This window comes from Drosophila navojoa, chromosome 4 (genome assembly GCF_054131105.1).
Source record: "Drosophila navojoa isolate 15081-1374.11 chromosome 4, UAZ_NAV_1.0, whole genome shotgun sequence".
NCBI lineage: Eukaryota > Metazoa > Arthropoda > Insecta > Diptera > Drosophilidae > Drosophila > Drosophila navojoa.
Window position 1 is genome coordinate 19,905,193 of NC_142892.1, and position 264,921 is coordinate 20,170,113.

General features: G+C 39.1%; 38 protein-coding genes, 1 long non-coding RNA gene and 1 pseudogene across 72 annotated transcripts; 19 read left to right on the top strand and 21 right to left on the bottom strand.

The window, feature by feature from the left end:
* Positions 1–385: 385 nt before the first annotated feature.
* On the top strand, positions 386–1,478 carry LOC108650696 (cathepsin L-like peptidase). Its single transcript, XM_018099924.3, has one exon. It carries the CDS (start codon positions 429–431, stop codon positions 1,401–1,403), a length of 975 nt encoding a protein of 324 aa, XP_017955413.1. The 5' UTR covers positions 386–428; the 3' UTR covers positions 1,404–1,478.
* A 123-nt stretch (positions 1,479–1,601) lies between these two features.
* LOC108650683 (sodium-independent sulfate anion transporter) lies at positions 1,602–6,384 on the bottom strand. 2 transcript variants are annotated; one of them, XM_018099904.3, is made up of 6 exons: positions 6,093–6,384; positions 3,305–3,905; positions 2,974–3,249; positions 2,241–2,913; positions 1,993–2,172; positions 1,602–1,929 (listed from the first exon to the last, which is right to left on the bottom strand). In XM_018099904.3, the coding sequence occupies exons 2-6, from the start codon at positions 3,893–3,895 to the stop codon at positions 1,829–1,831; spliced, it is 1,821 nt and encodes a 606-aa protein (XP_017955393.1). In that variant the 5' UTR covers positions 3,896–3,905; positions 6,093–6,384; the 3' UTR covers positions 1,602–1,828. The 2 variants fall into 2 exon arrangements, with proteins under 2 accessions (XP_017955393.1, XP_089116457.1); XM_089260331.1 differs by having other exon boundaries at positions 3,305–3,901; positions 5,973–6,384.
* Positions 6,385–6,509: 125 nt separating this feature from the next.
* On the top strand, positions 6,510–12,183 carry Pop2 (CCR4-NOT transcription complex subunit Pop2). 4 transcript variants are annotated; one of them, XM_089260335.1, is made up of 5 exons: positions 6,510–6,911; positions 7,715–7,789; positions 8,822–9,168; positions 9,223–9,640; positions 11,537–12,183. In XM_089260335.1, exons 1-5 carry the CDS (start codon positions 6,903–6,905, stop codon positions 11,660–11,662), a joined length of 975 nt encoding a protein of 324 aa, XP_089116461.1. In that variant the 5' UTR covers positions 6,510–6,902; the 3' UTR covers positions 11,663–12,183. The 4 variants fall into 4 exon arrangements, with proteins under 4 accessions (XP_089116461.1, XP_089116463.1, XP_089116462.1 ...); XM_089260337.1 differs by having other exon boundaries at positions 6,511–6,911; positions 7,555–7,789; XM_089260336.1 differs by having other exon boundaries at positions 6,511–6,911; positions 7,616–7,789.
* A 258-nt stretch (positions 12,184–12,441) lies between these two features.
* Positions 12,442–21,369, top strand: Ptip (PAX transcription activation domain interacting protein). Its single transcript, XM_089260319.1, has 7 exons — positions 12,442–12,846; positions 13,584–15,977; positions 16,054–16,590; positions 16,657–18,397; positions 18,460–19,824; positions 19,885–20,113; positions 20,182–21,369. The coding sequence occupies exons 1-7, from the start codon at positions 12,772–12,774 to the stop codon at positions 20,783–20,785; spliced, it is 6,945 nt and encodes a 2,314-aa protein (XP_089116445.1). The 5' UTR covers positions 12,442–12,771; the 3' UTR covers positions 20,786–21,369.
* Positions 21,370–22,172: 803 nt separating this feature from the next.
* Nprl3 (GATOR complex protein Nprl3) lies at positions 22,173–24,279 on the bottom strand. Its single transcript, XM_018099903.3, has one exon. The coding sequence runs from the start codon at positions 24,137–24,139 to the stop codon at positions 22,214–22,216; it is 1,926 nt and encodes a 641-aa protein (XP_017955392.1). The 5' UTR covers positions 24,140–24,279; the 3' UTR covers positions 22,173–22,213.
* Positions 24,280–24,329: 50 nt separating this feature from the next.
* On the top strand, positions 24,330–43,752 carry upSET (SET domain-containing protein upSET). Of its 13 annotated transcripts, XM_089260318.1 has the most exons (9): positions 24,373–24,606; positions 25,426–25,663; positions 29,876–32,898; positions 33,724–34,208; positions 34,281–34,476; positions 34,544–36,652; positions 38,120–41,496; positions 41,551–41,760; positions 41,825–43,752. In XM_089260318.1, exons 3-8 carry the CDS (start codon positions 30,662–30,664, stop codon positions 41,745–41,747), a joined length of 8,601 nt encoding a protein of 2,866 aa, XP_089116444.1. In that variant the 5' UTR covers positions 24,373–24,606; positions 25,426–25,663; positions 29,876–30,661; the 3' UTR covers positions 41,748–41,760; positions 41,825–43,752. The 13 variants fall into 13 exon arrangements, with proteins under 13 accessions (XP_089116441.1, XP_089116440.1, XP_089116435.1 ...); XM_089260315.1 differs by having other exon boundaries at positions 24,330–24,430; positions 34,544–41,496; XM_089260314.1 differs by having other exon boundaries at positions 24,336–24,430; positions 25,423–25,663; positions 34,544–41,496.
* A 931-nt stretch (positions 43,753–44,683) lies between these two features.
* CtsK1 (C1 family peptidase 26-29-p) lies at positions 44,684–46,907 on the bottom strand. Its single transcript, XM_018099912.3, has 3 exons — positions 46,717–46,907; positions 45,483–46,466; positions 44,684–45,427 (listed from the first exon to the last, which is right to left on the bottom strand). Exons 1-3 carry the CDS (start codon positions 46,763–46,765, stop codon positions 44,817–44,819), a joined length of 1,644 nt encoding a protein of 547 aa, XP_017955401.1. The 5' UTR covers positions 46,766–46,907; the 3' UTR covers positions 44,684–44,816.
* Positions 46,908–47,275: 368 nt separating this feature from the next.
* On the top strand, positions 47,276–61,324 carry LOC108650684 (uncharacterized). 4 transcript variants are annotated; one of them, XM_018099908.3, is made up of 7 exons: positions 47,276–47,759; positions 53,978–55,162; positions 56,881–57,027; positions 57,100–57,261; positions 57,327–57,503; positions 57,582–58,357; positions 59,563–60,882. In XM_018099908.3, exons 2-7 carry the CDS (start codon positions 54,691–54,693, stop codon positions 59,644–59,646), a joined length of 1,818 nt encoding a protein of 605 aa, XP_017955397.2. In that variant the 5' UTR covers positions 47,276–47,759; positions 53,978–54,690; the 3' UTR covers positions 59,647–60,882. The 4 variants fall into 4 exon arrangements, with proteins under 4 accessions (XP_017955397.2, XP_089116459.1, XP_017955398.1 ...); XM_089260333.1 differs by lacking the exon at positions 47,276–47,759 and adding an exon at positions 61,130–61,324 and having other exon boundaries at positions 57,582–57,809; positions 60,779–61,071; XM_018099909.3 differs by lacking the exon at positions 47,276–47,759 and having other exon boundaries at positions 60,779–60,882.
* Positions 61,325–63,309: 1,985 nt separating this feature from the next.
* Positions 63,310–67,055, bottom strand: Hsc70-1 (Heat shock protein 70 cognate 1). 2 transcript variants are annotated; one of them, XM_018099899.3, is made up of 3 exons: positions 66,763–67,055; positions 66,386–66,601; positions 63,310–65,145 (listed from the first exon to the last, which is right to left on the bottom strand). In XM_018099899.3, exons 2-3 carry the CDS (start codon positions 66,588–66,590, stop codon positions 63,416–63,418), a joined length of 1,935 nt encoding a protein of 644 aa, XP_017955388.1. In that variant the 5' UTR covers positions 66,591–66,601; positions 66,763–67,055; the 3' UTR covers positions 63,310–63,415. The 2 variants fall into 2 exon arrangements, with proteins under 2 accessions (XP_017955388.1, XP_089116456.1); XM_089260330.1 differs by lacking the exon at positions 66,763–67,055 and adding an exon at positions 66,735–66,758.
* Positions 67,056–67,354: 299 nt separating this feature from the next.
* On the bottom strand, positions 67,355–68,129 carry LOC108650703 (uncharacterized). The gene is made up of 3 exons (XM_018099933.3): positions 67,885–68,129; positions 67,704–67,820; positions 67,355–67,643 (listed from the first exon to the last, which is right to left on the bottom strand). The coding sequence occupies exons 1-3, from the start codon at positions 68,029–68,031 to the stop codon at positions 67,437–67,439; spliced, it is 471 nt and encodes a 156-aa protein (XP_017955422.1). The 5' UTR covers positions 68,032–68,129; the 3' UTR covers positions 67,355–67,436.
* A 529-nt stretch (positions 68,130–68,658) lies between these two features.
* Positions 68,659–70,308, bottom strand: Rrp45 (exosome complex component Rrp45). Of its 2 annotated transcripts, none has more exons than XM_018099919.3 (4): positions 69,768–70,308; positions 69,137–69,712; positions 68,896–69,072; positions 68,659–68,828 (listed from the first exon to the last, which is right to left on the bottom strand). In XM_018099919.3, exons 1-4 carry the CDS (start codon positions 70,222–70,224, stop codon positions 68,788–68,790), a joined length of 1,251 nt encoding a protein of 416 aa, XP_017955408.1. In that variant the 5' UTR covers positions 70,225–70,308; the 3' UTR covers positions 68,659–68,787. The 2 variants fall into 2 exon arrangements, with proteins under 2 accessions (XP_017955408.1, XP_017955407.1); XM_018099918.3 differs by having other exon boundaries at positions 68,896–69,075.
* A 49-nt stretch (positions 70,309–70,357) lies between these two features.
* Positions 70,358–72,742, top strand: emei (transmembrane protein 161-like emei). Its single transcript, XM_089259210.1, has 7 exons — positions 70,358–70,472; positions 70,548–70,637; positions 70,789–71,459; positions 71,524–71,781; positions 71,846–72,020; positions 72,089–72,352; positions 72,413–72,742. The coding sequence occupies exons 2-7, from the start codon at positions 70,635–70,637 to the stop codon at positions 72,530–72,532; spliced, it is 1,491 nt and encodes a 496-aa protein (XP_089115336.1). The 5' UTR covers positions 70,358–70,472; positions 70,548–70,634; the 3' UTR covers positions 72,533–72,742.
* A 95-nt stretch (positions 72,743–72,837) lies between these two features.
* On the bottom strand, positions 72,838–74,306 carry Sod1 (Superoxide dismutase 1). The gene is made up of 2 exons (XM_018099934.3): positions 74,119–74,306; positions 72,838–73,437 (listed from the first exon to the last, which is right to left on the bottom strand). Exons 1-2 carry the CDS (start codon positions 74,182–74,184, stop codon positions 73,042–73,044), a joined length of 462 nt encoding a protein of 153 aa, XP_017955423.1. The 5' UTR covers positions 74,185–74,306; the 3' UTR covers positions 72,838–73,041.
* Positions 74,307–74,467: 161 nt separating this feature from the next.
* LOC108650284 (kelch repeat and BTB domain-containing protein 2-like) lies at positions 74,468–76,182 on the top strand. Its single transcript, XM_089259211.1, has 3 exons — positions 74,468–74,700; positions 74,986–75,038; positions 75,105–76,182. Exons 2-3 carry the CDS (start codon positions 75,028–75,030, stop codon positions 76,090–76,092), a joined length of 999 nt encoding a protein of 332 aa, XP_089115337.1. The 5' UTR covers positions 74,468–74,700; positions 74,986–75,027; the 3' UTR covers positions 76,093–76,182.
* A 598-nt stretch (positions 76,183–76,780) lies between these two features.
* Positions 76,781–80,324, top strand: ApepP (Aminopeptidase P). Its single transcript, XM_018099902.3, has one exon. The coding sequence runs from the start codon at positions 76,899–76,901 to the stop codon at positions 78,825–78,827; it is 1,929 nt and encodes a 642-aa protein (XP_017955391.1). The 5' UTR covers positions 76,781–76,898; the 3' UTR covers positions 78,828–80,324.
* Positions 80,325–80,454: 130 nt separating this feature from the next.
* FoxK (forkhead box K) lies at positions 80,455–87,510 on the bottom strand. Of its 2 annotated transcripts, XM_089260135.1 has the most exons (9): positions 87,344–87,510; positions 83,737–84,486; positions 83,209–83,672; positions 82,701–82,798; positions 82,416–82,633; positions 82,168–82,352; positions 82,012–82,107; positions 81,436–81,547; positions 80,455–81,357 (listed from the first exon to the last, which is right to left on the bottom strand). In XM_089260135.1, the coding sequence occupies exons 2-9, from the start codon at positions 84,420–84,422 to the stop codon at positions 81,036–81,038; spliced, it is 2,181 nt and encodes a 726-aa protein (XP_089116261.1). In that variant the 5' UTR covers positions 84,423–84,486; positions 87,344–87,510; the 3' UTR covers positions 80,455–81,035. The 2 variants fall into 2 exon arrangements, with proteins under 2 accessions (XP_089116261.1, XP_017955403.2); XM_018099914.3 differs by lacking the exon at positions 87,344–87,510 and having other exon boundaries at positions 82,416–82,636.
* A 202-nt stretch (positions 87,511–87,712) lies between these two features.
* mRpL2 (mitochondrial ribosomal protein L2) lies at positions 87,713–88,784 on the top strand. The gene is made up of 2 exons (XM_018099930.3): positions 87,713–88,184; positions 88,243–88,784. The coding sequence occupies exons 1-2, from the start codon at positions 87,713–87,715 to the stop codon at positions 88,659–88,661; spliced, it is 891 nt and encodes a 296-aa protein (XP_017955419.1). The 3' UTR covers positions 88,662–88,784.
* On the bottom strand, positions 88,684–90,036 carry Ufd1 (ubiquitin fusion-degradation 1-like). Its single transcript, XM_018099925.3, has 2 exons — positions 89,664–90,036; positions 88,684–89,596 (listed from the first exon to the last, which is right to left on the bottom strand). The coding sequence occupies exons 1-2, from the start codon at positions 89,791–89,793 to the stop codon at positions 88,782–88,784; spliced, it is 945 nt and encodes a 314-aa protein (XP_017955414.1). The 5' UTR covers positions 89,794–90,036; the 3' UTR covers positions 88,684–88,781.
* A 71-nt stretch (positions 90,037–90,107) lies between these two features.
* On the top strand, positions 90,108–100,303 carry NaPi-III (Na[+]-dependent inorganic phosphate cotransporter type III). The gene is made up of 7 exons (XM_018099898.3): positions 90,108–90,256; positions 95,565–95,617; positions 95,679–96,716; positions 97,340–97,765; positions 97,836–98,006; positions 98,080–98,998; positions 99,380–100,303. The coding sequence occupies exons 3-7, from the start codon at positions 96,524–96,526 to the stop codon at positions 99,738–99,740; spliced, it is 2,070 nt and encodes a 689-aa protein (XP_017955387.1). The 5' UTR covers positions 90,108–90,256; positions 95,565–95,617; positions 95,679–96,523; the 3' UTR covers positions 99,741–100,303.
* Positions 100,304–100,582: 279 nt separating this feature from the next.
* IRSp53 (Insulin receptor substrate 53 kDa) lies at positions 100,583–135,325 on the top strand. Of its 4 annotated transcripts, XM_018102425.3 has the most exons (12): positions 100,584–100,887; positions 119,895–120,579; positions 129,064–129,139; positions 129,224–129,307; positions 129,391–129,452; positions 129,673–129,870; positions 129,943–130,008; positions 130,076–130,285; positions 130,367–130,580; positions 130,650–131,299; positions 131,356–131,507; positions 132,520–135,325. In XM_018102425.3, the coding sequence occupies exons 2-12, from the start codon at positions 120,535–120,537 to the stop codon at positions 134,075–134,077; spliced, it is 3,315 nt and encodes a 1,104-aa protein (XP_017957914.1). In that variant the 5' UTR covers positions 100,584–100,887; positions 119,895–120,534; the 3' UTR covers positions 134,078–135,325. The 4 variants fall into 4 exon arrangements, with proteins under 4 accessions (XP_017957913.1, XP_017957914.1, XP_017957915.1 ...); XM_018102424.3 differs by having other exon boundaries at positions 100,583–100,887; positions 130,076–130,580; XM_018102426.3 differs by having other exon boundaries at positions 130,076–130,580; positions 134,638–135,325.
* LOC108650285 (uncharacterized) lies at positions 118,491–119,359 on the bottom strand. Its single transcript, XM_018099404.3, has 2 exons — positions 118,725–119,359; positions 118,491–118,671 (listed from the first exon to the last, which is right to left on the bottom strand). Exons 1-2 carry the CDS (start codon positions 119,257–119,259, stop codon positions 118,496–118,498), a joined length of 711 nt encoding a protein of 236 aa, XP_017954893.1. The 5' UTR covers positions 119,260–119,359; the 3' UTR covers positions 118,491–118,495.
* On the bottom strand, positions 135,304–136,878 carry LOC108652579 (uncharacterized). Its single transcript, XM_018102791.3, has 3 exons — positions 136,317–136,878; positions 135,552–136,258; positions 135,304–135,494 (listed from the first exon to the last, which is right to left on the bottom strand). The coding sequence occupies exons 1-3, from the start codon at positions 136,741–136,743 to the stop codon at positions 135,456–135,458; spliced, it is 1,173 nt and encodes a 390-aa protein (XP_017958280.1). The 5' UTR covers positions 136,744–136,878; the 3' UTR covers positions 135,304–135,455.
* A 436-nt stretch (positions 136,879–137,314) lies between these two features.
* On the top strand, positions 137,315–138,896 carry Alg10 (alpha-1,2-glucosyltransferase Alg10). The gene is made up of 3 exons (XM_018102462.3): positions 137,315–137,552; positions 137,624–138,094; positions 138,162–138,896. Exons 1-3 carry the CDS (start codon positions 137,400–137,402, stop codon positions 138,885–138,887), a joined length of 1,350 nt encoding a protein of 449 aa, XP_017957951.1. The 5' UTR covers positions 137,315–137,399; the 3' UTR covers positions 138,888–138,896.
* A 7-nt stretch (positions 138,897–138,903) lies between these two features.
* Positions 138,904–142,340, bottom strand: wls (Wnt ligand secretion mediator). 2 transcript variants are annotated; one of them, XM_089258906.1, is made up of 3 exons: positions 142,215–142,340; positions 140,640–142,156; positions 138,904–139,809 (listed from the first exon to the last, which is right to left on the bottom strand). In XM_089258906.1, exons 2-3 carry the CDS (start codon positions 141,946–141,948, stop codon positions 139,430–139,432), a joined length of 1,689 nt encoding a protein of 562 aa, XP_089115032.1. In that variant the 5' UTR covers positions 141,949–142,156; positions 142,215–142,340; the 3' UTR covers positions 138,904–139,429. The 2 variants fall into 2 exon arrangements, with proteins under 2 accessions (XP_089115032.1, XP_017957950.1); XM_018102461.3 differs by having other exon boundaries at positions 140,640–142,318.
* LOC108652311 (V-type proton ATPase 16 kDa proteolipid subunit c pseudogene) lies at positions 139,887–140,481 on the bottom strand (annotated as a pseudogene).
* Positions 142,341–142,655: 315 nt separating the features above from the next.
* Adck5 (aarF domain containing kinase 5) lies at positions 142,656–144,956 on the top strand. Its single transcript, XM_018102719.3, has 5 exons — positions 142,656–142,853; positions 142,915–143,763; positions 143,836–144,001; positions 144,063–144,411; positions 144,474–144,956. Exons 1-5 carry the CDS (start codon positions 142,839–142,841, stop codon positions 144,772–144,774), a joined length of 1,680 nt encoding a protein of 559 aa, XP_017958208.1. The 5' UTR covers positions 142,656–142,838; the 3' UTR covers positions 144,775–144,956.
* Positions 144,957–146,098: 1,142 nt separating this feature from the next.
* On the top strand, positions 146,099–149,649 carry LOC108652580 (inactive ubiquitin carboxyl-terminal hydrolase MINDY-4B). The gene is made up of 8 exons (XM_018102793.3): positions 146,099–146,316; positions 146,374–146,591; positions 146,654–146,822; positions 147,200–147,265; positions 147,387–147,457; positions 147,568–147,721; positions 147,801–147,872; positions 147,938–149,649. The coding sequence occupies exons 1-8, from the start codon at positions 146,260–146,262 to the stop codon at positions 148,469–148,471; spliced, it is 1,341 nt and encodes a 446-aa protein (XP_017958282.1). The 5' UTR covers positions 146,099–146,259; the 3' UTR covers positions 148,472–149,649.
* A 1,185-nt stretch (positions 149,650–150,834) lies between these two features.
* GlcAT-P (Glucuronyltransferase P) lies at positions 150,835–173,904 on the bottom strand. Of its 6 annotated transcripts, none has more exons than XM_089259174.1 (9): positions 173,700–173,904; positions 172,837–173,128; positions 158,500–158,544; positions 157,941–158,418; positions 156,413–156,877; positions 153,130–153,316; positions 152,887–153,044; positions 151,776–152,066; positions 150,835–151,716 (listed from the first exon to the last, which is right to left on the bottom strand). In XM_089259174.1, exons 4-9 carry the CDS (start codon positions 158,085–158,087, stop codon positions 151,603–151,605), a joined length of 1,362 nt encoding a protein of 453 aa, XP_089115300.1. In that variant the 5' UTR covers positions 158,088–158,418; positions 158,500–158,544; positions 172,837–173,128; positions 173,700–173,904; the 3' UTR covers positions 150,835–151,602. The 6 variants fall into 6 exon arrangements, with proteins under 6 accessions (XP_089115300.1, XP_089115303.1, XP_089115301.1 ...); XM_089259177.1 differs by having other exon boundaries at positions 157,941–158,442; XM_089259175.1 differs by having other exon boundaries at positions 173,694–173,904.
* Positions 159,139–161,192, top strand: LOC149091485 (uncharacterized). 2 transcript variants are annotated; one of them, XM_089260055.1, is made up of 2 exons: positions 159,139–159,421; positions 160,606–161,192. In XM_089260055.1, exon 2 carries the CDS (start codon positions 160,695–160,697, stop codon positions 161,190–161,192), a length of 498 nt encoding a protein of 165 aa, XP_089116181.1. In that variant the 5' UTR covers positions 159,139–159,421; positions 160,606–160,694. The 2 variants fall into 2 exon arrangements, with proteins under 2 accessions (XP_089116181.1, XP_089116180.1); XM_089260054.1 differs by having other exon boundaries at positions 160,618–161,192.
* A 437-nt stretch (positions 173,905–174,341) lies between the features above and the next one.
* Positions 174,342–184,419, bottom strand: Plod (procollagen lysyl hydroxylase). The gene is made up of 10 exons (XM_018101456.3): positions 184,044–184,419; positions 183,148–183,233; positions 181,069–181,208; positions 180,476–181,007; positions 180,159–180,412; positions 179,482–179,583; positions 179,288–179,413; positions 175,848–175,974; positions 174,990–175,424; positions 174,342–174,921 (listed from the first exon to the last, which is right to left on the bottom strand). Exons 1-10 carry the CDS (start codon positions 184,189–184,191, stop codon positions 174,637–174,639), a joined length of 2,235 nt encoding a protein of 744 aa, XP_017956945.1. The 5' UTR covers positions 184,192–184,419; the 3' UTR covers positions 174,342–174,636.
* LOC108651644 (immunoglobulin domain-containing protein oig-1) lies at positions 176,169–177,627 on the top strand. Its single transcript, XM_018101465.3, has 6 exons — positions 176,169–176,384; positions 176,465–176,571; positions 176,674–176,755; positions 177,028–177,095; positions 177,166–177,241; positions 177,450–177,627. Exons 1-6 carry the CDS (start codon positions 176,288–176,290, stop codon positions 177,530–177,532), a joined length of 513 nt encoding a protein of 170 aa, XP_017956954.2. The 5' UTR covers positions 176,169–176,287; the 3' UTR covers positions 177,533–177,627.
* On the top strand, positions 178,502–179,591 carry nkt (noktochor). The gene is made up of 2 exons (XM_018101464.3): positions 178,502–178,829; positions 178,883–179,591. The coding sequence occupies exons 1-2, from the start codon at positions 178,506–178,508 to the stop codon at positions 179,189–179,191; spliced, it is 633 nt and encodes a 210-aa protein (XP_017956953.2). The 5' UTR covers positions 178,502–178,505; the 3' UTR covers positions 179,192–179,591.
* A 95-nt stretch (positions 184,420–184,514) lies between the features above and the next one.
* On the bottom strand, positions 184,515–188,995 carry Ube3a (ubiquitin protein ligase E3A). The gene is made up of 8 exons (XM_018101454.2): positions 188,456–188,995; positions 188,051–188,332; positions 187,071–187,987; positions 186,743–186,990; positions 186,130–186,681; positions 185,881–186,062; positions 185,325–185,817; positions 184,515–185,259 (listed from the first exon to the last, which is right to left on the bottom strand). The coding sequence occupies exons 1-8, from the start codon at positions 188,536–188,538 to the stop codon at positions 184,921–184,923; spliced, it is 3,096 nt and encodes a 1,031-aa protein (XP_017956943.1). The 5' UTR covers positions 188,539–188,995; the 3' UTR covers positions 184,515–184,920.
* A 441-nt stretch (positions 188,996–189,436) lies between these two features.
* LOC108651636 (protein FAM91A1) lies at positions 189,437–192,861 on the top strand. Its single transcript, XM_018101455.3, has 2 exons — positions 189,437–191,619; positions 191,681–192,861. The coding sequence occupies exons 1-2, from the start codon at positions 189,723–189,725 to the stop codon at positions 192,664–192,666; spliced, it is 2,883 nt and encodes a 960-aa protein (XP_017956944.1). The 5' UTR covers positions 189,437–189,722; the 3' UTR covers positions 192,667–192,861.
* A 1,165-nt stretch (positions 192,862–194,026) lies between these two features.
* On the top strand, positions 194,027–196,688 carry ppk5 (pickpocket 5). The gene is made up of 5 exons (XM_018099405.2): positions 194,027–194,581; positions 194,632–194,898; positions 195,451–195,661; positions 195,861–196,455; positions 196,525–196,688. The coding sequence occupies exons 1-5, from the start codon at positions 194,253–194,255 to the stop codon at positions 196,683–196,685; spliced, it is 1,563 nt and encodes a 520-aa protein (XP_017954894.1). The 5' UTR covers positions 194,027–194,252; the 3' UTR covers positions 196,686–196,688.
* Positions 196,689–196,848: 160 nt separating this feature from the next.
* Positions 196,849–209,224, bottom strand: LOC108650287 (uncharacterized). 2 transcript variants are annotated; one of them, XM_018099406.3, is made up of 6 exons: positions 205,420–209,224; positions 203,087–203,362; positions 198,811–199,122; positions 198,200–198,263; positions 197,378–198,139; positions 196,849–197,307 (listed from the first exon to the last, which is right to left on the bottom strand). In XM_018099406.3, exons 2-6 carry the CDS (start codon positions 203,297–203,299, stop codon positions 196,952–196,954), a joined length of 1,707 nt encoding a protein of 568 aa, XP_017954895.2. In that variant the 5' UTR covers positions 203,300–203,362; positions 205,420–209,224; the 3' UTR covers positions 196,849–196,951. The 2 variants fall into 2 exon arrangements, with proteins under 2 accessions (XP_017954895.2, XP_089116654.1); XM_089260528.1 differs by having other exon boundaries at positions 197,108–197,307; positions 197,374–198,139.
* A 240-nt stretch (positions 209,225–209,464) lies between these two features.
* On the bottom strand, positions 209,465–217,005 carry chrb (charybde). Its single transcript, XM_018101461.3, has 5 exons — positions 216,708–217,005; positions 215,680–216,669; positions 210,170–210,791; positions 209,996–210,106; positions 209,465–209,911 (listed from the first exon to the last, which is right to left on the bottom strand). The coding sequence occupies exons 2-5, from the start codon at positions 215,753–215,755 to the stop codon at positions 209,818–209,820; spliced, it is 903 nt and encodes a 300-aa protein (XP_017956950.1). The 5' UTR covers positions 215,756–216,669; positions 216,708–217,005; the 3' UTR covers positions 209,465–209,817.
* Positions 217,006–236,854: 19,849 nt separating this feature from the next.
* Positions 236,855–237,442, bottom strand: LOC108650651 (V-type proton ATPase 16 kDa proteolipid subunit c). The gene has a single exon (XM_018099860.3). It carries the CDS (start codon positions 237,352–237,354, stop codon positions 236,878–236,880), a length of 477 nt encoding a protein of 158 aa, XP_017955349.1. The 5' UTR covers positions 237,355–237,442; the 3' UTR covers positions 236,855–236,877.
* A 1,473-nt stretch (positions 237,443–238,915) lies between these two features.
* Positions 238,916–239,565, bottom strand: LOC108650609 (V-type proton ATPase 16 kDa proteolipid subunit c). Its single transcript, XM_018099796.3, has one exon. The coding sequence runs from the start codon at positions 239,440–239,442 to the stop codon at positions 238,966–238,968; it is 477 nt and encodes a 158-aa protein (XP_017955285.1). The 5' UTR covers positions 239,443–239,565; the 3' UTR covers positions 238,916–238,965.
* A 1,006-nt stretch (positions 239,566–240,571) lies between these two features.
* On the bottom strand, positions 240,572–241,082 carry LOC108650669 (uncharacterized). The gene is made up of 2 exons (XR_001925476.3): positions 240,737–241,082; positions 240,572–240,664 (listed from the first exon to the last, which is right to left on the bottom strand). It is a non-coding gene; the product is annotated as an uncharacterized LOC108650669 (long non-coding RNA).
* Between the last annotated feature and the right edge of the window lie 23,839 nt (positions 241,083–264,921).

Genomic DNA, 264,921 nt, shown 5'->3' on the forward strand with positions numbered 1-264,921 from the left:
CTAATTTTTGATGTATATAAATGTGTTGTTAAAGTACTATCTATATCTGATTGTACCGTTTCTACACTTAATAAAAAAATACTTTTAGATGATTCCGCTCAAATGTATGCAACACTTCTTTGCTTCAACTTTAATGCATGATTCAGCTTTAATAAATGATTCCTTTCATAAAATTACTAATGCGTATTACGCATTAGTATGCGTGCGTATATGAAGTTTCAGTTTCTCAGAATTAGCGATTGTGACTGTACACTCAATTTCAATTCACTTGAAATGGCTAGTCGATTTATCGTTTAACCACAACCACAATATGTAGTCCAAAAATAATTCCCATTAGGGAAAAATAACAATTATGCGGGTCATGCTGGGGATATATAAAACAGTAAACCCTTCAAAGGTGGCATATCGTTCCAGATTCAAAGCTAAAGATGAAGTCGGTTGTTATAGTATTAATCGCTCTCCTCGTGTCCTGTAGTCAGGCAATCATCTACGAGGATGTGCTTGCGGCCGAGTTTGAGGCCTTCAAGTTGGAGCATGAGAAGAGCTACGAGGACATCGACGAGGAGAACCTGCGCATGCAGATCTTCAAGCTCAACAAGGAAACCATCGACAAGCACAACGAACGCTATGCCAGGGGCTTGGAGACCTACGAGATGGGCATCAACCAATTCTCGGATATGCTGCCAGAGGAGTTCAAGCAAATAATGTTGTCCAACATAAACACCACCGATTTCGACTCCAGCATCGACTCGATCTATTTACCCCAAGATATTGAAATACCAAATGAGGTTGACTGGCGTGGCAAGGGCGCCGTTACAGCGGTGAAGAATCAAGGCAGCTGCGGCTCCTGTTGGGCATTTTCCGCTACGGGCGCTCTGGAAGGCCATCATTTCATAAAGAGCGGTCGGTTGATTCCGCTATCCGAACAGAATTTAATGGACTGCTCCGGTGGGTATAACAATCACGGCTGTCATGGCGGTTTTCCATCGGCTGCGCTTATGTATGTGAGGAACAACCGTGGTATTGACACTGAGTCGTCATATCCGTATGAGGGCCGCCTTGGATACTGTCGCTACCGTCGCTCATTTAGTGGCGCAACGGTCTCTGGAGTGAAAAGAGTGCCACGCACCGAGAGTGCATTGGCTTACGCTCTCGCAGAAAAGGGTCCAGTCTCGGTGTGCGTCGATGCTAGCAAGTTCCAGCACTATCGTGGCGGCATCTTCAGCGATCCTTCTTGTGGCCAACACGTGAACCATGCCGTGCTTGCCGTTGGCTACGGTCCAGACTTTTGGCTGATCAAGAACTCCTGGGGTAGCTGGGGAGAGCAGGGCTACATGCGCTTGGCTCGCAACCATGGCAATATGTGTAAGGTGGCCAGCTATGCCGTTTTTCCAACTGTCTAAAGCATAAACAACATTTGATCAAACCTACCATAACAATTTTAATACAATGTGTTCATTCATATATATATATGTATATTCAATGTATAATTTATCTAATTCTTTTCTCTCTCTTTTGAATTTGTAATAAAATATCCCGTATGCAGTGCAACTGAAGTTAACATAACTTAATCTAATTGGACATTGGAAAACATAATCATATTTACAATTTACAATAAGTTAGTTATTCGATTGGGGTATAAATAGAGGAATGACAGCGATCCCATAGCATGTTTGGCAGTTAAAAACTTAGCTAGAACTGTGATAAAGCTTAGAGATAGAAGTAAAGACCAGCTAGCTGCTTTGGAAGAGTATTGCATTGTGACGGCAGCTCTAACTGTGTGCGCATTGTCGTAAGCAATCTGTTTATAAGCGAAGATTCGATATGTTCACGTACTCTTTGCACTCAGTGTACTCAGTTCAGCTATGTCGTCGGCATTTGAGTCTACCAGCGGCGCAGTCACTTGCAAATGCAGCTCATAATTGGGAGCTGCAAGAGTAGAATATTTAGTATGATCTATGTGTAGTACATATATCTATATGCTTTGCTTACTGTGCTCCAGAATGAACTCCAGATCATTGGGAGAATCTATCGTGGGAAAATCAATATTTGTCGACTCTTTCAGTATGACGCCAATATCTTTGTCTGCGCCCATCAGAAACAGCGGCACATTGGCCTTGGCCAGCTCCTTGTGGAGATTACCCATGCCGCGAGCGGCTGTGAAATCGAAATCTGCGATCGAACAATTGAAGAAATACAGTGAAAAGTATATACAAATCCGATATCCTTAGCATACATACCATGCACCTGGGCGCAGTCCAGGACAACGGGCGCTGTGCCGTGCGTGGAGAGCGCCTTTGAGATGCCGTTGCGCACCCATTCGATGGCCGGAAAATACAGCGAACTATGCTTGGGGCGTATCAGAATGTAGCTAATGCCATTGATTGTCTGCAATTTGGAGACGGTCAGAACTGGTCTAGCGGCCCGATAAACGAGAAAAGCGACATCGGCGCCAACACCCAGCAGCAGGCCAATCTCCACACCTATTGCCAAGCTCATGACAAAGGTAATCGCGCCCGGCAGCAATTCCCGCCGGCTGCACCGCCACAGGGGTCGAATGACCTCAAACTCAATCATAAATATCACAGCCGAAATGATGACAGCACTCAACGCCGCCTTGGGTATGTACTGGAAGTAGGGAGCCAGCAGACCCAGAGCCAGCAGCACCAGCAAACTCGTATAGCAGCCCCCAATGGGTGTCCGCACTCCACTTGCATGATTGACAGCGCTGCGCGAGAAGGACCCAGTGACTGGCATCGAGCTGCAAAAGGAGCCACAAATGTTGCTCAGCGAGAGGGCGAGCAGCTCGCGCGTCGGACTCAATCCGGCGCCGCCAAAAGCTTTCGAAATGGCCACATTGCCAAGCACAGCGATAATGGGCAGGATCAGCATAGAGGGTCCCAGTTCCGAAAACTGCAAAGTAGACGAAATATATTCGAATCATTACGTAAACGCAGCAACTGCTGAACCTACCATATCCTCGAAATTCTGATGCTCCTCTGTGCCATTCTGGCCAATGATTGTTGTCTCGAACTTGGGCAGCGCCAAGTTTGGCAAGCCACTCTTCACCTTGCCCGTGAGTATGAATGGACAGTCCGCCTGCTGGTCGCACTGGCTGTAAGCCAGGACACTAGACATAAGCACTACGAGTGCATTTCGTCCGGTGCATATAACCCAAATGCTACCTCTGAGTAACTGCTGAGCCCGCATGTTGCCCACGCGATCTGCCAGCTTGACGTTCTTCAATCTCTGTAAGATGAATGTTTCAGACAGAGCTCACAAAAAGACTCCACAGGCAACTCACTCGCAGCAGCAGAAGCACAATTATGGAGATCAGTCCCAATGTCAGGTCTCCATAACGCACCTTGTGCAGATTGCCGACAACAGAACGCATGGTATTCAAGAAATCCGACCCAGAGCCGCCACGCAAGCCCAACAAACCCTTCAGCTGCGAGGTGCCTATGATGACGGCCGTTGCCGACGTGAAGCCCACTGTAACGGGCAACGATATAAGGTCCACCAGGGCGCCCAGCTTGAGCACAGCCATTGCCAGCTCCACAATGCCAGAGATCAGGCACAATAGTATTCCATAAGCTGGACCCGAGTCCAGGCCAAAGCCCGTGTGCCGGCTGGTCATGAGAGCCAACAATGCTGTCGGTCCAATCGTCACCTGTCGACAGCTGCCCAGCAATGCGTACACTATGCCGCCCACGAATGCGGAGTAGAGGCCATACTGCGGCTCCAGGCCGGCCAGCGTGGCATAGGCCAATCCCTGTGGCAGCACCGTCAGGCCCACCGTAATGCCCGCTATCAGATCAGCCACCGCATCCTGCGCCGTATATCCTTGGAGCCATTTTAGGCCCGGCAGCAACACACTCAAGCTCTTCACAGGCATCTTGAGCTATCTAAAAAAATTTTAGAAGGTCGTAATTGTTTACATGTTTATTAATGCACATTACTTCTGCACACTTTTAAATGTCATAAATCAATTATTATTCAATAGTTCGATATCTATTATTCTTGTATAGTTCTTTGCAATTCTATACAACGCTTTATAGATGAAATATAGTATAGTCTTTCCCGTCTGTGCATTATTGTTTAGATTACTGAATTCACTGAATGAATGTATCATGAAATGGTTCTAGGATTTATATGCTAAGGAACACAATTGTATATAAATAATCGGAATACAAAATAAACATCATATTTTATGAATAAAACAACCTGTAGAGCTCAAACTTTGTTTAATATGAGTACGAATTGGCTGTTTTATTTTTTCACTCTCTCTCTCTCTCTCTCTCTCATTCCCTCTTCATGCACTATACCTGTCTGTGCAACTAATTCTCTTCATTTTAACTAAACTATCTTTTAAATACAGAAACTAATGAATATTTTAATCTACAACAATATTTCAAGCAGCTTTCTTAAAACGACTGTCACACATTTTTTCACAAGAGCCCATTCACGTTTTTTTCCAAATATGAAAAAAAAGCATACAAAAATGTTTGCACAAATGTACCTATGGAAAGATAAACACGTTACACAACTTTAGGCCAAAATATCAATACTTGAATTTTGTTGATTTTTATACGAACAAAATTGATAACCAATTGAGAGAGCGAACAGAATGACTCGACAGCTGCTCGACGACTGACGACATTTCAATGCAGTCGTCGATCGCGTGCAGAAATTGTTTATGTCGCACGATTTGATCCAATTTACTTAATAAGAGTGCGACACAACAAAACGTGATTAAACTACACACATACACATATAGCATATGTAAATAAATAATATATGTAAACAAGTGGGCGTAATTTAATTGAACTTTAATTTCAGTCTTTCAGTTTCGTGTCAAAATAAATACTATACATTAATTTTAGAAACAAAATACTACATTTACTGCTGATTCGAATTTATTTCAAGAGCATTGGCATGCTTATTGAGTCGGCCGTGTTATATTATGAAACTATTTGCATTCATAATCAGATACGAAATAGGCGCGATAAGAACTTTATTTACACTAACATAAATATTGATCAAAAGCATTTGCTAAAGAAATCTTTATCAGAAGAACCATTACATAAAAAAAAATATTTTTTTAATAATATATTTAAATATCAATATTTTATTTTTTTATTATCATAAATAATGCATTGTATATCATTTTATAAATTACGCATAAAATTATTAAAATTATTAATTTTAATGAAAGGTGTAAGTGCACTTTTATATTTCCTTATTAGTTTACCTTTTTTTTATATATTATACTATTATATCTATATAATTAATTATTTTATTAATTACTGATTTATTTAAAACAAAAAAATTTTTGTATTTAAATTAAAAAAAAAAAACTCAACTTCTAGTTAGCTATGTTTTTTATACAAATTTGTAAAATTATTCATAGCAATTGAAAATAAGTAAAAGGCAGTGATAAATCTTTGTTCGTGAGCTTTTTAACATGTTTTTGAAAAAATAAAAACAAGTTCATAGGCAATTAAAATGATAAATGCATAAGAACTCTCAAAAGATGTCACATTTTTTAGATTCGAGCTTTAAGTAGATGCCACGTCAAGGCCCCTTTTTGGGACTCAAAATTGTTTAATTATCACCGGACTATTTACAAGAAAACAATTCAAAAAGCGTCGTCATGTAAATGTAAGTATGGATGTATGTATGTGTGCTTGTTGGCTGCTTAATGGAATGCCCGCCTTTTTTAACCGCTAAAGCTCTCACTCGCAAGTCAATGCCCAATTGATTGCCTGTAATTGGCAAGTTAAGAAAAACTAGTTTTGGCTGAGGCAGATAAACAAACACTCGAAACACATAGAGACATTAATTCGTCACAATTTCATTCTGCAAATGTGGAAAAACATATTTAACAACACTACCAACAGCTCTTTTGGCTAAGCACTTTATTGTAAACACACTAAAAAAAATGGGCCAAGTGAAAGATGGTTAGAAATTACTCTCTGATGACGCTGGCATGAGTACGCAGTCTTAAAAACATGTGTAAATAAAACACTCGGCAAACTATTTGTTCCAAATTAAACGCTCATTTCTTTAGGTTTCCTGCTTTTTAAACTTACTTCTTGTTTTCAAAACAATTGTGAATTTCTGGGCACTGGGGCCACCGGCAATAACGCGCTTCGATGTCTAAATCCCTACTGAATACATGGGCAAAGACTGGTACGCTGTTCACATATTACAAACAGAATTAAAGCATTTTGCCAAATTAATCTACTTGATATGTATGTCCGTAACGAAACTACTCAAATGGCACACCCTACTCACATACTATGTTTTCTATTTCACAATGCTTAATAAACACAGTAAACGAGCTGCATACTGTACATTAAAACTCAATCAGCTGATTGTTAGGAGCTGCCATCTTGGCCGCATATAGCAGCGCCATCTATTTGTCAAGAATGAAACTGTAATTCATTTAAATAAACAATGAAGTGTATAGTAAAATTAAACCTAGTAAGTCATTGAGAATGGAAATATTTTTGTTTGTTTATATTAAACACTTATTCACAGTAAGACATAGCTATACAAAATTCCAAAAAAAAAGAGCCACAAGTTATTGTGCAGCCCAGGTTTTGTCTCTTGGTTTCTCGTTGTGTAACACTAGAAACATTGCGCTGTTTTTAACACTATCACAGATTCATTTCTTTCATTATGGCACTTTAACATAAACAACATTCACGCCAATTAATTTATTTAACGCCACAGTCATCGCTCTAATACCGGACTTCATTTCGGTTACCATTCTCAAAGCCGCAAATCCGTCTTAACGCTAACTGCAGCCATACCAAAAATATATAGACCCCGAAAAGTGAAACTCATTCGGCAGCAGCAGCCAAAAAAGCATTTTTGTAAAAACAACCAAGCATACTATGAAATGGGTAAGTTTCCAGAGGCAAGGTAATGCCAAATCAAGTGATATTTTAGGCTATTGGCAGGCATAAGGGCTTCCTTTTTATAACGGTGGCGGCCTTCGATTTTCACGTTCAACTGCACACATTTTCCGCATAAGCGTGTGTTGATCACAAACAGACTTGCGTAGCTATGTGTACATGTGTACGCTTGGCTATCTTTCTCTTTCTCTCAAACACACACTCGCTCACACATGAATATATGTAAACAGTGTGTATGTAATATAAAAAGGCGGTTGCAGTTTAAAGCGCGGCAAAAAATTGTAGTTGCATTCAGCCGTGCCCCAGTTTAATTTATGCCGTTAAACGTCTTCTTTTTTGTTTGGATACCTATGTGTCGCAGTTATTTTGATTATGCACATCACATGACCTTTGACCGCACCCCATGCATGCAAGTGCTCAAAATGACTTATTCACTTCTCCGAGTGTCATCTCTAATAGTGTAATGACGCTCTAGCAGTGAGTTCTTCCTTCTCCTTTCGTCAAACTGAAACAAGAGAGCATTATGCAAAGAGATTGCACTTATTTTGCTCTCCGATATCTATATAGAGATAAATATTTGTTCCTTTTCTTTGATTTTTGATTACCATTTTATGTTGATTTCAACCAACAGTTGTTTAAATATTCCAATTTCGCTAGCCTTGAAGTCGACGTTGCTTAACGTTCTCTTACAGGCAATGCTCTGAGATCACACTAAAAAGCTCAGAGAACTGAATTCAAACTATATAATAAAAAACAAACACACTCGAAAGAAACAAATTACTTATACATAGCTTAAGGTTAACTTTGGTGAGAAGGTGGCTGAAGCGGCTCTGCAGCGGCAGCAACAGACGGCGACCGTCGACGATGTAAGTAGCGCCCAAGTAACTCCCAATCACAAAGTAAACCAATCCTTATAGTCAACCAATTAGATTTCTCCACTTGCCACTTTGTTATTTTTATGTGTATTTGTTTTTTCTAAAGCAGCGAGCAAAATTATGTAGCACCTCTCTAGCTAAATTGGCAAAAAAAAAAAAAAAAAAAAAAAAAAATTTTCAATAACTATTCGCACCAAAAAAGAGAAAAAATGTTCTTTAATTCCAACTGTGTTAACCAATTGGCCTGGCTACTTCGTATATCTTTATGTTGCTAACATTCCATTTAAGAAATTTGTATTTGGACACTTCTTTATATGCATATCAATAAATACACTTAAATGGAGCCCTGTTGAATTCTTATGATAATCATTATTTCTTAAGATGTTTAAGGACTGTCAACTAATCTTTGACCAAACGCTAAAGCATACTTACATATAACATAATTAACTATAGTATAAACCCTTTGTTTAAAGTAAAGTATTTTGAAACTCAATCCAAGCAGTTCAGCCAAAAACAATCGAAGCTTTCCGTCAAATCCAAAAAGATTCCTAGAAATAAATGAAAATTTAAGATCAGTCTAGATAAATGATAGATCTATTAGATATTGCAATGATCATCGTTCCTCTTTGCTTTAGATAGTGAAAAGTCGGAAGCCCTGCTAAGTTTCGATCTTGATAGATCGAGTCGTCTGTTGATGCTGTTTAAGAATAGTTTTATAATGTGTATTTTAGATATGTATATAGGACCAGAGACTTCTTTGTCTATAAATTTGAAAATATGATATTTATATGTATACATATATACATATCTTTATAAGTATATGTATATATGTATATATATATTGCAAAAGCAACAAAAAAAATAATAAATAAAAGAAGTCGAATGAAGACAAATGGCTGTGAGGAATTCTTAATCAAACGAATCATTCAAATGGGCTCCAACAACCGCAACACCAACATTCACATATTTTCACGAATATATATATTTTTCAAAAGGTGTTATACAAAGCTTAACCATTCACAGACAATGCCATCGGCCATCAGCGGCGGGGCGCATGGCCAGGTGCATATACCCAGCAATGAGGAGTGCGGCATCCGGGACGTGTGGAAACATAATCTGGAAGAGGAATTTCGCACCATACGAAAGGTAGTTCAGAAATATCATTTTGTTGCCATGGACACGGAATTTCCAGGCGTTGTGGCGCGACCCGTTGGTGAATTTCGATCGACCGCCGATTATCATTATCAATTACTGAGATGTAATGTCGATTTGCTGAGAATAATACAGCTAGGCCTCACGTTTATGGACGATGATGGTAAGACGCCGCCCGGCTACTCCACGTGGCAGTTCAACTTCAAATTCAATCTAAGGTAAGGTGGACGTGTTAGTAGAGGTAATCCCCTAACTATGTTACTCTATTGCAGCGAGGATATGTATGCGCAAGACTCGATAGATTTGCTTCAGAATTCGGGAATTCAGTTTAAGAAACATGAAGAGGACGGCATTGATCCAATCGATTTTGCCGAGCTGCTGATGAGCTCGGGCATTGTGCTGATGGATAATATCAAATGGCTTTGCTTTCACTCCGGCTACGATTTTGGATATCTCCTGAAGCTGTTAACCGATCAGAATCTACCCGCGGACGAGAGCGACTTCTTTGAGTTGCTGCATATATATTTTCCCAATATCTTCGATATTAAATATTTGATGAAGTCATGTAAAAATCTGAAGGGCGGCCTGCAGGAAGTTGCCGATCAGCTGGAGCTGCGACGCGTCGGTCCACAACACCAGGCCGGCTCGGATGCGTTATTAACGGGCATGGCTTTCTTCAAAATGCGTGAGGTACAACACACATATGGTTTTCACTTTGTCATTGAAGAGCCTTGCGAATTCTTTCCCCATGTGCTTGAGCATAACATGCAACTTAAGTCGGTTGTTCTGGTCAGTTTGCGAAGCAATAATTTAATTGCAGTCAACAAAAGCTGCTGCGACGACAATAGCGACAAAAGCAGCTTGAGCAGTCCCCGTAGTACAACAACGACGACGACGACGACGACGACAACAACAGCTAAGACGAACGGCGACAGCCTAAGCATGTCACAAATAATTTCACGCTCTCAAGCCGTAGGCTTTACCATCACAGTGTATACACGCACCGTCACACCACCGCTATCGTCTGGTGAACAGAGCCTCTTGGGCAGCTCAAGCAATAGCAGTAGCAGCAGCCTCAACAACACGGAATCTTAACGTTGCAAGTGTTGCTGTGACTGCTGCCACGGGCTATGTTGTTGAAGTTGTTGTTGTTGTTGTTATTGCGCGGATGCATTGCAAATAACTTGCTTCTTCATTAACCACTTACATTTATCATTTGTTAAGGTTTAATGTTTCAAAATCACATTATTTTTTACTTTCAACAATTGTTTCCTTATTTCTCTCCTTATGTACATAGTCCTTCTTTCTCTCCTTCTATTTTGTTTTTTTTTTTTTATCATTTCTTACGTACCTATAATACTCCTAATCAGATATTAGACGTCGCTGGATACATACGAAATACATTTTATTTGTTATGCTGCATGCAACGCACTTTCATCGGCTAAAACCTAACCCAACACAATTTTTGTAAAAATCCAAACTTTACTTCTTGATGAAGAAAACACAAACATAAAAACTCATTTTCTAACCATTTTTAGTTAGTTACAGTTGTAAAAAAAAAAAAAAAAAAAAAAGAAATCATGTGAAACATGTTGTTAATATTTGAAAAAAAAAAAATTTTAAAAAATTAAAAATATGAAGATATTAGTGCAACGAGCTAAGTTTTCTGAAATTTGAATAGAAAATTAAAACAATGAATTGAAATTTAATAATTTTCTTTTTCGTTATTGTTAATAATTTCTGGTTTCTGGGCTTTACGTACACATTGACACATATCATATCTATTTTTTATGTATTTTGTATATCAGAAATATTTTTTAATCACTATCATCTGCTTGCACACATTTGCTTAACAACAAAACATTTTGCTTTAGTACTTTATTTATTGCTTACAAATTTGCATCTGAACTCAACAAATTTATATATTATTTCGGTATTTGATAGTGATAACAAAAATATTAGTATACATAGTTAATTTTTTTATAGCTTTTTTAAAATTATCTAGTAAAAATTATTTTGTGATACAAGGATAAAATATTTATGAAACAGTAAATATAAATACTTCCTTTCTTATTTTAAGTAAAGCTGGTTTAAGCTGGTGCTTGAATTATTTTTAACAATTTTGTGTCTAATACCAAAGCGTATGTTCTCTTTTTCGTTATACTTTTGAGTGAATTGGTATAATGTTTTCATAAAGTTTTCATTGCACTGTGGAATGTTATTTATAGCAAGTGTTTAACCCGTTAAAAAATAGTTTTACAAAAAATCGTTTGATCAAAGCAAAATTAAACAAAAAATATATATAATTTCGACATCACAAATTGGTAAATGGTATGTAACTTGAAATTTATTTATCTATCTAAAAATATCTTCTTGTGTTCTTCAATTTCTTCTTGTAGCTGCACACTTTACACACACATACATATTTGCGTATATCATATCATCTGTGTTTGTTCATGTTGCTTATCATTCGTTCATGCCTTACTAACTCATTCTAAAATTTAAATTTCAAATAGTAAACTGTTCTACACCTATGTGCAACTGTTATATTTGTCGAAACTGTTATTAAATATTATATATTTGCAGATGTTCTTTGAGGACAACATCGATCATGCGAAATATTCGGGTCATCTGTATGGCCTGGGCACTTCGTTTATTGTGAATGGCACCAATTTCCATGAGAGCAACGGCGAATCAAACAGCGCCTCATGATTCATACTGATGAAGAACGCCGTCGTGCATGACTAGAAATTCGAAAAAGCTGCTGGAGCTACTGTCGCGTCTCTCCTCCCAGCCCAGTTATGAGCAGGAGGTGCTGATTATCCTCTATTTTCAACCACAAAAACAATATGAATAGTTAACCAATCTAAAACACATCCGTAATAATGCAATCGCAATATCAAATAATTTACTTACAAGAGATTTTCTACGCTTCTAAAGAGAATTTCCCACTCTGTAGATGTTTTACAACAAAAATTTAGAAATTATAAAAAAAATGAGAAAAGAACAAAGAATACATCAAACCGAAAATAGAAAAATACATAGTAAAAACTAAGCGATACAGAGTTAATGAAATAAAACTGGTAAGGAATCATTTTCAAGATCTATGTCTTAAATGTGTTAAGATAAAAAATTATAAAACATATGTAAGCTAATAATATGTATAGGCCAACATGTATTTGTATAAAAAAAAATCAATCAAATTAATATATTTAAAAGTTTATAAAGTAGAACCTAATTTGAGCACTTTATTACGCAGTTTAGCAGACTATTTAATACAGGCTTCCATTTGTGGAGTGTTTAAATTATTCAGCTTTAACTCACCGATCAAATCCTTCCTTTTCCCCAAAGCAAATGAACAGTTGAGCATATTGTGTCCGCTTTTTATACAGGAATCTGTATGCAGTTAGTTTACATAGCAAATTTATGTTAAGCAAATTATTATCGGGCACAGGTTAACATCTTTTTATCGATTTGTACTCGATACCTGGGATTAGTCAATCGATGTGGCGATAGCACATCACTAGCGTTGGTTTTTGTTGCATACAAGAGACGGATGGGCTTCCGTAAAATATAAAAGAATACAAGTTATTTAGACTTTAGTTCAATGTATTTAATCAATTCAAGCGCTTCTTTTCTTATACGTTGTGCTAGTTTTGATATCTTTACGGTCGTGTGTGATGGGTGCTCAGTGAAAGTGAAGCTGCAGGCCTTACCATATCCATGTCCGCGGCAGCCGCAGCAACAACAAAAGCCAAACGAAAGAAAAGTGAAATTTGAGCAAAAGGAATAGCGCATGCTAGTCTAGAAATAACAAAGCAATGGAAAATTTGAAAATTAGCGACAAGCTATTCGAGGATGTGATCTATTATGTGCTCGGCAGCCTTGATGATGAGGTAAACATTGAGACTTCTCAGACGAAGACTCCAGGGCTGTACGTGCGCGCCCGCTGTTGTATTATTTGTCATTGTGTGGTTGTGTGCGTGTGTGAGTGTTACATGTGTACGCGCGTGTGTTACTGATGCAGCTGTACAGGCCACAGGGCGACTTTAACTAATGCAATTAACAATTATACATTAAACGTGCTTTTTGGACATCAAAACAATACATTTATTGTTGATTGCATCTCGAAGACGAATTAATCAGTGCTGATAGCACAGGGAGTTTCATGTTTGTGCATGTCCAAATTCGCGCCATAAAATGTTGCCGGCAAATTTCTAGACATATGAGTGTGTGTGTGTGCCTAGATAGAGATGAGCGATATATTGCGAAATGTGATTAGCAAAATGTATATGAATATTTATTTATAATAGCTCTAAATTTTCATTAGATTTTTAAATTTTGTTGAATATTAATATAATTACTTGAATGTATTAATTAGAGATGTATATTATATTGGAGTGGAGCGATATTTTGGCGAACTAATGATAGCGAAATTGATATGAATATCAAAATATTTAAATGTTCAAATACTTTTTATACCCTGAACCCATTGAAAATGAGAAATCAGGGTATAATGGTTTTGTGTAATTTATTATTAATTTGAATAAGTATGGAAATTGTCCTGCGTACAATATTAAATTTTGCACGATTTGAAACTGAATAAATCTCTTATTTTTGTTACTTTTTGCAGAGTGAGCGCTTGCTTAAGAACGGCGGCGCACAATCGAAGCTTTTCCTCTCCGACCAAATCACGCATTTGATATGTGCCAGCAACTACTCCGAAGAGGAGCTGTCCATGAATCTGGACCTTTACAATGTGATACCTGTGATTGAGCAATGGATATTGCACAGCGTCAAACTAGGTCGCATGGCCTCGACGCGTGCTTTCGATCCCAGCCAGCCGCGTTTCTTGCGCGGTATACGGGCAGCCATTACGAACGTGGTGCCCAGCGATCGGAGGCGTCTCTATGCCATGCTGACCTTCCACGGAGCCGTTGTCACCAACACATATGGGGCGACCAATACGCATCTGGTATGCGGCGCCGCCACTGGGACCATTTATAATAAAGCGCTGGCGCTGCCCAAAAATGCGATGAATATCGTTACACCCGATTGGGTCACTGATTGCATCAAATGTAACAGCTGCCTGCCCTGCGAGCCCTACCATCCCAGATTGCTGAAACCAATCGAGAAGCAACGTGCGCAGAAGCAGCAGCAGCAGCAGCAGCAGCAAAATCTACAGCTACAGCAGCAACAACAACAGCAGCAGCAGCAATTACAACAGCAATTAGCACAGCAGCAGCAACAACAACAACAGCAACATTTGGCTCAGCAATTACCACAACAACAGCAGCAACAACAACCGCCCACAGCAGCTTCTCAGCTCTCTGATATACTGGGCTTCGGCGATGACAGCGCTGCCAAGAGCATAGCCAGCATTAAGTCCCAATTGCAGGCATCGGCAGAGCGCGCCGCAGCCGAGCAACAACAACTACAACAGCAGCAGCAACAACAACAACAACAACAATTGCCACAGCCAGCGCAGCAGCAGGTTGTTTTTGTGCGGCCACGCAATCTGCAGCAGCAGCAACAATTGCAACAGCAATTGCAGCAGCAGAGCGCACCACAAGCGCCACCGCCACCTCCGCCGCCCAATCAACAGCAGCAACAGCAAATCATAATACAACAACAAAAAATCATACCAGCCAACCTACAGCAACATCAGCAGCAACAACAGATCAAGCACATCTTGCAGCAGCAGAGGCAAATGAAGAGTACACAGCAGCAGCAGCAACAACAGCAGCAGCAGCAGCAACAACAGCAAATGCAGCTGATGCAGCAACAGGACCAGCAGCAGCAAATTATGCTTCAGCAACAGCAACAACAACAACAGGCACAACAACAACAACAGCCACGTCTGCCTACCACGCCAACCATGACCCAACCATCCATGCCCAGTGGACGCCAAACTCCGCGCACGCCGCAGCCTGCAACAACACCGCAGCCCGTGCAGTCGCCGCAGCAACAGGTGTCACAACAGCAACAGGTACCTCAACAGCAGCAACAGCAACAATCGGTGCCCGTCTCGCCGCAAGCTCTGCATCAGCACATCATGAAACAGCAGCAGATGCTACAGCAGCAACAAATGCAACTGCATCAACAGGTTCAAAATGGCCAAAGCCTGACATCACAGCAACAGGCGCTGCAACGGCAAATACAGCAGCAGCAACAGCAACTGTTGCAGCAGCAGCAACAGCTGCAAATACAAATGCAGCAAATGCAACAGCAACAACAACAACAGCAGCAGCCACAGCAGCAGCAATCACCACGCTTGGTCCAAAATCGTTCGCCGGTCATGCCACCCGGCACACCGTCACCTTCGCTCCAGCAGCAACAGCACTTGAGCAACATGTTGCCGCCTCAGTCGCCGCGACAACTACAGTCGCCCGCGCCACAAATGACTCCGCCACCGCCACCCTCGCCACAAAGTGCGCAGCAGCATTTGCGTCAGCAACAGCAACAATTGCAACAGAGTCGCCAGCAGCAGCAACCACACATGATGGGAAGTCCGCAGCAACAGCCGACGCCAACATCCATAATGTCGCCACAGCAGCAGCCCTTCCAACAACCTGTGCATCAGCAACAACGCATGCAACTGCAGCAGCAACAGCAACAACAGCAGCTTGCACAACAGCAACAACAGAGTCCGCAGCACATCTCAGCGCCGCAATCACCGCAGATATCACAAACACCGCCCATGCCCAACAAGCAACAGCAGCAGGCAGCACAGCATCAGCAGCAGCAACAACAACAGCAATCATTTGTCCAACCCATCGATCCAACAGATCCGGTGCAAGTGGCTCAAGTGCTCAGTCGTTCGACGCTATCAAGCAATCAGGATTCGCTGATAATGCGGCAGCAGCAGCTGAAGCAACAGCAGTTACAGCAGCAGCAGCAGCAGCAACAACAGCAGCAGCAGCAACAAATGCCGACACAACAACACACTCCTTCGCCACGACAATCACCACTGCATCAGCAACAAGCAACGCAACAGCAGCAACAACAACAGCAACAACCAGAGAGGGTATGTCTAGCAAAAGGATTTCCAAAGTGAACCTGAAATATGAATAATATATACTCATCTGTATTTTTCTTTCTAGCCTTTACAGCAAATGCAAGCACAACAGCAACAGGCGCAACAAATATCACAACAATTCGCCTCTGGACAACAGCAGCAGCAACAACAACAGCAACAAGTCATCACTCAACGACACGTGATAAACACTTCAACTGCACAGGGACAACAGATAATTCAGAGTCACATGATGAGCATACAGCAACAACAGCAGAAGCAACAGCAAATGTTGCAGTTGCAGCAGCAACAACAACAACAGCAGCAGCAACAACAACAGCAGCAGCAGCAACATCAAATGATACCTCAGCAGCAGCAGCAACAGCAGGCACAACAGCAGCAATTGCCACAACAACTGCAACCACAGCCGCAGCAGCAGCAACAACAACAAGTGCAGTTCACGCAACAGCAAAATATTGCGCTTGGCAGTGGTGGTCAAGTGCGTATTATACAACAAACGATACAGCCACCGCAACAGCAGCAACAGTTGTCGGGGCAACAGTTTACGCAGCAGCCACAGCAGCAACAACAGCAGCAAGTGTTGACACAGCAGCCGCAGCAACATGTAAGCTTACATATTACTCAGTTGTTGAAATGTCTCTAATACACTTTCTATTCAATCTGTTTTTAGCCACTGCAACAACAACAACAGCAACAACAACAACAACAACCACAGCAACCCATGCAAACCAAAAAGTTTATCATAAGTCAGCAGCAGTTCAGCCAGCTCAGCGCACAGCAGCAACAGCAGATTTTGGCACAGAATCAGCAAAACCAAAATGTGTTCATAGTAAATTCCACGAATCTGTCGCAACAACAACAGCAGCAGCAGCAACAGCTTGTGCAGCAACGACAACTATTGCAGCAACAACAGCAGCAGCAGCAACAACAACAACAAATGGCACCAAATCAAATGATGTTGGCACAGCAGCAACAATCGCCGCAGCAACAACAGGCGCCTCCACAAATGCAACAGCAACTGCTCACACAGCAGCAACAACAGCAGCGGCTGCAAATGCAACAACAGCAGCAACAGCAGGCGCCACAACAGCAACAGCAAATTGTGATTAATCAGCAAGTCATCAGCGATCCACAGCGCTTGCAATATTTACAGCAACAGCAATTGCTACAGCAGAAACAGCAGCAGGCGCAGCAACAACAGCAACAACTTGTCGGACCACCACAGCAACAGCAGCAAATACTTATACAACAGCAACAGCCAGTGTCACAACAGCAACAGCAGCAACAGCCTCCTCAGCAGATCATGCAGCAAGTGCTTATTAAGCAGCAGCATCTACCACAGCGAACGCCACCGCCTCAATCGCCACAGCAACAACAGCAACAGCAGTTGATGTTGCAGCAGCAATCGCCTCAGCATCACACGCAACTGCAACAGCAGCAGCCGCATTGGTCGCCGCAAAGTCCTGTGACAAATCAGTTGGCGCCCACCACACCAGGCACGCCCACCACAAGCATGGGAATGCAATCGCCCTTACCGGGCACACCCACTACGCCCCAGCAACAAGCGCCACAATTTGCGCCACGTGGTCTGCGCCCACAGACACCATGGTCCGCACAGCAGCAGCAGCAACAACAACAACAGCAATCGCAACAGCCGCAGCAGCAGCAGCAACAACTAGTGCTACCACCGCCGCAGCAACAGCAGCAGCAGCGCCAACTGATCCAATTGGACGAGAAGATGCATGCGCACTTCATGTCGCTGGATGCGCACAAACGTGCCGAATACATAACGAAACTACATCAGAGCAAGCCACGTGTCATGCTGCGCCAGCAGGTGGCCTATCAGCCGCGTCCCGGCGCACCGGGCAGCGTGGTGGCGACACGTGCACAGGGCCCAGTGCCGGTGCCGGGGCCAGGCACTTCGCACATCATTGTGCAGAGTCAAATGCCAGGCGGACTCACGCAGCAGGAACAAATGCTGTGGCTGCAGCAGCAGGGCACGCGTCAGGTGGTGGTGCGTGCTAGCGGAGCGCCCGGTCTAAGTCCGATTACGCAGCAACAACAACAGCAGCAACCGCCGGGTAGTGCCCAGCAACAACAGCAACAACTACCTCAGCAACAGCAACAGTTCAATCCCAATGATCCCAATCAGCAAATGTTGTTGCAGCGCCAACAGCTGCGCGTTCAGCAAATACCCATGCAAGCGGCGCCGGCGCCGCAGCTGGGCAAGCAGACGGTGCAGCTGATACCCGGACCCAATGGCCAGCTCATCGAGCAGCAAACCATTGTGCAGCAGCAGAGCCAACAGCAACAGCAGCAGCAGCCGCCTCCTACACTGGGTACGCCCAACACTCCTGGCGGTGCGCCAGGAGGCAATATAATGACCCAGACATTGGTCATGTCAGCAACAGGTGAGTTCGTAATTAGATTGAATTGGATTTAGTGGCTAATGCAGTGTCTTCTTTTGTTGCAGCTCCTGATGGTCAGCAACAACAGCAACAGACACCACAGCAAATGAACCTAAAGACGAAAACGGCGTTGGCCAATATGCTGAGCAATCGCCTGGGCAACAATGGACAACAGGCGCCGGCACAACAACAGCAACTTATTTCCATGAGCGATGTACAGCAGCAACAGCAGCAACCACATCAACAGCAGCAGCAGATTGTGCAACAGGTTGTTGTCGGCGGCGGCACAACACAGCAGCAGCAACAATTACTACTGCAACAGCAGCAGCAACAACAGCTAGTTGTGGCACAGCAGCAACAGTTGCCGTCTGGACCGCAGCAACATGTGGAGACACCATCTGCAGCTGGCACATTGCGCATGATGGGACAACAGCATAATGCTGCTGTGGGCGTGCCCGGCCAGCCTCGCACACCGCAGGAGCTGCTGATGCTGCAGCAACAACAGCAGCAACAACAACAGCAGCAGCAACAACAACAACAGCAATTGCTGCAACAGCATCCACAGCAAATGCGACGCGTTGTTGGCGTGTCACAGCAACAGTTGCCGCAACAACATCTCGTGCAACAACAAATCGTGGTTGCACCGCCCAACATGCAGCAACAACAGTTGCCAGTGGGCGTGCCCGTACAGGTAGCCGGAGGACCACCGCACGTCTACATGCAGGTACGTCCCGGCCAACCGCCCATTCCGATGCCACCGCGGCCCCAGTTCTATGGCCACAATCCGAACCTGAAGCTGCCCCCCGATCTGTTCCTGGTCGGCTGCACCTTCTACATCGTGGAATATGACGAGACGGACAGCGATGAGCTGCCCATCTGGCTGGACACCATTCGACAGTTTGGCGGGGACATCGAACGCGTTTATTGCGCCCGCGTCACCCACGTCATCTGCCGCACCCAGCGCCATGGCATGGTAATGCAGGCACTGCGCGATGCCAAGCGCTGTGTGACCGCCTACTGGCTGAGCGATATCTGCCTGAAGCGACAGCTGACGCCACCCTGGCAGCCCCTGCATCTGCCCTTCCCCAGTCAGTTTGGCTATCGCAAGCCGCTGGAGCGCTACATCATCACATCGGAGGGTTTCGAAGGCGAGGAGGTGGTGCGATTGCAACAGATGGCCGAGGAATGTGGTGCCATTTACACTTCCTATCTATCCAAGGTGAACACGCTCGTCGTCTGCAAGCAGCTAGAGGGCAACAAATTCAATGCGGCCAAAGAGTGGAATATTCCGATGGTGAATGCCCTCTGGCTGAGCGATGTCTGTATCGGCAATCTGAGTGGTTTGACCCAGTACGAGAACCCCAAGTACCAGCAGTACAATCTGGCCGCACCATTCCGTATTGAATGCAATTTGGTGCAGCATTTGCTAGGTGAGAATTAAAATGATATTATTCATATAAAATGATGGATTAAATGTCGTCTCATTGCAGCCGCTTGGAAAGCGCCCATTAATTTGACCCAGGAAGCACATGAACGCGTCAAGCGCCATCTTTCCGATCCGTATGCTAACGAGCAGAAACTGAAACGCCAGAAATTGTGCGTCTACCAGGAGCATCTGCCCGAGCAAATTGTTTGCATTGAATATCCGCAGACAACCAAGCCGCCCAAGGTCATCTTCTCACAGGTCGCCGATGCGGAGGCGCTCAAGAAAGCTGTCGAGTAAGTTGATGAATGCTAAACTAACAAATTAATGTATTAATACGTATACAACTTTCTATTTTCTGCAGACTTCTGGGCGGAATTGTGGTGGACAGTCCGACGGATGCAACACACTTGGTCATGACACGCGAGAGCCGAACCTGCAAGTTGATTCAGGCCTGTTGCCACGTTGACTACGTGCTCAAGTCCACCTGGCTGATAGATAGCGCAAAGGCCGGCAAATTTGTGCCGCCTGACGAGTATCGCATTCGCCACATACCCGTCGATGAGAACTTGCAGTTCGATTTGGATGCCGTTCTGTGTGCGCCGACACGTTCCACACTGTTTGCGGGCAAATACTTCTATGTGACGCCGGATGTATTTCCGGCACGTGATGAAATCATACGAATGATCGAATCGTCTGGCGGCAAAGTGGAGCTCAAACGGCGCAGCGGTGCGGCTGTGGCTGAGGCGCATGTGCAAGCGCCCGACTCATATATAATTGTTACCTGCCCAACGGATATGCACTTGTGCGCGGATCTGACGCGTCATGGCAATCCCAAGTGTCATATTGTCTCCACGGAGTTTGTGATGAGCTCCATACTGCGACAGCAGCTGGAAATCGAACCCAACTTGATACCTTATCTGTACAACAACAACATTTCCAACAGCAGCAACAACAACAAATCCTAGCGACAAGCTGTCTTCGTTTATTTTCTGCTAACAGCTTGATCCACATCTGTACCCAAACATCATCAATGAACCAACTTTTTCATCGAGCCTGTGAGCTGTGAATGCGAGTCTAGTCCGCTGATTGCATCAATACTGATGAAAATTGGGCACGCATCGTTTAGATTTATATATATTTCGTGGATCGTTATCAAGACAAATTGATAAAAACTCTGCTTTGTTTTGTAAGCACCTCAAACTCAACCGTTGATGGCAGTTCAGCTGCGAATCGAGTCATTTAAAACAATCTATCACATCTATATATTAGCTAGTTACAATCTAACTGTAAGAAAAAAGTACATTTATATATATGTATTGAGTATATATACATATATCTATATATTTTTGTAAACTAGATTTAAGAATATATATCTGTATATCTATATATATATAGGCGTATACGAAACGTTTCACAGAAATTTCAATCGGCTGGCTATTAGAATTTTAAGCACTTTTTCGACTTGGATAAAGTCCATGTTGTTCAAGTCAACTCAATGTTAGTTAGGTATACTCAACAAATAAAGCTTATGTTATGTATGTAAAATAAACGAGTTTTCTTTTCAATCCGATGCGCTTTGCTCATAAATTTGGCGACAATTTAGTGCAGCTTTTTTGTAAATTTAAAAAACGTTGCATTAAATAGGCCAACTAAAGTTAATAAAAATAATCCATATTGTTAATCTTTAACATCCCATCAAGGTCATAGATGTTTTCAAATTCCTGATGCGATATTATTTTAATTTATTTTTCTAAACAAAATTTTAAGGAGATAGTACTCTTTAAATGTATTTTTTACCAGATATTAAATGAAAAATATATATATATATATATTTATAATATAAATAAATAATTTAGTCTTGCTCAAGGACTTGGCACTTTCGAAGAACCTAAGAAAACTTTGTCAACTAAGTAGTCGTGTCTAAACTGACTTACCAAGCTCATTTAAAAAATTCAAAAACATATTTTCATTTTTCAGCCAGATAGTATATTCTGATTGATAATAAATTGAAAGTATTTAATCCAGTGCATTAGTAAAATTAATAGACAATACCTCGTATATAAATTTCGCGAAGTTAAACAATATATTTATGCAGGGGACTATTAGTATTTTCAGATGTCACAATATTACATTTAGAAAAAAATCACTTTTATGTTGACATTCGAGAAGTTAACTTCTAACATATTAAAGTTGTCATTTTGACATGTCAATATCCACCGCATTTGTTGATAGATAACAGAATTCGGAAGTTCTGTTATCTGTTATCCAGATAACAGAATTCGGAAGTTCTGTTATCTATCAAAAAATTTTGACACAATTTTCCTGACGAATTAAAAAAAATATTCCTATATTACATTCATAAAGCATTTGGAATGCCTGCTTTATTATAAATTCTATTTGTTGTTGTACATGGAGGCTATAGCCGGATCCTCTGTCTCGTAGAGGATCAGAACGTCGCGGAACTTGTCGAGCAGCTGCAGCAGCTGAGAGCGACGCAAATTCTCGAAATACATAATTTCTTCCAGGTGATGCTCGCTCTTGAAGTATCCCATCTGGTAGAGCTTGACCAGCAGCGACAGATCGTCCAGGTTCAGGGAGGCGGGTATACGACGTATAGCAGCGCGATCCGCATCGTTGAAGACCTGCAGCAGTTCCTTGAGTTTCTGCTCATCCTCCATGGAGTCGAGACTGTCACAGTTGTCCGTGCTCATGGAGGCCGTCATGCTGAAGTTCGACTTGTGGCTGGACGAGGGCTGAACCGCAATATTATCGGAGGCGACGGAGAAGTGATCGTCCGTCATATGGCGACGATGCGAATTCACGGGCATAGGCAGCGGCTGGCTGGACATGCTAAGCATGGAGCCACCGTGCATGGGATCCTCATCTGCAACGCGGCTCATCGTTTCGTCTTCGGTGTGATTGCTGTCCTGCTCCTCCTCGGTGAGATTGCCTGCGGCGACATGCGCACAGGAGGCGGAGTCCTCAAATTTGTCGTCCACGTCGCTGGGCATGAACTGGACGTAGGTGTGCAGCTGCATGAGCAGATGATGCTGCAGCATCCACAGCACCATCTGGGCAAGCATTCCCTGGCGTGCCGGCTGCTGCAGCGGCGTCGTCAGGTGCCCAATCGACGTGGGCAGCGAGAAGTCCGAAATGACCTCGAACAGAGACATACCCGCAAAGCGAGTGGAGAACTTCTCCACCAGGTGGGAGCGCGTGTGCAAGGGTGCATCCGGCGCGATCACATACACATTTGTCTCGCACAGCGGATAAATGATGGTGGCCTTGGCCCAGTAGACCAGGTGAGAGACCAGCTTATAGACATGCTCGATGCTAAGATCCGCATTGGAGGCCATGCTCTGCAGACTGATCAGCGGATTGTAGGCGTCCACCAGCTGCCATAGCATGCGTGCGCCCGTCGGCGGCACACAGTCGAGCAGCTCAGCAAAGTCCACCAGCAGCAGCATGCCATGATATGGCTTGAGGGCGCGCAAACAGCGATCGATTGTCTCCGGATCCACCATGCTGCCCTTCTTGTGTAACTGATGGGCCTTGGCCGGCAGGCAGAAGGTCAGTGTCAGATTCTGATTTAGTGTGGTGCTCAGCAGTCCGGTGGTGCAGAGATCATTGCAGATGGACCTCAGGGCCTGCGCCAGGGTGCAACGCTCCGCAATAAGCTCCAGCGTGCGCTCCAGCGGCTGCTGCTGCTGCTGCTGCTCGTCGTGGGTACGCGCCATCAGGGCAGTCTGCTCCGTCAGATAGCCGCTGCGCTGCTCCTCGAACTTCAGCGCCAGCCCCAGGCGCTTGCTCAGCTCGTGGTAGCACTTGACGATGGAGTAGCTAGCCTGGGCGTGCAGTGCGAACACAATGTTGATCAGCATCTGCTGCTTCTTGACCGCACCGGCTGCTGCTATGCTACTGCCGGCTGCCAGGGCTTGGCTGTTGCCCGCATTCACCTGAACTGTCGAAGCTGAGCTAATCAATGTGGGATGGCTAACGAAACGCACATCGTTCAGCTTCAGCTCGAACTTCTGGTTGCACAATTGCGGCTTGACGGCGAATAATGCAGATAGAACATCATCTGCGAAGCCCTGCAGTTGTCCTGCGCTCTGCTGATTCTGACTCTGCTGCGTAGGCGTCTGCAGCAAATCATCTGTGTGGGTGACGGCGAAGGGATTTCGTTTTTTGTTAACCAACTCCTCTCGGGGTTCTTCCAACTTGTGCGTTTGGCCGAGTGTGTGGTAGGGATACCGATACAGCAGGCGATCGCCTTTGCTGTCGAAGTAGGCAAGTATCACAGCCAGAGGATTTACTTCCATCGTGGCATTATTTATTTATTTAATCTCTCAATTACCAGCTGCTTTAAACAACAAGTTGGCAGTACCATAACAAAGAAATCCCTGCTTTCATGGCAGTGTTGCAAGTCGTTCAAATATTCATTCTGCAACACTGTTACTATATGTTTATTACAAATACGAGCTCTGTTAATTACCTAAAAGTGCCATTTGAGTAAAATGTATGGCTAACATAACCGTAAGTTAACATTCTTGCGTTTACACTAGAGCAAGAAGAAGAGTCGGAGTAACGCGGAGTGTGAAACGCGTTTAAAGGTGTTAAAACAACAAATAAATTGTTAAAAAATTGTTCTGTGCACTGTTTTCTAGTGCCACTTACGCAATGCACTAAAATGTAATGGTGAAACGCGTTAGTTTTAGCTTAAAATGTAGTTTTAAAATTTATCTTATTAGCGTGTTGGTAAAGATGAAAAACACATAGGACGTGAAAGGTAAAATGCGCATAAAACGTTAGAGCAAGCGAGATGCCATTAAAGTGTTGTAGCAGCGGTCTATATACATACTTACATTGTATATTTTTAAGCGTGCGCTTGTATGCGAGTACGAAACGAGGTACAAAATGTAAAGAGGAATTGTACAAATGTAGTTACAAATATTTTAGATCAAGTTATAGTTAATTTTTTTTTCATTGTGCATTTGACAGAAAAGTACAAAGAGTTAACATTTGAGTGTATTCGAACAACTTCTTAATAGCAGTAAACTTGCGCCGATTCGTTTCTCTAGTTGGCGGTTATGTTTGCTCTATAAAATCATATTGTATATCAATATTAAAATACTAAAAATTTTGTGTATAAGAGCCGCAATATCCGCGTATAGATTTTTATATATGTACGTAGGTACATATTTCAGTGGCGCCGTGTGTGTACATGCATGCATATATGTATGTATCGACGAACAGACAGAAAGACAAAATTAATGTACGTACAGCACTATAAAGTACACTGTGGAATGGCAGGCGCAGTAGTAATAGGCTAAAGAAAGACAAGGTAGAAGAAGCAGCAACGCGAACAAAATAAAATAGGCGATAATAGGTAGGATTTTTACTAGTTGGCATGCTTAATTCCGTATGTTAAAACGGCCACACTATATGTCGCTGTTATTATACAAGTGCGCGCGCAGCACAACACACTACAGTTATCTCACTCTGACATACGCTCAATACGTGTTTTGTGCGCATTTTCGTTGTTTCTTATGCCATACGTATTAATAATAAAATTGATTAATCAAAGTGTAAACGTTTTTTTAAGCAGGCAACAAACGTTAAAACAACGCCGCGTTCTAAAACAACAAAACCTGCAAGGCAAATTACAGTGTGTGCATTTAAATTTTGAGAAAATGTAAAAAGAAAAACAAAAAAAAAAAAACAAGCAAGTGAATGCAAAACAAAATTAAAATAATCAAGCAAAAGCAACAAATTAAAACAAAATCAGAGCTTGCCATTTAAACTAGTGTTGTGTACAATGAAGTGAAACTATATAATCATTCACGGTGAGTAAAACATTCTAAACATCAGCAATGCGCGCGTAAATTTTCGTTACTTTCGTATAGGAATGTCAGTTGGTTAATTCGTTTGTCAATTGTAAATTAAAGTACCTTCGGTCTATATGTGCTTAAAGTAAAGTCATGTATTCTTTACTAGTGCTTATGTTGTCAAATTAAATAAATAAATACAGTGCTATTGTCATATTCGGTTTTTTTTTTTTTCGCGCAGTGCGTCGCCATATTTAATTTCATATTTTTCCACCAATGTGAAAATATATTGTTCTCTGTCCCACTAACTTGTGTGGCATATAGCTTGCGCATTCGTTTGTTTTGCTTGCTATTTTCTTTTGTGCAACGTGAAGTTAGTTGTGCATAATTGAGCTCCACAGAGTTGCCAGCTATGCAAAGTAAAGTAAATAGTAACCTATGTATATACAATGTGAATAGGTGTTTTTAGTAGCATTAGTTCACTAAATATATGAAATAGAGTATTTCCTATATGGCTATATTTCGACTCCTAATTGTTATCAAGCAAATGTACTTATTAAGAAACATATGAACACAATCTTCAAGCACATTATATTTATTTCCACGCTGTATTGTTTTGACATGCGCATCAACAACGAAGCAGAATAAAATAATTTGGAACGTCTTATTTACAAAAATATTTCTTTTAAATATATGGTAGACGGATTTGCGATTTTCCGCCATTTTGAAATTGCCTTTCATACAAATTTTATATGCTAGAACAGTACCGCCGTTGCTTAGATTTTTTCTTTTCAATTTCCTTTGGTTTTCTCATTTTTGCTGTACACTCCAATCGTGTGTTATGTTTTCGTCAAATGATTTACTATCAATTCTCGCTGCTACACGCTTGTACTCCATTAAGTTGGCTGCAGTTGTTCACATTATTGGTATGTGTCTCATATGTTTGTCTCTTTTTCGCGCATAGTTCAATCTACACGCCGCCAGTGCTACTCTTTTCGCATACGTGATTTTTGCCTCGCCTGCTCTGTACGATTTTTCGCTACTTTCTGTGGTATGGGCAAAAATGAAAGCAAAAGTCGACGGACAAGTTTTTAATATGTATATTTGTATTCATTTGGCGCATACGAAACTTATATACACAAACCCCCCAGTTTAAACAATGCAATGGAAAACCAGAAAAATATTCGATATTTCAAGGGATGTCAGTATTTGCCGCAAATACACCCCCGCCAAAAATATATGCATGTGTTTAGTTGTATGTATGTATTAATACATATGCACCCAAATACACATGCATAGGTATTATAAGCGAAAGAGGATGTGCAAGAAGTTTCTAAATGTGTAACCTATTAGATTTCATACACATTTATATACATAAATATGAATAAGTAAATGTATATTTCATGAATATTTATATATTTCTTGTTAGTACTCAATATATTTTGCTTTACATTAATATCCTATACGTAGGCAATTAAACAGATGTGCAAATTGTACGAGGCTTATCCAATAGAACTATTCAAACATGCCCGCCCAGTGGGGCATGGGCATGGGCATACAAGCGTATAAAGTACGCGCGACAAATAAAAAAATAAGACGCAATTAGTTGACACTCGCAATACGGAGCCGAGTGGTGGCATCATGAACAACAAACCCATATGAAAAACACAAATACACATAGTATGTGCCATGCATAGTGTATGTGTGTGTGAGGCTGGGTGTGGGGCTGCTCATAATGTATTGATGTCTGCATAGTGGGAATGCAATGCAATGCAATGCCAAAATTAGCTAGTCTTATTGTTGTAGTCAAGTCACACGTAGTGATGCATTTATAACATTTATGAGTACGAGTACAAGTACAACTTGTTATCGATCGTTTGCTCCGATTAAATTCTCTCTCTTTTTAAATTGGGAAGCTTTGATTCGCTTTGCTGTGCTTATGACCTGACGCCGTGAGTGACAGTGCCCAACCTTTGATTTCCTAAACTGTGAGTTCTTTCTCTCTCTTTTCAACATTAGCAAGGTTTATAGAAAAGCACCGTGGTCATTCGCTGAGTTCGTATGCATGGGTACATGTGTGTGTGTGTGTGTGTGTGTTTGTATGGGATTGTGTCAATATGTTCTAATGTGCATTCAAACATGCTCTCTCGGAAGTTTGCTATTCACACACATGTACATACATATGTACATATACGCACACGAACAGCGACTTACGTGAGTGTAAATTGTTTATGGCGCGCATTTTAGAAGTTGGTTGGGGTAGGGTTAAAGCTTTTGCTAATAAATTTTTTCGCATTTACTCTTAAGTGACGTGTGTGCTCATTTGAGTGTACGCATGTGTTAGATGTGTTAGTGTGTTAGATATTGTAACTTAAATGCATGTACAACTTTTAAGTGTTGGCTTATTTTAAGATTTGCTGGCTCTTTTATACGATGTTTTATATACTTAAATACATATGTATTTACATAGTAAATCAGCACGAGTCTAAAAATTTTTTTTGCTGTTATCTTGTGGCTGTGCGCACTTTCTTGTTATTTGTCGCTGTTATTGGGAAACACAAGAAACGGAAATAATTCATGTGAGCACAACTGATTACACATATTTACATACATACATATGTATATGTAGGCCTTTAAAAAACACATACATATGTATGTGTAAACAAAAACAAAAATGAAAGATTGAAAGAATACTTGAATATTACATTACATTTAAGCATCTGCATACGCTTAAGAGTAGGCATTGCACCGTTACATAACTGACTAAATAAGCTGTTATACATTGTTAATTTGTGTTATACGTTTGGCAAAAACATTTGCATACATGCATATTTATAACACATATCATGGGGTTACATAAACACATTGACTGTGCAATTAGCATTTCGCAATGCTGGTGAATTTTGCGGTTTATTCTCTCTTTTTATTTATTTTTATGTCAATTGATGGCAAAGTAAAGGCATACACAAAACAACAACAGAATAAACACATGCATCATGCATTCAATTGAGCAGCGGTCGATGCAAATGTGTGTTGCCCTCGCTGCCTCTGTCTCAATTAGAAATGAAATTTCAATAGGCGCGCACTCAGTAACTGCGAGAGCCAAGTGCAACCTAGGAGACGAGACAACTAGCAATAGATACTGCAAACAGCAGCAGCAACAACAATGCAGCGGCAAATAAGACGATGTCGTCGACTGCCATGAATGCCGCGCCGGATGCCAAGGCAAAATTAGTGCATTCACTTTTTGCTTTGGCTTTGGCAACGGCCACAAGCAAAGCAAAACTAGAAGCAAGCAAATACATACACATGCACTTTTACAGTACGGTTTACATAAATGTGCATGTATAGTAGCTATGTGTGTAAATTGTAAATGCGAATAAGTGCAGAGAAACTGTAAAAAAAAAAAAAAAAATAAACTATAGATGAGAATCATGCTCATAGAAATGCCAAACAATGAGAAATAATCTAAATAAGATAATGCTGCTGGATGGATGTAAACAACAATCAAGCCATATAGTTTGGAAAAAACAAAAAGAAAACATAAATGAAATAAATATATAAAAGTAAAACAAATAAAAATGTTTGGAGTTCTAGAGGGAAGTTGAAACTGAAATTAAATCTCTTTCCATGTATTATAGAGTATTAATGCCTTAGTTTTAGAAGTGTCCGTAAATATGATTGACTGCCCTGAGTACTAGTTAAAATAACAGGTTTTATATACAGATGTACATATCAGAGCAAAAATGCACATTGATTCAAAGGGGCCAAAGGAAATGATGGTTTGGCTCCACTGTACTTGCGCACGCATACAAATGTAAACAATGCAGGTTCATAACGTATTTCTTTGGTCTGCTTTGACTGCTTTGGCAACTTGATGTTCGCGCTGTTTTCTGTGTGCTGGCTCTCTCTATTAACAAGTTTTGACGGGTTGGTTTCTTCTACTCGTACTGCAAGTGTAAGTGTAAACGACACACAAAAAGCAAACGAAAAAAATATACAAGAATTTGTGACGCGCATGCGTTTAGGTTTTCATTACATAAGCTACAAACTGGAATCTGGCAACACTGTGGCGATAAATCAGATACACTAATCGATAATCGGTTGCAGAATTTAAATTAGTTTCTGAATATTATTAACATTTGTTTATTTATATCTATGTTTTATAAAAAGAAATAATAATCTAATTTATAATTACAAATATTTATTTATTGTTTTATATCATTGCAGCAAATGGAACATACAACGAAGGATCGTTTAATGAGTTAAATTTAAAGCAGTTTCGTTGTGCTGGACAACAACAACTATAAGAAGAAGAAATAATAATAATAATAATAAAACAACGACACACACACACCCGATAACAAGAACAACGAGTGCTAAAATAGAACTTGCAAACCTACAGTTAACAGGAGGCGCACCAAAAAGGAAGCGTCGACTTGGTAGAAGTAGAGGCAAACGAAAGAGAGACAATACACGCACCGTTATGTTTGTGATGGCTAACAATGTAATGTGGCACAGTGTTGGAAATCGTTTATGCAATTTGAATGCGCGCCACCCACAATTAGCAGCCGCAAGCAGCGGTCAGGCAAACACCGCCGAAAAGAGCATTTCTGGTTATGCATTAGGCCCCCATAGGTTTGGGGGCACCATCACCAATAGAAGCAGCAGCAACTGCAGCATCAGCAGCAGCAGCTATAGGAACTGCAGTGCAACGCGACTAAAGTCACAAAATACAAAAATATTAAAGGAACAGCAGCAGCAACATCATCGGCGGCCGCAGCGGCAAAAGCTTTTAGTGAATAAGATGTCTAGTGAGGCAGTGTTGTGAAATGCCAAAAGTTAATACACAGCAGAAACCGCAGCAGCAAAAAGAGCAACAAAAACTTAGCACCAGTTAAAAGCAGCCTCCCCGCCCCATCTAACTTAGGTTTAAACTACTTCTATAAATATAGAAACAAAAAGAGATATTTATAAAATAAAATATTATTTTGTGAGCAATTGAATTTCGAAAAAATGCCCATGTCCACGCACGATACCGTCTTCGTGGAGCCTGTCGTCGGCAGCAGCGGCAGCAGCAGCGGCAACAACAGCAGCAGTAGTACCAGCAATAGTAGCGCCAGCACACGAATCGGGATCAGTGGGTCTCAGCAGCAGCATCCGCCACATATTGTAATTGATGGCAGCAGCTTGTCGACGCAGGCACAGCTGAAGCGGATTATGCAGCGACGAATGTCCATTCAGGCCCAGCCCGCCCAGAAGTACGCGGTGCGTACGACAACAGCGCAACAGCAACAGCAGCAACATTTGCCCCAACAGCAGCAGCAGCAGCAACATGAATTGCTCAATCCGCAGATCTACAAAATTGTCACGACCGATGGCAGCACCAGCAACGTCATCATCGACACCTCCGCTGCAACACCGCCGCATAACTCGAAGCTGTTGCTCAGTAATCTCACGGTGCTCTCCAAACAGGCGCCCGCCCTGTCCTCACAGTCGCAACACCAACAGCAGCAGCAGCAGCTCAGCTATGTGAATGCTAAGAATCTGCCGTATGTGACGGCAACGCCCACGCTCAAGCAGCAGCAACAGCAAAAGTTTGGCACAATTGGCGCCTACAAAGCTATGAATGCCAGCGCCAATGCCAAGCAGCTGCAGGGTTACGCACAGGCGACGCAGCAGGGTAGCGGCACGCCGGTCATGCAGAAGGTAACGCTGGGCTCACGGGTTGTGACGCGACTCCAGTCATATGTGGCGCCCCAGCAGCAACAGCAACAGCAGCAGCAGCAGCAGCCGCCGCAGATCATTGTACAGTCGGCGGCAGCGTCGCAGCAGAAATACGTTAGCAGGCCGGCGATAACGACAACGGCGGCGGCGCTGCTCAAGAAGGCCAATCAGAAAATAACTGTCAAAAGTGTTGGCAACATGTTACACCAGCAGCAGCATCAACAGCAACAGCAGCAACATCAGCAGCAGCAACAACAGCATCAGCAACAGTTAAAAGCAATCATCTCTTCACAGCAGGCAACACACAAGGCAGGCGTTAAAACCAAATTCGTCAAGCAGTACAGCAGCGCGTCCAGCGGCCTATCCATTGCTGCGGTGCCACAGCAGCAGCAACAGCAACAACAGCAGCAGCAGAATGCCTATGGCAAACAGCACCAACAGTTGACGCCCAATAAGCTGAGCAAACTGACTGCTAGCAGCAACACGAAATATGTATTGCAGCAGCAGCCACTGCAACAGTTAGCCGCCAACTTGCCACAAGGCACGCAGCTGCAGCAGAAGACCACAACGACGTCAGGGGGCGGCAGCGGCGGCTACATGTTGCAGCAGTCGACGGCAGGTGCCATCAAGTTTGTCAACTCACACGGCACCGTCATCCAGCAGCATACGCCCCAGAGCCAGGTCAAGCGCATTCACTACAACAGCAGCAGCAGCGACAGCAGCACCGATCACCACCAGCAGCAGCAGCAGCATCAATCCTCCTTGATCACAGACGATGTGATGATTGTGAATGGCACGCAGATGACAGATGAGCTCTCGGCGCGCATTCTGCAGAGCATGGCTCAAAAGTCCTTTAGCCAGCAGCAGCAGCGCTTTCAACAGCAGACAACACCAACATCAACACCAACACCAACACCAACATCAACATCAACAACAGCAGCGGCAGCAGCAGCAGCAGCAGCAGCAAATGCAAGCATGCCTCCGCCACAGCCAACGTTGACACCCACGCAAATTATATACGGAGGAAATAGCAGCAGCAGCAGCAGTAGCAATAGCAACAACAGCAGCAGCGGTAGCAATAGCAGCAACAACAACAGCAGCAACACTGCAACAGTAACGTCAAACAATCTGCTGTTGAGCCACTATCAAGCTGCAGCAGCCGCAGCAGCCGGCATGTCGCCCAGCTCGTCGTCAACAGCAACATTGACGCCAGCCTCATCGCCATCGCCCTCGCCAGCTACGTCATCGCCAGCATCTGGCTCGTATCTGACGGTGACTTCCTCCAGCGCGCCCTCGGTGAGCATCTCTTCGCATGGCTTTGCCAGCGGCAGTGCCGCAATGTCCTCCTACATGTCGGCGACGGCGGCGCGTCGTCAGTCGGTCAGTGCGCCCACCAGTCGAGCCACGTCGCTCGAGCGCAAGCAAATCCAGCAGCAGCAACAGCACCTGCTCCACGAGGCTGTGACAGCAGCAGCAGCAAACATGCGCAAACCGCCGCCCACTGTGGTCGAGTATTACAAGCACAGGTGAGTAATTGAGCTATTATAGTCAAAAGTAATGAACTTAAGTGAAATGAAAGTATAATAAAATAAATAAATATATAATAAGAAAATTAATCAAATACCTGGTTTTCAATCTGAGCGAGGAATAGAATTTAGAATATGATTTAAAAAAAAAGGAAACAAAAATTCAAAGACTTTGAGAAGAATGGGATTCTAAGGCTTCCACATAAAATGAATATGCAATAAATATAATGCAAAATTAATTAATGTAAAAATTACATCAGAAATTTGTAAAGATATGTATTTTTTATTATTATTTATATACCTACTTTTATTAGATTCTTTCCAGCATTCTCCTATTATTCTTAAACTTAATTTGCACTAGAATGTTGAATATAAGGTGATTACGATTATTTCTCGCAACACTGTGATAGAAATGAATAGGATTCTTCTATAATGCAATATATTATGAATGGGTATGGGAAAGAGAATTATATTTTAGCTATATACCAAACGAAAACTTCAATGATTCGCAGATTTGTCAGGAGTATTTGCTCACGATCTAGTTTGTTTTGCCTAGTGAGGCCACTTGACAGTTGCTTGAGCACTCAATTCAATTTCAATGGGGAAACGAAAAAAATGGTTGCCAAGTTCCTTTTTGTATACGGAAAAGTTGCCCTGATGCAGCTGTGTTGCCAACCTACTGGGCACAGATTCTCAGCTTCTATAGCTATCGATATCGAGAGCTCTGTTTAGTGACAGGTTTTGTTTCTACGTCGAGCCATTTCCTAACGAAAATTGTCAACGCGCACAACTAACGAAAAAATTAATTTCTGAAATTTATTGCAGCAGCAGCAGCTTAAGCAATTTAAACAGTGGCCTGCGCAGTAGCAACTCCAGCACGGGCTTAAATACAGCGATGTCAACGTCGGGCTCATCAGCGAGTCCACATTTGCACGTGGAGACAACGACGCTTTTGATGAAGCCTCAGCAGCAGCCGCAACAACAACAACAACAACAGCAACAGCAGCAACAACAGCTGAACGCAAACGAAGAGGAGCTGTACATAGAGGAAGTGCGTCCAGTGCCTGTGCACACACAAGACTTGCGTTTGCAGCAATTGCACGCCATAATGCAGGATCACACTTACGCCTCTCAGCAGCAGCAGCAGCAACAACAACAACAACAACAACAACAGCAGCAGTCGGCGATCGGTGGAGCTACAGCCGCGCAGCAACTGCAGCCACAGCAGTGGTCCCTTGGCGGCATTGGTGTCACTGTCAGCGGCTCCGCAACAACTCCAGGGGGCTTTAACAGTTTCTATGGACAACAGAGTAAGTTACTAACTTTATATAATATTATCAAAATATATATTAATATTTCGTTGTCTTCATTTACCCATCCAGTGGGCCGCCATGTGCCGCATGATGATGACGCGCACTCGGCTATAAGCGGGAGCTCACGTCTGGCCAGCGCCGATATTGATCCAGGCGAGGAGACGGAAACAGCGCCCGAGGCAGAAGCTGAGGATGATTCGGTTACCCGCTGCATCTGTGAGCTAACCCATGACGATGGGTACATGATCTGCTGCGACAAGTGCTCGTAAGTAGGCCAACTCTCTAGATTTTTGCGTTTACTAATCCAAAATATTGAATTGCACCATCAATAGCGCCTGGCAGCACGTGGACTGCATGGGCATCGATCGCCTCAACATACCCGAGGAGTATCAGTGCGAGCTGTGCCAGCCGCGCCCCGTGGACAAGGCCAGGGCACGTGCGCTGCAGCGCCAAAAGCGTCGAGAGCATATGCTGCTCGTGGCTACACAAGCGGCAAGTGGTGCGCCGCCTGCAACGGGAACTGCGGCAGCCGCTGTTGGCGCTTCAGCGGCAGCATCAGCAGCCAATTCAATGGGCGGAGCAGCAACAGCGACGGGATCCCTGCTGTACAACAGCCAAGAGCTGCCGCAACAACAGCAGCAGCAACAGCAGCAACAACAACATCAGCAGCAGCCACAACAACGGCTCGGAGCCGGCCCGAATGGTGGCTTCGGCCCAGCTGCTGGTGGCTTAACCAAGAAATCAAAGAAAACCAAAGATGGCGCAGCCGGCACGCTGAAGAAGAGCAAGAAGAGCGGCGACAAGCTGAATGCCAGTGGCGGGTCAACCGGCGGCACAGGAAGCTCCAAGTCGACAAAGAAGAGCAGCAAGCGCAAGAGCAAATCCGGCGGCGATGGCGCAGGTGGCAGCAGCCCAGCCTTGACTGCTGCCGAGAAGCATGCTGCCAACTTGCGTCAGTGGATTGAGCACTATGAGTACGCCGTAACGAATCATTATTCGCCCGAGTTGCGTGCCCGTCTGCATGCCATACAGAAGCAGCCCAGCCTCCTGCAAAGCATACAGAATACAGAGAATAAGGCGCTGCGTCTGATTGCTGGCGGCTGTGCCTCGGAGCTGGACAAGCGCGCCCAGCTGATACCGTATGCGGGTGCCAAGGTGTTGATCAGCAGCGTGGATCTGGCGCCGCATGCGCCCATCCATGAGCTGCGTGGCAAGTACATGCTGACCACGCAGTTTCGCACGCAGAATCCCACCGTGAACATGAATACGCCGCCGCCGAGCAACTATCTGAACAGCTTCAAGGTGCACAAGACGCCCGGACAGTTTGTGTTCTTCTACCAGCTTCCCGGCGTGGAGACGCCCATGCAAACGCATCAGCAGCAGGCGAACCATCAGCCGCTGCCCGCCTACCTCAAGGGACCCGAGGTGTGCGTCGATACGCGAACCTATGGCAACGACGCCCGCTTCGTGCGTCGCTCGTGCCGGCCCAATGCCGAGCTGCAGCACTACTTCGAGAAGGGTACGCTGCATCTGTATATTGTGGCGCTGACGCACATTCGAGCCCAGACGGAGATCACGGTGCGGCACGAGCCGCACGACCTGGCAGCTGTGGAGCAGAAGAAGTCCCACTCGGCGGTCATACAGCCGACGAGCACACGGTGCGCCTGTGATCTGGGCAGCGATTGCCTGTTCGCCCTACCGCTGGCTGTGCAACAGCAGCTGCAGGCACCGCCCGCTCAGCCGCGCAGCAGTCATCGCAACAAGGCCGCCGCTGCAGCGGCAGCAGCAGCAACGGCTGCCAATAGCGCCGCAGCAATACAGCTGACCATGGGTCTGGGCAGCACAGTGGCAGCGGCAACGGCACGCAATCGCTCCACCTCCTCCAGTGGCGAGAGCAGCAGCCACATGGGCCTCAACAGTCCGCAGCTGAGCCAGTTGAACTTGGGCTTTAAGCCCAGTCCGGCTGCCACGATGAGCACGATGGGCAACGGCGTGACGGCGGCGGCAACAGCTGCGGCAATGCTCTGTAATAGCAACAGTAACAGCGGCAACAGCAACAACTCGTGCTCCGTTTCCATGTCCAGTGTGCTGCATGACTCGGGCATTTGTACATCGTCCTCGTCGCCATCGGTGTCCATTCCATCGCCTACGCCCACGCAATTGCAGTCGCCCACGTTGCAGCAGCAACCGGCGCAGCAACAGACATCGCTTCTGCAGCGCAGTCCAACACAGCAGCAACAGCAGATACTCGCTGCATTGCCAACACCCATGTTGCTGTCGCCACAGCTGCTGCAGAAGCCGACACAGCAGCAGCAACCATCACTGTTGCAACACCAGCAGCAGCAACAACAACAACAGGAGCCGCTGGCGGTAATTGCAGCTGCAGCAGCGGCACAGCGACCGATGACTACTTTCTATTTGCAGCCGCAGTCTCCGCACCAGTCACAACAGCAAATCAATGTGCAGCGACAAGAACAGCAGCAGCAGCAACAACAACAACAGCAGCAGCAGCAGCAGCAGCAACAACAACAGCAGCAGCAGCAGCAATACGCACAGCAACAGCAACAGTTGGCTGATGAGGCACGCATGGCGGTTAGCGCATTACAAACTTTACATGCCACACCCACGGCGCACATGGCTACGCCCATAAAAATTACAACAACTCAGCCACTTAACCAACAGCAGCAGCAGCAACAGCAACATCAACAACTACAGCAATTCCAATTGCAACAGTCACAGCAACAACAGCAACATCAACAGCCATCACCCCAGCAGCAAGCACAGATTTATCAGACAGCAGTGTCGCCCACCAAAACGCCTTCAAAAGCGAACTCACAGCTCAACAACAACTGCAGCAGCAGCAACAATAATAATAATAACAATAACAACAATAGTATCAATTTAACTCCAACAACACGCAAAACGCCTGCAAAAGCAGCAGCAGCAACAACAACACCAACAGTTAATAGCTCCGCCGCACGCGAGGCCAAGGAGGAGGAATCGTCGACAGTCGCAACAGCTGCAAGCACGCCGGCAACATCAACGCCCGCTGCCAAAAAGGACAAGCCAAAATCTCGCGAGGAACGCAAGTTGGAAGCCATTCTGCGTGCCATCGACAAAATGGAGAAGCAGGAGGCGCGCGGCAAGAAGGCTAGCGCCGGTGCAGCGGCGGGTGCAGAGAGTCGCCAAGTGGGTGGGAAGCAGCGCATGAGCAATTCGCCAGCATCGCCGCGCAAACGCAATGCCAGCAGCAATTCCATGAGTGAGTCGGCCGACGGCAGCTCTCTGAATTTGGGCACGCCCACCAGCACCAACAACAACAACAACAATAATAGCAGCAAGGGTGGCGCAGCAAGGCGCAACAAAAAGAAGCGCAAAGTGAGTCGCAGCTACAACAACCACAATAATAACAACAGCAAGCGCAGAAAGAGTCTAAGTGAATCGGATGGTGAATCGCATAACGAATCGGAGCTGGCTTCACCGGCTCTACAGAATCAAAATCTGAATCTGAGTCAGCATCAGAATATAATGCAGCACAACAACAACAACAGCGCGCAACAGCAGCAGCAGCAGCAGCAGCAACAACAACAACAATCGACAGATCAGGCTGCGGGCTTGCTACTGGCATTGGCGCATAACAACTGTGAGCCCTTCAAGCCGCCAGCATCAACGTCTGCGGTGAGCAGCGCCTGTTTGCTAATTGAGGCAGCAATGGGTCCGTTGGAGCAGCAGCCAGAGCAACAGCAATCGCTGCAATCGCCATCCGTTGGGGAGTTCAAGTATCCGCCCAGTGGCGCCAAGACAAAGAAGTCGCTCATGTCCAGCTGGTTTCAGTCGGAGCAATGCGAGCAACAATCTGGACTGGACAGTCTAGTCCAAGCAGCCATGAGCGAAATAAATGGCTCAAGGGAGCAGCTGCAACAGCAACAGCAACAGCAGCAACAGCAGCAGCAACAACAGCAACAGGTGCAGCAAATTCCGGCACAGCAGCCGCAGCAACTGCAAATCGATGCTCCAGCGCTGCTCAAAGTGGAACAGTTCATACATCAAGTGGAGGCCACTGAGCGCTCGCAGATGCCTTCCGTGCAGAACAATTCGTCGGTGAAGAAGCGTTGGCTGCGCCAGGCCATTAGCGAAGAAACAACCGATGAGAATCAGCCCCAGGCAACGGTGACGCCTACGCCCAGCATATCGCCGTTGCAACAGCAACAACAACAACAACAACAACAGCAGCAGCAGCAGACGCCGCCTTTGCTCTCGAATGGCTTCAGCACGCCGTTGAAGAAGCGTCGTCTGGTGGTCGTCAGCAATGGTGGATTGGAGGCGACGGCGGTCGAGGAGCCGCACATCGATGTCATTGGCAGCGCCGGTGAGGAGGAGCACAAAGTGGAGCAATTGGAGCAGGCACAGACGGAAGTGCTGAAAGTCGAGACGCATCAGCACTTTGAACAGGATGACGATGTGGACATTTTGCGGTCGCCCAGTCCCGGCGCACAGCAAATCGTTGCTGAGGACAATCTGGTCAAGATTGAGCCGGAAGACACCAGTGCCGCCGCGGAGGATGTTAAGATCGATGTGGAGCGTGAGGAGAGTCAAGCGTGTGACAAGTTTGAAGAGTTGATCAATGTTAAGCGCGAGCAGGAGGAACAGCAGCAACAACAACAGCAACAGCAGCAACTGCAGCAAGAGCAACAACAGCCAGCCATCGCCAAGGTGGAGCCTTTGGCAGGAGAGAAGCAGCAGGTGACTAAAGTGGAGCCCAAGGCTGAGATTAAGCCGGAGCCATCAGCTAAAGTGGAGCCACTGCCCGAGCCCAAGCCAGGTGAATCATTGCTGCGCACAGCAGCAATGACTGCTATGCCGGCCAATGCTGCAACAGCAACAGCAGCAATTGAAACGGCGACTGTGGCTGAGACCAAGGCGACTGCCAAACCGCGCGCAGCAGCTGTGAAGGACGAGGATGAACCGCTTAAAAAGAAGCCCAAGTTGGAATCAAACTCAACAGCAGCAACAACAACAGCCGTAGCAGCATCAGCTGCAATGCCAGCAGCAGTAACAGCAGCAACCACAACATCTGCAACAGTTGCTGATGTAGCAACGTCAACCCCAACGGCGGCGACAACAACAACTGCAACAGCAATAGCTACGCCTTCAGCCAGCAGCAAAAACCTAACCGAGCTGGACATACAGGAGCGTCTCTTATCCTTCCATGCTGAGAACATCTCCTATTTGCAGTCGCGCAACAAAAAGGCAACTAGCAGCTGTTCCGGCAAGAGCAACAACAACAACAACAGCAGCACCAGCAATAATATTGCAGCCGGCGTTGACTTGCCCACCAAAAAGTCCAGCAAGGTGAAGAACGAGAAGCGCGAGCGCGACAAGCAGATCAAGAAGTCGAAAAAGGACAAGAAGAAGTCAAAGGAGAAGGACAAACTGAAGGCGGCAGCTATCGCAGCAGCCTTGGCCGTTGCTGCGCCTGAGGCCAAAAAGAAGCAGCCCAAAGAGACGAAGCAGCAATTCCAATTGCCAGCTGCTGTAGCAGCAACAACTCCCACACCTGCAACTCTCACACCTGTGACAGCGGCAGCAATAACAGCAACAACGAACGGCAAGACCAAACACAATAGCAACATGGTCGAACAACAGCAGCAGCAGCAGCAGCAGCAGCAATCGGCGCTACGACGTCGCACCATGTCAATGTGTGTTACGGCAGGCACGCCTACAACGCCCACTGTGCCAACAACTCCAGTACTAGGGGCCACAAAGAAGCGTCAGACCAACTTTGAGCAGGAGCTGACGAAGCCCAACAGCCAAATACTCAGCAGCAGTCTATTGCTTAATACCAGCAAAACACCGCAGCAGCATCAGCAAACGGCAGCAGCATCAGTAGCTGCGGCAATTGTTGCGCCAACAACAGCTCAGCAGCAGCATCGCAAGGAGAACAATCATCATCATCATCACCATCATCACCACCATCAGCCGCAGCAGCAGCAACAGCAGGAGGCAACCGGTTCTATAAGCTTGGCAGCCGCCATAGCCAGCGGCAAATTGACGCCGATCAGTCGACGGCGCGAATCTATGTGCGGCAGCAGGCAGCAAGCGCTCATTGCGGCCGCTATGAAAAAGGATAAGAAGGAAAAGAAGAAGAGCAAGAAAAAGGATCGTGAGAAGAAGCAAAAGGAGAAGGAGAAAGGCAAGCAAAAGGACAAAGACAAGGACAAGGACAAGGAGACAACAAAGGCTAAGGCCAATAATCAACAGAAGCAACAGCAGACTACTACAACAACTGCGAATGCAATGCCCAACAAGGCAGCATTAGCTAAGCCAGCCTTAACAAAGCCAGTCACAGCCACGCCCACGCCCCCTGTTCATTCAGTGCCCATATCAGCTGCTCCGATACCCGTACTAATCACGCAACCAACATTGTCAACGCCACCAACAGCAATGCCAACAGCAGCGATGTCTGTGCCACCTGTCGGTGCCCCCCTGCCGCAGCTGCCCTTCTACAACACCATCTATGGCAAATTGCAGGAGCCGCCTGTGATGCCGGCCATTGCATCGTTGGTGTCTTCGCCGCTGGCCAAAATGAGCAGCAGCAGCATCCCTAGTTTGGCCGAGTACTTGGAGGCAACCAAATCGAAGGCGGCGGCCGCAGCCGCAGCTGCAGCGACGGCCCAAACAGTCGTGGCTGTTCCACCTGCAAACTCAGCCGCAACAGCAACAATTGCCATGACAGCTAACAATGGGCTGGCAACAGCCCTGGAGAGCATGCCGCCGCCATCGACAACGCCGCTCAAGCTCTACACACGCACTGCCAGCCATGATCCTCGGTTAAATCCCATGCTGACCGTACCGGAGCCAGCGCCGATGCCGAAACGCAAGCTTTCGATTAGCGAATACCGCATGCGGCATCGGCCCTCGGTCGACACTGCGCCCACAACTCCGACAACGCCCACAACACCAACGGAGCGCTGCTTCGCCAAGCCGCAGACCATTAACAAATGCTCGCTGCAGTCGCCAGAACGCTACCAGGCAATGCGTGATCGACGCAATTCCATCAGCGTCCACCAGAATCAGAACAACAACAGCAGCAGCAGCGGCGCCGACAAGAATCATCTCTACCAGCAACAGTTGCCGCATCAGCAACAGCAACAGCAATCCCCCTCGGCGCTCAAAGGCAACGCGAAGAACTCTGTGATGAATTCAGCAGCGGCGACGCTGAGCACGGTCAACAGCATCCTGAGCACTGCTCACAAGCTGCACATGTTCGATGACAAGCCCAAGGGTAAGCTTTGAAGCTTAGCCTGAAGTCCATTTACTAATAGTTTTTGTTTAGCAGGAGGCCACTTCAATGCGGCACCCACGTTGCTGGAGCAACAGCAGGAGAAGATGAGCGAACGCTCGCGTTGTCTGCAGCGCACGATTTCCTGTGATTCGCGTGTCATTGAGCGCCTGGGCGCCGGTGCAACAGCTGGTGGCAACGCCAGTCTAGTGGACAAGGTGACTGGAGCGAGTGCCAGGCGTGATGCAACATAGAGGCTATGAACAGGTGAGTCGAGAGTTTCGATTAAAGATAAGACATTTTATTCATATTCGAATTTATTTCACGACAGGCATTAAATCAAAATCATAAAAGCAGCGGATCCTTCGGATAAACCGAAAATCTGACCTCAACTCGAATTAGCAATCAAAATCTGGATATTGAAAACAATCGCTGGCGTACCAATGATATATATTTATATATAGATATATACATATATGTATATATATGTAAATCATATATATGGTACGCGGCGCTCCTTATTTAAACAAATGTACAGCAAATCCGGACATAGATAGACAAAAGCAGTCACAGAGAAATTGAAACCTTATTATTTGTGTTGTAAACGGTATAACTCGCTATAATTAATACTACTTAAATATAAATATATATATATAAATAAATTATTTATATATATATTTATTTATATAAATATGTAATTGTTTTGAGTTTAAGAGAAGAAACGATGACAAGAATATAGTGAAGAGCCTTCTGCTAACGTAATTAGCAGTTCAACTGGTCGCGTTTTCTCGCAACAATCGATCAACTTATCTAATTCTACTCCATAAATATGTATCTTTATAATGTAGTATATATATAAATACTATATGTAGCGCTATAGACGTATATAATGCTTAGACATACAAAAGAATCACACACAAACAAACTACAACTAATTGAAAAGTTTATCAAGCTGTAAGCATTAGATTTCCTTTTGTTTTTAAAATAATTAAATGCATAATGTATTAATATTACTTTATACTTTAGCACTTTTAGTTGCGTAGACCTTCAAGAATTTTTACATTTATTTAAACTTATTGAAATATGCAAACAAAAACAAAAGCAAAGGCAACAACCGTGTACACAAAATATGATTATTGTTTTCTCTTACATTTTTTTTCATAGTCGTAATTAAAAGATTATATGAGAATAATAACACATTTAATAAAGAAAAGAAAGAATTGATAACAATATAACCAGGCTTAAAACGCAAGCAATACTATAAACCAAAATAAATGGAACTAAACTGTAAATAGGAATATTGCCAGAGTAAAGAGCGAATCGCATATTGTTAAATAACTGTATATAGAATCCAGATTAAATAAAATTAATCCGTTTCACCTCGAAACAACAATGCTAATGTAGTACGTAAGCTAAAAATTGAAAAAAGAGTACAAAAGGCGAGTTAATTGAACGTAATTAAATTTAAGCAATGCCTATAAAACCACAAATTTAAAATTTATATATATTGTACATAAAGAAGGGCCGTCGCGTATAAGATCAACATAAAACTTGAAATTCTATCCTCTTTAACAATAAATTTCAATATTTTTGTTGTAAAGAAAAACTTTTTCCGCTTAATTTCTTTCCTTAAACGCCCTGTGAATATGTATTTCTTTTAAATTATTAAGAAATTTTGAAAACCAAAATTATACCTTTATAATTTTATCATTTTACATTTAACATATAAATCGTTTATGTTCAAAGAATTTTAACTAAAATTAATTGACGAACAGAAATTCTAGAGTATATGCTGTTAAATATGGTTCAAATATTCAGTTATGTTTCGGAGATGGATCAGGCTTGGGTCTTATCCAAGAACTCTATGACCTGTGCTATCTCCATGAACATAATTTTGATCAGAATTGATTTTAGGTGTTTTTGTCATAAAATTGAGATATTCTTTACTTAGATTATATTCCTCAAAAAGTTTTATTACCTTAAAAACTTATACGCCTGACTTTCGACAAGTATTGCCGTATCAGTTTCCTCATCGTTTATATAATATTCTTTTGATCCAACCAATATAAACTAATTTTTAGTTCGAAAGCAGTCTTGAAACAATAAAGATTATTTTGTACAAGAATTTATTCTAATATATTTAAATTCTCTCGTTAACATTTAAAATCGGTCGGAGTATTGAAGTAGGAGCATAGAAATTAGATATTAACTTTTTAAGAATATGTTGTTTTTATGGGTTTATCTGTATATATATATATATATATATATATATATATATATATATATATATATATATATATACATGAAAAAACAGATTTTTTTGTAATGAAGAAAGTGTAAAATACAAAATGCAAATTTAAGAAGCCGATTTTATATATAAAAATATATTGTTAATTTATTTAAGATCTGTATAATACTACACAAAATACATTTAGACATAAAATACATTTACAAACGAAAATTTCGTAATGAAAATTGAAAAGAGAAAAAAACAGCAAAAAAATAAAAATAAAAAATGAGAAAAAATAAAACCAAACAAAAGAAAACAAAATTAGTTTGATAGCATTACAAACAGCAATTGCGTATAAATTATTTGAAGGAAATTCAATATAATCATTTTTACTGTAAATTAAGTATTTTGCATAAATTTTAAGTGCGAATTTTGAATAATAAGAGTAGAGTTTTTAGCCTTAACATTTGGTTTAACTGATGTACATTAAATATGTTAATTATTTACTAAAAGAAAACAGAAAAAATGGGCGAATCTTAATAACACTTCCGTCTGTAAAATAAATTAAAACAAATTGGATTCGTTAGATTCTTTACCACAGTAAAAAGAAAAACGAAAAACAAATAAAACGAAATAAAATTAAAAATATTTAATGTGTTTTCCTGCTTGATATGGGAATTTTCTTTAAGGGAATGTTTGTCATATTAATTATGATTAGCAAATGGCAATTGGCCAATCTCTTATTTCCATAAGGCAATAATTGATATTAGCTCATCCGAGAATAGCAACAGATGCGATAAAGTGAGCAAAGTGCAGTGCCTAGCTGGTCATTGTCATGTAAAACTTATCGCCAGTGTGTAGTTAGGGTCAGAACGAATGGCATAGAGATATAGCTGTGGAATTGTAGAGCTTTTATAGAACTATATGCTTTAGTTTGAGATAAGAGGCCAAAGACTGGGATTACGAAAAGAGTATTGACATATGCTTTATTGCTTGTTCCTTTTAAAGCCCGCGGGGCGTGACAATATAGAATATATAAAAAATTAAATCGTACAATATATGCAAGAGTGACTACATATATATATTTGAGAGTTTACATTTCGACATAGGTGGGCATGGTCATGACGCCGCAGTTGTTTTTGCGCGCAGACATCAAAATGTAGCCATCGTTGCCCCAGTAAGTGGACCATGAGTTCTTCACCAGCCAGTAATCCTCGCCGTTGATGGTACCATAGCCAACGGCCAATACGGCATGATCGAGGCCATCCACATCGTTCTTGCACTCCGGTTCGTAGTAGACGCCATTCGAGTAGAAGCTAAAGGTCTTGGGCGAGGCGTCAATGGCCACTGACAATGGGCCGTGTTTAAGCATTGCCAATTTGAAGGCATTAGGATCGTTACTAGTGACATTGACAAAGCCCTTGATCGGAGCGACAAGCGTCACGTTATTCACGTGGCAGTAACCGTCCTGACCCAAATAGGGACCATATTCCTCCTCTGTGGGCACGCCGCCGACTTGCATCATCCATTGGTAGACGCGGAAGTCCTCGCCACCATCACAGCCATTGTTGCCGTAGCCCCAGGAGCAGTCGATCAACGCCTGCTGCGAGAGACGAACCAAATTACCACCGTTCTTGAGGAAGAACGCGCCTTCCAGATGACCCACGGTTCCAAAAGACCAGCACGAGCCGCACACCGATTGATCTGTGAACCAAGAAGATATTGTCATAGAAATTAACGCTATGTTAGAGGCACTCACCCTTCACGGGACTGACAGCCCCAAAGAGACGCCAATCGTATTGCGAGGGTATTTCATCCTTGAACTTTTCCACATCATAGGGAAAAGGTTTGCCCGAGTTGTAGCCGCCAGATGACTTGTAGCCACGACGTGCCTTCATCTCCTCTTCCGTCTTATCGGCCAGGTGATTGACGGCCAGTTTGTAGGTGAGCTTGGCACGATTCTTGGAATGGATGTATCGCAAGTTCTGTCGGAAAATATTCTTCCGATGCTCATGCTCCTTCTCGGTACTGTAGTCGATGGCATGCTTGCGCTTGAAGTGATGGAAAGCCTTTTCCACATGCTCATCGCTGCCGGAGATGAACTCATGCATCGGATTGAAGGTGGCAAAGTGACCCGGGCCGGGGAAGCCAGTGCAGGTAAGGCTCTCATCAATCTCAAACACTTCATTGGGTATATCGTCGTGCTCATAGCTATCATAGTCCAAATAATAATGATCATAATGGGAACCCAAGAGGGTATTGTAGCCGCGCATCTCGTAACGCACTGGAATGGGCATTCGACTACTCGGATAATGCGGCGACTTCTTGTAGCGCACCCACAGTGTGTAAACATTTTTCTTCTGGCCAATTGTCTGCTCCAAGCGGAACTTGTCGCACGTATAGCCGAGGAAAGATTCAGTGCCAATCAGAGTAAATGGCTTCGCGTCGGGCAATATACTTTGGATTTCCACTACCTGGTCGGCGGTTCCATTAACCTGAAGGCAGCTCAGTTTATTTAGTTCCTCCTTTGTGGAAATGGGCGCCAGTTTCAGTGCGGTGCCATATTGACCCTCGCCGGCCAGTTGATAAGTCTTTACCATGCCGCCATAGTAATCAATGCGAGAGCGTTTCGTGTTCTTGTCATACCAGGCGTAAAAGGGTTCTGCTATCTCAGCATAGGGTATATAGAGAGTGCCTTTCACTATGTAATTAGGATCCCAACGAGGCGGCTTTGTGGCTTGAGCTGAAAATATGTATGGAAAAAAATAACAAACGGCATTTTAGCAAACTATAGCGGTACCTGCAGCCATTGCTACACATACACACACATGAAATTGAGCTCACGCCACGCTTTTGTTACACACGTACATATATAACACACGCACTAACCCACACACCTAAAACACAAATATCAAGTGAAAAAGCCGCATAGATGATTTAAATTCAATCTTCGTTTGCTGCTTTTACACTTTGAGTTTATGAGTGTTACTTACCTGCCAGTGCAAAGCACGCCAGCAATGCTAAAGTTAACCACGAACGCATTTTGTTTTAATTTTTCACTGTCTATTCAATCTATTATTTCGCCTGCAGTCTACCTAAAATTAAATTGCACTTGCGTTAAAAGACAAACACCTATTGAACTGCTGCTATGGCGCATCAAACGACGAAAGCTAGCATGAGCAAAGAGAGAGTAGAGAGAGAGAATGAGTGAGATAGTCGACTTGCGCTGTTAAAACTAACAGCTGTTAACTTTAGAATTTGATCGTATTCTTTGTGTGACCAGCCCAGCTAATTGACAGAGTGTCCGAGAGAGACAGCTTGCACAGCTTAAGATAAGCGCTGTTAAAAGCTGAACTTATCACATTAACATAGAAGCGTGTGACCAAAAATAACAAACTATTAAATACCAATACTTATTTTCATCAATTGGCGCGAGATTTGAAACCAAGTAAGGATAATAGAGAACAGCTGTTTGTTGTGGTTTTGTAATATGTTACTCTCAGTTATCTAGGCGCACTCTCACTGCTAGCTGGTCTCTTCGATGCGAGCTTTAAAAGCCTCGCTGCCCAGGACCCGAACAGATGCCAAGCAACCACCAAGCAAGCAGCATTGCCACTTAGACTAAAACGTCCGTGAAGTGAGTGACAGTGTGTAACACAACAACACGAGTGAAAAGTGCACAACTATATAAAAGCACACACACATATACATGTCTCTATAGTACTTATTTGCCGTATCCCAAAAAGAGTGCTGTATAAATGTTTTAGTGCGATTAGCCGACGTGCAAGACGTGGAAGTGTGCACTGTGAATAAAAGTACATACAAATATATGTACCCACTCGCAATGAATTAAGTACCCGTACAAGTGCGTGTAGCGAAAACAATTCCATTACGCTTTGACGGCATTTTATTTTTTGAAATTAAAATGTGTAAATAAGAAAATTCCCCAATCAAAAGTTGTGAAAATTATATGAAATTCATAAATAACGAACGAACGTAACAAACAATAAAATGCGAGTTTTCAACGCTTTGCTTGGTAAGCATATCTATTGTTGTTGTTTATCTCAATTGTGTATATCTGTTACATACACGCAAATATGTATTTATATTCTAAACTGTGTTTCGGCGTCTTTGACATTATCTGCCCTTACCTTAGTTAGCTGTTATGATTCGAGCGAAAATTCAAATTGACCTAAAAATATTTCATAGTAAATTATGTAAAACTAGTTGAGTTGTAATTAAGGGTGTTTCGTTTTTGAATAGAGGATAAGAAGAGTACAGTTAGTTAAGTCCCTCGCTAAAATCTGACAGCAAAATATTCCAAGAAATATGATTTTATTATTATAATCATAATTATTTTTTAGCACACAATATTTCATTTCAAACAAAAGCCTACATTAAAAACTCCAGAGGAAAGCCTTTGACAAGCGCATTTGAAAGGAAATTATTTTACGTATGCAGCCATATACACACATACATAGGTATATATGTATATGCTTCTATGTCTGTGTGTGTGTGCTATGATGTTTCGCTGTGTGTAACCTACATTTTAAACGACATCTACATATATACATATGCACACACTCACACCAACAGCCTCACTCGTCCTACAAGTCAAATCCGTGACCGACGTAGTCGTTGTCGTAGGCGCTGTATTGAAGGAGGCGAGGTTCAAGCTATGACGGCGGCACATGTAAATTTGCTTTTATCAGTGCCTGAAAACGAACACACACTTGTACTCACACACACGTACAAAACATGCATGCTTCACGAAATCTTATATACCGTTTGCCCAGCTCTGCTCTCGACGGGCACGACGCGCACTCTCGTGAGAGTTGCCAAATACGAAGTAACTTCGTTGCGTCGTTCGTTCGCTCACTCGCCCTCTCGCCATTTCATACTCACATACACACACACATCTACAACCAATTAAACGCGTGTTATGGGCGCGCGTTGTCCACTAAAGGCAAAGTGGCCTGCCCTTCCTCTCCTTCTCTACATTTCTCATCATTGCCTTGGCTAACCTGCTTATTGTTGTGCGTGCTGCATTCGCAATTTCCGTTTTTCCACGCGGTTAGAATTTCCACGTAAAACGTTTTGGATTATGGACTTTTTTCTTTAATGGTCTGCAAGAGCGTACAAATAAATTGCATATGAGCCATTTATTTTGTTGCGATTCAATTCAACTTAAATTGCATTTACCACTCGCCCACAGCCGTGCATAATATATCATAATTAAATTATTATCATTTATATAATATACGAAGATTTATGACGACGGCGACGGAGCAATAAAATGTCACATAAAATATAAAACTTGGCGCCATAAAAAGAGTTTCTTGTATAAATTAAATCGCATGGGCAAAATGTTATATAAATGCCTATGATTATTAATTTGAAATAATTAAAAACATTTTTTCCATCTTGATTTTTTTGTTAGATTGAGTGTAAAATAGAATAGGTGAACAATTAAATAATTTAAATTAATTATAGTAATCGTAATGGATGATTGGATTGGGCTCTTAAGTGTCATAAAATTAAATATTTAGCAATAGAGAATAACATTAATTGATCACTTTATTTAGCAAGAAATATTATAAATTATTAACAAAATTTCATATCACCAAATATCAAATTAAATATGTACATATGTAATTGAAAAGTATTAATTCCCTAAAAACATTCATCATACAAGATATTCTATTGAGATTATAAAATCCAAATTTGTCATAAAATGACAAGATAAAACTGTTGTAGCCTTATTTTCAAAATTCATCCATAAATACAAACAAGCAGTTATCCTATTCAATTAAAGAAAGTTTCTTGTAAGGATTCATCAACAATATGAATTGATGTTTCATGTGATCAATCACTCGAAATTTATCATGTATTACTTCAATAGAAAATAAATATTAATTTGATATAAAAAGCATAAATCAAGTCAGGACCTACACACAGCTTTTCTACCCACGCCAAAGAAATGTGTAATTTAATCAGAAATCCACTTCAGGCTCGCCATGTCACTAAACACACGCACACAGCACGCACACATTCACAGCCCACTTGCTATAGACGGCTATTTTTATGGCATTCGTTCATTGTTTAGAGAACATTATTGCATTTTGCTCTTAAGGCATCAGCCACAGATATTAACATTGACTGAGAGGTAGTTTTTTGTTTTGTTTTGTTTTTGTTTTTTGCAAGCGTTGCGGAAATAGAGAACGGAGAGCCGAGAACGAAAAGGAAGCGGAGCATCCACTAAAACGATGATTCAGATTGTTGCCACACTTTGGCTGGCCCACTAAGCTGCCTCAGCGGGTGGCAGCGAGTGTTGCGGCAGTTGAAGTGTCTATGCAATTGCTGAATGCTTTGGCTGGTGTGTGTGTGTGTGTGTGTGTGTGTGTGGATGGGGGTGTGCTAACAATGGGTGGTAGTAGAATGAGCTGGGCAGGGTTCGGTGGCTCGACTAACACTATATGCTAGACAAACACTTGGATACGATGATGTGGCTTTTATACTCGTTCACAATGAAAAACAAGAGAATATTGGGTGCTTGACTGTTGAAACCAAATAGGGAATATATATATATATACAGTTAAGGTCATAAAAATATTAAGTTTATCAGAAACTTAGCTCAGATATTAATTTCATTGCATGCTCAACCTTCAGGATCTTTGATCCAAGAGTATGCGATCACAATCAAATTGCTTAGATTTGAATACAAACATTGCTTTTTCTTTACCATAAGCGGGTATTGCAAAGTCAGTTAAGCCCAATTATAATGCTCTAACGTTATATGCTTGCCGCAGCACAGCGCAGTGAATTTCTTGTTGGCATTGTCAATGTCAGGATGTTGGGTTTGAAGTGAAAACAATGGAATGGAATTGTTGCTGCAGTTTATTGTTATTGTTGTTGCTATTGCTGTTGGTGTTGCTATTTAACAATTGTTGCTAGTGGGTGGCATAGGCTGCTTTTAATTTTAATTACCCTTGGCAGCCGCTCTGGCTGCTATTTATGACTGCCGGCGCACTTCTATGGCGTCTGCTTATGTGGATGCATAAAATCCAATTGAAATTCCGATAAGAAAGTCAAGTCAACACGGACTTGATGTCATTACACTTTTACAAATTAATACCATTTTTATTCGGTATCTTGGGTGAACTACATTATTGGTGAACTGGATGAATTCTTTGCTTAAGAAATATAATAATATAAATATCTATCTATTTATATGTACATAATTATAGTTATATTTATTTATGTGCTCTACTATCATATAGCAACAATTAATTTTCTGTTGTGCATGATTGCTACATTTAGGAATTCTTGTATAAATATTCTTCTTTCGTTCGACATTCGCATATAATACTCACTTACATATATGTATACATACATAAGTCGCAGACAAGCTGCGTAGCTCGTTCAGTTCATGCAATCCAATCAATACTTTCAATCTATTAATCAAGGAATTATAGTTGCTTAATTTGTAAAATAAAAAATAAATAAAACATACCTTTTATACACGCATAGGAAGTAACAAACAAATTATTTAAGTTTGTACTATAGGAAGAAAATTGAATAAAGTTATTTTCGTCATCATTCTGCTGATATATAATTCAAACAGAATTTGGCTTTTATCGATTGTGCCTACAAATGTATTTATTTGTTGTCATTTTTGTTATCTCTCCATTTCGTTCTATTTCTTTTCTATATCTACTGCGTCACAGTTATTCATTCCCTTTTCATTAATGTCTTGTTCTTAATCTTATTTTGCTATTCTTCGAGGAATTCCTCTTTCGCTTCGCTTTCCTTATTAATTAAAGAGCTGTTGGCCTTACTGTCTGAAATCTTTTAAGACCTCATCCACTCAGAGCGTGAAATACTTTGCTTGCGTGACATCTTGACATCTAGACCCAAATGATGGCTCAGTCGCCTTTGACCAATCAGGAAATCATGACCTTGAGCGTGTTTTTCGCCAGAAAGAAAGAAAAGAACAAGTTTTGATTAGGATGGAGATAAGGCGGATGTTGTTGACATTTTCTGAAAATCTTTTATCTACATACGAGAGCATCTATTACAATATTTATGTATGTCTATAAACCAATGTAGTACAATTAATGACAATATTCAAAGTTTTCTTTTTTAATATTTAATTTGAACATCATGTTATGATATATTATATATAATATCATTCATTCATAATCTATTCATTTTAATTATTATTAAAATTATTAAATAGTTTTAGTAGTGTTGCCAAGGTTACAAAGATTACATTTACAATTGTAAACATAGTTATATATGTACATATGTATATACTTTATTATTATATACATAATGTATATATGTATATGTATGTATGAATTGCAATAATACATCATGACACATCACGAATATTGATAATTATTATAATAACGAGTTACATTATGATAATGATCATTTATAACTAATACAATATTATAATTATTATAACAACAAACAAAACAAGTAAAAAGGCTCTAGTGGAGACTGCTCGACTAGGAGATACCCTGAACCCTCCAACCTGATATTCTAATCATTTTACACATACATACACATGCTTCCAGACGGACGCATAAGTCCACGCCCTGCTAACCGCAGTGTGGGCAATAGAATGAGAATTTATTTGTTGAATATTTTCTTTTGTAGACATAAAATCTTAATTAAACTTTCTGGACGTAATCATAACGTTAAATGTGTGTATATCCTGAGGCACTAATATCTAGTACTTGAGATACGAAATTTGGAGTAAGGGGGCGTGGTATCCCCAATCTGTGAATCGCAAAATATATATATTCATCATGTGTATATACACAGTCAATCTAAAGTTTCCAGGTCTAATAGTATTCAAATGAGGCTGAAAAAAACAAAATCAATTTTTCCATTATTCTCGATAAAAAAGTTATCAGATCATTTATCGAAAAAATAGGACAAACTTGCACTGCGTATGGTATACACGAGTATGCATGAAATCTAAGCGTTCATGCGAACGGACGGACGGACAGACGGACAGGACTCATCTCATCGCCCTGATCAAGAATATATATACTTTATAGGGTCTGCGATGATTCATTCTGCCTGCTACATACTTTTCACAAAACCATTATGGCCTGATTTCCCATTTTCAATGGGTTCAGGGTATTAAAAGAAGTGGAAATATAACAAATATGGCGTCGCATGTGAAAACAAGCACTACTAGTATAAGCATGCACTGTGCGGAAAAGAGGGAGCTTTAGCTGTACCGCATCTTGCCATAAACTTCTTGCCACACTTCTCCAATAATTTGTTGGTTTTTTTCAAAGGGCGGCTATGCCAAGAGTATCCAAGATCGCATTACGATGCCTATGCACCTCTGGTAGATCAGTGCCTTCGGAGCGACTTGTGTCGACAATAAACTGTATTGACAGCGACTCAAAAGTCGTCTGACGGATTCTCATATCACAGAACGCGTTTTTTGAAGTCTTTGAGTACCGAATATTAGAGCATTATTCATTTTATTAAAAAACGCTTATTCTTATTATTTCTGTTTTTTGAGACGGATTATAAATTTATTGTGGGAATATCATGCTTCAGGCTCGCTGACTGCTGCTGACTGCAACGGAATCTCGCCTATTTATAGCGCAGTTCTAGTGGATTTATTAATTATTTATTAAGAATGAAATTAAGCTAAAAAATGCAATGCATAATTATTATTGTAAATTCAATAAAAACAAGTAAAAAAAAGTCGAAACACCGTTTTTCTGGAATTCATGCAGCACTCTAGTACATACGTACATATGTAATAAGACCAGCCTTATGCTAAACTAATAGTCGCTCTGAAGAGCAACGCTTTTATTTTAAATATTGGAGCAGAGGGCTCAACTGTTTTCCCTCTTGACCAATGTGTGTGGTGCTATGTCAGCAATGTTGTCTACAATGTTGGCCTTGAGTATTGGGCTCGTTAGCGCCAATGAATTATTGAAAGATATAAGAAAATTCACGATCAAAAGGCATATTTTGTTGAATATTTAAATGCCTAAATCACATCGATAGCTTAAGTTAAGTATTGAAATTGCAAAATGATACAAACACCAATATATTAATATCAATCAGATAATTTATAAACAATAATTCCCGTTACTGTGGGCTTATCAAAGCTCTATTCAATCTAAATAAGTTGCCCAATTCGCAGCAATCAAATTGCGGTGATAAATTTTAAATATGTTTCTAACGTTGACCTTTTCTATTGTATAATTTTAGCTGGATAAATAGGCCAGCAAGTGGAGAAAACAGCAAAACGGAACAATTTCATGTAATAAATCTGTAGATTGCATGAAATTAATAGCGAAATACAACCGCACTCACACATCCACACACGCACACGTATAAATAGTGCATGCAACGCATTTTTTTGGGTCATATGCAGGCTGTGGTGCGGTGGTGGGTGGCGGATAGTGGATAGTGGATAACAACGCCCCATCATAACCATACAAATAATAACGATGATGATGATGACGAGGATGTTGTTGCTGCTGCTGCTGATGATGATGACCACAACAACACGAGCACTTCTGGTATGAGAGCGAATTATATAAAATTATCATGCAGCGCAGGCAGCGGCCAACTTGGCCACTCGAATTCAACAAAAACGAGGCTAAACTTCAACTGCATACGTGGCGCTGCGTGCGGACTGCATGACGTATACGTGATATACGTATAACGTATACGTAATTGGCGCTGTGGCCAATTGCCAAAAAGCGGCCCAGGAACAAAACGAACAAAATCTGAAGCCAAAAGCAAAAGCATAAAGCAAACAACGTGAGCAACAACTTAACTCAACTCAAATCAGACGTGCGACAACTGTGACTGTGACAAGAGAAAAGAACAAATAGCACCACACACAAGTCAAGTGCAATCGAGTCATAGTAGGCGTGGTCGCTGCAAATGACGAAAGTTTTGAAAGTGTTGAAAATATGTTGAGGCAGCTGCCGCAAGATGAGAAAATGGCGAAGTTAACATTGCACCGTCTACTGCAGCGTTTGCAGCTGACGGCGCTGCAGTTGGCCAACGACACGCCCACTTTAATGCGACGACCTCAACTTAATAACAACAACAACAACAACAACAACAATAGAAACCGCATGGCTCTCTTAAGCTGGCTGCACTTGTGCCATGGCAATGGACACTACTACTTAACGCTGGCCGTGCTCATCTATGGTTATCTAATGCTGCACGCCTCAGCATCGTCAACAACTACGAACATGTCGGTCGAATCGAATCTAACAACAACAACAAAGACAACTAAAATAACAACAACAGAAATAAGTTTAGCCATAAGCGCAAAGAAATTAAAACGCGATGTTGCCCATGTGCCTGACGATGATTACGATGCCAGCTATCCAGATGACTTGGATGATATAGATGCCTTGATTAATAATAAGTCCGGTAAGTTTTATATACAAGTGCTTAAAAGATATATGGATATGGACAGATTGACAAATTGCAGATTAGTTAGATAAATGAAAATATAATATTGCATAACGTATGAAATCGAGCTAAATCCTTGAAAATAATTCAAGGAGCAGAGTAAGAATATATTTTTAGTTTAGAGCTATATAGAAACAACATATGTTTATAATATGTATGTATATCGCAAAATTAACTAATAACCTCAGAAATTTGATGAATTATGAATACTTCAACTAAAAACAAAATTGAAATATTGTTGATTTAAAAAAAGAAACAAAAGAAATTATGAAATAATGAAATAAATAAGGTAATTGTAGTTCGAGTAGATGCTTTCTATAAGCTGACCTCTAAAATGGACCAGCTGAATGTGCTCAAAAATAAATTGAATAAGCCGTTGAATCATTGCGGCGCTGTTAGGCAAACGAATAACCGACCTGGCCAAGAGCCGGCTAAATGGCACAGATAGAGTCATGGCAACAAGCTGGCAATCTCACGGTCTCACTGCGCTGTTACCAAAGGAGCTCAACAAAAGGCTGGGCAAGGCTAGGCTAGGCTAGGCTAGTCTGCAGCTGTTGTGCAATTTATGGGAATTATGATCTGTGGGGAATTAACTCGCCGACACAACACGGCTATAGCCATGTGTCTGTGTCTCTGTGTTTCTGTGTGTGTGCTGGCCCCAAACCTGGCCAATATTTTGGCAATGCAAACTGTTTCAAAGGTCAAGGGAAGGCCAACAGTACGTAATAAATATATTGTTAACCCCTCTATTTTGGCTGCAGATGCAGATGCAAATAAAGTGGCATCAAAATTATAATTAAATTTAATATTATGTTTCTAATAAATATGTTTATACCAAATTTTATATATCGAGTAGGTAAGTGGTATGGCTGTAGGTAGATAAATGAGAGCTTAGAATGAATGACAATGACAATGACAATGACAATGACAATGACAATGACAATGACAATGACAATGACAATGACAATGACAATGACAATGACAATGACAATGACAATGACAATGACAATGACAATGACAATGACAATGACAATGACAATGACAATGACAATGACAATGACAATGACAATGACAATGACAATGACAATGACAATGACAATGACAATGACAATGACAATGACAATGACAATGACAATGACAATGACAATGACAATGACAATGACAATGACAATGACAATGACAATGACAATGACAATGACAATGACAATGACAATGACAATGACAATGACAATGACAATGACAATGACAATGACAATGACAATGACAATGACAATGACAATGACAATGACAATGACATGACAATGACAATGACAATGACAATGACAATGACAATGACAATGACAATGACAATGACAATGACAATGACAATGACAATGACAATGACAATGACAATGACAATGACAATGACAATGACAATGACAATGACAATGACATGACAATTGACAAGACAATTGAAACATGACAATGACCAATGACAATGGACAATGACAAATGACAATGATCATGAACAATGACAATGACAATGACAATGACAATGACAATGACAATGACAATGACAATGACAATGACAATGACAATGACAATGACAATGACAATGACAATGACAATGACAATGACAATGACAAAGCGGCAATGTCAAAACTAATGATAATAGCAATGACAACAATCATTTTCAGCCAAAGGTAAATACATTGGAGCGCCATGTAATGAGTTAAAGTGTGATGCAAAACTGGTGCATGTCACCTGCGATAAGGAGACGCAGTTGTGCAGCTGTGAGCGCAACTATCCCGTGCAGCTGGGACCGATAAAGGGCTGTGCCAAACGTGAGAGATTACCATAATGTCATCTATGTAAGTTTGGAGCTCTATATTTTGACTTGTGTTTTATTTGTCTAGCTAAGAAACTGGGCGATCAGTGTTTCTACGACGAGACCTGCATCTACAACGATGAGAACTCCCTCTGTGTTCAGGTACGACACAATGCGATGTGCCAGTGCGCCAGTGGCTTTCACTCGGTCAGCTATACGAAGCCAACAAGGCGGGTCTTTTGCACACCAGGTGAGAGGACACTCACTGCCTCACTCTTAGCTGGCCTTATAAATCGTTTATCTCTTCTTGGACAGACCTGAGCGAGCTGAGTTCGGATTTGCCCACGCTGCTGGGCGTATCCTCGGGCATTGCGGTGCTGGCGGGTCTCATTTGCATGGTATTGCATTTGTTTAGCAAGACCAAGTATCCGAGGCATCGGAACTTTGGTGATGCGAATATTCCGCCGCCCATACTCTACTCTAGCGATACAGGTGAGTGAGCGGAGGGGGCTTAAGCATTGTGGATGGAAATATTTAACTGATCTTGATCTTATCTTTGTGCTCCTTCAGGCATACCGCTGACTGTGCACTCGGCACGTCCATCGTCGCGTTCCAGCATCCGCTCGACGGGTTCGATAGGGTCATTTGGCAATCGTCGCGCCTCGTCCGGCGGTTTGACTGGCGCCGTTGGCGGCGGCGTCGGTAATAGCAGCGGCGGTGGTGGCGGCGGCGGCGGCAGCGGCAGCGGCGGACATGGTGGCAACTCGAAGGGCATACTTGTGTCGACGTCTCGTACAGGTGCGGCTAGATCGGCCGCCATATTGCTCATATCGTGTCACATTACGGCCGTGTCCAAACAAAATTCACGCGCCTCGTCGCGTCACACATCTGGCGCCGGCTGCAGCCAGCATTCGCGCGACAATCTTGACGAGAACAACGGCTGCAACGGCTCCGGCTCGGGCGGGGCTGGTGGTGGTAGCAGCGCTGGCGGCTGTCGCAGTTGCGAGAGCACGCTCTCAATGAACCGCCAGCTGCAGAAGCAATTGAATCATCAACGGCACCTGCTCAGCTTTGAGCTGTCGCCGGCGAAGACAAAGAATCAGGATAGATTTAGGACCCTCTTGGGCTTGAATGGCATTCATAATTATGATGATGACGATGATAATAATGATGATGGGTTCAATAGCATAGATGCACTAGGTGCCAGTGGTGTCGGCAGTCGCGCTGGCGTTAGCGGCTATGGCGGCTACGGCGACTATGGCAGCGGCATTGGCGGCGGTGCCGAGCTGCATCATTTGCAAATTGGCGCCCTGCCCACGCCGGCGAGTGAAACGCCCAGATTTGCGGTAAATCAACTCATCAGTCAGCAGTCATTCAGCGTCAATCATCAACATCAACATCATCAACAATGTTAATCACGAACAATCACAATTGGCCAATTTGTAGCCTCCATCAATAACTCGATCCCGCCTAGCAACTATGTGTTCTCATTATAAGTTCTCTTCTTCTTCTTCTATTGGTGTTTTGAATTCCTGCTCTCCTTGCATATACATTGTGTACCAAAATCTTTATCACATCCAAACCCGTACTCTCAGTTAAGGTCAATGTGGACTGCCTCAACTTCAACTGTCGTTTCGATTTTGGGCTAGAGCTAAGGCCTTTTTAAGCATTATATTGAGTTTTAATTAAAGTTTTTTTTTTTTAATTTTGCATACCCTTTAAATCGACGGAATTCTTATTTATTGTTTAATATGCTATATTAAAATAAAATTAGAAAAAAAAGACCAAACAAATTAAGATTGAAATCATTAAAAGCCTGATCCCATTGTTTATATATAAATTGATTATCATAACATTTTTTTCTTATTATTTAATTTGTATGGCTTGAAATTAATTTTATGTATATTTTTAAATATCTGTAATATGATAATTTAAGCTTTGTTATTATTTATTTTTTAATTTGTATTTTTACTTTAAAGTATATTCATTTCAATGCTCAATATATATATTAACAAATATATATAAATTATGATTGAATGAAGGCCATTGACGAAAAAGAGATTTTAGCTAGGCAATAAAATTATTTATATTTACGTATACTGAACGTGCGAGCAGAGCCATAGATATAATTTTCGAGACTTCTTTGATTTCGTTTATATGAATTGTATTATTATTGTAGCTCAGATTATATCTCTTATAAGAACAGTTGCTTTCCACATTGACCTCAGCTTAATTCTATCATTGGCTTCATTTGATGTGTACATTGGCTCATTTCAAATCATCTACTTGCAGTAATTCCTTAAATAGTTAAACAAAACCCGTCGAAAATTCTAACTTTTGGTCTTATGTTCTAAATGATCGATGTTAAATGTGCTTCCAAATCTCTGTTTCAAATTTCAAAGTTGATTGTTTGGTTTCTTTTCGCTTAAGTTACAAAAAATTAAAAATTAAATAAAATAATAAATACAACATACAAAGACACATGAAACACACACAACTGTAGAGAAGCGCTTTGAGCAAAGACAACAACGAATCAAACTATATATTCCAGCTCCGACATTTGATAGTTTGTTTAGTTAATAAATATCTAAATACAAGTACAAAAATCTACAAATTAAAAATGAAAACAATATGAAATTAAACAAAATGCAGTTGAGCCGGCGGAAGTTGTAAACAATATTGAAAATATTTCAGAAGCTAACTTGAATAATAACGCAAATGATATATATGTGTACTCCATATACAACTGCAGCTTGACAATATGATATCGAAGCAATATGGCGGTGACTATGTTCCTGTTTCCAAAAATTTTTATAACACCATTATCTAATTCTTTAAAACAAAATAACGCAAATTACTATGATATCTACACGCACACACAAACATACACACACACACAGACACACACGAACACATATACATATATATATATATATATTTTTTTACACTTAATATTCCAAATTGCATGCATCCTGTGAGTGAACTGTGCGAAACACTCCATCGATTAACTGCACACCAACCGATCCCAAGTTTTATCTTATTTGTTATTCGATAATCTAATCTAATCTGTCTATGTCGCTTCCAACTGAATGAGACTGAATGCATTTTGTTCCAAAGAAAAAGCAAAAGTTTCTCTTATTCACATACTTAATTCATTTCTAGCATTTATTCGAGCTTTAACATACAACTTTGCCTGAATATCTAACATATAACAAACTATGAATGCGCAGGGTATACTGTTTTGCCACCACTGTAATGCTTAGGCTTAGGCTGTGTTCTGTTCGCTGTTGTCGTAATTGAAATATGTACATCCACAGGTTCTTTGATTCCATCATAGCTTCTGTTGCAAACTAAATTACTAAATTTGTAACTTAACTTTGAATTTCAGAAAAATTTTAATGGAATTTTAAATATCAGATTTGTCTTCATCAGAGTCAGCAGACTTTCAGTATATTAACGTTTCGATTGCCTGCTTAATTGATGCACAAGCAACGCTTTAAAGATATATAGATATTTTCTACCTTTCTAGAGCTTGTTGACATGTTAGAAGCCTTGCCTCTCTCACTCTCTCTCTCTCTCTATCTGTCTCTGTCTCTCTTTACGCTGTCTGCCTCTCTCTATCTGTCTCTCTCTTGCTGACTATCTCTCTATTTGTCTCTCTGTCTGCTTCTGCCTCTGCTTCGATAATAATTAAGCTGCTTAGAGAACTACAGAGTATCGAGGGATCAAATTGTTTTGATACATCTTAAACTTATATCCGTTTGCAGGTTCTCGAAGACCAAGTCTAGCGTCTGTGCATAGCACAAGCTCCTCGGTGCGCAGCTACAGCATGATGCGTTTCGAGAAGGAGGTGCAACAGAAGGAGATCAGACAGGAGATGAAACTGCGCCTGGCCCGACTCCAGCAGCAGCAGCATCTCACACAAAACAAGCCGCAGATTATAATTGGAGAGGCGCTGCTGCAGCATGGAGCGCTCAGTCGTGTTACAATGGCCACGCCCAGTCCGCTGACGCCCAACTCGCTGGACGAGCTGCTGCCATCGCTAGATGAGAACCAGGAGGTATGTTAGACTGACCTTCCAATATAGTTCATATCCTTAACCGCACGCATTTCTCCAGTATCCACCCAAGCTGGAGAGCACCTACAAGCAGCTGGTGCAGCCGGCAGCCGCAGCAGCAACAACAACAGGCCCTGGCACAGGCATCCGTTCCGGTTCCGGATCCGGTTCCGGTTCCGTTTCTGGCTCCAGTTCCGGCCGCATAAACGGCTATAACGGCCCCTGCAGCTCATCGACTGAAGCGCTCTAAAAATATGATCTTGTAGCGATCGTACTAGCTCTTAAGTGAAACCCCCTTAACATTGTAATCTAAGTTAAGTTCAATGCTTAAATGTTAGTTCACTGAATTAAACGTCAAACGTGTTTAGTTATAGCCAATTAGATTATGTGTAACATAGTAAGCGTCTATTTTCTCGGGAAACAGCTGACCTATAGAGCATTCAATAGGCGCAGTCCTCCATTGGAATGCGTGCCTAGTGTATCGTATATACGGTGTTCTATATGCGCATTTTGTTGTTGTATTTCATAGACAGAAATACAAACATGAAAAACGAAATTGCCATTGTTATTCTGAACATATGTTTCGTTCATTACGAATATACATATATATTTTTTAATTACAATTATTATTTTCTTTTCTTTTGTAAAAAGGTATTGAATAATTTGAAAAACTTTTGTGTATAAATTTAAGATTTATTATAGCAATTAATATTGCTATAATTTTGAATATTTTCTCTCTATATATATATATATATATACACCCACATGTACACTTGATAAAAGTTATATATTGTAAGCAATACGATATAAAAGCGAATAGTGTAAAGTTAATTGTTAATAGTGAGTTTAGGCGTGCATACCCTAAAGTTAGTACTGATTAAATATACGCAAATGAATTTATAAATCGGTTTATACAATTTATACATTATGGTATTATATGATATACCAACTGAAAAGAAAAAGAACAAAGATATAATAACACTACTTATCTAATTATACATAGAGTATTAAATAGGTGATTTATGAATAGCATTGGTTGACCCACAAAGCGTCTAGGTAAAAGCAAGTCTATACAAAATTGTACTAATCCCTTGTTGATTTTATGTTTATATAAATTGCATATAGTTAAATGTAATGTATATATCACATATATAATATATATATATATATGTATGTGTATGTGTATGTGTTAACTGAATGAATTGAATGGCTCTCTAGCTATAGGAATATACATATATTTATAGTATATTTGATTTGAAAGCTTTTGCAGTGTTTGTTGTACAAATCGTATCTGTATTATCTAGTGAAGTCGTCAGTTATAGAGACAAATATTAGTGTTAATGATAAGCCTATGGCACCCAAATATGAATACATCTGATATACCTTGAGCCAGTTGCGAATACATCTGTATAATTTATGCATTTTCCACAGAGGAGTTTCAAACTGAATACAATAACCGAAACGTATGTACTATATACCAAATACTATCCAAATACTATAATTATACCATATATTAACTGATATGTAGTATTTGCCTGAAAGGTTGTTCAAAACATTTCCTTTGACTTTGCCAACGTTGAAATATTTTACATGTAGTCCCTATGTTGATAGCTCTGCTATAAATATACATATATACTATATATACTCGATATGTATTTATGTTTGCTATTGTCTATTGTTACATATCTCCCAAACTACTCTAGGAAGTTGTTACATATCCAAATTGTGCAATTACAAACAGTTGAGGAATACACAATTCCCGTACACTCACATATACCTATTTATATGATACTCAAACATTCCATTATATATTTGATTTTTTATTCTTTTACTTAGAATATGTGATTACTTGACTTCAGTTTCATTTCCATTGCTTTGCGTTTCATTTCGTCATTCCTTTGCCTAAATTTCGTAATGGCTGTTATCGAAACAGCTTGAAATACCCTAGCATTCATATAGTACTTGAAACGGCAGACAGACTCCGTAATATTGTGAAATAGTAAATAAGTTTGAAAATAAAGTCTATTTAAAAAATTTATTTGCTTTTTTTAAATACTCTCTCAAAATTGTAAGTGTATTTAGATAACTAAAACATTTGCCACGTTTACATTATTAATATACTCTGACGATTTTCCTCCCTTCAATGGGTGTAGACCTATTCTTTAATTTGAAGAGAATTTCCCGTATTTTGACTTATTAATTTATTTGATTTCCACCAATTTTAATTTAATTAAAAATTCATTTCATTGCGCATGGAAAATTTATTGAAATACTCTATAATTTAGCTAGGGCTAACAAACAGATTGCAACAAGCTGAGAGGCGCTTGAAGGTATGCTAAGGGATAGCTTAATCGACTTCTTCGATGGTTGGTCCGCCGCCTAGTCCGCCGGCGCCACTCCCACCGCCGCCGGAGGCTTGAGCCGGAGGCGGCTGCATGCCCGCGCTCTGATAGAGCCTGGTCATAATGGGATTGCAGATGCGCTCCAGCTCCTGTTGCTTGTGCTCGAACTCTTGCCTCTCGGCCAGCTGGTTGGCATCCAGCCAGCTGATGGTCTCATCGCACTTCTGGACAATCGTCTGGCGATCCGTATCGCTAATGCGGCTGCGCAGTTGCTCATCATCCAGCGTGGATCGGATGTTGAAGCAGTAGGACTCCAGCTGGTTCTTGGCCTCAATGCGCTGGCGCTGCTCATCGTCCGCCTGGCGATACGATTCCGCCTCATTGACCATACGCTCGATATCCTCCTTGGACAGTCGACCCTTATCATTAGTAATGGTTATGCGATTCGCCTTGCCCGTGGACTTTTCGGCTGCACTCACATTGAGTATGCCATTGGCATCGATGTCGAAGGTCACCTCGATTTGGGGCACGCCACGCGGTGCAGGCGGTATGGACGACAGCTCGAACTTGCCGAGAATATTATTGTCCTTGGTCATGGCGCGTTCGCCCTCGTACACCTGTATCAGGACGCCGGGCTGATTGTCCGCGTAGGTGGTGAACGTCTGCGTCTGCTTGGTGGGTATGGTGGAGTTGCGCTTGATCAGCGGTGTCATCACCCCACCCGCCGTCTCGATGCCCAGCGAGAGTGGAGTCACGTCGAGCAGCAGCAGATCTTGCACAGCGGCGGATGTGTCGCCGTGCAGTATGGCCGCTTGAACGGCAGCGCCATAGGCCACAGCCTCGTCCGGATTGATAGACTTGTTCAGCTCTTTGCCATTGAAGAAGTCCTGAAGCAGGCGCTGCACCTTGGGTATCCGAGTGGAGCCACCCACCAGGACAATGTCATGTATCTGACCCTTGTCCATTTTGGCATCCCGCAGCGCCTTGGCCACCGGTTCCATGGTGCTCCTGAACAGATCTCCGTTCAGCTCCTCAAATCGTGCACGCGTCAACGACGTGTAGAAGTCAATGCCCTCGAAGAGCGAGTCGATTTCGATGTTGGCCTGCGTGGAGGAGGAAAGCGTGCGCTTGGCCCGCTCACAAGCCGTACGCAGGCGTCGCAGAGCGCGCTTATTCTGGCTCAGATCTCGCTTGTGCTTGCGCTGAAACTCCTGCATGAAATGATTGACCATGCGGTTGTCGATGTCCTCGCCGCCCAAATGGGTGTCGCCTGCCGTGGCCTTCACCTCAAAGATGCCATCCTCGATGGTCAGCACGGAAACATCGAAGGTGCCGCCGCCCAGATCAAAGATCAGCACATTCCGTTCACTGCCGCCTTGTTTGTCCAGGCCGTAGGCAATGGCCGCCGCCGTTGGCTCATTGATGATGCGCAGCACATTGAGACCGGCTATGACGCCCGCATCCTTGGTGGCCTGCCTCTGCGAATCATTGAAGTAGGCGGGCACAGTGACCACGGCATCGGTAAGCGTGCCACCCAGGTACGCCTCGGCGGTCTCTCTCATCTTTGTTAGCACCATGGAGGACACCTCCTCCGGATAGAAGCTCTTCTTCTCTCCCTTGTACTCGACTCGGATGCGGGGCCTGCCATTGTCCGAGACGACCTCGAAGGGCCAATGCTTCATGTCGCTCTGCACCGTTGGGTCGTCGAATTTGCGTCCAATCAGCCGCTTGGCATCTGTAAGAGAGTCCCAGGCAGAGTAATAAGTGGACACACGTCTCAATCTTGGGGCTTTTCGTTTATTTATCTTTATTAACTATCGAACAGAGTATCTGAGGAGGGGGCTTGTTTTTATTTTTTACAAATTGTACTAAGCGTATTGTATATCGTAACTAGGCGCAAGTCTAGGCTTAGGCTAGGCGGGTTTGCGGGGCAAGGCAGATTTATGTGGACTCTGAGACTGAAATGAAAGTACAAAAAAAGAAAACATGTGGCATTAGACCCGCACAAAATCTAGTGGGAGAGAGCTCACAAAGAAAACGATTTTTGACTTTTTTATAGAGCTGCAAACGCAACGAAATTTAATTCAAACTAAAGAATACTTAACACAATAGGGAAAGCGAGAGAAAGAAAGAGGGAGAGAGAGTTTGGGTAAAAGCAATGAGAATCAAGATTGTGAATAATTACATTCATTCGTGTTCTTACGAAGCATAAGGATGCCAGACTTTATAGTTCTCATCATCTGAGAGTATAGAAATCCAATGAGAGTAGGAAATGCAAAATATAAATAAAGTAATATACATAGCTTTAAGAAAAGAGAATGGATATTTGAAAAGCAATTTTATTTGGAAGAATGTAATTCCTAAGATATTTCATTTTACTTCCATGACAGTCTACTTCCAGCCAATAAGGAGGAAAAAGTGTACCTAAAAGCCCAAGTAAATCAATAGAGAAAACATTTATTGCTCTCTTGAGTTCTTAAAGCATATGTTGGCCTGGTTAAGAGCTAATATGCAGCCAGAGCAAAGTCAATTTGTAAATATTGTCATGTAAATAATCTATTTGTAAGCATTTTTGTATTGGCTCGCAGTTGAGGTGGAACCATGAAATGCACTGACACAGATTATGCTAATAAACATTTTGGCAGCGGGCGGTGGCATGCAACGAGCGAACTGACACACCAAGTGAATGCGACTCATTAGATAAATGAAAGGGAGGGCACGACGCGGAGGAGGTCGAGCGAAAAGTGCAAAAATACATTTTGGGCAAATACTTTTAGCTGGCTGTATGCAAGAGCAGCCAAGAACTAGCCATGCACTAGATATATATACACATATATAACATATGTGTATATATGTATTATGTATGTACAAGTCTCAAAATAAAATCCTCAACAACAAAAATAAGAGCCTTAGCTTGCGCGTGTTTTTCATTCATGATTTAGGTCATCAAGTGATTAGTAGTAAGTGGGACTTACCAAAGATTGTGTTATTTGGATTCATGGCCACCTGGTTTTTGGCCGCATCGCCAATGAGACGCTCCGACTCCGTAAAGGCGACGTAGCTGGGCGTGGTCCTATTGCCCTGATCGTTGGCAATGATCTCCACTTTGCCATGCTGAAAGACCCCGACACACGAATATGTTGTACCAAGATCAATGCCAACTGCTGGTAATTTGGGCATATTTGCTGTGTCTTTAATTAGACCACAGAACCCACAAAGTAGACGACGCGTCGTCAAGGTCGCCCAGCCAGAGAGCGAGAGTGAGAGAGAAAGGAGAGCGTAAAGAAAATTGAAAATGATATTTAAATCAAGGTAATATATTACACAATCGAAAAATCGCTTAGAAACTTACCCAAAAAAATATAGGAACAACAAACTCTAGAAAAGTTGTTGGCTTAAAATGCAAAACGATATAGATAAAGGGATATGATTAAAAACAAAAGAACGAATGTCAAAATCCGCAGGAATTCGAGTGTTTTCTCTTTTTGCAGCTCCACTGCGTCTGCTGTTTATAATCACGTTGCCAGAATGAGAATCAAATACACTCGTTGAACCATTCGAAACAATACGAAATAGGCGAATTTCACACGATTTTCAAAGATGCAACCGCCACAGCTGCCACATATAAACTGATCGCAACAAATGTTCACTCAATTGTGCAGTCAATGTTGCTTAACATACACACAACATGCCAATGTTAAACAAAACATTGACTCTACACATACAGTAAATCAACAAAGCCAAGATTAACAAGAGCAAAGCAAGGAATGTACTAATTTAACATTTATGCATGCAAATAGAAATGTTTAATTAAAGTGCTGGGCAGATTCCAAAGGACTCAAACAAGTTAACATACATATGTATATGGAATGTTAACATAAAAGGGAATCTATAATTGTTAATTTCTGAGGGTAGCACTATTCAAACAAAGAATCATTATCTAATAGGCTTTTATCAATTAATTTTATTTCAGAACTGCAACAAAAAGCATATCATATTATTGTCCAGTAAATCTTGGATTAGTAGTTAGTAAGGAGGCTTGTCTATGCCGCACTCATCGGGTTTCTTGAACACCAGTGCGTAGGTGAGCACGGGATGAACGTTGAAATCTGTGGACGCTGTGGACAGTAGCGAATGTGTGGATGGACTCTCCATGAACAATGTTTCCGCATCAAATTTGCTCCAACGTCCGCGTTTGAGCTGCTCCTTAACGTACTTTAATTGCGTGTTTATCTAGGTGGAATTTTATTTTTATTTAGGGTGGGCCAAATATTTCATCAGAGCTCAACTCACCATGGGCACCAGCAATCGTGTACGACGACAGTGGAAAAATTCACCTACACACTCTCGGACATTGTCGGGATTTTCGTTGATTACATGTTGTAAAATCACACGTATAATGGCACGTATCTGAGAATAACATTTAATTTCTATTATTTGTATTAAATTACAGAAATGGCTCATCTACTTATACCTCGGGATGTTCCTGTATGTACGCCCAGTTTCCTCTGCGCAACTGTTTCTGAATACGCGGCAGCGAACTGTAGTGTTTAATTTTATTTGAATCCCATTGGCCCATATCGAGGATCTTGGGTACAAGGCATTGATTTGATTTTTTCATATTTTTGTTTTTTTTTTACACAAGAAATTTAATTTAATGTTAGCAAATTTTGAATATATCTATGAAAGGAGTGCTTGACTTCCAAGCATTTAAAGTCAAAAAAATAAATGAATTTGAAAAAAGAAGAACATTGCATACTTGTAGGCTGGTTATTATGACATATACATACGTAATTTTAGATTATGATTATTGGAAAAGTTGCAGAAATTTTTTAATAATCCCATCAGATTTAAAAAAAAGAAAAACTCAATAGTAGTCACAATATAGTAAGTGTGATGCTTAGAGGCTGTAAATAAAAGATTGTTTTATAATATTAATAAACTATCAAGTGACCACTAACAGTCAAACACTAACTGTCAACAGTTGAAAACCAGCTATAAATACATAATTCAATGTTGTAAACTATTTTTGTTTAATTTGCATAGCTGCATGGCAATGAAATGAATATTGTTTTTACGAGCACTATGTTTAAGTAAAAAAATTGAATGTATCCCAGCCCACTATAAAATGTATGCAGAATGCTTCATACATTGCCAATGTCAGCACACGGACCTTCAACAACTTTAACTTTTTCGCTATTGGATATTATTACAGTTGTTATATATATATATAATTCATTCTTTAGAGTTATACTTATACCAAATTTCGCTCTAAGCATATATTTCACTTAAAAACTACATACATGTTATGTACACATATATATTTGTAAAAAGATAACATATAGATTGTATTTAGGTGATGAGCAAGACTCGTTTCTTAGAGGATTTGTGTAACTTCCTCCTCCGAATCGCTTTGATCTGTAAGTTACAAATATATTTGCTTTAAATGTCTGCTAATTGATCATATAATACAAACTCCATTTACCTTGATTCCTTATTGATGGCTTCTTGCTGGCCTTATTTTTACTCCGATTAGGCTTAGACTTGCTTGTTTTGCCTGCCTCCTGCGCTGACACTGCCAAGCTTTGCTGCACATTTTTCATTTGTTGTTCTATCCACGTGCTTTCCTCCACCGACAGCCAGGTGGTTTCATCCATAGGAGCTTCTGACATAAGTAAATACATAATTTTAATGACGTCTTCACCATTACTCTCTAATACTCTTACCCTCTATTTTTGTGTCCGCAGGCAACTGTTCATCAGCAACTGTTTCCGTTGACGGAATGGGCTCGTCACTAATCTTCTTCTGCGCAACCTCCTGCCGCACGTTCTCCGCCATTAAATGCTTAAAACTCAACAGGGGCGCATTATCGCTTAAGAGATCTGCCAAGCCGAACACTCGATTGGGCTGTAATCGACGCTCCGCATCTAACTCCAATGCCTTGCGTATAAATTGGACCAGGGCTTTCGAACGATTCGCTGCGCTGCGTGCACATTTCATGATGGTGCGTACGTTCGTCGGGGCAGTGCCGCCAGCATTGAGTGTACATAGCTCTTGGTACGAGTTAAAGCTCAATACAATTATCGAATCTGCGGCATTCTCTTCCAACAGAGTTGGGTCGACCAATGGATTCGAACTACTCTTGTACAGACAATATGTTACGCTTACAGGATAGTGGAGAAACAACAGAGGCATCAATTCGCGCTCCCTTTCGCTAAACGTGTGTATTTTCTCTTCAGCATAAGAGACCTCCGGTCGACGGAAGTGCATTAGTGCTGCAAGCGCAGCAATCGTACTTGCATCTGTAAAAAAAAACCTTTTGGTAAAATTGATATCCTCTCGTACACTTTTACACACCATATAAATTCCCATCATGGTTCAGCACATTAATGTCAACTCGCACACACCATACATGCTGTTCGACAGCGATGCACAGGGACTCAAGATCTAGGCAACGAGAGCTCCTAAATGTGCGCTCCAGCAAAGAGTTAAGTGTTAAGAAGCGTTGATCGTGGGTCGACTGAATTTCATCGAGAAACGCCACACCCTTGATGTCCACGTTCAGATACAGGGTACCCTCGTTGGCTCGCGCACTGGACGGTGCTCCAATGTCACAGCTGACTTGTGCCAGTACCTTTGTATCACCCATGGATACCGCCACTGTGCCCCAATCCGAGCCGAAGGTTAATTTCACATCTCGGAATTCGTTTGATTTGCGGCCATCAAAGCGTGTATTCTGCTTTACTGCACTCTGTATAAAGCTGCGCTCGGACTTTGATTTGCCCGGCTCGAACAGATTTGCATTCATAAACATTATTTTTTTCTTTTAATCTCCACTTTTGTGTTGTGCCGGCATTTAAAAACGTGCATAAGCCAGGGCTGCCCACGCAATATTGGTATATCGCACTGTGAAAAGACGCACGCATACTCAATCGTGGGTATATCGATACTTATTTGACGAATACCGATAGCCTCAGCAGTTGCTGTTAATAATACTTGTTCCGTGAAAGCAAGCAGTTCTAACTCAAAGAATTAGCTATAATGGCAATAAGTTCATTTGATGTGAGTGTTCGACCTAAATAGTTCCGAGTGTTTCTTTACAACTAATGCAGATTCTCATTTACTTCTTTTAATTAGGAAACATGAATTAATTAAAACATCAATTAACACACATTGCTTCATGACCCAACCTGCACACAATTTAACACATCGTAACACAGAATCATGGTAAGCAAAAATCGCAAATGTCCGTTCGGAATGCCCGGAAAAATGGAATGTGCATAATAATTGACCAAAAATAGAATTGACCCAAAAATAGTTATAGATGACAGAAATGTTGGTCGTTGTGAATTCTAATGAAATAAAAATGTAATTTTAGGCCATACTTGGTGCCCAATTAGTTATAACGTTGATTATGGTCAGCGTTATTCAGAAGCTGAGCCCCCACTATTCCTTTGCCAAGTGGATACTCTGCCGGACCGGGCTATTCCGTTATCTACATCCTACGGACGATGAACTGCGCACCAAGGCTGGCGTGCCGAAAGAACGTGGTGGCAAGGGTAAACATAAGCATCAGAATGGACTGAGCAACGGCAACTCCTCTCAGCAGTTTCATATACCACGCAGCATCGAGATCGAGCTAGAGACCTTGCCAGTTGTGGAACGTGATGTCATTCATTTGCGCTACTTCACCGAATACCAATGGCTGTTGGACTTCAGCGTATATGCTGGCATTGTGTATGTCATCTCAGAGCTCTTCCACTACTTCTATCCACTCAAGCAGGAGATCAATCTAAGCATGGTTTGGTGTCTCTTGGTCATATTTTTTGCCATCAAACTACTTTCCTCCCTCACTGTGATGTACTTCCAAAGTGAGGAATCCATAGGGGAGCGCTCCATGGTGATAGTCGCCTGTCTGGTCTACTTACTAATTGCCATGATCGTTCTCATCATTGATGAACGTATCCTAGAAACAGGTCTAGAGGATGCATATACAAGTTTCAATGCCAGCGCATCAAAGTTCCTCACCGAGCAGGGTCTGCCGTCATCGTGAGTTAAATTTCATATATACATATTACGTTATTTATATACACAAATCTATTTGTCGTTACAGTGGACCAGCCTCGAAGATTGTTGTTAAGTTCTTTGTCGCCTTGAGCTGCGGCATTCTGGGCTCCCTGTTCACATTTCCGGGCTTGCGAATGGCCAAAATGCATTGGGATTCCTTAAAATATTGTAGAGGCAATCGCCTTCTACAAATTACACTTAACGTGAGCTTTGTATTGCCCTTCATACTAGTCATATTGTGGATAAGACCCATCAGTCGAGACTACCTGACAGTGCGTGTCTTCGAAGGCATGCAACATCCACTGTAAGTGAAAGAGCCGTTTGTAATTGATTGTCAAATATTGTATTATAGATTTTGTGTTTTCTAGACTCAAGCCTCATGTTTTCGAAACGTTGCGCCTCCTGCTGGTCATATTTGTGGTTGTTATGCGCTTTGCACTGATGCCCATCTATTTGCAATCGTATCTCAACTTGGCCTATGACAAAATTGTCGATCTTCGTAAGGAGGCTGGACGCATCACCAATGTCGAGTTTCAAAAGAAGGCAGGCTTTTAACTGATTACTTGCCACTCAATTCAGATTTCACTAACAATTCGCTGCTTTTTACATAGATATCATCAATATTCTACTATCTGTGTGTTGTGACGCTGCAGTTTGCTGCGCCTTTAATTCTGTGCCTCTATTTGACGCTAATGTACAAGAGCCTTGGCGGCTTTAGCTGGACGGGAATCTTCAAGGAATCGGTTGTCTTGCAGCACGAATGTGCCGCTGATGCGGAATTGGCACCGATTCCTGCTGCGAAGAATGTTGAAACCGAATTTAATATTATGGAATCTGCGCAGTCATTACAGGCTTCATTCGCTAGTTTGAAAAATGTAAAAACTTTCACTCTATATTTTAGTTAATTTTTACCCAAGATATTTAAACTGTTTTAGGTGTTCTCCACAGAAGTGTACAAAGGTTTTCTGGGCTTTGCCACATGGTGGAGCTACTTCACGCTCTTTGCAACTTCATCGTTGGGTATTGTCTATCAATCATATTTCAACAAGACCTAAATGGACGCACTAAACAAAATTTTCTGTACCACCAAAACAAACTATTTGCTAATCTAGTAATCATCTCTTTTTCTAAACTCGTTGATATTGTTTTATAGTCTTGTCATAGATCAAACTAATTGAAATATGTCATGTATTGTAAATATTACTAATCTATATATTGTTTACGACAAATTTTAAACCAATAAAATGTTCATACTAGTGCGTAAACTTTTTGCAGTTCTCAAATATTTGCTTAATACCTGTTGATCTTGATTCGATTCGGTTCTAACAAACAGTTACAGATGACCAAGAAAAATAAAGAAATTTGATCTATAACACCATTTATTATCAACAAATTTGATATTTAGAAACTACCACATTAAAGAAAATCTCATTTCACGCCCGTATGTACCCAATAGACAATTGAAATCAATATTTTGTTCCATTCCTAAGACCGAATTTCATATAAGCATGTGTATATATATATATTATTAATATAAGTATTGAATTCAGATGTTTTATATTTTTTAGATTTTCGCAATTCCAATTACGCCGCAACCGATGCGAGCCCCAGCGTTGCCAGTTGTCTTGCTCAGCTCATGACCTCCTTTGCCTAAGTCATCGGCATCAGCATGTACGACAACAGTGCGTCCTATAATGCTATTGGCTCCAAACAACGTGATTTTGCAATCGCATATGTCAACTGGGGTGGGTCCATCGCCGGTGGCTACTATATTGCCCAGGTCACCTAAATGACGATTCTCGTCAGTCGGAGCGCCATGTTCCTTCTGGTACGGATTGAAATGCGGTCCAGAGGACATGCAACCGTTCGTGTTGTCGCCAAACTCGTGCACATGGAAGCCATGCTGACCCTTCGCCAAGCCAGTAACTTCTCCTGTAACTTTCACCGGGCAACCGTCCGCCTATTAAACATAGATCAGAATAAGATGAGAAATGTTATACAAAGTAGAAACAATGATAGCGATTCAAAGCCAGCTGATAAGCACCACTAAAATGTGCCTAATCACGGCGATAAAGCATTTTAGGGCTTAACAGTGCTTAACTTAACATTGAATATGTAAGCCCGCAGTACAATCATACCAAATGCAACAGTACATACATATACATACATATGTATGTTAGGTGATACCATAACGTAAAATGTAAACCGAGTATTAGCATGCAATATACATATGTATGTAATTAAAAATTCAAATAGAGTGTATGCGTATGAACTGTCTGAATATATCAATATTGTTATAGCAACATAGCTAAGATAGGAAAATAAAACTCTTCCCACATACTTGTGCATCCCGTACATACACATGTGCGCAGTGCGCTTATATAATAACGCATTTGTTAAATGACTGCACAAATTTCATGCAATTGAAATTCAAGTAGCTTCGCAGCAATTTTGTATGATCCCATTTGCACAGACGCACATGTATGCATGTATGTATGAATTCGGCTGCGAGTATATGTACATACATATATGTATGTATATTAAACATATTGTTGTGTTAGTTAGGAAAGGCGCGGTGCGGCCGGTTAGTTGACCTTCGTAATTTTCAGTCTTTCTTTAAAACAAAAACAAACATTCTTACCTCCTGCTCGAAAAAAACGGTGCCCTTGGCATCGCCATTGATAACGCACACAGCTTTAACCACCATTATGGGATATTTTATAGTTAGTAAAAGTAAATGTAAATAATTTAATTACGAATGTCCCGAATAGAACTTGTCAATCGCATAGCAAGCAACCAAATGGCCAGATGCCGAGAATAAAAGGTTATCGATTATGTATCGATAAAAATACATTTTAAGCTTCCATCATTATCAAACGTACTCATTATTATTATTGTAATAAAACCACTGACCAGTGGTCAGTGATAAAACTTAAATGAATATATTTAGTATTATAATTACATAATCATTTTTGTCTGCTTTTTATACTCTGTTATTAGTGCATTCACATTTGGTGTTCACATTATTATGTACATATACATACATACATCAGCAAATCGATTTACAGTTGTCAGCTGAGCATCAGGAAGCCTTTGAACATGGATCATTCACAAACAATAATCTATCGATATCGCATCCAGAAGTTCGCCCGAAAATTTGGGTGCGCCAGAATCTAACACGCATTCAGAGTATATACATACGTAATTTGAAGTTAATTCTCAGGTAAGTTAATTGGGTTTATATATAAAGATACGAAAAATGTATGCCTATGTGTTTGGATGGATAGTGGATGTATCATTTATCAATGATATACGAATATATGAATTAATGTGTCAATATATGTTCATATGTATGCGTTTACGTACGTATGTGTAATTTCAAGCACGCACTCTTTATGGGTATTCCCCACTGTGTCTTTTAAAATTGGGTATCCCCATGTGTCAAGGTTACTTCGAGTAATTCAATCGCTAATATACATATGTATGTTATTTTTACTGAATATTGCAGAATTTGTAAAGCTTCTGGACGTAAAATATTGCAGCTGTAAGCATGGATAAATGGTAAGCATTCTATGTGTTTTTTCTGAAGCTTAAACAATTTTTTTTTTTTTTTTTTTTTTTTTGAAGGTTCGCACCTGCTCTTAGTTGTATGGATAAACAGTTTTTTGACTGTCGTATTATAATAGGATCCAAAGTATTCGAGTGTCATAAGATAATTCTGGCATGTGCCTCGGATGTCTTTAAGCGCATGATGTTGACGGAGTGCAAGGAATCAATTTCTGGTGACATATTCTTAGACAATGTATCGCCAGAGACTTTTGAAATTTTTCGTCAATATATTTACTCTTACAACCTAGTCAAACTGAATGAACATGAAAATGCAACGTTAATGGATCTATACATATTCGGTAACCAATGGCTTGTACGTTCAATAAGCAACGATTGTATGCAGTTGTTGATCGAGCGTGTTAATACCATGAAAGTTGAAGAACTTATTGATTTGTTTGAATTCGCTTACAACTTCGACGTAAAGAATCTTGCTAAAGTAGCTACTAAGCAGTTAATCATGAAGTCAGCTCAGAATATAAATGACCGGGTTTTTCTACTAGACTCTGATATTTTTAAAGAATATATGGCCACCGTAGCTAAGGATAAACAGGAAATTACAAAGTTTCGAGCAATTGAAAAATACCTGGAAATCAATGGGTTTCTTGATTACATTAACTTAAAAGAAAAACCAGATGATGCCAACAATAAAACAAGTCTAAATAATAATAATGCGACAGAGGATTGTCAAAGGGATAAAGACTCAAATAAGGAGGATAGGGATAAAGACTCAAATAAGGATGCTCTTCAAAAGGAAAACAAATCAGAAGATTTTAATGAGGCGAATGTGAAAAATGAGAAAAAAATGTTAAACAACGAGATAGATGCAAAGCCAAAAGCAGAATTTATCAAATCTTTATTAGAATCTATAGATTACTCCAAAATGACTGGGTATGACTTTTATCAAGGTCCTGGAAAATCTAGTTTACTTAAATTTGAAACTATTAACAATATTTTTAAAAAATTCAATTCAGCATACAGAGACGGTCGAAATGGTTATGGTTATTAAAATACTACAATATATTTTATACTCAATTTCTTAATTGAACAGAAAAGCATAAAATAATTTACATAATAAACTTTAAATAATACAAAAGTACCATTTATTTGTGTTTTTATTGCATACACATACATGGTTTCGCCTCATTTCTAATGTTAATATAAAATTCCGCTTATACTAAGCGCCCTTGTATCCCTCAGATTTGAATTGAATTAGCGTCAGTATCGCTTATCAGATCTTTGTCAATCTGGTTACTTGTCGGAACTTTTTAATACAGCACAGTTTGAAAACCAATTAATTTCCCGCTTTCTCTTAATCGTATTAAACTAGCTTAAATCTCTGAGAGCCTACAGGCTCAAAGCCTTTAGTTTTAATTAAATAAAATAACCCAATGGGTCTAACCGATTTGAAGTTTTTTACAAATGGATTTGAATATACATATAATTATGTAAAAAATTTTAAAGCAGAAACATTATTTTTATGGTGATTAAAAATATGTAATAATATAAAGCAATTAAAATTATCATAATTGTGATAATGTATAATAATAGTTTATGAATAGTAAAAATATGAAAAGAGTAATACAAGTATCTATCTAATAAATATAATCAGTTATAACATAACAAGCAAATCTATTCATAAATAGCAGCCTGCAGTATTTATCGATAAGATTTGTATTTTTTGTTGATATTGTTCAACACTAAATAAGAAAAAGAGCCAGCTGGAAAGAGAGAGAGAGAGAGAGAAAAAGAAAAAGCAGAAACTACTAAGTAACCGCAACTGCGAAGTTAGAAAGAGCTTTGATAATACAACTTATGATTAGGCAATTTACAACAGCGATAGCTCATCTGACGACTACATATTTGACTGTACGAACAGCGAGCGTACTCAGTGCAAGTGGAGATACGAAAATGAAAGCAACAAGCGAAAAATTGGCAAAGCTACGGGAGCTGATGCAAAGTGCTGCCACGCCGGAAGGAACTGGAATCAGCGCCTATGTGGTACCATCGGATGATGCACACCAGAGCGAATATCTGTGTGCACACGATGAGAGACGAGCATTTATAACCGGATTCACTGGGTCAGCCGGCACAGCGGTTATAACGAATGACAATGCGTTATTGTGGACAGACGCTCGGTATTATCAGCAGGCGGAGAATGAGCTGGATGCTAACTGGACACTTGTCAAGGATGGACTGCCATCAACGCCATCCATTGGTACATGGCTGGGAAAGAATTTGCCCAAAGGCAGCGCCGTTGGGGTTGATCCGCGCTTATTCTCATTTCGCGCAGCGAAAACAATTGAGAAGGATTTAAATGCATCCGATTGCACTTTGGTGGGCATCGAAGAAAACCTAGTCGATCAGGTTTGGGGTGACGATCATCCGCCGTGTCCCTCTAACACTTTGATAACATTAAATTTGAATTTTGCCGGCGAAACCATCGCCGAGAAATGGGAAAGGACTCGAGAGCAAATGAAGCAACAGAATACGAATGCCTTAATCGTCAGTGCTCTGGATGAGGTTGCATGGTTCTTAAATATGCGCGGCTCGGACATTGCCTATAATCCAGTATTCTTTGCATTTATGATCGTAACACACGAATATATCGTTTTGTATATTGATTCGTCAAAACTTCCAGTTAACTTTGAAGATCATCTTCAGGAAAATGGGGTCAAAATATCAATCTGTCCCTACGACTCTATCGGTGATGGTGTACGTCAAATTACGTGTGATGTAAACGATAAGGTATGGATATCGCCCACGAGCAGTCTGTATCTGAATTGTCTAGTACCGAAATCAGCGCGACATCAAGATATCACACCAATTGCCTTATTCAAAGCGATTAAAAATGATAGAGAGATCGAGGGTTTTGTGAATAGTCATATTCGAGATGGCGTTGCACTATGCCAGTATTTCGCTTGGCTGGAAGCTGCTGTAGAACGGGGTGAGGCAGTCGATGAAATCTCTGGTGCAGACAAATTGGAAGGATTTCGTCAGACTAAGGACAATTACATGGGTTTGAGCTTTACAACGATAAGCTCGTCAGGTCCCAACGGCTCGGTCATTCACTATCATCCGGCACAGGAGACAAATCGACCTATCAACGACCAGGAAGTCTATCTATGCGATTCGGGTGCTCAATATCTGGATGGCACAACTGATGTGACCAGAACTTTTCACTTTGGCACACCCACCGAATTGCAAAAGGAGACCTATACACGTGTACTGAAGGGCCAGCTTACTTTCGGATCAACAGTGTTCCCTACAAAGACAAAGGGCCAAGTTCTGGATGTGCTGGCTAGAAAATCTCTCTGGGACATCGGCTTGGACTACGGACATGGCACTGGACACGGCATTGGGCATTTCTTGAACGTCCACGAGGGTCCAATGGGCGTTGGATTCCGACCAATGCCCGACGATCCTGGACTACAGCAAAATATGTTTATTTCTAATGAACCCGGTTTCTATTTGGATGGCGAATTCGGCATACGCATCGAGGACATTGTCCAAATTGTGCCCGCACAATTAAACTATAATTTTTCCAATCGTGGCGCTCTTACGTTCAAAACCATTACAATGTGCCCAAAGCAGACGAAAATGGTTATCAAGGAACTGTTGACCGAGAATGAAGTCAAACTGCTCAATGATTACCATAAATTGGTTTGGGACACGCTCTCCCCACTTTTATCCGATGATCCTTTCACCTTGGAGTGGCTTAAAAAAGAAACAAATGCCATATGAATAGCATTTATTAATTCAGTTTTATAATCAACGCCACAGAATTATTACTTTCATTTTTAACTATTAACGTCCTTTAAATAAATGCTGTTTGGTTCACTAAAAAAGTTAATAAACAATATATCCTTTTAAATGAGTGACATCCAATCGAATTGTAGAGATGGCACGATTTCTAGCCTTATATTCGAAGAATTTTTAGTAGGCGTTCTCCAGCACTTTTTTGTTGATTTTCCTGTTAAATTGGATGCGCATCATAAGGAAGTCTTGGCTCTTGACGTTAATAATCAATTCAAATACATACATGTATTTTTATACTTTGAATTGTTATGAGCAAATGGTATAACTAAACAATTCGATCCATTGAATATTATTAAGTGATATATTTCTAGGTTGGTGGATGCATCCAAAATGCCAGCTTTACAGCTTTACGTACTGCGTTATTGTGGTGCGACAGCGTTGTAACTGCCATAAGTTGATTCTGTCGTATGCCTCGTATAGCACACAAATAATTGTCGAACCGTTTGTCGTAATCGTTGGGTAGTCCCATCCATAATCAAGGGCTGTCTCATCATATGGATTGAATGAGCCAGCTCCATGAAGGTAGAAGATTTGATTAATCTGTTTAAGTTGGGCTTTAAGTTTATATGTCTATTACATTAAAATACAAGTCGGAGTTCTAGGCGACGATGGCAGCCTAAAACTGAAAAAGACCTCTCATGAAAACGACAATAAATTAAAGTACGACGAAACAATTGGAACCAAATAATGTAGAAACGGAATGTAAATCGAAGAAAAAACAATTTCGATTAAATACAGAGAAATATTTTCAAGATCTGATTGGACATACATATCAAGTTTACTAAAATGTCTGGACACAAGTTGTGTAATGGTTCTGGCAAATTGAATTGCCTCACTCTAGATGCAGAGTATTAAATGTTGTATAAAATTCAAAGCCATAGCATAAGTCGCTTAAATGTTCTATTGAAACAATATCGAGGAATGTGAATATCTAAATAAATTCAAAACACTGAATAAAGCATTAACCTAATCTAAGGATCGTTTATCGCTAGCTTATCAAGGCATTATCTTGACGCTGTAAATCATAGCTTAGGCGATAAGCTGAAAAGCTTTAGAGCACGAAATAGCACAAAAGCACATTACATTCTTAGGAAATAAAACAAATAAATTTTGACATTTTCTTTTTTCTTTTTTTTAATACACAATTTGTCCAAACACTTAAATGGGATTTTCTTCAATATTAAGAAATAAAGTGCAATTGTTTTTAGATTTGTTTTTATACTTAGATGGTTTATGTATTATTATGTATTTGTATTTGTATCCGTAAATTTGTAGATATTTATCATTTCGTTTAGTTTTTATATTTTGTATATACTTTATATATATAGATATATATATCTTTTAATCGATATAGGTAAAGGTATGTAGATAGGTAATAATATTCATTCGCCTGTTTGTTTGCTTGTTTGTTACTTGTGTGGTTGGTTGCTAGGTTTAACCCCTATTTTCTTTCTCTCAATTCGGTCACATAGCTATAACATCTTAAACATCATTACAATAATCAATCGTATATAATTATTTATATATATATATATATAATTATATATACGTATTTACTTTTTTTCTTCTTTTTTTTTTGTTGTATTATTTGCATTACTTCGATTTAAATCTTAATTTTATTATATGTACTTAGAGAGTAGCGTCATCGAGCATATTGAATTCGTCAGAACTAAGGGTTAAATCGTAAATATTGGGCTTTTCTTTTGAATAGTGTTTTGCACGCCGTATAACCGTTGTACGGTCAACACCTTAAAACACAATCTCACAGTTTTATTTATAAACATTTCCGTATCAATTTTGCTTTGTTGTTTCTCTTTGCTTCCGCCTGGGTTTCATTTTGCTGTTTGGGTTTGGCAAATTCAATATACAAGATGGAGATACTATTTCTTTTCTTTTTCTTTTTCCTTTTCTTTTCTTTTTTTTTGTTTATATTTATATATGTTTTTAATTTTTTTTTAAGTGGGCTTTTTTGCATTTTGCTTGCTTCCTCACGATTCTGAGTTTCATCATCTGCTTGCCAGTTGCAGTTGCATTCGCATTTGCATTTACATTTGCAACTTAAGCAGCTGCGCTGGTTTCTTCTGTGAACTACTATTTGCCTTTGTTTTGTTTCTGATTCTGCATGCGTACGCATCAGAGTACCTCGGAGACGTATTTGGGACGCTTGGCCGCCGTGGCATCGGCAGAGACACACTCCTCCTCGCCCGCTTCAATGTGACCGCTATAATCGGTTGGCAGCTCTTCGTAAATAATCTCAGGATGCTGTTGTTGCTGCTGCTGATGCAGTTGCGTTGGCTGCGCCGGATGCGACACGGTCATTACGTGATTCCGCTTGAGCGCAATTAAAGCGCCCACACCACCGACACCAGCACCACCACCGCTTCCGCCATCCACATGCGCTTGCTGCACAGTGACGCCGGCATTTTGATTGGTTACATAGTACGGACTGCCGCTGCTGCAATATAAATATAAATAATCAGTAGCATTAGAAATATAGAACTCATATTAACATAAACTGCAAGCAAAAACCCACTTGAATTGATTGGAATTATTCGCCAATGTTTGTTGCGGCTGCTGCTGTTGTTGTTGTTGTTGCTGCTGCTGTTGTTGTTGCTGGTGCGCAGTTTGAGAGTTGTAGATTATTTCTGTAAATTATGATATAGATAATTTTAGTCATCTGTCTAGGAGGGTTTATGACACGAAAGTTATTAAACTTGTGTTGCCTAACAGAATATATAGACCAGTTTATGCTTATTGGTTTTTGGAACAACTATACTAACAACGCTTACTCTCAGCTAAATAACAGGTATTATTTATGTAGAGGCATATTATTATCTCGCAGAGAAATATTTGTCGTTAATATACCACTATAGTAAATCAGCATTGATTACAAATCGAATGGTTAACAGTTGTCTGCAATTATAATAATGCATTATACTTATGTATAATAACAATTGCAACTAAATCTGAGTTATGCAGTCTATAAAAGAGCAACACAACAGACAGCACCTAAATCACCAACTGTTTGCTTGAAGCATTAATTTTTTAAATAACATGACTACGCTCTAACTTTTATAATTTGCCGTGTCCCGGTTAGAATTCTGTTTACCTGCATCGGCGGTGCGCTGTTCGAGGGACATGCCCGGTGAGCCAGGAGCTGATTGCAGCACAATGTCCTGCAATGGCGAGCTCTCGCGTGAGTTATCTATAAAGCGATCCAATTTATTAATGTACGCCAATTTCAGTCATATATAAGCGAGCTTACCCATGTGACTGGGCGAGACGGGCGCCGACCGTGGCATACCATAGGGCGGACGGAAGCCCTGACTGCTGCGCTGACGACGTTTCTTGTAACTGTGATCGATCAGCTTGGCGCCGCTATCCGGATCAATGCGCCAGAAGGAGCCTTTTCCTGGCTCATCCTGCGAGCGCGCTACCTTGATGAAATACCTACAATCGAAGAACTTTGATTAAATCTCAAATTTCATACTTTCATCTTAATCGTTGGCAAACCTATTTAAACTGAGATTATGACGTATGGAATTCTGCCAACCCTTGTTGGTCTCCTTGCGATAGTAGGGATAATGCTTGACAATGAACGAATAAATGCCAGAGAGTGTCAACTGCTTGTCCGGCGCAGCAGAAATAGCTTGGACAATCAGCTGAGCATAGCTATACGGCGGCTTCTCATTATGATTGTAGCTGGCTGTCGACGGTGTCTGGAATAGATCCTGCTGCAAATGTCAATTTAACTATTTAGTGTATATGCCAATTGAATTAAAGTTGTTTAATATTTACCGTATTGTTGTTGCTATAATTGTTGTAGTTATTGGTCTGATTCTGGTGAAAACCCTGGCGAGGACTAGCAGGACAACTGTTGGCAGCGCTTATTGTACCTGCACGATCGAAAGGCATATATAAATATACATATATAAATATACTGTAATATGAGAATAAATATACTATCACGTTTACACAAATTAAGATTTTTGCTTTGTTAATTTGCAATTTCAATTGACTTTTTAAAATTACGTCAAACTATACAAAATACTATAAGGTTTGATTTGATTTTTCCATATAATGTATTGGATCATCTGAGATCTTTGATGTATTTACAGCATTCCCCTATAGTTATCACAAGAAGAATTTGGGCTTGAATTTCTGAGTAACAAATTTTGATCGAAAGAGAAGTATAACATTTATTACTTGCACAGCTGATGAAACCGCTTACTAAAATTAGCCCACGCTAAAGTTTCTAATTGGAATTAAATCTAATTTGATGGAATTTTTAGTGAACGGCTCTTACCAGTTGGTGATAGATAGGGACTCTTTTGCTCCTTTTTGGGTATTGAAATTTTGAGCGGTGCATAGATGGCAGCTCCATCGCCTCCGGTGGTTAACAGCTGAGATGCTGCGGGCGGTGCTCCGGGTAGGCGTTGCTGCTGCTGCTGCTGCAGGGATGTGTGGTGAAGCGGGTGGTGTGGTGTGTTCGGGAGTGGGTGGTGTGGCGGCAACTGTTGTTGTGGTTGCTGCTGCTGCGATTGCTGCAAGTGATGCGCTGGTTGTTGCTGTTGGCTGTGATGATGCGACGCCTGCAGCGAATGCAGCTCATCGCGTGGAGGCGGCGTTATAATAACATGAGCAGCAGCTGTGCCAGATACTGACGGACTGCTGAGCACGGGTGCCGCATCCGAGACAACGTCCACCGGTGGCGAGACGAAACTCTCAAACTCGATGCGTATCTCGGTGCTCGGAAATCGAAAGAAGCAACTGCAAAGCAAAGTAAAATAAATGAATTGATGCAAATAATTGGTCTTTTAGTTAAAGCACTTACCGCTGGGGCAGTCGCAGTGGATCCACATTACGTCGCTGTAGAAAGTCATCAACGAATATGCCATTCTTGCTGAGGCACTGCACAAAAAAGGCGCGGCGCTCCGGATCGTAGAGCACCTGGAAATGTTTGCGAGAGACCAAATTGTTCTCTGCTACGTTGAAGTGCACGAGCGATGTTGACGAGTTGCGTCCAATAACAGTCACTTCGTCCGTTATATGGAGTAGATCCTCGTTGAAGCGCAGCACACCATACGCATTCTCCGGTGGAGAGGAGCTTGAGGAGACGACTTCATGGGCAGGTGGGTGGTTTGCTGAGTTGTTGTTGTTATTATTGTTACTATTTTGATTATTGTTAGCCAATTCGGCGCTGGTGTTATTATTGGTATTGGTATTGTTATTGTTATTTAACGCTGCAGCGGCGCCATGATGAAGCTGCAGCATGTCCTTAGCTGCGGCAACAGTTGCCGCGTCTGCAGAGCTCGCTACTGCTGCTGCTGCGGAGGTGGGTGTGTTTAGTACGGTGTGTACCGTTACAATATGATTGTTGTTGTTGTTGCTGCTGCTGTGGATGTTGTTGGGATTTGTATGGTTATTGGTATTATTGCTGCTGCCGCCGTTGCTGTTGTTATTGTTGCTTATATTGATAGTGGTTGCTAATAATGTTGTTGTTGTTGTAGTGGCGGCCATTGAAAGGTTATCCACTTGCACACTGACTACTGTTGCTGCTTTTCCTGTTGTTGTTGTAGTTTAACTGAAAATTTCATTTATTACTATTACTGTTCTTCCGTTTAAGTAATTAGTGCAGATAAACAAGAAAATATTGCTCCCTCGCTCCTTCTCTCTCTAACAGCGCATTGTTTTTGTTTATTTTCTTTTCTTTTTGTCTTTCGTTTTCTTCTGCTCTCGCTTTTTTCTGTATGCGGCGCGCTTTAAAGTGTTGTAAATAAAACTGACAAAGCGCGTGTTGCACACCGACTGTAGAATATGTATTTACATACATACATCAGCAGCTTTTCACGCGTGTTTCGTGGATTTCTGTATGCTCAAGGTTTTTCGCCATCAATAGCAAATAAAAAAAGAAACGCAACTATATTTCCCAAATATACATATATATATACACACAGATATAACGCACTCTTTAGGCTGTTTGGCTCAGTCTCCTACTTCGCAGAGAGCGCAATAAAAAAAAACAATTACTTATTTTTCCTTTTTGCTTTGGTTATGTTTTGCTACCATAGCCGTTCACATGCATGCATACAACCATACACTCCTTATACATACATGTATATATACATATACACATATTAAACCGACTCGCACTCGGCAACAAGCAAAAACAAAAACAGCTCGGCACAACAATAAAAACAATAATAACACTACTACTACTACGTTGCGGCACTACGTGAGTAAACGAACACTTGCACACGCAAGCACATACACATGCATACGAGCACACCAATTGAGTACATACAGTTCATAGCAAAACACAATGCGTTGGGAGACGTACTGCACGCGCGTGCGCTCACTCTTTATGCGGTATCGGCTTGCCCGGGCAGCAGTCGGAGAGTGGTGAGTGGCACAGAGAAAGAGAGCCCGAAAGTCCCCAAATAGCTCTCGATTGGAGCAGCAGCCGGCTGCAGAACTACATATGTATGTATGTTCTTATGTATATATATACAAAATTAAGTTCGGCAAGCTATTTGGTATTAAGATAATATTCATTATTTTCTATTGGGCAGCGCGCGCGCAATGCGATCAGTATAACATCTTTCTGTTTACGCCTGACAATTTGTCAGTCTCGTTGTTTGCGTTTTCTGCTATGCCAGTGTTGCAAAATGTGCAAAAGTAATGAAAACGTGCTCATATTCATGCATACACAGACAGATTACACGCACAACTGCCCACAAATACAAATACATATCTAAAATAAACATGCATCGTTTCTTATAAGCAATCGAATCGTACGGATTTGTGTACATATGTATATAATTACAGAAGCTTTAAAATAAATCCTATTGCAGAAATACTCTTCTATTCATAACAACAATTACACTGATCGGAAAGGCTCGAAAGTCTTAAGCATCAATATTCATCAATAATGAATTGGCAACTCTACATTTGACAGTTACACTTTTGGTAAGAAGCTTATGGGCCTCAATTGGCAACACTGGCGGTAGCGTGTTTACTTTGTTTTTGTCTTTTATAGACAATCATCATATTAATATGTGTCCGTACATATGTATATATGTACATATGTATATACGTAGGTATACTTGTCATATATGAATGAATGTATTTACTTAATAATAATATACATGTGCACATACGTATGTAAATGTAATATAGATACTTACATACATACATACGTAAATTTGTCAAGCAGCTTAGCCCCCACATGGCTCCCATTCAATCGATCGAGCGAGCTTGCATGCGCTAACATGCAAAATGAAACCAAAATAAAATTAACGAAAACAACGTAAAATGCTATAAAATAAATACAACAAAGCAAACACCTATACACACACGCGCGCACACATAAACAGTTAAATATACATACATACATACGTCGTTAGGTCACTGCTACGCCGATGCTGCCTCGCATCAGCAAAACAGAAACACAATAAATAAATAAAAACACCAAAATACAGACACACACACACACACACACACACATGCACCGAGCAAGAGCGCGCGCATATACATACATACATAAACAAGCCCTCACACATACTCATCTATATAGGCATATTGAAAATGCGTAAAAATGCCGCTCGTTGATTTTTCAGCTAGCAACGGAACCGAAAAACAAAGAACAAAAAGAAAATAAAAAACAAACGACGTCGGCGCGACTCCACCTGCTTGAGTATACGTACATATATGCATACATACGTACATATCTCTGTATGTATGCATGTGAAAAATGTAAATATGTATGCTTGTCTTGTTTGTCTCACTTATTGCGGCGACTGCGGACAAAAGGACAGACGAAAAGCGTAAACATACAGAAAGCACACTTTTCACAACGAACGCCGTATGTACATCATATATACATATATGTATATAAATTTGTTTGTTGCTTCGTTCGTTGGACGGCGATTGCGTAAACTTGCCGCCCGCTTTTTTTTCCACCTAACACCAAAATATGTACACACAGTTAAGGGTACACACACGCACACGCACATACGCATTTACGCACACATACTCACACACTTCCACATTCGAGATGTATGTACATCACCTAACATGTTCCAAAATAACAAATACATTTTATTTATATTCTCCTTATTCTACTTGTACTGTTCTATCCATATTAATTAATACATACTATTGTTTGTTTTTGTTACATTCGCCTGACGATTGATTATCAAACTCAACTGTTTTTGTTTTTCGCTTTTTATTATTATTTCGCTTTAGCTACTTTTTTGTTTTTGCGTTTTCTATTTTTTGCACAGAAAATTTAGCACACAACACGTTTTTCGTGCAGTTCGTTCGCCACTGAGCGTGTGTGATATTGTGTGCGCGAGTGTGTATCAACAGCATGTTTGTGTGTGTATCTTATTTTTCTTTCTATCGGCTCGTTCGCCTTGTTTATTATTATTTTTTCGTACCTTTTTACTGCCGTTTTCGCTGTGTATTTTATGCAAATTTTTTAACAAATTCAGCTTACACCTTATATATATGATTACTTTTAGTTTAATTTGTGCACTTTTCACAATTTTAATGCGGTTTTTTCAATTCTTATTTGCTAGCAGCGCGCACCGCAGCAGCTGCCCACACGACGTGACGATAAAGAAGAAGCAGAGACATTCACTGCAGCCCTGATTAAGAAATTTTGTCCAACCAAATATTTTACTAATTGACGATGCCTGGCCACACTTTGTCTCCAGCTGTTGCTAACAGTGTGCTGAAAGTCTGTTAATGGTTCCGTTTTGTAACCAATTTGCATGAGATACAATTAAAAGGAATTTTCTGTGAAAATGCAAAGTCTCACACGCCTGCTTAGCACATGTACATTAACATTGCAGCCGCAGCAGCGCGGTGCATTAGCTGTGCTCCAACAGTTGCGTACCAAGACGAAAGTTGTCGAGAAACCCAAACCAGGCGCCGGGCAGCAATTCCGACGTATAGTTCACTTTCCGGATGAATATACGGTGGCACCTCTAAAGATAACCCATTTGGCTGGCCGTGATCCCGTCAGCGGTCGCATGGTCGCCAAGGGCATTGGCGGCGGCATTAAACAGCAATATCGTTGGATCAAATGGGTGCGCGATGGCCCCAGCGAGGGACCCCCTCAGGAGGAGATCGTTGTGGAGCTGCTGCACGATGGGTGCCGCACAGCAAAGGTGGCACTAGTTGCTGTCGGCGATGAGTTGAAGTATATATTGGCCACAGAGAATATGAGAGAGGGCGATATACTGAAGACGTCGCGTGTGATTCCACGTATACCAGGTGAGTCGATGAGCTCTACGGTTCCAACATCAACTTCATCACAATCTTGGCGTTGTAGTTCGACCGAATGATGGAGATGCCTATCCGTTGGGCGCCTTGCCCGTGGGCACACGCATTCATTGCTTGGAAAAAAATCCCGGCCAGCCCTGCCACTTAATCCATGCCGCCGGCACTTTTGGCACCATTCTACGCAAGTTCGATGACAAGGTGGTGGTGCAGTTGCCCTCCAAACGAGAGTTTGCCTTCGATCGCACCTGCATGGCCACCGTGGGACGCCTATCGAATGTGGAGCACAACAAGGAGCATGTGGGTAGCGCGCAGCGCATGCGAGAGTTGGGCAATCGGCCCCGGTCTGGTCTGTGGAAGCGAAAAGAGGGCAAACATGGTAGAAAGATACGGCGACTGCCTCCAATGACGACGATAGCGCCGCCACCCTTGCCCAAGGAGCCGGAACTCAAGTTGACCCTCAATTTGTAGAATTATTTGGATACTTTGGACATTTGTTTTTGTGGGAATTTCATTTCTTACTTTTGCTATTTACTGTTATGTGAGCCATGTGCAACATACGAATAAAGAATTGTGAGAGGCGATTACATACTATTTGCGCGTCTTTTTCATTGAGAAGCCAGTGCCGTGGAAGCTGTCCGCATCGGCGCCAGCCGCTTCGCCGGTTGCTTCGGCATCCTCCTGGCCGCGATCGCTGATGGGTTTGATGGAGCGATCGAAGCGCAGCAAACCGAACTGGAAATCGTAATCAGGAACGCCGCGCGGCAAGACCTTTTTAAGGACCGGCGTCTCCAGCTGGCTGTCCTTTTTCTTCTTGCCATCCAGACGCACGCCGGAGCCTTTGAAGGTCTCGACCAGCTCCTCGTGGACGGCGCCGCCTGCACTTGCGTCATTCGCGCCTGCTGCTTGACCACCTGACTGCGTCGCCGGCTGTTGCTCGCTGTGCTCCTTATAGCCCACCGGAGCTTCGAATTCCACATTCATGTCACACTCAATGATGCTTACGGCGTCGCCAGGCCGGGTCTCCAGCACGCACAGCTCGTACACCTTCTTGTTGTACTTGATGGCGATGACATCGCCCTTGGTCAAGCAGGCAAAGTTGCGCAAGGCATTCTCCAGCACAGCCTTTGGATTGGTAATGTCCAAGAAGTCAGTGCTGTGTGGTTGAAATTTGGAGAACGTGGCCACTTGCAGGGAGACGCTCTCGATGTTCAGTATATCTCCCTCCTCCAGCAGCAGATTATCCATCATCCAGTAGGGCAAATAGCATTTTCCCTCGTCGGCAACGAATTCCAAAACGCCAGCGTGAGAGGAACGCGATTTCTTCTTGTTGGTCAGCTTGAAGAGCATGGGATATTCCACATTTAGGCGAGTAAGTGAATCCAGTGCAGATGGCGGCATGATAACTGCAAGCAATGACGTTGCCTGTATAGCATTTATTACATACAAATATATATATTTAGTTTTATATACTTTTTCCGCCCTTCTCCACGTCGGAGCGCTCGTTGCCTGGTAGCATAGAAACTGAAAAGCATTTGTAGGTAACTTGAAAGCTGCGTCCGCCATCTGGGAACATCATGTTGAAGCCACTAAAGTGGAACATTGCGACTTTGTTGGCAACCAAATATTTAATTTGTTGTTTTGGAATTTCCAAAGTTTTTTGTAATGTCACGATTTGTTTTTGTTGTGCTTGAAGAAAAACAAAGTGAGACCGAAATGTTACTTAACATAACAGCGGCAATAGCAGTGCAGTAGTTGGCCACTGTTAATAGCTGTTGCAAGGGGTTGAAAATCAGTGAGCGCTTGCATGCAAAAGCTTTGATAGAACATGCTTTGAAAAGTTTTGTTAAAAAGCGGCTTTATTAATTTTAATAAGTTTTCTGTTAAACTTATGGCTATCGGCTGTTAAGTTGGGTAACTTTTTCCATCGATGATGTCAAGATATCGATATAAGAGAACTATCGCCATTTTTCCGCAAGCCGGTGCTCGCAGTTGTGCGCGCGCGTTCATCACGCTTCAATTTCTCGTCAAATAAATTGTGATTTGAAAAAAGTGTTGCTATTTAAGTGAGTAAAACGCAAATTATAAACCATTTGTTAACAACATGCTAATCATACGTAGGCGGCAAGCGTATAGAATAGTTTGCCAATAGAATGAAATAGCTGCAGAGCAGCGAACAGCCGTGTTCAATAAGTTTGTGTACATATAAAAGTGGGTGTATGTATATGGTCTCCTGTGTATCCTTGCGTAGTCCTGCTGGCGCCGCGTGTCTCTATTTTTCTGCTCTTCGTTTTATCAGCCAGCGTGGGCTATCTCTGTATGTGCGTAAATTTCTGTGCATGGCGTGTGCGAGTGTGTGTGTGTAGGTGTATATACACCTATATATATCATGCAGATTAGCAATTACCTTCTTTTCTTTCTCATCAAATCGCGTTAAACATTTTATCGGAAAAATCAATAAATGAATTGGAAATTTAAAGGCATGAAAGCGACAAAATGTTTCGCTTAATAGTTGGCTCTGATCTTGCATTCAAGCAAATGAAGTGTACTTTTTGCAAATCCATGTCTTGTTATCTTTAGGGTACAGTTATTGTCCTTGCGGACGGCGTGTTCGAAAGTATTACAGTTCGACATGCGCTGTTGCCATGTGCAGCTGTTTTTAAGTTTGTTGTTGTTGCTGTTGATGTTCCCGCAGCTGCTACAACTGTTACTACTACTGCTGCTTCTGGCGCGGCAAGCACAACAAAATACAACGATATCGTGCTATCCTTTTCTCGTACTTTCTAGTTTCCAATTCGACGTATTTCGTTTGCCTGCGAAATAATTGGTCATCCCTTTGTAGAGCTTTTATCCTTCAACCCACCTCCACCACATAGGCAGTAGCTTATATGATTCACGCGAGCAGAAATATTAGCTGTCTTATTCGCATCTTATTGGAATTGCTGAAGACGTTTCTTCAGTGCTGTTAAAGGCTATGAATAATTTGAAGAGATAATTAACTCAAAAAATATAAATATCTAAAATCCAGCAACAAACTTCCGGCTGATAAACTCAGTGACTCAGTTACTCTAAAACTGTATTGGTCTATTAGCTGCTATACACGCACACACATGGGCAAAATATGTATATACATATGCATATTTAACAGAGGAAATATTTCATATAGTTTTCTTAAGCTTACGTCAAACAGGAATACATGCGTTCTGCGCATATGTATGTATATATACATATGTACTTACATATGTACTTATAATATCATGGGTAAACAAAGTGATTGACAGCAGCCGTAGCAGCAATAGCAGCCGCAGAAGCGGCAGCAACAACCCCAACAAGGTCGCAGACTATAGCCTGGGCAGCTGGACAGGCTATAACTCAATTTGTTCTCTGTTGCAGCTCAAACTGTTGACAAAGTACAGTTATCGTTTGATATGCTCTTTTCCTGTCTCCCGGTCACTTCCGCTGTCTCCTTCCCGCCCGCCATTTGAGCACTTTGCACCTAACGGATATTGCTTGGATCTATCTGGATATGCCTGGCTTTCATCGACAAAGCTGAGCTTATTTTGCATAGGTTTTAGTTTAATTAAGTTCGCTTCTTCTATTCTGCTCCACCTACGCGCTAGCTGTTGCCACGCTGCTGCCTCAGTGTGCGTGTGTGTGTGTGTGTGTGTTTAGATATCTACTCGCTTGCATATAAATTTCCAATAAGAACTTAAAAGCGTCGCCTCATTGCCTCTCTTTTGTTCTTTACGCTCTGCCAAAAATTCTATTGTTCATGCCTTCTCTTGTTTCGCACGCGTTTTCATATCAGGCGATAAACTCGTGAATTTGCTGTACTCAAAACAGTACAACAAAATAAAGCAAAATAAAAAGAAAACATATTTACATATATCAGTTGACATAGATATATATGCAGACATACGTATGTGTGTGTGCTTGTATGTATAATAACAGAAGAAGCCAAGTGGAAGGTAAAGAAAGGAAGGAGACTTTTGGTTGGTTACCAAATACAATTACTTTTTGATTGATAAAAACCCACAAGTCTTGTTTTAATTCATGAGAATTAAGTAGGGGACAGCATTTCAATAGAAGGTTTTTTTTTGTAAATTTATTTTCAAATGGTGTACACAGCTGATTGGCATATGTACATACATACATACATGCAGTCCAATCATGCCATTTAAGCAGTCCATGCATACATATGTACATACAAAATTAAAAGATATAAAATACATATATATTATTAATTTATGCAGACTAGCACAGCTACATATGTATTTACGTATGTACATTTCATGTATATGTACATATATTTCATAAGTACATATGTACAGCTTTATTTTATATATTATACCACTATTTGGGAAACTTTATAGACTGCCCTTGTATAAAAGAAATATACAACACTTGCCTTTTGCTATACATGTTTACATATACGTATATGCGTATGTGTATGTGTACTCTGTATATATTAAATTTTATTGTATATGCGAGGGTAGACAGAAAATATATATGGAATTTTTTGTATATGTATGTATTTTTACATATATTTAAAATACAGTGATGAGAATCGTATAGTAAAGCTTCATTTGGAATACCATTCAGCTTATATTTATTTTAGTTAGTATTTTGAGACTCGCGCAGCAGGACGTTTGATGAATCAAAGAAATTCTATAGTTTTCCCATACGAGGTCTTGTGTGGCGAATGCGTTTAAAAACTTAATATTTGCCATATTTCCAGTATTAATGGGTACAGTTGACACTCTCAATCGAAGCGGTTTTTCAATTTGCAAAATTGATTCATTTAACAGGAAACGACAAGCCCCGCTTTAAGGTTCCAATTCACTTGGAACTTCAATGTGAGCTGGAAGGTGGTAAAAGTTTCCACTTAATTGGTTCGAGACCTTCGTATGTTGTTGTTGTTGCTGCACTTTATGTTTGCACGTGCTTGTTAATTACTTATAGACAGTTGAGGCTCAGCGAGGCATAGATGAAAGCATTTCCGATTCCATCTTATTGATTTGCATGGAGAATTGCGACGCTTCAGTGGATACAGTTTGAGAGTCACAGTTAATGTTGTCATTAAAAAAGGCACAAACAGAAAGGAAAATAAGGGTAACGGTTTTGCATGACCTTGAACTTGAATAACAACAGGAAAAGAAAATATCAACTAGAAACCACCCTAAAACTCCCAAGTTGAGGGCGGGTTCTTCCATTAGAGGTAGTTCCCTTTCGCTTTGCCCTTTGGATATGGATATGTGAAGATTCGTCCTTGTTGGAATGCAGTAAATTAAATCAATATCTCTATATAATCGAAATTAAATGCAATTCTTATTTGGCAATCGCAAGGCTACCTGTACTAGCAAATAAATCAACTACCACGCCGTCCCCCACTTCATGGGAAGATGTAATGTGCACTTATGACAATCAATTTTATAGCAATAGGCCATAATATATAATTTATCTGTGCGCACAGTGGGACAATTATGCAAAATATATTGAATAGTCGATTTATGAGGTTATTTTAGAAGAGTTGTATGTATATTTAAAATTTATACAAATTTTAAATTTATGTAGAAGATTAGATATGTGCATTAAAAGTAAGACAACAAAGTTTTTCACAGTGTCTCAAGAGCAATAGAAAATTTGTTTTTCTATTTTAATTTAATTTGATAATTATATAAATATATTCATCATGTAATAAACGATTTCAGTATATATATATATATATATATATATATATATATATATATATATATATATATATATATATATATATATATATTTTTTTTTCAATAAAAACTATAAATATTTTAATAATAATATAATAATAATAAAATAATAATATTATATATAATTAATAATATTTTTGTAATACTTGAACTGCTTAATGTAAATGCATTTTGTCACACTGTGTGTTCCTATGAAACACAGAATTTATTTCCTTTTTACTAATATGAGGAATGCTGAACTTTATAGATCTTGCGTGTAAAGTGAAAAATCAATTAGTCGAAACAATATGATTTCATGCTCAGTATAAATATAATATATATGACGTAATGTAATTTATAAATAGAACTTTTTTGCTGTATGGGGGATATGCCCACTGCCCAAAAATAGTTTTAGCGCCACTGCAATGCTGCTCAAACCTCTGTGGCGTGCGCTGTAGTATTTATTTATAGCCAAACGATTCAAAATATGCCATAAATCGCCAACTATTATAGTGAGAACTAGGGTTATATCAGTGTTATAGTACACATAGAGGTTGTGGAGGGCGTCACTTACTGGAAATATGACGGGCATATGTCAACGTGACGACCTTGGCCAGCAGGCAGGCAGCCGAGCAGCCATCGTCCTGGTTAGTAGCTTGCGCCTCTTGCCCCCTTGTGCCTGGCCCCTTGCCCCTTGCTGCTGTGTCCTTTGGGTTTCTTTTGTGGCGCTCTTTTGTCTGCAGCACGCCATTGTTTAAATAGTTCTCAGCTGTCTTATGGGAGGCATATCAAGTCTCATGGTTTAATTAATTCTTGTACAGTATTTTTTTTTATAAAATATTCTTTTATGAAGGTTTGCTATCGGGACTCTTAATTGACACTAATAATCACTATTGAAATGTCTCGACATACGTAGAAGCAGTTGAGAAGCTATAATGATCATTGCCATTGCCATTATCTTGCAAATTATTGTAATTGACATGTTTAAAATGATATGAATAACTCTGAAAAAACCGTTATTAAATTATATATATGTGCAAATCTGACCTATCTTTGGCATCTCTAACTACATCGGATAACCGGTCAGTTCAAGCATTCTCCATACTTATCAGCCAACATCAATAATCAAATGACAGACAGTTACGAGCATGAATAGCCCATTGAAATAATTCACATGCAGCTTAACGGGCCGCCCCTTCCAGTTAAAAGTGCCTGTGGGACACGTGCTCAGTGGGGCGCGACCTTAATGTACAACCAAATTGCGCCAATTTAAGCAATATGCAATTTTTCCTCAGTTCATTTTTCCAATTGAAAAGCGCACTGGGAACGCGCGAGAGCAGAGTCGGGAATACCGCAGTTATTTACAAAGTTGTGTGCTGTGTCTTTGTTAATTTCAAGATATATTTGATATTCATTAAGCAGCAGCTATAGCAAGGGTAGTCCATCTGGAAACCTGAAAAAGTCCGAGTTAAATATCTATTTTGTAAGATATAGATATATTTATCTATGAAAATATTTGTATTTAAAATAGATTTGATTACATTGTAAAGAAAATTACACTCAAATAGTATTAAAATATGTTAAAACCAAAAAAAAAAAAAAAAAAATAAAATAATATTATCGAAAAGATTTAAATATCTCATATTTATAACTCTATTTATTGCAGACATGGTGAATAGCCTTTTGACGTGGAAACAAATTTGCTGTCCTAAACGTCAGGTGAGTGACAAAGTGAACAACAAATTTTGACATGAAGTTTTCATCACCCTCCATTTTGCAGTTAACCAAGTCGAGTACCATCAGCTCCTATTCAACATAACAAGAAACTACTTTGCAACAACAATACTAACTTCACTCAATCAACAACAACAACAACAACAACAAGACGACGAACAAGGAAAACTAAGTTTTTCATTCGATTCCAATTAGAGCTTTGGAATTTCGTCGTTAGTTATAGATAGAGAGCGAGAGAGGCGGAGAGGGAGAGAGACGGAAGGGGTGCAAAGTTTTTTTTTTTATTAATTTATACTTAATATAATCTATTTTAATCAGTATTTAGTGTCCAGTCCAGTTTAGCAATAAGTTGTGTGTTTAGGTTAACGTAATTTATTGCATACTTTTAGGCAGGCCGAGCTGAGCATTTAGCTTCAGCTTCTGGGTAGGGAAGGGCTCACAGAGGACGTCAGGAGTTTTCGCTCAGATTTCAGCGTATCCTCGATTCGGTGTACTGCACGCGTCTACTTCAGTTTTTCATTATGAAAATAACAACAATGAAGTCTAAGCGCAAATATGGCTGTTTAGAGAATATTTGAAAAGAACTTTTCAATTATTAATAATTAAGATTATTTTTCCGTATATCATTTATTATTGTAGCATTGTATTTTATAGTTTTCCCCAAGAACACTAATTTTCTTTGCACAAAGTTCGTAATATTTCATTTCCTCTACACCACACAACACTATAATAATTTCAATTCAAATTCAATTTTCAATATCTAACACTAGTTAAAGAGTTCCAAGAACAGTCAGACAGACAGACAGGGAGACGGTTAGGCTGTATGATTAGGGGCTAGAGTTGTTTGTTGTGTTTTTGTTTTCCTTGCGAAAAAACGGAGTTTTTGTGATCATGGAGAGCTATTCAGCGGATCTGCTATGGATGGTAATCATTGGCTTTCTCATTGCCTTCGTTTTGGCCTTTGGCATCGGCGCCAACGATGTGGCCAACTCCTTCGGCACTAGCGTCGGCTCTGGCGTTCTGACCATACGTCAGGCTTGCGTCTTGGCCACGGTCTGCGAAATTTCTGGCGCTGTTTTAATTGGTAAGTACAAAGCACATATAACAACAAGAGCAGAGCTTTACGTAGTTCAAATAAGCCTTTTCAGTAGACTTCAAAGAGAGGTATTCATAAGGAACACGATTAGTTGGTCCTCTGGAAGATGTTAAGCAAAAGTCGTATTGCTTAAAGGCAAAACATAAACGATTTAAAGTTTATTTATGCGCGAAATCTTTTCAATTACCCTTTTCCGAATCTTAAGCCGCATTAATGCTTTTGTTTTTAATTTTTTCTTTATTCTTTGATAGTCGTAGAGTCCTTTATTAATTAATAAGTTATTTACATATTTCTGTAGAACGAAATATGTACTGCCTGATTAGTATAGTTTACATAAAGTTGACCGTCAAGTTGTGATTTTATAGGCTTTTCGAAACATTTATATGTGAAGTTACTTAAAGCTGAGACAAATCCAAAGTGGAGTGTAAAGTTTTCGCCATTTATCACATCAATGTTGATTCGGCTTTAATGTAGGTTAAAATTGAAAAGCTTATAAAGGTAAGCAATTGATTCCCGCTCCAAGAATGTTCGATTTGTATTTGAATTATGTCTGCTGCTTATGTGAGTATTAAATCTGACATCACATCTCTCTTGTCTTCCTTGCTGCGCAGGCTACAAGGTATCGGATACAATGCGAAAGGGGATTCTGGAGGTGAGCCTGTACGAGGGCGCCGAGGAGGTGCTCATGCTGGGCTGCATGTCCGCACTGGCCAGTAGCGCCATCTGGCTGCTGGTGGCGACATTCCTGAAGCTGCCCATTTCGGGAACGCACAGCATTGTGGGCTCCACCATTGGCTTCTCGCTGGTGGCCCGTGGCGTGCAGGGATTGAAGTGGTCGACGCTGTGCACGATCGTTGGCTCGTGGTTCATTTCTCCAGTGATGAGCGGCTTCGTCAGCATTCTACTCTTTCTGGCCATACGCCGCTTCATCTTGCGCGCTCAGGAGCCACTCAAGGCGGGCTTTCGTTCGCTGCCCATTTTCTACGGCGTTACGTTCTTCATTAATGTCATCAGTGTGGTGCTGGATGGGCCCAAGTGTAAGTAAAAGCGAAGAAGAAGTTGAGAATGAGTAACCGAACAATATGAATTTGTCTACTTCATCTGTAGTGCTCTATATGGATAACATTCCCACTTGGGTAGCGTTGAGCGTCAGCGTCGCACTATCGCTGCTGGTGGCGCTCTTGACGCAGCTGGTGGTGGTGCCGCTGCAGCGACGCTCGATTGCCAAGAAGTTGCGCGCCCAGAATCCGGTCAAGTTCAATTTCGAGGACTCTGTGGGTAAGTGGAGAGCCGACTGAGCAGCAGCCGCTGATGCAGACGCAGCATTTACTTAGCTTTCGATTTTACGTAGAGTCTTCGCCGTCCGGCAGCCCGAAGAAGCAGCGCCGTCCGCTTTCGCTTGTTAGCGAGGGTAAACCACTGCCGGCTATTGCCGAAATCACCGAGCTGGTCTCGCTCAGCGACAATTCGCCGAAGACCTTTAAGCTAGCGCCTTATGGCCTCGCGGCCAAGAATAACAATGCAACTGCCGAGGACTACAAGATAGATCCAGAGATAATACGCAAGGCCGAGGATCTGCTGGGCAAGGCCAGTCTGGATAATCCCGATCTGACCGTGACCAGCCTGAACTACATTGATGAGCAGCAGCAATTGCAGCACCAGCAAAATGGACGCAAGCTCCAGGAGTGCTTCAAGCGTGTCCAGTCGCCCAAGGAGGAGCGCAGGACGGACACAGTGGACAACGCCAATGTTAATGCTAATGCTAGCGCTAATGTCAATGTTGCTGCCAATGCTAATGCTAATGCGAGTTCAACTGCCAATGCTACCAACAACAATTTGCAGGTGGTGCAAAGTGCCGGCAGCTTGGATCTAATGATCAGCACCACATTGTCGCCAAACTCGAGCAAGGTTCCGCTCATCGAGAGCAAGGAGGCGCTCAATGAGCAGGAGGAGGAGTTTAAGCGTGCAGCGGGTCGACGTGCCAGCAGCAGCCAGGAATCCCAGGAGGTGTCCATGCTCTTCTCGTTCCTTCAAATCTTGACGGCCACCTTTGGTAGCTTTGCGCATGGGGGCAACGATGTTAGCAACGCCATTGGACCACTCATCGCTCTCTATATGATCTATCGTGAGGGCTCCGTAATGCAGAAAGCAGAAAGTCCCATTTATATATTGATCTACGGCGGCATTGGCATCTCCGTGGGTCTCTGGCTGTGGGGACGCAGGGTCATCGAAACCATTGGCAATGACCTAACAAAGATCACCTCATCAACGTAAGTATGAAAATGAAGAGCAAATATGATTAAGGGAAGAGGGAATGATTGGAAAATAAACTATAGGATAGGCAGATGAATTGGGAGAGTCAAGACCCTCTTTTATGAGGAGCTATGTGAACAAAGAGAGAGAGAGGCAGAAAAACAAAGAAAGCTATAGAGCGACCGATAGAAACGGAAAGAAAGAAAACGGAAAGAGCGGGACAGAAGAGAAAGACAAAGGCGAGTGACATGAAAATAAATAGAGACAGAAAGAAGAAGACTTGGGGAGACAGAGAGAAAAAGTGAGTAAATGAGCGAGAGATTCGTTTATCCTATTTCATATTCCACTTTGATTTATTATATAGTAATAACATTGGTTCATTATCTTTTTATTTTCAGAGGCTTTACCATTGAAATAGGCGCCGCCATCACCGTACTGCTGGCCAGCAAAATTGGTTTGCCCATTTCGACGACACACTGCAAAGTGGGTTCGGTGGTTTTCGTGGGTCATGTGAGTGGAGCGGGTCGCAAGAGCGAACGTAAGGAGCACGAGAAGGAGCTGGGCGGGCCATCGGAAGAGCAACATGCAGCGGCACCGCCAGCTGCTGGGGAAGCCATGGAGGACGGTAGCGTCGATTGGCATTTGTTCCGGAACATTGCCTACGCCTGGATAGTCACGGTGCCGGTGACAGCGATGCTCAGCGCTGGGATGATGTACGTGCTCTGCGCCCTGGTCGTGAATGATGTGGATCCAGTTTAAAGAGGCTAACTTTAATAAACGTCGTCATTCAATTATTAATTGTAAAAGTAAATTAATGTTTCGTAATTGTACCAGTTGATAAAGCAAAACCAAATGAAAAACGTACGAAAAAAGCAAAACAAAACAAACAACTACAAATTTAAACTTAAACCAAATTACTCACCTAACTAAGCGAAAAAAAACATAAGCAAAAAACAAAAGTAATGAACATGATAAAGAAAAGCAAAGCATTTTACTCAACGTCTGAACATAACTGATATTGGTATTGATATTGTTTATATATATTCATACGCTAATGTTAACACTTAGACAGAGCACTAATTACATCTGTTTTTTTTTTTTTTTTTATGTTTTTGTACTCAAATATTTTGTATTTATGTTTTTAGTACTTTGCCCAACATATTAATGTCCAGTGCAATTGTTTAATGCATTCCAACAAACACGAAATTATTTCAAATCCCTTTTTTTGGACAGCTTTAATAAGTATTTTACATTTTATAAATTACAAAGCAATAGAGCAGAACTTATGAATAAAATACAAACTACTACAAATTTAAAGAGAACGAATTCGATTTTACTTAAGCGCAGTTAAACATTGAAAAAGAGCTTACCGCTAAAGATAGCTTTTCTCTTTGCTCCTAAAGCTTAATGAGCTAAATGAATTTAAAGACAGAAATTATTAGCATTGCAAATTAATGCTTAAAACTTGTTTTCGCCAAGCAAAAGCTCTCGCGCTCCGTCTCTCTCGCTCTCTGTCTCTCTTACTGCTAGCGCAGGCATGCAAATGATGCTCGGAGAGCTTTTCTTTTGTGGCGCAACTTTTGAGCGCCGCTTGGAGAAGTCGTCGCAAAAGCTGCCGGCAGTTGAGTCTCGAGCTTCGATGCGTTCGGTTGTGTTTCTTATATCGCTACTTGGGCCTTGCTCTGTGCCCGTTTTCTTAAAATTGTATTGAAAGTCGTAACGCCTGCGCGTGCTTGATGCATTTTGAAACGGTTGCCAATCGAGCTAAATACAAAACACAAATTGTTTCAATTCATATACTAATAGATATGCAACAGGTGTAAAAGTGTGCACAGGTGTCTCAAATCTTTTAACTCGCTTACATTTGGATTTACGCAATCGGCAGCAGCTGCTAAGGAACTTTAAGGTAAGTCTTGCAAATTAAATACATAAATCAAAATATATAGACTATACAAAAGTTAAAAAATGAATGACACAAGATAATAATTGATTGAAAAATTAATACAAAATGAAAATAAATAATAATATAAATTAATATCTTAATTAATATAATAAAATTAAATAAAAAACACAACAATAATAAAGTAGAATATGTAATAATAATAAAAAATACAAAAATTCTACAATAAATATAAGACGAACTATTTTAATATTATTGAACAACAAACAATTTTTGGCAAAGCTCTGGCTTTACAATCTACATATGTAAGACATTTGTAAGACTATGTTATATATAACTATGTTATATACTATGGTAAAGTATAGTATTTCTTTTTCTTAGCTTACATACATACCTTTTGGTAAGCATTAAGCATGATGATTCAGTCCATAATTATGCGTTGTTCTGCTTCCTGCCTCTACTTCCTGACATTCTAACGCCCATTGCAGTTCGATTTTCAGTTTGATTTCGTTCGATTTGGCTTTCCGTTTCCATTACCATTTCTCCATTGGCGGCAGCTTGGCTCTCACATCTAGGCATATACATATGTATGTATGTATGTAGCTGTCTGCCTATCTATTTATCTATCTATGTATCTATCTGCACGCTGTATTACTTAATTTCTTTGCTTAATCCGATTTGCGTGCATTGAACTCTTCACTTCTACCTGTATTGGGCATTTTAAAGGTGTGTTTTTCTGCTCAAATTCTCCGATTCTCCAACTTGTTGTTGATTGTTTTACACACACACAAACGCACACCTATATATGTATATATATACATATGTGTTTTTTTTTATTGTTGTTCGACAAAGCGGCTTGTTCTTATTTTCTGGCATTTACTTGATGTGTAATGCTTTACTTCATTCGCTTGCCGAGTGAAAAGGGTTTCTTGGTTTTCTTTGACTTTCATATTCACTTTAGGGATGAGACATTATAAGAATTCCTGGTCTATCTATCCCCTTTTGTATTTGATTTTCCAAGGCAGAGTTACTTGCACTTCGAACGGGTATTATGCAGTCGGTGTTATACACTCCAGCGCAACTTTAATACTTGTTTTATGTTCGCTGAGTTTTTTTCAAATGAGTTCATAATTTGCAATGCGATTCGTGCTTGATCCGAATTGTTGTCAATTGCTGCTTATCGTATTTATTACGAATTAAGTGCAATTGAATATAATTGAATACAATAAAACAAGCCTTTACCAATCGCCACCAAAAAATGTACTTTTTCGGTTATAGAATCCTTCAATGTTATTGTTTCTTTATTTATTAAAAAATAATAATAATAAAAAATTTTTTCAGTTTAAATTATTTTTCAATTTTTATTACTTTGATGGAAGACTTTTATTTCGTTTCCATTTATCTAGAGCTAGATGGATCGAGAGAGAGAGCTATATCTTCAATTGAGGAAACATCGTTTCGCATTAAAACAAATTGAATTTCTTTACGAATTTCCTATCGAGCGTAATTTATTAAAGAGGCTAGGTTGCCTATAGAGCAGGTGGCATGTGGCATGTGGCAGGTGGAATGCGGCGTGCGGCATGTGTGACACGTGACCCATTTAGGGAACAGTGAGCAGGTAGATTAGTTATTCTATTTTTATTTTTAATTTTTGCATAGCTAGCTGTACTTTATTATGTGCCCGGTCTAGCGGTTTTTCAGTTTCTTGTATTTCTTAGCATTTACCATTTGCAAACAAATAAAGCGCAAAATCTTAAAGCCAATTCACTGGCAGAACAAAAGCCCGACCGAAAGCCATTAGCCATTAGCTTGGCCATAGCAAATGGCCAAAAGTCATTAAAGACGCAGAGAAAAAAATCTATTGAAATCGGCTGGTAAAACACGCCTTAAAATATTTTCAGCCAGCGCTGCGCACCTGGTGGTGCAGCAGGTGAGAAAGAGAGAGAGAAGGATGGTGGGACAGAGGCATGCCAATGTAAACTGGTTACAATGCCAGTTAATTATGCGCTTATCAGTTCATTACTGGCTGCTCCTGCTGCTGGTGCTGCTAGCTAGAAGTCCACTTGGTAATTACTAGCCTGCCGCAGTTGCTGCCACTCACCTGGATTGCCAGGCCGTTGCGATTAATCAGAATCCACCGCCATTAGATACAATTTCGAGTGCACAGCACACACACGAGCGAAATACTGGCTTGGCTAACAACATGTTATTACCAGATTCTGATCCAGCTCCACTTCTATCACTTATGCATATATACATATACATATGTAGTGGGTATATGTATGTGTGCGTGTAATGATAAGCCTTGCAGCGTCATCCTCTTAGCGCCCCACTTAGTGCGCACTTTCTCTGCTCTGCCAGCTCTCCTCTTACTGATTCGGGATTCTGATACTGATGTGGCGCAAAGACACTCCCACAATATATACACATATGATTGAGCAAACTATAAATCCTTATGGAAAAAACGAGCTAGGAGAGACATCGACTAATATTAGTTGAGATTTAAGGCTACAATATAAGACTATTGACTTTGATTGGGAAATTTGGATGGAAAATAATGAAATATGAATAGTTTATTTATGAATAGTAATCAGCTTTATCTACAAAAGCCAGCTATAAATCTCTTGTAAACTGAAATATCATAAATAAATTGCTCTATACTATGAAAGGAAATCTTAAGCATGTAATCAGTTGAAATATAATTAGATAATAAACAACTAGGAGTGCTTTGATGGATATCCACTAGGAGATTTCCTGATCTCTTCGAAGAACTGATATTCCGATGCATAAATCTCAATAAACGAAGAGACGGTCAGAGAGAGGATCATTTATATATACCACAGCTCCCCTTCCGATTAAATACATTTAGCAACACCTCAGCCTATAGATATTAGAGACATACTATAAGTCTTCCATCTTCTGCCTAGTCAGCTCCCATTTAAATCATATGCTTATAGCTGCTCACGTGGGTTTTTCCTCTAGTAATTTTTGGCATCAACTTTCTAATGTGTTCGATTCGCTTCCTGCTTAATGGCTTTTCCTTGAATTTCCTTTATCAGCCAGCAGACGCTCCTTCCGCTCGGCCTGCTGCTCCGGCTGCTGCGCTGCCATTGAAGTTTGATGTCGTTGCCGTTCGTCGACGGTCGATGGCTGCATTTCCCACATTTCCCACTCAGGACCACATTTCATAAAGTTTATTAAACTTTAGCCAAATTGTCAAAGCGACAAACCGCTGCCCACCCTCTGACTTGCCCCCCCGGCCCCCTGCTCCGTGCCGCTCCCATTCACTTTTCGTGTTGGCCGCTGTAGGCGCTGCAAACAAGTTCATCAGCATTTGGCCAGGTTTGGAGCAGGCATCAACTTCAGCTACGAGTTTCGGCTCGGCCAGACCAAAACAAACTGCCAGCAACTCGTCTGGTTAGTTAATGTTGATGGCAATGGAAATGCTATTACAATTGCAGTTGCAATTGCAATTGGAAATGGAAATGGAAATGCTTTGAGCCGGCATTGCCTTTGCCTTTGCTTTTGCATTTGCCTTCGCCTCGACCAATGTCTACAAATATCTCTGATAGTTTATAAAAAATGAAAAAAATAAAAAACACTCACTGTCATTCACGCATTTGCAACACAAATTAATTGTTCAATGCATATCTGATTGGGCGCACTTCAATTCCTCGGCTGAGATAGACGCAGCGCCGTTTGGAGAAATTCAAATGCAATTTATGGCACATTATGCAAGCTGTAAAACTCAATCGATTTTCATTTTCAATTTGGACTTAACACTCAACTTAAGATTATGGGCAGATGCCGAGACAAGGAGATGTGAACATTTAGAGTAAGACAGACAGAGAGTGAGAGAGGGACGAAAATTCACTACTGTCTTCGCTAATGATCGCTAATCAGTTCTATTTCTTCGTTTTATATTATATTTACCTTTCTTTCTAAAAAGAGAGTTTTTGTTAAAAGTTATTTAAAAATAATTTTATTAATTTTCATAGTCTTACATATCATGTTTGTCTATTTATAAATTGAAAAGAATGTGTGTATATTAGTTATTAAAATATATATAATAAATAAGCAAAACAATTTAGGTTTTCATTAAACTCACACAGCTTCTTTTATCTAATATTAATTTACCACAAATTGAATTCAAGGTAAAAACTCATTGAAAATTCCCGTTCACCTGCATGAATTCCGCTATAAACAAAAACCTTTGCAACATAAATAAATAAATAACTAAATGCTAAAGAGTATGAATACAAATTGAAATAAAATATGGACATTAATTAAGAAAATGCTCAAGTGCATAACTTTATCAACAACAACAACAACAACCACATTTTTTTTTGCATCAATCAAGTTGAGCGTATAATATGTCACCCAGCATAACTAACTAATCGCCCCTCGCCTGGGGCTTTAACAAGCTGTTGCCCCCACTCCAGTCGAGCGACTCACCTGTAATACACCTATTATAGATCAGTGCCTTATAACGGTAACTTGTCTTCGAGCAGCTGCATTTGCATTGAAAGTTGTCTGACCAAGCAAGCCACTGGCCTAGCCAACAACTCACGCTGGATTCTCTGGCCAGCAATTGAAATTGAAAACGAAATCGAAATCACAGTCAGAGTCTTAATAATTCCTGCTCTTAATTCATAGTTGAGCATGAAAAAAAAAAAACAACAACAAAAACACCAATTCCAAATATGGCTCGGAATGGCATATAAATTCTTGAATAGCTCCACATGGGACTAATTTGTTACATTCTCACATTAATGGTATCTCACTCCAGACATCTAGCGATATTACTGAAATAATTGAAGTTGAAATTAGTTTGAACATTTTTAGATTTGACTCTGCAGTATTTACGTAATTATTCGAAATCTAATAATAATTATTTATATGTGGAATTTTTTTTAGAGCTGAGATGTTACAAAAATCATTAAAGCAAAGATGAAAATATCTGTTAAAGTAATTACATTATAATGGTATAAGTAATATAATATAACGATATATAGAGAAAAGAATTTAAATATTATAAAGAAATATTGCAAAAGATATTTATTTTGAAAAATTAAGTCATGTTGAAAAACCAAAAAGTAAAAAAAAAAAAAAAATAATAATATCACCATAAGTCTTATTTATTAATGAATTAAAAAGTATAACTAAATTAAATACACTTTAAAACAAAATTAATATTGCATAATTTATAACTTTATATATAAGTAAAAATATAAAAGGAAAAATATTAATGATATTTTTAATTACCAATAGGGTTTTTAAAAAATAACAATTTTTTTATTTTTATATATTTAATTTTATTTTGTTTTTATTTCTAGCTGTAATAAAGGTAGAAATTCCATGTATACTTAAATGCTATAGTGTCATTGAATTATTTATTCATTTCTTTTTTATTTTTTAATTTCAATCAAATTCCCCTCGTTTTTCGTATTAGCTAATCAATTTTATGAAAATTGAGAGTGAATTGGCTACTCTCAATATTTGTTAAATTAATTAGCTAGTTCTTTCACTTTTTCTATTATTCACCATAGAATTGTTTATGAATAAGAACAAAATTCAAATAAAAACAAGTTTTAGACAAGTTTTACTTTATTTTTTTATTTTTTATTTTGATACAATTACAACTACTTCCATGCAATATTGAGCTATCTGCTGCTCCGATTTCGATTCAATTCAATTCAATTCGATACAATTCTTTACCTTTTGTTTCCGAGAACAAGTTTCTGTTTATTTATGATTTTGTTTTTGTGTCGACTTATTATATAGTGTTCGATGTGGAAATCGAAAGTTCGAATGCAATAGAAATCCGCAGAATGTGCCAATTGGACGCCTGTGGCAATCGAAATTGCGCAGCTCTTATACTTCCCTTACTTTTGGCCAATCATTATTGGTGGGCGTGGCTGTCTGATTGCTGCTGTGGCTTTTGTGTACAATTTGAGACGCTTTGATTTGCTTATTTCCATAGAAAATCAATCAAAACCTTTGGACACACGTCACAGCCCGAAGCGATTTATTAAAAAAGCAAAATTCCAATACAAATTGCGCATACGCCCTGTTGCACGTAGTTAAATACTATATGTAACTGTACTGTAACACACAATTTATGCATCCATGCAGCTTAAATTTCCTTGTTTTATTTTCTTTTTTTGGCTAAATCATTAACTTGATTTATTTAACAATTTGCGGTAGCCCAGTTCGGCTTATCATGCCGCACGCATGTCGACCCACATTTGGTTTTCGTATCTCAGCGTTGCCTTGAGTTCGATTTTGTTTCTATATATAAATACATATACATATGTATATATATGTATATTTGTATGATATTTGCCCAAATTGAACTACATGACCTAAAAATAATTCAAAGCGAGAGCTCACACCTAAAAGGCTTTGCTGCAAATACAACAGAAACAGATACATCGACAACATGTTGCATGATTTATGTGGGGCGAGCAAATGTGAATGCGAATGCGAATGCGAATGCGAACGTTGACCGTACAGGTGAACCCGCCCAAGCCCAACCCATACCACGCGAAAATCTTGTTCCAAATTCAATGCAAATCGCATTAAGGAAAATGCAGCAAACTAACAAACAAGCAGAAAAAGGTAACCAACATGAGCATGCTACAAACAATTTGTATCAATTTCCTAAGCGTCGAACGCGAAGGCAGCTCAGCTAACTAGGCTTAATTAAATCGCCGCCGAATCAAAGCGAATTTCATGCCAAAGCGAACTTCACGCAACATTTTCGAGTCTAGGGTATGTGCCAGTCGACACGCTTTTAATTGGCAATTCGCTTATTGAGTGGCTAATAACCTCGGCTGATTACCTCCCATTTGCATTGTAAACGATTATTGAATGTGCCGCAGCTCTAGTCTGGGTTGTTGCCTCCATTTATGAGCTGCCACAAATGCTGGCAGCTGGCGAAAGGGGCGTTTGTATATTACATACATATGTATATATATATATATATCTCTCTCCCTGAATATATATTTGGTTTATCTGTAAGTCTCGCCTTCTCATCGCACATGCTAAATTATCTCAAGCATTTTTGTAGTTTTTCGGCAAAACATTCACTTTTAAAGTAAAAGTCGCAATACTTTAATCAGGTTTATGCGAGTGAGAAAAACACTTCTTTTTTTTTTGTTTGTTAAGAATTTAGTGGAGTTCGTTAGTAAACTTTCACAAGAGACATCGTTACGACTGTTGGTAGTTCGTTTGTCCAAAAATCAGTTATATTTTATGTGAGCTGATTAGGAATCTAGCAACAATCTAAAAATGCCGACAAAAAATATTTAAATATAATATTAAAATTTTAAATTAAAATTCTATAATCAGATATTTTCGACTAAGGCAAGAGTGAGCTTTGTAAAAAAAATGTGAACTAACTGAAACTTTAGCCTGCCTGTTAATATTCATTTATAAAACTGTAGATAAATATATTCTCTAGATTGAGTTTATATGTATATTGTAATTTTACTTTTATTTATTTATTTTTTTTTTTCATATGCATCAATATCTTCTATTTATATAAATAAGTAAAAATATATTATAAAGGTTTCCGGAAAAGTTGTTAGATTTGCGATGCCATTACTAATATACTACAAAAATCGTGAATCTTAAAAAAATACATATTTAACGACTTCCTTATAATATTAAAAAACTAATCACAGCATAAAAATGTGTAGATTTAATAGAACTCATTAAATTATGCTTAAAAATTTGTTTGTTTTTTAGAAATAAAAAAAGGAAGACTTGCTTCTGTATTAAAATCCTATAATTAAAAACATATAAAATAATTAATCAATTATTAAATAATATATATAAATATATTGTATATAGAATTTTCAAGAAACTTTTTTGAGGTATTTATAATTTAATTTTAAATTTAAATTTTTCATGATTCTATATAAATGATAATATATCGTACATTTTAAGAATCCCCATCAAGGTTCCTATTTAACTTTTTCTACACGTTTTCTCTCTTTGCAGGTTTGTGCTCGACACTTAAGCTAATGCTCCAGCAATAAGCCAATCAAATCTTAGCTCATCGTACACAGCATACAGCATTGGGTATTTAAGTATTTTTGCTGTTTGTATATACATATATTTTGAGCATGATATGCGGGCTAGGCAATGCCAAAGACATCATCCGAGAGCCAAAGTCGAACAACAACAAATAAAATCCAAAAGCTAATTGCGCAGCCAAAAAATTGTTGATTGTGTGGCATAAATCAAATGTGGAAGATGTGCAGAAAGTTTGTAAAGCCACCGAAAGTCACATTAGTGGGCGAGTCATAAGTGGAAATTCAAGTGGAAATTGTTTGCTGTAGTTTTTTTTGGCTAGGCTTCAATTTGCCCAGTTTCAAGTTCAATGCAATGGGAAAATTTCAATTTTGAAATTCGAAAAGAAAAAAAAAATAGAAATGGCGCCGAGCACTTGAAAGTGAGTCGCAACTTCTGCGGCAAGTCAAGAGCCAAGCAGAGGAAGTAGCATCTGCGTGCACAGAGATGAAGCCGCAAGATACAAAAGAGACAAAGCAGACAGAAGAGACAGAAGAGACAGTAGAGACAGTGAAGAGTGGCTTGTCAAAGCCAAACCTACGCTTGACCGTTAATGGCTTTTTTGCGTTTCATTGAAGAAATCGCTGAGGCCAGCTCTATAACTATATAAGCTATATGCACATATAGATATACCTAAATATATATGTATATGTATTATTATATTTTTTCTGACAATTTGGCAGCTTGTTGAAAGTAAAATGTGTGAAAATGGCTAATTAAATGCACGGATAACTTGAGTACAGACAACTTCATCGTCTGTCTATGCCGTGCCTTTTACCTCAGATAGAAAAAATGGAAAAAAGTTTGATTCGCTTTGCTCACGTTGCTGTGGATTTCTCTCATTCGCCTGCTAATTATGAAAATTTGATGGTATAGGCCAAGTTTGTTGCCCAAGTCTTTTGTTTCCAGCTCTTTCAATTCTACACACACTTCCGATCTTTGCAATTGTCGATGCTCAACTTGCCGTATTACTCTAAACTACATTTTGTTTTGTTTTGTTTTTTTTTTTGTTTTTTTTTTTTTTTTTTGCTTTGACTCTTTAAATTTTAATGCTTGAACACAAAATGCGCAGCACGTAGCCGTAATTACGCGCCAAGTTTGTTGTCTAAGTCTTTTGTTTTGCAGCGCTTGTTTATTTGCTTAAATTAACCAGAGAGCCGCAAAATAAATGCCCCCAATTTAATTGGCCTCTGTCATGGTTGGCTTGATATGCCCAGATTTCTGAAGCAGCTGCGGATGCTGTGGATCACAATTCACTGAAATCTTATTCGACTTGCGTTCATTTCTAGTTTATGGCTAAACTTGAACTTAGCCCCAACTTCTATAGAGATTTAAAATCTAAATATAAATAGAAATTTCATGGAATAAATTGTTGGCCTTTGTTAAATTGACAGCACGAAAATTCCCCAAATTTATTGACTTGAAGAAATTATGAGATGAAAAATATGTTTAGAAGGGAGTTTCGTTTGGGTACGTTTACATATGCAAATTGAAGAGAATATGATTAAAGCCATCTGACAAATGGCCAACTGAATTCGAATTCTGGCACAGTTCTGAAACTGGTTCTCGGTTCTCCGAGAGATCGTTGCGAAAATTACACAAGCATTTCGAATTGAGAAAGATTTGTTTTAATCAGGTCCAAGGCACGCCGCAAATAACAATCTTAGTCTAGTTTTGCCAATACTATTCAAAAGTCGTTAAACTATGTAATTGGGTTTCTGGCTGCATAAATAAGCCCAGTTCATTGACTCTGTTTTTTTCTTCTTCTCGTTTTATTTTCATATTATTTTTGTCATTTGGCATTTTGTTGTTGGCAGAGGCAAGAAATTAAATAAAATGTTATAAGTTGAAGAACCCGCGAAATGTGGCAGATCTTAAATACTCTTAATTATGTAAGACATAGTGGCTAATGTGGCATTTGCTAAGAGAAAGGTAGAGAAGCGAGTCAAATAAATGGATGTAAATAAATAAACGCAATTTATATTCAACTGTATATGTGCAGAATAGTTTAGTTTAGGAGAATTCTTTTTAGAGATATTTCATAAGCGATTTTTTATTCATTCTTAAATGTGTTCAAATAACTGAAGTTTGCATAAGATTTTGAGTTGAAACATGTGAAGTAGTACGAAAATGACAGACTTGCTATAGAGCGTCTTTTAAGTGTTTTTAGCTCTCATATATTAAAATATCTAAATCATCAGACATACGAACAGACAATCACAATGAATTCTGTTGCTCAATTCACTGGTACATTCAACTGTAGAATATCCATATGAGGCTTAATAAGACGTATGCCTCGTATGCCTCTTAAATATATTTTTAACAAAATGACAATTTCTTAAAATATATATAAATATTATTAGATATATAAAAACAAATACATTTTAATTAATGTCATAATAAATTTACTTTTACAGTTAATAAATCACTAATGAGGCACTCAAATTGAAGAGCTTTAAAAGCGAAAATCTTATATTTATACATACATACATATATATGAATATAATATATAAGATGCTTGTTATTATTATACATATGTATATATAAATATGGCATATGGGTTCTTTGTACTTGTAGCCTTGGCGCATTCCAAGCTCCGAGGTGGGAGTCGGCGCTTGACTTCAAAACTTTTGAAGCATTTCCTAATGCAAAGAGTAAACTTAGCTCGAGTAAAATTAAGTCAAGTAAATACACGCAAATGGATGACTACGATGTACCCTAAACGAAAGAAAATATAAATGAGCTGAATTCAAAGTACAGTTGAATGAATATTGAAATTATATGTGAAAATGTTAAATAAATAATATATATAATATAAATATACATATGTAGAAAAATTTCAATAGAAGACAAATGTAGAAAATTATTATATTTATAATAATATAATTATATATACATATATGCATTTCTCTACTCTATCATGTAAGGCTAATTATTGATTATCAATATCCAATGTCAATACTTTTGATGTATTATTTTACAGGGAATGTGTACTACACATAATTACTTTTGAAACAGTTACTATAATAGGAATTTTTGGCTGATTTAGAAATATAACCCGTCAATGATATACCCCACTAGCCGCCAATAGTTTTACAGGGTATATGCAGTACACAAATACTTTTCACACTGGTACTATAATGACAATGATATAGTTGACTTATGTAGCTATGCACACCGATATACCCCATTGCTTTTGCTGGGTATGTGCAATGTATCCACAAACTGTAGTTCAAATGAGTAGTATATATATTTGTAGTTGCCTTTCTTGTTGTTGTGGTTGTTGTTGTATTTGTTGTTTTCGCTTTGTTCTCTTTGAGCTACGTTTGATCTTTGTTATTTGGCTTGTTGTGCCATTTGCTGTACTTGTTGTTGTTTTTGTTGTTGTTGTAGTATTTGTGGTTGCAATGTTGAAAATAAAAGTGAATGCTGTTGTTGTTGTTGTTGTTATTTGCGGTTGGTTGCCACATTTGTGTGAGCCACTCGCTCGCTCGCTCGTTGGTTGGTTGGCTGGCTGGCTCGTTCTACATGTATCTGACAGATATTCAATCTTCATCTTCATCAAAGCGTTCGTCAAACGTGTTTTATTGTATGCGACGACTTGTGCTATTTTCTGCCAAGCGATGCTGATTTCAGATTTCAGATTTCTTTCTCGATATTGAATTTATTGTCAGTACCTTTAACCGTTTGTTAGCCGACTCTCCGGCTATTGCCACTCAGCTGTACTTGCTATAACTACTATTCGCCAGGGACCGCAGCGGGTCTTGGGCCAGTCACGACATCTCAACAGACAACAACAACAGCAACAACAACAACGACGACGACGACAGCTCAAGGTCGCATTCCTTGGCACTGACGCAGTCATTCAATAATTCTTATTTGGATTGTTCTGTACACTCGGCTCTAAGTGATAAATTATACGCATTCGCAATTGCCATGGATTTGATCAGGTATTTGTTGTGTGTGTTTTGGGCAATGGGGCTCAGTTTCGTGGGGTTTCGAAGAAGCAAGTGGGTGTAGAAGTCTGGAGAGTTACTATTCGAAACGTAAGTATGTGAGTGTGTGAATGTATTTATATTTGTACTTGCTTTTAGCCTGGGCTGTCCTTGGAGCTATTGAGCTATTGAGTATATGTGAGGCCAAAGCTGTACTCTCTGTAATACCTATATGCTTGCGACATGCATCATTAATAATAATATTATATAGTAATAATCATATATTTATTTATAAGCACTGTGTTCTCTGCCTCTCCACCTATCTTTATGTTAATCAGCTGCTGTTAAGTGATTCGTGGGCATGTGTAAGACGCAGCTAATTTGCACAATGTTTTTGCCTCTCTTTCATATCAATGCTAGCTTAGCCTCCCGTCCTAGTTGCATAGGTACAGTCACACCCATTCAGTATGTGTGTGTGTCGCCATTAAATTGCGCAGCGAGAGGATGCCGAGCCGGCACTTTGAGATGCCATCTACACCTAATTTATGACGGCTCTGCTGCGGCACTCTCAGCCGAACCGACAACGCTCAGAGATGCCAGAAATGCGGCAGCTACGTGCACAACGTGGCTAAATGAAGTCACGATCGGGTCCGGGTCGAAGATACCCATGGATAGGCGGTGCTAGGTGTGTCCAATTACGAGTAGGCAACTGCGCCAGCAACACCAACAGCAACAGCTGAAGCTACGGCTAGTGGGTTAATAGAACGCCGCCTGGAATTGTTTTGTCTTGCTTTTTTCTTGTGGCATGGGAGAAATATATAACACGAGCAGTTGGAATGTTATTGGCTGCTGGATACCCTGTAAAACGGCTTTGTTGGCGCGCTTTCAATTGTGAATGCCTGCAAAATATGCTGGGTATTTTTCATTAATTCTATATGACAAAATCATGGGAGCGTCTGAGAGATACCCTGTAGATAAAATGTTTAATGGCATATGATTTTGTGTAGGATGTCATATACGGCTACTCCTTAATATTTATTAATGGCAGTGACTTGTAAATTTACTTAATAAATGTGAATGAGTGCTAGATACCATACAGAATGAAGGTAAAGTTATTCAGAGAAATTTCGTTTTAAAAACATAATATTGATGAATGGTATAAGGTATAAAATATCCTATGATATTCCATTTTAAGATAACAATAACTACTGTTATGAGTTAAGAATATGAATGACTGATAAATACATAGGTAAACGAGAATATATATACTTAGTGGGGTCTGTCACACCTCTTTCAGCCTGTTAAATACATTTCAACAAAACCATGATATACTGATTTTTCATTTTCAATAGATTGTCAGGTTTATTTCTTAGTCTGCTTTTGCAATTGAGTAGAACTATAATATACATATATAAATAATTACGAGCCACTAGAATTCATATTTGTTGATTATTTTAATTTTAATTTGAAATAAAGTGTATTGAGTCTGATGTAGAATGAATGACAAATGAAAAACCCTTCTAGCAATTCAGTCCCTTTATAATATTTTAAGGAATAAATTTATTTCATGTAAGGTTTCTCTGATATATCTAGTCATTTCTAGCGTGCTTCATTGTTAGTCCAAGTATCAACTTTCGGAAATATGAAATTTATAATTTCTTTGATATATGTTAAGGAAGATCATTATATTTCTAGATACCTTCAAGTAGTCTCAGTTTGCAATATACTATATCCAAGATAATAGTTGTGCAATCAATTTATCTTATACGTGAATTTCTTGATTATCTAACATCTGAAATGCGAAATACCCTGTAGCTACGCTCTGTGTAGAGCTGCTGTAACATGAGTTGAATGCACCAGCTCACATCTTATTAGCATCGCAGATGTTTTCTTTTTGATACAAGGCAAAACAATTTGAGAGATGGCAATTGAAATCAATTGGATGTGTTGACGCCGCCCCGAATAGTTTTGTTAGAGGGCAAAAACTACAAATATGTTAATTTGATTTGAAGACTTGGCTGGCATTTGCTCCATTTTGTTGTTGTTGTTGTTGTCGGCTTTCTGGGCTGCGAGCTGTGTGGTTCGACAGCCCAAAGAAAATAACTTAAGCTTTTACTTTCACTGCCAATAATTTGTACGGCTGCTGGAGGGGGCAATGTCTCAATGGGGGCCGCTGATGCTTTGGCTCTCAATTTGCATCGGCATACGGTGTTATTGTTTTTCTTCTTCTCTTTTGTTTTTTGTTGTTTAGTTTTTTGCTGTTATGGCTAAGTCTCATTTGCAAATGTATCTGGCGGCAATTTGGACCCCTCCAATGCTGAGCTGTTCATGTCTGTGCATTGTCTGTTACAATGTTCACTCTTCAGCTGTTCGAAACGTCAGTCTTTAGTCTTTGGTGTTCAGTCGTCAGTTTTCAGTTTTCAGTTGTCAGTCTTTAGTTTAATTTCATTTTCACAACAACATCTACAACATCAACAACAATCTTTTTGTGTGCTCATCACACGTGTTCGCATGTGCTGCAATTTGATCGTCAAGTCGGGATCGCGGCTCAGCAGCCAGCAAATGTTAATGATGAGCATTTGCTAATAAGGGCCCAGGGTCTCGCCTCTCCCAGCTTAGCTCCCCCTGCTCGCACTTTGGCCTTAGCTGTTGTGTTTCTTTGATTTGTTTGGAAAATTGTTGTTGATTTTTGTCGATTTGGCGAAAGTTGAGCGATCGATCGAAGTGGAACTGAAGATTCTGCAGACAGGAAGGGGAAGTCTCATGTGGAGCTGGCCAAAATGCAGTAGCTTACAAATATGGCTTCACTTGTTCACATCATTGAACTCCATTTAGCTGTTGGCTTTTTTGTAAAACTCCAAATTCCATTCGATTTGCTGTTATCATGGCCAGTGGCGAGTGGACAAGTTTTTAACAGCGGCAGCAGCAGCCGCCGGCGGCTGGCCAGATTGCCAAGTTAGCCTTGTTCTTAATAGTTAAACAACGTTTTTGCATAGCAGACTCGTAATTAAACGCCAACCAGTCGGCCAAGCTGGCTCATAAATTGAACAAGTGCAAGTACGAGCGTGAGCACGAGGTATCTAATGCTGTGCATCTGCAAAATACTCGTAATCGAGCTGCACCTGTATCGGTTGTCAGCGTTGACCGCAAGCTGCAACCTTGCGGCTTGCTGCTGGAATGCTGAGTGCCTCGCCAGTTCGTTGCCTAAGTCTTTTGTTATGCCTCCATCATGGAAATTCTAACTGGCACGCAGCGGGGCGTGGCCAGTGACAAACATAAACAGCCGCGCGGAAATCGTTTCAGACTGAAAGCAAACACACTTTCCAACCGCCAACACTCTCACTTGATCGTGTTTATCTTGCATCTCTCTGAGTCTATCCAAGCAGACGACAACCCGAAATCGATTTCGTAAGCCTTGTGTGAGTTTTCATTTCTGCGTTTTCATTATTGCTATTATGTGTTTTGTTTGCATAGTTTTATTTCATTTTATTTATTTCTGTGGCATATCATTTCATGTTTCTCTCCTTGCCCACGTAATCGCTGCTGTCTGCACGTCTTTCGCTTTATTGATGAGTGACAAGACCTGAAAGTGGCTTAGGCCTAGTTAGCTCTCGTTGATGCGATGAAAGTCCAATAAGACAATGACAGCATTTCAATTGAATGATGCGACTTCCGTTTTCAGGCATTGTCTCGATGAGGCATCATTGTCTTTATCTGGCTATTGTCTTTATTTATGTACATATATGCACTATATATATGCATATACTCCAGTTCACACATATATTCTTATTTGATGGCTTGGTTTTTTTTTCTTTATTATTCCTATAAGAAAATGCTTTTTATTTTCAATATGATTTTTTAAGTCCTTAAGGATGATATAAGCTGTTCCGATGCTCCTCCTCTTCTGCAGCCTCACTATTTCCAGGGTATTATGCAAGCTAACCAGTCTGAATTGTAGCAAGTTCCCTCAAGTCTAATTGGCCACATTACAGAACCTCCTCATGTTGATCAAATTGAAATTCCGGCGTCGCAGGGCTAGCTCGCTGGCTGCTTGGGTGCCATGCTATAAATTTGTTATTCAAAGTAAATTTTCAATTTCAACGCGAATAGATATTTCCATAAATAAACCACATAAATCAGAGCTATCGGCTAACCGAAACCGAAACCAAACCGAACTCAACCGAACTCAACTGAACTCAACTGAACTCAACTTCTCATTAGTAATCAAAAGCTGTGCAATCGACGCAGTCGCAGCCGCAGCCACAACTCAGTGCATTCTTTTTGAGCAACTGAGACGGGGCATATAGGAGGCAGAAGTAGAGCTAGATAGAGAGTGGGAACGAGAGAACAAGAGACAGGCTTGCACAAAACGTTGCACAAGCGAGTGAGTGGGCCGTATTTACTCTTTTTTTTTTTTTTTTTAATTTTATTTTATAAGGTGGCTACCACTGGGAACGTTTGTCGCCAGCGCGCCAACGCGCCACCACCGGACCGGCGACGGCAAGACAGCGACAGCGGCAGCGGCAGCAGCAGCAGCGCCTTGTCTTGTTTATATTGCCTTAATGGCTATTTGCCTCTGTTGTTTAGAGGCAATTTAAATATTTCAGCCATTTCATTTTGAGCGCTGCTTTCTGGCTCTCCATTTGGCTGGTTGTGTTTTTTGGTTTTGTTTTTATTTTAATTTTTGTTATGCCGGCTAAACTTGTGTCTTTGACATTTTATGGGCGTTGAAAATATTTTAAAAATTTCTACTGTTTTGCATTTGCTCTGCTACTTAACATTTCAGGAATTTACGAATTTCTTTTGTACAACACAAACATATCGAAACGAGTAGAGTGAATTCGACTATGCATACAATAGATGTTTGCAATAGAAACTCATTTGGTTAGTAATGAGCTTTATATTTTGATCAACAAGCGATTTTGATTATTAAGTTTTGCTTAAACTTTGCCATACATGAGATAAGATAAAATTTTTGCATAAGTTGATATTTGCAGCGCATTGTTAACAGATTTATATTGGTCTAGGTGTGCAAAAGTTGAATATATTCTAACTTCCGTTATAAATAACCTAATTTTAACATGGCTTCACTCAGCTTACAGCGAACTGCAATAAGCTAAAATTAAAATCTGTTAGAATTTTGTTATAACATACAAATTTACTGCAAAATACTTGAATGTCAACACATTCACAGTGCAATGTTAAGAAGTCTGATTAGAATGCTGCATTCCTCTATTCTGTTAGTGTCAATTATGCTCCGCTGAAATACAAGTATAACAGGACAATGTAAACTTGCTTTTTAAGATCTGTTAATATTACAGCGAAGTGTAAACAGTTGACATTGCACTTCTGTTAGTCAGCCGTTAAATACTATTATAAATTCAAATTTGAAATGTATTCGCTAAAATATATTTATCAATTTTACATTCACTGTAGCTTAAATTTATTTTAATTTCAAGTTAACAACAATACATCAATTAATTCAATCAGTTTCAATTGCAATGGTCCAGTCGCGAGTAGCAAAAACTAATCTACATTAAGATGAATTAAAAATCTACAGTGTATACAACATTAGTAAAAATGTTAAGATTTAATTCGATTTAGGTTTGCTTAGCATTTGCCGATTTCTTGACTTTGATTTTAGCGCCCACCAAAGTTGATTTCTTTCGTCCATTGAGCTTTGCCTTGTTGGTCGAATTGGCCAGGGGTTTTGGCTTCACTACTTTGGCCTCCACGCGTACGTACAAATCGTAGTTAAAGTCGCCACAGAATTTGCCTGCAAAATAGATGATTCTAGAGCGATCTATAAATTGATTTCAGACTACATACCCCAGCATAGTTCCTCGCCACATAAGTCACAGGTGATGAGACGCGTTTCCACAATTCCCGACTTGTTTTTGATCTTCTTGATGCAATTGTTCAGTGCGAATTCGCGTCGGTCGCGCGCCTCAGTCTTCAGCTCCAATTTGCCCATTTCCACCATACGACTGAAGTACTCCTCCTCTTGCTTGGACTTAGGCCTTAGTGTGGTTAGCATTTTCCAGTCGATGGGCACGGCGCATAATTCCATGAGCACAACGTCCTTCATTTCGCTGGGCATGGGATCTGCATAGGTGTAGAGCGTCTCTCTTTCTCCATTGGCCTTCAGTAGCTTGCGCATCTCCTTCTTGGGCATTTTGAAGGCATAATCCTTCTCTCGTATCTTTATCTCCTCAGCGCGGACTTTGATGGGTCGCATCTTGTAGTCGGGCACCTTTTCCATGACTCTCTTGAATTCCTCAATTGTCTGAATGTTGCTGCGGCTCAGATCCAAGACGGGCACCACAGTTTTCTTTTTGGCCAACAAATCATCCAATTTACTCATTTTTTTTTATTGTGTTCTAAGTAACTTTACTCTGTCAGAAGTTGAAATATTTCCTTGCTGATTGATCAAACAATGCGGTTGCTAAATGAAGACTTCCTCAGTTGCTATGGTGGAATTAAAAGCTTTTTTTTGCTGTTAGAATATCTGGTAAATACTGAAAAAATTATTTTATTGCAAAATAAATATATTAATATATAGGAAGACAACTTTTTGAGCTGAGCTTTAATATATTGAGAATTGCAAAGTAGAGCAATTCTAAAATAACAGAAAAATATATTTAAGAATATATGTATATAATTAAATAGCGATTTAATGTTGTATATTTAAGTTTGTAAATAAATCAATTTCTACCTCTTAAGTGAGTCATATTATTCATGAATCCATCTTCAGTAAGTCCATCACCTACTAGTCCTTAACATTTTACTCCATCTCCTGTTAGTACATTCGTTAGTCCATCTTCTCATCTTAATCCCAAGGCGTTTACTTATCATATTTACATAACTATTTCTAATCTATGCAATTTTTTAATGTTTTAATTTATTATTACTCTGTAGATCAACAATAACTTTGTTTTATTTTTTTATAATTTCTTTTTCACTTCAAATAAATATTGAATAATTTCTTTCTCATTACAGTGCCTTCGATAATAGCTCAATCAGCTCGGCTCAGGTCAGATCAGATCAAATCTGATCAGATCACGTGTCGGCAACTACAGTTCGTGTAATTCGGTAGAAGTAGCCGAAAAGTTGTCGTGCAAACAAATACTCAAAACGCTACCTAAGATCAAAAAAAAAAAAAAAAAAAGCCAAAATAAAACCCGTCGAGAAGCCGAAAGCTGACAAAACAGTTGGCTCGTTGATCGTGTTGGCATTTAATTTAGCTGGTTACGTGGCTGGGGGACTCGTGCGGCCGCCGAAAAGAAAGTCACGACACTATCCAAAGCGGTTCAAAACAAGATTTCCAAGATTCTGCGCCGAAAGTCAAAGTTACAAGTTTACATTTTGGCCGGTTCAACGTCTTATCACTGTGTGTGTGTGTGCGCGCGCGTATGTGTGTGTTTGTGCCACTTTAGAAAGTGAAAATCGAGTGCAGCCCCAGTTTGAAGCGCATTCGGTCAGAGCTGCAGCTGAAAGTGAATTTGCCTGCTAGCTCCATCATCATCTGTCCCAGTAGCTCCAGAGACAGCTACATCTACAGCTCAGCTACTTGGCCCAACCGCCAGAAAAATAAAATCCGTCTACAGAGCCGCAGTCCAAACTGGCTTCACGTTCCACAATGGAGGCCGAAGAAATTACAAAACTCGTTGATGGTGTTTATAGGGTAAGTTTTTTAGGTTTTTTTTACCTTTTTTTGGTTTGTCTATTTTTACCATTGCTCTTGTTGTTGCCCTTTTTTGGGTTAGCCCGAAGTAGTTTAGGAGGTAATAAAGAAATTTCAAATGAGCTTTCTTCAGGCATTCAGTACGTTGAGGCAGGTAGACAATGTTGAATGGAAACAATTACTGCTCGAGAATAAGTAAAGATTTAATTATTAATTTAAATTTATTTATTATTTCTAGATATTTATTTAAGACTGAAACGTCTGTGCTTAAAATTATATAAATTAAAACTTGTAAAAATATAAATGAAGATTCTGGACATTTAAATATTTGTGCAGAAATCAGATAAAAAATTTATTTTTAATTGAAGCCAAAACTTGACTCAAAGGAAATTGTTGAAAATTTAAAAATGTATTTTTTAAATATATAATTTTATGAATTTAAATAGAGTTCAATATTAATAAAGAAAACAGTAGGAAAGTAAAGCCGTTAACCGCAGCAAGGAAAACATTCTCAGGTCAATATAATATCATATAAAAAAAATTATAATAATTGTCTAGCAAAACTTAAAATCAATTTTCCAATAAGCTATTGTAAAAAGTATATGAAAATTCCATGGAGCCTTGATTTCCCATTTTCCATGGGTATATAAAATGGGGCTTACCTTCATTTAGTCATTATTCAATTTGGAGATAAAACATTTTATTTTATTTAATATTTATTTAAATTAAATGCAGGTTCGTTCAAGGTGAAAACTCGACTTGTTTGGCGTCTATTAGATGAAAATGTGATTTTAATCTGGGGAAAACAATTTGCTCTGTGGCTTACACAATTTGCCTGCCGGCAGCCTCACTGTGGTAGCCCCGCAGTTGTTTCTCTTATGCAATCGACTCGCAATTGGCCCAAAGCAAAGCAAAAGCAAAAGCGAATTGCGTGAAGGCCATTTCTATTAGGTATTAGGTGTCTGACGACTAATTTTCATATTTTCTAAGCGCTTGCAGCCCATATAATGATGCCAGCTATTCGAAAAACAATTTATTATACTAGAAATGTGCAGCTGGGGCTAAATACCCTGGGCCACATTGGAGAAAACTTGTTTAAAATTCGTGTGATCAAACCAATTTTCTTATGATGAGCCCAACAAGTCTCCTCCCTCTTTCAATGGGAGTGTTAATAGGATAATTGTTGCATAATCTATATTAGCTTAGAGCAGGAATTCTTAAGTGTAGCTTGAATGAAATAAGAAACTAAAAATATGTGACTTTAGAGATTTCTTTCAAATCGAAGCTGTAATTAATATTATTCGGGTATCTCAGGTGGGTATCTCAGCCTCGGCAATTCATTCCGCGCTGTCATTTAAGATCGGCTTTAAATTAATCACCGCACGCGATGTCCATAAAAAGCAAAAACACCAAAATATCAATAAATAAAAAACTATGAACTAAAAAGTAAAGCACAATAATAGTTGTAGATAAAACCATCAATAAATATGTGTCTTTATGTGTTTTGTTTGCGACCAGATCTCGTTCGGGGCTGGCCAAACGACATTTGAAAGTGAATTTCGTTGGCTGGAAATCAACAGCCGAATTTGGTCAAGTCCCGCTCCGGCATTAAAATATGTATATGGCTTGTTTATTGTTTTGTGGACCTTTTTTTTATACGGTCATATGGCAAACGAAACGGCGCGAAACAAGTTCAATTGCGTCTGTGCCACACGGTGTGGCAGTTGCAACGACAACAACAACAGCAACAACAATGCAAAGAAAAACAACCAAATCAATGGAAAACGAAATAGTGTCTTGGGAGTTTGGCAAGTTTTCAGCTACTGGCTGGGGCTGGGGCTGTGGCATCTGCCAGGGCAGTGTTGAAGGGGACAGTTCGGGGCGGCGCTTTGGGGAGGGGCGGCGCATGTTGCACATTTCGCGCATCTATTTCATTATGCAACATTTAGTTTTCACAACTTGCAACAGCAACAGTTGTTGTCGTTGATGTTGTTGCTGTTGTTGTTGTCTTTGTTTTGCGGCTTTAAAAATTGCGGAAATTTTTCAGTTTCTTAATTTTTGTTTTTTGGTGCTTCCTCGGCTTTTCATGTTGCACATGGCTGCATTTTCTTGACTCGACTTGACTCGACTCGAACAGCATTTGCATTTTGTTGTTGCTTTGGCTGCATTTTTGTGTCACAGTGCAGCCAGAAAAAAAAAACACAACAAAAATTATTTAATTATTGTGACAAATTCGCGAAAAGATTCAGGAAACGAATTCGCTAGGACGTAACTCTCAGATGCATATGAATGAATTGCTGTGAATTAATCAAATAACTTCCTGTTCAGTTCCCTAAGATTATATATATATTTAATACCTCTGTGATTTATACGTTGCGTTCGACTCTGTCACAGACTCTGATTAGCTGTCAGCCATAAGTGGTTTATAGACCGATTATAATAATATGACTGGCATTATATATTTATTGTTGTTATTGGCAAATTAATTGATTGGCATCGATTTTTATTGCCAGCGATAGCTCAATTTGCTAATGCGACCTCATCCTAATCAATACTTTAGTTTGTTTTTCGGATAAACAATTCATGTCTCTTCTATGAATTTATTCTAGCATTGCAGAAGGTTGTGATACTTAGCTGGAAGAGCTATAGAGAGAGGGGGACAGAGAGACAGAGAGCGAGAGATAACTATTTAGCGTAGAGCGAGGTTGAACATCTTTACTTTGAGTCTCTCAGGGAGAGATTGAAGCTGGAAGGTATTAAATTTAATTATATTTAAATATCAAGTTGAAATTTATTATTCAAGTTTTCAAGCTTTAAAACAAATTTAATAAAGTAAAGTTTTTGTTTTTGGCAACAAGTTAAGTAGGTTGAGATAGATAGTATATGAGATATACTAAATTGTACTAAAATATTGTGCTTGTTTTATATTATGCTTTCCTCCATATAAATGATCAGATATTGGTGATAGATTAACCATATCATAGGGAGAATATCTGTAAAAAAGAGAAAGTAGAAAATAGCTTAAATGAGAATAAAGTACAATAAATAAGTTATATGGAGAAAGTATGGGCACAGATAGATAGATTAGATAGATTAGATTAGTATAGATTCAGTCAAAGGGCGAACGCATAAAACATAAATTGGATTTATCAGACTTCCTTATATACGGTATACCATATATATGAAATAAATATAAACTATAAAACACAAATGAATAAAATAAATTGTAAAGTTAAAAATTTTCCAAAGAGACGTAGCTAATAATTATATTATTATATTCTCAGCAACTATAATGATTTTAAGAAATTATAATAATAATGTGGGACACCATCTTCAGATCTATAAGGCTGACCACAGATCGTTGCCTGCTTCGTCGTTGCCCACCTGACGATGTGTGCTTGAAATAAATCAGCAGCAATTGTTTGTCACACACTTTAATGGATTTATGGCACATTCTGTCGGCAGGGCGGGAAACAGAGCTGCAATAAGCGGTTTGCTGGCCAAAGCGAATGATGCCCAGGTGGGCATACAAAAGACCTGGCAATTGCTTGGGTTTGTGTGCGGACCTGGCTGAAGACTTGGCGAAGCCACTCAAGAGCGCAGCTCAGCATGGCGCACAAGTGGGACGAAGCGACGTTGACGTCCAAAGGTGTTCCAAGTGCTGAACCTACAACAACAACAACAACAACAACAGCAACAGACACAGTGACAGCAGCAGCTAGAGATAGAGGGCAATGAGTATAATTGAAAAATACAGAAACTGATGGAGACGACGGCTGTCTAATGCGAAGTGGGAGCAGGAATCGGAACCGAGACTGTGACTGCGAATGTGACTGTGACTGTGACTGCGACTGTGGATTTGAATGTGAATGTGAGTGTGACGGATTGTGAGTAGAAGACGCAGGCATTTCTAAGGCTGCAGCATTAGAGAGGGCGAGGAAGAGGGAGAGAGAGCGGGAGGGCAAGAGCGAAAGGGAGACACAGCTTGGAACGATGTCACACGGTTCAGGTTGGGCCATAATGGAACTATGTCATTGTCCGAGTGGGACAGGCGAAGCCCTACGATTCGCATTTTTTTCTTGTTATTATTTATTCGTTTTTTGTTGGCCTGGGAAGACACACGCAAACACTTTCAAACATTTTGCACGCATTTTGCTGAAGCGGCGTGCTGAGGCGGCAGGGGGCGAGGTTACGCCCTGACGCCTTTGCCAAAGTTTTGTCAACGGACAAGTTGTTCGTTGTTGTGGCTCGAGTACCTGTTGCGTGCTTGGCTGCCTTCCATTTGGCTATCGTCGTTGCTTTATTTCGTTTTTATTTGCAAGTTTTCATTTTCTAATTGGCATAATTGCGGCTCGTGTTTCTTACTGTTGTAATTGTTGTTGTTGTTGTTGGTGCCTGGGCGGATTGCATTCTCGCATGCCTGCGGTGGGTGTGGCCGCTGGCGTCGTTGAATTATGGCCAGGCCCATTTGATACCACTTTGCCAGCCAAGGAAACAGAAGCGTAGAGGTGAATGTGGAGAGGGGGAGAGAGAGAGCGATAGAGGGAGGCTAACAAAATTGCGACTCTTTTATTTCTGTTTTGTTTAATTAAAAAAATTACATGTGCCGAGCTCACTAGGCGATTTATGTTAAGCGGCGATTAGAGCCGGCCCAAGCAGGGCAGGGGCCGCAGCGGTCCGGGAGGGGCGCTCAATTTATTTTGGGTTAAATGTTTTGCGCCGTCTAAAAAGATTTGCGGGTGTGATAAAAGTTGCGTCAGCTCTTTTTCTAAATTGCATGGCTAAAGGTAACTCAGCTAAGGTGGGCAGCAGCAGCAGCAGTAGCTGGCGGCTTAGGTATGAGGAAAGAAACTTATGTCCAAAGTATAACGAAACAAATTAGATTCGGTTGTGAAAATGATAAACTAGTATAATAGTAAAACACTATTCATGCATACATAATGCAATAATAGAAAATATATTAAACTAAATAGTATAAGTAGTTGTATTAAATTATAGCTTACTGAGTGAAAACTTTAACTAAAATTGTTTCAGCCTATTATTATATTAGTATACTACAAATTAATGCAAGGGAATGTACTTTTCAATACGCTAAGAGTTGTTTAGACACATTAACAAATGTACTTACTTTATTTAGTTTTATAAATTTTGTGTTTAGTGTCAAAAGAATTTTTATTCCTGGTATTTGATCCCTTGCCTTGACAACTAGAGTACCTTTGGTTGGGCCGTTACTTTCTGAAGGCCTGCATTGCTGCCTTGAACTGGGCTTATAGGCAAGTAATTTCGTACCTTAAATAATTCCAATCACAGCTAATTATCATAACTGTCCATTTAAATGCTGTGCTAACCACCATAATTACTCAAGCCACAAATTGTTCAAACTTTTTATAGCCTAATAAACTAGAGGCAAGTTGAAGGTGCACAAATGTATTTCATGGATGCATACACAGATACATAGATACGTAGATACATAGATACATAGACGCATAGATAGATATATAGAAACAAAGATACATAGATACATAGATACATAGATACATAGATTCATAGATGCATAGATACATAGATACATATATACATAGATACATAGATACATATGTAGATACATAGATACACAGACACATAGATATATCGATATTTATACATATAGATATATAGATATATAAATATATATATAGATAGCTAGATACATAGATACATAGATACATCGATATATAGATATATAGATATATAGATACATAGACATATAGATACATAGATATATAGATACATAGATACATAGATACATAGATACATAGATACTTGGATACATAGAAACATAGATACATATACACATAGATACATAGATAGATACACGCATGTATGTAGATATTTGAGTGCATGGCTTAGCTGGTGTCAGGGTTGGTTCACTTGTCATGCACTCGCTTACTAATTAAACAATTTCGAGCTGAATGTAAATTAAACATTTAATTGCGATAGGACTAGCTCTTAAGATAAGTCATGAAAGTAAACACTCGAATAAATGGAAGCTATATACACAGTATGAGCCGCGCTCTGACCTTGCTTATATGAAGTTTGATTTTCAGTTTGATTTCCAGTTTGAGTCTCAGTCGGAGTGCAGGCATTCCCACGCCTCAACGCTGCGATTTGCGGCTAATAAATTTTTTAACAAATAAAAATAAAGTTGAAAAACAAAAACAAAAATTGTGGAAATATTACTTTGAGCTGGTGTCTCAACTATTTGACATTCATTGTATTTTTTACGTTGCATACAAAAACTCAAATTGTTTTCGTAAAGCAAAATATCTGTGTTTTGTTATTGGCTCTGAATTTTTGACAGTTTGTTGCTAATTGTGTTTATATTTTTGGCTGGAATGTAAAGGCGAGTACTTACAATTTAGTTATGAGTGCTTTTCTTTTGTGCTGCTCGCTTGTGCAGTCAGGAAGTCGGTTCTAGGCGAAAAATATTTGTTGAAATTCTTCAAGGGGCTCGTAATTAATTATGCCCCAACAGGTTCGCCAGCTCCGTCTGTATGTCTGTCTGTCTGAGTGCTCCGTGTCAAGTGGCTGACAATAAAGCGCTTTGTGAGTCACTCACAGCATTTGGAGCCGTTGTTGCGTGTCAGCGATTCAGAGGTTTGGCATTGTCTTCAAATATAAATAGAGAGAGAGGGAGAGGGAGAGAGCAAAGCAGAGCCCAGCCCAGGATTGCTCTACGCGCTGCCCAAATAGAGCTGTTGTCTCTGCCCTTCTGTTTGTTTGTGATGGGCTCGAGCTGATCTCATTGCGACTTCAATATGACCAAATACTTTACGTCACCTGAGAAACGATAAGTGCAGTCGCAGCTGTCATTGTATGCAAATGCATTTTCGCCTCTAACTCAATTCATTATTATTTAAGTGCTTATTTATTGCATTTCTAAGTTATCTAACTTTTCTGCACGCTTAGCAGATTTTTATTGATTGATTATATGATTCACCGGCATATTTATTGCTTTTTCTCGGATGCCGTCATTAATCTAATAATAAATTAATAATAATAGAGTACACATATATATAATTATAAATTATAATTAAATAATACAACAGATTTAAATTATTGAATTGATTTAATCAAAAATTAATATATATAAAAAAAAAAACACAAAAAAAAGAAAAGTCATATAAAAATTGAATATAATAAAACATATAATAGGTAATAAAACATATAATAGGTAAATTCTATTTAAACTACATAATTTACATATGCATTGAAATAATAAATATATACAAAATTTAATAAAAACTAAATTAAATTTCAATATAAAAAATATATATATTTATATAAAATATATAAATATGTTTTTGAATATATGTATGTATGTATGTATTTATTTTACATATTATTTGAATATACATATTACTTTTACGAATTGATGTTTATGAAAAAGAAATGTACAGAAAATGTTATTTTCAATAGACTTTTATTTCTCATCTCTTACCCATTACTTCTAAGTTTTATATTCTTTGCTACTAACAAATTTCGATTCGAGTTCTGCCCAATTAATTGACTTATATTACACAACGCTTAAGTGTAAACGGCATTGTTTATTAAATAAACTTTATCTATTAGAAGACATAATCAAATTGAAGTTCCAATTGAGTACCAATTTAGGGCGGATCTGTGTTTGTTTGGTTTATACAACATTTTAATCTGACTTTAATCTGTCTGCTTATTTGGATTATTAAACGAAGAAAGCTGTCGCAATGCTCTCACAGTGAGCACATGATGACTAGATTACTGTCGTTAGGGTGCTGCGATGGCATATGCCTAGTCGACCCATTCCATTTCATTCCATTCACCATTCGTATGGCCTTAGCCAATGCGCAGGTGCAGTTAACTCGCGACTCCAGGCGTCGACTCTCTGCTCTCTGCAGTCTTTGCTGGCGGCTTACGCGGAACTAATGATGTATATGTCTTTTGTGTTGACCACAATAATGTTGCTTTTTGTGTATTTCGCTTGGCTTATACAACGAACTTTTACTACCCGCAGCAAGTCGTGAAAAACCATTACGACAGATAGACAGGCTCGCGAGAAATGCACAGCACAGTGTGATATGAGACATGGAATTAAATGAAATATTAGTGTACCTCAAGCAAGATACATGATTGGCATATACCCTGTACACAAATCTGTACTGAGCTCATGAAGTTAAGGCTACAATGTATCGTCATTCCATTGATACATACATATATGATATAGATATCTGATATAAAATATAAGAGAAAGATAAATTCAATAAAGTATCGTATCTGGAAAACAGTATACCCTCCTTGAATGTCTATAGGGTAGCAAAAACAAAGCATAATTGCCGAGCTAAATGATCTGTCGTTAGGAATGCGATGTGGCAGCTCATAAATTATATTGCAATTAATTAACATATGCGACCACATCACAGTATTTATTCAAGCAGCATTAATTTGTTTTAATCTATGCAATTGCAGAATATACTCGATAGATTCAATCCGGGTGCCAGACAGCTAATTGCGGCGGGCAAAAGCTACCTGAAGGCGTTGCATGGTAATCATCATATAGACTATATACTCCACTGGCCATATACAGTTAACTAATTTGTAATGCATTTCGTGCCACTCCATGCAACAGGTGCCGCAACAGCCTCGCGTCTATTCAATGAAGCATTGGCCAAGATTGCGATGAACGCGCAACAAAGCGGAACGGGCGATATTGGTAAGACCACACGGTGAAAGAATGCAATTGAGAGTGAGATTCGTATTTAATCAACGATACTCTGAATCCATAATACAATGCAGGTTCAGCTTTGATGAGCGTTGTGAATGTCAACAAGGAGATTCAGGATCAACAAATGAATATTGTAAGTGAAGTAAAAGTAATATAACATAAGCAGATCTTGAGAATCGCATAGAAACACATACACATGGAATGAGTCTCTAATACTCACTCTTGCAAGTTAGCCCCCTCACAGTCACTCGGTCACAAACATAACACACAGTAACTCTCTTCCATTCTCAGTAACACTCTCATTCCATATCAAAATATCCATATCATATTTATGAAACTTCCCTTAACTCCAGCTGAAAGCCTTCTATGTTGATCTATTGGTGCCATTGGAGACAAATTTGGAGAAGGACACAAAAGTGGTGCAGCATGAGCAGAAGAAGTTCATGCAGCAGCACAAAGTGCGCATGGAGAGCTACCAGAAGGCCGTCTCCACAATGAAGAAGCAGCGCAAGAAAAAGGCCACGCCCGAGAACACGGAAAAGGAGCTGAGAGTAAGTGTATATATATACTCATGCTGATCTTCGATTGCCTTTACGAGCGCGAGCACACGAATGTTGTTTCAGAGCCTACAATTGCTGGAGGATCAGAAGAAGAAACTCGATATATTTTGTGATCAGAGCTATAAGAATGTAAGTTCGTTGCCTGAGTCTTTTGTTCGACAACTGAGCATAAGCAAAAACTCTTGTACGCACACAGGCCATGACACAGGAGCGTCGTCGCTATGGGTTCGTCTTGGAGCGCCAGTGCTCGATCGCCAAGCACTGGATGGCCTACCACACCACCGGCAAAACAGTAATTGATAATAATTTCGAAAATTGGCAAGAAATTGCCGCTTCCCGTGAGATAATACCGCCGGCCGCATACGAGAGCGGCTACAGCAGCAGCAACAGCAATACGAGGCGCCTGGTAAGTCCCAGCCTCCCTGCCCCCAGCCCTAACAGCTCTCTCAGTGTGCCCGTATGTCCCTCTGTCCCTCTGTCTCTCCAGGAGCGCATCAAAGACGCTGATGATGAGCAGCTACAGAGCCAAGGCATGGGCGCTCAGCTTAAGAAATCGCGCAGCATCGATGCCCCTTATGGAGACATGCGCACTCTGCACGAGCGTGAAAGTGGCTCGGGATCAGCGCTCTATGGACAGAATTCCTTGCCGCGTGCCAAATCCGACTTCAATTTGGCCCTCGTTGGAGCTGGACCTATGACAGGTAAACTGGCTCACCTGGGCTGCTCTATATATCTATATCTATATCTCTAAGCCGTCCCCCATCTCGCAGGCAGCAAACACAAAATAATTGAGGAGCAGCTGCCGCTCTGCGAGGTGGAGCGTGGAGATCAGCGTCCACTGGTCAAGGCATTGTATGCCTATATGCCTTCGGGTGAGAATCAGCTGTCCTTCGAGGAGGGCGATCGCATCGCCCTGGTGGGCGGCAAGGCCAAGGGCTGGCAGTTCGGCGAGAATCTGCGCACGCAGCACTTCGGCTGGTTCCCTGTGGCCTACACCAATGCAGAGAGCCTGGAGGTGGCGCCATCTAGCGGACGACGCTATGAGAACATGCACATGAGCTACGGCAGCAGCGGAATGCGCAGCTACCATGAGCAGCAGCAGCAACAGCAGCAGCAGCAATACGAAGCGCAAATGGAGCTGATGGACAACGATGCCACGTACAGGCGACGCCGGAATCACAGCGCCGAGGAGTCATCGCCCACGCGCATGTTCGGCGACACCATCAAGCAGCAAAAGAAGTACCGCTCCGGCTCGGCAGCCAATCCACGCCCCGGTCCGCCGCCCACGCTGCCCGCTCCAGTCCCGAATGGCCAGAGCCAGAGCTCCCGTATGCTGAACAGTTCGCAGAGCTTCTGCGCACCCAACGGCGTGCCGGCTGCCGTGGAGCGACGCAAGCAGAAGCTGCTGAATGGCGCACAGGTGAGCACATCGAATTGCACTGACCGAATTCTTCAATAATTGGCCTGCCTCTGCAGAGCTCCATGAGCCAGCCGTCCACAAAGTCCGCAGCGGCGGCAAAGACCTCGCTCCACAGCAGCAATGACAGTGGCTTCGCAAATGAGCCGCCGCCACAGCCCGAGGTCGACTACTCCGACGAGGAGCCAGCCACACAGCGCGTGCCCATACGGTAAGTGTAATAGCTGAGGTGGATATTAGCTATGTGTGTGGGTGGGGCATTGCTAGGATGCATACACTGCACTTGAAAGATTAGATTGGATAATTATGTCTTTGTTAATCTGTTTGAATTTCATCTTTGACTTGTACTTTTACACATTTTTTCAAGATCTGGGAACTTTAGGAATTACCAAATCAGAATTTATGAATTATTTTTGCATTTTCTTTTATTTATCATGTATACCATGAGTCAATGGGAAATGGGAATCAGGATATAATAAAAATTGTATGTAACAGGCAGAAGAACGCGATGCAGACCCTAATAAAGTATATATATATGTATATATAAATCCTAGAGCAGCACGACGAGCAGAGTCCACTTTGCCATGACTAACATGACAAAGTGAGGAATGAATTTTCGCATTCCTTAGATGTCAACAAATCTGAAACGAAGATTCATAAGATTTCAAAATTACTTAACTGAAAAGATTGCTTCATCTATGGCTATCCATTAAACAGAAGGAGCGGAGATTCATAAATGCACTTGCCGTAGTTCAGAGTATCTTCTGCTCTAGCTGCCACGACTAGGCTGTACTTACTAGAACATAATTATATACTTTAACGATATTTTAAGTAGTTCTATTTTGTAGCCCAACTAAGATTTAAGGAGTTGAAGTTAATTTGAATAATTATTATAGACTATCAATGCCCCACTACCGGAAATATATGTATGTATGAGTGTATATAAATTTAGCATATGTCTATATCATTACCCACTCGCTGCTATTGTCACTAATCTGCGCACCCATCGTAGCTTCATCCGGATATAATATATGTTCAGTATGCTATTAAGGACCTTATTTATTTTCGTTTGCTCTTTTATTGCTCTTTTGATTTCATGTATCATCATTATATACTTTGTTGCCCTTCATCATTGTCGCATCCTTTGTGTTAACCACGCCCGCACACACCAACCGCACCCACGACTACCCGCTTAACCCACCAACAAACATATAACCACGAAGGCGACGCGCGGACACCAACACCCACACGGTGCCCAGGGACGTGGCTTCGTGGACGCTGAATCGTAATTTCCGCAACAGCGTGGACAGCCAGATCGATGACAAGAGCTTGAACCGGCTGAGTCGGCAGAGCGGCGGAGGCATCGGTGGCAAAATGCGATACGATTTGATTGCCTCGGACGATGAGATACTGCAGGCATCCAGCGCAGGCTTGAAGCGCACCAAGTCCTTCTGGAAGTTTGGCGGAGGACGCACTGAGGACATCCTAGCTGGCATGTCGCTCTGGCAGCATCGCGACCTGGTTGCAGCGCCCAATATGGAGGAGATGCGGGACGAACAGCGCTCCGAAGAGGATCGAGAGCGTCACAATCACAGCAATGGCAATGGAACTGGAACGCTGACCAAGTCGCAGAACTCCAGCTCGTCGCAGGAGAAGCGTGGCCGCAAGGACAGCATCACCAGCACAGAGATCTACGGCGACGATGATGAGAACATCTATGGAGTCAGCCCGGCCATGCCGCTACAAAAACAACAACAGCAACAGCCGCAGCAGCAGCAGCAGAGGAGCAGCGGCTACACGCCCAAGTCTCGCATGAAGATCATGAAGACCATTGAGATTGATATAGAGGAGCCGTCGGAAAGCGAACGCTTGAGCACCATCCGCCGCAGTCAGCAGCAGCAGCAGCTGCAGTCTGACTATGGCCATGGACACCGCAAGCTGGACAAGCAAGGCTCTGGCTCCGCCTCACTGGCCTCCTCCACGCCGCAGCACAAGTCCCAAACACTCAGCCGATCGAAGCCATCGCAGCAGCAGCAGCAGCAGCAACAACAGTTTCCGCACTCCACGGATGAGGGCGACAGCGATGATCATGGCACGTTGAAGATGAGCGACGTCAATAACTTCTTCGATGACATGCAGCACGATGGAGGCGGTAATTCGGGCCACGGAGGAGGCGTTGGCAATCATGGCCTAGTCATGAAGACGCTCAAGCGCAAGGACATACTCAAGCAGTACTACACCAGCGAGGATGAGTCTGAGGCAGAGATCAAGTCGACCAGCTCCGATCCCTATGACTGCATCGTGATCAATGATCATCTGGTGCGCAAGGATGACAAGCTGAGACGCCGAGAGCATCAGCAGCATCAGCACCATCAGCAGCAGCAGCAGCAAATGGAGTTCCACACATTTCGCTCATCCACATCCACGATTGCGACAAATACGCTGAAGAAGTCCAGCTCCAAGGATCAGGACAGCACGCTGACCCGCAACTCCACAGCTAATGGATCTAATGGTGCACCAACTGCGACAATTCTGCCGCGCACGCGCCTGCTCAAATCATCCTCCAACAACAACAACAACAACAGCAACAACAACAGCAACAACAACAACCACAACAACATCAACAACATTAACAACAACAACATCAACAGCAGCGCGACACTGGAGCGCAATCTGAAGGCGCATGTGGGCAACAAGAGCTACGGTCCGTGGTACGACTTCTGGGACCAGGAGCAGCATGGCATTACCAGTCAGAAATCTGCCAGCGCCAAGCTGAAATAGCTACCAGGGGCAACGGGCTAGGAGCAGAACAAATTGCGGGCTATGTGAGGAGTTTGTAGTTTCGCCGTTTTCTTACCGGAGAAGAAAATGCGCCGAGCGTGACGGCGATTGAGGAGAGTATGCGAAGTAACCAAACGGAATTCAAATCCCAGAGAAACATTAGAAATAAGCACCCAATATTCTATTCTGGAACTCTAAAGTTACCAGAAATTTGATCAACAATGTATTCAAATAACTACTAAAATTATGATATATTTCTTCCAAGTGCTTCCAAATATCAAGAAAATTTTAAGCATGCTCCAATCATCCAACGCCGACGGCTTACTGCTCTTTCAGAGCTCACAGCGCGTGAGAGCTTCCATTATTTTGGTGCCTTGCATAACGCACAGTTTTAAACTAAGCATAAACACATGAACCATATATACATAAATATACCTATATTATATATATATCTTATTTTTTTGCTTTAGTCATAAGCTCTTGCATCATGTTACATTCTCTAAGCACACACAACAGCAAATGAGGGGAGTATATAATAAATGTATTTTATATATTTGCAGCAGGCGCGGTATTTATCGCAACTATTCCATGGGCTACTGAAAGCCAACACACAAATTACAATCCCGTAGATGGTATTCCACTATAACACACAAAACCCACACTTTGCTAAAGTCGCTTACTAGCCCTGTCTCCACAAGTCTCTGTGCCTCCCTTATGTATCGTATAAGTGCTCTGCTAGAACAGCGTAGCATAGCTGGCATGCAGCCTCGTTCTACTGGAAATGTTCGTTCATCTTTGCAGCGCCTCCCAATTCGCCACGATCAAGTTGCGCCACACGAAGACTAACGATCGATCCGCTCCGATGATATACCGGAGCGTCAACAAGTAGCAACGAATGCGCAAGGTGGAGTTTTTGTTATGAACAGGACAACTAAAAGCTTCAGCTACATCCACACACACTCAGACACACTCAGACACTCGAACACAATCTAATCCGAACACAAAAGTAATATAAACCTTATATATATTTTAAATAGAAGCGGATCGGTCTCCTCTGTCATGCCCGACGAGCTGAGAGGATCGCGTCTTAGTTCTTAGGTTGAGCAGGTTGAGAGGCAAGGATTCTTGGTAGTCATTAAGTTGTATTGTTTGTTATTAAAAATGATTATATGTTAAACCTCGAAATATGTAAATTCAAATATTATGCCGAATAAAAAATCAAAATGGTAAATCATTCAATAAGGAAAATTAATTCTTTAATATACATACATATGATCAAATAATAATTATTTTTATGACGTTCCTATATTGCATATATTCTTGATCAGGACGCAAGAATCTGTATATCGAGCAGTCTGGACTAGAACACTTCTACTTATTATTCTTGTCGTATTACCTTTAAATAACTATTCATATTCTGCAATACAAATGAAATTTATTAAAATTGTTTTAGACTCAATACGAATGGGCTTACCTTGTCTAAATTTGTACAATTGATACCCAGCAGAAGTATTAATGGCTCCTGTTTGCTTGGATCTCGCACTTGTTGCAACAACTTATATGCCTCAGGAAGAAAATTTGAGCCTAGGTTTGGTAAATCTATTCTTAAAACATTTAACTTGTGGCAATGTTTGATTATATCTAAAACCAAGTCATCGATAGGACTACAGTCTGGTAGCTGTATAAATAACTCGGTGAGCTGATTGAGAGCAATCAAAGGCTTCAGGCACTGTGGATCTGTAAGATGGCAATCCAGTCGCTGCAAACTACTTATACGTGCAATTTCACAGGCTTCTGGATAGCCAAGTCCAGGCGCATTGATCGTTAGGGTGTGCAGTTGCTGGGAGAGTTTTGAGGATATTGATTTTACTAATGGCAGCAGAGGGCAGCAATCTTGTTTCTGGCCATTGCCAAAGATATGCAGCTCCCTTAGCGCAGGCAGTTCAGCCAGAGGCACGTACTCAGCAGCCTTTTGGGTCATGCGAAAAGTGAGCTCCCTTACACACGTTGAGTGCCGCACAAGATCCTCTAGAGTTGGCCGAATGGAAGCATCATTAAATAACAATACACGTATTTTCGTATGGTTTTCAATGAATTCCATCAGCGGGTCTCTACTTTGAGCCGATTCCCTGAGCAAGCTTTCACAGTCGTTGAACTGATATAAACTATCAATAACGTTGTCTGAAAGAAAGCAATCAATAAATATCTCAATGGTTTATTTTGTGATTGGATAACCAACTATCTTGATAAGTGGCGATTCCTTTCATCCTTGGCAATCGCTCAAGAGCTCGCAGGATGCATTCATAAGTCTTATGTGATTCGTCTTCCCTAATCCACAGTAACACACGTTCAAGTGCAGACATGTTTTGTAGAATGGCCATGAAATGTGCTAATGGCGCGCCACTCCAGTCGAAGTTCCTGTTCATATTTATAGTTATATGCTTTACATGTTCACTTATTTGTCGCAATAGCAACAGCTCTTGTTGAAATCCTTCAGCGGTTGTTTCTCCAAGTTCAAGTCGAGCATAAATATATTTACGATAATTTAGCCAAACATTTCGAAAACGTGTGCAAACTCTTGCCAAGCTCAGGTGAGTATCAATCGGAAGACATTTAAATAAACACTCTATGCAGTCATCATTAAGATCTAAAATAGTTTTGTTCATTTCAAAATACTCTCAAAACTGAAAGTAAAAACATAAACAATGTAAAATGCACTCGTAGAAAGTATATAAGCAACAGCTGTTTTTTAGACAATGTGACCAGACATCAGTTGTTGGAAAATATTGTTCTTTTATAGCAAAAACGGATTACTATTTCTATTTATACCTGTTGCTATCCTGTGCTATAAATTGAAATCAAAGGGTTTGTGAATGAATGATTTGAAGCAATTTGAAAAGCTCTCTATTTCAACCAAAATACTTAAAATTTAAATATGTCTTTTATAAATTTTACGCCTCAATGCATTCAAAGGAGCTTAAGGTATCTCTATACTTTCCATTCATATATACTTCAATCAAATAATACTTTGCAATATTAATATCTATTGTTTTTCTTTCGAACGCGATTTGTCGAATGCTTTACACTAAGTAATTAACATATTCTTAATATTCATATTCTTAATATAATTTTTATTCATTGCTGGTAATTATTAGCAGTTGTAAATTTTATCCGGCGTCAGATTTCAAATAACAGTTCTGTTAAAGGAAAACTTCATAAAATACCAAAATATCGATAAGTTTCCAGGCGATAAAATAATTTAGATTAGCCGGTGTCGTCGTGCAGAAATAAACAAAGTCTTCTGATCAATGGCTCGTTGAGAATGTCGTTGTCCTGGAAATTTGTACTGCCTGTGGGCTTTGTATTGTACTCGTTGCCTCTATTTCTGCGTGTAAACGGCACAGCTGAGTACATCATCGATGAAGAATTTCATATACCACAGGGCTTGGCTTTCTGTCGTAAACAATTCGATGTGGTATGTAAATGTAGTTGGAATTGCAACCATAGCAACAGCTTCAAATCAATTGGCGTTTGCAATTATTATAGTGGGACTCCAAGATCACCACCTTTCCGGGCTTATATTTCATTGCGTTGGTGCTGCAGCCGATCAACTGCTGCACAGTCACGGGCCTCCGTCTACTAAGCCTCATTGGGGCTGGTATCAACATTCTATTGCTCTACAAAATACGGCGTCGAACGCTGGCAGGAGTAGGAGGCAATGCTTATGCGGCGCATGAGGCAATTACAATGTCTGTGCTGCCTCCACTCTACTTTTTCAGCCATTTGTACTACACTGACACGTTGGCCCTCACCATGGTGCTTTTGTTCTACAATTATTGGCAACAGGAAGCTCATTTGCCCGCCGCTGTCTGGGGTGCTGCGAGTGTGCTCATGCGCCAGACCAACATCGTTTGGGTCTGCATGTGCTGTGGCATCACTGTTCTAGACACCGTTGTGCAGCAGTGCACGAGATCTTGTCCGTCTAATGAACGACCGGTACGCCTATTTAGCAGCAAGGTGCGCAACCATTTCTAAACGAACGCATATCATTTTAATTTATATATACTAATTTGTTCTCTTATAGCTTTGGCAACAGCTGCTAGGCAGTCCGCAACTGATTTGCAATAGCATTTTAAGTATTTTGGCTAAATGCTGCTTCTACGCCTCCATTATATTGCCTTTCATTGGCTTCATCTGCATCAATGGCTCCATTGTGTTAGGCGACAAGAGCGCTCACGAAGCTACGCTGCATTTACCGCAGCTCTTTTATTTTTCGATTTTTGCCGCTGGCTTCGGTATCTCCAATACACTGCGACAACTTCGATTGGCATTAGGATTGCTGCGACGTCATTTAGTGCTCTCGTTGTTGGCCATATTGCTCATAACTACGATTGTACATTACAATACTGTGGTTCATCCTTATTTGCTAGCTGACAATCGTCACTACACCTTCTACGTGTGGAGTCGCCTCTACGGGCGATTCTGGTGGTTCCGCTATGTCATGGCGCCAGTTTATCTCCTGGCTTTGACTCTGCTCTGTTGCGGGTTAAGGCATATGTCGGATAGCTTTAAGCTGATGTTTCCGCTGGCTCTGGTGTTGGTGTTGTGCTTCCAACGTCTGCTCGAAGTGCGATATTTTTTGGTGCCATATATTATCTTTCGGCTGCATACTCGACCCGCTCGGAAGGGCTTTGCCGAGTGGCTGGAGTTAGGCGGAAATCTGCTCCTGAATGTGGTTACATTCTACGTGTACTTAACAAAAGAATTTTATTGGAAGAACTATCGCACACCGCAGCGAATTATATGGTAGAGAGGGAAACAGATAATTTAAATATTGCTTTTCTTTATTCATTTGAATTACTAATGGAGTAAGAAATTGCTCTACGATTGAGAGTGGACAAGATTTGATATTGGTTGTATGTATATAATATCTCTATGTTGTGTTTAAATGTTGTGCATGCAACCATAAGCACCTTAAAAATGTTCGGGTTCGATTATAGAGTCTCTTAAAGGCTAGTTAAAAAGTTTTCCATATATAGATAATACTGCCGAGGCGTAAAGACAAAAAAATAAATAAGTACACGCATTTACTACAAATATCAATAAAACTTTTGGACTTGGACTTGACACTACTTTGAGCATGCAGAGAAAATTCGATAAAAATACATTTATAAATGCTAATAAGTAATATTAATATATATATATATATATAAATGTTTTGTAAAATGCAAGAAATTAGGCAAGAACTGTTACTGGAAATTATAATACTAATGAAGAGCGTTGTTTGCTCGCCAAACACTTATCTAAGAAATAGTTTGGCACACAACGGAAATCATAACCCTTGGCCAGCTCCTAATCGAAGGCCACCTTGCGCGTAAAGGATGTGAGTGATGAGATTTCGCTTGGGTTCGAATCGGAGGGCAGGTTGCTGAATTCGATTTCCTCGCTAGCAGCAGAGGCGACAATATTCTCATTAGATTGGGTCGTTTCGTCGCTGTGACGCATTGTGGGCCATTGCTTGTGACTCGGTGCGTATAAGATGATGAGGGCAAAGATATAGATGTTCCACATGCCATAGACGCCAGTGAGAAAAGCGGAGGTCAGCTGTATTTCAATATCTTCGTTCCACTTCCAATGTCCCTCGGCCATTTGGCCCATTATGAAGCCGGCGACGGTCAAACCAGCGCACAGCAAAGTGGCCAGCATAAGGAATTTGAAGCGGTAGATAAGACCTACAATAGACAAATCTTCCAATTGTAGATTATAACATATCTAGAGTACGTTCAAAAAAGTTATAAAAAATTATACATTATTCTTTAATTATTCGGTAGTTTTATTTGGTGAACAAATAGATGGCTACAATGAGCCCGTAAAGACCCAATACTTCGGCAAAGATAAGTATCAAGACGAGACCAACGAAAAGTTTCGGTTGCATTGCAGTAGCTCGAATGCCAGCATCGCCCACGATTCCAATGGCAAAGCCGGAAGCCATTCCCGATAGACCAACAGCAATCCCAGCACCCAAGTTGAGGAAGGCCGTGAAGTTGCTGTACAGAGGGGAGAGCGAGCCGGCCAGCAGGACAGCGACAACCAGGCCATAGATTGCAATAATGCCAGCCATAACCACTGGTATAATCGCTTTCATAATCAACTCCGGATGTTTTATCGACATCGAGGCAATGCCCAAGCAAGACTTAGCCGTACCATAAGCGGCCCCCAAAGTCGTGAACACAATCGCCGCGGTAACGCCCATTACACAGAAGAAGCTGGCGTAAATCGGCTGATCCATTGTCGCCTCTGAAATATGCTTTGCCATTTTTATGGAGATTTCAAGTGAACTAATCCGTTGCTAAATTCAATTTCACATCTAATACATATATAATCGCCTTCTATGTGATATTTAGGTTTTGAAAATCCGGTCTCAGCCAAGTTCATTACATTAATAAAGTAATATATGTATGTACATATATATCGAAGTTAGTATATGTGATAGAATAATATTAGTAGGCAATACAACTAGTCGCATAACATAATTTAGTTTTCACTTTAGCTTCAGACTTACCCTCGTAGTGCAGTCGACGTGCTTGGGACATGGATGGCAGCGAGGTGCGCTTGTCGCCAATGTCCTTGAAGACCTTCCAGACCATATAGCAGAGGAAAACAAAGTAAATGCCAGCCGAAACGCCAGCAAGCACAATGAAACTCATGGCCACTTTAGCGCCCAACGGCGTTGTCCATATGGAGTAGAAGGGATTCCGCAACTGCATTCCTCGCTCGCAAATGTCAAAGACGAAAAGCGAAATGCAACCGACAACAACTGCAGACAGGTGCTTCCAGTACCGTGAGCGTATGGTCGACTTATTGGGCGAATCCTGTATCAACATATGCTCTCCGGCAAAGACCAGCCAGAAGGACAGGAGCATTGCATAGAATATGCCCTGGCGCACATCGCTTAGTAGAAGCATGTATGGCATTTCAAAGCTCAGCGTAAGGTATTCTAATGGCAAATTCAAGAAGCTAAGAGCGCCGCCCAGATACAACAGCATGTACTCCAACAATGCAGGAGAACGTTGGAGTATGTGGACACGTCTCCAAAACCAGACCATTATGCCAATGATGAAGGGAAAGAGCACGCTTTTAAGCAACAGCCAGACCTGTGTGAAGCCTCCATTCTGATGTATAGCTGTCAATATGATATCGTGCATGTGTCCGAACTGGAGATTTAATCGCTTTGGTGTGTCCATAGGAAAACGCAAATTGAGCAGATAGAAACTATGATGTAGTGCACCCAGTTCGAATAGTGGGATTATGTCGCAAGTGTACAGTATTTCCTGAAGGCCGACGTGTTCGGCACGACAATCCAAAAAGCGCTTCTCAATGCTGTGCGCATAGGGCTTCCAATCTGAGTCCTCGTCGTTTTTGTTGCGATATGCAAGCCGTGTGTCAATTGTCAGTTGAAGCTCTTTGGGGGGCTCCCGCAACTCCGACGAGAAGTCGTATGCAATGTCCATTTGAAGCACTCCGATGAGATTTTGCTGCCAGCGGGAGTAGTCGAGCGTTCGATTGTCTCGTGGCAGCGGCATTTGAAACACATAAACCAATTGATTGGCCATCTTTAGTGGATCCTTCTCGATGTCTATATCCTGAACAGAATCGCAAGCGCCGTTACCTCTCGAATATAGAAAAAAGCTGGTGTCATTCTGACGGCCAGGAACATCCCGGCATTTGATGCCCATCACGATCTGATGGCCAGCAGGTACAGGTGCATACAAGCCACCAATCAGGAAGCAAGCCACTTGACAGAGCAGCAAGCTGCCGACCAATATGGATAGCTTGCGTCCGCTTAAATTTTCAAGAATGGTGCCTGCCATGGCTTTTGGTGTGTACCACTCACTGTAATTAAGTAAGACTGGCTCTTTTTCTGCTGCTGCTTCGCTAAGATAAACAAATGGTTTATGTTTTAGATACCACGCTATAAAAAGAACTGACTCTGTCAGATGTCGGCGAAACAAACAAAGCGGCGTTCGTATACACAAATGGCAGAGATGTCACCTCATGCGTAGATAAGTATGCAAGCAGCTGGTGGCCACAATATCACATTTAAATGAATCCAAATAATTTGATATTTTTATCTTACTTTAATATAACTCTGTTAATCATTTTGTGCAATGTTATACAGAAATTTTGGAAAAGAATTTGTTTATATTAAAAGAGCTGACACCTCTGAATCAGCTTCAGGCCCGATAGTCGTTAAATACCGATAGCAATACACCACTATACAAGTAAATAGGGCTTGTGAGCAAATGTTCTAAATTAATACAGCTTTTAATAAAAACATCAAGAGATAAGGCACGCCAGTTTGGTCAGTGAGCATACTAAAACAGATTTTTTGTTACTGTTGCATCTGATTCCAAATTTTAGTGTTTCGCAATACTCCTTGGGCTGGAATTTGAATATTTGAACGCGTAATCGATAGTTACGCAATATATCCTTCAACCCTAAGATAATCGATAACTATCAGAATATGTCAAATAAACATGTATGTATATATTGTTCAAAATGTGAAACGAAATAGAATATCGAAAATCATGCTCAAAACCTATGTTATTGTATTTTAAAATTGTGAAATTTATATATTTTATATATTATTTTTTCTGAAATTAATAGTTACTGTCATTAACATTGTGCGGGTATGCAACAGCTGCAGGTATGCGGTGAACAGCTGTTTGGCAATGTTTAAAGTAAATGAATTCTGTTAGAAATGCTACAAACACCTGTAAGTGCATAAGTTATATTTATAAAAACAATGATATATTGTTTGAAAATATTGATTTCAGAATTTACGATATGTTAGCAGGAAACTGTGGCTGTCGAAAACATTCCATAGCAAGCGTTCCACAGCCCAGCGCCAAGTTAGATCCCAGTTCAAATGGCGTAATGTGTCCTACGTAAGATTGGGAAGTCTGCTCGCTGGGGCTTGTGCTGTTGGTTACGATGGCGTTGTCAACGACTTCACATACTGTGGATCATTTGTGCGATTCGGCAGGTCACTGAAGACCGCCACACTGATAGCCGTAGATTATTTGGGACTGAACGAGATTGATCCAGATTATGAGCAGAAGCGCAAATTGGTTCATCAAATCAGTGCCAACCGCTTATTGGAAACATGTCTGCTTAATGGTGGTCTCTATATAAAAGTGGGCCAGGGATTTGCAGCCGTCAATCATATATTGCCCATTGAATACACGGAAACATTGGCAAAGCTTCAGGACAAATGCCTGCCAACATCAAAAGAGGATATACAGAAAGTGTTTCGAAAGGATTTTGGCAAACTGCCCGAGAAGATTTATAAAGAATTTGATTACACACCTGTTGCGGCGGCCAGCTTGGCACAGGTCTTCAAGGCGAGGCTGCATAACGGAGAGCAGGTGGCTGTGAAAGTCCAGTATAGCGATTTACAGAAGCGGTTCATCAGCGACTTGGCTACGATTATCTTTCTGCAGGACTTAATTGAGTTGATTTTCAAAGACTATAATTTCGGTTGGATATTGAACGATCTGCGAAAGAATCTTGTTCAAGAGCTGAATTTTGAGCAAGAGGGTAAAAACGCAGAGCGGTGTGCCAGGGATCTTCGTAAGCTGAGCTACGTACATGTGCCCAAAGTCTATTGGGGATTCACCAAGAGAGTAAGATATATATATATATATTTTTTTTTTAATATTATTTGGAATTTTTAATAATCTAATATAATATTAAAGCGCGTGCTTACCTTGGAATGGATTGATGGCGTTAAAATTAGCGATTTGGCGAGCATTAAGAAGCTCGGCCTTAGTCTAAAAGACGTGGATCAAAAGCTTTTTACAATGTGTGCTGAACAAATCTTTAAATCGGGGTTTGTCCATGCAGATCCCCATCCCGGCAACAGTGGGTAATCAAAGAAACGCTTCCAACTATCACAGATATAAAGATAATTCTTTCCATTTAGTATTTGTGCGTAAAAACAAGCGAAACGGCAAAGCGGACATTGTAATACTCGATCACGGACTCTATGAAGAGATGCCACGTAGTGTGCGCGTCGCTCTGTCTCAATTCTGGGTGGCCACTGTGCAACGAGATGAGATGGGAATGAAGGCCGCCGCTCGTAGGATGAATGTTGTCGATTATATGAAGTTTGCCTCAGTGCTTTTCCAACAGCCAGTGACAATTGAGGGGCCAAGAATACGCAGCAAACTCACGCAGGAGGACGTCGATCATATACAGAAGGTGGCCAAGGAACAATTTGAAATAATAATGAGTACACTGAGGGAGATGCCGCGCTGCTTGCTGTTTGTGACGTGGGTGCATTGCTCTTATCGAACTAATTTATTTATAATAACATATGATTCTGTCTCTCTAGCCGAAATTTGAATACTGTTCGCGCCATCAGTAATAAGCACGGCGACGTGGTGGATAGACCCTGCCTCATGGCACGCTGTGCACAGCGATCTATCTATGATCACAGTAGTCGATCGCCACTGGAGTACTTCAAATGGCTGACCCGTCGTGTCTATTTTGAATATTGCTTGTGGATATCTGCATTTAAGCTCCGCTGGATGGATTGGTATTTAAATTTCTTATATCTAGTGGGGAGAGCACCGGAGGGCGCTAGGACTTTAATAAAGGATGCTATGGATCAGGAAAAGCATGTGCTCAGGTAGAGCATATACTATTATTGGATTAGCATTTGTGTTTGGGTATCCATTTCATTTCCTTTTTAACGACATTTATACGGATATATGAAAATAATTCTTGTCTTTTACAACAAAATCGTGTATCGTCAAAGTCATTTAATAATACTGAATTGTAACATAATAAAAGCCATTTGAAGCTATCAATGTAACGGACAAGTACTTTAATTAAATTGCATCACACATGTTCCAAGGTTGACTTGAAACACAACTCGTTAACCAGCTAATCGATTATACAGTTCTAAAATATGAAATTATCAATAGCCGAACTTGTGTACTCTGTAAAATCCAGCTAAACTGAGCTACTATGCTTGACTATCCATTTCTAAATGCCTTTCATATAATGGAGAGTATCTGCTAAGCAGCCAAAAAAAACCAAAACAAGACAATGCTTGCAGGGACAAGTGTACATCATTCAAATAACTCGTAATGTCGACTATTAAGCTGCACACATATGTTCTCCTGGCCCCCGCCAGCCCCACCACGAAATAGGCACAAATGGGCGCCAACAACTACATATTTCCGGTTGTGCGGGCCGCCATGGCAGGCTTCAAACATGCCAAAAAATCTTGGCGCCCAACTTCTTTCTCTCTCTCTCTGTCTCTATGTCTCTTTCTCTATTTTACTTTCACTTCTCGACTCATATGTACATGTATATGTATATATGCAGCATATCGGATATCGCGTGGAGCACACAGAACTAAATTCAATTCAATTTCATTTAAAGTTACTTTCGTTGACTGACAGACGAGTGAGCCAAGTCCTCTGAAATCTACCCACACAGTGGGCTAAGACTAATATATTTGTGTTATAGAAAAATTATAAAAATAAATAATTATATTTATATTTTATGAAATGAAAATTAATAAAATATAAATAAAAAATATATATTACAAAAAAATATAATAAAAAATTCCTAGATTGAAACTAAAAATGATGCATTCTGAAAAATTCAAGCTAATCTCTAACTCAAGCTTGAGGCAAGACAAGGCTCGAAGCTAATGTATTTTTTTACTATGGGCTTGTATTTGCTGTTTAAGAACTCTCCTTATATAGCATTAATTAGCATAGCCCATTTAACTCGACACAAAACTTAAATTAGAAAAACCTAATTTTTTACCACTGTACTTAAAGGACTTGCACAATTTAATGTGCCATCGTTCGTGACGTGTTGCTCTTGTTGTTGTAGCTCGGCCCACGACTAAATATGAAATTAAAAATCAACGTTGAAGTGTGAAAGGCCTGAAATGTCGACAGTCAGTCAGTCAGTCCGCTTCCCAGTCGGTTAGTCAGTCAGTCAAGCAAATCTCAACCTAGAAGCGAGCTGTGGAAGCAGCTGAAGCACATTTGCAGTCAAATCGTGGAACGAAGCAAAAGTCTCCTTCGAGCGGAAATCAAAATTAGCTAAACGGAAGCAAAAAAGAAAAGCTGGAAAAGACCAGACCAATTAGCACCATGAACAAGGAGTTTATCATGCAAGGCGGCACGCCCATCACCAGCGAACTGGCAACGGTAAAGGACAGTCCTCTCTCTCTGCTCTAATGGCAATCCCTAATCCCTGTTAAATAGGAGCTGCGCAAGCTGGTCTTCGGCACCGCCGGCATACCCATGCGCGCCGAGTGGCTGCAGACATCCTTCGTCTTTGGTGCCGCCGGCAAGGATGAGCTGGCTTATGGGCTACGTTCCCCAAGGAATGCTACCCGCGGCATGTTGTCCGTGGTCCAAGGGTTCATATTGAAGTATCTGCTGTTTGCACGCAAACCCAGCCGAGCCGCAGCCACGGCCAAGTGCGTCCTCTCTAGCTAGGTAATTCGTTCAGTTCGGCTAATTAGCTTGGGTTTCCTCGCAGTCCTCTGATGGCCACAGCTGAGATGCAGCGAGATGCTCTCTTCAATGCTCTACTTGAGATACTGCGCCTTATATCGGACAAGGGCAAGGTTACCATGGTGCTGCCCTCGGCGGACGAGGTGTTTGTGGATCACAGTGCCACCTACTTTCACGACACGGTGACCGAAAAGGTGAGCCTGTCTGATTGCATAACTCAAACTCTATTGATTCGCGTGACTGGCCAGAAATCGGGAAAATAAACCAAATTAAAAATTTAATTTTTAAAGCTAACAAAAAATGAAAGACAGCAAGGGTATTAATTAGGATATGTCCCAGGACATATTACTATATACTATCTTATACGCTTTAACTTTTAAATCTTATTACATTTTTATATTTGTCAAAAGCTTTTGATTAAATAATAATGTTGATTTATAGAAATACTATTTATAATATTTATTAGTTTTTTCGTTTTTTTATTATTTTTAATAAAAATTTTGTTACTGCCATATTTTCATTTCTTAATTTTAGATGTTTTTTCTGTTTTATCTATGTATTCTTTTTACAGCTCTATACTTTTACCCTCTCACCCAACGAAGAACTGGAACACTTTTTGAAGCGAAACTTTCAATACGTAAGAAAACAAGTTAAAGAAATTGTTTACGAATTATTAAATGAAACAATTTCTTTAGCTTGAGTTGCCTTTACTCTCAGTCTATGTTTATTTAGTGCACTTGACTAATGCCATTCAAAAGTTTACAGAAGAGGAAACCCCGGGCACTCTGCTGTTTCTCTATAGCGCTGTACTCACTCGCTCGATGGGAAAGTAAGAATTCAGCGAAAGCGAGTGTACTTTACGTCCACATATTAGATTTGATATAAAAGAGTTTTTATAATCCCATCCATCTATTACTCTTTTCAATGCGACCGACTCAGAGTGCGCACGGATCTGGATTCCAGCAAGTCAATGCCGTTGACCATGGGTAACCATGAGGAGGGTTCGTTGATGATTGTCACCTTGTTGCTGACAGGGCGTGCCACGCCCTATATACATAATGGCGTTATCAATGTGGGCGATGAGAATAGCTATGTGAGTGCAAGATTCGATAAGCCAGTGCTATGATGGAGATTTGCATCGTTTGCCATTTCTATTTGCAATTTGATTTCAGGCTGTGGCACAGTATGGAGTACTGAAGCGTTGCATGATTGGACTGCTGCTCTGGGACATAGAATCAACAAGTGTAAGAGGAATGTGAAACAAGTTAAAGCTAAAGAAAGAGCTCATCCAGATTTCCCGTTGCGTTAGGCTGCTGTCAACCAGTCACGGCAACCGGGGTCTCGCTTGAAGACGCCCAACTACCCGATTTGGATAACCAGCTGCACTGGGCACTATGGCGTTATATTCAATCGTAATCCGGATCTGTTGAGAAATTATCATGCCGAGTCACGTTTCGATGTGAATTACTATAGCTGTTCGGGTCATCAGATACTGATGACCATCGATAATCGCACCTACAATGAGCAGGCATTGGTCATGTTGGAGCGACAACCAATCACGCCGGAGAGCAGCTCGCAGACAGTTGGCAAACAAGCCAAGGATGAGGCAATCACGGCCGGTGGAGGTGCTGCTGCCGGTGGTGGTGTGGCTGGCGCTAGCGGCGGTGGTGGTGTTGGTGGTGCTGCTAGTGGCGCTAGCGCTGGCAACGATGTGGTCGCCAAGGAGGAGTCAACGCTCAACACCCCATTGCAGCGTTTGATTCATACCAAGTGGGAAGAGGCAACTATAAGCTTTCACGTGCAGCCATCGATGTTGAGTTATCTTTTCAGTACCACACAGTAGAACCACATTTCGAACAGCAAATTATTCAATAACCAAAGCAATTCCTATCTAATCCCTCTGGTATTTAAAAATCTCCAGTTGATATTTAACTGTAATCAAAAAGTACTATTCATATAGAGCAGTGACTCACTAAGGCATTGCATCTAGCTTGTTACGTTGTCTCTTGAATCTATGATATAAATCGACTTTCTTGGCGAATGACCAATCCAAAACTCTCAACGAGAAAAATTATTCACATAATTCTACCAGTATATATAGAAAATTTGTCGTTAACTTTTCACAGCCAGCCAAGTAAGTCTCTGCAAAATACAAAATGTAAGCGTTCAAGGATCTGCTCGAAAAACCTTTCACATAACTCCCATGAGCAAATCTTAGCTAACTGCTTATTAAAACAGATCATAGAACAAACCAAACACATACAAACGAGAGCATATGTGAATTATTAGTTTCAGATCTAAAAACTTATATTTTTGCTTAAGTATGTCTGAATAATATAATTTTACATTTATTATAGGATCAATGAAAGCTCAAATCTATACTCCAATGAATATAAAAAGATTTTAACCAGTTCTATACTAAGCCCAACCCATGTCAACTCTTACATAGATTTTATCGAATATAAGTCTAGACCAAAATGTAGTTATAATCGTATTATAGTTAGCTAGTGCCTTGACTTGTAAGCTTTCTAGTTGAACATGTTGCACTACTAATTTAGTTATATTCCTGCACTTAGGCTACATAGTATGACTCTACTGTTGCTGTCATTTAAATATTGCGAATGGGTATTTGAAAAAGATATAAAAAGATATCGAAACGTAATCCGAAACGAAATTCTCAAACAGCGATGGTAAATACACGTAAAATATTTCGAGTATCATATACATGTATCAGAAAAACATCAACAACGGGCAAATTTGTTTAAAAAGAAAAAACAATCCCATATCCTTTACACAAATCTGCCTGCTTAACAATGTTACTGAGGCCTCTCTGCAAAAGAAAGCGATCGCTGGAGCTCAAAACTCAACCAGTTGCCGCCTGGAGCCACTAGAGACGACAAATCTATGCAAATTATGTAACACCAACATGCTTCAAGTCTCCAATGCACCTAAATATAAACTAAACAAACAAAAATATAAATGATTTGTCAAACTTTAATAAATGTTAAACTAATGAGGAAATTTTTTATGAAATCGTTTTCATGAATGAAATCGAATTTGAAGGTGTAAAAAATAGGGGAGGGATTTTCGGTAATTAAGCCCAAAAAGTAGGCTTCAAAATATTCTCTAGATTTTTAAAATATCTTCAATAATTCGCTTATCCCCCATATCAAATAAAACTTTCCTTTTACTCATTATTTCATTTATATTTTAAATATTTAAGAAATATTTTTTTATTATTAGATGTTGCATAAAAATGATTGAAGTTCCTTGTTTATCCATTTACCAGAGTTTATTCTTTTTTTTTGTCTTTCAGTTACTAAAAAATGTGTTTTATATTATATTTTTCTGAATAGGAGAATAGAGTTTACTCGCAATTGTAGATTGGTTTTGTATTGTATTTAAAGTTTGAAGTAGTAGAGAATATTTTGTATAAGACATATATATATATAATATATATATACCCCTATATATATACATATATATGTATACTTTAAAGAATTTATAAGAATATTTTAGTTTGGTTGCCATAACAATTCACGAAGATTTTTTACCCTTGAGATTAGTTTATAATTATTATTAAATTTAAAGATTTGGTAAGTTCCTAACTAAGTATTTCTTTGAGTGTATGTATAAATTGTAGAGTTCGTTCGTTATTTTCTTTGTATTACATTTAGTGATTCGATAGCTCTGTATTTACATATATAGATATTTTAATAGCGAAAGTAAGTTGGAAATTTGTAATTAAATATTTTTTCGTAATAGTATTTCTTGTGTTTCATGTTTCATGTTTTGTATTCCCTTTAATATTTTTTGCCACTCTTTGTAATTGAATTCCATCAGCAAGACCATTATCTGAAGTTTCCAAACTATTTGCAGCTTTCGCTTGTTCAATTGCCATTAGCCACGGTATCAGTTGGCACGCGATTTGAGTTCCGTGCTCCCGCCAGACCGACCATGTGACCAAATCATCGGGCACTTCTTTATCTGGTACTGGCTGTCCGACTGTCTGTCTGCTTGTCTGTCTGTCTGTCGGCATACATTATTGAAATGGTTGCGGCCCACATTTTAGCTGCTGTTTGTTTGCATTCCGAATGGGCTCTGTATAAATAAACACTTTGCCCGACTTTGGCCCCATACCCTGCTTCTAATCAGCCAAATGGACCTTGAACTCTTTTACATTGGATTGAAAGAATTAACACAGCATTTGAGTAAATAATATTTAAATAATATCAGAAATTAATGTGCAACATATACATAAATCAAGAGTTGCAATCAACTTTAGTCAAGCTAAACAAAATTGGATTATACATACAAATGTTTAGGAACAGAAACCATAAAGTGTATATTGTTGTCTGAGTGTTTAGTTTTTAACGAATTATCATATTTGGATTGCAGAACATGGAACCTTATCAACTAAAGCTTAAACATAGAGGCTGTTGTCTTTCATAAAGTAATGCACTTAAATACTTTTTCGCTTATCAAAAATTTGAGTTGCGGCCTAGGCCTCGCTTCGTGTGTTTTGCGAATATGTACAAATACATATAGATTATAGATTATGTAGTTTAGGTTGAGGACATTATAAAATACAATACTAAAAGGTATTTAGTGTGTGCAGCTGTAACCAATAGAGGCCTTGGCCATATCTTCAAATATCGTATAAACTTGTGCGCTTAGAGCCTAACTAAGTTACATTAATATGTATATGCGTCTATATCTGCTCACCATTTACAGGGTATATATACTCTGTGCAAAACTAGCGATAGTCGGTATTCATGTATATATATAAAGAGGGACGACTCCAACACAGGATTGTACCTGTACAACTGGTTCGAAGTCGCGGACACTTTGTGAGCTCACTCGCTGCGTACAGAATCGTAATCGCATATATAATACCTATCTAAGGCTAACTACTACACTTGGACAAACTGGGGGCTCCTGCTTCTGCTTCTGCTTCTCCTCCTGCTCCTGCTCCTACGGTCGCACCAGCAACTTCTCAATGAAAGCCAAATTCGTGTTCGCGTACCGCGTCGCATTGAACGGCTGGGCGGGTGGATTCTTTTTCGTTTGCGTATGCCAGGTGAGTATCTGGGAAAAGGAAGCGGTACTTGTAGCAGGTGTCTGTAACATTTGAGAATTCAACTTACATCTCGGCATTCGTCCGCGAGCAGCTCGATTTCGCTATTCTGCAACGGCGCCAGGCTGCGCAGAAAGCCATCCTCCTCGTAGCCCGGCTTGAAGGGCATCTTTGCATTTGGCCGCTCGTGCAGGAACTTCACACTCACCGCAAAGCCAGCCATATCGACGGGATACTTGCGCCCCCCTATCCAGCCATCGTAGTAGCCATCCAGCTTGCCCTCACGTATGATCGGACTGCTGACACCCGTTTTGGTTACCAAGCCCACGGGCCACATGGACACCTTTTTGGTGTAGCGCATCTGTAAGTGTATTTATTTTCAATAAGTATAAGCAAGTGGGACAGTTGATGTATCATATATTTAAAAAAAAACGAGTTTGATTCGTTTTCAATAATACTGAAATTAATTGAGCTGAAAGATTTGTACTAAATTCCCTTGGGTTAGCCCACATCGTATAGGAAACTATCGTTGACATATGCTCAACACAGACTCCCATTTCTCGCCTTCACTGTCTATTTAATTTGGGATCCGGTACATCAGCTACTACTTCCTGGACAATCAGCCGTGCATAGTCATGATATTACAGCATGTGTTTCAGACAAAGGCTTAATTTGCCGGTTGATTGCTCTATGACAGGTGAAGCCTTTGCATGTATGTATTGTTGGATAATAATAAATACTCGGAAATTTAAGGATCGATGTAAACAAAAATTAATACATGGACAATGCAATAGACCCTCTCAATTCCATTTTAATATACAAAACCATAGCTCAGAGGAAGGAAAACAAGTGTCAATTTTTCATTTGCTGGATAGCCAGTGCCTTTCTATGTGGTTCTCAATGCCAGATAAGTTACAATTGACAATATCCATTTGCTCTAACTAGAATAACACGATTGTGAATGGATACAAATTTATATCAATCTCATTTACTATACAGGAAAGTATATCAGGTAAATAGGGATCTCGCTCTCTCTTTCTCTCTCTCTCTCCCTCTCTCTCTCTCTGATCCTGACCCATCAACAACTCGTGTATTACATAATAATATTAATGCTATTTCTGCGTCAAAGGATATTCAAGTGCATTTAATTTATATATTTAGCCATAATGGTCTTTACACACCTGTTCAAATATGTTAACATCGTAGGTGTTATCATCGTCGGCAAAATACAGTACGCCCTCGCTGGCATTGGCGCGCAAATAGTCGAGTCCACGATTCCTATTGGAGACGCCGCGGGGCTTGGCCTTCTTGGTGTGCTTATACTGCTCGGGCATGGGCGCTGTCGGGGTGGCAGAAGGGGGCGTTGTTAATATGCGGCAAAGGGACGGCAGGCCAGGTCAGGCCAGGCCTTTGGCAATACTCACCGACCAGGTACTCGTAGGGCACGCCAATGCGGTCCAGGGTGTGGGCGACCAAAGGGTTTGTCTTGTTCGCATCCTCGATGACCAGCCAGAGCAGGTTGAGCACATGCTTTAGCGTGTAGCCGAGTCGCGTCAGCTCCGCCAGCTGTTCGGGGCGTCGATAAGTGGGCGTGATGATGTACAATGGCGGCTAAGATGGGCAAGAGTTGAGATATTAACATAATGCCATCAAGGCTCTATACTCTATTATCTATTATAATATATATGTATTTATAAGCGTGTCAGTAAATGTGTGTGAGTGTCTCTGTGTGTGTGTGTGTGTACGTTTACATGCGTAACGCGGCGTGAGCTCCCGCTTTATGAGCAATTATGCAAATTAATCCACAGGCTAGCAGTTAACTAGTTGAATAGTTGGAACTAGTTGACCGGGTTTAGCTGCGTGTTGGATAACCCGCTGTACTTAAAGCAGGCCACTCAAAGACCTCACACACAAACACACTCACACACACACAGCTGCTGCTGCTGTTGGTGTGTCAAATAAATATAGACGTAGCGCACTTTGCAAATTGTCCATTGTTGACACACAAAAATGCATTCAAATTTATTTGCAAAAATAAACAAAGACATTCAAATAAATAAAAGGGCACTGAAGCAGAGAAAAGCAATTCAGAAAAATAAAAAAAGATAATAATAACAAAAAATCAGAGAAAATATATTATAATAGAATTGCATGTAAAGTAGTTGCCACCGAGAATGTGGCACACACAATTTGCATTTCAGCAACGAGAGCACACCAAGTTCATGTCCTAAGCACTACTATATATTACATGATATTGCTACTGGCCTAGATATACAAGTGAATTTGTTGTTACGGAAGCACTAGTATTTACTTGAATATCATTGATAATAATTTTATTATCTGCTAATGATTGCTATATAATTGTATCGTTATGGTTATCAATGAAAAAATGATAAATATAATAATATATATTCATTCATTTTTATCACACAATTATCAGCATTGTTAAGCAATGATTATTTCGCTAATCGAAAAATAATAATAACTATAATCGTTATTCATTAGTATTAGTATTAGCATTCATTTTTTTATTGTGATTATATAGTTTTTCAAATAAATATTAGAATATTATTTTAATTTTAATTAAAACTCCGTATTTATTATTGTTAGTATTACCAATATAATTCTCTTTATGAATGGGATTATCATATTAGTTTTTGTTATTTTCCGTTAATTATGATTACCATCATCAATATTATCATTACTATTTGCATTATCATTAGCATTCGTTTTATTATTCTCATAGTGTTTTTCAAAATTAGGTTAGTTATAATCATAATCATTATCATCATCATTAGGATTGTCATTGTCATTATCATTACATAATCTAGTTTAAAACTTTACGTTACTCTAGTCTACTGTATCCGCAGCTATTTGATATTGAAACAATTCTCCAAGCAATGGAACCTGCCTTTGACATTGACTGTATAATATACATGCACACATACATATACACATACACACTTGTGCATCCACACACTTGTATGTAATGTAACTACTAACAGCGAGAAACCCACAAATGCACAAATCTTTTTCAATTGCCTTGCATTTAGAATGCATTTTGCAATCTGGATCATCATTGTGGGACCTCTCTACCCTACGCCTCCACACCCTTCGCCAGGCCACTATCCAGAACTGGAACACGCCTCGGCTTGGTGCCATTCAATGGCGCATTGCTGCTGCTGCTGTTATTGTTGTTGTTGTTGTACGCGGTTTCGGCTTTTGGGTTTCAATGTGCAATGAGCAATTTACAAATTAGACTCATGCAAATTTCATACCAAGAATCTGTTTGTTTGCATATTATTTATAATTCGGTAGGCGTGCGAGTGCCATCTGATATAATATGGCAGCTGATTAACCCAGAAAGCCAAGCTGCTGCTGATGCCTGCAGTTTATATGTAGAACATGCGACTGGTTAAACAAATAAAGCAATTTGCATTGACACATTAGGCACAGATATGGCCAGAAAGGTAAATTGATGGATACGAGTCGACCACTTATGAAACGGATTATTAACTCGTGCTTAGCAACAATTAGACCAAAGCAAACAAAACGAAATTTGTGTGCTCAACAGTTGAGGCCACAGCTAATGAGTTTTCTAATGTATCTATGACTATGTACATGTATGTTTAGAAAGGACATTTGCTTAGAGGCGCACACACACACACATATGCACACACAGGCAACATCAATCAATCCATTTAGGTGTGCGTGTGCTTCTAGCCAGAGCTGTGCGTACATAATTATATTTTGCAAACTCATCTGTGTAAGTAGATATAGAAGTCAGCACACAATCATCATCATTATCATTATCATAATTATATTTGCGCTAAAATTGATTGGCTTAAGGAATATTACTGAATGCTTAGAACAAAAGTCATAAGAGCTGTAGCCACCATAGAATAGAGTTGCAGGCATTACATTAATAATAATTAATATTTATTTCCAAAATTGAGAGCTGCCTATTAAAATATATTAAATACTCGTTATTAAAATCGCAAATTTATAAATAAAATAGAAACTAAATAATATGACATATTGAAAGTCTAGACCTTGGTAATTTATTCCAAAAATATATTTCTCAGCTCAAATTCAACAATATTGAAACCTAATTTAAAAACAGATGCATTGAGGCGCAATAGAAGAACGGAGTTACGCGCCCTGCAACTACGATGTTAACTTCAATGTAACGTTAACTGTTGCCACGCCCAATGCAACGCCCGTCCCTCCCAAGCAGTCTGCCCTGTGCACTGTATTGCAGTTCGGCTGACTTAAAAAAGCAATTAAGAAAATTGGAAAATAGTTAAAGTTAATGCAAGAAACAGAAACAAACAAAATGCACAGACAGCTGCAAGAAATTTTACAAGTGCAAAAATTCCCATTAAAAGTGAGTAGAAGTAATATACATACATATATATTTGTATATGTGTATATACAAAACTATTTACATGTACTCTAGACTGAAAGACAAACATAGAAGAGGAGCAATAGCAGTTAAATGTGCACCAGGAACAAGCAACACGAAAAAAAAAAGCAACGAACTGAATAGAAAATACAAATAAAAACAAATATGTTGCGAAGTATGTTTTAAGATGGCGGGAATTAACATTAATATTTAATATTGAGTTAGTGAATTATATATACACATCTACATATACATATGTACACTCTTTTGTTAGAGACAAGAATGGTTAAAGGAATATTTACGGGCTCGGAGACGGCAACAAATCGTGAACGAATTTTATGAGCGGCTTTTCCCAGTAATTTGTGGGCGTGGCTGGATTGGGTTATTGGTGTTTTTAGTTTATCGATTGCTGTTGTTGTTGTTGTTGTTGTTGGTGTAGTTGGTACTGTTGCAGCAACTGTTGTTGTTGTAGTAGTTGTTGTTGTTGAGGAGATGCTTTTGAGATTGCCGTTGGATGACAATGTCTGCGGCAATGAAACCGTCGAATAAACAGACGCACCAGAGCTAGACGCGGATGCTGCTGCTGAGCCGGAGGCAGAGGCCGAGGCGGAAGAGTCTGTCGTATTTGGTCCATGCACCCGTACCTGTCCATGTACCTGTATTTGCTCTACTCCCATTGTGCCATTAATGACGGAGCTATTCAACATGGGCGCCCACAAATATGAAGCGATGTATGAAGATGATGGTAATGATGTCTTTTCTGGATGCTGTGTTGATGCACATTGGATGTTGTGTTGGAGTTAGGCATTATGTTTAAGAACAAGAACAAAAGACACATTTGTATGTAATGAATAGATATTAAAAACTATAAATGTAGAATTAGACATTCCTAGGGAGCTATGTGTATAACTAATGAAATATTGATACAAAAATTGATTAAATTCGTTTAATTATCCCTAGACATATAGCATACGTGTTTTCTAATTCTTGTTTCTTCACCGTTTAAAACCATTTCTAGCAATATATTTCATAAAAGATTATTTGATCAAAGTTTTTCCTTTCTAAATGATTTTTTTATTTCCAACACTATTACTGACTGCAGAAAGAAGCTAAATGAGAAGCAAGAATTAATTCTTTTATATAAATGGTTCTGGTCTATTGTAAATTTTCCCTCTAGATTTTATCTTTATATTTTACCATTTTATTATTAACATTAACTTAAGAACAAAGCACTACAAAACACGAGAAGCCAAGTTTAATTTCCACAACTTTTATCTTGAATTTGTAGAGTTTTCTTTTGTGATGATCTATAATAAATTAGAATAGGGATCCTTTCATGTCTATAAAAATGCCTATGCTGCTTAAATAATTCAAATAGGGCTTAGCTTTATCATATTTTCTGCCTTTCAATAATATTTTTAAATAATACAAATATAATTTACCTAGCCAATTAATGAATTTATCTCTTTTATATTAAAACGAGTTATTTCTTGTCAAGCATGCAACCTTTAATCACCGACTTAATATATAAACGGATGCAATCAAAGTGCGTAGATCTACTCAATCCACAAGAGCGTGCATCTATATAAATATACATACATATCTATCTACTGGTCATTCTAGGCTTGAGTTGATTGTACTACTCAGCTCTCAGGAACTTATCAAAGTCGTATCAAACATGAGAAACCGTTTGACGCTGATTCTTATCAATAGAGTTATCTACAACATCTCTCTGTCTTTCTCATTCATCACTCTCTTGCATCTTTCTCTATATATATATATGTATATTTGGAACTTTCCATCAATTTGACAGAGAATCAGGTCACTCACCTTGACAACCTCGTTGGCCGTGAGTGGCTGTCGGGACACATGATATTGATAGAGCACCATATAGATGCAGGTCGTGGCTACGAATATGGTCAGGTACATTTTAATGGATTTTCCCAGTGCCATTTTGTTGCTGAGACTTCCAGTCATTTTGTTGTTGTTGTTGTTGTGTGTGTGTGTGTGTCGTATTCTTCTAGTTCATATTCTTCTTCTTCTTGTTGTGTTGTTGTTTCTTGCGTGTTGGTTTTGTCACTCTTCTTTGGTATTTTGATTTCATTCGTTTGGTTTTGATTGCAACTTTTCAATACTATAATTATTTTCTTCTTTTCCTTTATGCATAATTTGCTTTACAAGCATTGTACTCTACATACATACATAAATACATACATATGTACATACTATTTAGTTCTTAACACCTTTTGATTGTTCTGCGCTGTGGCCGGCCGATTGGGGGCATGGCAAGCCGACTTTGCGGTATTATCTAAAACGCAATTTAAACATTTTACTTAATTATATTAATCCACTTTCCGACTTCCCAAGTTCCATATTCTTCTAAACTTACATTTACTGCGGGCTTTGCCATATTTGTATTTAGTCGCTAGAGCACCTGCAAAGAGAGAGAAATAAATTTCCACTTATTATATGAGAAGCAATTACAGAAAAACAAAACATATATCATATATTTTATCATTTTGTTTTATAATTAATATGATAAATGATGTATTTGAATGCTACATACATAAATGTTTAAATACATTGCAGAAATAGGATTAATTTCAAATGGACAACTGCTCAACAGATAATGTTATCGAACGCACGGATTTATACAGAATATATATATATATATATATATAAACAAGCACAAACATTGAGACTTTCTCAACTAGATGATACCCTATAACCTGGTCCGATATATATGCCTAGATAACTTTCAGCTTCATTCTATGCAAGACATCAGTTATCCATGTTAGAATTCCATTATATATCTTCAGCACTTTAACATGACCTTAAAATTCAATGTGCAGCACCATTTTAATCAATTTTTAGGTCTAGGACTAATATCCATATATCAATATAACCTTTGATATACTCATTTATTTATCTATTTTCGTGTTTTATTTTATAATAAAGCATATATTTTCTGGTTTGTCATTCCTCCACTTAAAAATGTATATACCCCCATTTTTGCATTAGTAAAGAGTTCAGGGTATAATGGGTGAAATTCAATAAATTGAATTTCGAATTACAGTCGCGGCGGCAAATGAAGGTCAACAGAAAATGGCTTAATAATCAATATATCAAACGGTACAAATATTTGTTCGACTGGACTAATTATGCTTTGCAACTGCGAAGTAGGCGACGCAATTTGCTTCATTGATAAGTGAAACAAAATTAAATGTCAAACAAACATTGTGAATGCCAAAGTCTTGTTGCTCCTCTAATTGATTGGCAGGCGAATACATAAGGGAACAATCTTTGCCAAGGTAAGAGTTGCCATAAATTTATATAGCTACATATATGCAACAGAATAGCGATGCCTTCACACATTCTCTTAAATTACTTGACAAGTCTGTTAAGGGAATTTTCAGTTAAAACTCTCCGAAGTTGCAGCTGTGCAGCAAACTCCATTCTAAACATTCATGTTTATTGCATTTTTAGCTCTAATGGAGCATTGGCGAGCATTTAACTAAATGTTTAGCGCGAGCATTAGCAGCTGCTCCCAACTGGCAGCCACTTTGATTGCATTATGCGATTGGTGCTAGCTGTAGGGCTGTAGGGGATTAAAGGTGCCATAGACTAGGTGGCCACGTCAGCACACTGCGCGGAAGTTCAATTTGTGTTGAGCTCATATACCCTGTAAATACCCAAGGTATGAGGGTTTCCTTATTTCAACAGTTTCATGCAGTTCAAAGATGATTTAGAAATTCTATTTAAATTCAAGATATTAAAATTAAAAACTGTAAATAATATAAATATTCATACTGAAATGTACATTAATTTTGTTTAATTATATATTAAGTTTTAATTTTAATATATACACGATTTCAATAATATATTTTTATATAAGTTCAGTAATATTTTCCTCAATTTAAGCTGTATTTAGCAACTCTCAAATTTTCTCTTTCGTTCTCTGTTTTCCACTCATACTCCTCCAATTATGAGTGGGCGTGGCAGTCAGCAGCTTGTTCGCGTGCTAAAGCGTTTTAAAAAGCATTTCGCCAGTTGTGCTGATATGAAAGTTCAATGGCCAATTTTAAAATTGTTTTATTTTGCTGCGCTTTGCATTCCATCGGCTAAGCTTGGGCGCCGCTCTTGTATATACAAGAGCTTCAAAAGAGGTTCGCGAGGCGAGTATAAGCATGAACATATATACATATATATATATATATATATAGATATATACATATATATATATTTATATCTCTATAGCTATATCCCAATAGAACCATAAAACGTTCAGGCTTTAGACTTTAACAGAGTTGCTATCTGCTTAAGAAATTCTAGACAATAGAATATAGAAAAATACTAGCTTACATACATATATAACATTACAAATGTAACAAATAACAGCTAGCTTACATATATAACAATTATATTGATGTCAGAATTCATTTCAGAGTCTAGACTGAATTTACTCTATACAAGTAAGTTTAAAGAATTTATATAGTTTTTTTTATAGAAAGACGTACGAATCTGGCATGAAAATCATCACAAATATTAATTGGAAAATCGTCAACTACCAATAACAATTACAACATGATTAACAACATTATAAATAGTTTGATGAATATGATGTTAAACGTCGTAGCGTCCATTATATTGAACATCACAGCGTGCATCATCACGACCATTCTTATGAGGATATTCATCACGAACTATATTATGATGATAGTTGTGAATTTCATTTTGAAGATCACTGCGGACAGCATTCCGAAGGTCATAATGTGCAACATCTTGAAGGTCACCATGGACTTTACTGTCGCCACCATTATCAACGTCTTCATGCACATAGCGCTGAGCTTGCTTATGAAAATCACATTGCAGGTCATTATGAATATGATGATGAACGGCAATCTAAATATGATGCTGAACCTTGTAATGAATATCATAATCGACTTCATGATGGCCGTGATTACGAAAGTTATTGTTGTCCTCATAATGTACATCCTCATGAACATTAATGCTAACATGAAATTTAACATAATTATGACAACGAGTATCACTAAAATGATTGCTAAATTCAAGAACAATTAACAACTATTACATAAAACAAAATAGTAAAAAATTAATAAAAAAAAATAAAAAATACAAAAAATAAAAATAAAAAAATAAAATAAAAAATATAAAAACAAATAAAAAATAATAATAAAAACTAAAATAATATAAATAAATAAAAAAAATTAAAAAAAAATAAAATAAAAACAAAAATAAAAAAAAATAATAAACAAAAATAGTAAAAATAATTAAAAAAAATAATTAAAAAAAAAATAATTAAAAATATAATAAAAAATATAATAAAAAAATAATAAAAAAATAATAAAAAAATAAATAAAAAAATATATTATATTTTCTATAGTTTATATTAAACTTAAGTATTACATTTTACACAATATAATTAACAACATAAATATTAACACTATTTACCACTGCACGGCAACACGACTGACCAGAAGGAGTCTCAATTTGCGACTGAAGAAATTTCGCTAAGAACATCGTCTTTATATAGGCAGCAGCCAGTCGAACAGAGAGCAGTTCAGAGCTCAGAGCTTAGCAGTTCAGCAGATCAATTGATCAGTGGCTCTCTACATTGAGTTACTTTCTATACATGGATCCCTTGCTCATTAAGTGTTTTGCTTTCGCAAATATGATTTATTCTCTCTCAGAGCATATTTAGAGATTTAAAATAAGAATCACTCAGAACAAATATATACATACAAGACTCGAAATTCTGTATAAACCATTGGAAAACAACAAAAAGTTAAATATAACAATGATATAAAATTCAGGAGCATAGTTCTCCATGGCTATTGCCTTGAGTTGGTCAAGAAAGGGAATAAAAGAGTGCGAACGTCGATTAAATGGATATGGGTAGATTGACTTAGTTCTCCTGTTAGGAAATTAGCTTTCCGTTACATACACACGTTCCTTATTAGCATGTAGTCTATAGAATGGAAGACAAATATATATATTTTGCACAAATCTTGTACTATTTTTTGACCTGGCTTACAATTGTTGCATTTTAATGAATAAAATGGGGAGCATGGAGAAAAAGCAAAACCAAAGCTTTACATAAAAATTCATTTTGCAAAACATATCGAAAACAATAGAGCTGAAAACTAAGCTAAAGGCTTTTCGGAAAAAACAATTTAGTGTCAGAACTTAACCCATTTACATGACAATTCCACAAAATTACAAAAGAAACATGCAGAAGAGTCAACACACACACACACACATAGCCACATACATACTCACACAACGGCATATACATAAACAACAGAATGCGGCTAGATATTAAAATGTGGGCGTGGCTGTGGGCAGCGAAAATACCACAAGTGGGCGCAAAACTCTCTGTCGACAATGATAGAACGAGATGACAGAGACAGTGAAAGAGAACGAATGAGGGAGTGAGTGAGAGAGGGCGAAGCGCAACAGAGTGAGAGAAAAATAATTGAAAGAGCGAAAAACTTACGACCCGGATGCCACTTTATAGCGGCATGCGAATGATGTCCTTGATAAGAGCGTCATAACTTCAGCAGAGACAAACATTTAACGAAATGTTCTTGAACATTAACATTGTAGTTAATTTCTCATACAAACTGTTAATTTGAACAGAAGACATAAAATACTACTTAATAATATCTTTAATATTCTAGGAATTAGTTATGTGGTAACATAATGATTTAAATAATATTAAACAAAGAAATAAATTGCATTCTGATAACGATTTTCTTGAGGTATTAAAGCTTTAGGAAATTCTGGAGGTTTCTAAATATAACATTTGGCAGCGCTGTCTATGAGCGATAATTTATTTATTATTTCCATTATATTTTTTATCAAGCTATGGCTGCTTTTCTATTCCTATATATATATATGAAAACATACATCAATAATATTTATTTCAGAAGTAAATATAGCACCAATTATTCAGAGCCAAATTAAATATGATTTCCAAAATTTATAATTTATAAATATTAAAAACCAATTATAGCTATATAAGGTTAAATATCTCTCCCATACTTGCACTGAACGGATCATAACTTTGCGCAGAGAGCATAGTTAGAGCATTAGATTTGAATAATAATTAATCAAAATATTTTATATATATATCTAAAGTCAAGAGCTAAAGCAAAATAAGAGAAGCTCACGCGAAATACTCACAGTTTAACTTGGGCTTTTTAATTCTGTGTTATAGTTTTATATAAGTAATAGATTAGATGTATAGATTATATAGTTATTTCCATAACTTATATGTAATATTTCTATAACGTATATTCTAGATCTTCAAAGATTATATCTTTATAGTTTAACAAGTGTTCCTAAGCACTTCAGAGAAAACGAAATTCAAGTCGCACTGTTGAACTGAGTCAGGCCGACGGCAATGTATTCTATAGCGGTATTAAAATGTGCGGCATTCATTTGGCTTAGCGGCAAAGGACGACTTGAATAGTCCTCGCGAATTGCATTTGCAGCTCTATTATATGTAATTTACTTCACACATAATCCCGAGCACTGGCGCCCGACTAGCTTATGAAACGGCTCCACTGTGCGCCTCTACTCAGCTGGATGACAACAATTGCGTAATATTTGTGTGTGCATGTGGGCGGAAAGGGGAGAGGGGAGAGCGGAGAGGGGAGAGGGGAGAGAGCACGTGCCTAGCCAGACATGAACACAAGGAAGCCAAAAGTGAAACCGACGCATATGAAGGAGGAGCAAACTCTTTGCATGATTTGTATGTTGGCCTCGAACTCTGACCCATGCCCCGCCCCACTTGCCAGCCACAGCGAGCTCCTACCGCCCAGACGCCACCGTGCCACGACTTGGCACAAAACTTATTGCATTTATCCAAAAATTCCGAGCGTCGCTTCCATTTCTGGTCCATTTGAAAATGGCTGTAAAGTCGCTGGCGAAAATCATATTTCAAATTTAATGGATTAGCAACGGCAGCGGCAGTGGCAGCAGCAGCAGCGAGAGAACCGAGAGAATTCCATGCCCCAATGAGTTATAGTACATCAAGCACATTCATATATCAACCAATACAGAAGAAAACAGTATCTGAACGTGCGGCAAATATTTTATGGAATGTGTTTCTCTGCTTTTATACTCAAATAGTAATCGAAAGGAAATGGAACCTGTGCGGATAATGAATTATGACTTTCGTTTTATTTCATTGAATGCGCGCACTAATCAAGGCAATAAAATCAAGTCTATAATAATTTAATTAACTGCTCTGCAAGGTTCTTATCATTATCTCGAAGAATGGCATCATCTACCATTAAAGTCTTCGAGGTCAGGGTGATAAGTCTGCCATTGAGCTGATTAATATGTTTTACTTATTTTATTAGTCCACAAATGGATATTTGGTTATCAAATAGCTATATATTATTTCCATAACTAACCCTTTTAGAGTTACTTTGCGATTAAATGCCCAAATCAAAGCCAAAGTTCATAAAACTGACGAAAGCAAATTAATCGGATGAGCCAAAAAGCGATAGGCCATTAGCAATTAGCTTAATGGCGGCACAGTGGGCTCTTGGCCTATTTTGACTAGATAAAAATGACTGCATTTGGAAGGGGGGCTATAACTCTATGATCCCCTATCATTTTATCACTTGAACATGTGTTTGTTCCATTCAACAATAAAAGGACAACTGAGAGTCCTTTCGGATTGATGGATGGGTATAGAAGATTAAGCCAAAATAATAAAAAAAAGACAATGTCTAATCATAGATTTAATAAAAAGCTACAAATGAACTCATCTTCGTCTATGATTTCAACCAATAATTCCACCAAGTTTATTGAACATTTGTTCCACTGTAGCCAAAGGATTTTAATGATTTGTCAGCTGAACAAAGGACGACTAAAAAGCCATCATCAATCGAAGGCACGCACAACGGCACATGGGCGACTCACAAAATATGGCCAGCCTTTGAGCCATAATGTGGCAACTGTTGCGCCTCTTCCCGCCCCACACGCAATTTGGCTGGGTGTGGCAAAAACTTGACGAGGCAACAGTTTAAGAAAGTTGTTCAAAAATAGGTGTGAAAGCCTTTTAGGCAACATTGAAATATTGCCGATAACAAATTTCCACCATTGAACATATACATATATAGATATAGATATAATTAGGCTATCATTTAATATATTCTACAGCGTCATACAAATTTCCCCATTTATTTGTGGGTTTTAAATCCATGTTGGGCCCATCCAATGTGTCTTATCTGCCGACAATGGCAAAAGCCAACAATTGGGCTAGGGCTAGGCCTCTGTAAGACTCCAACAATTATTGACAGTCAAACGATTTTTAATAACTGTTGATCAATTAAGGATTTCTCAAGTCCATTAATGATTATTATGAATAGCAATCAATATCAGGCATATTCATATATATAAAATAAAAAATCATAAATAAATATTTGTTTAAAGCAATCCGGTATATTAATATTCAACTATATTTTAGGTCAACTCAAGTTGAATAAGAAACAAATAAGAATACCTAGTCAATATCTCCAGATTCATTTGAAGAACGAGTCTTTTATCTCTATATAATAATGCAAAACTAATTGCAAGTTCCTAGCCCTTATACTGGACTAGATAGCCCAAGCTTGTCACATTGAAAAAATTAAAAAATCAGTAAATGACTTTTTTATCGTAAGGTTCTGAGCTCATTAAAAAAAAAAGCAAAACAAAACAAAACCAAAACAGTAAACTTTTTTAGCAATTTGTATATCTACAAAAGAAAACATAAGATAAGAATATATAGATATGCATAAAATGTATGCACAAATGCTACTTATTAGATATAGAAGTAGGATATAGATAAGTAGACCTTAGTACATATGTTTGCTATACAAGAATGAACATACAAACTACGGAAAAATGATCTTACTTAATATACGATATTGTATTTATAATATTATATCATGTAATATATACCACGTATATATTATATATAAAAGATATTATGTACCATTTAAGTGAGCTATGTAATTAGTTATATAGTAATGAGAGAGAGATATGTAAAAAGTAATATAGACAAATACAAAAACCATATACACATAAGATAATAATACATATGGCATATATTGTATATTGTAGATGGAGGCTTCTATTGTGAGGCGACTCTTTTAGATAGAGATTTATAGTATAGCAGTCTGTATAGATTAAGTCTGCTTATATCAATTATTATATATAAATATATATTAACTATATATTATAATATATATTTATATATAAATATATATTAACTATACAATAAAAAGTGTCTACGAAATGGGGTTTAAGCTATTAGCATTCGATTGCAATGGAATGGGTTTGGATACCTTATATATACATACGTATCATATATGGAGTGTTGCCTTGTCCGATAACCATAAATATAGTATGTGCTATATGTTAGGGTTTCGTTTGACTTCCAGTTGAGTTGTTTTGCTGGTTGTCGTGCGAGTCGGTTTGTATTCTATGCTTGTTCTGCTTGAACAGCATAAGTACGATTTTAATATATATGTATATATTTTTATCTACATATAAATGGGAATACAATATATACATACATACTATACATATTTTGTATATACTATTGTACAATGAAGCGGAAGTAACGATCTGATTGTGGTTTTACTCCACACATTCGCTATATACATGTGTATACATCATATCAGCAGTTACTCTTGTTGTTGTAAGTGTAAAATATTAGCATACTACAAAAAACAGACTCAGCTTGAGGGAGCGAATTTTTAGCTAGCAAAGAATTTTTAGTGGCAAATGCCGAAATATAGAACTGAAATTCGTGCAAAATTTAAGATATACATATGTATTTGGGTGTATGTTATATATGTATATGTATGAATTACATATACAATCTTAAATTGGGGTTATTCAACTGGCTTACGAAAAAGAATTATGTTACTAAAGTATATCAACCTCTTCCGTTATATAATTTTGTTTTATATAACTTACTTCTACATTATATAGTGTTCTGGTCTGTATCTATTATTACATGGCAACATCTAGTTCATTTCATATAGAGCATAAATATTTTCCCTATATTCAAACTCTCAGCAAATATTGACTTTCATTTTAGTTAAATGAAATGAATTTTGTACACATCACTTTTCCTAAATTATACTTCATGCAGTTCGCTTCAATTTATCATAAAAATATAAGGGAAGAAATGTTGTATCAACAAATATTGCTACAAGAAAGGTTTTTTTTTGCCCTGACGTTGCTTCCCCTTGATAATGTCGAGTGGGCTCCGAAATAGAAATAAGGGATCTAAGAGCCGAAAGACGAAACGATAGAGTATAGAGTATGGTGAAAAGCACTTGTACACGATATTCCACTTTCACACCGTGGGAAAAGACTTCGCTCTTTCAAAACTTCGGCCTAGATCTAGAGTAGTCTAACTTCGGCCTAGATCTAGAGTAGTCTTACTCATAGAAGATCGCTGTTATCGCTCACCCACCTATCTAGTCTGTCGAGCCTCTCTCAGTATCCCCAACCACTCTCAAACTCAGATCTCAGCTATACTCATTAGCTATACTAACTTTAACTATACCCTGCAAGCCTCTTTTATTTATGCAAAATACTTTCTAATCTATGGCACCTTCAAGTGCTTTTCTATTGCATTTTCATAGCTGCAAATGCTCAAGGACTTTTCTACTGCCAAGTTTTATTGCAACTTTCTTAGATAATCGATTTTGTGCTGCCAAAATCTTTGCTAGCAAAATGCCTGAAATACAAATTATAAAAGAAAATTCCATTTCCTTTGGCAACCGACAGCCAACTCTTGGCCCTACACAGAGCGCAAAAAGTGAAAAATTGTGAAAATTGGCAATTAAAGTACAACAAAGAAGAAAAAACCAAACAGAAAACAAGAGACAGACAAGCAGAGTGAGTCTGAGAGAGAGAGAGAGAGGAAGAACAATCAGACACAACATTGTGAGAAATTGCAATGCGGGCAGAATTTGCCTGAGGTCTCAAATCAAGAAGAGTGAGAGAGAGAGAGAGACGAAGACCCACTTGTCAGATGGCCAAGAGAAGCAAGTGCCAACTGCATTCGAGCAGAGTCCTTGAGCTGAACAGAGAACAAGAAAGAGTGGGATTGAGAGAGCGAGAGGGAGAGAGTCAGGCACTCGCCGCCGATGACACGAGGAAGTTGGCAGCAAACGAGTCAAGTGATTCAGCGGTATGCGAAAGCTGCAAGCAAAACAAAGGCGCAAAAAATTTGAATCGCCTCCACTCTGCCCCAATGCGCCTAGCGCATGCCACAAGCCAAGAGGTTCGTATGAACGTAGCACAATATAATGTTAAATGCTAAACTAGACAAAGCGAAAGCTAAATACGCTCTTTCAAGCTCATCGTCTACATTATCCGGCGTTCTAATTCAAGCGCATATTTTAAAATAATATTGTTAGAATTATCATAAATAACAAAAAGCGTATATAAAATAGCCAGCCTAATCTTAGAAATATTCTAAAGATATATTATTAAAATAATTCATGAAATTACAATTATTTTTATCAAAAATTCGAAAAGTAACTTCTATAATCTTCCATGCCACGAAGATTCAACTTGCACTTAGACATTTATACCATCCGTATTGATGTAGATCGAAGTCTACTTCATACTTTTTACCCATCTAAACTTACTATAGAAATAACACTCTAATACCGCATGTTTGCTTCATTTTATATCCAATGCAAATTTCTTTCGACTCTTCTCTCAGAGGTATTCTTTCACTTGGCCACACACACACACACACACACAGACATCAACCACATGTACTCAGTTCTAACTGAAATTGAATTTAGGTTTATTTTGTGAAAATATTGTCATTGTCTGTCCGCAATGCCAGGGCAATTTCTTGGTCTAAGTACTAGGGCCTCGGTCTGTAGTCCGTAGTCCTTAGACCTGGCAGGCACGCAGTTGCCATTGCTCATTCGCATAGGCGCTCCAAATAGCTTTCGAAATGGCATTTTAAAAATTTAATTGCCAATGCGGGGCAGCAAGCACCAGCAGAAGAAGAGCAACAGCAGCATGAGGAGCAGCAGAAGAAGAAGCAGAAGCAGAAGCACAAGAAGCAGAGAAAAGTGTCTGTCCAGGGCAAATTGCAAGTCAGCTCCGGGGGTTTCTGTGTCATGTTTGTCAAATTGAGTAAAGTCCTTTTCCTGCTCGTTGCTCGCTGCTACTCGTTGTTGATATTCATGTCCAGTGCCTGCTAGCTAGTGAGCCAGCCAGTGAGCCAGCCAGTCAGCCAAGCAGCCGGCCCGTCAAAGCCATTCCATCCATTCACATCAACTCACGCAGCTGCCTGTGGCAGAAACGCACGCCAAGGGTCGGCAAGTCTATGAAATGACTTGCGTGCTCAGGAAGCAGACAGACAACCCACCCGGAATCTGCCCAACCGTAACAATTTTCTGCTCCGACAAAAAAAAAAAAAGAAACTAATTCTATCCACTAACTAAAAGTTATAAATGGTTTCAATCGGATGCCTGAATTTCTAAACACATTCGTTTATACGATTAGAATTATGAAGACAGAATCTATTGAAAAAAATCTGATTCTTTAATTGAAATTTACTAAAAGGAGGAGAATTGATGTGATTAAGATTAAATATCCTCAGTTATGTATAACGATATTATATATTATTGTGTCGTAATTTATCAAAAATTAGGTACAAATACTTATAAAAATGAAGAAATTAACAAATATGCATAAACAATAAAATAATGTTTATAATCAGAAACCATTCTTGAAAACTTTACATTTAAAAATTGTATTTAATATAAACAAATTAAATTGAAAATACTCATTAATAATAAAAAAAAAGAAAAAACAAAAACGTGTTAGACTTATGTATTCGTTTAAGAAATATATGTACATACTATATGCAAATATCAAATACATTTTAATGACTTCCACTAGTCTTACGTATATATCAAAACATTTATATAATTTTTACCTATTTTATATTTAAATAAAAATAAAGCTGCATACTTTTAAAAAAGGTCACTAAGCGTTTTCCAGTTTACACAATTGAATAAATACGTGTAAACTAACTCTAGCTGATAATTCAAAATTCAAAACGTGTTAGCAATTAAAACTTTCAAAAAACCAATATGAATCATAAGGAACAAACATTGAAGAAAATCTAGTTCATATATACATATATGACTCATATAGTAATTATGAAATATATATGTTAGCCACATATCTGCGTATTATTCTTAAATATTTACCTATAACTCATATATGAATGTACAATAACCTATTCGAATATCTAGGACATATTTGATTAAGTTGCAGGTAAAACTTTAAATCAGATAGGGAATGGAGTACAGATTTAAGCCTCTGGAATGCTTTTTTATGGCCCTTATAATATGCAAATGTCTGCTTGGGGGAAGGCTCAATGAGCACTTGGCCTGTTGACAGGGCTGAAATCCTTCAAAAATGTGCGTGCAAAATCTACGCGTATAAAATTTATTAACAAAGTCTCCCCTGAGGTGCGCTTCAGAATGGGCAAAAGAGAGAAAGAAAGAGAGAGAGAGGGAGAGCTTGGGAGACACCATAGACAGTACGCGGAAGGCTTTTTGTCGCCCTCGAGCCCCTCGGGATAGACGCAGTGCAGCAGTCGCGAGAGAGAGAGAGAGCGAAGACACCATGTTAATGGAATTTGTATGTGTGTGTATGTGTGGGTATGTGTACGTGCATATGTGTGTGAGGCCCTCGGAGTCTAGTAATTTGTGTCACGTTTTAATTTTTCACGCCGCAAAGGGCGCTCTGCAAAATATGGTAACTAACACATACAGATACACATATACTTATACATGTGTGTCACTGCTTGTGTGTGTGTGCTGGACCTCCCCTCGCTGTGATTATGACAATTAAGATTGCGTGGAGCTCATGTCTACTTTTTGCTATTTTTTTTCACAGACCACAAAAGAGTTTAATGTATTTAAAAACTTGTTTCGTGCTCACGCGCAATTATTTTATATTTTTGTTGTATGTACTTTAATCCTTAAGCCGTGCAGTTTGTGATAAGCTAGGAATTAGGCATGGATGCAAAATGAATTAAGGATGCAAAATATATATAAAGAAACATAAGCAAAATGTGTACAATACTACTTTTATGCAATACTTTATCAACTTATGATAAGTATAATATGGGTATATCTATCACCATATATGAAGACTTTCTATAGAATTGTTAAAGTATTCTCCTTGTCTATTTATCTTTTTATTAGTTTATTCTCAAGACTCTTGTGATTTCCTACTACAAATTACAGGAAACAGAACATTTGCTCAACTATAGACAGCAGTTTTATATATATGTATGTATCATAGACATGTACATGCACATAGAACATGCAATGTCTGTAAGTACAAGCAAAGAGACACGCTCAAAAGCAGATTGTTTGCTTGGTTTGCCACAAAAGATAACAGAAAAGTACATCCCAGGACATCGTTTAGGTTATTTGAGATGTTTTTCACTCAAACATCCTTGCGGCCAAAGTCCGAGTTCTGTCAACTGCCAGCTAAATGTCCATAAGAAACACTACAACAGAAACTAAACTGACAAAAATATCTGCAGGCGACTTTCCGCTTCTATTTGGCAACTGCCAAAGCAAAGCTCACGAATTATTTTTTCCTACGTGAAATGCAGAGAAAACACTAAACCAGCTTTCAAATGTTTACTATATGGAATATACAAAATAATAACCATAAGGAAATTTTAGCATTTTGTTTTTAAATAATTAAAGATGTGAAAATTTTATGGAAATTGTATAGCTTAGAAAATTGAAAATTTTCATTTATTTTTGAGCGTAGTAAAGAGTTTGTTCCACAAAAAAAATAACCAAATAATATTTTTTAAGATAGAAACAGCTGAAATTGGAAATTAAGATATATGGCTGTATTGTTTTATGAACCTGTTGTTAAACTAATATATAGGGTTGCATTGTTTTATAAACGTAACGGAATTTTGTAAAGCTAGCTCAATTTTGGAACTTTTTTAAGTCTGAAGGTTTTATATCTAAAATCATACATTGAACTGTTCTTTAATGTAGTTGTATGAAATAACATTCCATAGTTATAATATAATAATACAAATCTTTTTACATTTCTTTAACTTTTAAATATGATAAATACATTAAATGAAATATACTTCAATTTTAATCTTTGCTATCATTATATATTTAGTTCATCGCTCATTAAATCAATATTTTTCACATTTAATTATAATTATTTAATTAAAATAAATTATTCTTAGTTATCTAAACGTATATTCTAAAACTTCAGTAAACAAATTTTGTTCAGTGCACTCTAAGATTAGAAATGCACTTAAAGAGAATTGTCAATAATCTCTCGAGTTGAGCATATGTTCGATGCAGTTTTATTATTAGCATCCAGTTTCTTATGTCCCGTTACACAGTTGTCGCTCCTCTATGCGTCGCCTATGCACCCTACACTTCCCCCAGCCCCTCTTCAACACTTGGCTGTGCTCAGTGTTCACGACCTGCCACCCCAATTAGCAGCTGCTTAGCTAATTTCAAGGCGGCTAAGAAACAAAAACACAGCGCTAATAGAAAATATACAGCCATACTCCCATAAACACATGCATACACTGTCACACACACACACATACTCTTACACACATACTTATGTATGTATGTGCACTCACCTCCAGCATTGGACGGCTCCCGAAACACGAACGTATCGCACAGTAGCGGCGACACGTTATGCGACAATTCGAGGCAAACTTTCAGTTTTAATTCGCCTGATCATTTGCCGGCTGCCAATGGGGAGTTGGCGTCGGCGTTGGCGTTGGCGTTGCTGGGGGCAATGCAGATGCAGTTACAGTCGATAGTTACAGTTACAGTTCTTTGTTGCTGTTATTCTATATGTGATAATTTAATGTTTTTAACGGTTCTTTTTTTGCCACGTTCGGTTTGCACGAGCTTTCGTGTTGTTTGCTACATAAAAAGGAAATTCAAATAACATAAGCTATGGCTCGTGCTCTTGTTGTTGCTGCTGTTGCTGTTGTTGCCAGAGCAACTCCGAGGCGCAAATAAACGTTGCTCAGGTGTGAGCAAAATGCGCGCCCCTTTTTGCTTCACCTCTACAACTAACAACGTGCGCGCATACAAATAGCCGAAAAGTGTAAATAAAATAGTAAAAAATGTAGGGAAGTAAAACAGGAACAGAAAAAAAGTGGCAGCATAAACAACAACCACAAGAGCAACAACAACAGGAGCAGCGGCCACACGCACGCGGAAGAGGAAAAAGGAAAATCGAATGAGCCGCTGTACGAAATAGTCTAGAATAGGGCAGCATGAATGAGAGAGAACGAGAGAGCGCGCAGAAGAGCCTGTGACCGAGAGGCAATGTCTGCGCTGCCAATAACAAAACTTTTGCCTTGCCCTTTTGCTGTTTTGTTTGTTTCACTTTTCACAGGATGCGGCATTTCGAGCACTTCTTATTCGATTTATGCACACACATATTTAAATTTTTTTTCAACTGTGACGCACATATACACACACTTACATACGACAGCAATGAATTGACAAGAGTTGTTGCTATAAAATATTTGGCTATTTTTACGGGCAACACTCCAAACGCACTTTGCGTTGTCCAGGCGCGCCAACAGCTAGGCAAGAACTAACTGTAGATGAAGAAGCGAACGGCGACATGAACGCGCCCGCGAAAACACCCGCACGTACTGTTATTCCAAATGCGACTGAACGCAAGCAAAACGAAACGGAAACAAGAAACCGCTGCACGATGGAGCATTTACCCATTTACACTGCGCAGCAAAAGTTTATGTACACTTATAAAATGTGCTCTTATTGGAATGCTAAAATGAAGAACTCCAATAAGATTTACGAATTCTGTAAGCTTAAAAGACTTGCCCAAGTGTAAAGCAACACAGCTTAAACATATTTTGTTACGTCGTGTTTTTATCAAAAAGGGGGGCACAAACTGTTAAGGGTTTGCGCTGCACACAGCCGTACTTGCATTAACAGAGTTCAGCTAAGCAGTGCTCTGCTTGCTGTTAAAGCAGTATAAAATAACAGCGCTCTGATGCGCGCGCAATCAAAATGTGAAAAATTAAAGCAGCTCTACAGACATATATGTAAAATGTACATGCATATACGATATTTTTCGTACTATTTATTAAAAAATTGCTTTCATTTGTGTACATCTTTTTGTTGTATTTGCATAGTGAATTAAACACGATTCGAAAAAATTAGATTAAACTTAAGGCTTAATAAAGTTTTTTTCAGACCCTGGATTTACGAAGACAAACTTTGCGTTTTGTCAGGATATTTGGCAAACGAACGACCAACTTAGGCATTTTAATGGACCACATTCCAAGACTAAACTAGATTTGATTCGAGTTGCTTACTTTAAACTAACTATAAATTCTTTGGAGTGGCCTTCTCATGGCAGTTCATATAGTAGCATCGTCTGGTAGCAACGCCTACGGATCGATAAAGGAAATCATGATATAGCGTGTGCCCTTGGTCACCAGTAGGCCCTCATGGAAGTGAGTCAAACGACCCGGATGCATTAGCATCCAGCCTTTCTTCGTCTCAGTCACAGAGCAATTGTATCTCAAAAAGCGACAGCCGCCGCCTTCGTAATCAATGCCCGCCCGATTCATTGCGATGTTGATTGTGTAGGTCGACGAATCGTGATGTGGACGCAGAGAGGGCTGCTCATCGGGCTTGTAGCGCACCATGAAGTTCATCAGAGAGCGCGGAGGCTGGAGAGCAGGCGAAATATGCATTAACTAATTTGAAAAACGATAATGCTCCTTTACTTCGGACTTACATCATGGAAGTATCCCATGAAGACACGCTCCTGAAGCGGGCGCACAAACATTTGCAAAAACTTCAGATAGAGCGCATCGAGTCCCACTTGTCGCATGTGAATGTCACGTGTGGGCACCGCCTCGTAGCCACCCTCCAATCGCGTATCGCTATTGCTGCCATCAGACCACTTGCCATACGCTTCCATAATAGCCACCAAATCGTCGCAGAAGGCGTCGGTCACAATCTGGAACCAATAGACGTCGGGGCAGGGCTGTGGAATGACCACGCTCTCGTTTAGCTGGGTCGAATAATTGGGATGGATGTACTTCAGGGTCCAGTCATAGCGATTGCTGAACAGGGTATAGAAATCGGGACGTGCTACGGTCGTGTTGAAGTTATCCGCATTGATCAGATGACCGAAATAACGCTCATTGCTGACGTACATGAAGACGCCCTAGAAAGATAAGGAAACGATCAGAATTTTGCTAGGGTATTTTTTTACCAATATTTATATATTATTTATAATATAACATATATATACTTTTTTTATATTTTGTAAAGCAATTTTATGTAATTTTAAAGAGAAAATTTACTTAGATTCTTCTCGAATTTTTAAAATATTCTCTTTTTTATACCATACAAAAAGAAAAACCTAAAAACAAATAATAATAATAAAAACAAATTGCTATAAATGGAATAATGTTGTTTTGAAGACATTTGAAAGACTATTAAAATGAAAATTCTACTCAAAATAGAAGCAACAGCCTAGAACTTTAGTGTTCTATGAAAGCAGCTGCAAATGCTTCCTCATGCAAATAATATAAACAATTTGATTAAAATAGTTCAATGTTGAATTACTATATTATGGATCACTTACCGCATCTCTCAGAGAATCAGACATGGCCATATCAGGGTCGAGTTCCTTGTGCTCGAATTTGACGGCATCGAAGGCGCTCTTTTTGATCAGATAGATTGTCGTCACATGTGGAACATTGAACATGCCGCTAAGGAGAGAGAGAGAGAGAGAGAAAGAGAGAATTAGATACATTATATAGATGCAAATTCACATATGCACCCACACATATACACATATATATAGATATATATTTCGCAACAATGTTGTGGAAATGGAAAGTAGCAAAACTCTCGCGAGGCTGAGCGAGGCACAGATTAAATTCAATCAGTGAGATAAACAAACAGGGGCTAACCCCTAAACTCTGGTCGCAGTTTGAACAAAACATTGCACGCTGACAGACGGGTGCAAAGCCGAATCAGCGCAGTCACAGATCGCCGATCACAGATCACAAACAAACAAATATGCCCAGTCCCTGGTTAAACCAGAGCAAGATCAAAGCATTCGCTCTGCTCTGGCTGCTGCTGCTGTTGATTGATCTTAGTCAGGTTCAGGCACAAAGTGAGCAAGCTCTAAGAATGTTCCATACTTGTATAAACAGCTCTGGTTTAATCATATATTTATTTATATACCATACATAGGAAGCACTGGCGGTCGCAATGTCCTACGTCGCAATTATACGGGCAAGAAGCCAGTTGTTATTCAACACAGATCACAGGACGCGGTCAACTATTACGATCATGAGAATGTAAGTTGTACGGTACAAGTTTATATGGCATAGAAAAATCTATTTTAAATGAGTTAATTTACTAGTGAAATAAAACTTTGCCTCTCTCTCTCTCTCTAACAGGGTGCCAAGATCATAAAATCATCGCACTTTGAACTGGATTATACGCTGGGTCGCAAGATAACTTTCTTCTGCATGGCACAGGGTGAGTAGGAATTAAAACTGCGGCAGTCCTTCTCTCTCTCTTTCTATATGTATGACAAAACGTCTTAATTAGTAGATTTAACAGCCTTCTGTATGTCAAGCAGTTCACTTATGATAAGCTAACAGAAGTTTTAGTTCCATAGTTCAATCTCTCTTATAAAGTACTCCCTATGATAATTCAAACTCTTTGAATCTCACACTCCCCGTCTCTCTCTCTCTACCTTTATTTATTTTCTATATAAATCGCTTACGCATATCTCTTTATACTTTTAGGCAATCCTCGTCCAACTATCACCTGGTTCAAGGATGGCGCTGAGCTCTATCAACATCGTTTCTTTCAGGTAAGTTAACTTGAAACAATGAAAAAATCGCAGTTTTGTTAAAAATCACAATTTGTATATTTTACTTAAGGTACACGAATCCCATCCAGAGCCAGAGATTATCAAATCTAAAATGGAAATAGATCCAACCACGCAAATGGATGCAGGTAAGCCAATATGAAAGATATAGCTACTCGTAGTACTAAAAATCTGGAGATAAATTTCAAAGCAGAATGCCACGTATTCCTAGAGCTATTATGTTCAATTCTTTCCAATTATAATTTTTATATCTAATCAATAGAAATAAAATATTGCAAATAATATATAGTTTCTGTTAAAATTAACAACACAACTAAATTTCCAATTTCTTTCTAGGTTATTACGAATGTCAAGCGGATAATATCTATGCAATTGATCGTCGAGGTTTTCGTACAGACTATGCCATGGTTAATTTTTAACATTCCCTACGTCCCCGTTCATTTTTCATTGACATATTGTAACACATTTTTGCTGTAATGTTTTAATAAAAACCAAATATAATTTGTAACTTCAAGTTCGTTTTTGTTTGTATCAATTGATATTATTTTTGTTCTCGACCTTTCGGCTGATATTCGTTTACTCTTCACCCTCTTTCGATCCCTATCGCACCCTGTCTCATTCTGTTATTCTGTGTGCGTAACCGACAAATTGGCTTCAATTACCTGATTGTAACAATTTTTTTGCATTTATTTTATTAAAATGTATATTAAAATGAGTGCAAACGAAACCAAAACAAACTGCGGCACTTGACTATGCAAATGAGATCGGTTATGTAGGGGATCTGTACACCCAGAGCACAGTGGGCAGAAGATGGGGAAAATATGATAAAATGGGAAAATGTTAATAATTTGAAATTATTTGTTAGTCTACAGTAAGAATATTACAAAGCACTTTCTGTGCTGCTAAAGCTGTACATGAGGTTAACAGCGACTTGATCGATAGTCATCAACTACTGAACAGTTAAAAAACCCAATTAAGTAAAAATTTACAGATTAATTCATCAATAAACTGGAGAATAACATGCAACGCCCACAATTGATTGATAAAAAACCATCAATTTTAGCTACATTCTTCTCTGATCACTAAGTAGTTCAGCTAAAAAATGTAGTTTATAAATTAGTAAGTCATTTACTAAAACATCGTACCTAAATATTTGTAATTGACTAATTTGCACAGCTCTCGCCCCACTGTGCGCAAAGAGATTGGCCTTTGGTCAGACTGTTGCAGAGGCATGCAGATTCAGCGAGTGCGCAAATCAAATCAAATGAAATTGAGTGAAATAAGGCAACCTGTGGAGCTGCGCATATCAGATGCGAACTAAAGCGATCTGAGAATAAAATGCCAAAATCCGAGCTGCTGCCTGCTGGTTGCCGCTTGCTGATGGCGATTTAAATGCGAGACCCAAGCGACGCCAATTGTGGCAAATTGGCCGAGCTCAGTGGCAGGCGAGCAATTGTCCCCAGCAGCTGCTGCTCAGTCGCCGAGCAGACGAGATTCGCACAGCAACGTTTGAGTGAGAGACAGCATAGGATGCAAGCAAAGTGCCTGCTAATCAGCATAAGCCTGGCCCTGGTCCTACTAATGCTAACTGCACCGGTCGTTGAGGCGCGTCGTGGACGCGGTCGTGGACGCACCAAGTCTCGCGTGCAGATCGGGCTGCCGATAACGGGCAAATACCGTGATCCTGAATCGGATCAATACTACAACAATAATAATGTGAGTTAGCGAAGCAATCAAAAGATTATCAACTAATCTCTTCGTCGCTACAGGGCGCCAAGATCTTGCAAGCCTCGCACTTTGATCTCGAGTACGTGCTGGGTCACAAGATCGCCTTTTTGTGCGTGGCCAAGGGCAATCCGCGCCCGCACATAACCTGGTACAAGGACGGCGCCGAAATCTATCAGCACCTGTACATGCATGTGCACGAATGGACCATTGGTGAGGATCGCGTCAAGTCCAAGATCGAAATCGATCCGGCTACCCAGATGGATGCCGGCCTTTACGAGTGCACGGCGGACAATATGTATTCCATAGACAGACGCAGCTTTAAGACCGATTTCTCCATTGCGTTCGATTAGCTACTACGGTTTCCATGTTCCATTATATGCATAAGCAATAAAGTTGTACCCGAATGAAAACCTTTTAAAAAAACCCAAGACAAGTGTTTAGCTTACATCAAACTCCGCTTGACAATGTCCACGTAGTCATGGGAGCGTGCATAGTAGCCCGTCTCGGAGAGCGCGCCCCAAAAGTTGCTCCACAGCTCGTGGTATTTGGAGAACACCGGCGCCACAAATTGCCTGCAAAGGTTAAGCGTAGAATGTGTAATCAGATATATTTAAAAATATATGCATGCTGGTAAACCTACTTGTTCATTCTGAGCAGCTCCCGCAGCACTTCGCTGTCCTCGATGTGCGCATCGCCGTCCACGTAGAAAATGTAGTCGCTGTTCTTCTGCTTTGCTTTGTCACTGTCAAAGATACAAGAGTAAATCAACCAATTAGGCAGGTAAATTGTATTTTTATAGATATGAAGCCACATATATCTAGATTTAATTAATTGATTAATAAACACTTGAACATCAACTGATAATGATTAATCAAGACTATTGAGTCACTAAATTATTATTCTATCGGAATAATATTCGTTAAGAATGCAAATATTATTATTATGCAACATTTTAAATATTTTCTAAAGTCGTCAATTAAATTTATTATTTTAAAATACTTGTACTATTTCCCTTAATTCTATTTACTGCCTAAAATATAAAAAGTATTGGAAAACCCTAATATATTAAAATAAAATATTTCGGTAGAAATCTAAGTCTCTCTAAATTTCTTCCCCAAGCTTTCGTAACGAGCTAAGAATCTTTGTATAAGGAACAGCCTCTAAGGAAGACTTATTTCTGATACAAAATGATATATATGAACCAGTTGTGAATGAGTGATTTGCAAAACATATCAAATAATCCTGTATCCTATCTACCTATATCCTACATACATATGTATATGCATACTTATACGCTGCTTCTGTTTAGTTACTCACAGTGCCAATTGCCGGCCCTGACTTTCAGTCAAACCATCCGTGGATAGGATATACTTGACGCTGGCATAGCTCTTGCCCTGGTTCTTCACATAGGACTGCACGAGCTCATCGTGCAGCTCAGCGTTGCTGTACATGAAGAGGTGCATCGACTTCTTAGGATAGTTGAGCTTCTCGATGCCAGCCAGGAACATATCAAGGAAAGGCACAGGTTGATTCACGATCACAGCTAGAGTGATGATAGGCAGCTCTTGCTCCTGCGGAGAAGAAACCTCATAAGACATTTATATAAATCGTACATATAGCAAACTTTTACTCACATTCAGCTCTAGCGGATACTCCTGGCAGAAGGTGCAGACGCCACTGAAAGTCTTGGCCAGATAGTTGGAATAGGCATTCAAGTTGATTTTGCTCGGCCCATTGCCATGGATAATGGCGGGCGTGGTCAGGAAATCGATGTTTTGCAACACGCCTTGATTAGAGTCAAGATCCACCTCTAGCTTCACATCGTTTTGGGCACCATTCAGGCTTTGGAACAGACGCGACTGCGTATCCAGTTTGATGTTCAGCTTGGCACGCTTTGCCTCGTCCAGGAAGATTTTCGTGTAATACAATTGATCATCGCCCGTATCCTCGATTTCCTCCTTCAGCAGCTCAACCACCTGTGGCGCGTAGCCGATGAAGGCGCCCGAGTTCAAATAGCGTGACTCCTTGGGCCCCACCGCAGGATAACTATCCGCGAGACTCTTGTCGGGCCAGCAATACTTCTCTGCCGAGAACAGCACCTTGGCACCGGATTCCTTGAACTTTTCCAAGATCTCCGTAAGCGGAGCTGTGAAGACGACATCGTAACTGTGGGCATTCGGGCGTGTGTTAAAAGTGATCTATATGGTAAGAATAATATGTTGCCTACCTGTCCGTAAATAGTATGATGGTATCCTCAGCATCCTTGAGTTCCTGGACAGCCTTACGCAGCAAATTGATTTTGTAGCCGCCGCCAAGGCCCTTCATGTCACCGCCTTGCCATTCCTCGCCCAGGCCGAGGGTTTGCACCTGTTTAGAGAAGCGAAACAGAGTTATGAGTTTCGTTTAGTCTCTTACAATCATTGTCGCATCTATTATACATATTTATGCCTGTTAACAGAATTTGCTTGTCTCCAAATAAATCTTTCCTAAGCACATTAAACGGCTACGTTGACATAATTCTTGAAATACAAATTATAATCATTTCGAAAATAAAGTTCAAATTTGAAATCCAAGAACTGTGAACGAAAGCCGGCCAACCGGCTAATCAGCATTTTATGAAATTTGTTGTCGGTTTCTTTTTCTTTTGTGAATATTTCTGTCAAAAGATGAATATGAGAAGCATTCGTAAGACTATATATGCGACACATTTCGTTTAGGAAAACCGGCTTCAGCTTCAAGCTGATAAGCTAAGCATCGAACACAATACAATATAGTACGTATGCACATGAGAGGAAAGTACTGAAGCACAATCAATGGATCGATCGGGAACTGAATTGTGCTAATTACACCCGGGCTAGCTTCCAACTGGCTGCATGGACTACGTGATTAAAACACAACAAAGTAAACATCGAAACGCGATCAAACACATGTGTTCAGTATATGGTGCCCCCATCATATGTAGTATGTGTATAATGCAACAGCCAATCTCTGTGTAACACATCAGAGACGCAGGCAGAGCAGTCATCTGGACGACAGTGCCGGATGCTTGGACGAATGTCTAAACGCTCACACACATAATATACATGTACTATATATATATACTCTATATACAGTATATATACAACAGCTACAATCTCTACAGTAATAAAAGTGTGCCGCAAAACCGAGATATGCCGGCAAGAGTTCGTCAATCATTTGTTTAGGAATAACAGATGTACACGCGTATGCTGTATATATATTGAAAATACAACGACATTTAATTAAATCTCGAAATTTATTTATAGAATTGCATGCAATATATGCTCAATCAACAATTGCTAGCAGGCAAAGATTTTTTTTTTGACAATAAATCAAAGTTGATATACATTTTATAAATTTTTAAAACGAAGAGAGTTGTTATATTAGGTAAACCTTGACTTTTAAGTCAAGTTTTTTGTTACTCAACTGGAACCTAAATTTATTTTACATCGAACTATAAAATCCGTAACAGGTATGATGATTAATGAATCATAGGTCGTAATCTCAAGAGCTATAAATTTATTAAATTGCTTTAAATGTTTTTAAATTATATACAAATTATTGTACTCCTCCCTCGTATTTCCCTAAATTGAAAACAAAGCTTCGCTATACAAGCTTCCGGTCATTTGCTCTTTAGTTTGAATCTATCAAAATGAAAGCCTAATGTATATATCATATCAGCATATTGTTAGCAAACGACTACTGATTGGAATTTTTATGAGGTCAGTAAATAGGGTTTAAGTCCCGAATGCTTATCAAAGAAATACGCATATAATTGATGTCGCTCGAAGAAATCTCAAATAAAAATTTCACACAATAATTATTTGAACAGAGTTTGAATCGTTTTGTTTTACTATTATATTTATATCTACTTATAGTATAATAATATATATAATAATAATTTAATAGGTTCTGGTTTACCCGAACAAAAAGTTAAAAGAGAAGTTCGGCATTTATTTGAAAACAATTTAAAATTGTCGAGTATACAAAAAAAAAAAATAAATAAATAAATAAATAAATAAATAAATAAATAAATACTACTCAGACGAGTTAATTTGTAGGCAACAATCGAAGCTCACTTAAATATTAAAAGAAATACATAAAAAATTTTAACAATTCTTTCTATACAATTTATTGATCATAAAAAAAAAAAAAAACAATAAATGTTGTATACAAAAATTTGAATAAAATAAATTTAAGCAATAGATAGTAAAATGACGCAGCCAGCCGGTTAGAATTTAACGGTTAACTGTGCCATTTCGACGATTAGCAAATTTAAAGAACTTACCTCAATATCGTAAACTTGGGCAGAGCGTATATAACGGCGATATCCATCGGTTGGCTCCGTGGCAACGGTGAACACTTTGATTTTATCTGAATTGAAAAACAGAAAAATGTTTATATCATAAATTGAAAAATAATAATAATAATAAAAAAGAAAAAATTATACATATATGACTTAGGAATAAAATTTGATATTTACGGGTATATCCAAATATGGGAGAATTAGTTTTTTAGACTTCAGTATTATACAATCGAAAAGCTTTCAGTTTGTATAAATACATACACATACATATGTTTATAAAGATGAAATTCTTTCATATAGCATCATCGAAACACCAAGAATAGAATTAATACTCAAGATATATACATTTAACAAAAGAAAGTCATATAATATATATTTAATATAAAAAGTATTGACATAGTAAGATTCTCATACTCAAAAATAGTAAAAATTTAATATGTACATGTATATGACCTAATTTGGTTGTGTCAGGGACACAGGATGCGTGACATGAAATAGCTCGAACCAGAAATCAAAATTGTGTATGCAAAACGTTATTAGAAATAATTTTTATGAACTAAAGCAATTAAAATAAGATCAGAGCATCCAGAAACATCGTAAGGCACTTTGAATGCTAACGACCGCATGAATTTCAAGCACCAAGAGGAAAGAGCAAAGAAATATAAACAAAAACCGCAGCAAGAGACAGAAACACACAAACACACACCCGCATGCATATACAGCTGCATAGACAATGCCTGAATCTGATGTGTGTGTGTGTGTGTTTTTGTAGGCACATCGTTCTACAGTTGAATGCAATTTAATAATTTTTAGTGCTTATGCTTTGCTAATTCCAGTGATGAACTCATATGCTCCAGATTCTAGACACACACACGTACCATTTAAGTTTGGTTGAGCTGGTGCAGCTGCAACAACTTCGGCGGGTGCAACAACATCGGCGGCGTTCGCTGCACTGACGCTAGCTCCTTGCAAAAACAACAAGAGCGACGCCAAAAACAACAATGCGCAATTTATATGCTTTTCCATGTCGTTGGCTTTGTTATTCCCGAAACACAGAACTCCACACCCACTCACACTCGCTCACTTTCACAATTCTAACGCACAGATTTATGTTATGATAATTGTTGCATATTCCGGGAGGCAACTTTGCTCTGAAATTAAACAGCCTTCCTCCGCTGCACAACCGAACACAACAACGATGATAACATGAATGAAAATCCAAAATACGACTCTCGCAAACGAAGACAATATGAATGCAGAGGCAGTGCTGTAAAGCGAGCGATGCCTGCACATCTACTTATCGATAACAAGCAAATGAGAATTTATCGAACGATAATAACAGCAATCAATTGGCGCACAACTTAAAATTTATTCAGCAAATTTTTATGCGTGCTGCATTACAAACGTAAATACATGAGTGTATGAGTATGCGAATAAATGTAATTTATGCTATTTACAATTAACTGAGCGACATAGTAAAGTATATAGTGAGTTAAATCAAGTTTTGCTAAGTCTGTTTTCTTGCCGTCACGCCACATTGAGCATTTACACACACACATATATATATATTGTCTCATTTGAACAAGTTGTATCAAAAATAAATGACAAATTCAAAAACAAACTAAAGCTCATCAACTAATTAAACATCCACGTTATCATCATCATCATCATCATCATATTTTTATCGGAGGTGGTATCTGTTGCGTTCCTGGAGGTATGTATACCAACTACTTTGGCATTATTCCTTTGCGGCGACTATAGCATCCCGAAGCCCTTGGAGTAATTGATTGCCTTTAGTAAGCGCTCCTCCAACTTCTCCTTGCTACTGTACTCAGGCAGCAACAGAACATTGAAGCAAGTGTGCGACGTGGGCAATCTATCACTGTCCGGTCCATGGCGTGTGATTAACAATCGTAAACATTTTAATCCTCCAACGGGAACCCGCGCCGATCCCGTGGTGAACTCGAGCAGCTTTCGCTTAGACTCGTGTGGCATGGCATGGACAATACTCCAGAAATCTTGCACGATTTGCGTTTCCTCCGTATAGCCACCCTCGTACTCCGTCGAATGCTCTAATTCCACAAAATCAAACTCCTGTAAGATACAACAGAATTAGTGAAAGTCCAAACGCAAGTTGAGAAACTCTTCTCTAAACATACGCGACTGCCGCAGACTAGCTTTTCAATTTCCTCTGGCCTGAAGAGCAGCTTCAGTGGTGACTCATCGGTAACCATTTCGAAGCCTTTGCGAAACGCTTTAAACTGCTGTTCTATGTTCGAATTCAGCAAGAAATCGCTGTATAGATTGACAAATAAACGCTTGTTGTGCTGGCCGACTAGCACCTCGCCGCCATGTGGGACCAGTTCGTGCTCCACTAGCTCGCCAAACACATTGCTGTAGCTAATCTTGAACGTCTGCTCGAACACCTCTTCCATGTCATGGCCCTGATAGTCCAACATGGCCTTTAAGCTCTTGTACAGCGTCGGACTCCAGTCGCACAGGTCGTAGAAGGTACCTCGATAGCCCATCAGCTTGCGGTAGACAACCATGGGAAAGTTCACAGCCAGGATGACATTGTTGTAAATGGCCAAGCCAATGATTATACCAATCAGCGTGAATTGCGCGCCGTTCTCAAAGGGCGTGGGATTGAACCTATTAAAGGGAACGATTGAAAGGGTTACCAAGTTCAGGATGTTATCGAGACCTCACACTTACCACATGTTATTGGTCTCCTCCTGCTGCACAAACATTCCAAAAGCTGGATTGAATATTTCCTCCACGATTAGTTGAAAGAACTCTTTGGATACGCCGCCCTCATCGATTCCCTGTTCACCCACAAACTCCACCACAAGCTGTTTCTTCAGATCCTTCGGATTGCTCATTGCAACAAGTTCGAGCTATAAGTTAATTCAGTTATTAATTGCAAAATTTCTTACAAGAGTTTATGCGTCCATTCCGACTTACTCCAATGAGCGCATCGTTAATTAGTTGATCGCGTCGCACCGTCAGCTTGAGATCGGGTCGCGCACCTTCTTGGCCATCCTGGCCATAGTTTTGTAATATGGAATACAACGAGGAGTACCGTTCGCTGTACATGCGCATGCGGCAGTCGTAGTAGAGGGCATCGACCTTGGTGGCCGGTGTTAGGATGAATGCATAGAGCATAAAGCAAAAATAGTTCGTGTTTCTGGAGCCCAAGTCGCTCTCCATGGCCAGCGTCTTATAGGACAGATAGTCTTGATGCATTTGTATGTGCTCGCTGAGCGCCTCATTATAGAACTCTTCGAGCGGCACTAAGGGACTGCGACAGTCAATGTACGAGACCTGCAAGCACTTCTCTAGCGGATCTTCAGCAAATTTTGGCATATGCGGTTGCTGCATCGAATTGTAGACGAACAGATCTTCGCCATCCTCCACGGCAGAGGCGGCAGATTCAGTCTCAACTACCTCCTGTAAGGGCAGTCGACAAGAGGGACGCTCCAGCACGCTGGCCAATATGTTGGCATAAAACACGATCTATATGAAGGGAAAAAGTGTCTAGGTACAGAGATAAACTAGAGGATATTGATCAACTCACCTTCAGCACTTTGGTCACGCTTATAATATGCTCGTTCTCGCGCACCGAGTCCTCGTCGAGCAGCACCTGGAGCGTTATCTGCTGTTGGCATGAGGACAACAGAGTCTGCAGCTGATCGGCACAATACTCGCTCCAGATAATCGCGAGCCGTGCCTGCGCTTGCACAGTCATTGCAGCTGCTGCATGACAAAGCTTGGGCAGCACGCGGTCCAGATACTCCATGTCAGTGACGCTGTTGTTGGCCGTAGCTGAAAAGGCATAGAGTTAGAGGTTAAAGAGAAATTTGCTCCTGTTTAGCCACGTCTTTATCTAGCTAAGCAATACTTACTGTTGGTGGCCATGTCAAAGCATATGACTAAGCAATGCAGCACCTGCTCCCACAAGTCCTGCCAGGACAATCGAATGTTCCGTATAGAGTCCGCCAGTTTGATTACGCTATTCGTGATCTGCTCCGCAATAGATTGACAAGGCGCACCGAAGAGCATGCGTTTTATGTGCCGCAATCCACGGAAATCCACCTTGGTACCCCTACGTAGAAACTCGTCGTTTTGCTCCTGTTGAGTCATCGGTTCGTCCTCGTCGTTGTCATCTGCATCGGCTCCAGAAGTATTAGCAGTTGCATGACCGGCATCGTCTGCACTAGCAGCTGGACATTGTTCGGTTGGCGTCGTCGATCGCTGTGTGCTATCCTCATCCTTGTCGGCCTCGCCTTCCAGTTGCCTCAGTTGCTCCTTATTCAGGGCACTGTTCGATTTACTTTCCAAATGCAGTCGCTCTTGTCCCGGGCGGCAGACGAAGCTCTTGCTGAGTCGATCGACGCTGGAGAACACATGGTCAATGATTTGGCACAGCCTTTCGTAGTTGCCAGCCTCATGGCATTGCGTGTAGAGTCCCTCCAGCAACTCAGCGTCCACATACTCTACAGACGGCAGCGTCGGTGTGCAGGGGCCCGAGTCACCAGCTGTTGTCGTCGTCGTCGTTGTTCCTGTTTCTGATTCTGTTGCCGTCTCCGATCCAAGGGTGGACAATTTACCAAAATCCATTATCATTGGCGGTCGTTCCGACTGCTCGATGGAGCTTTGTGGTTGCGTATTCGACTGGGACTGCGATTGAGATTGGGATTGCGACTGGGATTGGGTGCTTGTGGTGGTTGTGGTGCTAGCGGATGTAATGGTGCTAGTGGAGCTGTTGCTGCTACTGCTACTGCTGTCATTTGGCGAAAGCATGTCCACGTCCTGCTGTGGACTGTCCGGAGGCAAGAGACGTTAGTAAGAGTAAATTACTGATATGCAAGCGTGATCCACTCACCTATTCACTGTGGGCACACTATCGCACAGCTGTGCGTCCTGTGAGAAGAGATGAAGGGCTCGTGCGGCTACCTCATTGGGCGTCATGGGTGGCACTTTGCCGCTGGAAGCGCAGTTGGCATTCTTGCAATGGACATTGCCACAGCCGGACTGCAGCTGATGAAAGTAGCGCTGGATGAGGCTGCGCACAGCCGAACGTTTCATCTCAGGTGTGGCTCGACCATTGCCCCCGCTGGTAGCCACCGTGCCGGCCGCAGCTGCCGCAGCTGATGAAGTCGATGCGCTGTAACCGACAAAAAGTGCAAATGCGTTTAGCATTAAATATATATTCACTCATGTATACGTATATACATACAATATATATATATATATATATGTAATTGTATATATGTATGCATTTACTCACCTTGAGACGCCTGGCAACGGCGACGTTGACGTTGGCCGCGCCTTCTGTTTCAGCTGCTCGTGTTCCTCGCCGCCGCCGCTCATTGAGCGTCCCTTTCGCACTGGGAGACACTGAGATTCAATAAACTAATAGATGTTTACTTGGGTCGTTGCTTTGCGTGCTTCCTTGCCAGGCCAGGGCAACACTTGTCGCTTGTCGCCTGTCTCTCTTTGTGTGCTAATTTGCCTACGCAAAATATATATATGTGTGTGTGCGCAACAAAAAGGGTGCAAAAAAATCGATGTCGATGTCCCTTTTCTGCCTTTCCGCGAGTGTGTGAGCGCTTTGTTGTTGTTGCTCCGAGTTGTTAATGCCAATGCAGGTGCATGTCAACAACTAACAGTATAGCACTTGTAATTCACACAAAGTTGTGCTCAATTTTACATCTATGCCTAACAAAAATTTATACGTTTTGATATTTAGATCAGTTTTTTGTTTAGAAAAACGCAGCCAAGGCAAAGCAGAGTGCCTTTAATATTGAAAATCATCAACAAACAGTGCTGCTAACGTTCGCAAATGCTCACTCTAAGTGCTGCATAACGATGTATCGCGTTGGCGCAATATATTTCATGGGCCAACTAATTCAAAAGATTTTTTCTTCTTGGAGAGAATGCTGTTGGTAAATTATGATATATAATTGTAATACTTTTAAAAGTAATACTAATTATTGCATTGATATATAAATTTCTCATTCACATATATATTCATTATTTGGTACTTATTTCAAATGTAATTAAAGTATTTAAATATATGGTATTGTATAATACTTAATACAAATTCTCAGTTTTCAAGTTATGGTTATTTATTTATTTTCATTCAAATGTAATTTACGAAATTGTCCAACATACTTGCATGTTTTCAAACAAACCCATGTGTCTGTGTGGCCTTTTCGAGAAAGGGTGTTGTATTTTTCCACTCAGAGTGCAGTATTTTTTAAAATCCAGTGTTGCTTGACGCGCGCGTACGAGTGTGAGCTGCCAGTCAGACGATTGTTTTTATCAGCTGTGTCTCATTTGCCTGCCTGCCAAAATAGAATAAGAACGACAAAACGTAACAAGCGAAAAGCAAACGTAAAAAAGAAAGTAAACACATCAGCAAATACATTCCATACTGTTTAAAATACAACATGTAATGGCCAAAACAATCAAGAGGCAGCCACAACAACTAAACTGAGTACTGCGACAGGTAAACAAACCAGCGAAAAAGCGTTCGCAGGTGGAGAGAGAGGATGACGTCGATGGCTATGTCAACGTCAACGACAAAGACGACGGCGACAGAGGGTGGCAACTGCCAGTTGCAGTTGCAGCAGTGCGTGCGTGGAAATGTGCCTTGGCAGGAGCTGCCAGTGCATCTGCGCTCCGTGCTGCATAACAACCAGCGCGACTATGAGAAATACGTATTCAATTACAGCTTGAAGAATCAGCTTCGCTTCCGAGGCAATCTCGTCTCGAAGGTTTTTCGGCAGGAGCAGCGCTACTACGAGCTGCTCATCCAAAAGAATATCAATAGCCTGGGCGTCTTTCCCTATCATCTCGCCGATATTGTGACTAAGGGTCTCCGCGTGACGCCCTTCAATTATTACCTAGACGTGCTCAGCCAGCTTCTGCGCAGCGACAAGAGCTACGACACTCTGCCCAATTTCACAGCTGCGGACTGTCTGCGAGTCCTGGGCATTGGACGCAATGAGTATCTGGCGCTAATTAGCGAACTGAAAACCCACACGCCGCGCACGCTGCTCTTCAGTGCCAAACCGAACCCGTTGGACTTTCTGCCACGTCTACCCGTGCACATTCACATGGAGCCCTGGTGGCGCCTAGACATTGGCTACGTCCTGGAGTCGGACATACACCTCGTGACACCTGGCGAGCGCAGCCTGCTGGACGATCTCATCGACTTTGGCGCCCAGCCAGCGGGCAAATGCGACTATCAGGTAGTGCAGAGCCTCTATCGCAAGGGACTCATCTATCTGGATGTGCCGATTAGCGGTGAGGATCGCATTTGCATTCCACCGCTGCGCAACTTTGTCATGAATCGCGTCAGCGGCGATTACTTTGAAAATCTGCTCTACAAGATCTTCGTGAGCGCCGACGAGCACATGAGCATTGCCGAGCTGGCGCAGATGCTGCAACTGGAGTTGGATAGCGTGAAGCAGGCGATCAGCTTCATCTGCCGGCTCGGCTTTGCTCAGCGCAAGCAGACGGAGCACGACTCGGCCCAGCATCACGCCAGCTGGGCGGCCTACAACGAGCAGCAGCCGCCACAGACGCCTCAAATAACGCCGCTCAATTACAACATGTACGCTCAAAGCTTCGAGTTCGAGCAGCAGCAGCAACAGTCGAGTCCCAAGACGCCCAAGCAGGAGAAGGACAAAGATAGCGAGAAGGAGAAGGATAAGGACAAGGAGAAGGACAAAGACAAAGACAGCAGCTCAATTGGCTATCTCTCGTCCGATGGCAACACTAGCGACTTTAGCTTTGCCAACCTGACCACGCCCACAGCGCCCGCACACAACAATGGCAACAACAGCGACGACCACGAGCTTAGCTCCGAACTGGAAGAGGTCAGCGAGCGCACGACCACAACAAAACCAGGAGTTGGAACAGCAGCAGCTGCAGCAGCAGTAGCACCAGCAGTTGGTGCTTCACCAAAGAGCGGCAAGCGCGTGGGCTTCTTGTTCGACTCCACGTTGACTGCATTCTTGATGATGGGCAATCTATCGCCTGGCCTGAAGAATCACGCCGTCACCATGTTCGAGGTAGGCAAGCTGTGCGAGGAGAGCCTGGACAGCTTTCTGGCCGAGCTGGAGCAGGTTTCTCTGCTGGACGCTGAGGGCGAGGGCGATGTGTCCCGCTACTTCGCGCACGCCGTTATCTTACGCTCCACCATCTGCTCGTTGCGTCCACTGCTGCCGGGTGGACTCGACCTGCTGCGACTGGAGTGCTTGGAGGGCCTTGATTGGCAGACGCGCGACCGCGTGCTCGAAAAGAAGTACAAGTTCATTGTATCGGCGACGCCGCTGACGGCCACGCTGAGTCACATGTTTAGCATTCCGTTTTTCGGACAGTTCGTGCGCAGCTCCGACGCAATGCCCATGTGGAGCAAGCTGTTCTACAACCATATCACGGGTGAGTAGCGAGTTGCCCACTTGAGTCGGAGTCTAACTTGATTTCACTGCGCTCTCCGCAGGCTACGGACCGCCCAGCTTGTTGCTGTGTCGCGGCACGGTGCTCAAGACATTGCCACGCCTCTTCCTGGGCTATGGCAAGCTGTTGGTGAACATACTCCATTCGGACGCCTATGTGCTCAACTCGGAGAACTTTCGCAATCTGAACGATCAGCTAAAGAACGGCTGCATCCTGCTGCAGGGCTATGGCATACGTACGACTGGCGAGCTGCATTACGAATCGTTTCCATTCCAGGCCACCGATGCGGGTCAGGCCAAGTGGGCCACACATCGAGCTGTGCAAAAGCTGGCCAGCCTTTTGGATTTGCGTCACCAATGCGGCTACATAACATTTCTGAATACGGGCGTGCCCGATCTGGGCTGCGAGGAGTACGAGCTGCCGGTGAAGCTGAAGCTGCCGCAGCGCAAGCGTCAGACGCAGGGCGCCGCCGTCGCCCCCGCCAGCAAGTCAAACAGTGTGCCAAATGATCAGCTGACAAGCTTTCAGCTGAAGAGTCCCGACGAGAACCACTTCGCCACGACGCCCGAGCATGGGCCAGCAAACGAATACACCTCGGCGGACTGCACCCAGCTGCTGGCCAGCGAGCTGGCGAAATGCAGCAGCAGTCGTGGCGATCTGCTCTCGCAGAGCTCTGTGGAAATGCCCATTGGGGATGCGGCTGCCGAGCCGGAGCCAAACACCGAGGAGTGGACGCTGTTGGATGTGAACTTCGGTGTGCCGCTCTTCGATGTGGACACGAACACGCGCATCTGCGAACAGCTCGTACGCCAGCTGAGCAGCGATGCCAATCTGCAAGCGCTGCCCGCAGCGGTGCAGCAGGCGCAGCAGCTGTTCCTGGAGTTTGTGCGTCAGTGCCTGCTGTTCGAGGACGATCCGTCTACGCCCGCCCAGCTGCGAGAGCCACTGCAGCCGGGCAAGGCGCTGCCCCATCCGCGCATCAATTTGGCCTTTGAGAACGGACGCGTTGGCTACTGGAACGGTCGCTAAAGGGCGACCAAACTTAATCTTCATGCATTCCTGCGGCCCGACCCAAAATCTTTTGCCCAGTGCAGCGTACAAGTATTTTTGTTTGTATGTTTCTGTCCCATTCTGTATGTTTTAGCCTGTGTTTGCTTAACACACGTTTATCAGCTTTGCCCCGGGCCTTGTACAGTTAGAGCTATATAGATATTTATATAGAAATACCTTATCAGTCCGCTAAACGCTAAAAGTTAGACCCAGTTCCATTCCCCCATTCCCCGCCTGCCTGCATGTTTTCCGTTGTTTATTAGTTCTGTAAGTTAGACCGAGGGGCAATCTGCAATCAGAGGCACTGCAAACTCTTAACATACCATATACACACACATACACAAGCGTATATATATACATATATATTTAACATAAAATATGTATGTCTGAATAAATGCAATTTTAAAAAATTCTGTAAAATGTGGATGTATAACTGTATATATTATATATTTGCTCAATCAGGTAAAACTATGGGGAAGATAAGGAAAGTCTTATGAGTTATTATATTGGTTTGCGAGGGGTTTATAGCATATAGCTATAATGAAAAACTGTTAATAAGAAATCAATTGCAATCTATTTTTTAAATTAATTTTAGAGTGAGTCATTGGGGTAGTTCCATTACTGTATATAAATATTATATAGCCCAGTTGAAATGCCACGAATTCAGAGTGTAAAAAATAACTGCAAGGTGAATATACGGGAATATAATATAATTGAAAGACATAATAGGGCAATAAATATTAATTTAATTCAATATATTTTTAGGCCAAGACCAATACGAGTCATTTAATATTTATATTATGTATATGATATATATTATTGCCATTTTTTTTCTTTTTACATAAAAACTTATATACGAGCTTGAATAGAAGCTCTACTAACTGAAGCGAATTATAGTTATTAACAAAATTTACTTAAATTTCAGCCATTTTTATAGCTCATGCATATATTTTGTCTCCCTTCAATGTTATCCCTAAACCCTATTGAGTGAAGAACTACAAATATATTATACATATATCTCATATGAGGATAGGGTATAGGCATTATTTTCGAATTTTACTTCTCAAAAATTTCAAATATAAAGAAACAAATCTTGAAAAACTTAAGCATTTAAAAAAATTAATTTGATTCAAATTTAAAATTATGTTCTCTTTGCTTTAAACAATTTGTATAGAATTATACATAGTTTTGTACATATATATATATATATATATATATATATATATATATATATATATGAATAGATTATATTTTAGCCAATATAAGCCTAGTATAAAGTTGAGTAATAGAAGTTCTAGTGTATGTACAGCTATTAATTGTAGTAATTAAACACAGACTAGTCCAACGCGAATGATACAAACTCAATCACTTAACGTACGGTACACTATTGAGCTTTATTCTTCAATCTATGCCTAAAAGCCATTAAGAACTGTATAATTAGACGTCAATTTAATACTTACAAAAGAAAAAGCAAATCAATTAGTAAAATCACTTTAAACGTATTGCTCACCTATATAAGGAGGCAACTAAGCCGGTAGCAGAGATTTGTCTGCGATTCGTCGAAAATGTGGTTACGAAAACTGTTGAAATTCTTGTGGCAAGGCTTCGAGCGGAGGTCGAAGGAATTTCTGCGGAACACATCCTTGCAGGGCTTGAAATATGTGTGGAACAAAGAGCTGCCCGGCTGGGTGCAGCTCTACTTTGTCAAGGTGTTCATAGTGGCTGTCTATGTGGCCATCAACCTGGCCGTGAACGTGTTCCACAAGTGGCAGAGCACACCAGTGATCATTGGCATTAGCCCAACGGTCACGGCGATACAGAGCATACCCTTCCCAGCGATAACTGTGTGCAGCATGAACAAGGCCAAGAGCTCCATAGTGTCCACATTTGAAAGGTGCGTAGCTCCCATAGATATCTGGAAATTGAATACTCACGTTCCCTTAGTGGTTCGCTGGAGCACGCGATGCTGCAGAAGGCGTGCAACCAGGAATTCAACTACACTCGCTTCAGGTCGTTCAGGCCGCGCCTCAAGCGCAACTCGTTTGCCAACTTCATTTTCAATATCTCGCACAAGTGCGATGAGATGATGGTCTCCTGCAAATTTGGCGAGCAGAGTCTGCCCTGCTCGGATCTATTCCGGGAGATCTACGTGGACGAAGGCCTCTGCTGCGTCTTCAATTTTCTACATCCGTATTATATATACAAGCACAGGTGGGAAATGACGTGAACCAAACATTTTGGAATAAGCACAGAATAATTAATTTTGTGAATATTTATATTAAATCAAAATGATTTTTACTTAAGTTTTTATTTTTGACTATAAGTATATTTATATTTATAAATAAATACTTTTTAAATAATGCTTTAATTTATTATTTGAATTTAATTATTATTTTCTATTATTATTTTAATTTAATTATTTATTTATTTATATTTTAAATGTTTATAATAAATACTTTTCATATTATGTTTAACTTTATTATCTGAATTTGAAGTACTTTGTATATATGTGTGCATATATTTATTGTTTTAATTTTATTCATTATTTTTATTTTGTGCATTTTTTTTTTTTTTCATAAATTTGTTTGTTCAATAAATGTTGTTGATATTTATAAATTATTAATATTCTGTTAATAATAATAATTTATTTTTACTAATATATTATTTATTACATTTTATATTGTAAAACAAGTCATTTTAAAGTCAAATAATTTATTTGAAATGTTCTTTAAATTGAGATAATAATAATTTAGCTTTATTCAGTGACTCTACACTCCGCGATTACACATCCTCTAAGGGTCTTTCGGATATTGCTGTAGATTGGAGTCCCATCACGGGCTATCCTAAATATTTACCTGCTGGGTATTATCCACGTCCAGGTCTTGGCGTGGGCGTTTATAATGGTTTACAAATCGTGTTAAATGGGCTTACAGACGAGTATTATTGCTCCTCAACCAATGGACAAGGATTTAAGGTTTGGATTTTTATTATAATCAATACTACATAAGAACATCGTATATCTTAACAGAATTGAGATGAGCGTATTAGTTAAATATTAGTCATGATCAGGGTAATCAGACTTATTTGATCCTTTAAAATTTTAATGCTCCATTATAAAACTTATATTTTTATAAACTAATTGCTTAATTCTAAGGAACTCTCTCATTCCCTAGGTACTCCTATACAACTCCATCGACCAGCCGCGCTTGAAGGAATCTGGTCTACCCATCATGATAGGTCACGAAACCAACTATCGCATCGTGCCGAATAGCTATGAAGCTGTCCCATCCATACGCCAAATCGATCCCACGACCCGACAATGCATTTTCAGTGATGAGCAGAAGCTCCTCTTCTACAAGTACTACACACGGCGCAACTGCGAGGCAGAGTGTGATGCGACCTATTTCTTGAGGCTCTGCGACTGCATACCCTATTACCTGCCCCTGATCTATCGCAATGCCACCGTTTGCCATGTCGCCCACTTCGATTGCGTGAATCGGGCGGAGCTCGGGAGTGCGGACGGCGAGAGCATGGAGTGCAAGGAGCTCTGTCTGACTGGCTGTCACGATGTCACGTACTTTCCCAATGCGTTCAGCATACCCATCATTCCTTTCCGGCAAGAGAGCGTTAGTTCTCAGGGCGATTTCTTGAAAAACTTCTCAACGGATTACATTGTTGAGAACTTGGCGATCGTTAACTTCTATCACGCCGACAATTACTTTCGCAGCCATGTGAGATCCTCCTACACGGGCCTCACGGAATACATGTGTGAGTAGAGCTGGATCTTAAGAATCTGTTATACTATAAATTAATATTGCGATATATTTTCTGTCTTAGCTTTAACTGGAGGCATTATGAGCCTGATGTTTGGGTTCAGTGTAGTTTTCCTGGCGGAACTATTCTATTTTATCTTTCTGCGCTCACTCTTCCAGTACATACAGCATTGTTCGCTAAATCGTCGAGATCGGGTTCATATGCAATACTCGGACGAACATTAAAATGAAAATTGCAAACTCTTGAAATTAAAGAGAAACAGAAGAGAATTAATAGAAATTAAATATATAATATTTTATAATTTATATAAATATATTAAATGAAATGTCTATAGATATTTTATATATTTCTAGTTTTAATATTTATTATATTTTGTTTTCATTCCTCTTTCAAGTTTTAGTTCTCTTCACTTAGCTTCATTTAATTTGATCTAATTTACATATTGCATTTGGATTTGTATGGCTTCTGTAGCTTTTGCAGAGCCCCTGGCCTAGGGATATGCCTCGACGTCCAGTGCGGAGCTGGAGCCTGCGGCACCCTCCGCCAGCTGCTTGGCGGCCTGGCCCAGTGTCCGGTGGCGGTGCGAGGCGAGCTGAGCGCGCGAGAGGACGCTGCAATCGCAGGTGGTGCAGTGGTAGTGCGTGTGCCGCAGCGCATAGGTGCAGCCAGGTGAGTCGCAGGGCTCGTTGCTGGCGATCTTCCGGAAGCCGGCCGAGCGCACGTACTCCAGTCGCAGGTGCAGCCGTCGATGGGCCACCACCTTGTTGGAGTCGGTGCAGACGTAGTCGCACTTACGGCAATGGAAGTGCGAGGACTTCTTGGGCGCACCCAAGCCCAGGCTGTCGTCTGTGAACGAAGAGATTCTCGGATTAGCAGGAGAAGTGAGAGTGCGCGGAGGATTCGCCTGCCCACCTACCTGTCGCACCTGCTGCCGCCGCCTGCGTCGCATAGCAACAGTCCGGCACGCCGCACCGCATGTTCGCGCGGTACTGGCGAAAGTCCTCGCCCATGAGGCTGTCCATGCGCTCGTGCCGCGCCGTGTGCTGCACGAAGCGCGTCTTGTCGCAGAAGCTGTAGTGGCAGTCGCGCCGGTTGCAGTGGAAGTGCGACTGGTGATTGCGATAGCCGCAGCGCTCGAAGCCGCAGTCCTCGTTGAAGCGGAACTTGAGGTAGCCCGTGGGTATGTCCTGATCCCTGACCCGCTTACCAGCAGCGCGAGCGGACGTTGGTGCGATTGGTGCAGCTGCAGCTGTTGGCGACGTCTCCTCTGCCGCTGCGCCCGTTGGGGCTGTGGCTGTGGCTGCTGCGGCGGCCGCTGCTGCTGCTACGGCGCCCGCTGCCGCCGCATTGATCAGCAGCATCTTCTGCTGCGCCGCATTCTCCAGCAGCATGCGCATGTCCAGCGCTGCGGGTTGGCTGGCCGCAGCCAGGAAACTGGGCAGCAGCACCTGGCGCTGGTACAGGTCGAGCAGCTGCTTGAACTGCAGCAGCTTCGTCTCCGGCTCGCCACGCCCATTCGCTGTTACCGCCGCGCCGGTGCGCATGCTCAGATCTTCCGGCTGATCGGCACTGCAATCTGTGCTGGGCAGCGACCCATATCTGCCGGAGTTGTCCGAGAGCTCCGCTGCCTGAGCTGAGCTGGCGTTCTCTGGATAGAAGGTGCCCGCTGCACGAACCACTAAAAGAAGAAATATTTCTAGAAAATCTATATCATTTATAGTATATAGGGCCTACTTACCAGAAACTCTTTCCACGGACTTGCTGACTGCAGCTTGCTGTGTGCTAGGCGTACTAAACATCAGCTGTAATGACGGAAAAATAAATTATTGTAGGAATATTATATATGTACATACGTTAATAATGTTATATTAATATAGGATATATTTTTCAGATTTAATCATCTAATCAGATAATTACTAAAAACGCAAACATAGATATGATCTATATTCACAGTCAAGCTGTCAAGGTCTATTAAAATTCCTAGTATTATTCTTATAGATATATGAATATGCTTACCTATACATACATATGTAAAATATACTTTAGTATAGGCTAATTTAGAAAAATACTTTTAAAACACTATTTCTGCAAAAATAAAAGTTTTCTAAATAAAAATGTCACTGGGAAAGTTGCGTCCTATCGAAATAAAATATAATAATAATATATAAATAAATCTGAAAAATGATAGAGCTGCCACAGGAATTGTCTTGGAAGCGTTACAAAACTTTTAAAATATTTTTAAAAATATATAAATGATTCTCTATTTATATATGTATATAAACTCTGAAATAAAGTCTAACATAATTCTATATATTATTTAAGAGAATAACGAAATTCTGTTTCACTCACCGGAACTGGCGATCCATCCCTATTAGGTAACTCCCTCGTCGAAGCGTACTTCGTTCTTTCAGTAGGACTTGCGCTGCGCACATTTGCGGAGCTTCTGTGTAGATCCACAGTCCAAACGCGGGCTCTCTTTCTGCTACGACTAGGTGTGAGATCTGTTGCAGTCGATTCCTCGGCGCCAGCGCCAGCCCCAAGCCTCAAGGCAGTGGGCCGCTCATCGGCTGCATCTGCGGAACTTGCCAAGCCGCAGCCAGAGGATGGATCATTTTTTTCCAATTTGAAACTGGTGAAGATGGCCTGAGGTGACTGCTGAGTCTGATAAGATAGACAGATAATAGATGAATAGATGATAGACAATAAATGCCATTACTTTTATGATAAAGTAGTTACATAAGAAATCTTTTCATATAGCGGAAATAACTCAGATCTGGTTAAACTTTGAGTGCAATGAGATCATTTGAAGTATTTATTTTTATAGGGATTATATTGTAAGTCTCGACTATTGCTAAATTATTGGTAATCTCTTCTTGCAGACCCCTCGAAAGTTGTGGGCGGTGTTTTATTGAATTTCTTTGGCATTGCTGTACTTGAGGTTGTCTTTGTTGTTGTTATAATTGTTGCCACTGTTGTTGTTGTTGTTGTATTTGTTGCTTTTGTCATAGTTTCGGATTTATGACAAACAGTCGCAACCAGTTTATTATTTCCGAAATTACTGTTAATGTTTATTGTTGGCCCAAAATGTCACTATTTAAATTTTGTTCACGCATCAAAATCAATAATAAAAAAATAAAAAAAAAAATAAGCGCATAAACAAAATAAAAACCAAATAAAAAAAAAGAGAAACCACTCAGAAACAAAAAGGAAATCCAACTTTTGAATACCCTTACCACAAATGGTCAACGAAAGTCTTGAAGAAAATGTCGAAATATTTTACAATTTATCAAAAATACTTTAAATGAATCGCATAGATCAAACATATATATTGTATATTGTATATATGTATATATTTAAAAATTATGTCACATAAAATCAACTAAACCTTTATAGAGCATATGAAAATAGTTACGACTCGAGGGCATCTATAATTAATAATTACTCCAAAAGATTGAAAAAAAAAAAGACAATGAAACGTGTTTGGCTTTACCTGATCAGTTGTCGCACTCACACAATAAAACACACACACATGCACACACAGAGAGAGATAAGCGTATGAGCACACGCATACACACCCGCATATATAGAGCCATTCATATAAGTACACACACCTTATATGATTAAATACAATATATAGAAGTTATTGTAGTTGTTTCGTTCCTTTTAATCGTCGCATTCGACGGGCGGCTGATGGCGGTCAGAGAGGGTCGCCACGAAACTAATGCAACAGCCTATCCATTGAATGAAAATTATGCCATTATGATCGATCTCTTTTACTGTGTAGGCACGAGCAGAGTATCAGAAATGTATACTGCAGATTGGTTTATTGATTTCCAAGAAATTATAGGCTTTACTTTTGGAGCTAACAGTTTCATTTCATATCCAGGTGTTCTTATTTCTGGGTACTCTTTCTTTTACAACTCTTTTCGTTGCTATCTGACTTGTTGTCGCTTTTTCTATGAAAGGCTTTTTGTATGCATCTCGTTCTATATGAGATAGAGAAAAGATAGAGAGAGACTCTCAATATATATTTTTTGGAATGTCTCTCTCTCTCTCTCTCTATATATATATATATATCTATTTCCATTTCTTTGTCTCTGTCTCTTTCACCCCTTCTCTCTCTCTCTCTCTCTATTTCTTTCTCTTTCTCTCACTATTTCCCTTTTTCTTCTATTAACCGTCTTTATCTCTCTCTCTCTCTCTCTGTCCCGCTCCCATTATTTGTCTATATAACGGTCACTGTTTCTCGCTCTCCCTTACTTTTCGTACCCTCTCCTTCGTCTTTACTTCTATATACTTAGCATTCAGATTCTCCTAATATTCTATATTCATTTGTACTATTAAGCGACTTTACTAAAATGAGATCTATAAATTATGATGAGTTTTTCCTTTATATATAATAATCTGAAGATTCCAACAGCGCTCATCCTCAGACTCAGATACTTTTATAACAATATATGCAACTACTTATATTACCATATCCGAAATATCAATAACCTTATTCATGTTTATATTCAAGTTCCTCTCATAGTTCTTCTCCTTAGCCCTATCCAAGAAGCCCTCAAGTGTAGGTCTCTAGTAGCACTCAGTTCCCAATCGCGTCGTCAGCTAACATATTTCCCGAAAAACAATCAAAATAATAAGAAAGAAAAAAAGTAAGTAAAAAAGAGAATACCGCAAAAGGCAATGGACAAAATATTTATTCAAATTATTCGATTCACACCGACAAAATAAACGGCTCTCACAGAGAGCCCCAAGTACAATTGTGTGTACTTGGCCAACACCTGCCCCTGTTGCCCCTCGACTCCCTCTGCACTCAAACACTGCCTGGGCCCGCGTCACTAGAGGCTGACGCGTGGGCTGTGTAATCGTAGTAATGTATGTGTGTCTGTGTGTGCGTGTGCGTGTGTGTGTGTGTGTGTGTGTGTGCCGACAAACTGGGCTCAAAAATGTAGAAATTATGAAAATGACAGTTAAAAGCACAAAACGTTCGACGAGCTCCACTGTCTCGCTAGTGGGCGGTGTGGCGGGGGAGGCGTGGCCGCAGACACAGACACAGGCAAGTGAAATAAATGCGGAAACACTCGTTGTCAATATTAATATGACGAATATGGCAAAAACCAAATCCGAAAAACTCAATTCAACACACGGCACATAAAATGCCGCATTAGGAGCCCCATCGATGCCTGATGGCACCCTCGACAGCACCCCACCACCCCGCTCCCCCTGCCAATCTGATAACCCATTGCGACGCGACGCGACACGACGCAGCACGCAAATAGGCGCAAATTCCTAATTACAATGAGTGTGCAAGTGTGCGTGTGTGTGTGAGTGTGTGTGTGTGTGTGAGAGAGTGTTAATATGCATTGGCATTAGCTAGGGCGCGTCGCGAACTAGACAAACCGAAAAGGAACATCGAGACGAAGAGAAAGACAAAGTAGAAACCCTATTTATAGAACGATGAACTAAAATAGAAGCTATACAAATTATTGATATAAGTTAAATGTATAATAGATATACCAAGATATTTATGTATATATGTATATGAACTAAAACACTTTCTGCCTTATCAGATGGAATGCAGCGTTGCAGATTGCCTATTATATCAAATTATATTAATAGCATGCCATTTTCAAGGAGATTAGGCTCATAAAACAAAAAAATAAATAAAAAAAAAAAAAAAACAAATTTTAAAATATAAATATGTAGTAATCTTAAATCAATCTGTTATATAGAATTCATGACAGATAATAATAGCAAATTCTTATTACGCAAAAACAGAAAAAGAATAGCTTAAAATCTTATTTTAGTTATAAAAACTATAAAAAGAAACTGCAAATGCATTGAATAATATTAATCGATTTTTTTACAATATCTACAATACAATTAATATTAATATAACTGTTTTTAATCAGTAATTCATTTGAATGTCAATTATGTACTTATAAAATTAATAAATTAAATGTGTTTAGATATTGAAAATCCTAATAAATAATTTTATGATTTTAAATAATAGAAAAATAAAAGACTAAAAGATAAGGTAGAGACAGCCACCTAGCCATAAACAATGAAGAGTATAAATAAAATAAATATTAATAAATAATATAAGGTGAAAATAAATAGTCTAATATAAATGATACAAAGCAATTCCGATATACATATGTATGTATCATACTCTAAATAAGTGGAAAAGGCTTATGAGCAAAAATCAAACAAACATAAATTAAATACAAAATAATTGTAATTTAAATGTTAACATAAAATATTATAAATATTAATAAAATTTTAATATAAAATATCTTCATTTAAATATTGAATATCAAAAAATTATAAATAATTGTATAAAATTTTAATATAAAATATATTCTCTTAAATATACAATTAAAATTTAATATATAGTCCTCATCACTTACGCGTAAATTAAATTTAAAAATTAAACTACTAAAACATGCAATATTAAATTTAATTTATAGTAAATTTTACTTAAATATATCATCCCATATATAAATAAAATTAAAATAATTCAAATGTAAGTCTAAATTTAATAATTTGAATACATAAAATCTCATCACTTAAATATAAATTAAACAATTCATAATTTAAATATAAAATATATCTCACTTACGCTCTTATAGACTTCCACGAATCGATTTTTGGGCGGTCTGCCGCGTTTGCGGTTGAAGAATCCGTCGATTGAGGTGATTTGCGTGGCCAGAGTTGGAGGCGGCGGCGGCGGCTCATCGCAGCTGGCCGTGGGTGTGGGCGTGGCACTTGACTCCGCTGGCTCGAGCGCTGGGGGCTCGTTGCTGTTGTTGTTGCTGCTGCTGCTGTGCTCCATGCCGCACCCGCTGGAGCTGGAGCTGGAGCTGGAGCTGAGGCTGTCTAGGGTTAAGGGCACGTGCTAAAAAACAAGTAAAAGAAAACAAGGCAAAGTGGGGCCAAACAGGTGTTAATTTCAATTGCAAATTGATATGTTGGGAATGCAATTGGCAATTGAGCAGGCAATGCCAACAAAAAAGTTGCCAAGAAACATGCAGAAAGTGAGTCATGGCCCCAAGAGGGGGCCAACGGTACCTGCGCCAGGCGCCGCCAGTCAGCAAAATGAGCATAAAATGAAATGAAGTTAAATTGGAAAAAAAAACGAAAACAAACAACATGGGGACCCGCTTCTAGGTAGAGCCCTGGCCAACGCTTGGCTAATCGAACGGTTCAAATTGCACAAGCTCAAAACTCAAGCTCAACTCTCGACCCGGTTGAAAGACCTGCCCCTTGCAGTTGGCCAAGTTATTCGCCAGAACAGCCTCTCTCTCTCTCTCTCTCTTTCTTTCTCTTCTTCTCTATCGCTGCACTGCATCTGGAGGCCACCAGCACTCAGGAAGGCAGCTTCTGCTCGGCCTGGGCTTACGCTTCCACGAACTGTTTGCATATGGATCTCCTTCAGCCTTCAGATTGCATAAATGTTATGAATGCAGTTTTCTGCTTTTTTTTCTTTTAAGAATAACTATGCTATAATTCTGATAGAGTTTTTTGTGGAAAAATATTTGAATCGGAGAATGCCATTATTAATCAAAAATATAATTTTGAAGATTTATATGAAATATAATTATATTATAAATATATTACTTCGCACATACAGAATTCAAAGTAAAGTATAAGCAAATAAACTAATAGATCACAGACAAATAAAATAAATGTTTCATCAACTTTTGTGTTTAAATCGTATATAAATAATATTTGCTTAAATAAGTATTAAAAAATAAAGCTAAAACACTTTTATTATTAATGAATAAATAAACAATAAACATAATACATACATATATTACTAAAGTATATAGCAAAATAGTCTACAAAATAGTATACAAAAAATTTAGAAGTAAATAAAATGAATATTAGAAGAAACCATAAGATAAATAAATAATAAACATAAATTTATAAAAAGAATTTAAGATAAACACATTAGTTTTTTTCTTGCTACTCCTGCATATCTTTTTACAACCTTTAATAATATACAAAAATTTATACACGCATATATGTATGTATATATATTTAAAATATTTCCTACACTTTACACAAAATCACTTTTTCATTACAATATTAAATTTTGCAACAGAATATTCAGAAAATGTAATAGTAATCTATTTAATAAATATAGATAATATCTATAATATCTATTACATATGTATATATTCGATATTTTGTTTTAGAAAAGCTTATGCACCTTTAAAACTTAATTGCTTATGGAGAGCTATATCTCATTATTGTTATTAATTAATAATCATTATAATTAAGAATCTCTTCGATAGTAATACTAAGGATATTAAATTAATAGCTTACCAATTGATAATCTAAAAGCTCACAAAATGTTTATTTTTTCGTCAAGAACTTTGATTGCAATCACATGGAATTTCCATTTTTTATGTAATTAGTGGAGCTGAAGCTGAGCTCCATTGTTTATGAGCTGGGCAAATGTGAAACTTATCTAGTGGGCGATATTGTCAATTACTTGAAGTTGACTAATTGGATTTGAGCCGAGTCCTGCATGGAGTTAAGCCTGGCTGATTGCCTGGCATCGATTAGCTAATTTTAGCCAACTTCTGGCTGGGGCTGGGGCTGCGGCTGGAGCTGGGCGCGTGCAGATAGACGATCTCAGCAGGCGACTATTCCGACTCATTTATTGGTATCCATATGAATTACTTATGCGCACACATATACACAGAAAGCAAGAGAGAGAGAGCGAGAGAGGGGGAGGGAGAGGCACTCATTAGTCTTGGCTCAAAGAAATGCCGCAACATGAAACCGAATGTGAATGCACAAGACTTAACAAAAGACTAGATTTCTGAGATTACGTTGACATTTTGGAAGGACAAGAGCAGCTCAGCTTATCTGCCATACATATCACACACTAATACACACACACACACATACACATGGCATGATATAGAGCCTGATTGCACCTACCTATCATAGAACTAGCATTATTTTCGCTTGAAAAGCTCAGTCTGTTACAATCGTTCGGAAATCCAATAAGAAAGAGCAATGATTACGACGACGACGACAACAACAACAGAGGCACACGCGAGTCACGGCGAATTGAGCAACGGTGCAGCGAGAACGCGTCTTCTGCGGCCAAGCAACATTGAACGAATGACGAAGCCTGCGCGGCGCGCACAAGCAGTTGGCTCAAGCCGAGCTGCAACACGAGCTTGCTTGCTCTCAGCTGATTGGCTCATTGAAAAGCTTCAAGAGGATCTAAAAGTTGTGCAAGTGTGCGTTAGAGCGAGAGCTGCTATTGGTTGCAGCGTGCCTGACTGAGTGTGTGACACTGCTTAGGGAACTTAGCTGAGACAGCAACCAAAAGCTTTTATCATGCCGTTCAAATAAGAAACCGTTTGATTTTCACATTTAAAAAATTTATTTTTTTTTTGCATTTTTTATTTTTTTTACTCAACTTTTACACAGAGAAAAATGAAATTGCAGTTTGTTTGCATTTGTTTCGTTTTGTTTATATATATATATGTATATATATTTTTGTCATATTTTGATTAATTAAAATTTGTTAAATTGCTAGAATTTGTTAAGCGCTACTAAAGTTTAAATTTGTTGTTGTTTTACATACACACTTGTATATATATAATATATATTGTTTTTTGTTTTGTTTGCATTTGCTTTGTTTTTTCGTCTTCCTTCCTTTTTCTTCTTCATCTTATTTAGGCCTTAACGCATTTCACTTGATTTTTGTAGATATAATATATGGAAATTGTTAAACATTACTTAGCCATGTATATATATATACATATATATATATATATATATATACATGCATAGCTACTTGATTTACAACATTGAGTTCTTATCAACTTTTGTTAACTTAAGTTTAGATTTTCTTCTTCTTCGTCGTGTTTTCTTGGTCTGATGAGAAAGAAATGACAATACACTGAGAGAAACTCGCATAGTGTTTAGATTTAGCCATGGCATCTTTAACTTTTTGTGATTGTATCCGAGTCTTTGCAACAAAATGTTCGTTTTCTTTTCTTTTTCGTTTCCCAAAACAAATTTCAACATCAAAAATTTTGAATATATATTTTTATAATATTAATTATTTTTGTTTTTGTTTTTTGAAATTAAGGTTTTTCAGTATTTAAATCACATGGTGGGATAATCGCTTAAATACATAAGATTATTAAATTTTGTAGTTTTTAGTTTTAATACAATGAGTGTGTGGAATGTGTGAAGTGATTTGAGGGGCTTCGAGTTGGGTTTCTCTTTTAAGTATTTGATGTGCTCTGCTCTAAAAATATTTTGAAGAAGATTTTTCTAGTATTTTTATTTACGTGTTCTTTGCTTTAGATATATATGTATATATATATATATCGATTTTTACTTGAGGCGTTTTCTAATTGATTGATTATTGTTTAAATTTCTTTTGTTTTTCATTGAATGCATTAATTGGTTCCCTTTTAACACACACACATACGTATTATCATATATATCTATATATATATACGTGTATATATATAGGAGTATGTAAAAATTCTACACACATACATATACATATATATAACTCTATCCATAGTTTGGTATTTAGTTTTATTCCTTTTTTTTTTAACCATATATCATTATTGTTTACAAATACTTTGAGGAGCACTGGACGTGTCTAAGATTCTTCATCTTCTTCTTCTGCTTTTCCTATACATCCATCCATTGAAGAACGTAGAAATCAAAAAACAAAAAGAAAAAACATTTAAAGCGTTGCGTACTACTTTTTTTTTAAGTATTATTTTTAAGCCTGGCGTTAAGTTAACAAAAAAAGAAAAGACATTTATTTTGTTTTTGTTTTGTTTCTTTTAGCTCTACAAATTAAAAGTTGTTACATTTATTAATACTCTATTTAAAAAAAAAAAAAAACAAAGGAAATTAAATTTGTCAACTGTTTTTTTTTTTTTTTTTTTTTTGCATTAGTTTTCTATTTGTTGTTTGTTAATTATTAAATAGATCACATTCATGGTTCTATTTCTTTCACTTGCTTGCATAGTTTTTATGTTCACATTTGTTTTAAACTTGTTTCATTTACTTTAAATACATTAAATACGCTTCGAAATTGCGTTTTGTGTTTTTGTTGTTTTATATTTACATGTGTATTTTATATTTATTAGTTTTAATTTGCTCGTAATGTTAAACAAAGTGTAAAGAAAATGCGTATTTTTTATTTTTTTTTTATTTTTCATTTGTGTGTTTTTTCTACTTTAATATGAGTTTTTAGTTTAATTTTTAAATTAAATATCCTTGCAGTATTTTTTGTATATTTTTGCGGAATAAGAATTCTATTTTTTGAGGAAATATTTTTAACTATGGTCTTAGTTGTTTGCTTGTTGGGTTTTAAAAATGTTTAATTTAACTTTTTTATATTTCTAAGTATTTTTTTGTTTTAGGCTGCAAGCTGCAAGGATTTTTGTATGTAGCGAGATCTTTTTTGGGTGTTTTTTTTGTGTTTATTATTGATTAAAGTATAAATAAATTCTATTTGTTGCACATGCGTGTTTGTGTGTGTGTGTGTGTGTATTCTATGTAAATTATTTAAATGTATTTTAGCTTAAATTTGTCAAATACTTGATTTACGGCTTGAAATGTTTTTCTTCCTTTTTTTTTTGTTGTTTTGCAGCTATAAAAGTTTTGAAATCGGCTTTTAGAATTGGTTTTAGTTATAAATTTTTTAATTTGTAATTTGTATTTTACGCTACGCTATAAATTATTTTAAAATTTATTAACACAGATGACTTTATAGATTTCTTTTCCCAAACATTTTGCTTTTACAAATTTCTTCCATTCTTTAGCTTAACATTCAAATTGGTTTTTCCTTCTCTTACGTTTCTTTAAATTTTACTCACAAATACACTTAGCTGCCCCACTGTATATTAAGCATATATATTATTGTTTAATGCAATGCCATTTGTTTTCTTGTTTGTTTTCGTTCTATGTAATTGTTTAAACTAAACTACGAATTAAATACACAGCTACACACATTGAATTCTCTGCCTTGTTTATGTTTTTCTTTTTAATATTAAAATCTTAAGCTAGAAACACATCAAATATTATAAATATTTTATATATATATTTATGTATCTGTATTTTGTATATATCAATGTAGAGCAAGAGTTTGAAACTCTGCACAAGAAAAGAAAACGCGGAGTTTAAATTTGTGAAGAAATCAAAAAAGAAAAAAATTGTTTTTAAGACAAATTGAAGAAAAAACAGACATGAGAATATTTTAAACAAATTTTCAAATGTTCAAATTTTGCATGTTTTAAGTATGTGTGTGTGTGTGTGTGTGTGTGTGTTTGTGTTTCAATATTCATAATTATTATATAATATCACATCAACTTTGTTTTTTATTATTATTATTTTTTATATATATTTTGTTGTTTTGCATCAACTCTTTTCTTTTTACTTATTGTTTGCTCTGTTTTCCCCCCCATATATTTATTATATATATTGGTTTTATATATAGAGATTTTATAGCCTAATAAGATCCTGAAGAAAAACATACATACATATCCATAAGTATATCAGCGTTGCTCTTCATGTACATATATATATGTACATATTTCGATTTTCGTATTCATCCTTTCTCTGATACACTCATTTATATACTTATACGATTAATACTCTCTTTTTGCTCTTATACATTTCTGGGAGATTTTCCTTTTTTATGTTTTTTGTTTTCCCATTTTTTTGTTTTTGTTTTTAAAAACGGATAACCGGCAACCGTTTTCACTGAGTGACAATTTTCCTTTTTTTGTTTACAATATTTTCAATATTTGATTTTTTTTTTTTTTTTTTTTTTTTTTGAGTTTTTGTTTCAAAAAGTTTCATTTTTTGTTTATAAGCCAAAAAGTCAGTCCAATAAGAGTTTTGAGTTGCCTGCAACTGCAGTTGATTTGTTTTTGTGTTTGTTTGTTTTTAGGATTTTGTAGGTCTCAAAATACATAATTGTTTTTGTTGTTGGGTTTCTGTTTTAATTATTATTAGTATTATTATTTCTCCTAGTGTTGCGTTGATTTGTTGTTTTTGTTTTGCAGGATTTGTTGAATTGTGGTCCAAAGTTTGCCTCTTTATGGGTTTTGTTGTTTCTTTTAAATTATTAATTTTTGTTTTGTATGTTTTTGTTTCTTTTGGATGGGTTTTGTTAAGGACGCCGACGTGAGTTTGCGTTTTAAGTTTTGGAGCTGTTGCATTCGCTGTTCTTCGTCTTATACATTCATTTACTTATTCGGAGGGATTTGTGTAATGATTTAAGTGCAGCATCCAAAGTACACCATCGAAACACGCCCACATCGACATCTACGCCTTCCATATGCCTCATATGATGCTGCCTCTACTGGGAGAGTAGAGTTTGTTCTTGGTCAAAGTAAAATCGGGACTGATCATAATCGTATTGCTGCGTGTTATATATCTACACATGGGAAAGCGTGAGAGAGAAAGAGAAAGAGAGAGTGAGTAAAGTGTTTATAAGATATTAAAGGCAAAAAAGTCTCACTTGAGCAGCTTAGGCAGCAGGCTGGACCAGCCGCGCTTGTCCTGCTTCAACGTTAGGTAAAGCTCAAATATGGAGACCGTATCCGGATCCACCTTAAACGAAGCAATACGTCTGTGGAATGAAAGAGAAGGAGAGTTAGCTTACTGCTGTTGCCACCGACTATCAATTGCTTACCTAACGTTGTTCGGCTCGCTCTCGAATTCGATGAATATGGTGCAGGCCCTCTCGCCGCACGGCTCCCGCTCCGACATGCGAATGATTTCGGCTGCAATGCGCTGCATCAGGTTGTTGGGCAGCGTCACCTCGGTGCAGGCCAGATGCTGGCTCTTGGCGTCGCGCAGCTTGGCCTGTAGCTGCTGCGACAGCTCCTGCACCGCAACCGCGTTGACATCGTCCAGATTGTCGATGGCGCCGAGGCGTGAGGTTGGCGTCGACTGCAGCGGAGAGGCGGGCAGCGCTGTTGTCTGCGGTGCTGCCTGCAACACGTTCGACATGTAGCCGGCGGTTGCACTGCCTCCGTTTAGCATATCGAAGCTGGCCGCTATGGGGCAGACGGGGGCCTTGACGCCGACGCCTGTCGAGGAGGCGGACGACGAGGAGGAAAGGCGCGGGCGGGTGTAGAGCGCCTGATGCTGACGCATGTGCAGCACTGAAGCGGGGTGGCCATCCACAACATCAACGTCGACGTCCACGTCCACGTCCACGGTCGCAACGTCCGCGTTCGCAACGTCCACGTCAGCCACGTTCGCCTCCGCGGCTGTTGCAGTTGCTGGTGCCGTTAGCGGACTCGTCCAGTCTGCAATGCAAGGATAAAGAGCATAAGAAGAGGTAAGACTTTAGTCACCTTATTTCGACCGGCAGACCACAAGAAAGAATAAAGCATAAAGCAGACACACAAAAAAAAACAGCTGATGTCTGCGCTGCCACCGGCAAAAGCCTTGCATGCGCACTCATTCTCCTTCTCTCTTCCTGTCTGTCTCACACACACTCACACAATCGAAGAGCTTGCGCAAGCTCAAATTTGCACTCACACTTTATGCGCAGGCTCGACAAACACACTCAATGCTTCCACGGCGCGGGGGCAGACGGGGGAGTGGCTTGAAATCACCTGGCAACAACAGCTGGAAAATCAGCCGTTCGCTTAAGCAGCAAACCCATGCCCCTCTCCTCTCCTCCCCTATCTGCTTAGAGCAGTCAACCAGCCATTAGGTAATGTGTTTTTTTTGGGTTTTTTTGCTTGTCTTCCCCTCTTTTGCTCAGCTTGTTTCGCTTTATGAGCCAGAGGCCTCATCGTTTCCAGCTGACGATTGCGCGTCCGTCCCCCATCCGTTTTGTTCGCTCGTTCGTTAGTCAGCAGTTTCTTTTGCGTTTGCTTTTGCTTGTGCTATGCAATTGCTATTGCTGTCCCACATCTCCCTCTACCCCTCCCTCAACAACACCCGCTCCTGCTCCACCTCACTCCTTCTCATTTCAATGACCGCCAGGCCTTGCTTTATGTGTCTTCTCTGTCGTTTGCCTTTGGCTGCACGCTTTTTATTTCTTTTGCTGTTATTTTAATACTCAAGTATACAAATACAAAAGCCAAAGCTGAGCACAGCAGCCGCACGCACAGTGGCTCGAAATGTCGACATTATGTTTTGATAAATGTTCTACCTAATTATTTGAAGGTAAACACATTCTCTATGATAACAAATGTGGAAATGTCAACATTATTATTTCTTTTCGTTTAATTAACATTTTCTTCTTCAGTAGCTTTTCATTTGAATTCATAATTTACATTTTCTCCCACTGTCTTTTGCTGTCTTTTCTGTTTATCTTTTACATTAAGGAATACATACATACATATATGGAATATGTGTACATATGCATGTGTGCGTGTTTATGTTGGATTGTGTTTATTTAAGGTGCCTGTAGTATGCAAATAAAAAACAGTTAAATATCTTACTGTTGTCCCGTGCTTTGTAATATGCACAAATTAACCACTTGGCTTGCCTCGCTCTACGATGTCATGTAATTAGCGCTGAAACTCTTTCAGCTCACCCATCGCCTTCCCCGTCTCGCACCCTGGGCCAATCCATTGCAACGGCTGAATGGATATTGCTATCTCGCTCGAGCGCACTAGGCGCACCCGCGTAATTAAGAAATTAACGGCACATGTTTGCGGCTCTCCTTCTGTGTTTATGTCTTTCGCTGCGTTTGTCACAAATGAATATCTGTATACATATGTATGTATATACTATGCATATAAATATATACATATATGTACACACATATAGACTTACAAACACATGCACACGAACGTGTTTTGTCAAGTGTTGCATGAAAAGGGTTTGTGTAAACTTTACATTGTAAAAGTCAAAAGCGAAAGCGAAAAGGAAACAGACAAGCGACCGCATACACATTTAATTACACACACACAAACATACGTACATATGTATACACGCATGTAAATTCTGTTGAGAGCGTCTCCCCCGCCTTGTCATGTCTTATTCATCACTGCGGGCACATCACGCGACATTTGCGGCTGTCTCTTTTATGCATTCAAAATCGCCAATAAACAACACAACCACAGCAGAAGCAGCAGTAGCAAGAAACACAGTAACAACAGCCTAGCAACAGCATCAGCATACACGCACTCACACACTACATACATACATATGTAAATACATTTTATACTTGTCTCTTGCTGCCCCACACAAACATGTCTGCAGCTACCTGCGGCTAGCGCGAGGGCTTTGCATTTACTTTACAGAACATTCTAATTTATCTCTCAAAGTGCAGTAGCTAAGGGAAGCTCTTTTAGCTTCTGCTTACATTACTGCGTGCGTGCATATACAAATGTGTGTATGTGTGCATGCGTGATTATGCGTGCGTGTGTGCATATAGCGTTTGGCCTTGAGTCCAGCGATTGAAGTAAATGGAGTGTGATTGATACCTTGGAATGGATACTTTGACCACGCGATAAATCTTCATCGAAATCTCAATCAAAGCAGTTGTAAAACACTCGAGATTTATGCTTTGCATCCATACACAACTTATGTGTAAATACATATGCATGCATGTATTTGTGTACGTACGTACGGCTCGCGCTTTAATCAAAAACTGAGCAACATGCATATCAGTGTGACCATATGCTGAATGCACAATAGTCTAGAATTTAACCAAAAATACCAAAAGCCTTTGAGGTTCTCAGCAATATTGATGAGCGGATGAAATTAAAGCTGACTTAAAGCATATTATAAATGCATACACACATACATATGTATGTATGTATACATACAGTGCATATGTATTTATGTAAATTTATAGTGTTTGGAACCGTCCTACAATAAAGATCACAATTAAGTTGCTTAAGTCAGCGCACAGGCATGCTCACTCAAAGGAAATTAAGTAATTTATTTTACAACATTATTTGGTTCCTAGATTTCCCAGATTGAATAGCATATGAATATGCATGACTAATTACGTGCCTACGTGTGTGTGTGTGTGTTGGTGTCCTTCGAAAATAAAATTGCATGCGCCCAGTCAGTCATGAAATTAAATTGACTGCAAACACACACACAGTCGCACACACATGCAGCACATACAACTGCCAAAGAACCGTTGCGAGGAGTGAGATGGCATGCTCTGTCTTTGCCGCTTCTGCAAGGTGTGCATGTGCATGTATTTGCATTTGCATTTGTGTTTATTTGTGTGCGAGTGTGTGTAGACATGTCGTTGCATGTTGTCGTCAACATAAGGCTGCTGCTGCTCCCTGCTTCCCCTCTCCACAACGTCTGTGTCTCCCTCTCTCTCTTTCTCTCTCTCTACAAATCCCTCTGCTGGAATTTTGGGCTGGTTTTCATGTTCCCAGTTGGGTTCGTGTTCGGTTCTAATTTGCAGGACTTGCCGTGTGTTTCTCTCTCTCTCCCCCTCTATATATATATGTGTGTGTGTGTATTTTAGCCAAGTTTAAAGTGACAGGGATTAACAGGATGTTGCATAATCCGCACGTCAGACACAGGAACAGGATATGTCTGCTCCCCAGGCGCAAAAACAAGCAAAAAACCGAAAAACACGTTGCACAAAAATGCATAAAACAAATTTCGCTTCATTTCAACCCCTTGAAAACTTGCATGTCAAAGCCACTTTATTTGTCATGCCATTTACTTAAGCTGGCGAACAGAAGCCGGAAGAAAATTCCCTTGGATTCAATTTATAATACTGCTAATTCTATTAACTGCCAAACCTTGAAAGTAAAGAGCCTTTCGTAATATTACAAATTCCTACATACAAATTTGTATAAATATATGTATGTATGTGCATACATAAAAAAAGTTCTCAATAAACATTTCTCAGTTTATTATGGAATATTTTACATTTGTATGCCCAAAAAGATCAGATAAAAGTTTCTCAAGCGCTATCAAATTAATTGAATCAAAAAATAGGCCATAAAAAACAGGCAAACACAAAACGGAATGAGTATAAAAATATGTTCGAGGCACATTAAAAATTTGTAGTGCAAATGTTTCCTAATGTGTTTCAATAAATAAAAAATACATCATTTATAATGAATGTATATACCATTGGGGAATAAAAACCCATTTACGTCAGAAGTGCGATTCCAGCATTAATCTTGAGTATGTGCTTCAAATTAAGACTTGGAATTTCGTATTTCGAATATTTTATGAAGCTTTAAATCACTTTTTTTGTGTTCGAAAACGTTTGCCAATTTTTCGTAAATTTTTTGAAAAATGTTAAGGGGCGCTATAATTAATTCATACTTGTTTAAAATATAATAGAATTTTGTTCAAGTGTACAATTTGGTTTTTCATTTTATGTTGTTGTTTTTTCCCATTTTTTTTTTTTTTTTTTTTTTTTTTTTTTTTTTTTTTTTTTTTTTTTTTTTTTTTTGTATACACAAGTCGAAATTATATTATATTATTTGTTTATGCAATATTTTGTGTTAGTTGTTGTCTTATTTAAAAATATGTATGTTTTTAAATATTTTATATATTTTTATTATTATTTTTTTTTTTACATATTAGATATGTAAATATTTTTAGGCGTTATAAAGATTATAAAAAAAGCTATCATTTAATTTGTTGCTGAATTAATTCAATAACGTTTTAATTTCATTTTAAAAACTCTTGTTTTTTTTTTTTTGTTAAAGAAAGTTTCATTGATTTTAAAATATTTCATTTCATTTTAAGCAAATTTTTACGAAATTAAAAAATCTAAACTAATAAATTCATTAATAAAAATTAAAATTTTAAAATAATAGCATGAGAAAACTGACTTAGTTTTATTTAAAATAAATTAATCATTGGATTTGTTGCTTTTATTTGCATTTCTAAAGACAAAATTTCGCAAGTTTCTTATTTTCTTTTTAAATTAAATTATTTCAAAGCAAAAGAAGTTTTATTGAAATTTTCTCCCAGCACAAAAGCGCTTAGAACAGCAAAAAAATATAAAGAACAATCTTCGATAATCAAATTCAACAACTGAATTTAATTAAATTCTTTGAGCGTAGTTTCCACTCTCTTTAATTCTTCTGTTCTGCCAGCAATGGGCAGCGAAAACTTTAAAACTTCCACACACTTTACAGGAGGCACACACACACACACACTTACATGCTGTCACGCACGAAAAAAAAAAAGAAAGAATAGTACTCTACTTATAGCTACTAGATTTATAACACTTACCTTTAACTTTTGTTGTGCCAATGCCGCCGAATTGTCCCTGAATGTGGTTTTGTACTGAGAGCACTTCCATCTTCATTGCCCAGTTGGAAAAATATCTCACTCGTTGCGCTTGCTGTGTTGCCTCCAATTGGATTTATATTTGTGCAGCATTCAAAGTCTTTTTGGTTGACTGGGATTTTCGATGCGATTTGTTTTGTTGGTTTTTTTTTTGTGAGTAGTTGCATACATAAATCAGTATGTATGTATGTGTGTATTTGTGTGTGTGAAGGTGTATATATGTATATCTATGTATATATGTATTAGAAATGCACTTTAATCACAAGAATTTGATTTGATTTTCATGTGTGTTTTATGTGTGTATGTCTGTGTATGTGTGTATGTATTGTGTTTAACTTTTATTAATTTATTAATTTCCGATTTTGCTTGTATTTAATTTTATTTCACGTTTTTCATTTACGGCACACAATTTTCTGACTGAAGCTTTGTCTCTCTATCATACTCTCTGTAGCTCTCTCTCTCTCTCTCTCTTTATGATGCTCGTTTAACAAATAATTGCAAAAAGTATCAACAACTAAATTTGTTATTCTAGTTAAACATTTAAATTTTTTAATACATTCTAAAAAAGCCGAATTTGCCGCCTCGCATCGCTCTCGCTCTCTGTCGCTCTCTTTTATTTTTTAATTTACGCACAGCACTCGAAATTTGAGTTGTTGTTGGAAAGGAATTGCGAATTAGTTAAAGTTCTACACATATACACTGACATGTGTCTATGCATGTGGTTGTTGCTGTTGCTATTGCTGCTTGCTGTGTTGCGGTTGGCTGGCGTCGTTCCGTCTCCGTGCGTGTCGATTGGAGCTGATGCGTTGCGTGCGGCGGCCGCTGCTTGACTGGACGTTCGCTTACACAGCGACAACGGACGAGGGCGCCCTCTGCTAGTGGCAGCAAATTTGAGTTGCTCTGCCGCTGCTGCTGCTGCTGCTGCTGCTGCTGCTGCTGCTGCTGCTGCAGCTGCTCTTCCAACTCAACACGGCCCAAAAGTTAACTCGGCTCAACTCAACTCAATTCAACTCAGCTCAACTCAACTCAACTCAACTGCTCACAGCTGTTTGTTGCGTGTGTGCGTTGGTGTGTGTACGTGTGGGTGAGCGAGCGCCGTGCTGCCAGCTGAAAAAAACTTGCAACAGCAGCTAAGAATACGATGTGGAAGAGATGGACGACACACGGCTGACGGTTGACGGTTGATGGTCGACGGTCGACGGTAGAGAGGAGCTTGGGCGGCAACTTCTGTGGCGGAGCAGTTTTCCAAAGCTACTATCCGGCCGGCGGTATGTGCCTCTGCTTTTATAGCAATTTTCCGGCCAGGCTGCGCTGCCGGCTGCCGGCCGCAGCAGCGCTGCCGCTAACATGAGTGAGTGACTTTTCCCCTTGGCCGTGAATTGTGTCATTCGCTGTAAACGGCGCAAGCGTAAGAGCAAACGCACCCTCAGCTCACCTCTCGCCGCTCTCTGCTCTTCATCGTTCTCTTTCTTGCTCTAGCCGTCCTCTGCTCTGCTCTATCATTTGAGCTGCTCGCCACCAGCTGCGCTCGCTTGACTCCGGCAAACATATGTTGCCAAGCGGCACCATCAGCTGTTGTTGTGCGCTGCTCGCACTCACACACTCACCCAGCTCTCACAGTCACTCAGCTGCTCGGGCTGTCTTTGAGTGTGCTCTTAAATTCGAATTGCTCTTGAGTTAAAGAGTATTTAATGAACTTGTACTCAAGAGCGCTGTGTATACTCGAATTGAGTGTATTTTTATTTCATTTTGGCACTGAGCGCATTCTCTTTGATTCTTGATTTGAGTTATATTTTTGCAAATTTGTTATGTTGATTGGAAAAAAGTTTCTTATGTGTGTGAAATTGTTTAGATTTTGATTGAATACACATAATTGAATAGAAATCGAATAGACTTTTTATTAATACGTTTACTCAAAAAGGGCTTCCAATTGGAAATGTTAGATTAGTTAAGTTAGTTAGACTGGAAGTACCTTATAGGAATAGCTGAAATATCGTATAGGAATATCTCTCTTATCAATATTTTAAATTTAAACAAATACTATGTAACTTGAAATTGAAATATAAATTGGGTTTCCAATTGGAAATGTCAATTTACTTAGCTTAACCTCAAAAGTATCTTATAGGAATATCTTAATATATAGCTGCTTTCTCATGTTATCCTGTTGACAGGACACACACTTCCTATATCTCTCGCTCTCTCGCACTTTCTCGCTCTTTGCTATTTAGGTTAAGTCCGTAGAATATATAAATCATGTATTTGATTAATTGTATGCGAGCGACTTTTATCCTCTTCGACATTTGCTGCAGTGTACTGCAAAGGGATCAGCAGAGGGGCGGCGGAGGGGATGCTGGGTCTTGGATGCTGGCCTTTAAAACTTTGGCAGCCGTGTGGCCACACGCTGGGCCGCCGTTGCCCCCTCCCCCCGCAGCAGCAGAGCGACAGAGCGCCTCCCTCGTGGCAATTGTGTTGTGTAAACATTTTTTCAGCATTAACTGACATGTGTAAGTCCCACACACACATAGAGAAAGAGAGAGAGAGAGAGAGAGAGAGAGAGAGAGAGAGAGATAGAGAGAGGTAGAAAAAAATGGCAAGTTTTTGTGGCAGAAGTTTTTGTGGCACATAGAACTGGCTGCAACAGCCGCCCGCAGCTTCAACGTCTTTGCCAACGAAACTGTGACAAATAGGCAAGCGGCAAGGCGACAGGGGCGGGAGTGGGTGTGGGGGTGGTGTCTGTGAGTAGGGGCAGCGGCTGAGGCTGCGGTGTGGACAGCAACTGTGGTTGGGGCTGGGGCCGGGGTTGGAGCTGGGGCAAGGTGGCGCTTGGCATGACTGGCCATTGGCGCCATTTTTTATTTTTTTGTATTAAGATGAATTGTTAAAACAGTGACAGCTTCAGAGCTCCTCACAGAGAGCATTTGCCGTTTCTTTTTTTTTTTATTCACATACATACATATATACATTTTTATTTTATTTATTTTGTTGCTGTTGCTGTTGCTGTTGCTTCAGCTGAAGGAAAAACTATGGAAACTCCTGACAGCAAAAGGAGGCAAAGATTAAAATCCCATTTAATGGTTTGGCAGAGAGCATCGAGAGTTTAGCTAGTCTATATAGGCGTGAGTACAGTGAGCACTCGGCTAAAGTGAATCAACAATAATGGATGAAGCAAGAAACATCGCCATTATTTATATTTCTTACTTTAAATGAAATAGATTTATATTTATTTTAAATTGATCATTTTCACTGTACACTCATATTATTTGAAAATCTATCATCTTTGTGCTGCTTATTTTTTTTTTTTTTTTATAATAAATAAATTATATAAATTTGTGTTTCGTCTAAATTGAATGAGTTATTTATATATTATTAATTTAAATTTATTCAAATTGTATAATAAATTTAAAAAGTTTTTATCATTAATTTAATGCTTAATCTTATAACTATAAATTTATTATTACAGGTTTGTTTAGGATATATGAATATTCATTTTTGTTAATTTAATATGATAATATAATTTGCATATAATCCATAATTTGAATTTTTGGTTAAAAGTAAATACATATTTACTAATATTATATAATTATAATAAAAGTTCAAAATTCAAAGGCTTCGTTTCTTATTTTTATTTTATTTACTTATTTATTTTTTTACTTTTCTTTTTAATTTAAAACAATTTAAATAAAATAAAAAATGAAATAAAAATAAGTTCAATTATTTCAGAATTTCAGAACTTTGAGTATTATTTGAAGCCATATATTATATTTTTTAAATAAACAAATAATTAAATTACTACTACTATATGATTTTCATGATTTTAAAATAAACAACTAATATATGTAAATTTATCAAATTCTATAAAAATTTTAAGCATATAAGACTTTTTTTTTTTATTTCTAATTGGATAGTTACTAGTTCAGAGCATTATTTCAGCCGAGTCTGAAGAACAAAAAAATTTTATTCATATATTTTTAATATTAAAGTCAGCTAATTATTATTATGAATACAATTTTAAAATTATTATATAGAATTTCTATACAAAGTTTAAAAAGAAACTGATTCCTGTTCAAGTTGTGCTCTTACTATCGATATATATGTATAGTATAAATATATATATCTGAAAAATCCTCTCGATATATTCTTTGGCCAGTTGAAAGCTCTTTGTGTTGTGCGCTGGCTTTTATTGTTAAACCGCAAAGAAAAGTCGCCAAAAAAAAAAAAAAAAAAATGAACTGAAAGAAAATTGTGGAAAAATTGTGAAATTTTGAACACGTTTCGTGCATTCACACACTACTGAAAGCTAAACGATGGGCGCTGTGCGGCGAGAGAACAGCACTTGGAAAATGTGAAAAGTGGGCGAAAAGTGCGAAACATCAAAGGGCAAAATATAAGAAGTAAATTCCACTAAAAGCTCCGATTGTTGTTCTGTGTGCGAAAGGCACTTAAGCTTTACAGGCCAATCCTTTCCAATCCAAACGAATCCAAACGAATCGAATCGAATCGAAGCAAAACTACTCAAAGGTGTCTAGATATAGCTATGTATGTGTATGTACACGTACATGTCTATGCATGTATGCATGTATACAGCTCTGGCTAACTCATAGCCATAATCAACAAGCGCTTGGCCTGGGATACGATTGAACGAGCCCAGCGAATGGACCACTTAATGCGCTTTTGTGTAATGCCCCAAACGCGAATATACAAATATATATGTATATGTAACATATATACATATGTAACAACAAAAGCAGCAGCAACATCAACAGCAAGACGCAATCCTTTAAGTTTCGGTTACAACGCAATCGTAGTTGCCACGCCCCCAACCAGCATACAGCTGCCCCCCCGCTTTGCCGATTCACATCGATTTTCATGTGATTTGTGTAGACGTGTTTGGTTTTTATTGATTTTCACTTGATTCTCTCCATATGCTTAAATATACTTAAGCCAGTACGTGAGCATTTCCATCTCTTGGGCAACCGCAGCAGCAGCAGCTGAAGCAGAGGCAGAAGCAGAAGCAGAGGCAGAAGCAGAAGGAGCTAGAGCAGCTCTAATGTCAGGATCATGTGAGGTTATCAACATAATTTCCACTCGTGCCGCCAGCTTCCACAGCCACAGCCGCAGCCCGACACAGCACCACAGCACCGCATCCATAGCCATGCCATTGCCACACCCACAGCTCCAGTTGCCCACATGTTTCTAGTTTATGATGTAGTAAGTTTTTTTTTCTTCATCTACTTTTCTGCTGAGCTGTAGCAGGAGGAGGGGGTGGCAGAGGAGGAGGAGTAGGAGAAATGGAGGCTGTTGATGGGAGCGTGTGCGGTTTGATAAGACCCAACCACTCGGCTCAATTATGTGTTGGGGGCTCGCTCTCAGCTCTTTGACAACTTAAAAAAAAGTTGAAACTATTCAAAAAGAGCCAAGAAAATTTAAAGAAAAACTGAAAAAAAAATAATAATAATAAAAACTTTAATTAACAATTATATTGTTTATGTTTTCAAGAAGTTTTAAAGTTCGACATTTGGGATTGGCATGTTAAGGAGTTTATATATTGTATTAATGATGAGTTATTTTGTAATGAAAACTTTTATGAACTATATTAAACATATAAAGTGTAAATTTAAATCTGAATAGTCGGGGGAAACTTGGAAAACCGAAACAGAAACACTTAATATATAAATTACGAATTGTATCAATGGAAATTGTTGAAAGTATAGTAAATATTGTGATATAATATGAGTAGATGTATAATAATATTACACAACAATAAAAGTAAATAGAAGTAAGAGTATTTTGTAAATTTCATAGAGAGAGAGAGAGAGAGAGAGAGAGAGAGAGAGAGAGAGAGAGAGAGAGAAAGAGAGAGAGAGAGGGGGATTTCTTCCGTTATATTAAATATACAATTTTATAATAAACATGATAATTATCGATTTCTTTGTAACAGGTTATCTTAAATATAAAATCTAAATTGTATATAAATCACATGAATCTATACATAAAATTTGAAGACTCTAGCTAAGAAGATGTATGAGATATAATTTTGTTTTTGATAAATATTATAATCGATAAAAACGCTAATTATCGATTTTTTTGTAACCGGTTCGATTTAGAAGTCTTTAACTCTATATATATAATATGTACTGTTTACATATATACTTTATGGAAACTGCCACGCCTCCATCTGCACACCCATTATGCCCGGATTTCACATTTTCAATGGGCTCAGCGCATAGAAATGAGTCAAAGAGTTAACCAACTTTGGTAAGCCTCTATCAAGGCAATTACAGTTACAGTTCAAAGGATCCTCCAGAGCAGCACATTAAATGCGCTTGATATGAAAATCCCTGGTCGAAGCAATAAGTATGGTCAATAAGACGATAGGTAATGCCCGACAAAATATCCTTGAACGACTTGATACGCTTGCAATTACAGAGGCGATTACAGCTAAAACCCTGCCAAAAGGATCAGCGTGGCCCAAGGACGAGCAAATGGCCAGAGTGGATGTAAAACCTTCAAAGCACTATGAGAGACAGACAGACAAAGAGAGAGGGTGAGCAAGAGAGAGATAGAGAGAGAGAAATGCCATGTAATCCGCCTATTGGCTTTGTGCCACGCCTTCATTGTCCAGCAGCAACAAAGCTCGAATCGCCCTTTTAGCCACGTTTTGCTGATTTTCCATTTCCATTTGTTTATTTTCAAATTGTTTAGCGACAGCACAGAGGCAAGGCAAGGGCAAGGGACACAAGGGGAGAGGGGGGTGGTAAAGGCAAAGACATCGCGAATCAATCACTTTATGGGCAAGGATATCGTTTACAGCATTTAAAGCTATCCATGAGCATGGGTGATACAATGGAAAATTCTGATATCGGGCTGAAAATCATATAATACCAAATAAAGAAGAGGAAATACATACATATATGTAAATATGCAGTAGACTTTGGGTATAACGACTTCGTTTATAGCGTCTATGGGAATAAAATTGTGGATCTCCAGACAAGTTCGCATATATGAGTATAACGACGGTTCCCTAAGCGGATTCTAATGTATATAGACTGGGGATATACATGTACATCAATATCAATATCAATATTATAAAATCAAACTGAAAATTTCCTCTTTGCTATACCCCAGTAAAAATTTAGTTGAAGTGAAACATTCATCTGATATATTTTCAATTCCAAAAGCTGTGAGAAAATGATTTTTAATTTAATACCCCAGCCTTCGTCGCCTTGTCCCCTGTTCGAATGAACTGCTACTGCTACACCGGAATGGAACACTGGCCATATATGCAATAGTTGCAGTCATAGGAAATTCAATGCAAACATAATTGCATTTCTTGTATGCCAAATGCTTTTCTAATTAAGAAACCAACATTTCAAGTCACTTTTGACCGCAGCCAATGCGAAACACATCAAACTTTGTCCTTCGACCGCAAAAGGACCAGCAAATGTGTGTGTGTGGGTGGGTGGTTGGGTGTGGCTGCGGTCGGCGTGGGCGTCATATTCCTGCGGGATAGATGAATTCCGGATTGAAAGACAAAGTGCTTGATATTTGAGCTGTTGATTTATGCGAACAGAAGGCCTCGAGCCGAGACGCTGCGAGTCCTTCAAGTGTGCCGCACGGACCGAATTAGATATGCAATTGTCAATATTTGATGGTCTCATCAATTTTACCGCAATTTCGATTCGCAGAGAGCCAATTGAAATGCCAGCTGCCGCTGTCACGAGCAGCAGCAACAGCAGCAGCAGCAGCAGCAGCGGCAGCGGCAGCAACGCCTGGGCAGGACTTTGACTTGGACTTGGAGCCATCAGCTACCAGCCTCGCCCCTCACCGCGCTCCCATACTGTGCATTCGTCTCAGCTGACATTTGACATGATTATGTACATTTGTTGTGGGAGCCGCAATTTGCATGCCAAGGGCGCGAAAGTGGGGGGCGTGGTCGCGGCTGTGTGGGCGCTGTGTTGAGTGGGTGTACAAGTAAACCAAGCAAAAAAGCAAAAAAAGAAATCAAGTGAGGACATTCCAGTCGGGCATTAACGGCTGCAGAGTACTCATTCGCGACATCCATTTGCCACGCCCTGAATTTGTATATAAAGTTCGGTTTTTGTTGAAATATAAATTATAGCTTTAAATTTGTCGAAGATACAGAATTATCCGATTTGCCACAGCCCCGATGGGCATTAACGACTGCAGAATACTCATTCGCGACATTCATTTTCGATTATATATTATTTCAATTTGCCACGCCCCTAGTGAGCGGATCGAGAAAGCCTTGACACTTTACAAGTCAAGAGGTACGAGTATATGTTCCCGAATGCATGTTCCTAGCTTGCATTCAGACAGACATTGCACAAAACCAATATACTCATTTCCGTTGGGCGAATGAGTATGAAAACTCTAATCTATCAGCGGTTTGTTGCCTGCTCTCGGTTTGTGTGCTTTTTGCTTGACTCTGTGTCGCACTTTGCTTTCCACCAGGCTTTCCTTCACACTTCCTTATTCGTGTTTTCCCTACTGCCACACACACACACAAGCAGAGAGGGAGGGAGAGTCATTGAGTGTGTGTGTGTGTGTGGCTGGTTCGGGTTTTCGAGTGTCGAGCTAGGCTAGAAGTGTCCTTACAACATTTTTTACTTTGTAACGCAAATTCTGAAGTAAGCATGAATAATGCATGCATTGTGTGTAATTCTTCAAGTACTTTTGGCCCTGCCAGCGACAAGCACACATCAAGTCACAGGCAGCCCTCTACCCCAAAACGGCAGGCTCAACCCCTAGCTAACCTTTCCTTTACAACTATCCGAAAAAGAAAAGAATAAGTACAGAAATAACAACAAGAACCGCACACAGCGTCAACCTATTTATATTTTCCTCATGCCGGCTCCGAGCGGGTGTTGAAATTTATTGCGCGCTTTTTTGCATTACAAATTTATTTTAATTTTTTTGATATTTTCGTTAGGCCAAAGCAGCTTAAATATTATATAAATTTATATATCTATGTATGAAAGCATATTTGCATTTATTTGAAATATTTTCTAAACTATTTAAGCTCTAAATATGTTTCATATCCGACGGCTGGAAGGCGCCCGCTAGCATATGATGTGTGCTGCCTCAGGATGCGGATGCGGGTGCGGATGTAGCGGATCTCTGGATTTGAATACAGATTTGGCCATTATTTTCGGAGGTGAAATTTTATATGCAAATCAAAGAATTATGTTTAATCTATGTGAAGAGATCAAGTAGAGTGAGTGTATATGTAAGTATGAGTATGTATTTGCTCAAATATAAAAAGAAATATGAATTCTAGGCACTTTTATTTTTATTTTTTTTTTCAATTCTTGGATAAATTGTGTTAGTTTTTTGACACACAAATATTTGATAAATTAAAATTTAAAAAAAAATATTGAAAAAAATACACTAATAAAAATATAAATATATCACTAGCAAAACATATATAAACAATAAATACATATGTGTAAACATATAAAAAATATAAATTCAAGGACAAAATGTTTTTTACTTACAAAAATAAGAAAAATATACTATAAATTCAAAAATAAATAACAAAAAAAAAAAAAAAAAAGAATTATAATAAAAATGATTAAATTAAAAATATATAAATGTATATAACAAAAAAAAATTTTTTTATTTTAAAGTATACATTTGCTATTGTAATTTTTAAATTTTATATCATTGCATTATAATTTTTTAATATTATAGTTTTTTCCAATATTTTTCAAATTTGTACTTATATTAGTTAATACAATTTTTATATTTTAATTTTGTCATATGCACTTTTGATTAAATTTTTAAAATATATTTTTGTATTATAAAAGTTTTAAAGTATTTTCTATAAATATATATGTATATTTATATGTTTTCTATATATATCTAAACTTGTAATTTAATATAAACTCCGATCATATGTCAATCCTCTCTTTTGTTCATATGTTTCTCTGTCCTTATGAACGTTTCTATTAATTATTATTCTATATATTTTGATTTTATTTTAGAACATTTATTTCTATGAAATTCATTCAAATTAATATCGATATTGACCTTAAACTAGTTAAGAATTTTTCGATTATTTATGATTGAATATATTTTATGCATGCTTCCAAGATATTTCCAAGATATGTGTGCGTATTTGTAAAGGCAAGACCTGTAATATGTATATAATTCAATCTTCCGCCTATTTTCTAGTCGGGTAAATACGACTACAGCACTCTCATTCGCAGTGATTAATTCTTTTAATCATCTTGCTAACTACTCCCATGAGATGGTTCACAATGCCTGGATCTGTAGTTCCGCGTATTTTCCAGTCGAGCACTTCCGATCGCAGTTCTCGTATTTGTCATGCTTATAGACTAATTGTTGGGCAATATTTAATCATCAATCGATGGGAACTCAGCAAGCTGCTGCAAATACCAAATTATATGTCATGGAAATGCAAACCCCTTTGCATTTGCCTAATGACTTGCACTTAACTTATCAATTGTCGTCAGTCAACAAATATATGGAACATGAGCAAGGCAATGTGATTCTCTTCTCCAGCAATCAGCACGTCTAAATTATTGATAGCTCACTGGCTGCCATGTCTCCATTCGTAGCCACGTTGCGTGGCATTGTTTACATTGCTGTCATTGTTTGTGGAAATCCATAATTTTATTGTCATTTCACATTTTACATTTTACATTTTGCGCTAATAATATGCGACTGTCCACTGTCCACTGTCCACTGTCCACTGTCCACTGTCCGCTGTCCGCAGTCCACTATGTCGCCTGTGCAGTTGACAACTGTGGGAACTCTGACAAAGTGGACTCCTACTTAAGCTCTAACCCACAATTACTTGTGGCCGTCCGATAGCGAATGGGCTTATAACTCTGTTAGTCGACTGTGGCAACTGTGGATGGAACATTTCGTTTCTGCATTATTTACGTCTGCCACTGGGCCATTGTGGAATGGATGGCTCCTCAGCTGCATTAGGTATCGATTGTGGCTATTACGTTTGCTCGTTTGCCCGTGCGTTAATCATCGCCTGCAATTGTCTGGAAATTATTGTAATGATGCACTCAATGGCTGACTACTGCAGCAGCGGTAATGCAGTATGATATTTCTTTGCTATTAAAGAGAATTATACGTATATATGTATATACATACTATATTTGCATAATGTTGCTTACTTTAGAATTCAGCAAACATTACGCTCTCATTTTATTTTTTATTTTATTTTCATATTTTATAAATGGAGACAAAGGCAAAGGCAAAGGCAAAGGCAAAGGCAAAGGCAAAGGCAAAGGCAAAGGCAAAGGCAAAGGCAAAGGCAAAGGCAAAGGCAAAGGCAAAGGCAAAGGCAAAGGCAAAGGCAAAGGCAAAGGCAAAGGCAAAGGCAAAGGCAAAGGCAAAGGCAAAGGCAAAGGCAAAGGCAAAGGCAAATGCAAAGGCAAAGCAAAGGCAAAGGCAAAGGCAAAGGCAAAGGCAAAAGCTAACTAAAACGGTCAGAAGTTAAAAGCAGCCGCTGACATCACAAAGTGAGGGAGGGAGGACATCACGGCATAGCTTCTCTATGTCTCACTCTCTATGTCTCTCTCACTCTCTATGTCTCTCTCTCTCTCTCTCTCTCTCTCTATGTAGCCGCAAAATGAGCTTGCAATATATTTTAGAAATTAAATTAAAAAACTAAATGACGCTCGTCCTTATTCATGCCCACATTATTCCACATATTTATCTCAATTTAGGTGTTTTGTAGGCATTCACTCATGCATGCAAGGTGCTTGTCGTTGAAAAGTCCTCAGCTCTTGGTCTATTTTTGGTCCTCGAGAAACTTTTTCCATTCATCCGATGCCATTTAGCTAATGTATGTTAATGTATCCTTGCCATACTGTTATATGTCCAATTATTTCGTTGCTTTAATTTAATGCAGGCAGTCAGTTCGTGCTCGGCCTTAGGTATATAATGCTATTAGTGACCTCCTCACCCGGGCGCTAAGCTTAAAAAATAAAATGTATATATACATATATATACATACATATATATATTTAAGTTTGCGCTGCTGCCTGCCACTGAAAATTCACTTTGTCATTTACGCAGCCATTAGCCGGAGCGACAAAACGTATTTCTTGCTTGGTCCGTGTCAAGTCAAGTAGTGGGGAAGCTATCTAAAAAAGCTACCAAGTCAGCGAGGCAGCCTCCTGGCCTCCCGGCCTCTCGGCCTCCCGTCCATTCGACTAGCAGCCAGACCCAAGCAACTTGGCCAACTAAGCTGACCAAATGAGCACCGGCCTTCAGTTGTGTTCAGCTGCTGGCCCCCAAAGTGGCCAACTTTGGGGGTAGCTGGGGGCCGCTGGGGGCGTGCCACCGACAAAGATTGAAACTTTTAAAAGTTTACAGCTTTTCACTTTTTTCTTTTCAATTTAAGAAGCTGCAAAACCCAACTGCCTGGGCCCAAAAACGTAGCCACGGTGCGTCGTTAATGGTTTTTGCAAAACTTACGAAACAAACTACAGCATTCCCTGACATAGACGTCCCACCCTGTCCACCGGCCAAACAACCAACGACAACAACAACCTAACAGCGACCAGCCTTCAGTAGCAGGTCCACGTCGACATCCAGGTCCAGGTCCAGCTCCAGGTTCGGCTACAGCTTCAGCTTCAGCGAGCGAATGAAATGTCGAGCACGTCAAACTTGTCGCCGACTTGAACGGCAGGCGCTGTGCGGGGGGCAGAGGTAATGGACTCCTGGCAGGAGGTTAGATTGTTAAGTAAGCAGAACTACAGTGGACATCATATATAGAGACTAATTAGAGCAGCTCTTGAAACTGGACAGCCAAGTGGAGGAGTTGTCACTGAACTGTCTCAGCTGAGACATTAATTACGCAAACGTTTTGAATAAGGGCTAACTTGAAGGTCACAGGTCAGCGATAACATAATAGATATTATATGCCAAGGTACTTATCATCAGATTTCATATGGAGACCAAGCAAATGGAACATGATATATTGCATTAAGTTTTTACCCTAAGCTTGATACTTCCTTATTTGTGTGTGCTTTGATTTTATTTTGATAATATAAATAATTTGTGATTATATAAAATAAGCAATAAAAATTAATAAATTTAGAATTATACATGATTACTAAATAATATGAAGATATGCATAATAAATAATATGAATACATTGTATATGAAACTATTGAAATAGTTATTTACACTTAAATTGTATGCAAAATTCATTTTTAAAATAATATGAAATAAGTATGATAGAAATAAGATTCACACGATTATCGTGTAAATAAATAACTAATTTATTTTGGTATAGAAGAATATAGAAATTTTGTACATAAAAAATTACTAAATATGAATATGTTATATTTTTTTATTTATGAATTTTATGTTTTTACACTTCCACCGAAAGTTTTACAATCTCACTAAAAATTTAAGCAAAGAATTCTTAAGCAATATTTATAGAATATTATTTTTCATAAATTTTGACTGAGTTGACTATATCATATATTATTTATTTATTATTTCATTGATTATTGCCTTAACTAAAATTTATTTATTATTTTGCTATAGAAATATGCATGTATATTTTTATAAAATTGTAAAAGAAATTTTATAGGATTTAGTAATAAATGTTAATTGTATATTTTTTATATATAATGTGAATTTTCGAAACTGGTTGAGAAATAATAGAAATGAAACAAGAATTGATCGAAATATATAAGAATAAAATATTTCCTGGTTTATTTTAATCATATTATATGAATAAGCTCAAAATATTGAAACATCACTTAGTTATTAATGACCAAATAGAGCTAAGATAAATACTTAATAGATATTTTTTTTTAACTTTTTTTTTTTGAATGTATAAAACTAATCTAAATAAAATGCACAAAATATATAAATACTTACATTGTTGAATTATTTTATTTAAATAATTTTTACAATGATTCACCAAGTAAAATTCGTAGTAATTTATTGAAATAGTTCCTAATGAAATGGATTGCAAATGCTCCCTAATATATCAAAGAATTTGATGTATGTAAACGGTTCTTGAAAATCTTGGGCAAATCGCTTGGAATAATTTGAATTCACATAGCAACCCTCGCAGTTAGGCACGCACAATGCAGCGTAATGTCACGTACTTTCACTTTTCTGTTTTCGCCCGGGCCCCAGTCCCAGCTCCAGCTCCAGCTCCGGCCTCAGCCCCAGGGCCTGCTTGCTGGATGGCGCTGTAGTTGGAGACGTTGCCTCCTGCTCCAGCATAGCAGCAAATGGGCATTGCTTGACTTGAATGCGTCGCCTTTCGACAACGAACCTATTCAGAGGCTTCATGCGTTTGAATTCTATTAGCCGGAGAAAGGATTTGGCTCTGCTTTCAATGGATGGCAAGTAATGGTGGGAGGGTGGGAGGATGGGAGGGTGCAAGGGAGGGCGGGCTTGGCTGTTGCTGTCATAAGCACTTTTGCAGTGTGGCCATATCTTTGGCAATGCCTCCAGCCCAAGTCCGGCCGTTACGTTTGGCCATTTACCCTGGGGTGTATTTTCATCATGGTTGCCCTGACGGCCCAGCTCGCTGCTCCCAGTTCCATGCATCCAATTGACATTTCAGCTTAAGTCATTGTATGAAGCGCACACACACACAAACACACACATATACCCAGGACAAAGCTGGTCTAAAGCTGTCCGCCATTCAAGCCAACATCTAACCGACCCTTCGACACAGCCCCGACCCAAGCTCGACATGCCGACCGACCGACCGCCCGAGAGACCGACCAAGTCGTCAGTCGGGCATTCAGACAGCTCCGTTCACCCTGTTCCGGAGACGGTGTCGCTGTACCGTTATTCTCGCCAGCTAGGCGAAAAAACAAAGCGCTAGGAAGGAAGTGCAAAAGTAAAGTGCAAAAGCTGCAACGCTAACAAAGGCGCAAAGTGCGAGCAAGAATGAGTGGCTGCCACAGTAGCCAGGGGGCGGAGCAGGAGCGGAAGGGGGAGGGGGTCCAGCAATGAGCTGGACTGAGAACTTCGTGTTTACATAAAAACATTTAGACTGATCCAGAGATAGGCGTTGAGCGAGGCGAAAAGGAGAGACAGCAGGAGACGGAGACAGAGAAGGAGAAGTAGTTGGAGGCGGAGCGGGGTGAGCCGGGTTGCTGCTGTAACGGCGTTTCGCTAAATCCAACAAAATGTGGGTTAAGCAGAGTGTTAAGGAATCAGATGAAGAAAGCGCAGCAAAAACAGAAAGAACAAAAAGAAAAAACCCGAGCACAGTAAATGAAAGAATAAAGAAAGAAAATGAGAGACAGACAGAGAGAGAGAGAGAGAGAGAGAGTTACAGAATAGCTGTTGTGCAATATATCAAATGAAAATTCTCAGTAATGAAGGTCCAAGCGAATTTTTAATCAGCTCTGCTTAAAGCTAGCACAAGAACGAGTTATAATATTTAAGCGATGTACATAGAAATTAAGCGTTTCTCTTTTCTTTCTTTTTTACTGGCTTCAAATGAAGTTTAGAGTTTTGGTAGACGTATTTAATTTATAAATCATTTGGGTACGTTATATAAACTATTTAATAAACCATTTTCTTTAATATATTCAATACAATATATTTCATATTCATTTTATAGGTCCAAATATAGTATTCTGGTTTGAGAAGAAGTACATAGTTAAAAGAGTATATAATAAATATGGCTCTTTATAGCTTTCAATAAAGTATTACAATATGGAACGATATTTATTCAAAGTACATATGAAAACTGTTCTAAAGACCAAGCCCAAACGGAGTAGATGCTTTCAATAGAAACTAAGAAGAGTTTTTAAATACTACAGGTCTTTAAGGGCGCATGATGATAAAAATCTATTTATTGAACTTGAAGAGAGAAGCTGAGAAATGTTTTCCACATGATCTGCTTGAGGTCCGGACTCCAGAGCTCTCGAGGTCTGTAGCTTCGGTCGGGCAGCAACTGTCGCCGCTAACAACGCTCGAAATGAAGGCAATATCTCAAATGCGTACCACATAAACGAAATAATAAATACCAAATGATTTCATTATGAATGTCGGCCAGACATTTATTGCCAAACAGCCAGCCGTCGTCTATGCCCGGCGAGGACGAGCATATTCGGCAGGGCGATGTAGAGAGGGGGATGGGAAGGGGGAATATTCTCGGTTGGTGCTGTATATTTGGTGGCATTTCTTTCATTACGAGAAATTGCGACGGGCAAAATAAAAAAATTTCTTAATTTCGTTTCATTTCATCAGGAACAGCAGCAGGAGCAGCAGCAGCAGGAGCAGCAGGAGCAACAGCAGCTACAAGATTTACAACATACTGAGAGCATAAAATAAAAATCTCTTCTCTTTCTCTTATTTTCTACACATTTCTTTTTTTGTTGTTTTGCTAAAATGCCAGCGGGAGCTACGAGAGGAGGGGAGCGGGCACTGGGACGAGATAAATAAATAAAATAAAAACCTTAGAAATAGAATGAATAAAAATACTCGAACGTACAAAAGGCAGCGCCCAACTGACAATGCTTCGACTTTCCTATTGCTCTCCATCGAGTCCACTGACTGACTGACTGTGTCGCCCCCTTTCGGCCACGCCCCGTTCAAAGTGAAGGCGTTGACAACATTAATAGTTATGGGTGTGGTGCTCCGAGTGGGTGTGCACGTGGGTGTGAGTGGGTGGCTGCCCAAGCCACCCTAGTTCCAATTGGAACGCATATTTCTGCGAATGCAATAAAACGCACATGTGTTTCCAATCGTCCTGGACCTCCTGTGCGTCCTGCGAACTTCTCGTCATAATTTCTATGTGGTTGGCAAATAAATTTGATTTTGAGCGAATTTTCTGAAGATTGACTGACTGTCTATCTGTCTATCTGCCCAATGGACTGACTGACAGTCAGACTGAAGGACTGAAACTTGCTTGGCATGGACGGCATGGGCGGCATGGGCGGCATGCGGCAAGTGGCATGTGGCATGTTCCCCTTGGCAACGACTTGTAGTTAACTCCAGGGATTGCAGCTATAGCCCAGGCAACTGGCATTTTGCTGAGTTCGCCGCTTTCCTCTGCCACTGGCACTGTGCATTGACCCAGCTATTGTGCGAAAGAAAAGACCCCTCGGCCCCTCGACCCCTCGCTCCCTTCGGCTAGTGACGCGTCAATCCACACGAAAAGGAAATTGAAACCGTATTCAAGTAATAATAATTCATACAATGTTATTTTCGTAACACAACACAAGACAATCCATTGGCATTCCGAAAAGGAATTCGATAAAAGCGAAATGAATAATTTAGCTCTATATATAGATAGACATAGAGATAGATAGAGACAAAGAAAGAGAGAGCCAAGTTTCGTATAGAAGAATCAATTGCTTCAATTTCTTATTCATTGTCAGCTCCAGGCTTGGGTATATAGAAATTTGGGCCAAACTTCTTAATTGAAGTTCACTATGCGAGGGCTGCCAATTAAGTTATTCGCTGCTCACATTCACTCGAGTGGAAAATGGTGCCAAAAAAAATCAAGGACAGCGAAGAAATATGAGCTTGGAATAATGATTTATGCCGGCCCTATAGTAATTATTCATATATATATATATTATGATACGGTATATATATATATAAGCTCACACCCACACCATTCCACAGAAAAGGCAACTGAGAGGACAAACATGCCAGAGGCAAGGACAAAAGTCAGAGCTGTTGCTGTTGTACGGTCCTCAGAGGTGTTGCCTACAGGAAAAGCTTCAAATCAGCAAAAAAAGTGTGAGAAAGCAAAGCAAGCCGAGGATTTGGTACACTTCTAGGGCTATTACTTGGTGAATAGATAAAATGAACATAAGGAAACTAAAGCAGATCTTGAGATCTGTCGAGTCATCGTAAAAATATTGTATAGCTTTAGTCCATGGGAAAGGATGTGGAATCTTTTATTTATATTCTCATATGTCTAAAAAGACTCCTAACTCAGAAAGAAATTTATAATTTTTATAAATGCCTAAGAGAATAATTGTTTACTTAAAAAATGTCTTGACTCCATATGATGTGAAGAACTTAACTCAAATTTATTCGTTCAACAAAGTTCAACGTCCTAGCAATACCTTACAGATCTCAAGACAAGGGCTGAATACCCAATGTGAGTGTATAGCAACGAAGCAGAAAAAAATGGAATGAAACTGTCGTGGGTGTGAGGAGAGATAGGGAGAGAGAAATGGAGAGTGGGAAGGAGGTGACATTGGACAGTGGAAGGGAAAGCAAAGCAACTACACATTTAGTGTTTATTTCGCATTTATTGAGGACAGTCGAGGACAGTTTGGGTGTGGGCGGACTGTGAGGGGGTGGGCCTTAGCAATAGAATGAAATCAGCAAGAAATAAATATCCTTGTCGCATATACGCGTTGAACAGGCTGTCATAGCTCCCACACACTGGCTGGCACATACACATACACACACACACACTCACACACAAGGGAACAATATAGGAGTATAAATTGTTTCCAGGTCATTGGTTATCCAGCCACAGAAATACGAAAATGAAATTAAGTACAAAATGAACTAAACCCAAAAATCATATGACATTGATGATTATGATGGAAACGGCAAAGTCGAAGCCAAAGAAAATGGAAGAAGAGGAAGAAGAAGACGGTGCAGCAAACGAATACGAAGTATTAGAAAGCAAGAAGCCAGCCAAAAAAAATGTTCGCTTCATTGATTGAGTAAAGGACCCAGACATCGAGTCGCAGGCAATGGGACTGCCAACTTGTCGGACGAATTGGCCACATTAAAATAAAAGTCAAATATTTTGGCCTTTGCGATTGTTGCTTTCATTGATGCGTGCCGTTTTAATGGTCAAAACATTTCGTCAATCGCAAATCGGCCACGTTTTAAACTACGCCACTTTGTCCCACTAAATGGGGTATGGACAAAAATGTGGGAAATTAACAATAAGCTTCAGATGTGTGTGGAAGGAAGTTGGAGATAATTTGAGAAAATGTAATGTATGAAATGATTGATCAAAGTTACAAAAAATAAAAAATTATTTCATTGAAAAATATTTTTTAAAAATCATTCTATTTCTTATTAATGTAAAAACATTATTCAATTTAAAATATAAAAAAAATTCATGAATTAGAAGTATATTATATTAAATGGTATTTTATAATTCTATTATTTTATTTATATTATATTAATCAAAAGATATCTTAGAAATTAAAAATACTTGCCGGTATTGAAAATGTATTTAAAAGTAAACAGTAATGCTTAAAGGTACGGAAATATTTCATTCTTTTAGTTTGTTATAGATCTTAAAATGAATACCTCATACATCACTTTCTGTTTTATATTTCGTTTCATTAAAAATCTATAAACTAGTTCTTGTTAACACAATTTTATGAAATATCATCGCCTTTTGTTAAAAGACAAACTCTAGTAATTAGTCTAAATGTGCTCTACGTTAGGGGGATAATAAATCATAATTAATAAAGTATTTAATTCCCTATCAATTATAGTAATGGCTCAGCTAAATATGAATCATTCTCATTTGACTTGGGAAAATAGAAATTTTATCTTATATCTCCCATTGAGAAACGTAGTTAAGTAGTTCGTTTATTGATATTAAACGATAATTTTTTTTATTTAATTGCTTATAAGGAACGAGAAAAAATAATAATTTTGTAATTATAATATAGGTTAGGCAGCTATGTCCTCATAAATTCCTTTGGCATAATAAATCTCAATCGATAAAGTATTTTATTTCTTATCAATTATAGAAATTGCTTAGAGTTAACTTTTGCTCTTTAGTCACCCGCTGAGAGGTGGCAGGGGGAGTTAAGTAATGCCAGTTAATACATATTTATTTATGTTACTCAACATTTGAATAAAGTGTTTGCTCTTAATAAACCCATTTCGCTAAGCACTTTGTCAGCCTGGCGGAGAAAGTGGACGGTGGGTAGGGCGAAAGGGAGGAGGGGGCGAGGGATGCAGTGGGTGGTTGAGGGTTGCCTGCTGAGTGTGGCGTACATTTTGGATATTCAACTGTTTCCGTTTGTGCTTAACGTCGTACCGCTCACAATACAAAACGCAGGATTCCGTAGAAGTAGCTTCTCCTCCTCCTCCTCCTGCTCTCTCTCTCATCCATTCGGCACCCCTCAGCTCCTATGCCACCCCAGTTCTATGTCTTAGCCGCACGCATTTGCCGTTTTTACTGTTATTTCAGCATTAAAAGTTCAGTCGAGTGGCAAAGGAAGTGAAAACAATTATCTGCAGGAAGGTGAAACATAAATCCTCGAATCCAAAAGTAAATTGCAAATTTCGTTTTATTACACTCGATGGGTGCGGCCGCCCCACAGGAGGCGCTGCGGTTAAATCGAATCGATATTTTATGTTATCGAATTTATTATGCAAACACACTCAACGCTAATGCCAATTGGTGTTGAGTTGCCAAAAAATGACACACGCGCCAGCCTTCGCATATGCTCCAAGAGCTCAGCCACCCTCAACCTTGAGCCTCTCCTCTCTCGCCTCTCGCTCCTTCGCCCATCGAGTGGGAGACCAGCTGCATTGGGCTCGAGCTCAGATCCTTGAGCGGGCTGACAGGCATCATTTTGAGGGATTGTATAAACAAGCAATTTGAGGGCATGGCACAGCACCAGGTAGGTTTGTGGCGTACTCTGTTTAGCATTAAGTGCGATTATGGCCATTCGCATTGATGATGTTTATGGCTTCTGGCTCATTTATCAAGCGAAATGATGACAAAATGCTTTCATCTGCTGCATACAGTCGGCCATTATCACATAGGCTACATAATTGCCAAAGGCAATGCCAAATGCCTAAAATATTAATTAATTTCCCATTTCCAGGTGAAACGCAGTGGAGTCGAGCATAAAAATTGGGTATTTATTTATGCTGAGGCAGTCAGTGTATAGGAAAAGCGAATGAAATGTTAATATGATGCTGAGTGCTAGGGGATTGAAATGGAAAAAGAATACATATGTTTATGTAATACATGCGTGTTAACGGGGAAATTATTCATCTAATTAAATGTTATTTTCCAACTATTATATATAATTATTTTATTTATTTTAAATGGTACTAAATATGAAAGGGAAAGTTTATGTATATAACATTGTAATTCAAGCTCTTATTTTATTTATTATTAAATACCTAGAACTTGGTGTATAGAAAAATGGCCACAATTAGGCCGTATAGGCCGAGCACTTCGGCAAAGATCAGTATGAGCACCATGGCAACAAATAGGCGTGGCTGCCTGGCTGATGCGCGTGAACAGGTATTCCCAACAATGCCAATGGCCATGCCCGCGGAGAGACCAGAAAGTCCGACACAGAGTCCAGCGCCCAGCTGGGCTTGCGCCTTTTGTATGGAGTATGAACCATCTATCGAGCCGGCTATGAGGACAGCTACAACCAAGCCATAGATGGCTATAATGCCAGCCATGACCACCGGTATGATGGCCTTCATAATAAGCTCCGGCTTGATCAGGGCCATTTCGGCAATGCCTCTTCCTGACATCGCTGTGCCATACGAAGCGCCCAGGGATGAGAAAATAATGGCCGTTGCAGATCCCAAAGCCCCAAAAAAAATTGCATAGCTTGGGTTGTCATTGTCAGCCGCGGCGGACATGTTCCTTCTGCTGTTACCTCTTCGATTGTTTCGATTGGATTGCTAAAAAGATGCTTCCTTTTCTGAATCTGAAAGAATTACTAGATTACAGGATTGCAACTAGTTTGGCTATGATGAATTTCGATAAGCCTATTTGGGTTTGAGAGCGAGAGAGAATTCATTTCATATAATAGATCATACTATCATACTATCATACTATCATACTATCATACTATCATACTATCATACTATCATACTATCATACTATCATACTATCATACTATCATACTATCATACTATCATACTATCATACTATCATACTATCATACTATCATACTATCATACTATCATACTATCATACTATCATACTATCATACTATCATACTATCATACTATCATACTATCATACTATCATACTATCATACTATCATACTATCATACTATCATACTATCATACTATCATACTATCATACTATCATACTATCATACTATCATACTATCATACTATCATACTATCATACTATCATACTATCATACTATCATACTATCATACTATCATACTATCATACTATCATACTATCATACTATCCCTTTCCTTATATTCACATAAGTGTATCCGATATTCGACTGTCCTAGCTAACCTGTTTCTGTGATTTGGTTTTTCAAAATTTTTGCAATGATAATTCGAATATTTATGCGCGTGCTGATATGCCCAAGTTGGTTGATAACACAAAGCGTTAAATGTATGTCTATTATATAATATGCAATTTTTTTTTTCGTTCGCTCGCTGTGTTTTGTTGCTGCTAACGAGGTTTATCTTTATGTGCCGTTAAATTTTCCGGCTACCCATGGCATAGAGAGAAAATGTGAAAATTTATGGCGAAATTCGTGTTAGCGGTTTGGTCTACCCTAGCTAGTCTATCCGGCGAGTAAACAAACCGCAAAAGCAAATTCTGACTATTGAATATCGAAGCTGCGGTTTTTCCCACTTTTCCCATTTTTTGTTGCTCCTGCTGTTCTTTTTTGTGCATACTTTGAATGCTTTCAGCATTTGCTTGCTTTCCGCACTTGTTTCAATTAAACAAATTGGAATATAGTATGAACCCCTGTCGAGGGGAGGGTCTTCGGTGCTTTCTCTTCCTTCGGTCGGAGCTCTGGGCGTGAGCTTAAAATGCGACAATTTTCTTCGCACAAAACAAAATGGAAATTTGTTTCTGGCAGCACTGGGAGCAGCCTCACTGTGTCCGTGTTTGTGTATGCGTGTGTGTGTGTGTGTGTGTGAGTAGCAACGACAACAACAAACTCTTCAATCCCTGCATACCCATGGCCTGATATAGAAGCTTCATGACATTTTTATTTGTGTGCCATGGAATGTTTTGCATTTTGAATGTTTTGTAGTAAAGCGTTTCAGTTTCCACGGGGGGCTTGCGGGTTTTTATGACTGGGACTTTGGGGTACGCTTCTTCTGCAAGCAGATGTGATTGTTAAGTTGTCACAAGGTGCCACACAGATTCGCAACGCCTGGGAATCAGGGGCCAACTGCTGTGTCGCTGCCATCAGCCAAATGAAATTCTCAAAACACTTTAAGTTGCTGCCGCCGCAAATATTTTTAATGCATTTTCATTTCCATTTTTATTTGGTATACAAGTAGATGCCCACAATCATGCCGTACAGGCCCAGGACCTCGGCAAAGATCAGAATGAGTATCATGCCCACAAAGAGGCGTGGCTGCTGCGCTGTGCCACGCACACCGGCATCGCCCACAATGCCAATGGCAAAGCCCGCCGCCAAGCCGGAAAATCCCACTGAGAGTCCAGCGGCCAGATGAATGTAGCCCTTGCGTATGGTGTAGTCGTCCGACAGCGAGCCGGCAATCAGCACCGAGATGACCAGCCCGTAGATGGCTATAATGCCAGCCATGACCACCGGTATGATGGACTTCATAATTAACTCCGGCCGCATTACGGCCATTGCGGCAATGCCAGTGCCGGACTTCGCTGTGCCATAGGCGGCGCCCAGCGCCGAGAATATGATGGCCGAGGCAGCGCCCATTCCGCCAAAGAATAATGCATATGGCGGCTTTTCCTCCGTTTGCGATGATTCACTCATGACTCTTACCTCAAGTGGTCTCTGGATTTCTTTTGCTATGATTAGTTCAGCTGTACTCTTTCTTCTCTTCTTCAGTTCAATTTCTATTCTATTTATTTTTCCTGCTGTTTTTTGCCTTGTCTACAACTGGAGCTAAAAAAATTGTTCACAAAAATGCAATTGTATTTTGATATCTCTAACTAGAGTTGCTTCGCCTGCTTTGTTCAGCTTGTGTTTTTCACTAAAACTTTTATTAATATATTTTGGGTTTCATTTCTGTGGAAAACTTTAAAGATTATAAATATTATAAGACAAGTGTGGGGTAAATAAAGGAATGTATATGAAATGAGAACAAGAATATGATAATATGATGAGATGATAGACTATGGACGAGTGTGAGGTTTTCGCAAGGTCTATATATAACGGGCTGACGAGTATCAAAGGAAGGGTAAAGAATATTGTGAAAGCAAATTTGGATTATATGACTTATATTTAGATATATAAAAAATCAAAGACATATTAAGTCTTGAGTTGAGAAAAGAATTTTTTCTCTATAAATAAATTTCTCTGTCTCTTACTTTCTCTTTTTAAAAAATATTGATTATCAGTTAAGAAAGCTAAAAGAGAAAATTTTTCAACTATTGGCATATCTTAGGAAAAACATCTAGTTTTATATATAATTTATATAATAAAATTGTCGTTGTTATTAAGTTTTCCGATCAACATTTTACCAACTTTTCATATTTATTTATTGTCAAGCAATTTGTGGGTTAAAGTCAGGCATCGGGTTTCTTTTTCTTTCTTTTATACCCATAGACCCATTGGAAATAAAATGTTAGGGTATGATGAAAGAGTTGGAGCAGACCTCCCAAGGTTCTTGATCAGAGTCTGTGTGTCCACTTTATAAGCCACAAAAGCTAGAGACTAAAAGCTTTGTTGCTTGTTTTCTTTTTTGGTGTTCCAGATCTGCTTGGACTGCCCTCGCTGCATATGGTCTCTCGCCTGCTGCCAAGATATTCCATTAAAGATTTATGTTGCGCCGGGATTTGGTAACAGCAGGAAAACTTGTTCCTATAGCTGAGGCGCTGGCCGTTAGCTACTGTGCCCCTTGTCCTGCTTTTCTTGTTGTTGTATTTTTTGTATTTCTGTATTTTTCTTTTTTGGCTATTGTTGCATTTTGCGCCGTTTGTTCAACTATAAATCGTTTATGTATTTTGTTGAGTGCGAGGATTTATCGCTGAAGCTGAATATGAGAAAGGAATCACATAAATACAAATAAATCAAAAGCATTTCGAATGCCATTGGCAATACAAACAAGTATTGAAGAAATAGAGAAATACACAGATAAATATACAATCCATATACATACATATATGTATTTGTATGTGGATATATACAAATGTATATGTATATAGATTGTAGTTGCTGTTGCTGTGCGAAAATTGATGTCTTCGCTCATAAAAATAAGGCATCAAAAGAATCGGGTATGCCAGGACCAGGCTCTAGGCAACAGTCAGGCAGGCTGAATGTGTTTTTGTTGAAAGCAACATTGTAAATTTTATGACTTTTTTATGCGCTGAAATCTATAAATTATGTAAACTGACACTGACAGCTGTCAACCGAAGGCTACAACCAAGAGCGAGAGAGGGGAGGAGAGACTGAGGGAGCTATACAGTGAAACCGAAACGCTGGCAAGTGACACATGTGTCAAATGGGCTGATGGCCCATTGCTAAAGCCAGAGTTGGCCATGGCAGAGCCGAACTTGAGGCTGCGCCGGGAGTAACTTCTGCCTACCCCATCCCGCATATTGCAAAATATGCCCCACACCAATAGCTCAGCGAGTGAGCGAGAGTGGGAGAGCTAGCGAGAGAGAGAGATGGATGGGGAGCAAGGGCGACTGATGACTCGAGATGATTAAATGATTGCCAGCGGCAATAAAAAATTGATGCTTCAAATTATTGCTGATATATATTTTATATATTGTTTTCCATCTTTATTTTCGTTTGCTCTCGCCCTAGCTTTGTTAAGTATAGCGCACAGTTGTTTATGATATTTATGTTTCGTTATTTTTTATTACATTCAAGAGTCTTGCACAAGTTTTAAAATAACATAAAAATGAAATTAAAAACAAGGAAATGGCCAAACTGGCCACGCTTGAAAAGTAAATAACCCAATTATATTCCTAAAAGGGCTTGCAATTGATTTTTAAATGAATTGCAGATTGTTTCAGATATAAATATTATATTTGAGAGCAGAATGAGATTGAATATATTTGGGAAAGTAACTATTAATCTTAATATAAGAATTTAAGCTAATTAAGGAATGGTAAAACTGTTAAGTTTGCAAAGTAAAAGACAGAGGGCGGCATGGTATACCCTGTCAAGCATATATTCCTGACTGTGAATGCAAATTTAACTCAAGATATGGTAAAAGCAGCGAGCATGTGTATAGCAAAAATATTTTTTTATTTATGTGGTATATATTCTATCTAATCAATTTGTATTTAAACTATGAAACGGAATACGATCTACTCTGTATTTTTTCTTGGTCCTTGTTAGTCTGACATACAATTAGAAGAATATTAAAATATATATAAGTGGTATAAGTTGAAGGATTTAATACATAATTCAAGTCTTTAAAACGTACAAAATATATTTTAAGATATGAGAATAAGGCTAGACCAGACTGATACTGATACTATACAATTTCCTTATGCATTTAAGATTTTGCAATAAGATAAAATGAGGCGAGTACAAATTTAAACTATGTTTAGATCACATTGCATATATATGTATGTACATATATTATATTACTTATATTATTTTACTTATTTTTAAAATATATGGTAGACGATTATCAATAACTTTTGGACTTTTGAATTTATTGATATATCATATTTATATGTATTACGTATGTAATCATGTATTTTCTGTTTAATTTTTTTTTTTTTGTCTTTTATACTTTCAGTTGACATATAGCTTTTTATAGTTATATTTTTATACCCTGAACCCATTGAAAATGTGAAATCAGGGTATAATGTTTTTGTGTAAAAGTATGTAACAGGCAGAAGGAATCATCGCAGACCCCACAAAGTATATATATTCTTGGTCAGCACGATGAGCTGAGTCGATATAGCCCTGTCCGTCTGTCCGTCCGTCCGTCCGTCCGTATGAACGCCGAGATCTCAGAAGATATAAGAGCTAGAGAGCTGAAATTTTGTGTGCATACTCGTGTATACCATACGCAGTACGAGTTTGCTTTATTTTTTCGATAACTCATCCGATAACTTTTTTATCGAGAATAATCGAAAAATTGATTTTGTTTTTTGAGCCTCATTGGAATACTATTAGACATAGAGACTTCAGATTTACTGTGTATATATATATGATGAATACAAACATTTTGTAATCAACAGATTTTGGATACCACGCCCCCTTCGCCCCCAATTTGCAAAAAACGTATTTCAAGTACTAGAGACTTGTGCTTTAGAATGTACACACATTTTGACCATATAATTACGCCCTGAAAATTTCATTAAGATCGTATGTTTACAAAAGAAGTTATTCACCAAGTAAATTCTCATACTGTTGTCCACACTGCAGCGCAGCCCAAGCGCAGTCGCTGCTTACTGCGCAGTTAGCAGAGCGCGGGCGCGTGAGGGTGGATGCATGTGTATGTATGTGTGCGTGCATAAAAGAAGTGCAGAATGATAAGAATACCAGCTTGGAGGGTTCAGGGTATCTCCTAGTCGAGCAGTCTCGACTAGAGTCTTCTTACTTGTTTCTTTTTTCATTTAGCTCCAGATAATAACTTTAATTTGTAGAGCGTAGATCCTGTATTCCTCTCGGCCCGGTTTTCTGCTCTGTGCTTCACGTATTGCCATTAACCTTTGCGCTTTATAAATTGCTTGAGTGCGTTCCTGCCAAAGTGCAATAAATGCTGGGGCATGGGTTGGATTATGGTTCGGCCGTGGTATGATATGGTTTTTGTTTTTGCTTATTTCGGAGTGGGTACGTGTGGGTAGAGCAAGTGGCGGGCACTAAAATAACAAACGAAGGAAGTTAACCAAAAATAAATTAACTGGAAAACGCGGCCAAAAGGGTTTTCATTTACGCTTTTCTGCCGGCTAAGGGGTGACAACTGCGCTGCTTCCGCAGCGATGTTGATGACGACGCCGACGACTGTGACTGTGACTGCGCTGCGACTGCGACAGCGACAGCGACGTCAACAGCAACTGCGACGCTGACTTTGTGTGTGACTTTGGGATTCCCAAATGTGCTTTCAACATGCAATTTTTATTATTGACTCGCGTTGTCGTGTCAGCGCGCAGCTTTTCAGCATTTTCCGCTCGACGAGTCGCAAAAATGCCATTACTGTCAATCAAGAGACGGAAAAATCCTGGAATGAAATCAGAAGCATTAAAGCCCTCTGCGCGTAAGTCGGTTTGTCGCAAATACATATAGAAATGTTTATATATATGTATGCATGTATGTATGTACATACGCTAGTGTATAGGCATGTGAAACTTAGTGATACCCTAGAAGTTACTATCGTTTATTTTGAAATCATATGTCGCATAAATATTGAATGGAATTATACAAATAATAACGGAATATTTAGAAGTTTATTGATGAAAAATTTGATTATTTAATAAAATTATCTATAGCATAACAAACAAAGAATGACTATTTTTATACATGGAAAAACGTTGATTAATAATATATAAATAAAATCACATTATGCAATGTACCATGTTAAAAAAAAAGTCATTATAATAAAATAAATAAAAACAAAAAAATATTTTACAATTTTTTTTGAAAATTAATAAGTATATAAAAAGTAAGTATTTTAAAAAACTTTGACAAATAAATAAAAATGAAATTATTAACAATTGAAAGAACTTTAATATATATTTTAAAGTATTATTTAATTTTAAATACAATATTTAGCTACAATTTTATTGTTGTTTACTTATATACTTATATACATATACACATGTTATAATATAATGTAAATGAAATACGTAATATAAAAAAATCGAAATAAAAAACTTCAAAAAATATATTTAAAGTAATTAAAGTGTTTGACAATAATAACAATTAAAAGAAAATTTAAGAAACACATATTAAAAGAAAACGCGCACAAAAAAGCATATATAATTTATATATATGATATTTATATATACATATTTATTATGTGTGCACTTTACCATACATAAATAGTTTGGTCTCAAAAGTACAATCCACAAAGGCGGCAATGCTTTGGGCGTGGCAAAGACTGTGCAAGTGCAATGACCAATTTAAAGTTTTGTTCAAGTTTTATACCAATTTCCGTTGTTATTTGTTCATTTGATAAAAGAGACGAAAGAGAAGACGCAGCTCGAGTCTGGCAAAGGATAAGTTATATTAGATATTTTACTCTCAGTTGCAAGTTGCAAGTGCCAGACTAATGTACCCCCACTTCACACTGTGCTGCGAGACTTTCGAGGTTGTGGGCGAGGGCGAGGGTGAGGACGAGGGCAGGTGGTAAGCTTGTGGGTGGGCAGCTAGGTGGGTCGGGGGTGTTGACCACTCAGGTGACAATAATTTCGCGCTATCGCGCGCCAGCCGGAATAAAGGTGAAAGAGTATTAAAAACGGGCGACTAGTTTGCGTGTCACGCATCCATTTCGATATAGCGGGCGAGGCGTGAGGGGTATAGAAATTGAAAATTGTCAGAAATGAGCCCAACAGGCCGAAGAGTGATTGCCAACATGCATCGCATCTATTGGCGTGCCAAAGTTAACGATTTAGCTGCTAGTACATAAGTATATTAAGTTTTTCGTTTCAATACACTGGAAATAAAAGCAGAGAAGGGTGTGTTGGTTTTGCTCAAATATAAGAGAAAGAAATTGTCACTTCGAGATTAATTTATCACATAGAGATTGGTTATTATTTATATATATAAAAAAGTATTATATGATTTGACTAAAACCATTGAGAGCATACAAACTGCACAGAGATATATCTCTTATCTAATACAAGAGAAGTGGAACAGATCTAAATATATATATTTCAGTGTAGTAAACAGCTAAGACTCAGTAGTCTGTTTCTCACTATTTGGCAGATCTGAAAAACTTTAAAATTAATTTAAAATATTCTCGTATAAAAAATATATTGGTCAAAATAATGCTTATATAGAGAATAAATATTATATAGTTGATTATAGCCGACTGCAAGTTTTTTACTTTTCTTTGTTTACTATATCCTGATCTACAGATATAGGCCCTATACTATATTTATTTTAGGCTTTAAGTCTTACATATCTACTCATTTTGTATACCAAAATTATCCGATTTAAAAACAATGAATCAATTTTTGTTAAGAATAAATTCAGCACGAGATTTATATTTAAAGTTTTCTGCGATAGGCAAGTATATTGGAGTCGCGTGTACCCGACTGCAATATTCTCGTCTGTTCGCTTCTCTAAAAGGGGAATAGAACTCAGCGCTTGTTGATATTGGTCAAAGTTGGAGTTAGACGCTTGCGCTGATATATCTTTTATTATGTAGTTTTGTGTCATCGTAAAATCGTCGGCTATTACTTGATTGTCCTTCATGAAAGCCATAAAGGCGCTGACAGCTCCCCAGAAACGAAACCGGCCTACGGGTGCCATTGTAAAATGATTTACTCGCCTTACTGCTAGCTGCTAGCTGGGCTGCTAGCTCCGACTTGCCCGCTTCTCTCACTCATTTGTGGCGAACGAAGCGTTTTGGGCTTCTGCTCCATCTACACCAAAGACTACTCATTTTTTATGGGTTCGTTTCATTTTTTCTTTGGCCTCTGCTTTTACGGTCTTTTACAGTTTAACGACGCATTACTGACACACAAACTGAGACAACCAGCTACGAAATCTATTCATGATTTCGTATAACAAAATACTCTTCACATTTTATCGTATTCATTCTGTGTGCCCTGTCTTGTCTATTAGGCCAGGCCGCATTTGATATTTGGTTTTCCGTTTCCCGTTTCCCGTTTTCCGTTTCCCGGTCTTCGCTTTTAATTTTTGGGCGTAGCAATTTTCTACCATTTTTATGATATGCCATTTCGTTCGTCATTCCCTTTGTGTGTATACTCTATATAGATATATACATATACATTTATCTATATATATATTGTACTTTAATTTCGTACTGTGGGTTATATTTTTGCTGACGAGTTCGTTATTTTTTTTCACAGCCCAGCATTAAGTAATTTATACGGCCCGTATATTAGAACATTTTCGGTCTAATGGACGTCTTAAAAATGCATTAGATTAATGAAACTGGATTTGTTTATATGTGTATTTCGGTCTATTGAAAGCAAGTTCCCGCTGGGGCCATGATTTTCGATTGAGAACCAGAAACAAACTAAAATTTATATATGTCCAATTTTATTGCAGAATATTAAAAATTCATTAGCAGAATTTTTTGAGTGAAATACTTAAGGAAATCTCAACAGCTGCATGTATTTATATTGCAAAAATATAAGAAATTAATTATTAAATTTAAATTGAATTGCCTTGTTATATCCAGTTATACAGGCTTTATATAAATATTAAACTATTGATAATTAACTCACATCAAATGGCGTATTTGGTTGTTAGCTTATATATTTACTTTTGCTCATCTTAATTTTTTTCCACTGAAATATAGAGAGTAAATATAGATATGTGCAGGTTATCTTAGGGACCAATAGAAATATTCTTTGTTAAAGTGAATATACACTCGAAATAAAAATGTCTTATATAAAGAATTATTTTGCTGATGTCAAGCACATCTAAATAAATGTACATATATAATTTACGTATATGTCACTAATTAAGTTTGTGTTGGCCAAGATTCGGCTACTGTTTACCTGAGCGCCGCATTTGAAGTTCTCGGCCAGTGAGAGCGATGAGCGGTTGGCAGGAGCAAATAACTTAGCTACTTTATGGACTAGAGGATTAGAGGGATAGAGCCGCACAGGTGGCACACAGCATGGGTTTCTGGTCTTTCTGGGCCCCTAGATATGTCCTTATCACACGGCTTGTCAACATAACTCGCACAGCGAAGCGTGAAGTTGTTGACATTGATTAGGGTGAACTCTGAACTCACCGCCGCTCACTGCGTCCTCCTTACTTCCCTCCCTCTGTCCACCTGCCCAGCTTGCCACGATTGCGTTAAGATAGGTCAAAGCATGCCTGTCTGCCTGACTGCCTGCCTGGCACATACATACATATATACATATATATACATATATTCTAGCTGAATTATTGTTGCACATTTCTTGGCGATAAGCCGTCGAAGTAAAGCCCCCCGGTTCTGCAACGCCTCCAACACTCCGCTGCCGGTTTCTGGCCCGTTTGCCGTTTTTCTAATTTTTTTCTTCTTTTTTTCGTTGCTCGATTTTACATTTAATGCCGTGTCATGGCAACTGCCCCGCTTGGCTGACCGACGGAACACACATTAGATAAATTAGCCGTAATTATATGTAGCAGCCCGCGGGTAGTTTATATTCCTCAATGCTTTCGTAACATCCATGCAGAAGTCTTTTAATCCATATATACAGGTTGGAGTCTAATATGTTTTTGTGGCTTATAGCTTCAAGCTTTAAGCAGGGGTTTCTCTTTGTATTAGAAAAGTTTATATTCAATCGAAGAAACTATATCAAATACAATTGATTATAGTTATTCAAAGAAAATTATAAAATCGGGTTTCTTAAGATCTCTGCACTAAACTTGGGAGCTAGATAGGAGTTATGAAAACAATATTATTTGTCACGTAGATAACATAGTTAGATATATATGAACTCAATTATACCCCAGTCTATTTTGTTATTTAATTCGGTACCACAAGTAGAACCCATAAAATCACCTCTAGAATCGATTGCAGAGAGTTCGTATAGTGTTGATAGAAGGAGATAGATAGGAGTGTGCGAGCTACCATGCCCACACACTCAAAGCACTAGCGTTCTCTGTGATCTGATTGAAAATGTCTTAAAATTCTATTTGTTAAATTGAAAACAAAATGCAAAACAATTTCTTGTCATCATATACATATACATGTTTTTCAATACAGCCGAATCTCCAGTTTTTAGCAATAAATATTTGTTAAATTATATACAATAGATATTTAACCCTATTATCATATCATTAGCTTAGCCAGATTTGTGTGAGTGCATTTAAAATTCGTTTTGCTCAACCTTTTTGATGAGACACCTTTCTACGAGCGTTTTCATTTTTTGGTTGTTGACGACGCTGACAAAAGTCTTTTAATGTTCTACCAAAATGTTCATTTCATGTTGAGTTCTCGACCATTTTGGCCATAACTTATGTGTCATGGCTCAGACATAGAGGCTTCGGCCAGACGTCTTTTTGGGCCTGTGCCGTGTCGTGGATGAGGTGGACAGGCAGACAGACAGACAGACAGGCAGGCAGGCAGACAGACAGATAGAAAGACAGACATGTGAGGCGAACAATCGGCATTAGGTAAAAACCTCATATCATTGTTAGGCGGGTGGCTCAAGTGGAACAAATTAATTTCGTTCGTTTTAATTATTTTCTTCTCATGTCGTTTCATTTATTTCTCCTCGAGTCGCCTCTCAGCACAGTCAACTTGGTTTAATTCGAGTGCTATTAACTCACATGCTGTTAAGATCAATTTATACTCGAATCATGGTTTAATTATTTAAATGAACTCACATTTACATTATTTTTTTTGTCTTCTTCGGGATTTTTCTCCTTCTCTTTCTGTTTGTTGCCTATGCCCTTTCGATACACTAGAAAGCCGCAAATCATGCACATCATCAAAAATTTAATGATGTCTCCTTGTCTAACGATATTTTTAGCCAACAAACAAAGCGGAAATATCCAATGAACATAGATCAAATGATGAATACTAAAAATCCTTGATAAATAGTGTATATTTCTGTGGAGATAGATGATACTAAGCTTTCATCACAATTGCTATAAAGACGATTTATGCTGAATCATGATGTTATGAAAATCTATGAGATTAAATGAGATAACACTATTTGATATAATTAATATAATACAGAACTAATATTTATAACAGAGATGTCTTTATATAAAGTATAACAAAAATCTTATCGGTAAGAGTTCTTAAATATGAATATTCTTATAGTAATTAAGTCTTACAAGATAAAGGCAGTGCACAAATTATAAAAAAATAAAATTAAAAAATGTTTAGAAATATTCTTATATTAGCAAATTCTCATACGATTAAGTGCATAAATATTCATAGAAAGGAATATATGTAAATTAGATATACTTTCTCGTACTGATAGGGCTTTTAGTGTGCTTCAATATTGGGATGGAAATGAAATGAATCGATCCGAAAAGACTTATCGGGCATATTTGACGACTTGCTATGTGTCATGGCGGTTTCCTATTGATAAGACTATACAATTTATTTCTAGACAAATAATGACAAATACATAATACATATATGCATATTCATATATTAAACACAAATTATTAAGTTTTTATTTTACTTTATAATTTATATTTTGGATTTTTATTAAAGTTTAGTTGATTTACTATCTGTGTCAATTTAATTCAAGTGGCTTAGACACTTTTTTGCTAACATTTTTGGTGTGTTATTCAAAGGGTTTGTTTTTTCATTTGAAATCCAGGTTAGGGATAGAAATAGTCACCCAATAATGGAACCAACATTCAAATTGAGTTTAGTTCTTTTCTTGTTTTTCATTTCATATTCCAAGTACTTTCGGAAATTTCATTTGGCCATAGATGTTTGCTAAACGGATTGGAAATGCAGTCGTGCTCGGGGCGATAATATAGGATTACACCATTTTTTCACGCAGCCTTTCCGTCCGAAAAAACAGAAATACAAAACAAAACTCAACTGTTGACCCCTGAGCCCTGCGGATATTGTTGTTGTTTGCGTGTGTGCCCACTTGAACCTGCTTGTAAATTCACATTCACATTCACACCCAGCACACACACGGACACACATACGCATACACACGTGAGCTGTAACCTTTACAGAATAACACAAGCGCACGCAATGTTTCCGCCAAGAAGTTTTTGAAGAAGTCGAAGTGGCTCTGGTTCTGGTTCTGACTGGGGCTATGGCTTTGGCTCTGATCCCGCTTAGCTGCCAGTCTAAAGTGTCCAATCAACTTTTTGAAATGAAACCTAAATAACATGTCATAATAAATAACCTTCAAGCGACCCAGCGAAATGGACACGACCACAGAGCCGCATGGCCACAGAGCGGGCATAGTGTGGCGGCCTGGTGGCCCGGAGGCCTGGAGGCCTGGAGGCCGGTAGCGTGGCCGGAACTGGGCGCCATGCACTGCACAAAGACGAAAATCCAAAATTCTGTAATTACAACGTAAATCCAAAATGTCTCAACAGCACACAGCCGTTGCACACACACAGTCATACACACACTCTCATACACTGACTTGGACTGGGCCGAAGCAAACTTAATTCATATATCAAAAAGTTTGTCCGACTTGCTGCTGCTGCTGCTGCAGCCCCCGGTACGACCCGTCCCGTTCGGGCCGTCGAGCATGCCCGAGAGTAGCAATTTACGCGCAAGTAGTCCGGCTTCCAAGTTCGAGTAATATATTGTACACACTTTATAGGTCCCCAGGTTTGGTGGGCGTGGCACGTGGGAAGGCGCTGGGTCAGCTGGTCAGCTCGACGGCTGTCGTGTCGAATGAGAAACACAGCAATTATGCAATTTGATAATACTTCATTCTCGGGTAATAAATATTAATTATTTTTGCGAATGTGATTTCTCTCTCTCTCTCTCTCTCTCCCATTCGCTCTCTGTGTGGGCCCTAGTTGAGCTTAGATTTATGGGGTTCGCCTGCTTGCGAATCAAATGAGATGTTGTCGGTCTTGCTGGCCTCTACAATCCCAGCTCTCCCACGTTTTTCACATTTCTCTTTGGCTTCGACACGAATGCGAATAAGACATGCGGATTTGCTAAAGGTTTTCGTGTTGTTATTTGCTTCCTAAAGATGGGCTTACTTTTCGTGCTCGAAATTCTAATTTTGGTCAAAGAAGCTACGAAAACGTTTGGTAATCTTTCACTATTTGACAGGGTAGAATTTGCGAAGCTATCTTACTAGAAATGATAAAATGGCAAGGTTTCTGCAAAATTGATTTGTTATCCAGCATTTTTCATTTAGAGTAAGGGTTAGGTTGAGTAAGGAGCATTTTAATACAATGAAAATAGTTTAAAAGTCATGCATATGTGATAATAGATTCTATAGTAAAATATTTGTAACTATTTTGATCGGCAATATGAGAGAAATTTATTGACTAAATTATTAGATATTAATTATATGTAAAAATAAATATTTTATTCAATAAGAAAATAAATAAATTAACAAAAAATAATAAATAAATAAATAATAAAAAAATATTAAAATAAAAACTATTTGTTAGTATATACAAAAAAAAAAAAATAAATAAAAAAATAAGAAGAAAATAAATAAATTAACAAAAAATAATAAATAAATAAATAAATAATAAAATAATATTAAAATATAAACTATTTGTTAGTATATACAAAAAAAAAAAAAAAAAAAAAAATAATAATAATAATAATACAAAATACAAAATAAAAATAAAAAATAAATAAATAAAAATTCATTGAAAAAAGAAAAAACTAACTTCATTTAGTGTATGAATATATATAAATATGTTGATTATTTTCAGAGATACAACTAAAACTCCATGTGTATAACAAAATTAATTCTAGACTTGACGTTCATGTAGAATGTTTATTGTAATGTTTTGTATTGTTTTTTATTGTTATATATATATATATATATATATATATATATATATATATATATATATATATATATATATATATATATATATATATATATATATATATATATATACATATATAAACTCGAATCTTAAGCAAGCTATAATTTATATAAGAAATGTTCGATGACTAACCTTTGTCACAGAAAGCTATTAGACTAAGTGCTGTGTATATTGTGTATTTAAGTAGAAGTTTCATGCATATGCCCATGTACTTGGTATGTATATGCATAGTTACTATATATACATATAAATATATACAAACATATATATATATATATATATATATATATATATATATATATATATAAATACATTATATAGACTCCGCTAGGGCGCTCAGAGTTCCAGTTATTGTCGTGGTTCGTGTATTGGGTAACTTCCAGGCCGTTACCTTTTATTCCGTTTGCCCATCAGAAATCTCTCGTGCATAAGAAACATTTTAATTTTGAAAGGAACTGACTCCAATGGAAATTGCCATAATATCGCATCACACAAACACACTCAGACACACACACACACACACACACACACACACACACACATTTTCTTTATAGAGTGCCACACAGAGACGAGTGTGCTTTTACATAAATAAAAATAACACAGCACGGCAAAGAAATGAAAAAAGTTAAATTGAATTGTGTTCGCTCAGGATATTTACTTGTATTTTTCCTTTTATTATTATTTTCAAATGAAGGTTCGGTAAATGCAAAAGAGCATATTAGCTTGCACAGTTTGTCTAGCTAAAGAAAGTTTAGGCTTAAGAATTGTGTGAAAACCTGATTAGAATTTTCTCTGCAAACATAGATTTATCTGACTTTGAGCGAGTATTGTGCAGTCAGTTACACTCGACTTCAAATTTTGTACCTGTGTGTGTGTGTGTGTTTTTTTCGTACTTGACTCACCACAATTCCTGCTGTCCTTTCTGCACTTGAAGCACGAGCAAAGGCAACTTTTGCAGTTGTTTCTTTATTTATTCGGTTTCTTTTACTTGTTCCTTGTAGGTGTAACAGAACTGTCAAACTTGCTGAAATTGTCGAATTGACTCGCAAACTGGAGAAAAACTGAAATACAAGTATTTCAATAGTACAAAATATGAAGGGGCTTTGAACGGCTTTAATTGCACATTTCATTAATACGCCTCTATTAATATCTCAGTTTAATATCTTCTATCTATGTATCTCTCTTCATGTGTCACATTCTCCATTTTCTCTTTCCCTTTTTCCTCTGCTATACTTCTCTCTCTTCGTATATTTTCTTCTCTGAGTTTGTCTCTTATCTCTCTTTCTCTTTTATTTATACTTTATATACTTAATATATTATATAGGAAAATTCTCGTTCGAAACTTCTCTTGCTGGATCTGAAACTTCACATGTCTTGAGCATATTCAAGTTGAGAAATGAAGAACTCCTTTATGTGACAAGACACATGTCTACATTGATATATGCATATATATAAAAGAAAAGCAGAAACATATATTTCCATATGATTAGACTTTATGAGATCAGCTGTTTTATAAGCTGACATCCAATTATTATCACAAGCCTGTATGGCCATGACGAAGTGAACCCAACTTTATAATAATGTTTAAGCTGTGTATAAAATATGACCTGAAGCGAGCCCAATTTCCTACGCACCACATAACCCAAATGACCAACCTGTCGCCAGTAAATGGGCTGCTGTCACGTCATTGGTCTGGTCTGGTCTGGTCTGGTTTCCAGTTCCGAGCCCTGGCTGGGTTTTTGTTTGCTCATGTAGCCAACCCATGTCAATGGGCTCTGCAACAATCAATTTCCATATACCGCACATATCCACATATTGCCCGCCCCGGCCCAGCCTACCCTTCGCTTTCGCCCGGGCCAGAACGAAAAATAAAACCAAAAAAAGAACCATTCGCAGTTGCTGTGCTTGTTTATGAGTTGATGTTGATATTCGTGGTCACATTAAGCCATACGTCGCCATATTACAACGCGTCACGTCACGTCACGTCACGTCAGTCAGACATAATGTCGCGGCCATGTACTAACTGGCCGCACTGACGAACTGTCAACTTACTGTCAATATATCGTCGCACTCACTAACCCTGTACGCGTTTCGCATAAGTTGAAGACGGGTATGATGATTGATGGGTCAATAGATGGAGCAGGCTAAGTGGGGAGTCTATATCCCTATCCGTAGCGATGTATCGATAACAATAGCAAAGTTGATTTCAAGACAAAACTCAGTCAATTCACTCATTTAAATGCCGCAAAGCCATAAATATCGTTCCCACAAAGTAAATCAATATTGAATATTAGATATAGACAGTTAACTAATGTTTAAGATTGGCTTATACAGATTACTCGATATCGATTAATATTGATTATACAAATCGATAATTATCAATGCTATAAAATAAACTTATATACGTTTAAATTTGATAGTTATTGATAAAATATGCCTGATGTGCGTTATGTAAAACTCATAATATATTCCTATGAAATATCGATATCTGTGAGATATCGACAACTCAAAAGTATGCCAGAAGTGAATTAACTGAAGTCGGTATTAGTAGCTGTCGACTGAAGATTTATATATTATTTATATATATACATTCATTTATACCGATAGTTGTCAGTTAGATATTTATATTAATGAATCGGTATTTATTGATCTTCATGGAATAATTTATAAATTCAATTTCTTATTATCCTCAATCTAATATAATCTACTATGCTAAGCACTCGCATAGTCGTGCACTCCTCAATGGAGCACCCTTAATCCGGTCTCGCTCACCCATGGCTCGTCTATTTGGCATGTTATTGTTGATTTTTGGTCGTCGAGTGTTGGAGAGTGCATAAATTTATTCTTTACGTTTTGTTTGACTTTCGTACAAAAATTTGTGAGCCTTTGCTTTATTCTTGGTGACACCCCTTGCCCGCCCACGCGACTCGCTGCCTCCCTCCCTCGCCTGATTCACCCGCACACAAGTTGTGCACGTTGTTTGGCCTTCTATTCTGGGCTTTGTTTTTGGTCATGTGTGCGCGGTAATGTTGTTTTCTCGACACTCTGTACTCGTAATAGTCTCGATTTGAAAGTTAATGTAATCAGCTCGAATATTGTGGCACATCAACATGCCAACCCAGTGTCCCGCTGCTCGATGATTGGTTGCGGCGTGGCAGGGGGCGAGCATCATAAATAGGCAAACAGATTTTAATGAATGTTTGTTCGGATCATATCACGATTTGGTAGCACTTCAATCATATTCAATCTCCTGACATTTCGATGATACACTCTTGATATTTGCTGAACCATTAACTTCATACTAACTAACTGAGCTGCCTCTTTGCTTGTTATTTGTGAATAGGTTGGCCTTAATTTTCCACTGCCATATGTTATATGGCTTTCTCTTCTGTAATATGCAGTTGGGAAAACGTTTGCTTGACTTCGATTGGTAGCTCTTCTTAGAGTTTCTTTATTGAAAAGCTAAAAAGTAAAATAAATATTGATATTTGTGGAAAAAAAAAGTATTAAGCGACTGCATTGAAATTATGTGATTTGGTTAAGAGCAACGGAAGAGCTTAAATTTTTTAGTATCTGAAATACTCGATGTATATTTATTTTTATTGTAAATGATACAAAAATATATATATATTATATAATATATAAATAGTATATAATAAATATACAATATAAATAATATATAAACAGTTATTCATAAATTTATTCAAATTTATTATTATATTTCTTTATTTATTTATTTACTTTTTTTGCATTTAATAATATCTGAAAAGCGGGCATAATAAGACCTTAACAAAACTTTTATTTAAACTGGTACATAAATATTATATATACTAATCTCAAATTACTATACTCATATACAATATTGCCGTCCCTTCCTCTATTTTTAAGTATTCCAAAAAATTAGCTGCTCTACAGATTTAAATGTGCAATTTATACTCAGTTAAGCTCTTTTCTTCAACATGTATTTCAAATTTTGTATTGCGATTATTTATAATGTTAATTTGTATATATTTCACATCCTAATTTTGCCTCAATGAAAAATATATATTTTCCGCAGTAAGCCATTAAAATATAATTGCTTCAAATATATATAAATTCATAGCTTATAAATCAATTAGGTCTTATAGCATGGGAAAATAGGTAAGCACATGGTTACATACACATAACACACACAGATGCATACACCTGCATATATATGAATTTAAAGGTAGTTTCAATGTGCTTATGTAACTAATTAATATATTGAGAAAAAAGAAATTTCTGGTGCTCAATAAATAATTCAATTGATTAGTCAATCAATTTAATGACAAAAAAAAAAAGATTTTTTTGTTTGCATTTAATTTATATTATTACATAACAAAAATGATAAAAAAAAATAAGATAAATATAAACTTATTCATAATATATAAAACATAATGCCAGTTTTTTATGCCTTGATTAAAAACATAGGCACTCATTTTTTTGTACTATCTGCGATTACGTACATACATACATATATAATACTATATACAACACGCTTTCTCATGGCCATTCGAAATGCTTTGAATATTGGCATCGTTTGATCGCTGATGGATAACAAGTTGACAGGAACAGCACACAAATGGGCCCCTACGCCAGTTGGATGGTATCAATGCCAGGAGAATTGTTGAGGCGAAAGCGCAGTACCTAATATTGGATGACATGGAGTGGCGGAACGCACGGAGCAGAGACAGAAGCGGGCAATTTGATGCCCGCACAAATGCACTCGGAAGCGGAACAGGAAGAGGAAGAGGCAGCGGCAGCGGCAGCGCTGTGACGCAGGCTGCGATGTTTTCAGAAACGGACTGAAATTCGCTTCCCTCTGCCAGCAGACCAGCAGCAGAAGCAGCAGCAGCCGTCAGCCGACAGCCGACAGCAGGCAGAAGGCAGAAGGCAGCCTGGGATATTGAGTGGTTGATTGCCCTAATGAACGACTCAACGCCGACAAGTTGTTAGTGGTAAGGACATTCTCTCCGGCTGCCAAGGACATTTTGCCCGCCCGCCAGCTGTCGCCGACGCATTTGTCGCATTCCATTCCCAGTCCCACTCCCGCTCGCGCTAGTCCCCCTAGTCCCCCTTTCACCAGCCTTTCGTATTCCTATTCGCAGATGCCGTTGTCCGGAATCGCTGATTTGTGATGGTTTTACGTCTTTATATACACATGAATATATTTCTATGCTTGTATTTAAGAGCCGCGTGATTAATGGTATTTGATAAGCTTGCAAAAAAAAAGGCAGAGCATATTTGATGCTAAGAAAATCGTGAAAATATATAGAAAATATGATCCATTTGGTATGTCGAATATAAAATACCCTTACAGACATAAGTCTATAAGTTTAATATATATCTGTATGTATATATTATATATTAGAGTAGTACAATTTTATATGATTTCACTGCTGGTTTCTGATTACTGCTAATGAATTTTGATAATCTGTAATTAAAAGTAAACGTAATGAGAAAGTAGACGTGGAAGTGGAAATAGAAGATGAAAGACCACTGCTACAACTCTATATACACATAATGCTTTAATAGGATTTCATATTTAACAGAGTAAAGCAGCTTAATTGCTAAAAATCTTGATTAAATCTTGAAAAGCAAGCAAATTATGGGATAAAATATATAATAATAAATTGTACAATAAAGAAATATAATAATAAATATGCATATGTATGTATATATAATAATATATTTAATATAATGTAAATATTTAATATACTTACATGTATGATATAACTATATTTATGATTTATATTTACAATTATGATTATATATTCCAAATATAAAATATAATGAAGATAATTATAAAAATTATATTTTCATAATTCTATCTTTAATTATCGGCAAGGTCTAGCCTCTGTATGCAAGTAAGTCTATTTTGATACAGAAGTTCAAATATCAACCTGTCTACTCATAGCGGTTAGCAAATGCTACATTTATGCATTGCCCAACATTACGATAGTATAATATTCACTAGAAGAGTCTTTAAAAGTAATATGCAAGCCGCAAACCCGTTTTACTTAAATGCTTGACGAAGGGTCATTGAACTTTGCCTTCGGGCAAGACATTGTCTTAAGCCATTAGCTGAAGCAACGCAATTTTATTTGGGACAAGCTCAATTGATACGACTTCTTAGCTCGCGCGCATCTTACGAAATATTTTCTTTAAAAGCGATTAAATGCCATCCTTGTTGTGCAAATTTGCTTAAAAAAAATAAGAAGAAGAAGAAGAAGAAAAAGGATAAGAAGAAGCAGCAGGAAAAACGCACATTGCGTGAAGTTCGAGTTGAGAAGTGAAATTCAATATGTGGATTTAGATGTGTGCCATGGGCTATGCTTAATTAGGTTTCTTGCGTTTCGTTTCGTTTCGCTAAAGGTTGGGCATAATTAGAGCCCGAGGACTTGAGCTGATTTGGTACCCAGGGCGGCATCCAGGCAATAGAACATTCCCAGCCAGAGTCAAAATGTTGGCCCAAGAGGTCGTCCGTGTGCGAGCGCGCTTTTCTTTTCTTCCGTTAGGGTCGAATGCGAGTCGAAATCAAATTATTTTAATGATACACAAATTGATACTTTGAGACAAAATAACAAACCAAATGAAAATTGCTGCCAGCATTTTCGACTACTTTTACTTTTTTATCGTGTTGCAGCGTTGGTAGCCACGGGATACGTAGGGACAGCAGAGATAACAGAGTGAGAGAGAGTGTGAGAGAGAGAGAGGGAGGGAGGGAGGCAGGTAGAGATGCAAATAGATGGAGAGAGATTTCCAAGAAAGCAACGCTGCGATGAAAATTAAGTGAAAATTGGATTCTCTAAATTTTGTTCCATTCTCTTCTCTTTTTTTTCGTTGTTTGTTTTTGTTTTCTTTTTGCTCATTTTCATTTTTGGGCAAATTGAGTTGAGGATGGGTCGAGTGGAGTGTTTAATACCTGAAGCGTGTGCAATTGCTATTATTATGCAAATTTCCCTTTTCCTTTTCTTCATTGCATGCGTGTTTTTCCCGGCGCTCGCCCTGTCAGTCGCAATTTAAATAAGCGCAACAAAAGGTTCGCACAATAATGAGAGACAATTGAAATGTCAATAATATGCAATTGTCTGCACTGATAGGGTCTTAGGGTAGAAATTCATTTACCAGCACGAACAAACAACAGAAGGAAGATTTTACCAAAAGAACTCAAAACAAAAGCTGATGGAGATTTGGAGGATTTTATGACTGGAATTAAGGGTTGTTGCTTAGGGTTGTCTCAACGCCAGAATTAAAAGAATTCGAATTGAAAACGCAGCGTATAGCTTGACAAAGCGGGATTCAATTTGCAATGCATGTTAAATATTTTACTGTGACTTTTTGATGGAACAGCGCCTATCAGTCTGCGGATAAATTTGCCATGCATGTTACCAAGCTGCGTGTCAATTATTTTATGTCTAATGGAACCAACGCTTCCATAATACATATATCTTTATATCATGCGGGTAAAGCTGCAATGCATGCTAAGATTTTATAATGAACTTTTAGTCGGGTATTTACTTCCTGCTATTGCCTGCAGCTGCAGCAACATGTGAGGTACATGAATATATTAGTACATCATGCGGGTAAACTTGCAATGCATGTTAAAATTTGCCTGTTACCTACACCTGATTCTCTTATTTCCTGTGATAACATGTCTATCACATGTTTATGTAAGTTTATCATGTGGGTAAGCCTCCAAGGCATGTTGAGCTGAAAACTAACCTTAACTCCACTCTCATACCTTCGTCTTAAGTTTTGCGTACACATGCAGAAATTTACGCCTCTATAGGTACACGAGAATAATATGTATGTATATCAGGAATTCGTTTTTGCCTCGCAGCTAAACAAATTCCTAATGATAACAGTTTAAAGTTACAAACTTTGCCAAAGCACGCACATACATACATTAACTAAATGTCTTAGATGAATTCGAAAAGTTGTTGTTGTTGCGCTTCAGGTCAGAGTGAGTTGTCTTGGGCAAATGAATGCTAGCCATAGATATGCCAGATCTACAGGTTCTGTAAGCCAACTGCAAACAAACAAACTGGCAAACAAACAGGCAAACAAACTGGCATACAACAATAACATCACAATGGTTCACTGGATGCATAAAATCTTGACCAAAGGCAAGAGTAAAGCAAACATGTTCAGCTGGGAGGTGGTTGGAGATGGCTGGTGGTTGAGAGTGGGTAGGCTGGAGTCGTGTTTATCGTGAGCCACAAGGCATTAATTACGTATACGCAACATTGACCGCAACCGAGCAAACGATTGTAACAGCCGCCAGTTCGTCATGTTGAGGGCTTTGGGGCGGGCTGGGCTCTCGCTCGGTTAACTCTTGGGGCATCACATGCAGGTAAATTACAGGATGAGCACAGGCGGTGACTTTTTGAATGCCCAAGCTTCGCTTTAATTAAGTAAGCGAATCGATATCGGGGTGGCTACGTCCATGCACGCATGTACATGCATACGCATACATGTAAATCAGACATACTCGTACATAAGCAAATAAGAAAATTCCGCATTGAGTTTCCTGCGTTGAGAACAACGTGAATAAAAGGCGATTAAAATATACGTATTTAATTTTAATTTGGAATTTACGCGTGCATTTCCTGTAACATTCAATATGTACTTAAAAGGATATGTAAATTTTATATGGGAATAATAAATGTATATTAAATGTACATTTCATATGTGTATATCAATCATATGTATAAAGTGAAAAATTATGGAAAGAAACTCTCTTAATCAAGGTTTTCTTTCAGTAGAGTTGCTGACTTTATGAGAATCGTATAGCAAGGCAGTGGAAACGAAACAACGTTACTACATGTTTATTAGTATATGGAAATTTAGATACAAGTAATACATACACAAACATACACATGTAAGACCATACAAACATGCATATATATCAATATCTATACACACACAAACATATATCAATACGCACCTACAAAAAAATAATAATATTCATCAATTCCCCTCACTTTACAGATGGAATTCTGATTTATTAGGGAAAGTAATTACATATCTTACAAGTAATTGCTAACAGGCTGTGCAAGGTAAAATCACCTTCGATGACTGTGGGATATGAAAAACTTTCGGTAAATATGAATGAATGCTGTTTATTTTTTTTTTTGCTTTTTCTTGGGCTGAAAGCTCAAGCTGGGTCAAACGGAAGCGGAAGTCAATTTTTGTGTTATAGAAATTGAAATGAAAATGAAATGTCAAGAAAATGAAGCCAGGCCAACAAAATGAGAAAAGTTTGTTGCGAGCATAAAAGAAAACGTTGCAAATACATACATTGAGCCGAAGATATACAATATGTGTCCATATCTCTCCATATAGATGTAGTGTATATGTATGTGTGTGCGTGTGTGTGTGTGTGTAAGCACAGCTAGCTAACTAAATACATAGTTGAGTTTTATGGCTGCCAGAAGCAGAAAACTAAAGGCAGAGCACAAGGTCGCTCTTCAAACTCAAATTGCTGCCTTTTTGTTTGACATTATCGAAGGATGTGGCATGATGTTGTTGTTGTTGTTCTTCAGGTCCTTCGTTTGCTTTGCCAGCAGTAAAAGATACTGAAGGTACATATCGTATTATAAAAGAAATAAAAGCACTTTTGTCCCAGCATCCATGCGGGCTATGTAAACAACAACAATGAGCGACCCAAAACGCGCTTTGATCTGCCGCTGCCTGGACTCATCGGAGCCCCAGAGAGATGAGATGTGCGCTGCGAGGGCGGAGCTGAGAGCTGAGAGACGCTGTTCACTGCCTCCGTGTTGGTGGCGCTGCTGCTGCATAACGCGGACATTGAACTGTCAGTGTATGGCCCATTGTTGCCTCGTGTCTCGTGCCTTCTGCTGGACAGCCAAGTTACTCAATTACCCCAAGTGTCCAGTCGAGCTTATCAGCATTGGCACAGGGACCACCTCGCTACTCGGCTGCTCCCTGCTCCCAGCTCTGTGCTTGGCCATTTTATGGTGCATCCTGTATAGCTGGAGAGAGCACCCGCCAGGATTCGCTTTGTAGCTCGCTTTGATTAAATGTCAAAACAATTGTGCGCTGCAGCATAATCAAAGCGCTGCTTGCGTAATTGCTCAATGAAGCGGAAGTGGCTCGAATACGAAACGCGGGAGCACAAAAAAGATTTGTATATATATAGAAATAAATAAAAAATAAGACAAATGCGCGCCAGTCAAGAGTAAGAGATACCCTGTTTGCACACGTAGCTATAGGAGATAATTTAGCAAAATTTAAAATTTAGAAATATTAGAATTAGAAATATTATATTGAAAAAATCACTCAAATACTTGCATGTAAATTATTGAAAGTCTGAGAAACAATAGACCTTAGCAAAGATATACACATTCAAAAATAAATGCATTGAGAAAAAAAAAAAACACAATAATAATCAAATAAATAACAACAAAAATAAACAAAATATAAATAATTTATTTCAACAAAAAAAAAAAAAAAAAAAAAAAAAAAAAATATATATAGATATATAGATAGATATATATATAGATATATATATATATAGATATATATATATATATATATATATATATATATATATATATATATATATATGTATATATATATATATATATTAAACAAATAAATAAAATATAAAAAAAATATAAAAATAGATGTACATTTTTATGAAAACTTGAGAACAACAACAATGATATGCACATAAACTTTAGTCTAAAAAATTAATAAAAATAAATAAACACATTAAAAATATAATAGTTATTAGTTTTTTATTTTTATTTTATTTTTGTTTAAAATGTATTGACAAAACTAAAGTCAAGTAAAACTGCAATTAAATGCCTACAAAAAGTACAGGAATTTATTAAAATAGTATCACCAACCCGATGGGGGTATTTTATTTGTCAGTCCCATTTCCCACAAATATAAACAAAAATATTAATTTATTTTCTCGTTTATTATGATCATTTACTCATTAAAAATCGATATTTATTTAAATTATTTATTTGAGCAATAACTAAAAGTATATAAATATGATCTGGATATGGAATGAATTTTAATATTATTCATGAAGTATCGGCAAAAAAGAAAAGTTTAGATTCGTTAGAAATATTTTATGGTATATATTTCTCGGAGTTATTTTATGACCGCCCCATATGTCTTTTCTGATATGGATATATAAATCTTTATGAGATATATTAATCTTTTCTAGGAGCAAGCCTTTAGTTAATGCATTATATTCAAACTAAGTAGTTTAAATTAATTTTTGACATCTAAAGTTTTTGACTATGTCTTAAGCTTTATTAATATTTGTTAGCACAGGAATGCCTGCTTTGTCATTTTCCTAAATAGGGTATTAAGCCAGGGTGCATATCGACAACTAAAGGCAACAGCTACTAGTTAAATTTGTGTTTCGCAACTGAGTGGTAATCGACACTGTTCAGAGCGACAGCTCAGATGCCAATGTGCTACTGTTTAAGCAAATTTGGCATAAACTTGACTTAAAGACTGCAGACAGAACATTAAAGGGCCCAAAATTCAAAAGTATATATTTCGAGAGTTTCAAGTCTGAAATGATGAATTCGGCAAATGTTGCCTCAAAGGCATTTGTTTAATTCTATGTGAATAATTACAAGGAAAGGCAACAAATTATTAATCTCCGAAGATAAATAGATAAGAGTAATCTCAAGTAATTACAAAAGCTGAAACAAAAAACTTTTGGTTTGAACACGCAGAGAGAGAGAGAGAGAGAGAGAAGAAGAGAGAGCGAAGGTTGTGTTCAGTTCTTAATTTGATTTCTCAATTTTTGAATTGAAAAATTGTTGAGCGGAAAAATGCAGACAGAAATATTCGGGTAAACAATAAAACAGAAATTGTTAAATATTGCCTCCTCCTCAAAAAAAAAAAAAATTATTCATAAATATTCAAATGAAAAACCTCATGCTGCTACAAACGCAGGCGGAATCTGCGCCAGGACAAGCCAAGTCAAATCAAATTATGGATAATTTATACATACAATTTCCACTGGACTGATGCCGTTACTACTGCTGTGGCTGCTTCTGCTGCTGCTCCGGGTTCAGTCAGCTGCTGCTTCAGCTCCAACGCCAGGTCCTGCAGGATCGCCAAGGCAGGACGAAAGGAGCTGCGGCCGCCGCGACGGAAACTGGCCGACTTTGGCTTCACTTCTGCCGCTTGATTGAAACTCATTTATCATCATAAATTAGTGCGGCAGAGGGGGGCCAAATGGTGGGCGGGGCACAAGGAATGTGCCACGAAATCAGGGAAGAGATTCATCATGCGCCTGACTGTGGGCGTGGCCGTCAGCTGGACAACTGGGCAGCAGGCATGTAATCCAGCTCAGATTGAAAATTAATGAGGTCATCATGCTGCACACACACACACACACATACGCACATATACACACTCCGATTTCTTAGCTGTAAAATCAGCAACTACAAAATTATTCACAATTTTCATTTTTTTTTTTACATCTTTTCTATTGTTGATTTTTTACCATAAACAGTTGAGCAGGAAGCAAAACGCCTATCCACTGTCTTTCATACGCACAGTGGAAGAAGTCAGTGCTAATGACTTGACTGATAGCAGCATAGGGTATATTTGACTAGCAGTTCGCATATGCAACACGGATTATTA

What these genes read in the sequence shown, in the direction of transcription:
- LOC108650696 (XM_018099924.3), top strand. Translation starts at nt 429, where the DNA reads ATGAAGTCGGTTGTTATAGTATTAATCGCTCTCCTCGTGTCCTGTAGT.
- LOC108650683 (XM_018099904.3), bottom strand. Translation starts at nt 3,895, where the DNA reads ATGCCTGTGAAGAGCTTGAGTGTGTTGCTGCCGGGCCTAAAATGGCTC. An exon ending in TTGTGCTTCTGCTGCTGCGA is followed by an intron (nt 3,250 to 3,304) that starts GTGAGTTGCCTG and finishes TTCATCTTACAG; the next exon opens with AGATTGAAGAACGTCAAGCT. An exon ending in ATCAGAATTTCGAGGATATG is followed by an intron (nt 2,914 to 2,973) that starts GTAGGTTCAGCA and finishes TCTACTTTGCAG; the next exon opens with TTTTCGGAACTGGGACCCTC.
- Pop2 (XM_089260335.1), top strand. An exon ending in AGACGGCGACCGTCGACGAT is followed by an intron (nt 7,790 to 8,821) that starts GTAAGTAGCGCC and finishes AACCATTCACAG; the next exon opens with ACAATGCCATCGGCCATCAG. An exon ending in CTTTCTTCAAAATGCGTGAG is followed by an intron (nt 9,641 to 11,536) that starts GTACAACACACA and finishes ATATATTTGCAG; the next exon opens with ATGTTCTTTGAGGACAACAT.
- Ptip (XM_089260319.1), top strand. Translation starts at nt 12,772, where the DNA reads ATGGAAAATTTGAAAATTAGCGACAAGCTATTCGAGGATGTGATCTAT. An exon ending in TCGGCAGCCTTGATGATGAG is followed by an intron (nt 12,847 to 13,583) that starts GTAAACATTGAG and finishes TACTTTTTGCAG; the next exon opens with AGTGAGCGCTTGCTTAAGAA. An exon ending in CACAGCAGCCGCAGCAACAT is followed by an intron (nt 16,591 to 16,656) that starts GTAAGCTTACAT and finishes ATCTGTTTTTAG; the next exon opens with CCACTGCAACAACAACAACA.
- Nprl3 (XM_018099903.3), bottom strand. Translation starts at nt 24,139, where the DNA reads ATGGAAGTAAATCCTCTGGCTGTGATACTTGCCTACTTCGACAGCAAA.
- upSET (XM_089260315.1), top strand. Translation starts at nt 30,662, where the DNA reads ATGCCCATGTCCACGCACGATACCGTCTTCGTGGAGCCTGTCGTCGGC. An exon ending in CAGTTTCTATGGACAACAGA is followed by an intron (nt 34,209 to 34,280) that starts GTAAGTTACTAA and finishes TTACCCATCCAG; the next exon opens with TGGGCCGCCATGTGCCGCAT. An exon ending in ATCTGCTGCGACAAGTGCTC is followed by an intron (nt 34,477 to 34,543) that starts GTAAGTAGGCCA and finishes CACCATCAATAG; the next exon opens with CGCCTGGCAGCACGTGGACT.
- CtsK1 (XM_018099912.3), bottom strand. Translation starts at nt 46,765, where the DNA reads ATGCGTTCGTGGTTAACTTTAGCATTGCTGGCGTGCTTTGCACTGGCA. An exon ending in GGCGTGCTTTGCACTGGCAG is followed by an intron (nt 46,467 to 46,716) that starts GTAAGTAACACT and finishes ACATATTTTCAG; the next exon opens with CTCAAGCCACAAAGCCGCCT. An exon ending in GGCTGTCAGTCCCGTGAAGG is followed by an intron (nt 45,428 to 45,482) that starts GTGAGTGCCTCT and finishes CTTGGTTCACAG; the next exon opens with ATCAATCGGTGTGCGGCTCG.
- LOC108650684 (XM_018099908.3), top strand. Translation starts at nt 54,691, where the DNA reads ATGTTGAGGCAGCTGCCGCAAGATGAGAAAATGGCGAAGTTAACATTG. An exon ending in CTTGATTAATAATAAGTCCG is followed by an intron (nt 55,163 to 56,880) that starts GTAAGTTTTATA and finishes AATCATTTTCAG; the next exon opens with CCAAAGGTAAATACATTGGA. An exon ending in GCGGGTCTTTTGCACACCAG is followed by an intron (nt 57,262 to 57,326) that starts GTGAGAGGACAC and finishes CTTCTTGGACAG; the next exon opens with ACCTGAGCGAGCTGAGTTCG.
- Hsc70-1 (XM_018099899.3), bottom strand. Translation starts at nt 66,590, where the DNA reads ATGCCCAAATTACCAGCAGTTGGCATTGATCTTGGTACAACATATTCG. An exon ending in TCCAAATAACACAATCTTTG is followed by an intron (nt 65,146 to 66,385) that starts GTAAGTCCCACT and finishes ACTCTCTTACAG; the next exon opens with ATGCCAAGCGGCTGATTGGA.
- LOC108650703 (XM_018099933.3), bottom strand. Translation starts at nt 68,031, where the DNA reads ATGAAAAAATCAAATCAATGCCTTGTACCCAAGATCCTCGATATGGGC. An exon ending in ACATACAGGAACATCCCGAG is followed by an intron (nt 67,821 to 67,884) that starts GTATAAGTAGAT and finishes TGTTATTCTCAG; the next exon opens with ATACGTGCCATTATACGTGT. An exon ending in CACGATTGCTGGTGCCCATG is followed by an intron (nt 67,644 to 67,703) that starts GTGAGTTGAGCT and finishes AATTCCACCTAG; the next exon opens with ATAAACACGCAATTAAAGTA.
- Rrp45 (XM_018099918.3), bottom strand. Translation starts at nt 70,224, where the DNA reads ATGTTTATGAATGCAAATCTGTTCGAGCCGGGCAAATCAAAGTCCGAG. An exon ending in TGCGGACACAAAAATAGAGG is followed by an intron (nt 69,076 to 69,136) that starts GTAAGAGTATTA and finishes TACTTATGTCAG; the next exon opens with AAGCTCCTATGGATGAAACC. An exon ending in GCCATCAATAAGGAATCAAG is followed by an intron (nt 68,829 to 68,895) that starts GTAAATGGAGTT and finishes TGTAACTTACAG; the next exon opens with ATCAAAGCGATTCGGAGGAG.
- emei (XM_089259210.1), top strand. An exon ending in GAAGGCATGCAACATCCACT is followed by an intron (nt 71,782 to 71,845) that starts GTAAGTGAAAGA and finishes TGTGTTTTCTAG; the next exon opens with ACTCAAGCCTCATGTTTTCG. An exon ending in ATGTCGAGTTTCAAAAGAAG is followed by an intron (nt 72,021 to 72,088) that starts GCAGGCTTTTAA and finishes CTTTTTACATAG; the next exon opens with ATATCATCAATATTCTACTA.
- Sod1 (XM_018099934.3), bottom strand. Translation starts at nt 74,184, where the DNA reads ATGGTGGTTAAAGCTGTGTGCGTTATCAATGGCGATGCCAAGGGCACC. An exon ending in CCGTTTTTTTCGAGCAGGAG is followed by an intron (nt 73,438 to 74,118) that starts GTAAGAATGTTT and finishes TATGTTTAATAG; the next exon opens with GCGGACGGTTGCCCGGTGAA.
- ApepP (XM_018099902.3), top strand. Translation starts at nt 76,899, where the DNA reads ATGATTAGGCAATTTACAACAGCGATAGCTCATCTGACGACTACATAT.
- FoxK (XM_018099914.3), bottom strand. Translation starts at nt 84,422, where the DNA reads ATGGCCGCCACTACAACAACAACAACATTATTAGCAACCACTATCAAT. An exon ending in TCCCTATCTATCACCAACTG is followed by an intron (nt 82,799 to 83,208) that starts GTAAGAGCCGTT and finishes TCGATCGTGCAG; the next exon opens with GTACAATAAGCGCTGCCAAC. An exon ending in AATAATTCCAATCAATTCAA is followed by an intron (nt 81,358 to 81,435) that starts GTGGGTTTTTGC and finishes TTTATATTGCAG; the next exon opens with CAGCGGCAGTCCGTACTATG.
- mRpL2 (XM_018099930.3), top strand. Translation starts at nt 87,713, where the DNA reads ATGCAAAGTCTCACACGCCTGCTTAGCACATGTACATTAACATTGCAG. An exon ending in TGTGATTCCACGTATACCAG is followed by an intron (nt 88,185 to 88,242) that starts GTGAGTCGATGA and finishes TTGGCGTTGTAG; the next exon opens with TTCGACCGAATGATGGAGAT.
- Ufd1 (XM_018099925.3), bottom strand. Translation starts at nt 89,793, where the DNA reads ATGTTCCACTTTAGTGGCTTCAACATGATGTTCCCAGATGGCGGACGC. An exon ending in CGTGGAGAAGGGCGGAAAAA is followed by an intron (nt 89,597 to 89,663) that starts GTATATAAAACT and finishes CATTGCTTGCAG; the next exon opens with TTATCATGCCGCCATCTGCA.
- NaPi-III (XM_018099898.3), top strand. Translation starts at nt 96,524, where the DNA reads ATGGAGAGCTATTCAGCGGATCTGCTATGGATGGTAATCATTGGCTTT. An exon ending in GGTGCTGGATGGGCCCAAGT is followed by an intron (nt 97,766 to 97,835) that starts GTAAGTAAAAGC and finishes CTTCATCTGTAG; the next exon opens with TGCTCTATATGGATAACATT. An exon ending in CAATTTCGAGGACTCTGTGG is followed by an intron (nt 98,007 to 98,079) that starts GTAAGTGGAGAG and finishes GATTTTACGTAG; the next exon opens with AGTCTTCGCCGTCCGGCAGC.
- LOC108650285 (XM_018099404.3), bottom strand. Translation starts at nt 119,259, where the DNA reads ATGAGTAAATTGGATGATTTGTTGGCCAAAAAGAAAACTGTGGTGCCC. An exon ending in TGGCGAGGAACTATGCTGGG is followed by an intron (nt 118,672 to 118,724) that starts GTATGTAGTCTG and finishes TCTATTTTGCAG; the next exon opens with GCAAATTCTGTGGCGACTTT.
- IRSp53 (XM_018102424.3), top strand. Translation starts at nt 120,535, where the DNA reads ATGGAGGCCGAAGAAATTACAAAACTCGTTGATGGTGTTTATAGG. An exon ending in AGGATCAACAAATGAATATT is followed by an intron (nt 129,453 to 129,672) that starts GTAAGTGAAGTA and finishes CCTTAACTCCAG; the next exon opens with CTGAAAGCCTTCTATGTTGA. An exon ending in TGGAGCTGGACCTATGACAG is followed by an intron (nt 130,581 to 130,649) that starts GTAAACTGGCTC and finishes CCCATCTCGCAG; the next exon opens with GCAGCAAACACAAAATAATT.
- LOC108652579 (XM_018102791.3), bottom strand. Translation starts at nt 136,743, where the DNA reads ATGAACAAAACTATTTTAGATCTTAATGATGACTGCATAGAGTGTTTA. An exon ending in AATCGCCACTTATCAAGATA is followed by an intron (nt 136,259 to 136,316) that starts GTTGGTTATCCA and finishes GCTTTCTTTCAG; the next exon opens with ACAACGTTATTGATAGTTTA. An exon ending in ATTGTACAAATTTAGACAAG is followed by an intron (nt 135,495 to 135,551) that starts GTAAGCCCATTC and finishes TTTGTATTGCAG; the next exon opens with AATATGAATAGTTATTTAAA.
- Alg10 (XM_018102462.3), top strand. Translation starts at nt 137,400, where the DNA reads ATGTCGTTGTCCTGGAAATTTGTACTGCCTGTGGGCTTTGTATTGTAC. An exon ending in GTCGTAAACAATTCGATGTG is followed by an intron (nt 137,553 to 137,623) that starts GTATGTAAATGT and finishes CAATTATTATAG; the next exon opens with TGGGACTCCAAGATCACCAC. An exon ending in TACGCCTATTTAGCAGCAAG is followed by an intron (nt 138,095 to 138,161) that starts GTGCGCAACCAT and finishes GTTCTCTTATAG; the next exon opens with CTTTGGCAACAGCTGCTAGG.
- wls (XM_089258906.1), bottom strand. Translation starts at nt 141,948, where the DNA reads ATGGCAGGCACCATTCTTGAAAATTTAAGCGGACGCAAGCTATCCATA. An exon ending in ACGTCGACTGCACTACGAGG is followed by an intron (nt 139,810 to 140,639) that starts GTAAGTCTGAAG and finishes TGTCTATTGTAG; the next exon opens with GTCTTATCTACCGCTTCAAA.
- Adck5 (XM_018102719.3), top strand. An exon ending in AGATCCCCATCCCGGCAACA is followed by an intron (nt 144,002 to 144,062) that starts GTGGGTAATCAA and finishes CTTTCCATTTAG; the next exon opens with TATTTGTGCGTAAAAACAAG. An exon ending in CGCTGCTTGCTGTTTGTGAC is followed by an intron (nt 144,412 to 144,473) that starts GTGGGTGCATTG and finishes CTGTCTCTCTAG; the next exon opens with CCGAAATTTGAATACTGTTC.
- LOC108652580 (XM_018102793.3), top strand. Translation starts at nt 146,260, where the DNA reads ATGAACAAGGAGTTTATCATGCAAGGCGGCACGCCCATCACCAGCGAA. An exon ending in TCACCAGCGAACTGGCAACG is followed by an intron (nt 146,317 to 146,373) that starts GTAAAGGACAGT and finishes CCTGTTAAATAG; the next exon opens with GAGCTGCGCAAGCTGGTCTT. An exon ending in ACGACACGGTGACCGAAAAG is followed by an intron (nt 146,823 to 147,199) that starts GTGAGCCTGTCT and finishes TTCTTTTTACAG; the next exon opens with CTCTATACTTTTACCCTCTC.
- GlcAT-P (XM_089259174.1), bottom strand. Translation starts at nt 158,087, where the DNA reads ATGACTGGAAGTCTCAGCAACAAAATGGCACTGGGAAAATCCATTAAA. An exon ending in CGGCCAACGAGGTTGTCAAG is followed by an intron (nt 156,878 to 157,940) that starts GTGAGTGACCTG and finishes GCATCAACACAG; the next exon opens with CATCCAGAAAAGACATCATT. An exon ending in TTGTTGCCGTCTCCGAGCCC is followed by an intron (nt 153,317 to 156,412) that starts GTAAATATTCCT and finishes TGCCCATCTTAG; the next exon opens with CCGCCATTGTACATCATCAC.
- LOC149091485 (XM_089260055.1), top strand. Translation starts at nt 160,695, where the DNA reads ATGATTAACAACATTATAAATAGTTTGATGAATATGATGTTAAACGTC.
- LOC108651644 (XM_018101465.3), top strand. Translation starts at nt 176,288, where the DNA reads ATGCCCAGTCCCTGGTTAAACCAGAGCAAGATCAAAGCATTCGCTCTG. An exon ending in TAGTCAGGTTCAGGCACAAA is followed by an intron (nt 176,385 to 176,464) that starts GTGAGCAAGCTC and finishes TACCATACATAG; the next exon opens with GAAGCACTGGCGGTCGCAAT. An exon ending in ACTATTACGATCATGAGAAT is followed by an intron (nt 176,572 to 176,673) that starts GTAAGTTGTACG and finishes TCTCTCTAACAG; the next exon opens with GGTGCCAAGATCATAAAATC.
- nkt (XM_018101464.3), top strand. Translation starts at nt 178,506, where the DNA reads ATGCGAGACCCAAGCGACGCCAATTGTGGCAAATTGGCCGAGCTCAGT. An exon ending in AATACTACAACAATAATAAT is followed by an intron (nt 178,830 to 178,882) that starts GTGAGTTAGCGA and finishes TCGTCGCTACAG; the next exon opens with GGCGCCAAGATCTTGCAAGC.
- Plod (XM_018101456.3), bottom strand. Translation starts at nt 184,191, where the DNA reads ATGGAAAAGCATATAAATTGCGCATTGTTGTTTTTGGCGTCGCTCTTG. An exon ending in CAGGGCCGGCAATTGGCACT is followed by an intron (nt 179,584 to 180,158) that starts GTGAGTAACTAA and finishes TATCTTTGACAG; the next exon opens with TGACAAAGCAAAGCAGAAGA. An exon ending in CTGATTCTCTGAGAGATGCG is followed by an intron (nt 175,425 to 175,847) that starts GTAAGTGATCCA and finishes TTATCTTTCTAG; the next exon opens with GGCGTCTTCATGTACGTCAG.
- Ube3a (XM_018101454.2), bottom strand. Translation starts at nt 188,538, where the DNA reads ATGAGCGGCGGCGGCGAGGAACACGAGCAGCTGAAACAGAAGGCGCGG. An exon ending in AGTGTGCCCACAGTGAATAG is followed by an intron (nt 187,988 to 188,050) that starts GTGAGTGGATCA and finishes GCCTCCGGACAG; the next exon opens with TCCACAGCAGGACGTGGACA. An exon ending in TTAACGATGCGCTCATTGGA is followed by an intron (nt 186,063 to 186,129) that starts GTAAGTCGGAAT and finishes ATTAACTTATAG; the next exon opens with CTCGAACTTGTTGCAATGAG.
- LOC108651636 (XM_018101455.3), top strand. Translation starts at nt 189,723, where the DNA reads ATGACGTCGATGGCTATGTCAACGTCAACGACAAAGACGACGGCGACA. An exon ending in GTTCTACAACCATATCACGG is followed by an intron (nt 191,620 to 191,680) that starts GTGAGTAGCGAG and finishes CGCTCTCCGCAG; the next exon opens with GCTACGGACCGCCCAGCTTG.
- ppk5 (XM_018099405.2), top strand. Translation starts at nt 194,253, where the DNA reads ATGTGGTTACGAAAACTGTTGAAATTCTTGTGGCAAGGCTTCGAGCGG. An exon ending in TATTATATATACAAGCACAG is followed by an intron (nt 194,899 to 195,450) that starts GTGGGAAATGAC and finishes AGCTTTATTCAG; the next exon opens with TGACTCTACACTCCGCGATT. An exon ending in GGGCCTCACGGAATACATGT is followed by an intron (nt 196,456 to 196,524) that starts GTGAGTAGAGCT and finishes TTTCTGTCTTAG; the next exon opens with CTTTAACTGGAGGCATTATG.
- LOC108650287 (XM_018099406.3), bottom strand. Translation starts at nt 203,299, where the DNA reads ATGGAGCACAGCAGCAGCAGCAACAACAACAGCAACGAGCCCCCAGCG. An exon ending in TCGTGGAAGTCTATAAGAGC is followed by an intron (nt 199,123 to 203,086) that starts GTAAGTGAGATA and finishes CTATCTTATCAG; the next exon opens with ACTCAGCAGTCACCTCAGGC. An exon ending in GTCCGTGGAAAGAGTTTCTG is followed by an intron (nt 198,140 to 198,199) that starts GTAAGTAGGCCC and finishes TTCTTCTTTTAG; the next exon opens with TGGTTCGTGCAGCGGGCACC.
- chrb (XM_018101461.3), bottom strand. Translation starts at nt 215,755, where the DNA reads ATGAAGATGGAAGTGCTCTCAGTACAAAACCACATTCAGGGACAATTC. An exon ending in TGGCACAACAAAAGTTAAAG is followed by an intron (nt 210,792 to 215,679) that starts GTAAGTGTTATA and finishes CTTGCATTGCAG; the next exon opens with ACTGGACGAGTCCGCTAACG. An exon ending in AGCGAGCCGAACAACGTTAG is followed by an intron (nt 210,107 to 210,169) that starts GTAAGCAATTGA and finishes TTCATTCCACAG; the next exon opens with ACGTATTGCTTCGTTTAAGG.
- LOC108650651 (XM_018099860.3), bottom strand. Translation starts at nt 237,354, where the DNA reads ATGTCCGCCGCGGCTGACAATGACAACCCAAGCTATGCAATTTTTTTT.
- LOC108650609 (XM_018099796.3), bottom strand. Translation starts at nt 239,442, where the DNA reads ATGAGTGAATCATCGCAAACGGAGGAAAAGCCGCCATATGCATTATTC.